We start from the raw sequence: 288,358 nt of genomic DNA, 5'->3' as shown, positions 1-288,358 counted from the left end.
CAATGATGTCAGGGGCTTGCCCAGAGATGGAGTTGCAGAGCAGCCTGTAGCGCTCTGCCTGGGACTCCTTCTCTCCCTCTGACATTACTGTCCATATATGGACAGTGATGTCAAGGGCTTCCCCAGAGACAGAGTCCCAGAGCAGAGCCCCTTGTAGTGCGCGGCCTGGGACTCCTTCTCTCCTCCCGACATCACTGTCCATATATGGACAGGGCTGCCGTGACGACGGAAGCGACAGCACCAAATGGCCGAGCTGGTCCCCCAAGGGTAGTGGCACTTGCCCGGGTTCGCCGGGTGCTGACGTCTACCCTGTCTGCAGCAACGTCTTCGAACGTCACTTAAAAGAGAATCCGGTGGATAGATCATCAGTTTGTCCGGTAGTGGACAATACCTTTAAACTTTATCTTGTGAGGCAGGGACACAGGAAGAAGCCCTTTTGATGTGGCTGGGGGGAGGGGGGGGTCTGTGGGCCCTCAAAGCTTTGGGCTCGGACGCAACTGCGACCCCTATAGCTAATTTACGGTGAATTCACTAAAACTGTTGATAAGGGGCTTTCTTGTGTGTTTACAAATATTACAGGTTATGGGTACTAGATTACAGAGGATGGGTTGTGATCCAGGGATTTATTCTGATTGCCATATTTAGAGTTGGGAAGGAAATTTTTCTAAGAACAGGAAAATTTTATTTTGCGTTCCTCTGAATTAACATTGCAGGATAATAGGCTGAACTTGATGGATTTATGTCTTTTTTTCAGCTTTACAAACTATGTTACTATCCCTTACTGTTCCTCTGAATTTTCTTTTTAATCAGGTTTTCTGTAACCCATTTCTATAGCACGAGAATAAATGATACTACTTAGGCTGGGTTCACACGACCACATTAACGTCCGTAATGGACGGATGTATTTCGGCCGGAAGTCCCGGACCGAACTCAGTGCAGGGAGCCAGGCTCCTAGCATCATAGTTATGTACGATGCTAGGAGTCCCTGCCTCTCTGCAGGACAACTGTCCCGTACTGTAATCATATTTTCAGTACGGGACAGTAGTTCCACGGAGAGGCAGGGACTCCTAGCATCGTACATAACTATGATGCTAGGAGCCCGGCTCCCTGCACTGAGTTCGGTCCGGGACTTCCGGCCGAAATACGTCCGTCCATTACGGACGTTAATGTGGTCGTGTGAACCCAGCCTTACGGTCAACGTTTTAGACTCTTTATTGAACCTTGAGATAATGGAATTATGGAATAGTGACTAGTTGTACTCTCTCAGCCATTTCATTGTTTTTCCTAAACTACAATACTGTAGCTATGTTTTTAATGTGCCAGTTTGTATTTCACACTTGTTCTGTAAAAGGGTACTCTGGTTTTGTTATGGGTGCACTATTGTTGTTTTTTGGGCACCCTGCCTGGTTCTGTGTATGGGGGTGCTGTGACTGTTATTATGTCAGCACTGTAGGTTGAAACACAGTATTCTCCAATGATATGGCCAGGAATTGTCAGGGTGTGATTTGAGAGTAGAGAGAAAAATTGTGCACCACATTAATCAGAAAAGCAAACAAGCTCCTTGGGCTCATGTGTCCGCTTCTCCCAGCTGTGTGGATTTACTTTCCAATGATCCTGATAAAAACAAGGGGACATATACAGAAACACCGAAAAAGGCCATACTTACAAATGGACACAGCCAGGTCAGAAATGCTGATGAAAGGGCGAGCAGGTGCTTTAAATAATAATAGCCACTCCCACTAGTCTTGAGGGGAGTGGTGTGTGTGGTGCATGGGATGTGTAGTAAGAAATAATAAATGGATAGTGTGTGTGCAAGTGTAATACTATAAGTGAAATATAGGGGGCAGTAATGAGTGAAGTGCCTCAATAGAAATAAATGGATAATGGGGTGCATGTGTCTGAAACATGGAGGGATAGTATTTACGTCATGAGGCACAACGTGTATAGCCAGGTAGAAGCCTATTTGTGACGCCTTTATAGTTCATAGAGCGGGCTACCCTGCTTGCTATGCCAAACAACAACACACCATGCTCTCCCAGCATCAAAGACCCGGCTGTGTCCAAGAGAAGCGAATATACGTAATAATGAAAAATACCTGGGGTATTAGTGATCATTTTGGCCAAAAGGACGCAAGCTCGCAATCCACGACAAGGATCCCCAGACTTGCGAGTCCCTAACTCAGGGGTGGGCAAACTTTTTGACTCGCGGGCCACAATGGGTTCTAAAATTTGACAGAGGGGCCGGGCCAGGAGCATTTGGAGGGAGTGTTTGGGCCGGATATACTAAAGCATTAAATGTAGTGATCGGACTTCAGTGAAGAAGTATTTTGTTGTCCACTCCTTATTAAACACTCGGCATTCGCTGTCCACTTTCCTTCTCTTTGGTCCGCTCATTTTCACAGAAGGGCTTAATGGTGACGTGAAACGAAGTGAAAATTAAAGTGAAATAAAGAGAAATACGCGCCACATTAACAACGGTCAATGTGTTTTGAGTGCGCCATCTATTGGGAAAACGTGGGCATTGCAGGGAAAGGGGAAAAAAAAGGAGGTTTTTACTATAATTTGGACAAGTTCGGCGGGCCGGATTAAAAAGCCTAACGGGCCGTATGTGGCCGTATAGTTTGCCCATGTCTGCCCTAACTCCTTAACTGGAACTGAATGTTCCTGATGCACAGACAAAACAGATAAAAACAAGGGGACATATACAGAAACACCGAAAAAGGCCATACTTACAAATGGACACAGCCAGGTCAGAAACGCTGATGAAGGAGAGTGAGCAGGTGCTTTAAATAATAATAGCCACTCCCACTAGTCTTGAGGGGAGTGGTGTGTGGTGCATGGGATGTGTAGTAAGAAATAATAACCTGCCACAAAAACTCACACGAACGTAAAAACGCCCGTAATCACGGGCTGTAATTATGGGCCCATAGACTTCTATTGGCCACGGGTACCTCCCCGTATGCTTACGGGAAGGTGCCCGGGCCTTTAAAAAATATAGAATATGTCCTATTTTAGGCCGTAATTACGGCACGGGCAGGCCCTTAGAAGTCTATGGTGCTCCCGTAATTACGGGTGACTACGTGTGTGCACCCTTAATTACGGGAGCGTTGCTAGGCGACGTCAGTGGATAGTCGCTGTCCAGGGTGCTGAAAGAGTTAACTGATCGGCTATAACTCTTTCAGCACCCTGGACAGTGACTTCCGATCACAGCCGTGTCATCCAGGGAGGTCGGGCTGGATGTCAAGAGAGGGACGCGTCACCAAGGCAACGGCCGGATATGTATGATTTTCTTTTACTTTTACCTCGGAAAGGGCTGCCCCTTCTCTCTATCCTGCACTGATAGAGAGAAGGGGCTGCCGATTTAGTGTAGTGCAATTTTGCAGCGAAAACGTGCCCGTAAATACGGGTGGAATACTGGTGACACCGGGCCCGTATTTATGGGCACGGGTCCGTAAATACAGGTGCAATACGGGTCAAATACGTGTGACCAAGGACCCGTATTTATGCCAGTATTTATGGGAGGGAAAAAATACGTTAGTCTGCATGAGGCTTTAGGCCAGGTTCCCACGTAACGTAAACGCTGCGGAATTTCCGCAATGGAATTCTATGTGGAAATTCCGCAGCATTTACGGTAGCAGCAAAGTAGATGAGATTTAGAAAATCTCATGCCCACATTGCGGAAAAAAACCTTTAATTTTCTGTTGCGGATTTTCCCCATTGAATTCAATGGGGAGTCGCAGCAAATCCGCCGCAAAAATCGCAACTCAGGAAAAAAAAATCAGACAGATGTCACTTCTTCTTCTTGTAGTCCCGTCTCCTGGGATGACTTTTCATCCCATGTGACCGCTGCAGCCAATTCCAGGCTGATTCGTCACATGGCCTGCAACGTAATTCCAGGAGGCCGGACTACACACAGAGAAGAGGGAGAGGGTAAGTATGATCGTTTTTTTCCTCCCCAGCGCTTTTTTCCCCTGCAGAAATGCCATTAGAAAAACCGCACTACAGTGCGGCGCGATTTTTTGGGGGAAAAATGTACAGCGGGTTACAGGTCAGGTAAGCTGTGTGATTTTTACGCAGCGTGTCTGACCCGTGGGAACCCGCTTTTATCCTGGCCTAAAAGAGCTATTATGTGAGCAGTTTTGCAATCATGCTTTTGATTGCGGGAGGTGCGCAGAGCAAAATCTTAATGTCATTTGTAAAATGTAACCCTAACATACTGTAGAGAAAATTAAAGTTTGATACTAAATAATTAATGAAGTCCAAAGACATATTAAAAGGATTTTTGGTGACAGATACTCTTTAGCCTGTTCCCGCAGTGTGCCGTACACGTAACCTCACTTGTAGGGTAGGGAACATTGAGGAAGAAACTCTTAACACAATATATACTATAGTTTTTTTTTTCTTTTCTTTTTCTTTAGACAAGTCAGTCAGAAAATGGGACAAATTTATAAAAGTGGTGCATTCTGTATGATAAATTTGGTGCATCCTGCTAGACTTTTTCTGTTCCTTATACCACCTATTAGTTAGCTTCGCCAATGCCAGTTTTTTGCGGCTAAATTTTGGTGCTCTGTTTTACATTTTAGGCCACACCCCATGATGCAAGACCAACCCCCTTTTCAATAAGCCATGCCCTTTGCCGAGCATGTTGGAAAAAGTGTGTAAAACAGGTAATAAATATGGCGCACAGCATATACACCAGAATTCTGGGTCAATTTGGTGAATTTTGAATAGTAAATCTGCCTCATTGTGTCACATATACTAAATATACTATATACTATATTGCTAACAAAAATGGCATTACGTGTCAAATAGAAATGGTTTGTACTTCAAAAAAGGGTGATGACATCCTATAACACATTTCTTATCTAAATGCAGTTTCCTATTTATTTCACTAGGAGGACACAAAGACCACAGATTACAAATGGTCATGGAATATTTGTAAGAGTAAAAAGTTTTTGAAATATTTCTGTAGTTTATTAAACCATAGCCTGGTAAACATTTTTACTTACATGTATTTGGGTAGTGTCTAAACTTCAAGCAGATCTTTTCTCAGACTACGCTGCCATATGTAAGGGCAGCATAGTGCGGGGAAAGGTCCACTCTCCTGTTAGCCCAAATGGCACCAAAATGTTTGTGCCCATTGGCTAATATGAGCTTTCAATGAATACAATGGACTCATGTTTTAATGTAAATACAAAGCAGCTGTATCTCAAAAGGTAAAAATCATTTTTAATAAAAAGTATTTTGAAAGTTCCACCAAACACACACTGATAGACATTTTTATTAAAACAAAAAACTATTTCAAAGGTGTACATAGCCTTTAGGCTCTGTTGTTGTATATATCTGTGTACCAAAAAAATTATACAGTAACATATTGATAGTCTTCTATTCTTCAAACGTAGCAAAGGAATGTTCTTTTGCACAGTATATGTTTAAACCCATATTAAAGAAAAAAACTTCAGATCCCCAAACTAAACAAAAAACATCTGTTAAACCAACTGTAAAATAGACAAATCATAAAAACTTGAAAAAGAGTATACAGTTCGTATGCAGTCACATCTCTTTGAAATGTATACATCTGATGTAAGGCACAAATTTGATGTAAACATTGCCTAACTAGCTACTTCTATATTTTTTGATCCTATCTGGTACACCCAAACACCTATTTAGAAACATATGAAGCTTTTTGGGGAAATTGAGACTTTTATTAATTGTTATGTGATACAGCTCATTTGCTTATAATTAGTAGTTCTAGAATATAGACCAAAATTATAGCATTAGTATGTGGAACCTTATGGGTACAGTGACACATGTAAAGTGTGCGAATCTCTCTTAAAGAGGCTCTGCCGCTAGTTCATCACTTCCCTATATCCTACCTAATCTATTAGGCTCTTTAACCCCTTCAAGACACAGCCTGTTTTGGCCTTCAGGACACAGCCAATTTTTTCAAATCGGACATGTTTCACTTTATGTGGTAATAACTTCGGAATGCTTTTACCTATTCAAGCCATTCTGAGATTGTTTTCTCGTGACACATTGGACTTTATGATACTGGCAAAATTTGCTCGATACATTAAGTATTTAATTGTGAAAAACACCAAAATTTAGCGAAAAATTGCAAAAATTAGCATTTTTCTAAATTTATATGTATCTGCTTGTAAGACAGGCAGTAATACCACACAAAATTGTTGCTAATTAACATCACCCATATGTCTACTTTAGATTGGCATTGTTTTTTGAACATCCTTTTATTTTTCTATGACATCACAAGGCTTAGAACTTTAGCAGCAATTTCTCACATTTTCAAGAAAATTTCAAAAGGCTATTTTTACAGGGGCCAGTTCAGTTGTGAAGTGGATTTTAGGGCCTTATATATTAGAAACCCTCGATAAGTCACCCCATTTTAAAAACTTCACCCCTCAAAGTATTCAAAACAGCATTTAGAAAGTTTCTTAACCCTTTAGATGTTTCACAGGAATTAAGGCAAAGTAGATGTGAAATGTTCAAATTTCTTTTTTTTTTGCAGAAATTCATTTTTCATCTATTTTTTTTTGTAACACAGAAAGTTTTACCAGAGAAACGCAACTCAATATCTATTGCCCAGATTCTGCAGTTTTTAAAAATACCCCACATGTGGCCCTAGTGCACTTATTGACTGAAGCACAGGCCTCAGAAGCAAAGGAACACCTAGAGGATTTTGGGGCCTCCTTTTTATTAAAATATATTATAGGCACCATGTCGGGTTTGAAAGGCTCTTGCGGCACCAAAACAGTGGAAATCCCCCAAAAGTGACCCCATTTTGGAAACTATACCCCTTGAGGAAATTATCTAGGGGTATAGTGAGCATTTTGACCCCGCAGTTTTTTTGCAGAAATTATTGGAAGTAGGCCGTGAAAATGAAAATCTAAATTCTTTCAAAGAAAATGTAGGTTTAGCTTATTTTTTCTAATTTCCACAAGGACTAAAAGGAGAAAATGCACCACCAGTTTTGTAAAGCAATTTCTCCCGAGTAAAACAGTACCCTGCATGTGGTCATAAACAGCTGTTAGGACACACGGCGGAGCTTAGAAGGGAAAGAGCGCCATTTGGCTTTTGGAGCTCAAATTTAGCAGGAATGGTTTGCGGAGACCACGTCGCATTTGCAAAGCCCCTAAGGGACCAAAACAGTGAAAACACCAAAAAAGTGACTCCATTTAGTAAACTACACCCCTTGAAGAATCCATCTAGGGGTGTAGTGAGCATTTTGAACCCACAGGGGCTTCATAGATTTTATTAGAATTGGGCAGTGAAGATAAAAAAAATCCTTTTTTTCCAATAAGACGTAGCTTTAGCTCAACATTTCTCATTTTCTCAACAAATAAAGGAATAAAAGAACCCCAACATTTGTAAAGCAACTTCTCTGGAGTACGGCAATACCCCATTTGTGGTCATAAACTGCTGTTTGGGCATACGGCAAGGATCAGAAGAGAAGGAGTGCCGTTTGGCTTTTGGAGCACAGATTTTGCTGGATTGATTTCTTGACACCATGTCACTTTTGCAAAGCTCCTAAGGTACCAGTACAGTGGAAACTCCCCAAAAGTCACTCGATTCACGAAACTACACCCCTTGAGGAATCCATCTAGGGGTGTAGTGAGCATTTTGACCCCACAGGTGTTTCATAGATTTTATTAGAATTGGGCAGTGAAAATAAAAAAAATCCTTTTTCTTCAATAAGACGTAGTTTTAGCTGAAAATGTTTCATATTCTCAACAAATAAATGAAAAAAAGCTCCCCAACACTTGTAAAGCAACTTCTCCTGTGTACGGCAATACCACATATGTGGTCAGAAACTGCTGTTTGGGCACAGAGTAGGGCTCAGAAGGGAAAGAGCGCCATTTGGCTTTTGGAGTACAGATTTTGCTGGATTGGTTTCTGGTCGCTATGTCGCATTTGCAAAGTCCCTGTGGGACTAAAACAGTGGATCCCCCCCAGAAGTGACCCCATTTTGGAAACTACACCCGTCAAAGTATTCACCTAGGGGTGTAGTGAGCATATTAACCCCACAGGTGATTGGCAGAAATTGGTGTGCACGCGATGTTGCAGAGTGAAAAGGGTTTTTCAATAGATATGCCAATATGTGGCGCCCAGCTTGTGCCACTGGAGACACACACCCCAAAAATTGTTAAAAGGGTTCTCCCGGGTATGGCGATGCCATATATGTGGAAGTAAACTGCTGTTTGGGCAAACTGTAGGGTTCAGAAGGGAGGTAGCGCCATTTGGCTTTTGGAGCGTGGATTTTGCTTGTAGTAGTTTTGTTTTGAGTCTTACTGGTGTTTCCGTTTATAATGTGGGGGTACATGTAAGACGGGCGGAGTATATAAGGGGCATAGTCAGGTGGTATAGTGGGGTAAAAAAAAAACAATAAAATAATCCATAGATGTGTGTTATGCTGTGACTTTCTGCACAGGCCGGTGTCGCACTAATAAATGGTCTTTACTTAGTCCCCTTTTGGACCACACTCTGGACCTTTGCAGTTTGGGGGATTTTGCAGGAAAGTGTTGTCCTGGTATAATACGGGCGCCCTCACTTCCAGCAGATATGTTTGGGCCCTCCCCTTCCTGGTTCCCTAATTTTAGGGGCCTTGATAATTCGCCACTTGAAACAGAAGAAACGTTCCCCTCGGGCCGGCACAACTGCATATTTTTATTTCCTGGCTTATTGGTGCCTTGACTAATTTTATTTTTTCATAGACGTAGTGGTATGAGGGCTGTTTTTTTTTGTGTGTGACGAGCTGTAGTTTTTATTTGTACTATTTTGGGGCACATGCGACTTTTTGATCACTTGTTATCCTTTTTTTTTGGGAGGCCAGGTAACCAAAAAAACTGCAATTCTGGCATATTTTTTTAGTTCTTTTTATACAGCGTTCACCACGCATTATAAATTACATGTTCACGTTATTCTGCGTGTCAGTCCGATTCTGGCGATACCAAATTTATAGCACTTTTTATGTTTTACAACTTTTTGCACAATACAATTACTTTTGTAAAGATAATGGATTTTTTCTGTCGCCAAGTTGTGAGAGCCAGAACGGTTTTACATTTTTCGTCGACGGAGCTGTATGAGGGCTTGTTTTTAGCGAGACGAGTTATAGTTTTTATAGGTACCATTTTTAGGTACATGTGACTTTTTGATCACTTTTTATTTCAATTTTTGGAAGACAAAGTGACCAAAAAATAGCAATTATGTCAGTATTTTTTAGTTTTTTTTTTACGGCGTTCACTGCGCTGGATAAATAACATAATATTTTATAGTTCAGGTCGTTACGGTCGCAGCGATACCAAACATGTATGGCTTTATTATTTTTTTCAATAATAAATGACTTGATAAGTGAAAAAGGGCGATTGTGTTTTGTGTTATTATTTAAAACTTTTATTGTATATTTTACAACTTTTATTTTTACATTTTTTACACTTTTTTTTACACTTTTCTTTAGTCCCACTAGGGGACTTGAAGGTCCAACTGTTTTATTGATGTTCTAATACATTGCACTACCTATGTAGTGCAATGTATTAGAACTGTCAGTTGTTCACTGACAGCAAGCCGATCAGGCTCCGCCTCCGGGCGGGGCCTAATCGGCTAACGTAATGGCAGATAGGAAGCCATTGTTAGGCATCCTGTTGCCATAGTAGCAGTCGCCAGCCTTGCCATCGCGTGGCAAGGCTGCCGATTGCATACAAACCACTTTGATGCAGCGATTGCATTGAATCGCTGCATTGAAGGGGTTAATGCCAGGAATCGGAGCTAGCTCCGGTTCCTGGCGATAGATCGGGGTGTCCGCTGTAACATACAGCGGACACCCACTGCTGATGACGCCGGCTCAGCTTCTGAACCGGAAGCTGAGCGGGCGCCATCTTGCCGATGGTACCGGAAGCCTCCTGGGCCCCGCCGACGACGGGGCATAGGAGGATTCCGTTACTGGCGGACCGGGAGGTAAGTATTACCCCTCCGATCGCATTTGCAGCCACCGGCAACCCAGCGATCACGTTGCTTTGTCGCCGGTGGCTATAAACTCCTCACATGCTGCGATCTCTATTGAACGCAGCATGTGAGGGGTTAATCGGTCGGATCGGAGGCTAGCTCCGGTCCTGGCCGATACCTCAGGGTGCCAGCTGTAACATACAGCTGTCACCCGGCGGTGATGTCGCTGGCTCAGCTCCTGAGCCAGCTTCATCTCCATCACGTACAGTTACGTGGAGATCAGGGGCGGACATACCGCATGTGCAGCCGGTGCAGCTGCACAAGGGCCCCGCGTGGGAAGGGGGCCCGTTCCTCTGCTGGCCGACTCAGTTCTCAGCTGCGCGATGCTGAGGACTGAGACAGAGGCCCGTGGACCACTGGCGTAGCTATAGGGGTCGCAGCGGTCGCAATTGCGACAGGGCCCCGAAGCCAGGGGGGCCCACGGCCCCCCGCACCACATCAATAAAAAGTTACTATAGTAACTCGGGCCGCGGGCCCCTGTTACTATAGTAACATACTTTACTTACCTTCCTGGTTCCGGATCGCAGCGGAGGTCCTGACGTCACAGCGCTATGCCGCCGCGCACAGCATCGAGACTACAGAACTCCCGCCGCGGCCGAAGAGGAAGGTAAGATAGCCCTGACTGGCGGGGTCCGACTCCTGGGACCCGCCAATCAGCTGTTTTGAAGGGGCCGCAGCACTCGTACGAGAGCTGCTCCCCTTCATTCCTGTCACTTCATTCCGGTCACACTGTGAATCGGTTTCGGCGATTCACAGTGTGGGCGAGTAGTGAAATGAAGGGGAAGCAGCTCTCGTACGAGTGCTGCGGCCCCTTCAAAACAGCTGATTTGCGGGTCCCGGGCGACACATCAGCTATTGATGGCCTATCCTGAGGATAGGCCATCAATGTTTAGGGACTGCACAACCCCTAAGCCTACGATGTAGCAGGCTTAGGGGGCCCATGAGACAGGATCACAGATTGTGTGATGCTGTCTGCTGGGCCCTGTATCTAAGCCAATCACATGGTAGGCTTAGATACATGGCCCATGCGTGATCCTGTCTGCTGGGCCCTGTATCTAAGCCTACCACACTGTAGGTTTAGATACAGGGCCCCAGCACACAGTAATCTTATACTGTATAAGATTACTGTCTGCTGGACCCTGTATCTAAGCCTACCTTGTGGTAGGCTTAGATACAGGGTCCCACAGACAGTATCACACATGGGCCCTGTATCTAAGCCTTAGGGTATGTGCACAGACACTAATTACGTCCGTAAGTGACGGATGTATTTCGGCCGCAAGTACCGGACCGAACACACTGCAGGGAGCCGGGCTCCTAGCGTCGTACTTATGTACGACGCTAGGAGTCCCTGCCTCGCTGTGGGACAACTGTCCTGTACTGTAATCATGTTTTCAGTACCGGACAGTTGTCCGGCAGCGAGGCAGGGACTCCTAGCGTCGTACATAACTATGATGCTAGGAGCCCGGCTCCCTGCAGTGTGTTCGGTCCGGTACTTGCGGCCGAAATACGTCCGTCAATTCCGGACGTAATTAGTGTGTGTGCACATACCCTAACACATGTGTTACTAATCATTTTTTGTGTGTTTTCTTACAGGTTCGGTCGTTGGACTACGGCGGATTCCAGGACTACTTCGATGACAGCTTTTTTTTTTATTAATAAAATGGTTAATGAGGGTTGTGTTTTTTTTTTTTATTTCAATAAAATATTTTTTCTATGTCTTTGTGGTTTTTTTTAAACTATATTACTACCGCCTTAGTAATGGCCGCCGGCTGATTGACAGCATCCATTGCTAAGGCAGGGCTTAGTGTTAGCCGGTGCAGAGGCTAACACTAACCCCCTTTATTACCCCGGTACCCACCGCCACCAGGGGTGCTGGGAAGAGCCGGGTACGATCCAGTACCTGACCATCTGTAGTGATGGTCGGCCACTGGGGTGGCCGCAGGCTGGTATTATCAGGAGGGGAAAGGCCAGATACAGTGGCCCTTCCTACCCTGGTGATGCTAGGCTGCTGCTGCTGCTTTATTGTATCTGGCTGGTTATGAAAATGGGGGGGACGCCACGTCATTTAAAAAATAATTGGAAAGAACGATGTCGGGTCCCCCCCAATTTTCATAACCAGCCAGATACAACACAGCAGCAGCAGGCAGCATTACAAGGGTGGGAAGGGCCACTGTTTTTGGCCTTCCCCAGCCTAATACTACCAGCCTGCGGCCACCCCGGTGCCTGCCCGTCACTACAGCTGGTCGGGTACTGGTTTGTACCCGGCTCTTCCCAGTACCCCTGGTGGCGGTGGGTACCGGGGTAATAATGGGGGTTAGTGTAGACTCTGCACCGGCTAACATTAAGCCTCGCCTTAGTAATGGAGGTTGTCAATCAGCCAGCGGCCATTACTAAGGCGGTGATAATAAAGTTTAAAAAGATACAAGCACATAGAAATTTTTTTTATTGAAATAAAAACACAACCCTCATTAACCATTTTATTGAGAATAAAAAAAACGCCGTCATTGAAGTCCTCGTATCCGAAGTCCAACAACCGAACCTGTAAAAAAAACACAAACACACAAAAATAATCAGTAACACATAAAGAAGCAAAATTATTATTCTTACCTTTCCTGGGTCCAGCGCTGGAGCCGCAATGTCAGCGAGCTGGGCCCTGTATCTAATCCTATCATGTGTGATACAGTCTGCTGAGCTGTGTATCTAATCCAATCATGTATGATACTGTGCTGGGCCCTATATCTAATCCGATCATGTGTGATACTGTCTGCTGAGCCACTGTATCTAATCCTATCATGTGTGATACTGTCTGCTGAGCCACTGTATCTAATCCTATAATGTGTGGTACTGTCTGCTGAGCCACTGTATCTAATCCTATCATGTGTGATACTGTCTGCTGAGCCACTGTATCTAATCCTATCATGTGTGGTACTGTCTGCTGAGCCACTGTATCTAATCCTATCATGTGTGGTACTGTCTGCTGAGCCACTGTATCTAATCCTATCATGTGTGATACTGTCTGCTGGGCCACTGTATCTAATCCTATCATGTGTGATACTGTCTGCTGAGCTGTGTATCTAATCCTATCATGTGTGATACTGCCTTCTGAGCCACTGTATCTAATCCTATCATGTGTGATACTGTCTGCTCAGCCACTGTATCTAATCCTATCCATAGTTTATAGGGTCGTAGTGCTATAGATATGCTATGCTGTCTCCTATACACACACTTTTTTTTGGGGCGGACACATATGTATTGGGGCTATTTCCCGGACATTTTAAGCCCTGAGGGTATGTTCACACGGCAGCGTCTGTTACGGCTGAAATTACTGTGCTGTTTTCAGGAGAAAACAGCACCGTAATTTCAGCCGTAATGGCATGTGCAGGCGTCTTTTGCTGCGTCCACTACGGAAGTAATTGAAGCTGGTTTTCCATGGAGTCCATGGAAAACGGCTCCATTTACATCTGAAGAAGTGACAGGCAGTTTTTTACGCGCCGCCTTTCGACAGCGGCGCGTAAAAAAAAATGACCATCGGCACAGAACATCGTAAGACCCATTCAAATGAATGGGCAGATGTTTTCCGACGCTTTTGAGCCGCATTTTCGGATGTAATTCAATGCTAAAACGCCCAAATTACGTCCGTAAATAGTGTGTGTGTGAACCCAGCCTTAGTGACGCCCCGGCTGCTAGTGCTGCATTGTTGGGTCACTTAGGAGACCCAGCGATGCAGCTGAAAGCGGACCGTCGGCCATGAGAAGTTTGCGGGGTGGGGGGGGGGGGGCCCTGGCACATTATCTGCACAGGGGCCTTTTGCAGTCTGTGTCCGCCACTGGTGGAGATGCGGGAAAAGGCCATCTCCCATCACGTAACTGTACGTGAAAATGCGGGAAGGGGTTAATGCTGATAACTACAGTGTTTTTTGTTTAAAAAAATATTTATTATTTCCGAAGTTATGTTCTTTTTTATAGTTATGCTAATTTTCTCTTAATGGCCAACTGAGTGTTTTTTTTCTTTTCACCATGTGGGCGTTGTATAGAAAACTGTATAATGCTGACCAATCAGCGTCATGCACTTCTCTTCAGTCCAGCCCAGCGTGATTCACAGCCCAGCGTGATCTCCGCTAGAATCTCGAGATCACACTGTGACGTCACTTACTCCTGCAGGTCCTTCACCGGAGCGACGGAAGACGGACCAGACATCGTCTCCAGCCGTGCCAGGACGATTATCCTCCTCAGCAGCAGCACTGAGGAGGATAATAGAGAAGTGTATGACGCTGGTTGGTCAGCGTCATACAGTTTTCTATACAACGCCCACATGGTGAAAAGAAAAAAAAATGCCCTGTTTACCATTAAGAGAAAATTAGCATAACTATATAAAAAGAACATAACGTCGGAAATAATAAACGTTTTTTAACCCCTTGGAGACACGGCCAATTTCAGTTTTTTCATTTTTGTTTTTTTCCACCCCACATTACAAAAGCCATAACTTCTTTGTTTGTTTGTCGACATAGCCGTATGAGGGCTTGTTTTTTGTGGGATAAGTAGTAGTTTTTCATGGCACCATTTATTGTACCGCATAATGTACTGGAAAGCTGAAAATAAATTATTTGTGGGGTGAAAAGGGAAAAAAACAGCGATTACTCCATATTTTGGGGGGGGTTTTGGTTTTACGGCGTCTATCAGGCGGTAAAAACTACATGTGCACCTTATTCTACAGGTTGATACAATTACGGCGATACCAAATTTATTTATGTTTTTGTTTTATGTTTTACCACTTTTAAAAAAAACAACTATTTGCAAAAAGAAAATAAAAATGTTTTGTGTCGCCATAACTTTTTTATTTTTCCGTCAATTTAGCCATGCGCGTGCTTAGTTTTTGCGAGCCGAGCTGTAGTTTTCACCAATATCATTTTGGGGTATATGCGACTTTTTGATCACTTTTTATTTCATTATTTTGGAGAGCTAAGGTGACCAAAAAAACTTCAATTTACGTACTTTATAAAAAAAAAAATACAGCGTTCAACGAGCGGGTTAAACAAAGCTATATTGTTATAGTCCAGACTTTTACGGACGCGGCGATACATTAACTTTTAAAAAAATGTTACCATGCTTTAGGGGAATAATAGGAAAAGTTTTTTTTTTTTTAAACTTTTTATACTTTTTATCTAACAGGTTTTTACTTTTTTTTATTAGTCTATACTAATGTATTGCAGTATATCGTGATATGGACAGTCTCCTTTTAATCCCTGCCTCAGGCAGAGCTTCAAAGGAGTACAAATATGGCAGACCTGGGAGCCTTTATTAGGCCCCCAGGCTGCCATAACAACCATTGTAAACGGCCGATCGCGCCACAAAGAGGGGCACGATGGTGTGTTTGAGGGGGCGCCCCCCTTATTCTAACAATTTAGATGTCACGGTTGACTGCAGCATTTAAGGTGTTAAACGCAGGAATCAAAGTGAACTTTTATTCCGCCCGCTGGAGTGAGATATAAGCTGTCTAACACAGCTTTCACCCGCCGAGTATGGAGCGCGCTCCATACTTCCCTTTGGCGAAATTTCAGTACTAGTACGTCGTATGTCGCCAAGGGGTTAAACGAAAAACTCTGTAGTTATCAGTTATCAGCATTAAAGCGCATATTAGATTAGGTAGGAGATTGGGAAGTGATGAACTGGTGACAGAGCCTCTTTGACCCACACCAGTGCAAACGTTAAAGCAGCGCAAACCAATGGTTGGTTTTAGAGCTTATGTTTTTGTGTTAATAAATTGGGACAGCCCCTATACCTAACATCTGTATAAACCTGGTGTTTTTTCAGTAGGGGATTTCTATAAAGCCATTTTGAGAGTGAAACTTTTTTTGTCTTAGTTTTATTCTTAATGATACTTTGATATTTTTAATGACACTATAGTTCACAAGTATGTCTACATTTAAGTAAGCCTACAAAATAGTTTGGAATGATAGCACCTACAGTATTTGTTGTTCCTCCATTTCCAGGCAATGTTATATTAGTGGTGTGTAAACAAATATTACTATAAAAAGGTTTATTTACTGCATCCAATGAGTTAAGAACCTTAGTTTATTACCAGTGCTGCGGTTCAGAGGTATGGCTTTGGTCTTAAGTTTCTTTTTATTACAAATACGCCAAGTTAACATGTAGCCTACAGTGCCTTGCGAAAGTATTCCCCTTTAGTGTTTTTCTTGTTTTTTTTTGCACTACAGCCTGGAATTAAAATGTACTTAAAAAATTGAAAAGTTATGAGTGCATATATATTCACCCTTTTTGCTATAAAATCCCTTGAAAAGGTCTAGTCAAACCAAATAACTTAAGAAGTCACATTAGTAGGCTTTCTGCACACGGCCATATCTGTCTGCCGTGGAGTGTCATCTGCGGGCCGTCCGCAATCATGGACCCTACACACACAAGATGTGCATTCATTTCAATGAGCTCGGGCAATGCACGTCTGCAACACTACTAAGCAACAACATGAAGACCAAGGAGCTCTCCAAACAGGCCAGAGACAAAGTTGTGAGGAAGTATAGATCAGGGTTGGGTTATAGAAAAAAACAACTTTGAATATTCCACAGGGCACCATTAAATCCATTATAACAAAATGGATCAAATATGGCATAACCACAAACCTGACAAGGGAAAGCTGCCCACCAAAACTCACAGACCGGGCAAGGTGGGCATTAATGAGAGATTCAACAAATACACCCATAACGCTGAAGTATCTCCAAAGATCCACAGCAGAGATGGAAGTATCTGTCCATAGGACCACTGTGGTAAAACTAGTCTTAGTGGGATGTAATATTTTTATTTGTGAAATCTTTCAATAACCCTAAGCTGGAGAAAATGTGATAAAAAGGTTATCTTATTTACAGTAATACAATTAACTTCCATTAGCTACAGTAATTATATATATAATTGTATATATGTAAGTCTAGTCGAGGCAAATATGGTTTATGATAAAATATATTTTGAAAGGTCCTCCTTATCTGTGTATCGTCATCATAAGGGCTTGTCCACACATAACGGAATTGCTGCAGAAAATTTCTGCAGCAATTCCGTTGAAAGTCAAAGGCTTTCCACCGCGGCAAAAACGCACCATTTTCTGCGGTTTTTAAGGCAGAAAATGGTGCGGAAATTGCGGCGTTTTTTCCCCAATATTAGGAGATGGAGTCATCTCCTCTGAAAAACACAGCAATTCTGCACACTTTCCGTAGCAGGAATTGACATGCTGCGGTCCGAAAAACACACACCGTAGATCAACTTAGGCTCGGAAATCTAACGCAGCGTGTGAATGAGATTTGTTAAATCTCATCCACTATGCTGCTACTGTATTCTGCGTTTTTTCCGTCCGGAAATAACGCGGCAATTCTGTTACGTATGGACGAGCCCTAACATTGCTATGTTCATTTCAAGCTTTCAGTCAAGTGTAAACACCTAAGGCTGGGTTCACACGACCTATTTTCAGACGTAAACGAGGCGTATTATGCCTCGTTTTACGTCTGAAAATAGGGCTACAATACGTCGGCAAACATCTGCCCATTTATTTGAATGGGTTTGCCGACGTACTGTGCCGACGACCTATAATTTACGCGTCGTCGTTTGACAGGTGTCAAAAGATGACGCGTAAAATTACAGCCTCGTCAAAAGAAGTGCAGGACACTTCTTGGGACGTTTTTGGAGCCGTTTTCTCATAGACTCTATTGAAAACAGCTCCAAAAACGGCCGAAAAAACGGCGCGAAAACAGCGCGAAAAACGTGAGTTGCTCAAAAAACGTCTGAAAATCAGGTGCTGTTTTCCCTTGAAAACAGCTCCGTATTTTCAGTCGTTTTTGGCTCAGCGTGTGAACATACCCTAACCGTTATTCTTATACTTTTTTATATATTAATATTGATGTGTCCTTAATGATTGCATAGGTCCTGTTAGTACCTATCTGATCATCAGCATGAAATATAATTTATGAAAGGATACTTGCCAGTAGGGCTGGGCGATTTTGCAAAAAAATAAAATCTAGATTTTTTTAACAGTAATACCAAGAGATAATTTAATACATTTTCTTTATATAAATAACTTTTTAACATATATTGCTAGAATAATTGTACGTAATTTCACAACTTTTAACCACTGCAAATACTTTTTTATCAGACATACAATTGGAGAAATGTATATCTAATTGATTATAACTTCTGTGCTCCCCGGAAGGGAACAGGTTAACAGAATCTATAATCAATTATGCACTGCGTGCACTAACATCCCTCTCTGCCATTCATCACCTCCGAAGGTCTCCGACATTGCAGGTGAGAGCAGAGTAAATTGCAGCAGGGCCAGGCAGATAGCGCCCAGCGGGTACTTTGAGGAGAGATTACATCATAGTGTGTCTGAAGTCGGAACAGGACCCTGTGCACTACCGGCCCCATGAGGTGGTTTTAAATAAATGACATTAAAGAGGCTCTGTCACCACATTATAAGTGGCCTATATTGTACATGATGTGATCGGTGCTGTAATGTAGATTACAGCAGTGTTTTTATTTCGAAAAACAATCATTTTTGACGGAGTTATGACCTATATTAGCTTTATGCTGATGAGTTTCTCAATGGACAACTGGGCGTGTTTTACTATATGACCAACTGGGCGTTGTACAGAGAAGTGTATGACGCTGACCAATCAGTGACCAATCAGTGTCATACACTTCTCCCCATTTACACTGCAAATAGCGATATAGCTATATAGTTATGTGCAGTCACATAAACACACTATAACGTTACTGCAGTGTCCTGACAATTGATTTTATTACTTTAAAAAAACAAAACCTTTTTGTTAAAAAAAAATTGTTTTGTTTCATCACATTCTGAGAGCCATAACTTTTTTATTTTTTTGTTAATTGAACGGTGTGAGGGCTTATTTTTTGTGGGACAAGCTGTAGTTTTTATTGGTACCAATTTTTGGTACGTACAAATTTTTGATCACTTTTTATTAAAAAAGGTTTGCGAGCTAAGGTGACCAAAAAACAGCAATTTTGGCGTTTTACATTTTTGTTTTTACTGTGTTCACCATGCGAGTTAAATAATGGTATATTGTAAGGGTATGTTCACACGGCCAAATTACGGACGTAATTCGGGTGTTTTACGCCTGGAATTACGTCCGAAATTACGGCTTGAATGCGTTGACAAACATCTGCCCATTGAAAGCAATGGTCTGACGTTTGTCTGTTCACACGAGGCGTATATTTACGCATCGCTGTCAAAAGACGGCGTGTAAATAGACGCCCGCGACGAAAGAAGGGTCCTGTAACTTCTTGGGACGTAATTGGAGCCGTTATTCATTGACTCCAATGAAAAGCAGCGCCAATTACGTCCGTAATGGACGCGGCGTTCAAGCGCCTGCACATGCCGTTACGGCTGAAATGACGGGGCTGTTTTCTCCTGAAAACAGCCCCGTAATTTCGGCCGTAACGGACGTGCACGTGTGAACATACCCTAATAGTTCAGACTTTTACGGACGCAGAGATACCAATTTTATTTTTTTGTATATTACTTTAGAGGAAACATGAGTAAAGTTTTTTTTTTAAACTTTTAATAGTGTTTCACTACTAATAACTTAATTAAATGTTTTTGTTTTTTTTTACACCATTTATTAGTGACTTAAACCGTCATGCAGTATATCGTGGTCGACTGCGCTATTGATTCCGTCGAAAAAAACGGAAACCTGCCGGAATGGTGACAAACGGAAACCATTAGCAATGTTTCCATCACCATTGATATCAATGGTGATGCAAACGGAAGCTAAGGTTTCCATTTGACTTTCCGTTGAGGGGTTCACCTGACGGAAACCTCAGACGGTACCCCTCAACGGAAAGCCAACGCTGATGTGAACAGGCCCTACGGCCTATGAAGAATAAAGTTAGCACACAGTGTCCATCACTGTAATATATTTTCTGTGGTAATTGCAGTAATACCTCATCCTGGATGTGTTTTATGGGTAAATAAACATATCTGATTCTGTAGCTGCAGTCCCAGAATGCTGAAGATGTATTACATATTTTAGCATAGCATGTGCTCACTTCAAAATATTTATTTATACAAAATTGGAGAGCCCCTTTAATAAGTTTAATGTACTTTCCTGCACATATTACAATGTAAAATACATACTATGCAAAAAATAAGTTTCCTTCTAATACTATTATTTTGACAGTATTTCTGTGATATACAGTGGTGGAGCTGTTTTGCTCTTTGGGGAACAATGAACATGTTTTTTGTCTTGTATTAAAAAAATAATTCTTCTTTAGCAAATGAAAAGTTAATACTTCTTTATCTGTATTCCTATACAAAGTTTATATCTGTATTATGTAGATAAACATAAACACTTCACCAAATAGGGATTAAGGAAATATGAATTGTCTGAATGATTGCCTAGGCTACCACAATAACATGAAAGAAGTGTGTCAGTAGCTGATGTACAGTTTATTACAAACATGGCAACTGCTAAACAAAACAAGAGATGCATAAGGACTATAACTAAAGGCATGCGGCATCTTGAAATCAAAATAATAGGATATATTTTTAAAGTTTATTTACACGAAGGGCCTGTTTAACCCCTTTAGGACACAGCCTGTTTTGGCCTTGTGGACACAGCCTATTTTTTCAAATCTGACATGTGTCACTTTATGTGGTAATAACTCCGGAATGCTTTTACCTATCCAAGCGATTCTGAGATTGTTTTCTCGTGACATATTGTACTTTATGTTAGTGAAAAAATTTGGTCGATAAATTCAATATTTATTTGTGAAAAACTTCAAATTTTAGCAAAAATTTGCAAAAATTTGCATTTTTCTAAATTTAAATGTATTTGCTTGTGAAACAGATAGTAATACCACACAAAATAGTTACTAGTTAACATCCCCTATATGTCTACTTTATGTTTGCATCATTTTTTTTCACGTACTTTTATTTTTCTAGGACTTTACGAGGCTTAGAACTTTAGCAGCAATTTCTCATATTTTCAATAAAATTTCAAAAGGCTATTTTTTCAGGGACCAGTTCAGTTCTGAAGTGGCTTTGAGGGCCTTATATATTAGAAAGTCCCCATAAATCACCCCATTTTGAAAACTGCACCCCTCAAGGTATTAAAAACCACATTCAGAAAATATTTTAACCCTTTAGGCGTTTCACAGGAATTAAGGCAAAGTAGAGGTGAAATTTACAAATTTCATTTTTTTTGCCGAAATTCATTTGTAATAAAAAAAAATCTGTAACACAGAAGGTTTTACCAGGGAAACGCAACTCAATATTTATTGCCCAGATTCTGCAGATTTTAGAAATATCCAACATGTGGCCCTAGTGTCCTAATGGACTGAAACACAGGCCTCAGAAGCAAAGGAGCAGCTAGTGGATTTCGGGGCCTCCTTTTTTTAGGAATATATTTTAGGCACCATGTCAGGTTTGACTCGGTCTTGTGGTACCTAAACAGCCGAAACCCCTCCAAAGTGACCCCATTTTGGAAACTACACCCCTCAAGGCATTTTTCTAGAGGTATAGATAGCATATTGACACCACAGTTTTTTTGCAGAATTTAGTGGAATTAGTCTGTGAAGATGAAAATCACCTATTTTTCTGTGGAAACATAGAATTTTTTCATTTTTACAAGGAATAAAGGAGAAAAAGCACCCCAAAATTTGTAAAGCAATTTCTCCCGATTACGGCAATACCCCATATGTGGTCGTAAACTGATGTTTGGACCCACAGCAGGGCTCAGAAGGGAGGGAGCGCCTTTCGGATTTTGGAGTGCAGATTTTGCTGGATTGGTTTTCAGTGCCATGTCGGGTTTGCAACGCCCCGGAGGGACCAAAACAGTGGAAACCCGCCAAAAGTGACCCCATTTTGGAATCTACACCCCTCAAGGAATTTTTCTAGTGGTATAGTGAGCATTTTGGCCCCTCAGGATCTTTTTTAGAGCTAGGGTGACCAAAAAACAGCGATTTTGGCGCTTTAAATTCTTTATTTATTACAGCGTTCACCGTGCGCAATAAATTACGTTTTAATTTATTCTGCCGGTCGGTACGATTACGCCGATACCATATGTGTATAGTTTTTTTTAAGTTTTGCAGCGTTTGCACAATAAAATTAAGTTTCTATAAAATAATTTATTTTCTGGGACACGCTATTCTGAGCCGTAACTTTTTTATTTTTTTGTCAAAAAAGCTGTGGGAGGTCTTGTTTTTTGCGGGACGGGTTGTAGTTTTTATTGGTACCATTTTGGGGTAAATGCGACTTTTTGATCACTTTTTATTCTATATCTTGGGAGGGGTGGTGACCAAAAAATAGCGATGCTGACAGTTTTCCGTTTATTTTGTTTGCGGCGTTCACCGTGCGGAAAAATTAACATTATAGTTTCATAGATTGGGTCGTTACGAACGCGGCGATACCAAATATGTGTACTTTTTTTTTAACGTTTTCATCTTTTCCCTATAATAAATGACTTATTATAGGAAAACAAAACCTTTTATTTTTACACTTTTATAAAACATTTTTATTAACTTTTTTTTACTTTTTACACTTTATATTTTTGTTTATTAACTTTTCTTTTACTTTTTACACTTTCTTTTTTTGACCTGCAGCTCTGATCGCTGCTAGAATACATTACACTACCTAGGTAGTGTAACGTATTCCAACTGTCAGTGTGACGTCACAGTCACTCTGACAGTTGGTCTACGAGGATCAGCAGAGGCTGATCCTCATAGGCTGACATACATGGCAGACCTGGGGGCCGTTGTCTGGCCCCCAGGTGCCATCACAAGCATCAGAAGCCCCCACGATTGCATGGGGGCTGCTGATGCGCTACAAACCCGCTACATGCGGAGATCGCAATCGAGCCCCGCATGTAACGGGTTAATTGCCGAAATCAGCGGCGATGAGCCGCTGATCGGCAACACTGGAGAGTGTCAGCTGTCGGGGACAGCTGATCTCCAAGTTCCCGACGCACACTGTCGCCGACAGTGTGCATCGGGAACGGCACAGTGACTTTCTGTCACTCTGACAGGAAGCCTATCAGGACCAGCCGAAGGTTGGTCCTGATGGGCTTCTGTCCATGGCAGACCCGGAAGCCATTGTTTGGCTTCCGTTTGCCATACTAACTATCGGCAGACCCCGCGATTTCGGACGGGGGTCTGCCGATATGTTAGAAACCCCTAAAATTCGGCGATTGCACCCGATCGCCGAATTTAAGGGGTTAATGCGCCGAAATCAGCGGCAAAGGACCGCTGGCCGGCAAGAGGGGAGTGTCAGCTGTCGGCGACAGCTGACCTCCTGGTTCCCGGTGCACACTGTCGCCGACAGTGTGCACCGGGATTAACTCAGTAACTGTACGTCCTCGTGCGGGAAGTAACTTCCCGCAACGACGTACAGTTACGTCCTGGTGCGGGTAGGGGTTAAAGAGAACCTTTCACCTGCCCCAGCATGTAATGGGCAGGGCTGCACAAACACTGGGGCACTTAACATTTTTTTGTCTACCCTCCTCCATTATTTAGATATTGGTGCCATTATATTTGGCGCCCGATATTTTAATTACCCCTGAACTGTCAATGGGGCATGTAATGGCAAGGGGGCGTGTAACATGGCTGTGAAACTGTCCAATCCGCTACAGACAGCATCACAGCAAGAGCTGGAGAGAGGAGAGCGCGCGCACGCTCTCTTCAGCTCTTGGCAGACAAGGACAAGACTGTGATCTCTTGGGATAATTGGCAAGGTGGCGTGTCACTGCTACGGACAGTGTAAGAGCTGGAGAGAGGAGATCATGTATGTGCGCGCACGCTCTCTTCAGCTTTCGGCAGATAAGGACAAGTCTGTGATCCCTTGCGAGAGATCACACAGTCTTGTCCTTGTCTGCCGAGAGCTGAAGAGAGCGTGCGCGCGCACATGCTCTCCTCTCTTCAGCTCTTGCTGTGATACTGTCCGTAGCTGATTGGACAATGTCACAGACATGTTACACGCCCCTTTGCCATTACACACCCCATTGACAGTTCAGGGGGTTATTTAAATATCGGGTGCCAAATATAACGGCATCGATATCTAACTAACGGTGGAGGATAGAAAAAAAGTGTAAATTTCCCCGGAGTTTGTGCATCCCTGCCCATTACATGCTGCACTCAGCTGCACATGTATGGGCAGGTGAAAGGTTCTCTTTAAAACCAAAACTCTCAGAAAAAGGGAGCATACAATGCATTTGTAAAGTCTTCACTCACTTTCAAATTTTTCACATTTTGTTATGTTGTGGCCTTGTGCTAAAATAAAAAAAAAATCTGTTTTTTCCCCATCACTCTGCACTCAATACCCCATAATGACAAAGTAAAAACTGAATTTTAGAAATTTTTGCAAATTTATTAAAAATGGAAAAGACCCTGTGCTATATGACATGTGAAATTTAGCTCTGGGGTCCTACCATTTCGCCAGATGATCTTTGAAATGTTTCTACTCCTTGTGGCTGAGTTCCTCAACACTTCCACTTTACAATAATACCGATCATGGAATATCTAGGAGGGAAGAATTTTCACCAACTGACTTGCGGCAACAGTGGCATCGCATTACAGTAATACGCTGGTTTCCAATGAGCTCTTTAGAACGACCTATTTCACAGATGTTTGTAAAGGCAGACTGCATGGCTAGGTGCTTCATTTTATACACCTATGGAGATGAGACTAAATGAAGCACCTGAATTCAATGATTAACAGTTGCTTTTCAGTCCATACAGTGTAGTCGTTTTTTTCAGTTTTTCTTTGTGTTCTTTTGTTTAAGCTATTAATATTTTTCATATTTTGTAGGCATCAGGTTTTCATCTTTAATGACTCCGTGTTACTACAAATAAATCACCTGGAGGACTACAACTAAAATTAAAAACTTGAGCAGCTTACATGCATCATTCACAGGATACCACATACTGGTTTGAGAATATTGACTGTAGGAAATGAAATACATTCTGTTGGAAACCACCTCATAAGAATTCCCAGAACAATTATATGATGACACTTGAAGTCTGAATTCAATGGATCACTACAAAGAGATTGACTTTAACATACAAAATGGCAAAACACAAGTCATAAGTAGCCGGCAAGCAACTTTTCCAGGTATGGTTAAATTTTTATTTTTACTGTTCTTGAAGGGTGACATATGTTGTACAATGTAACACAGATTAAATGTACACTAACTTTTCAAACAACTTATGGTAATATAATAGTAAACCTGATATATATAAACTTTGTCATTTATTTACTGTTAACGTGTAGTTGTTTTATCCATGCAAATTATGTGTGATGTTACTTGGTATCTCCCTTCCTGTAATCTGCTGTCCACCCCCTGTTGTCAAGCAAAGTCAGTTTCTGAAGACAGTGTAGAATTGACGGACTGCAGTAGGTGGAGGTGTGTCTCTTCACTGCCTGCCTATACAAGTCTATGGAAAAGGGAGGATGGAGCAGGAGGAGGCAGCAGAGAGAGAGTATGCTCATATGACAAGTCGCCTGAAAAGTTAGGTACACTTTAAGCATCAAATATACCATTATTATTTTGCATTCATCTTGAGCAATTTTAGTTTTTGGGTTTCTGCAGTTTGACGCTCAGATGTCTTCAGATTCTCACTTTTCCAACATTTCTACACCTATAAATAAAGATAAAGTTCTCATTATACCACACGCTACGCCCCTAAATATAATAGCGCCATACACTGCACCTCTAATTATAATAGCACCATACACCGTGTGCCACACACACCATGCCCCCTGTAGATATTGCCCCCATATAGCCCACCCCTGTATATAGTGTCCCACAAATAGCTCCCCCTATAGTGCTCCACAGATAGCCCACCCCTGTAGATATAGCCCACCCCTGTAGATATAGCCCACCCTGTAGATATAGTCCACCACTGTATATAGTGCTCCACATATAGTCCACCCCTGTATATAGTGCTCCACATATAGTCCACCCCTGTATATAGTGCTCCACATATAGTCCACCCCTGTATATAGTGCTCCACATAGTCCACCCCTGTATATAGTGCTCCACAGATAGCCCACCCCTGTATATAGTGCTCCACAGATAGCCCACCACTGTATATAGCCCCTCTGTAGATATAGCCCACCCCTGTATATAGTGCTCCATAGATAGCCCACCCCTGTATATAGCCCCCCCTGTAGATATAGCCCCCTGTAGATATAGCCCACCCCTGTATATAGTGCTCCATAGATAGCCTACCCCTGTATATAGCCCCCTGTAGATAAAGCCCACCCCTGTATATAGTGCTCCATAGATAGCCCATTCCTGTATATAGCCCCCCTGTAGATATAGCCCACCCCTGTATATAGTGCTCCATAGATAGCCCACCCCTGTATATAGCCCCCCAGTAGATATAGCCCACCCCTGTATATAGTGCTCCATAAATAGCCCACCCCTGTATATAGCCTCCCAGTAGATATAGCCCACCCCTGTATATAGCTCCCCTGTAGATATAGTCCACCCCTGTATATGGTGCTCCATAGATAGCCCACCCCAGTATATAACTCCAATTGTAGATAAAGCCCTCGTAGATAAAGTGCCCGTAGATAAACCCCCCTGTAGATAAAGCCCCCTGTAGATAAAGCCCCCCGTAGATAAAGACCCCTGTAGATAAAGCACCCCCGTAGATAAAGCCCCCCGTAGATAAAGCCCCCCTGTAGATAAAGCACCCCCCTGTAGATAAAGCCCCCGGTAGATAAAGCCCCCCTGTAGATAAAGCCCCCCCTTGTAGCGAAAGCCCCCTGTAGATAAAGACCTCCTTGTAGATAAAGCCCATCCCCGTAGATAAAGCCCCCCCCCCCCCCCCGTAGATACTGCCACACACTTTTTATTACAATAAGATAAACTATTTAAACTCACCTTAATCCCGCTCCCACGCCGTCCAGCAGCCATGGAGACCTGCTCTCTTCTACGCAGGTCTCCTGGGGGTTGAATGAAGCGTCTATGAAAGGCGCTGATTGGCTGGGCAGGATGACTTTCCCTGTCACTCAGCGCCTTTCATCGACGGAAGCGCGATACCGCTTCTCTGGTACAAAAGAGCTGAATAGCCGGGAACGTCCTATATACACAGGTACGATTATAGGGCAGGAGGGGGTGGCGCTGGAGTCACCTCTAAGTTGCGCCCGGGGCACATGCCCCGCCTGCCCCCCCTAGCTACGCCCCTGGTATGGGTAGTACAGGTAGAGAGCAGTACAGTACATGCAGTAAAGATAGAGAGCTGTACAGTACATATAGTACAGGTATATGGCAGTACAGTACATGCAGTACAGGTAGATAGCAGTATAGTACATGTATGGACCAGTTTAGTGCATTTAGTAGTGGTAGAAAGCTGTACAGTACATGTAGTACAGGTAGAGAGCACTATAGTACATGTAGTACATGTAATACAGGTAGAGTACAGTACATGCACAGGTATAGAGCGGTTTAGTGCATGTAGTACAGGTATATAGCAGTACAGTACATGCAGTACAGGTATATAGCAGTATAGTACATGTATGGACCAGTATAGTGCATTTAGTAGAGGTAGAAAACTGTACAGTACATGTAGTACAGCTAGAGAGCACTATAGTACATGGAGAACATGTAGAGAGCAGTATAGTACATGTAATACAGGTAGAGTACAGTACATGCACAGGTATAGAGCAGTACAGTACATGTAGTACCAGTAGAGTGCAGTATAGTATGTGTAGCACAGGTAGAGAGCAGTACAGTACATGTAGTACAGGTATGGAGCAGTATAGTGCATTTAGTACAGGTAGAAAGCTGTACAATACATGTAGTGCAGATAGATAGCAGTATACTTTGTGTAGTGCAGGTAGGGAGCAGTACAGTACAGGTAGGGAGCAGTACAGTACATGTACTTTAGATAGAGAGCAGTACAGTACAGGCAGAGAGCAGCAGTACATGTAGTGCAGATAGATAGCAGTATACTATATGTAGTGCAGGTAGGGAGCAGTACAGTACATGTAGTACAGGTAGAAAGCAGTACAGGCAGAGAGCAGTACAGTACATGTAGTGCAGATAGATTACAGTATACTATGTGTAGTGCAGGTAGAGAGCAGTACAGTACATGTAGTACAGGTAGAGAGCAGTACAGTACAAGCAGTACAGGCAGAGAGCAGTACAGTACAGGCAGAGAGCAGTACAGTACAAGCAGTACAGGCAGAGAGCAGTACAGTACAAGCAGTACAGGCAGAGAGCAGTACAGTACATGTAGTGCAGATAATTACAGTATACTATGTGTAGTGCAGGTAGAGAGCAGTACAGTACATGTAGTACAGGTAGAGAGCAGTAAAGTACAAGCAGTACAGGCAGAGAGCAGTACAGTACAAGCAGTACAGGCAGAGAGCAGTACAGTACATGTAGTGCAGATAGATTACAGTATACTATGTGTAGTGCAGGTAGAGAGCAGTACAGTACAAGCAGTACAGGCAGAGAGCAGTACAGGCAGAGAGCAGTACAGTACAAGCAGTACAGGCAGAGAGTAGTACAGTACATGTAGTACAGGTAGAGAGCAGTAAAGTACAAGCAGTACAGGCAGAGCGCAGTACAGTACAAGCAGTACAGGCAGAGAGCAGTACAGTACAAGCAGTACAGGCAGAGAGCAGTACAGTACAAGCAGTACAAGCAGTACAGGCAGAGAGCAGTACAGTACATGTAGTGAAGATAGATTACAGTATACTATGTGTAGTGCAGGTAGAGAGCAGTACAGTACAAGCAGTACAGGCAGAGAGCAGTACAGTACAAGCAGTACAGGCAGAGAGCAGTACAGTACAAGCAGTACAGGCAGAGAGCAGTACAGTACAAGCAGTACAGGCAGAGAGCAGTACAGTACATGTAGTGCAGATAGATTACAGTATACTATGTGTAGTGCAGGTAGAGAGCAGTACAGTACAAGCAGTACAGGCAGAGAGCAGTACAGTACAAGCAGTACAGGCAGAGAGCAGTACAGTACAAGCCGTACAGGCAGAGAGCAGTACAGTACATGTAGTGCAGATAGATTACAGTATACTATGTGTAGTGCAGGTAGAGAGCAGTACAGTACAAGCAGTACAGGCAGAGAGCAGTACAGTACAAGCAGTACAGGCAGAGAGCAGTACAGTACAAGCAGTACAGGCAGAGAGCAGTACAGTACAAGCAGTACAGGCAGAGAGCAGTACAGTACATGTAGTGCAGATAGATTACAGTATACTATGTGTAGTGCTGAGAGGCGATACTCAAAAACGATTACACGTGCAGTATAATTGTACCCGCTGATTATTCGCACTCTACCCTCCCTCATTGTAAGTCACTTATTGGCTTTCCATTGTTGCCAATCACAAGTGTATTATGAGTAAAATGTGTACATTGGTGGCATGCTGGCACTCTATAATGATATTTGCAGTTAGATTGTGTGTTTGTGATTTGGATAGACTGGACTTTATTGTCTCTCTTAAGCTGGCTACATACATTCAATAGCTGTCTTTTGAATGCTCGTTCGGCCAACCGCCTTTCTTCCTGTCCTCCCCATACACATGCACACTTGATTAGACTGAGCATGCATGCGTTCTCAATGGGGAGAGGGGAATAATCAACAGCCAGACACCTCTGGCGGCGGCTTATCCCTCATGCCCCATTCTCTTTTTTTCCCACGATATCTCCCGGGTAAACGTATGATGGTCAGACATCTTATATATTAGCTAATCGGCTAGTTCCACCGGAATTGTCAGGTTTGCCCGACGTTAGTTGTGTATGCCCACCTTTACCCTGCATAGATATGCACTATCTGCAATAAATCTATATCTGTATGTACATTTCTTATTTATTTAGATTTCATGTCTGGTAACCTTTGGGACATCATTGATTGAATCTATTCTAAGACATTATTTTACAATTAGTATCAGAAATATAGAGATATTACTATGGTACAAAGAGCAAAGACAAAACCTAATTCCCACACCTCTGTTTCATTTTGCTATTTGTTCCATGCCTTCAAATGGCAGGTGGGTGAATGATGTTGGGTATTGTTCTGTATTTCTACGGACGATGGAAAATCTCAATAGAACTGAGTTCTGTTTTATAACATGTAATGAACACTATTGAAGTATTTTTGTTCAGTGTTTAGCAGTGGGAGTTTTAGGTTGAACCAGTTTTATCGTCTCCTCATCAAAGCAACGGCTTTGTAGCGATTTTCTAACAATCACCTGAATGTGCCAACATTTCCCATAACCTAGAACGCTAAAAGAATTGCTATCTGTGGCACAAATAACAGGTAGTTTCACATTCAGCTCACTCTTTATATCTAAAATAATGATTTTTTTAAAATTAATTATTATTGTTATTATTCTTAATAATGGGGGGGGGGGGGTTATTGTAGTTTATAGATTTATTTTGCCTACATTTAATGTATGTTTTGTTTATTTAAAGAGGCTCTGTCACCAGATTCTCGAATCCCTATCTCATATTGCATGTGATCGGCGCTGCAATGTAGATAACAGTAACGTTTTTGTTTTTATGAAAAACGTTAATTTTTGGCCAAGTTATGAGCTATTTTATATTTATGCAAATGACCTTTGAAATGGACAACTGGGCGTGTTTTTTTTCGTATGTCCAACTGGGCGTGTTTTTATTCGTATGTCCAACTGGGTGTGTATTGTGTTTTTAACTGGGCGTGTTTACTTGTTTTACTAACTGGGCGTTGTGAATAGAAGTGTATGATGCTGACGAATCAGTGACCAATCAGCATCATGCACTCCTCTCCATTCATTTACACAGCACATAGTGTTCTTACTAGAACGATGTGCAGCCACTTACACAAGTGTCCTGATAATGAATACACATGAGCTCCAGCCTGGACGTCATGTGTATTCAGAATCCTGACACTTCTGAATCTTTTCTGTGAGATTCCAGCAAGCCACGCGTAATCTCGCGAGATTACGAGGTAAACGAGATTTTGTTTCCCTTGCTGGAAATCTCACAGAAAAGATTCAGAAGTGTCAGGATTCTGAATACACATGACGTCCAGGCTGGAGCTCATGTGTATTCATTATCAGGACACTTGTGTATGTGGCTGCACATCGTTCTAGTAAGAACACTATGTGCTGTGTAAATGAATGCTGTCACCCTGGCCCACCCTGAATGCTGTCAATCAAAAGTAAGCTATCACTCAAAAGTAAGGAGGTGTGGTTAACTCGGAAAGGCTTGAGGAATGAAGATATGACTCTTTTCAAACGAAGATATGACTTTTATGTTCATTAGCATACAGCGCAGGAACACTAAAAACGGAATACTAAAGGTACAGAGCCGACTTAGAAGATAATTATAGGTTACAAAAAAATTATTTTTCACCCACTTCCACCAGGTATTGCTGGTCTAATAGGTGAAATGCTGGTGACAGGTTCCCTTTAAGATACAGAGCATTGCAGCCTAATTAAATGTAAACACAAAATGCCAAGAATCCTTCTGTCTCCTTATATCTTTAACATCTCAAATAATGTTCAATATAATTTATGTGTTTAAAGAGGCTCTGTCACCACATTATAAGTGGCCTATATTGTACATGGTATGATCGGCGCTGTAATGTAGATTACAGCAGTGTTTTTTATTTAGAAAAACGATCATTTTTGACGGAGTTATGACCTATTTTAGCTTTATGCTAATGAGTTTCTCAATGGACAATTGGTCGTGTTTTACTTTCTGACCAAGTGGGAGTTGTGGAGAGAAGTGTATGACGCTGACCAATCAGTGACCAATCAGCGTCATACACTTCTCCCCATTCATTTACAAAGCACATAGCGATATAGCTATATCGCTATGTGCAGCCACATAAACACACTATAACTTTACTGCAGTGTCCTGATAATGAATATACATTACCTCCAGACAGGACGTGATGTGTATTCAGAATCCTGAAACTTTGCTAATACAATCCCGACACTACACCACAGGAAGCGTAATCTCGTTTGAAATGACAGTTTACAGCGTAATCTCGCGAGATTACGCTTGCTGTGCTGTAGTGTCGGGATTGTGTTAGTGAAGTGTCAGGATTGTGAATAGACATCACGTCCTGGCTGGAGGTAATGTATATTCATAGTCAGGATACTTGAGTAATGTTATAGTGTGTTTATGTGGCTGCACATAGTGATATAGCTATATCGCTATGTGCTGTGTAAATGAATGGGGAGAAGTGTATGACGCTGATTGGTCACTGATTGGTCAGCGTCATACACTCCTCTGTACAACGCCCACTTGGTCAGAAAGTAAAACACGCCGAGTTGTCCATTGAGAAACTCATTAGCATAAAGCTAAAATCGCTCATAACTCCGTAAAAAATGATTGTTTTTCTAAATGAAAAACACTGCTGTAATCTACATTACAGCACCGATCACATCATGTAGAAGATAGGGCACTTATAATCTGGTGACAGAGCCTCTTTAAAGAGGCTCTGTCACCAGATTTTGCAACCCCTATCTGCTATTGCAGCAGATAGGCGCTGCAATGTAGATTACAGTAACGTTTTTATTTTTAAAAAACGAGCATTTTTGGCCAAGTTATGACCATTTTCGTATTTATGCAAATGAGGCTTGCAAAAGTACAACTGGGCGTGTTGAAAAGTAAAAGTACAACTGGGCGTGTATTATGTGCGTACATCGGGGCGTGTTTACTACTTTTACTAGCTGGGCGTTGTGTATAGAAGTATCATCCACTTCTCTTCACAACGCCCAGCTTCTGGCAGTGCAGACACAGCGTGTTCTCGAGAGATCACGCTGTGACGTCACTCACAGGTCCTGCATCGTGTCAGACGAGCGAGGACACCGGCACCAGAGGCTACAGATGATTCTGCAGCAGCATCAGCGTTTGCAGGTAAATCGATGTAGCTACTTACCTGCAAATGCTGATGCTGCTGCAGAATCAACTGTAGCCTCTGGTGCCGACACGATGCAGGACCTGTGAGTGACGTCACAGATCTGCACTGCCAGAAGCTGGGCGTTCTGAAGAGAAGTGGATGATACATCTATACACAACGCCCAGCTAGTAATAGTAGTAAACACGCCCCGATGTACGCACATAATACACGCCCAGTTGTACTTTTACTTTTCAACACGCCCAGTTGTACTTTTGCAAGCCTCATTTGCATAAATACGAAAATAGCCATAACTTGGCCAAAAATGCTCGTTTTTTAAAAATAAAAACGTTACTGTAATCTACATTGCAGCGCCTATCTGCTGCAATAGCAGATAGGGGCTGCAAAATCTGGTGACAGAGCCTCTTTAACTAAATGTTGAAAAGAAAATGGTAAAATGTAATATAAAACAACTGACATCAATGGTATAGCCTGTGCCGCAATCAGACATATGTATAATAAAACAGAGCTGCTGTCCACAGCAACCAGAACACAAGCGTATATTGGGAGTTAATGAAAGTAAAAGCATGCTTATGTTTCCTCTACTGTTTATACCACGGTAAAAATGTACCAGAGTTATCAAATGACATGATCTACCTTCATCTGAAATGGCTCCCCTTTATTTTCCTGTACATTATCCTTTCATGGTCCTATGAAAAATGTTACAACAATGACTGTTATCACACTATAGTTTGGGCCCAAAGAAAGAGTCCAAAACATAGTTAATGTTTAATTCTATGGAGATGTTAAACATATTTATGCAATACACACATTCATTTATTGTACATTACATCTAGAAAACTCGTTTACATGTATGCATATCTCAGGCTATGTTCACATGCCGCAAAGGAACTGCAGATTAGTTGTGGATTTCCAGTGCAAAATCTGCACTGAAAATCCACAATGGGTTTTATTTTTTACAAAACTCTATACACATGCTGCGGAAATGTTGCAGCCTTCCCTATCTGACGCAGATTGTTCTCCAGACTTACCATGGCCAAGTCCACATGTAACACACAAACAGCTCATGCACACAGCCGTATTAGGTCTCCGTGTCCTACAAAGCCATAAGATGGAAGTCAATTGTCCCTCTACGTCATCTCTTCATACAAAAAGTCTCTTCCAACAGAAAAAAAGTTGTGACATGCCCCATTAGATGTCGTATGTACAATAGAAATGGTATAGAAAACCAAAATATTAAGCAAGCTGTTCTAACACGTGGAAAATCACTTTCGCAATGCTGGTTGTAAACACCTTAGGACTGTCCTTTGGGAACTTCTGCTTACTTGTGGAAAGTACATTGGTTATGTTCCAGCAAAGTGTTTTATAATTGTTATGTAACAAATGTAATGATAAGGAATGTTACTGGAGGACAATTCAACACTGAGGATCAGACCATGGATTTGTAAAATTGTGTGAATATATCTAAACATGTGTAGTGCGTGCATATGTGTATGTATATATATATATATATATATATATATATATATATATAATGTGTGTGTGTTGTGTGGCTTAATACGAGATTAAAAAGTGAAAGTAAATTATTGAAGTCGGTTTGTTACTTTGTGTTCGCTAAAAACAATATAATACGGTAGTTGTTTTAATGTGGTCGTATTTTAGTATTATTGTTATTTAGTATAACACGTTCTGCCTATTTCAGCTTGATGAAATGGCCTTTTTATGTAATTGCACACATATTCCCCATGTATTTTTACCTGACTAGTTCAGCTACAAATATCTTTGCATATTAAACATAGCTGCAAAAAGCCTTTCATTTTGTTTGCATTATAACGACTATTACTACTGAAAACACCTCTACAATCCTGATATGTTCAAAACAATCTTACGATACCTTACACATGTCCAATTTTATAGAGATATGTAAAATGTCTCAGGATGCCGCAGCCTGGACCTTAGAAAGTAGAGTAGCGGCAGTACAGTGTTTGGCCAGCGTGTGGCATGAGTCTTCCTGTTATTCTGCTTAGTTTACGTGATTGTTATTATATATGTTGATGCATTTCTGGTTTTATTAACACGTCTTCTTATTTTTCTTTCTTAACAAATGTACATTCAGAAAGCTGCAGTGATTTGGTAGTTTAGAAGTTTCTTCAATATTTTTTTAATTAGGAATTATTTTTGTACTGTATTTATGGTATGATTTAAAAGACTGAAGTCAGGTTTTTTTAAGTCCTATTCAGAACAGACATGGCTTGCCATTTCATCTCTTTATTTTAATATTAATATATTCTTAATATATCTCCTATCATAATTGTTAAGCCAACATCTTTTACATTTTCCCAAAAGATTTCTCCATTTTCTTTCAAGAAAAGTTAACTTGGTTTATTTTCTTGTATTTATTTATATTCACCATTTAAGTTAAGATTATCTGATATAAATCATCCTAATGATGAAACGCTACTATCACCTGACTAACTTTCTCTTCCACTAAAAAAAGTCCAGCTCAGCAGATACAATTTTATATATATATATTATTTTTTTATGGCTTTTTTTTTTTTTTGACACCCGGATCTTTGCCCTAAAAAAAATTATTTTGCCCCTCGACAGTTGAGCATTTCTAAATCAAAGTTTTGGGGAGTTTTCCAAAAGTCATAATTTGGAGTGTTGGGTATCGAGCTAAAGTAATGATTTTGTAACGTGAAGCACTTATGACCATCCAAGTCCCAGATCTTGAAAAGGATCAAAGTACAACATACTGCTGTTTTTCTGTGTATTAGAACGATTTATAATCCACCGGTGTTATTGTGACCTCAAGAAACAAAGTTATTGAAGAAGAGTATATTTGGGAAAAAAAGATTATTTCATTCACTAAACACTGCATTGTACTAGTGGCAAGCTGGAGAGAGTAAAATAACATCAAATAATAAACAGCACTGAGTAGTAATGTAAAAATGCAATAAACCAAATAATAATAAGTATACACTATACTTTTTTTGTTCTGGAAATCCATGTAGCATTGAATACACCAGCAATTACAGCACCCACTGGTTTTTATTGATAATCTGGAATTTTGCAAGCCTATTTTAAGGATTATCTTTTGCTCTCTATAAAATATTAGGGATTTGCGCCAGCAAATTCAAGCTATATTGCTCATTGTAGAAAGTGATATGAAAGTAGAGCAGGGCAGTGGGCAATGTTAGATTCCTATTGGTGACCATGAAACCTCAACAGCACATTATATCCTGTGGTTAGTGAATGAGACACAGACTATAGACTATGCCAAACAACCTGTAGACTGGGGTTTGCACAGATACAGCGGCGATTTGACATTGCTCTCTGCTCTGCTCTACTTTCCATCTAAAAAGATTGCATTTATGAGAATACAGAAGGCAATTGCTGGTGATGGAATTCCAAAACTGCAGAGATCCGGAGCTGTCACCCGTGTGCTACGACCTTTTTTTGTGGGAATTGCAATGTTTTTGTTTTCCTTTAATATTTTGGCATCAGTTCTTTGCATTATATAGTGCTGCAAATGAAAGAGGAGCTGTAATATTCTGACATGTCTGTTTTAGTAAATACTTGCATTCCCCCATAATATAACAATTTAACCCCTTTAGGACGCAGCCTGTTTTGGCCTTCAGGACACAGCCGATTTTTTTCAAATCTGACATGTGTCACTTTATGTGGTAATAACTCCGGAATGCTTTTACCTATCCAAGCGATTCTGTTTTCTCGTGACATATTGTACTTTATGATAGTGGAAAAATTTGGTCGATAAATTCAATATTTATTCGTGAAAAACACCAAAATTTAGAAAAAATTTGCAAAAATGTGCATTTTTCTAAATGTAAATGTATCTGCTTGTAAAACAGATAGTAATACCACACAAAATAGTCACTAGTTACCATTTCCCATATGTCTACTTTATGTTGGCATCGTTTTTTGAACATCCTTTTATTTTTCTAGGACGTTACAAGGCTTAGAACTGTATCAGCAATTTCTCACATTTTCAAGAAAATTTCAAAAGGCGATTTTTACAGGGACCAGTTCAGTTCTGAAGTGGTTTTAAGGGCCTTATATATTAGAATCCCCCAATAAATCACCCCATTTTAAAAACTGCAATCCTCAAAGTATTCAAAACAGCATTCAGAAAGTTTCTTAACCCTTTAGGCGTTTCACAGGAAATAAAGCAAAGTAGAGGGGAAATTTACAAATTTCTCTTTTTTTTTTTTGCCGAAATTCATTTGTAATAAAAAAAATTCTGTAACACAGAAGGTTTTACCAGAGAAATACAACTCAATATTTATTGCCCACGTCCTGCAGTTTTTAGGAATATCCCACATGTGGCCCTAGTGCCATAATGGACCGAAACACTGGCCTCAGAAGCAAAGGAGCACCTACAGGATTTTGGGGCCTGCTGATTTTTAGATGTTGTTTTAGGCACCATGTAGGTTTTGAAGATGTCTTGTGGTGCCAAAACAGTGGAAACTCCCCAAAAGTGACCCCATTTTGGAAACTAGACCCGTCAAGGAATTTATCTAGGGGTATAGTTAGCACTTTGACCCCACAGGTATTTTGCTATATTTATTGGAGTTAGTTTGTGAAAATGAAAATCTACTTTTTTTAATGAAAAAACATAGACATTTTTAATATTTACAAGGAATAAAGAAGAAAATGCACCCCAACATTTGTAAAGCTACTTCTCCCGATTACGGAAATACCCCATATGTGGTAATAAACTGCTGTTTGGACCCACGGCAGCGCTCAGAAGGGAGGGAGCGCCATTTGGATTTTGGAGCGCAGATTTAGCTGGATTGGTTTTTAGTGCCATGTCACGATTGCAACGCCCTGGAGGGAACAAAACAGTGGAAACACCCCAAAAGTGACCCCATTTGGGAACTACACCCCTCAAGGAATTTTTCTAGGGGTATAGCTAAGCATTTATACCACACAGGTTATATGCAGAATTTAGTAGAATTAGGCCGTGAAAATTAATATAAACATTTTTATCCACTAAAATGTTGAATTTTTTCATTTTCCCAAGGGATAAAGGAGGAAAAAGTCACCCTAAATTTGTAACGCAATCTCTCCCGAGTACGACAATACCCCATATGTGGTAATAATTAATTTCTTTAATAGAAATTAATTAACCTTTGCAGGACTGATCCTTTTTTGCTTTTCCATTTTAGTTTTTCACTCCCCGCCTTCCAAACGCCATAACTTTTTTATTTTTCCATGAATTGAAAGGTGTGAGGGCTTATTTTTGGCAGGACAAACTTTCATTGGTACCATTTTTTGGTACATGCAACTTTTTGATCACTTTTTATGACATTTTATTTAGAGCTTTGGTGATTTTGGCGGTTTAAATTCTTTATTTCTTACAGCGTTCATAATGCGCTATAAATGACAATTTTACTTTATTCTGCGGGTCGGTACGATTATGGCGATACCATATGTATATAGGTTTCTTTATGTTTTGCAGCGTTTGCGCAATAAAATCACTTTATAAAATAAATTATTTTTTGTGTCACCATATTCTGAGAGCCATAACTTATTTATTTTTCAGTCAAAAAAGCGGTGTAAGGGCTTGTTTTTTGCGGGACGGGTTGTAGTTTTTATTGGTACTATTTTCGGGTACATGCGACTTTATGATCACTTTTTATTCTATATTTTGGGAGGGTGGTGACCAAAAATAGTGATTCTGGCATTGTTTTTAGTTGGTTTTTTTTGCGGCGTTCACCGTGCGGTAAAAATAACATTATAGTTTTATAGATTGGGTCGTTACGAACGCGGTGATACCAAATATGTGTACTGTTTTTAACGGTTTCGTTTTTTCCCTATAATAAGAGACTTATTATAGGGGAAAAAAATATTTTATTTTTACACTTTTGTAAAACATTTTTATTAACGTTTTTCTTTACTTTTTACACTTTCTTTTTTTTACCTGCAGCTCTGATCGCTGCTAGAATACATTACACTACCTAGGTAGTGTAATGTATTCCAACTGTCAGTGTGACGTCACAGTCACTCTGACAGTAAGGCTGGGTTCACACAACCTATTTTCAGGCGTAAACGAGGCGTATTATGCCTCGATTTACGCCTGAAAATACGGCTCCAATACGTCGGCAAACATCTGCCCATTCATTTGAATGGGTTTGCCGACGTACTGTGCCGACGACCTGTAATTTACGCGTCGTCGTTTGGCAGCTGTCAAACGACGACGCGTAAAATGACTGCCTCGTCAAAGAAGTGCAGGACACTTCTTTGGAAGTTTTTGGAGCCGTTTTCTCATAGATCCTCATAGGCTTCCATACATGGCATGTCTCCAGGGTGCCATCACAGGCATCAGGAGCCCCCACAATTGCATGGGGGCTGCTGATGTGCTACAAACCCCCTACATGCGGAGATTGCAATCGAGCCCCACATGTAACGGGTTAATTGCCAAAATCAGTGGCAATGAGCCGCTGATCGGCAACAGTGGAGTGTCAGCTTTCAGGGACAGCTGTCCTCCTGGTTCCCGATGCACACTGTCGCCGACACTGTCATCGACAGTGTGCATCGCGAACGGCAGTGACGTCCTGTCATTCTGACATGAAGTCTATCAAGAGGCTGGTCCTGACAGGCTTCCGTACATGGCAGACACGGAAGCCATTACTTTGCCTCCGATCGCCATGCTAGCTATCTGCAAACCTCACGATTTCATTGTGAGGTCTGCCGATGTGCTAGAAATGCAGTGATTGCAATCGATCACCGCAATTAAGGGGTTAATTGCCGAAATCAGCGGAAATAAGCCGCTGATTGGCATACAGGGGAGTGTCAGCTGTCAGGGACAGCTGGCTTCCCGGAGCACACTGTTGCCGACTGTGCACCAGGAACTACCAGTAACTGAACGTTCCTGTGCGCTAAGACACTGGCCACATGGGCGTACAGTTGCGTCGTGGTGCGCCTAGGGGTTAAGCATCTTTTTTTAGAACTTTGCTGTAAAGGATTTGCCAGACACAGGTTCTGTGTCGACGCCCGTGGGCAATCAGTCTGCACCTGCTCCTATGTCTGTGAGACTGACTCCATCTTCCACCACTCAGGATGGCAGGCTTAGGAGTGGGAGAGCCTATCACAGCCTGGCCAGAAGGAGCTAGCTCCCGCCCTCTGTCTATTTATACCTGCCTTTCCTGTTCCTCCTTTGCCTGTGTTTCTTCTATGCTTGTTTCCTGGCTTGCTGCTGCTACTTGTACTACGGATCCTCTGCTTGTTATTGACCTTGGATTTCTGACCACTCTACTGCTGAGCGTTTTATCGTAAAACACAACAGTGTTTTGGATTGTGGTGTTTTTTAGGCAATTTTGTGGTCAGTGTCGATTTTTTTTCAAAAGTAACATGCTCTGGTTATGGTGTTTTTTCAGGCATTTTTCCCACAGGCTTCTCTATAGGACTTCAAAAAACTTCTCGCCTCCTAGGATGACGCTGCAGCCCTTGTGGCTGCTGCATACAGCCTGTGTCACATGGGAAGAAATGTCATTCCAGGAGGCCGCCCTGGACAGAGAACAGCGGAATGCGTCTCTATGACAGCACCCAGGGGGTAAACATTATCTTTTTATAAATTTTAAACAAAAAAGTATTGGGTTTTTTTTCTGATTTTGCGATCTTTGCAGCCGAATTGCAAAGTTTCTTCTGCAAAAGTCACTACATTTGCTATTTTTTTGCGGCTTTTACCTCTCCATTGAATTCAATGGGGAAAACCCGCAACGAATCTGTATTATAAATTGACATGTTGCGGATTAAAAATCTGCACGCAGGTCAATTTATAAAAAATTTCGATGCTTGTTTTTTCTGCAGCATGTGCATGGGATTTGTTCAAATTTTATCCACTTTGCTGCAGAATTTCCGCACATAATTCCGATGCGGAAATTCCGCAGCATTTATGCTACGTGGGAACACCCCGCCTTATATTTAAACATATTATATTTATATTATTTTTTTCTATCATGTCATCTGGAGAGCAACCACCAGATAATAGTTTTTGTGTCCCTACCATGTTTGGCAAGGTTTTAACTTTTTAGTTATGATGGACTTTAAGAAGTATTTTTCCCTTATGTGTAACCTCACAGGCAGTTATATTAATACCAAACCTTTATTTGAGTCACTTCACATCGACAATCTCCAGCATAGGCTCATTTCTATAATTCACTTGATGGCCTCAGTTTCAGTTCCCAGCAATCGAGTTGATATAAGCGTTACATTCCGTATTCAGAAGCTGACCACACCGTCTCCATTATTAGCTGTTGTTAGATACCAACATTGATCAGTACTGGGGCTGTGTGTTGAGTCATGCAGACGTGTGAAATGTTTGGATCCATTTATCAAGTGTCATACTCAAAGATAGGCCTTAGTAAGGAATGTTCTAGGGTGTATGTCATGCTGGTATCATACCACTGGAATTGACGTATTCCAGGTGTCATTTAGCCGAGGCCCATAGAAATGTGCTGCTCTCTGCTAACTTTTTTGGGTGGTTTTCTGTTGATTTCTAAAGATTTCTTCATGACCAAAAAAGATTTGTCTAACTCCTAATGTCTGGTCCACGATTGTTAGTGTCCTAAATTATGCTAGTACCTAAATCTGGCCATACACATTGAATATATGTCACTGTCTGGCCTTACGTATGTAGCCTTAAGGGGGTTTGACACTGGGTCATTATCGGGCAGACAAGCGTTCATAGGACGCTCGTTGCCGATAATTGCCCTGTGTAAACAGGGCAGAGATCAGCAGATGAACGAAACGCTCGATCATCTGCTGGTCGTATCGTTTTCAAAAAGTTAATTATTATCATTGTCGGCAGCACATCTCCTTGTGTAAACAGGTAGACGGGCTGCCGACATGATAATAATGTATGGGGATGAGCGATCGGAGTAACGACCGCTCGTCCCCATCCATAGCTCCGTGTGACAGGAGCAAACAAGCCGATCAACCATGTCTCGTTGATCGGCGTTCACTGCATCGGACGATTATCGGCCAGTGTAAAAGGGGCTTTACTCTTATGTATATGATAAGCTTAAAGTGAAGTTTAAAATTCTATACTGATTAATTTAGTAAAAGAAACTTTACAGGGTTCAGAGTTCGGATACTAATGCCTTTTATTTTGATATCTGAAAATCACAGATAACTGCCATTACAACATCCAGGGCGACATACAAAGCTACCTAACTACTGTATTCAGTTTTGTCACTTCCACTCTCCTCTTCTGCACCGCTGTCAGATGTCCTATCAGGTAGAAATCCTCATAGAAAGTAAAAATTATACAATATACAATACTGCATTTGTATGGGTCTCCTGGTGTATTTCTTTCGGTTTTTTGTCAAAATTATTCTACGGATCAGGGGCTCGGTTAAGGAAGTGGCGACTATCTCTAATATTGCTTTTTCAGTTGCAATAATATTTTGATGTATGTTTCCAATTAGGCTCATACATGCAGGTTTTTTTGCTTACTATAAGGTCCTGTTCACCCTTCAGAATTTTTGCGGCAGCACCCGCCTTGTATTCCGCTGCAAAATTCTGACTCCCATTAATTTCTATGGGAGTAGGATGCTTCTTTTTCCCGCTAGCTGATTTTTTCAGCTAGTTTGAAAAAGATGAGTCCTGCTCGATCTACAGCGGAATCCGCCCAAACCTCCCATTGAAGTCAATGGGAGGAGAAAGCTTCCTGCCAACGGCAGGAATAATTCCAAGGCGGATTTTGCGGCAGGACCCACCCATGCAAAATCTGCCATGTGGACTGACCCTTAGGGTATGTTCACACGTGCTATTTTCAGCTGTATTTTGTTAACCGTGTGAACATACCCTAAGAGTGCAGTCACACGTGGCAGATTTTGTTGCAGTAATTTCTGGGACTGAAAATCAGTTACATCCATCTGACTTGCTGAAATCCATGTACCGTGGACCCATTTAGTCCCTTATTACCTTCTTCGATAATGGTAACTGTCATTTGGAAAAACTTCTGACATACCAGTATGACATGTCGGAAGTTTTTTCACATAACAGTCACCCTGTAATGTACAATTCCGTAGTCAGTGCTATAAAATAACTAAGTGTCCGAGGTCCTTTGTTAAGATAGACTGTCATGTACCCTAGTTTTCCTTGCAGTTTCATGACTTTCTTACCATGTCGTTTTTTTAATTACTATTATTATTATTATTTTGATAGCATGGGAACATTTACATGAACAGGATTATCCCTGTGGTTAGTGGAATAGGAAGTGGTTTTCATGGACCAAGTAAAGATCACAGGGGTGTATCAGATTGAGAGATATGGGAACAAAAAACAAAGTGTATCCAAATATGGGGCTTTCCTACTGTGTTATGAGGTTCCTGACAATAGTGTGCTGTTAGTTAGACATAGCTGTAATACTGAATTTTTCAACAAGAGTGACCGGACTGAATTTTTGACAACATTTCATCTTCTGATTCTTAAAAAGGAATAGAATGTTTCAGGAATACCGGTAAAGACCAGTATTACACATAGTTCTCTTTATTCCAAACATACTCATTTCTCTCCTACTCTTTTCTGTTTTCTGCTCAGATCTCATTGGTTTGCTATGATAGTACCCAACAATACTTAAATGAAACTTTTTTTTTTTTTACCGAAGTCGAGTGGTGAGAGAAACTTGCAGCCCACTTTCCTGCCTCATATTTAAGTAACAGTCCACCGACACTCACAGATTTACTGGTAAGAGTAACAAATTTTCTTTGAAATTGTAACACCAGAGAGAAGTGACTTTCATTATCTTGTTTAGATTTCTTTTACAATATTAGAGTATGAGTCTTTGGTAAATGATATAAGTTTCCAATAAAACATGACCTTTATAACTATATGTATAGTGTGCAGAATACGTGAAATGAAATCTAGAAAGTTGGCAAATATTCTGATGATGATTACCCTGGTAATCCCCAAGTGTTATAGGGAACGACATATGAAGTAATTTCCTAATATACTTTTATTGTCAGAATCACTTCCTTTACTAGCAGAGCGCAGGAATGCATGACGCTTAAATTCTAACCTATTGGACTACAAATCTCTCCGCAAAATATAAACTCTTCTTTTTCAACCGTCGGTATTCTACCTAAGGATTAGACGGCACAGACTTTTGTAAAACAACACCTGCTTATGGGCTGAGGTAGGACGCCTCTACTTGTGGAGCTTTGCTCTTCTACATATGTTTACAAAATGCTGTTTAAATAGTTGATATAGTCTTCTTATATTTACAAATTGCTTTTTATGTGTCTAGTAGGTTTAAAACCTTTACATAAAAAGGATAAATAATTAAAACTGAGACAAAATATATTGTATACATAAAAATAAGTGCTTATCCTAATGTGTGTGTGTGTGTGTGTGTGTGTGTGTGTGCGCGCGCGCGCTACCAGCAAAGAACATGTATGCCTAACAGATTTAATATTATTGTTTTAATAAACTATTAATGAAATACATAGTGATTTATTTATTTATTTTTTACGTTTAATTCACCTGTTTTGGGAAAGGCTTCCAGGGAAAATGATGCATCATTCGGGCATGTTGAAAACATTGTGAATTTTAGGGGGTGGATTTTTACTACTGTTCCACTTCAATGAGGGAAATTCTTTGGTTGATGATTAATCCCATGAACATGCGTTTTAATAATGTAAGTAAGTAAGTAAATGCTATCTTGTTATATCATGTTTCTAATCTTCCTAAGACGTAAGAATGGAATGAAGGCTTGAAAGTCCTATTTAACATCACAGTACTGTTTAGTGGAGTTTGCTCCACAGAGGTGTTGAGCTTCTTTTCTTCTTTTTATTACATAGAAATAATCTTGGGAAACAACACTTGTTTTGCATTTGATAGACGATGTGCAACGGTCCATAGCGTGCAATGTAAAACTATTCCACATATTTATGTTTGGCACATAGCCAGTTTTACACAAGTCTTTAGAGAGCAAAAGAAAATGATATAAGTGAAACCCTTGAGATGAGAACTCAAAATTGCATTAAATAGCGGTCTTCTAGGGGGTGGTCTTCTCGAAGAAGATGGTCAGAATGCATCATTTATGGTGGAACGGAAAATCTGGCCTGAATAAGGGGGTAGTCTTCTCAAAGAGGAGGTTTCGCTGTATTTCGAATAAATAAGGCCATCTGTCATGTTAAACAGTGGTGTCATAATACAATATCACTGAGTAGAGATGTGTGCTGTGTGTACTGTAGTTTATAGTAATACCGTTTTATTTGTAATAACAGATTATTTTTCGGGGAGAGTTTATGACAGATTCCGCTCTTCCTCACTTCTCGAAGCTGAATATTACTACTTAGACCTGAGGAAAAAAACAAAAAAAAGTCAAGTTTACTTGATGAATAATCTATTAGGCTGGGTTCACACAACCTATTTTCAGGCGTAAACGAGGCGTTTTATGCCTCGTTTTACGTCTGAAAATAGGGCTACAATACGTCGGCAAACATCTGCCCATTCATTTGAATGGGTTTGCCGACGTACTGTGCAGACAACCTGTCATTTACGCGTCGTCGTTTGACAGCTGTCAAACGACGACGCGTAAAAATACAGCCTTGTCAAAAGAAGTGCAGGACACTTCTTTCAGACGTAATTTGAGCCGTTCTTCATTGAACTCTGAAGCACAGCTCAAAATTTACGGCTGTCAGAGAAGCCTCGCAAAATGCGAGGAGGAGCATTTACGACTGAAACGAGGCAGCTGTTTTCTTCTGAAAACAGTCTGTCTTTTCAGACGTAAAAGCCTGCTACTGTGTGCACATACCCTTAGTCCAAATGCTGTACATATTTTTATGCCATATCTAATTTAGTCGAGTGATGAAATGTGTCCAGTTTAAAGGTATTGTCTAGTGTAGAATACACCTTCATATTAATGTCATATCACACGTGGAAAAGTCTGCTATTTATTGTGGATGTTGCTGCTTCCATGAAGTTTCAATAAAGTTTATATTTTATACTTTCCCTAGTGTTTAAGGAGGACTTTGTCAGTGTGTCTCATTTGTGACAGAGATGAGACGTCTGTTAATACCGTACAAGTATTTTGCTTAAATGCCATATTTTGTTGATTGTTTCTTTTCATTTCAAAGCAGCGGTGGCAGATGTGCATCAACGTGTCAGCCACAGACATTATTTTGTGGCTATATATTGCTTTCATAAACCTACTGAGATTCTTCAGTGCCATCCATCTGGCTTGAATGGGTATTAGGGCCTGTCCACATCAGCGTTGCCATTCCATTGAGGGGTTCCGTTGGAGGTTTCTGTTGGGTTAACCCCTCAACGGAAAGGCAAATGGAAGCCTTAGTTTCCGTTTCCCTCACCATTGATCTCAATGGTGACGGAAACGTTAATGGTTTCCATTGGTCACCGTTGTAACAGGGTTCCGTTTTGACTGAATCAATACCGTAGTCGACTGCACTATTGTTTCCGTCAAAACAACGGAACCCTGTCACAACGGTGACCAACAGAAACCATTAACAACGTTTCCATCACCATTGAGATCAATGGTGAGGAAAACGGAAGCTAAGGTTTCCGTTTGCCTTTCCGTTGAGCGGTTAACCTGACCGAAACCTCCGATGGAACCCCCTCAACGGAAGGGCAATGCTGATGTGAACAGGCCCTTATGGATGAAGATACAATGATTCCATTATTAAGTGGTTAACAAGACTTTTATTTCTGGGATTAAATTTATCCACTAGAGGATTGATATTTTGGTATTACTTTAGCAGTTAGGACCATATTAAGGTGGAAGTGCAGCACACAAGGTCCTGAGGCTGAGCGGCATCAAGACTTAGTGCGGTGGTGCCCGGAGGTGGAAGCATTAATTGTGGGGTCTGGGGTTTTGGGGACTGAATTTATTTTGGGGTCTAGATTTATTTAGGGGCCCTAATTAGTTTTTGGGTCTGTTCCGGGGTCTAATAAATTTGGGGGTTTAATATGGGGTCTGAATTAACTGTGGGGTTTGATTATTTTAGGGTTTTGTCTTGGGTATGAATTAATTTTAGGGTCTGGTCTGGGGTCTAGATTAATTTTAGGGTCTTGTCTGGGTTGTGAATTTATTCAGAGGTTTGGGGTCTGGTGTGAGGTTTTAATTTATTCTGGGGTCTGGTCTGAGGTCTGAATTTATTTAGGAGTCTGAATACATTTTGGGGTCTGCATTCATTTTGTGGTCTAATTAAAGGGGCTGAATTCATTATGGGGTTCTGATAGCGAAACGCCCAGACAATAATTACCTGTTTCTGCGCTGCTGTAGCCTGGTCATATACATTAGATTCCAGTCGGTCAAAATAATCTATTTCAATTTATAATTTTTTTAAAAAAACTTCAACGATGGACAACGACTGACCGATGTCTGCCAAATTTTTTTTACTTATCATGTTGTATTTGTGGCCGATCCTAATGTTAAGTCTATGAGGGATCTGTAAAAATGGGTCCCGTATAAGTTCGACCCGGACGTGAAAACCTGACGTTTTTTTATGTAGAGTTTCTACTAATTTGTCTGAGTAAGCCCTAAGGCATCAAAGTATTTTTGTCCTCCTGTAAATACTGGCGTAAATACGGGTCCTTGGTCACACGTATTCAACCCGTATTGCACCAGTATTTACGGACCCGTGCCCGTAAATACGGGTCCGGTGTCACCCGTATTCCACCCGTATTTACGGGCACGTTTTCGCTGCAAAATTACACTGCAGTAATCGGCAGCCCTTCTCTCTATCAGTGCAGGATAGAGAGAAGGGACAGCCCTTTCCGCAGAAAAAGTAAAAGTAATTCATACTTACCCGGCCGTTGTCTTGGTGACGCGTCCCTCTCTTGACATCCAGTCCGACCTCCCTGGATGACACTGCAGTCCATGAGACCGCCGCAGCCTGTGATTGGCTGCAGCGGTCACATGGGCTGAAACGTCATCCCAGGAGGCCGGACTGGAGGAAGAAGCAGGGAGTTCTGGGTAAGTATGAACTTTTATTTTTTTTACACGTTGATCTATATTGTGATCGTTAGTCATTGTCCAGGATGCTGAAACAGTTACTGACAATCGTTTAACTCTTTCAGCACCCTGGACAGTGACTATTTACTGACGTCTCATAGCAACGCTCCCGTAATTACGGGTGCACACACGTAGTCACCCGTAATTACGGGAGCCCCATAGACTTCTATGGGCCTGCCCGTGCCGTAATTACGGCCTGAAATAGGACATGTTCTATATTTTTCAACGGCACGGGCACCTTCCCGTAAGCATACGGGGAGGTACCCGTGGCCAATAGAAGTCCATGGGCCCGTAAAAACGTGCCGTAATTACGGGCGTTTTTACGTTCGTGTGCATGGGGCCTAAGGCTGTGTATGCATCTCCCCTGTCACTCCCTGGTGTCTCGAGGAGGAGCTGTACTCTATCACTTCCTTGAGACTGTAATTATCTATTACGTTTCTCTGTCTATTTACTCTCATTCATTGCAGCTGCAATAAAGCGCACGTATACAGAAGTGATTTGAACACTTCCATATGGTGTCTTTTATCGGACTGGGATGAAATAAAGTTTACACTATTTTTTTGATACATAGTGGGCCAAACTAATTATTTGTGGACTTACATAAAGCACACACCCCCTGCTTTTCTGTGTATACAGACAGTACAGTAAGGAAATTTGTGTCTCCAATATGGCCATCCCCAGGAAGTTATTTAAACATATCTGCAACACTTGAAAAAAGAACAAATACATTACCTTTAAATGGTCTTTAACTTTTTAACAAACTTTGCATTAATCAATAGTACAAGAGAATCTAATCAACTTTGTAATATATGTTTTTAAACAAAAATGCGTCTTTCTCAACTTATCAGACCCCCCCCCCCTCCTAACTTTTCACTCACTCTGAACTTACTGCTGAATCTGTTTCCCCAAGATGAGATGGACTATCAACTCACTGAAGGATCAGGTTACAACTGCCCATAGAAGTCTATGGAGAGGGCAAGGGGAGGAGGCAGGAGCAGAGTAAGAGAGAGACACAGACACACACTTCAGCTTTTATCTAGTGTTATATCTCACCCCAGTGCTGGATTCACAACTACACTTCTCATTACTGCTGTATAATTTTCTCCATGTTACTTCTGTTTCTGATGGTGTGCTACAGAGAGATAGGAGAGCAGAATTTTATCTTCCCTATGTATGCATTGAGAGGGAGGATCTGCAGCTGCAATTATGGTATTATTGTTTTGTTTTTTCTTTGCCCACTGATACCACTAAGGCCTCGTGCACACGACCGTAAAAAAAACTCCATAATTGTGGACAGCAATACGGTCCGCAATTATGGACCTGCCCGGTTCTAACCCTGTCCCAATCTACACAGCAAAGCTGACATTTGTTGTGTGTTCTCTATGTGTGGGGCAGTTTAAAAAAAAAAAATTTTTTAGGATTTTATTTGGATAGTCAACAGCAGAAATTGTTAATAGGTAATTTTCTAATAATACATTCCATTAAACTTGAATTCAGTCATGACAGTACAGCACAGCACACTCGTTTTTGAATTAATATGTCTAATTGATGGTGCCTACCTTCAAATTTTTTAAAATGTCAAAAGAAGTTCACTCTGCAGTGTGCCTGTCGCACTTAAGAGAATAACTCTGGACAATTCCCATGGTGGCCTCTCTCTTCCTCTGTCATTTCTCCAGGCCAATGAGTTGAATGATATTCCTTACTCATTCTAGTAAACGTTAGAATGCCCTTCACTCACCACATTGTCATGTACGGTGTATATATGTTAATTACTAGTTAAGATGTGCTTGTGTGTCAACTAAGTATTGAGTAAGTATGGAAAATGTGTCATAACGCTTCAGATTATTATTGAAACCTGGAGTGAGACTGGCATCGTGTAATTTATAACTAATTTCCACAATAGGGATTATTCATTATTCTAATGTAATGGTCGCATGCGCAGTACAGTCAATTAGACAGGTAAAACGTCAAGGATGAGCCGCGCGCGTTCAGGAGACTACAGGGACAGGTGTGAACTCGGCTATTACACTGCCTGGCCCCTGTCAATCAATGAAAGAAAAGAGGGATGGACTGGGGAAAGAAGACAGCATTTTGGAGCAACTGTGACGCCCTTGTTTCTCCAAAATGCTCATTTGCACATATTGAATAAAGTGATTTTTTTCTGCAAAGGAGGCACTCATGTGAATAAGGTAATAAATGTTAGATTCAGGTGGGCCTACACTATATTACTCTGTTGCTAGTTTGATAGGTACATTTCTGGTGACAGACTCACTTTAAGCCCTTTTTTAAGTGTTTGTATGTATTAACATAGGCTGCTAGTCTCTTGTACATCACTTCTGGTACTTCTCACACTTTATAATATACTTGCTGTAATAATGTTACCTATCACAGCAGCACTCAGAGACTGAGGAGGCATTGACTCTGTATGTAGAAAATGAATGCTAGACAGGATTTGTCCAGAACCCCTTTAAAGAGGCTCTGTCACCAGATTATAAGTGCCCTATCTCCTACATAATCTGATCGGCGCTGTAATGTAGATTACAGCAGTGGTTTCTATTTTGAAAAACGATCATTCTTGAGCAAGTTATGAGCTAGTTTAGATTTATGCTAATGAGTTTCTCAATGGACAACTGGGCGTGTTTTTACTTTTTACCAACTGAGCGTTGTACAGAGGAGTGTATGAGGCTGACCAATCAGTGATCAATCAGTGTCCTACACTTCACATTGTTCCAGCCCAGCATGATCCACAGCACAGTGCGATTGTGCAGTGAAAGAAGCTGGGCTGGAACAATGAGAAGTGCAGGACACTGATTAGTCACTGATTGGTCAGCGTCATACACGCCTCTGTACAACGCCCAGTTGGTAAAAAGTAAAAAAACGCCCAGTTGTCCATTGAGAAACTCATTAGCATAAATCTAAACTAGCTCATAACAGGTTCACCGTTTTTTATTTGTGGTGTATATACTGTATTGTTATAGAATTACTCCATTCCCACATGATGTTGCCATTTGAAAGGACCAGTCTGGAAAGTGAGTTACATAGTTGTTGTGTTGAAAAAAGTCATAGGTCCATTTAGTTTAATTTGTGTGAACTTTGGTTGCCACATAAGAAGAATGAAAACATTCTTCTGATGGCAAGGTTGTCATTTTTAAGAACACCAGTAACCCTTTATATTCTTTTTCTGAAGATAAATGGACAAACTAGCTTTTGTATCACTATTTTCCACCATTAACTATTCCCGATAGAATATGTTCTGTAGCTTCACAGTTGTGTTAGTAAAGAAGGATTGCAGTTCTACAGGATTAAACCTCTTTTCCTTTAGCTGCAAAGGTTAACTACGAGGCCCTTGTGGGGGATCCTAAATAGAATAAGTTACCACAGATGTTTTGGTTGTCATCACTAATATGATTCTCAAGTAACCTTTCATTTATTAATTTACTTGCTCGCCTAAGCCTTACCGGAAGTGTCCATTCACATAGTTTGTGAGGAATGATTGTTTGCTTGGGAGGGGTGCGTCTGTCGGCTCCGATACAAGTCTCCAGATTGTGTTTGAACTTTGCTTTTGCTGAGGAAAGTTTTTGTAAAAATAAAACAAGTGGGAGAATGAGGAACAGTGATCTCAAGCATAAAGGAGGAACATTTTCTTATCAGCTATAAAGTTACTGATTGATTCTTCAAATGCAAGTGCATGCCATCAAGAAGCATAGAAATCGAAGATACACGTTAGAATAACCTTTGCTTATATCGTGGTAGTCCCAATCTTCCTCTCCGACTCCAATAAGATTAGAGTCTGAACAGAGCTGGACAAATCCCAGGAGCCAAGTGGCTACAAATTTGCTGACGTTCCCACGTTTTTGGACTGATTTCTATGGTCTATGAAAGTATTTATTGATGGGCCACTAAAATGTCAACTTGTCTCCTAACTGATCCTATAGTCTACCGTCTGTTGCCTTTTACTGGGTCTTGGAAACCAAAAAATATAGATTGATATTCAACAGGGTTCCCACTTTAGAGATCTGCTGTAGATCTTCTGGTCCATCCAGAACTGGCCTGCTGTAGACAAGGGTTGCTTCAGATTAAAAGGCCATTTACACGAGCAGATGACCGGTCAGATTCAAACGCTAATGAGTGAGTGCATACGATAATCGAATAAAGGGGGTTTCCAGTCCCTAAAAATTGATGGCCTATCCTCAGAATAGGCAATGAATAGCTGATGGGTCGGGGTCCGACTCCCGGGACCAGCACCTTATGATGGCCTATCCTCAATTTTTAGGGACTGGAAAACCCCTTTAATGTAAATAGGTGTAGTGACTGAACAACTAGCAATAAAACACTCGTTGGTCGTTTTGATATTGTGATATGTAAACATGAATCGTTTGTTTGATAGCAGATATGTAACTTTATTATAATAGGAGACCAAATTCTAAATTTAGAATGATCATTCAGTGATTGTATCTGCGATCGCTAATGCAATTATCTTCTCGTGTAAATGGGCCTTAGGCTTAGTTTACGTGTAGCGTTTAAAATGCGTGTAAAAAGGATTAAACAAAAATCGTGCCAAAATGTTGCGGTTTCTGCCACGGTTGGCGATAAAAAATTTATTTTGACCGCGGTGTGTAAACCCAGCCTTAAACCAGTTTTCCAAATAATACGACACTGACTCAGCAGGGTCAAGGAATCAAATATGATCCCTGCAGAGAAGCTCTTTTGTTAATCAGTCAGTAACCTCCTTGTTCTCTCTATTTTAGTTGTGCTGGCACATGTCCATCTAAGGCCAGGTTCACGTATTTGTTGCAGAATTTCAGTTATGGAATATGTATTGAACGTCCGCAACAAAGTAAAGTACTAGGTAAGTGAATTAGGTTTTAACAAACCCCATTCACTTACCGTATAAAAAATCTACAGCAGATTCTAGAGATGTTGTGGGTTTTTAAATCCAAGGCATGCCCTATCTGTAGAGGAAATGCAGCAAATTTCATTCATTGCAATGAGATAGGGGAAATCCATGGCTGTAGCCGCACCAAAATCCACCAAAAATCTGCATGAAACACATGCAGATTTTGTTGCAGATTTGTAGACCGGTTCATCAGCTTGACATTTTCACAATGTGTGAACCCTACCTTAAAGACTGTCTACACCTTTAAATATATATTTTTTTAAATTAAACCAATGTGTTTTTAAGCACTTTTCTAATTGATTTTGAATAAAAAAAAAAATTTTCTTACTTTCTACGATGCAGCTCCTATGTATCCTGTATACATAGAAGCTGTATCGTTCTCTCTCAGCCAATACCGTCAGTTCAGCTGAACAGACGGCTAGACTGAGAGGATCCACCTTTTATCGCTTCTATGTATTCTATGTATCTATGTAAGGTTAAATTGAAATTTTACAACAGGGACTTATTAAATAAATATCTATAATGTGTTTTTTCTTTATTGATTTAGAAGTACAATAGAAGTCTAACTGATTGTTATCACCATGTAGGCAATTTTGTTGTACTCACAGTAGGCAACTCAGAATACATTTTGCGTGTAATATCAGTATTTTGTTGCCATACTGCTACCGAGTGGCTCAACCTGGAACTGCATCAAACCTCCTTCCCCCATGAAACCCACCTGTTGTAACTGATGAAAGATGAGTTTGTTCAGTGGAATTGGTAAATAAATTCCAGAAATTATTAAAACATTCATCATTTATCCAACTGATCTGAGTCATAAATCCATTTTCCACTCTTCTCTTCTTATGCACAGGGATCACATGATGATGGCTTGAGTCATTTGGCATGTGGTTTTGAAAGAAACCTCATATTCCACTCATTTTCTCTCCCTAATTCATCAGTATATAGAAATATACAGTATGGTGCTCTGAAGTCCTTTAACCCCTTAATGACCAGCCTATTTTGCAGCTGAGAGCAGGGAGATTTGACGCTCCCTGCTCTGTTTACTTTATCCTGATGCAGTGCCGTAAAAAGGCATATGCATCAGAATAAAGCCCATTAGTGGCCGCCGTTAAAAGGCGTATTGGCGGTCACTAACGGGTTAATCTGTATAAATGTGAATCTCAGGACCATATCTACTTTAAAGGGGTTATCTGGGATTTTTATTTTAGGACAGGCCATCAATATTAGATCGGTGGGGGTCCAACTCTCGGCACCCCCGCCAATCAGCTTCTTGATGGAGCCGCTTAGCTAGTAGGTGAAGCTGCATCCACTAAAGAATCCCCTGAAGTGCTGGTTTGGGAGGACCAGGGAAATAAAGCTAGAAAAGAAACATAAGGCTCTGTTCACATAACCGTCTGTGTTCTGTTGAGGGGTTTCCGATGGAAGTCTCAGTCGACTGTGCTATTGATTCCGTCGGAAGAACGGAAACCTGCCGGAACGGTGACAAACGGAAACCATTAGCAATGTTTCCGTCACCATTGATATCAATGGTGATGCAAACGGAAGCTGTGGTTTCCGTTTGACTCTCCGTTGCGGGGTTCCACGACGGAATCCTCTGACGGAACCCCGCAACGGAAAGCCAACGCTGATGTGAACCGGCCCTTAATGACACAGCGTTTTTTTTCCTGAGGTTTTTTTTTTATCTTATTCCGAAAGCCATAACTTTTTTTCGGGGCTAGCTTTTTGCAGAATGATTTGTATTTTTTAGTGGCACCATTTTGAGGTACATGCAATGTATACGTTTCCTTAATTTTTTTTTTTGGGGAGCAACAATTCCACAAATGTCTTTGGGTTTTTTTTTTACGGTGTTCACTGTGCATTATAAACAACATGATAATTTTATTCTGTGAATCGTTTTGTGCTTTTCTACTTTTGCACAATAAAAACAAAATATGGCGTAATACTAATTATGTGTCTTTTTTAAGCAAAGGACGTTATAAAGGAAAAACTTTTTTGTTGTTTTTTTTAATTAGAATTTTTTTATAACAACTTTTGTCGTTTGCCCTACTACAGGAATTGAAAATGTAATGCCCCGATTGCTTCTATAATACATTGCAATGTATTAGGCTTGTCAATGTTATAGGCAGGCAGCCTAGTAGGTTGTGTCTTTGGCAGGGTTTAATACATGGCAGACCTGGGGATCATTGTTAGGCCCCGGCTGCCATGACAACCCGTTTCTTAGACAGCCATCTTGCCAATGGGGTGACAGTAAATGAGACAGTGGTGCAATACCTTGCGCAGCCGCTACAAATGTAACGTTGCGTGCAAGTACGAATGAGAAGGAGAACCATTTAAACAATAAAGAGGCTGTGGCGCCCGTACGAGCGCCGCAGCCACTTCAAACAGCTGAACGGTGGGGTACTGAGAATCGGATCCCCTCGATCTAATATTGATAACCTATCCTAAGGATAGGCCATTAATTTAAAAAATCTAGACAACCCCTTTAAATATCAAAATCTCCAAGTAGTTGTAAGTGAGTACAGCTCTCCCTGACCGCTTGCTGAACAAATGTAGACAGATACTCGTTGTTGATGTTTTGCTGTAACAACAGCAAAACATTGAGAAAGCTTCCTATAATGATATAAATAATGGTGCCACAGTGCTAGTATTAATAAATACATATATTCTGTACGTCAGATTGCTGTTTGCACTGAACATACCCTTATGGTAGGAACACACAGGACAGATACGTTGCGTAAAATTACACAGCGTACCTGTCCTGGAAGCAGCAGGGAATTCCGCCCTAGAAACCGCACCAAATTGTTTTTTTTGGGCGACATATATACGCTGCGGAAATCCTGCAGGAATAAAAAAAAAATTATACTTACCCCAGCCGTAGTCATGGCGACGCATCCATCCCTTCTGAGCATAGCCCGGCCTCCTGGGATGACACTGTTGTCCAATGTGACCACTGCAGCCTTTGATTGGCTGCAGCAGTCACTTGGGATGAAACTTCATCCCAGGAGGCCGGGATGCGCTCAGAAGAGGAGATTGCGTCGCTAGGACTAATTTTACAAAAAAAATAAGTGGTTTTTTTTATCACTTGCCAATTTATGAACGGTTTCTTGGCAGGTTTTTTCACTGTGTGTAGATGAGATTTTTTCAAATCTCACCCACACTGCTGCTACTGTACTACGCTGCGGAGTTTCTTAGGAAAATCTGTTGTGTTTACGCCTAGTGTTCCTACCCTTCGGCTTCATGCACACGTTGCAAATTTTTGCTGTGGAAAATATGCAGGAAACCGCAAGAAATTCACAGCAAAAAACGATGCGTTTTTCAGTGCGGTTTTTACTTTTTGCTGCATAAATTGCTACGTAAATCTGCACGTAATACGCATCACATGCATTGACGTTAGGGTTTTAAAAAAAAAAATAGATTTCTCCTGCACAAGTTTTCACAGTGTGGACAAGGTGTGGGAATGATGCTGGCGGAAGAAGCACAAAACAGGCAATGTGGTTTCTGTACTGATTTAATGGGTGGAAAATGTTTTAATCTGTAAAACCCCTTTAATGTTTCTATGGTTATTATTGTATTGGTGTGAATGGTGTTGTAGGAAGTGAATCCAAAAGCAGAGTTCACCTCTGAGTACTAGTGATACATATCAAAGGCATTGCTCTAGTTGCTGTGGCATGCATGTCACGTCACAAGAATACATGGAATGTAACGCTTCCTCCAAATACTCCCCCACACATACAAACTGAAATGTCTTTTAAAACCTGTGAAACAAACAAACATTTTGAAACATATTATAATATACATGTAATGGATTGTCTTATATGGCAACAGAGCCACTGCTTCCTTTTCACCCCTTATAGCTACGCCCCTGCCGAGAGTACCTGTCATATACTGGTAGATATAAACCCTATGGACTATGCCTACAGCTCGGACTGCTTATAATGAACCCACAAACTGGTTCCAGATCATTCATATACAGGTTTTGCTTTTGTGCAATTCTTTAATTCCGCCAAAGTCGAATTCTTCTCCAGCACTAGGAATTTTTATTAATGTTACATAACTTCATATGTTCAGAAATGGTCTCTATAGGGAATATTTTGCATCTGATCATTTCGATTCACTTGACGTTTTAGCATAATTACTCGAGGATGTATCGGATGTGACACTGTCAACTATTACTTTGCAAAAATGGATGTGCTTTTTTTCTTATTTATTCCCACTCTGTTGGTTGAAACATAATTACTCTAGAAAGTCAAGTGTAAAGTCACTTTTACATGAGTAGAGCGAGGAAATATAAAGCGGACTGATCCTACGTAATAAAAGGTTCTGTCCATATCTAAGGGCCTTACTCATTCCAGTAATTGACATAGATGAAAGGATCTTCCTCAGATTAGAATAGCATGCCATTTGATTCCAAATATGACTAATATCCTCCTTATAAAGCTTTGCAGGTGAATGGGCATAGAACTTACATAGAAGGACAATTACAGAGCAGTCCGAGAGACAGTGAAGCTGAAGATAAATACATTGAACGGAGACAGGAGGAAGTGTCTCAGGGCGAATCATCTAATGAAATGGGTGACTCAGACACCATTTGTTGGTGGTCACAAAGACACGTGCCCCCAACATAAACCAGATCCCTACTCATAATGAATTGTGTTTTTTTATATTCCAGCAGGGACATTGCGATTCTTAGCACATGAATCACTTCCAGTCAGGAATAGCTGCACTAAATGGAATGACGGTTGTGTAATCACTGTTTACTTCAGGCTCCTCAGATGGGTGACTAACAGACCAGCATCCAAGTTAATCTCTGAATGAAAATTTGGCTGTCAAGAATAGTAATCACATGGAGCAATATCACGCTCACTGAAAGCCAGAGAGGGACGCTGGGGGTCATGTCTTAAAGTAAACCAACAGTGGTCATCCTCGAGACATAGTCACTTAAAGAGGTTGTATGAGATTAGAATATAGGGTCTGCTTTTTTCTCCAGAAACAGCGCCACTCTTGTTCACGGGTTGTGCCTGGTGTTGCAGTTTAGACTCATTCAAGTGGATAAGTCTAAGATGCCATACCATACACATGACAGACTTTTATAGGGAAGACTTTTTTTCTTATCTTGGACAACCTCTTCACCAGCACTTTTGAAATATCATTATACTTTTTTAAAATTTTTTATGAGTTACGGTTGACATTCCGTCAAACAGAAACAGAACCCATTCATTTAAAATAAGGTAAAGCTTACCTATGTAGATGAGTATTCTTCAACGTGCTTGCACTTCTCTTTATACAATAGTTATAGAAAGAGAGACAAGGGCACATTATAGTATCCTGCCTCGTAAAGCAATCTCATCATAAGGCTTTATTCAGACGAACGGGAAAAACGTCCGTGCAACGTGCGTGATTTGTGTCTATGGGGCCGTGCTGACATGTCTGTGATTTTTACTCAGCGTGAGTCCGCTGAAAAAAAGTCACGACAGGTCCGTTCTTTCGGCGTTTTGCGCGCATCGCGCACCCATTGAAGTCAATGGGTGCGTGAAAACCACGCATGCCACACGGAAGCACTTCCGTGCGAACTGCGTGATTCGCGCAAGAGCTGTCAAAAGGATGAATGTAAACAGAAAAGCACCACGTGCTTTTCTGTTTACAAACATCCAAACGGAGTGTCTTTGAGATGAGCGAACCCGGACAACCGAACCGAACTTCACCGGGTTCGGCCGAACTCGTTTTGACCGAACCTGGCGAAAAAATTTCCGCTACGCGACGTCAGGAGATAGTCACTGTCCAGGGTGCTGAAAGAGTTAAACTGTTTCAGCACCCTGGACAGTGACTTCCGCACTATACATGAACGTGTAAAAAAAAAAGAAGTTCTGACTTACGGATAACTCCCGGCTTCTTCCTCCAGTCTGACCTCCCGGGATGACAATTCAGTCCAAGTGACAGCTCCAGCCAATCACAGGCCAAGCACAGGCTGCAGCGGTCACATGGACTGCCGCGTCATCCAGGGAGGTGGGGCCGGATGTCAAGAGAGGGACGCGTCACCAAGACAACGGCCGGGAGGGAAGTTCTCGGTAAGTACGAACGTTTTTGTTTTTTTTAACAGGTTGCTCGATATTGTGATAGGAATTCACTGTCGAGGGTGCTGAAAGAGTTAACTGCCGATCAGTTAACTCTTTCAGCACCCTGGACAGTGACTATTTACTGACGTCGACTAGCCTCATCTCTATGATGGCAGCTGCGCGAAAATCACGCAGCCGCACATCATACACGGATGACACACGGAGCTGTCAAGTGGTTTTTGCGCGCGCAAAACGCCGCATTTTTGCGTCCGCAAAAACGCCACGCTCGTGTGAATCCAGCCTAACAGTGGCAGTGTGCCCTCAACTCTCATCCTATAATAGGAAGGCAGGGGTGTACATGCAATAGCATGCTGGTCACATGATAATGTCGTTTTATGCCGCAACATACTATACGCACTATGACATACTTGTTCTCTTTTCCTGGCACTTGTCCATGACACACCTATTCTTTATGCTTGTCAAGTGATAAGGTAGTTGTATTATGCAACAGATGAACGCAGACAGAGGAGCAAGCAAGTCATGGTGACATGATGATATGGGGACATACTATAACTTGTCCTCCTGTACTATTATTACTGGTACCATTATATCATTATTGGGTAAGGAAGCACGGCAATCCGTTAAAATGGAAATGTTAACTTTTATTATTTAAACTAAAGTTTCATTATGGTCCATCAAAGCAACTACCATTAAATGATCCATCCTTTGCTCCTGAGCCATGTGTGGGACATCATTAGCCACTAGCAATAACAGCTGATCGTTGGCTTTCATTTAGATATTTGTATTTACAATTTCTATAAATATATACTGTATAATTCATAATTATTTCTTGTGGCCTCATATGCAGCTATAATGGCCTATTTGCCCAATACCATAGCAAATGTTGCAACAGAACGTTTACTTATAATATACATCATACTGTCCTATTCCCTGTTCTCAGAGCTGGTCTGAAAGGTAGGCAAGGGTTAAAATCTTGACTGGTTTGCTTGTTGTCACTCGCAATCATCCAATTTAGCCTCATATATAACACCCCTGGTGTTAGACCTCTTTGCCAGAGATTAACTTTCTGTGGCTCATTTGGGCTTTGGCTGCTGTGAGATCTATTTGTTGTTTCCTTGTTTGACCCCGGCTCACCTGACCTTTCTCTTGTATTCTGATTTTGTACCTTATTTGATTTATTGTGTTTACTACCTCGGCCTGCCTGACTTATCTTGTGTTTCACTGCATTGTACTACGTTACCTCCCTGTTATTTCCTCTGCTTGTCTGACTACTCTAGCTGTCCGCTTCACCTACCAGGCGAAAGCAAGTTTCCCTTTCAACTGCAGGAGCACTCCGGGTCTGTTAGCAGATTCCAGATAGTGGGTTCTATCTACTTCAGGCAGGGCCCCAGTTCATCGATTTTGCAGGGTGGGTTTGCCACCACTTGCCTAGTCTGACATCTTGCGCCAAGTCTTGTTATGCATGCGCTTTTTGCTGGACTGGTATTCTATCGGTATCGTTACATATACACCCTGAGGAAAGCATTATTTTCATATCTTGTACCGTGCTTGTCTGCTCAATAAATCTCTGCTTCTTTTCACAGGAAAGGTAGAAATGTAAATTCGACACCACTGGTGACCAACGGAACCCGTTGTCTTTAATGGGTTCCGTCGGGGTGTCTGGTTTTACTGGAAACAATAGAGCAGCATGCATCGCTGTTGTTTTCCATAATCCTGGCCAGGTCTGCAACGGAGGCCCCTAAGAAAGCCTCCAACATTAATGTGAACAGGGCCTTAGCTATTTTCAGCGTTTTTCCTACATTTTATGTCAGTGTGCTTTGCGTGTATCATGTGTTTGTTTTTTTTTACATTTATTTATCTGATTTTCTATGTAACTGATGCATGAATCACAGACCGCACACGGATGTCATCCGTGTGCTGTCCATGGTTTTCACACACCCATAGACATTAATGGGCGACTAGGTGCGCAAAAACGCACCTATATAGGACATGCAATGAGTTTCACGCAACGGACACTCGCTGCGTGAATAGCCCCATGAGAAATGAATGGGTCCGTGTGCTGCGAGTTATTTTAACTCACAGCACATGGACGAGTATTACGTTCGTCTGAATTAGCCCTTAGCATGAGGCTACATAAATCTTGTGCTGCATAGTGTCTGACTAAACTTTAGCTTCATGCAGTTTACATATACAGACAGTGACGTAACTATCACGGTAGCAGCCGTAGCGGCTACTGGGCCCTCGGCTTGAGGGGGCCCTTGCCGGCAGCCGACACGCCCCCCCCCCCCATATGTCAGGTGGTGCCGCTAGCAGCCATTATGGCTGCTACAGCGGTAGCGTCGCTACTACGGGGCCCGCGCAGCCGAGCCTCCAAGTATGGGCCAGGTGACACAGGCCCTCTCATGCCCGTAGGCGTCGCTAGTACTGGAGGGGGCCCCGGTGCTAGCGACAGCCAAATACATGCATTAGCGCTGAATGGCCGGGCATGTTCTGTCCCCGACTATTCAGCACCTTGCAATGACTCTGATTGGCGGGGAAAAATGACTTGCCCCACCAATCCGCACCTTTCAATGACGCAAGCGGCGCGATGACGTCATCGCGCCGCTTCCGTGTTTGAAAGGTGCTGATTGACGGGGCAAGCCATTCTGCCCCGCCAATCAGCGTCATTGAACGACGCGTCGTTCAGCTCCAGCAGACCTGCTCAGAAGAGAGCAGGTCTGCATTGCCATCGGACTGCGCGGGAACAGGATTAAAGTATGTAAAGTTTTTGTTTTTTTCTCATAAAACCGTAAGTGGCATTATCTATAGTGGGGGCACAATCTACAGGGGTGGTCTATGTGGGGCACAATCTACAGGGGGGGGACTATGTGGGCCACTATATACAGGGGGTCTATATGTGGGCCACTATCTACAGGGGGGTCTATATGTGGGAATGTGGGCCACTATCTACAGGGGGGTCTATATGTGGGGCACTATATACAGAGTTGGGTTACCTGTGGGGCACTAACTACAGGGTGGCTATATGTAGAGCACTGTCTACAGGGGTGGGCTATATGTGGGACACTCTATACAGGGGGAGCTATATGTGAGACTATCTACACAGTTGGGCTATACGTGGAGCACTGTCTATAGGGGAAGCTATATGTAGGGCAGCACGGTGGCTCAGTGGTTAGCACTATTGCCTTGCAGCTCTGGAGTCCATATGTGGGCACTATCTACAGAGGGCTGTATGTGATACACCATTTACTCTATCTATAGAGGCTCTATTGGGGTCACTATCTACAGGGGGCTATGGGGGAACTATCTACAGGGGGCACGGTGTGTGTGTGTGTGTGTGACAGTGTATGGTACTATTATAATCATGGACACAGTGTATGGCGCTATTATAGTTAGAGGTGCAGTGTATGGCACTTTATTATATTTAGAGGTGTTGAAAATTTTAACTTCGTTTATAAGTGCAGAAATGTTTTGGTGCTGTATATATGTAATGAGCTTGGTTCTGGGGATGTCTTTATTTACTGATGTTGGTTCTGGTATTGTACATATGTACTGAGGTTTGTTCTAGTGCTGTATTTATGTACTGAGTTTGGTTCTGGGGATGTATATATGTAAGGAGCTTGGTTCTAGTGCTGTATTTATGTACTGAGCTTGGTTCTGGTGCTGTATATATGTCAGAGCTTGCTTCTGGAGCTGTAATTATATAGGATATATTTATAATCACAAAATTGCAGGGCAGATGGAATTGTTCTCAATTCATTGTATATTTAATGGGAATCTGTCAGGTAGTTTTAACCCCTTGAACCGCCACCATACGGTAATACATGACCTGACAATATTTCCAAACATTCTCTTGTATGTTTTTTTCAGATGCAGCAAAATCTTTAAAATCTACTTTTAAAACGGCGCACACTATATGCTAATTACACATTAAATGGGGCGGTGCTGCTAGCCTGAAGAGTCACATAGTCCTGCCTCCAAACCCACCTTTCCATGTTTGAGTGACATCTCCCTGGCTGATACAACTTTCTCGTATGCGCCATTGCCTTGAGGCACTATACACAAGGGGGGGCTGTGTGGCACTATACACAAGGGGGGGGCTGTGTGGCACTATACACAAGGGGGGGGCTGTGTGGCACTATACACAAGGGGGAGCTGTGTGGCACTATACACAAGAGGGTGCTGTGTGGCACTATACACAAGGGGGAGCTGTGTGGCACTATTTACAAGGGGAGGGCTGTTGCTCTATCTACAGGGGGCTGACTGGCGCAATCTATAGGGGTCTGTGTACTGCACTATCTACTAAGGGGCGGGCTGTGTGGCACTATATACAAGGGTGGGGCTGTGTGGCACTATATACAGTGGGAGCTATATAGCACTGTCTACAGGGGGGCTGTATGGCACATTCTACAGGGGGCACTATTTATAAGGGGGGCTGCTTATGGCACCCGGGGGATCCCCGTTCAAGAGTTTGCTATGGGGCCCAGTCTTTCCTAGTTACTCCCCTGTATACGGACCAGTATTACGTTCATCTGAATGAGCCTTTAGCACGAGGCTACATAAATCTCGTGCTGCATAGTGTCTGACTAAACTTTAGCTTCATTCAGTTTACATATAATTTGAGTCACCGACTGTATTTCGCTCAATATTTTCATTATGATTTACAGTGAACCACTGTTGCTTAGACAACTTGGAGCTTCTCATAATTGTTGTGGTTGCATAGAATTGCACTTTTAGTGGATCTTGTATCTTCACACGTGTTACATGTGTTTTAGTGTCATGGATTTAAAAGCAGATTTTGAAGCGGATTTCACCTTTTGCATAGCGATGTGTGAATTTTGCGAGAAATCTGGAAAAAAATATCTGTCACAGATAACGCATGATGCAGATTTGAAAATCCCCAGCATGCACTCGAATCCGCTCACATAAAGCATTGTACTGTACTTTCGTCGTGGATTTTTCTTGTAGATTCGGCATGAAAAGTTCACAATTGATCCAGAGCTGGGTAGGCACATATACTTATACATACTTAGAATAATATAGAAATAAACTGCAGAAGTTGCCATGGGACATACGTTTGTTTTATTGCTTGTTGTGGAGCTGCACAGGCTCTTATAGCGGAAAATCATTCTTCTAGGATCCATATGTTACTAGTGTGTATGGGTTTGTATTCTTTTAGCAGGTTATTGGATTATGTGCACCTCAGGCAAAGAAACAAACATGTTTTCTGATTGTCTATAGTGCTGTTCTTTATAAAGAAAAAGAAACAAAAACTAACAACCATTCAGACATTCGTTTTTATTCTCTCAGCCGTATGCCATTGCATGTACTTGACATCATTTCAGTGAACTTTTAAATGAATTCATGGGAAAGTACCAAGAATGTGATGTACAAATGTATTTTGTAAGTGGCTTTGCTGCTGGATATTCCAGCCGAGGTCCTGAAACCTTTATTTTTTTGGAAGGGACCGCACTGGCAGTTGTGCTTCAGCTTCCTGTGCTGCCTTTCTATTGCTTAGTGCAAATGTGAGTAGGTGGAACAGCCTGGTTAAGTAAGAGGCTGTTGCGAAATCTTTAGCTGTTTGTTATACTTAGCAGCACTGGAGAGCAGAGCTTATAAACTGAAGGCAGAGGTCTGACAGTCCTCGTTTGGTAAAACTGGAAGGTAAAGCTGACAGAAAAAAACCATAACAGGACTTCATATGCAAGAAGAAAATCAAAAGATTTGTGTTTTCCTCGTTTCATCTAATCTTTGATCATCCGTCAACTTTTCCTGGATCTATAAACACTGGCTATTTGATAAGGGCGGCATTTGATTAATCTTGTGACTGTTACAGTGTGAAGCATGGCATGTACTGTGCCCTCACAGCCAGCAGGATGGAGATGGCATTCTGCATTGTGATGGATGTCTGTGGCACAGGAGGGAACACTTTTATCCAACCGGCCTTTTGGATTTAGCCCTGGGTTATGCACACATTGAGTAGGCTGCTGATGACAGACTGACTCCGTTTCGAGGAATTAGAAAAACAACTCATTGTGGTTTTTCTTGTTGACTTTTTTTTTCCAAAGGATTTGGAGGACGACCAGGCAGTATAGGAGAAGACGACTCTTCAGGGGAAGCACTTGTTTCACAAGTTGTGGAGAGCAGCATTTCCACCTTTTATCAGAGCACGTGAGATATCCCAGCAATGAAGGAAAGAAAAAGTAAGTTCACATCTTGAAGATTGTTCACCCAATAGCGAATTTCCTGGCTCAGTCTTATAGGTATGGAGGGCACTTGTTATTACCAAGTGGGTGGTATTACCAAGCAAGTGCATGTCAAGTACTGAAGTCCCTTCCCTTCACTCATTGGGGAGGCATTGCTCCTGGAGACAGTGACCGGTAAGCAGTGTTCATTATTTCTTATCATATACTATGTACATTGTAATTACAGTTACATTGTATATTTTTGTAACTGTGGACAGTGATTGAAGTGGTATTTATGTTGGTATAGTGGTATAGTAATATGTCAGAATTTGACATCAATATATTTGTAATATGGATAATATAATAAATATTATGTATAATAAAATGTTCTATATTAAACATTTATGAAAATCACATTTCTATAAGTATGTTTTTAGAAAACCATATATATTTACATATGTATAGAATGTTTATATATATATATATATAATGAATAGATCAGAGTGACATTTTTTACTAGTTTGGCAATATATGTTTATATTTCCATTAATTACTAATATTCAATATGGCAATATTATTTCATAAGGTTTTTTTTTGTCCTAAATTAACTTTTTTGTGTCAGAGGTTTGAGGGACATTTTGGCTCTACACTGCATTCATTAAACCTCTATAGGTGATCTGAAATATTTGCCGGGAAACAGTATGATTCAGTTCCTATAGTATTTTGCAATTTCCTTCAAGTGGCATCTCTCCCATGAGTCACCCTTTATGAGTCGACCTCCTCTCCATTACTGGAGATTGCAATATTGTTTCTCACATTTCCAGAGAACTTACAGACCTCATCCTTTTTGTTTCCGTTTTCATTCTGAGAAATGCAGTTTGCTGTCTGTCTGTATTTTTGCCAAAACTTACAAAACATAATCATTTAACATGTTCCATTAGTTACTCATTGTGGCTGTGATCTAGAGTATCAGTGGCTCATACTAATACTGTTACTTGGATGCGTATGAAACTCTCATTGTAGTTGGTGGTCCATGTGGTTTGCTCTGCAAACTGTCACCCAACACAAAATTCAGCACACGCTATGAAGAAAGCCCTTTGCATTCTGAAGACTATCAGAAGTTATCCATTTTTATCGCATAACCTTGCCTTTTATTGCATAATCTTGCCTTTTTCTGACAGAAAACATTAAAAAAATGTTACCTGTTGGTAGCTTGATGGAAAATGGCATAATTTATTAATATGGTTAACATTATGACGAGATGTAGACTGAAGACGCTAAATCAAGTTCGGAAATTCATATCAAAGTATGTGTTTATGTGTGTTTGTAAATATGTGAAATCACAGAAAAGGGTCATACTTTTGACCACCAGGCCAGACTGCATCCTGCAAAAATTATAGACATTAGGTATTAGTTAATAATTTGGCCAAAATACGCAAGCTTGCAGCCCGTCTTTGTGATGTTGGGGGAGAATGGGGTGCCTGCACTTTGTGCGGTACACTTCGAAGGCGCTGGACAGTTGGCCTGGTCTAATAGTATTGGCGTAACTAATAGTCTGCTAGCCAGCATGGTGCTCTACACATAACCGTGCAATTGGCACCTTATAGAAGCTTCATTTGTGTGTAATAATAATAAATAGCAGCCACCCCCTTCGTGGATGATAGGTGTGAGAGTGGCTGTTTATCAGTAGTTTCCAGCTGTGTGACCTCCCTCTATGTAGCATTGTGGCTTGTCTGCATCCTGCTGGGAACTGGTGTTTTAACCTGCCCTTGTATAAGTTTTCTGTGATTTTGAATAAATTCGATCCCATTTTCTGTGATTTAAAAAAATAAATAAAAATAAAATGTAGTATCAGATATTCTGGATTATTGGACAGTCATTGTAAAGTATATAAAACGCACTCATAAGGGGTAGACAGTCTTCAGTAAGTTAGCCCAAAAATAAAAAGTTAGCTTAAAATATTCCACTCTAACTTTGTTTTTTAATTACAGGAATTTCCTTATTTGTTATTCTTGGTCATAGTGTTGTGTCTGTTCTTGATAAACTCCATTAGTTATGTACTGGTAACAATTGCTGTTTTATCAGAACTTCTGGATTACAAGATGCTGGAATTTAAAGTATATAGATTGAGCCTCTTAGGCTGGGTTCACACTGAGTTTTTTTTACGAGTTTTTTTGGCGCGGAAACCGCTCCGCAAAACTCACCAAAAAACGGCCGAAAATGCCTCATATTGATTTCAATGGGAGGCGGGGCGGTTTTCTCCCGCGAGCAGTACAACCGGCTCGCGAGAGAAAGAAGGGACATGCCCTATCTTTGCGCGATTACACCTCTGACCTCCCATTGATATCAATGGGAGGCAGAGAAAGCGTATTTCGCGGCGTTTTATGCATGCAGTGCTCAATGGCCGCGAGCGAAAAACGCTGCGAAAATCGGCGTGCAGGCAGAGGAAAATCTGCCTCAAACTTCCAAACGGAATTTTGAGGCAGATTTTCCGCCTGCAAAAAACTCAGTGTGAACCCAGCTTTAAACAGGACATCGTTTAGTTCATAAGGTGTTTGCTATATATATACTCTATTGCAGTTCTTGACTATTATGTGATGTGCTTTGTCACTTGATTGGATTTCTGTATTTCCTTGTGTTAATTTGGGTAATGTTACCTACATAATGAAATACTTATCTTCTGCAGATCGCACAGTCATTTACTGGCCTCTTACTATAAGGCTACATTCACACGATCGTGATTTATGTGCATAAAAAAACCTGCATAAATCTGTCCATATGTTGCGTTGTTGCCTCAGTTTGCTTTGCGAGTGGCATGTGTTTTTCGCGCACTTTGCTTTTTTTCAATGGAATTGATGCGCAAATCACACACAGCACACGGATGTGCATCTGTGTGCTGTGCATGGTTTTCACGCACCCATTGACTACAATGGGTGCGTAGGTGTGTGAAAACGCACCAATATAGGACCTGCAGTGAGTTTTGCGCAACGGACTCTCACTGCATGAAAACTCACGCATGTGTGGACAGGCCCCATTGAAATCAATGGGTCCGTGTTCTATGAGTGATTTCAATGGTGACGGATCCTGTGCCAATGGCTTCAGTTTGTCTTCGTTGTGCAAGTGTTCCGTCGTTTTGACGGCATGAATAGCATAGTCGACCACAGTATTCATCCTGTCAAAGCAACAGGAACCCTTGCACAACGGAGACAAACTGAAGCCATTGGCACCGGATTCGTCACCATTGAAATCAATGGTGATGGAAACGTAAATCTATGGTTTCAGTTTTTGTCAGTCAGGGCTCCGTTCCGATGGAAAGCTCCGACAGAACGTTGGAACGGAGCCCTGACGCAGATGTCAACGAACCCTAAGCTGTTAGTGGCAACAATGGCTGCAAGAGAACGTAAACACTTATTAGCGCTATGCGTACATGAACAATTTGTTAATGAATCAGATCCATCTTCAGTTTTCTCAGAACTTTATTGGATGATAAATATAGCTGTTATCCCTCTGATAATATTGGACATAATTGTCATATGTAATGATATGGACTTGTTCCTAATGGGCAAATAATACTATACTTTACCCAGAAGTGTAGTGTGGTATACTTCATGTTTTTATGCATGGGGATGTGTAATATACAATGTCCCGGTTTTCAAGTAGCCAGAAATCAGAAAATGGCTTATGTGTTACATGTTTAAACACACCTATAAATCTTCAAGTAACTTTCTCCAAGTGCCAGGCGTGGGCGGCAAGGTCAGAGGCAACTTGCTTACTGTAGTTGCTATGTGGGTGTAATAAACTAAAGAAAAGGAAAGGGTGTGGAGATGCAAAAAAGAATGGAGATTATTTGTTCTTTATGCTTAACCCTTTGTTCCAGGTTGTGGCATATGATCTCTTGCTTAATGAATCCTGGATTTAGCATGATGAACCATAGTATTATGTACAGCAAAAGAAAACATAAAGGTATTCCAATATAAACATTAGAAATGTATTCTTTGGACGTAGTGGTATGAACCCAGCCTAAAACCGGAGCATAAAATGGGGAATGGCAACGATTGACTGTTGCCAAGGATGTTACCCTTACTTTCTCCAGTTGTGTCTGATCTTCTTGTTGACAGTGGTGCATTATCTAATAACCCCATTGGAGAGATTGGGGTCATCAGGCATCTTCAACTGAAGTCACTGAACAAGTGTCAGATAGGGTAAGAAGGCTCGACAGGACTTCCACTCTTGCTTCCATATTAGCAACATTTTTTCTAACAATACATTTGGCTGCATGTATCTAAGGCTGGATTCACACGAGCACATTACGTCCGTAATGGATGGAACGTATTTCGGCCCCAAGTCCCGGACCGAACACACGGCAGGGAGCCGGGCTCCTAGCATCATAGTTATGTACGATGCTAGGAGTCCCTGCCTCTCCATGGAACTACTGTCCCGTACTGAAAACACGATTACAGTACGAGACAGTGTCCTGCAGAGAGGCAGGGACTCCTAGCATCGTACATAACTATGATGCTAGGAGCCCGGCTCCCTGCCGTGTGTTCGGTACGGGACTTGCGGCCGAAATACGTTCTGTCCATTACGGACGTAATATGCTTGTGTGAATCCAGCCTAAGGGTATGTGCACACACACTAATTAGGTCCGTAATTGACGGACGTATTTCGGCCGCAAGTCCCGGACCAAACACAGTGCAAGGAGCCGGGCTCCTAGCATCATACTTATGTACGATGCTAGGAGTCCCTGCCTTGCTGCAGGACAACTGTCCCGTAGTATAATCATGTTTACAGTACGGGACAGTTGTCCTGCAGCGAGGCAGGGACTTCTAGCATCGTACATAAGTATGATGCTAGGAGCCCGGCTCCTTGCACTGTGTTCGGTCCGGGACTTGCGGCCGAAATACGTCCGTCAATTACGGACGTAATTAGTGTGTGTGCACATACCCTAAGGGTACGACATTATTTAATGTTTTTTCTGAAGGGGGAATGAAATGCAATTTATAGTACTATACAATTCTTGTTAATAAGATTAATATAATACTATGAGTTCTATATTATTGTAATTGTTTCGCTCTGTGTCTCTGACATGTTTGGAATGTAATAGCAAGGTTAATATTTACATCTGCTGCAGAGGAAACATGGTTTCCTATAGGAAAGGGAAGTTGCTGTTACCCTGTCAACTGGGTGTTTAGCAAAAGATCACACAAGTGTAGCTGTAATATTGCATTGCCATGATTATTATTTCTCAATGAGAGCAAAGACATTGATAATGAAGAACTTTGACTTCTTAACCAAACTGAAATGTAAATGAATCATTTTTAATGCTGTGTTAAACAAGACGAAACAGAACGCCTAAATATAATTACACATAACGTTTCACATTTGTACAGAACGCCAGGTTTGTATGATTCCAGCCAATGGCTTCCATAAATCCTGATTGTCGGATATCACTTCCTGGAGACTCAGAAAAAACTGTTAAGATGTTCATTATTTGTTTACTAAAGCTATAAATGTATGGCCAACTACTGAAACCCCCATTTATCATTCGGTCAAAGTAGTGAGGTGTATTGGCTTACTGGGAGCTTTGCTATACTGTTAGCCGCTCCCTTCTGGTGGCCATTGGCGTACGTGACTTCCACTCTGACCAATTAAATCCTATATATACATATATATAGAAGCTGCAGCAGCATGGAGGAGTTTACACCTCAGTCTAGCTGAGAATTCAGCACTCAGGTGAGACAGTAATACTTACCAGAAGCTGCAACACATCTGTATATATCTTTCCCACTCTGCTCCTGTTCACCCTCGCCTCTCCATGCGTATCGTATCTGTGTCTTTCTCTTCTCCTGCTTGCTCCTCCTGCTCCCCTCTCCATAGACTTTTATGGGCAGCGTGTCTGCCTTTTTCTTCTCCTGCTCCCCCTCTCCTTATCGATAGGCATCTATGAGCAGTGTCTCACTCTGCTCCCTCCTTTCCTCTTTATATAGACTTTTATTGGCAGGCAGTGAAGAGACTCCCCCACATCCTGCAGTCCGTCTCCTTTGCTCTGTAACTAGAGACTGATTTTGCTTGGGAACAGGGGGTGGATAGCGGATTACAGGAAGGGAGCAACTAGTGGCAGTAACGTCACACAGAATTTGCATGTTTAAAACAACAAAATTTTAACAGCAAGGCATATTGGTTTTGCGGTCTGCAAAACCACAGGTCTGTTGTGGTTCGTCCAATCGCAAAAAAACACTGTCTTCTGGACTCAGGGATCCACGACAGACTCCACATCCAGACCGTAAAATGACTTGTCCTGAGTTTTTGAGGTCTGGATTTTCAGCCCCTGCACCGATCTGTGTAAATCACGGTCATGTGCGTGGTGCCATAGAAAATAATGGGTGCACAATTTTTTCTCAAAAAATACCGTCGTGTGCATGAGGCCTAAGTAAATTACAAAGTTGACATATCAGATATACTACCGTATTAGATTAGCATAAGTTGTTTGAAAAGTTAGTGTGCATTTAAAGGCTTCTAATCCCTATGGGAAACCATAAAATAAACTATAATTAATGTGACGTTATGCAGTTCTGACACTAGGACATTGTTAATTGATCTCAGAGCATGTGTTGTGGGTGAGATGAGTAAACACTCCATTCGATGATGATAATTGTGTTTAATAAGACCCTGCATACATACAAAGATGTTCACTAACACCCCTTATTATTTTGTTATATGCTTGGTATACAAGCAAGGGCACTTGTACCGACTGTGACAATAGTGATCAGTGGGTAAGTAATTGGCTCAGTGATAGAAAATAGAGGGGGTCATTAACGCTACATACTCATATTGCATCACCATTACTAGTGAGGTGCCACAGGGGTCAGTATTGGGCCCTATACTGTTTTATATATTAATGACCTGTTAGCGGAGTTTGTAGAGTAACATTCAAATTTTCCTCCAAACATAATGATGGCCATTACGGCCAAACAGTTCCACTTTTGTTTCATCAGACCATTTCTAAAAGTTCCAAAAGCAAGATCTTTGTCCCCATGTGTACTGTAGTTGCAAATTGTAACCTGGATTTTTTTTATGTCTGTTTTGGAGCTGTGGCCTTTCAGGTCATGTAGACATAGGACTAGGGTTGAACGATGCATCGAAACTTCGATACTGTTTCGATGCCGTGCACCCTCAAACAGTTCAATACTGTTATTTCATGTATTTCGATACTAAGCTGTGCGGGCGCACAGCTCGGTATTGTAATACATGAATGTAGTTAGAAGCGGGGCAATAGCTGAATCACACAGCCGCAGCCCCACTCTGAGTCCTGAAAAGTGTGCGTGTGCGGTCAACATGATGTGCTGACCAGCGCTGCAAAACGAGCGCTGGCACTGAAGACCGAACATGGCGGGCACACTACCGCTGCTCATTAGTGCAGCGCCGGCCGCATCACCTTATGCTGACCGCGCACATACACTTATTGTTAGGAGCGGGGCAATGGCTGTATTACACAGCCGCAGCCCCACTCTAACGGCGGAGATAAGAGAAATCTCTCATCTCCGCCGCTTTTCCCTTGAATGCTGCGATCAAAGCTGACTGCAGCATTCAAGGGGTAAATGAGAAGGGGGATGCCCTTTGGATCACGTCACATGGAATCCCTGTGACACGATCAAAGGACGTAGCATATATGGGCAGACAGCCCAGGGTCCATTGAAGGACCCCAGGGCTGTCTGACCATATTTCCTGTTTGGGCATACTTAGGTATGTCCTAACAACTACATGTGTACTATCAGTACACAGGCCAATGTATTGGCATATAAATAAAAAAGTAAAAAATTATATAATGTTCAATTTAAAAATACACACATTTTTTACAATAAACATTAAAATAAGTCTCAATACATAAACTATACACATTCGGTAATAACAAAAATAAATAGCGTCATTTATGATGTTTACGCAGTTATAAAATAAAAACTGCTTTCTTTCACTTATTAATGTGAGGCACGAGGTATTATGAATTATGAACCTCCATGTGCCTCACGTTAATATGAATTAACCCAATCATGTACCTCAAACATTAACCCAATGTTGTCCATTATGACTGTGGTACATGATGGGATTAATTACTATTAATGTGAGGCACATGGAGGTTCATAATTCATCACCCCACCCGCCTCACATCAGAAAATGGAAGAACTTTTTTTTAAATTATTATTATTGTTGGCAAAGTATCGTTTTGGAATCGAGTATCGCAATACTACGCGAAGTATCAGTATCAAAGTCCAAATTTTGGTATCGTGACAACCCTACCTAGGACATGTGAAGATGCTGGAGGAAACAGGTACAAAAGTATCTATATCAACAGTTTTTACAAGGTTGTTTTCTGTTCTTGGATTGATTTGTATTTTTCATACCAAAGTGCATACATCTCCAGGAGACAGAACACCTCTTTCCTGAATAGTATGATGGCTGCGTGGTCCCATGGTGTTTAAATATGCATATTATCATTTGAACAGATGAACGATGAGGAGAGAGAAGTGGATAGAACCTGTGACCAGTTTAGGTGGTGTACGGGACAAGGGCAATGGTTATGTGACACAGGCTTTCTTGAAGACATTTTTAAGACATGCTTAAAACTGGGAATATTAGGAGCAAAACTAGTGGTCCCGGGATGTGAGTTTTAGAAAATGACAGCATCACGGGAGAAGTCCTACAAATGGGATTGATAGGATTTAGTAAGAGAGGATGAGAGTTTTTGGTCATTGGTTTAGAGTGGAGATCTTTCAGACTAGTAGAGAGCAGAGGTGTTATTATAACTGCTAGAAAGAAAGAGCATCCCGGCTTCTGCGTTCAGGATGGATTGAAAAGGAGCCAGTTTGTGTAGTGGAATGGAAATGAATAGGTGAGAAATTATCAGGGCCTGGATTAATGTTTTTGCAGTGTCAGTGGTGAGGAGGGATACTAGAGATTTTTTTGCACAGGTGCGCTGGTTCCTCTAGAATGGGCGTTCCGAGCAGTGGACGCCCTGCTATTACATATACTCTTATTAAGGAAGAACTGCATATCTATTTATATAAAGGGACAGGGTTTTGCAATGAAATGACAGATTTATCACTGACTTATGTACTTTATATTTATATTTTTAAATTGTAAATTTTATTTTAGTAATTCTGCGGAAAAATAATTCAAAACTGTGGGAAATTAATCCAGAGGTTAAAAGCAATTGAATATATACATCTAAAAAGTCATCAGTGACTATTACACAATGTCCTGTCCGTATGTGAACAAAACTTTGCTGAATGCACTAAAATGGGTTACTTGTAATACAAATCTTTCTTTCACCCCAACAGTTCTTCTTGGGTGCATTTTACTGCAGACAGGACAGTCCGCCTACGTCAGTGAATTTAGATGTGGAAGAGGATTATCGCTGATCGCAATATGAATGATTTAGTAAGTAAGTTTAACAGATACATTATATGTTTAAAGTAAAACTATCTATTACCACATACTACAGGACAGAATTCTGAGTAACATCAAAGTCTTACGTCTCTGAAGATAAGTTGCAAATTACATTTTTGGTGCTTTTAGTACTTTGTAAAATGTACAGGGACATAACTAGAATTTATAAGGTTAAGGAGCAAAGCCAGAAATGGCCTCCACCTTTTTGGCAGTAAATTGAGCTGCAGTAATGCAAAAAGCAGCATAGCTACTTTTACTTGATCAGCAATCAAGGGATGGATAATAGTGTTGCACATCACAAACAGAAACCAACATAGTGGAGCTAGACAGTGGAAAGCCTCACCATGATGTTCCCCCACGGGCATAATAGGCTGCTTGTCCGTTTTAAAGCAGTATTGCAATGGTAAGGCCATAATCACACACACTGTTTTGATGCAGTTTTTGGCTGAGTTTTTTTTTTTTAGCCAAAGACAGAAATAGATCCAAAAAGAACGAACGGACTAAAGAAAAAACTGATGCAAAAAAAAACAGCCAAAAACTGTGTGTGATCCTGGCCTAAATGGCAAGTATGTCAGGTCCCGCACTGGGACTAAAAAAGTTTAAAAAAAAAATGTTTAAGAGCGCGTTTTGTAAAATAAATTTAATTGAAAAAAATTATATAAATTTATATATGAATTTATTTTTCACTTACAAAGACTTTTTGAAAAAAATGTAAAAGAAAACAACACATAATTGGTAATGATAATGGCGCATCCATAACGATCCACTCTATAAAATGATGACATTAATTATGGATATATAAATAAATAAAAAAACTTAAAAAACCACGGCAGAGTTGCTTTTCTTAGTTCATCCACCTCCCAAAAAAAACTGAATAAAAAGCAATCAAAAACTGTCAATGGAAAAATAAAAATGTTATGTAAACGAATAATGTTGTTTTTTTTAAAAAAAATGTGTTTTTATTGTGCAAAAGTAGTAAAACAAACAAAAAACGATCTAAATTTGGGAAACCTTTTAAAACCTAAAAAAACAAGGAAATTGCCATCTCCCTCAAATAAAAATGAATAAAAGTTATACAATAAATTATATGTACCCAGAAATTTAGCTCGTCCTGCAAAAAACAAGGCCACATACGGCTATGTTGACTGAAAAATAAAAAAGTTACGGCTCTTGGAATGCGACGATGATAAAAATTGCTTGGTTCTTAAGTCACAAATAGACTGGTCACGAATAGTGACGTGGTTTTGCTGATTAAACTGCAGTACCACCTGCAAAATTGTGCAGTCATTAACTAAGAATTTCTTGAAGTGTTCTTCCTATTGTTCGTCTCTTCTATTCAGCAAAACAAATATTAAGAAAAATCTCTTTCTGCACCTCAGAATCAGGGCTTTATGCGTGAAGTAGAACACCTTGACCACTGGTGATAGTAGTCATACTTCTCATAAATCAAGTCTTTTCCTGTCAATCAGATCTCCTGCCTCCATATAGACATCATTTTGTGGCTTGTGTGGTATAAATTTGGTATCTATTGACTGACAGAAATGTACAAAATCTTACACACAGCCAGAAATGTCACCCCATAGTGAGCGGTTACAGCAGGTATGTTGTGGGCCTTGAATATGAACTAGTCCTTCACTGGAGGAAACCACACCACAGTGTCATAGGGCATTGAAGGGACTGCAGATTTTGGATTCTGGTCCCTTGCCATTTTTCCTCTTAGGTGTGTGCTATAATCTTGCCACTCCCAAAATACTTTCTCTTTTAGTGAGTCTTGTGATGCAAGCAGCATCTTTGTTTCCACCCGTTCCCCTCCAGCCTGTCCAGGCAGGCGATGACAGGATGCCAACTGTCAACACTGAGGTATTTGGTGCTTTCATTAACTGCAGGAACCCATTGGTGGTAAGATGTTGTGGGTCATATTCTGAGGTGTGTCAGTAAGAGGACAATTACATCTATGTATATTTTTTGGAATTTATTTAAAATTCCAAACATAGGGATCTGATTTTCTATACTCTTTCACAACAACGTACGTTACTTCCATGGAAGTGAAGCAACACATGGAGTAAACAAAGTGTAAGAAAAATGTTTAAAACCACAGATATGCTCACAGGCGTGTGATTATATGTTTTTAGGTTCAACTCCATGAAAGCCTAGTCTTTTCTCTTATGGAAATGGAAAGGATGATGTTCAGTGCTCGAGTCACCAGTGCAATCTATTGGATCTTACAGGTAGCACATACTAGGGACATACCTTGGCAATGCCCACTACAGGCTAGCCTTCCTCCTGGCTACATAGCACTAGTAGATCTTTTGCAGAAGGCTCAGTCATTGCTGGGAGGCAGCTCTGTTGATCCAGCTCCAAAAACGTCTTGATACAAGAGGGCTATTAAAGTTACCATGTCGTGGTCCCTATGACACATATTCTCATTTACTTGAAACTTAGATTTCACCATCACCTACTTATTCTATATTTAGAGGTCATGACCAGAGACTGAGGCATACACCACTCACCCATTACACATTCCTTTTGATGTAACTAATTTATTCTTTACTCAGGCTGGGTTCACATTTAGCATTTTTTTTTCTGCGTTTTTAGCTTGAAACAATGTTTATTCAGGTTTTGCTATTTTTTACGCATACAAACAAGAATTGAAGGGGTCATCATAAAACATCACAATAAAGCATCTAATGAAATCAGGTCCCCAAAGTACATGACAACTCTAAATAGGCAAATATTAGGCCAGAAGGCCTAATAAAGGAGTATCCCAACAAATAGGTGACCCTTATAAATGAAAAGAAGAGATGACAGGAAACTGAGTGGACAGGAAAAGAGGAGACTAAAAAAAGGGTGAGTGTGGGGATAAGGGAGAGCAAGTCCCAGGAAGTTATGTTTTCGCGTTTTTGTTGCATCTTGTGAAACACCTTGAAATGCATGCATTTTTAGATTGTGGTAATTACCCGTAAATTTTTACAAAGCATTTCAGTTGTAAGCCTGTGACCTTTAAATTGGAAACCAGATTTCAGCTGGAACACTTGTAAAAATGCATCCGTGGGCTAATAGAATGGGACTAAACATGGTGTCAGTCATGTGACCCTCCCTCAACATAAATGTCATGTGACCCCTAGCATTCAGTCAGCAGCAGAACTACATGACATACATATGTTGGGTCAACACACCAAACACATCCTTGGGCAAACTAAATAGGACTTATATAAATATTATTATTTCACAATATTATTATTATGGTTTTTACAACAACTATCAGTGTATGAATTTAGGCCTCGTTCACATCTGCGTTGGAGGCTCCGTTAGGGGCCTCCATCGCAGATCTGGACGAGATTACCGGAGATGGTCTCCGGTAAAATCACGGTCACACCAACGGAACCTATTAAAGTCAACGGCTTCCGCCGGCGGTGTGCGTTGTGCAACGGAACCGATGCTTCCGTTATACCCCTGTTCTGCTCCTCTGATGGAGTAGAACAACAAAACACACCGACGCAGGTGTGAACTTAGCCTAACTTGTATAACATAGCTGCCTGTCTCTAGGTGCTGTGTAGAGACAGGCAGTCCTGTTATACAGCACACACACACACACGCGCACGACATGATGAGATTTTGCTATAGGTAGAAATACAGTACTTCATAAGTTCGGCATCTGAATAAACTTCTATTCACTTATTTTATACATTGACAGACAAGCTACATGTGAGCAGCCAACAAAGGGGGAGGGGGGAGCAGAGTTGCCATCAAATGATTTTTGACAGCCATGTCTTTCTGTACTATCAGGGCTTAGACAAACATGTCTGTATACCAATGGGGTCTGGCCGCACAGAACAACGGGCCATGGACTGTGCACCCCTGCTGTAGAACAACACTGACTGGCTCGTATACTCACATCTGCAACCAGTTAGATAAAGAGAGGGCTTCCCTTCTTGCCAATGAGCACTTTCGTCCTCAGAACAGATGGAAGCGATCATTGATCAGTACTGTGAATACCAATGAGCGCTTTCACCATCTGAAGGGGAGAGAGCTCGTTGGCCAATTGTCAGTGGCACTAACTGACTCAACTCTTCTGCTCCCCAGCCCGGATCCCGGTCTCCTTCTTCTGTGATAAAGTGCCGCGGGCCAGGTGCAGACAGTGGGAGAGTGGATGTGAGAACACTGATGTCTCGGTGAGTACCGCGGCAACAATCAGCCGTGGCGGTACAGTACTGGGAAGTTCAGCTGCTTCTTTCTTTGTCAGCACAACGCTCCTGGTGTGACATGAATGAAGCAAGCAGCAATCATCAGTAGATTAAGAAAAAAAAAAAAATTTTTAACAAATAGTTTTTTCTTTGTAGAAGTAGTACATCATACAACTGTATGGCAAACTATAAAATCTTATTGACCCGCGGAATAAGGTTAACATATAGTTTTACTGCACCGTAAAAACTAAACCCAAAAAACAATTGAGGAATCAGTTGGTTTTTTTCCCCCATTCCACCCCACAAGTAATTTTTTTGCAGTACATTATATGGTCCATGAAATGGTGCCATTAAAAACTACAACTCATCTCGCAAAAAGCAAGCCCTCATACGGCGATGTCGAAAGAAAAATAAAAAGTTTATGGCTTTTGGAAGGCTGGGAGGAAAAAACAAAAATGAAAAATGGCTGCGGCGCCATGGGGTTAATGATTTGCTGCCTGTGGTAAGTAATCGCTACATCAAAGACTCACATCTGTCATGGGAACAAGTTATGTCATTACCTCAATTCCCATTCCATCACAGCATTGACAAAACCATTGACACCGAGATCTGTTCCTACTGACCTGCTTCCAGGCAATAATGGCGGGATTGTTTCTACTTGGTTTTATGAGTTTCCGAGAAATAAACACCCATGTGTGTAGGGAACACACAAGTACAAGCAACCAGATGGCAACAGAAATCTCACAGCCTCAGTCATTTGTAGACATTTCCCAAACATATATTTCTGCATTGTTTCTCTTAGGGTATGTTCACACGGCCTATTTTCGGCCGTTTTTCGGGGCCGTAAACACCCGAACAACGACCAAAAAAATCGGAAGCAGAACGCCTCCAAACATCTGCCCATTGATTTAAATGGGAAAAACGGCGTTCTGTTCTGATGGGCCGTTTTGAAAAAGAAGTGCAGGACACTTCTTGGGACGTTTTTGGAAAACCGCTCCAAACAACACAGCGAAAATCGCGAATGGCATAAAAAAAGTATGAAAATCAGGAGCTGTTTTCCCTTGTTTTTGACAGTGTGTGAAAATACCCTTATAGGTGCAAAGCTCGAGGTCTCCATACCTCGACATCAAGGAGGAAAACACAGGGCAAGAAAAGCAAAATCAAAATTGTTACAATAGGAATCAGTATGGTGCTCTACCAAAACGAATAAAACGGAGCCACCATTTACAGCAAAACAGGCAAAATCTGGACATATTAACATGCATATTATGTGGTGTGGCTTTTTTGCTGCACCTTTAGCTTCAAGTGTGGACATTGCCTAAGTAATAACTAAAAACTGTCTCTATATTTATAATATATGGAGATACTTCTAAAAAAAAAAAGGGGGGTTGCAAGGGTATTGAGTTTTGGTTGGTTAGTCTCAGCTGTACAACATATTTCTTGTATTTATAGGGCATATTTATATTAATGTTTAAAATAGAACTTATTATGCTCCGTTCACACTTTGCTTCAAAATCTCTGTTTTGTTATTTAGTAGAAACATGTATTGTTTACTTCCAGTGGATAAACGCCATATGATGGACACACAGGTGCTGTGATCGCTACAGTTTTACGCCTCAAATTACGCCTGAAAAGACGGCTCCAATACGTCTGCAAACATCTGCCCATTGATGTTCTGTTCAGACGAGGTGTAATTTTACGCGTCGCTGCCAAAAGACGGCGCGTAAAATTACTACCGCGTCAAAGAAGTGCAGGACACTTCTTGGGACGTTTTTGGAGCCGTTTTCATTGACTCCAATGAAGAACAGCTCCAATTACGTCCGTAAAAGACGCCGCAAAAAACGCGAGTACATGCAAAAACGTCTGAAATTCAGGAGCAGTTTTCACCTGAAAATAGCTCCGTAATTTCAGACGTATTTTGCGTTTGCGTGTGAACATACCCTTACAATATGTGTATCAGAGCTGTGTCTTCTAATGATCCCAGCACCTGTGTCCATCACATGACCATGGACAGAATTGTATCCACTGGAAGTAAATAATAAATGTTCCTACTGACTGAGGCCCCATGCACACGAACGTAAAAACGGCCGTAATTATGGGCCGTAATTACGGCACGTTTTTACGGGCCCATGGACTTCTATTGGCCACGGGTACCTCCCCGTATGCTTACGGGAAGGTGCCCGGGCCGTTGAAAAATATAGAACATGTCCTATTTCAGGCCGTAATTACGACACAGGCAGGCCCATAGAAGTCTATGGGGCAACCGTAATTATGGGTGACTACATGTGTGCACCCGTAATTCTGGGAGCGTTGCTAGGCGACGTCAGTGAATAGTCACTGTCCAGGGTGCTGAAAGAGTTAATGATCGGCAGTAACTCTTTCAGCACCCTGGACAGAAACTACCGATCACAATATAGGTCAACCTGTAAAAAAAAAAACGTTAATACTTACCCAGAACTCCCTTCTTCTTCTTCCAGTCCGGCCTCCTGGGATGACGTTTCAGCCCATGTGACCGCTGCAGCCAATCACAGGCCTCATGGACTGCCGCATCATCCAGGGAGGTTGGGCTGGATGTCGAAAGAGGGACGTGTCACCAAGACAACAGCCGGGTAAGTATGAATTTCTTTTACTGCGGAAAGGGCTGCCCCTTGTCTGTATCCTGCACTGATAGAGAGAAGAGGCTGCCGCTCACTGCAGTGCAATTTTGCAGCGAAAACGTGCCCGTAAATACGGGTGGAATACTGGTGACACCGGACCCGTATTTACGGGCACGGGTCCGTAAATACTGGTGCAATATGGGTCGAATACGTGGGACCAAGGACCCGTATTTACGGGAGGAAAAAAATATGTTTGTGTGCATGAGGCCTAACCGGCAGAGATCTTGCAAACCATGTGGATTTAATACAGAACGTATATTGGTAAATTGTATCACTTTTAATGACACAAAAAACTCAATTAATTGGCTTAACCCATTAGTGACCACAAATATCCTTTTTCATGGTGGCCACTAACGGACTTTATTCTGATGCATACGCCGTTTCACAGCGCTGCATCAGAATACAACAGCGCCACCGGGAGCAGTCAAATATCCTTGCTCTCAGTTACCAAATGTAGCTGAGGGCTTGGAGAGCGAGCGCCGCATCTGAGGGGATGTTCACACGACTTATTTTTAGCCATTTTTCGGGCCGTAAACACCCCGAAAAATGTGGGGCTGAACACCTCCAAACATCTACCCATTGATTTCAATGGGAAAAACAGCGTTGCGTTCCCACGGGGCGTTTTTTACGCAGCTGTTTTTAAAAACAGCCATGTAAAAAAAAATGCCTCGTAAAAAGAAGTGCATGTCACTTCTTGAGCCGTTTTTGGAGCCATTTTTCATTGACTCAATAGAAGAACAGCTCTAAAAATGGCCCATAGAAAACGCTGCTTAAAAAACGGCTGAAAATCAGAGGTTGTTTTCCCTTGAAAACAGCCCCGTATTTACAGCCGTTTTTTTGTTAAGCGCGTGAACATACTCTGAGTGGTTTTGGCGGGAGGGGGCTCCCTCTCTCACCCCACCGGCACCCCGCGATGTGATGCTATGGCAGCCTGAGGCCTAACAAAGGCCCCCAGGTCTGCCTCTAGTAAATGCTTGTTAGGCCATGCTAGAGGCATGGCCTAACAGATGCCTGTCAGTTTTACACGGACAGGCAATAATACACTGCAATAAAGAAGTATTGCAGTGTATTATAAAAGCGATCAAACGATCGCACAGTGAAGTCCCCCAGTGGGATGTAAAAAAAAGTTTAATAAAAAAAAAAAAAAATCACAAGTAAAAAAAATTAAACCCAGTCTTTTTCCCCTTACAAAATGGTTTATTAAAATAAAAAATAAAAAAGTTACACATATTTGGTATCGCCACATCCGTAACGAACCCAACTATAAAGCTATTACGTTATTTAACCCTCACGGCGATCGCCGTAAAAAATGAAAAACAATGCCAGAATTTCATCGGCGAAGAAATAAAAAAGTTACGGCTCTTCAAATATGGAGACACAAAAACAAATAATTTTGAAAAATAAGTGTTTTTACTGTGTAAAAGTAGTAAAACATACAAAAACTATACAAATTTGGTATCGTCACAATCACAACGACCCATTGAATAAAGTTATTGTGTTATTTATACCACATAGTAAACGGCGTGAATTTAAGACGCAAAAAAGTGGCAAAATTGCTGGGGGGTTTTCTGTCACCCCCCCCCCCAAAAAAAAAAAAGTTAACAAAAGTTAATCAATAAATTATATGTACCCCAAAACGGTGCTATGCAAAAATCCAACTTGTCTCACAAAAAGCAAGACCTTATACAGCTATGTCGACGGAAAAATTAAAAAGTTATACCTCTTTGAATGCGACAATGGAAATACATAAAAAATAGCTTGGTCATTGAGGCCTAAAATAGGCTGGTCACTAAGGGGTTAAATATGCCTCAGACATCACTCAGATCAATAATGATTTGTTTTTTATATAGCGCAGATCTTGCCCTGCAACAAAATTTAAAAAATCTGTCTCTAAACATTATGAGGTCTAGAAAGGATAGTGACTTCCCAGAGATTCTCAGCAGTCGTACAGCACCCTCCAGTGGTGGTTGAACATATTAGCATGTTGTGCTTGAATTCACAAGGGTACTGGTATTACACAGTAAAATCTGTATCTCCTTCCCATTTTATTTATTTATTGTTGGTCTTTTTTGTTTGTTTTTTACATTCCCTTACAGCTATTTAATAAGTCAACTATTCTCTTCATGCCTAAGGACAAAAGTCAAGAAGGAATATTATCACTGTTTGCTAATATTTCAATCGCATTTCCGCCAAAGTTATGATAATACTAAAGAAAAAACAAATTCACTATGTTGTCTTTTTGTGTGGCACATGTTTATTCAGCTATTCCTTAATTAGCTTGGTAAATCAAATGCTGAATGGTTGGCAATACTCATAAGGCTTGCCCTTGCCACCAAACTTTCCCCAAACCCTGAATGATGCATAAATCTACATTGTTATGCGGGGGCACACCTATTAGTCGCTATTGACCGTGGCATCTAAGTGGTTAGACGGCCGTGATCGGAGTTATCAGCAAGTTAGAGCAAGGTGTCGACTGTAATATACAGCTGGCACCCACGACGTATGGAGCAGGATCATCCCATGAGCCCGCTCCATACTCGTCCCCCGCTCATATTTACATCCCTTTGCAGCCAGGGGTTAATCTGTCATTTAAAAAAAAAATGCATCAAAAATAGCCACAACAAACTCACCCTTTCAATAGTACTGACATTCAATTACGGAGTCAGAAAGCTCACAACTTACAGACCTATAGGTTCCTCCCAGAAATGTGTAGAATATGTGCATGCTTAAATATATACAAAAGTAAAATTTTGACTTAACCCCTTAATGACCGGGCCATTTTGCACGTTAATGACCAAGGATTATTTCTTGTTTTGTCACGGTCGCATTCCAAGAGTCGTAACTTTTTTTTTATTCCGTCTATATAGCCGTATAAGGGCTTGTTTTTTGCGGGACGAGTTGTATTTTGTATTTGCACCATTTTTAGATGCTTTATAATATATTGATTAACTTTTATTAACTTTATTTTAGGAGAGAATTGAAAATAAGCAGCTATTCCAGCATTGATTTTCACGTTATAAATTTTACGCCGTTTACTATGCAGCGTAAATAACATGTTCACTTTATTCTATGGGTCGGCACGATTACGGGGATACCAAATATGTAAAGGTTTCTTATGTTTTTCTACGTTTGCACAATAAAAAGCCTTTTAGAAAAAAATTACTTGTTTTTGCATCGCCGCATTCCAAGAGCCGTAACGTTTTTATTTTTCCGTCGATGTGGCCGTACGTGAGCTTGATTTTTGCGGGCCAATGTGTAGTTTTCGTTAGTACTATTTTGGGGTACATAGGACTTATAGATTAACTTTTATTTTATTTTTTATGGGGGGAATGGGAGAAAAGAGAGAATTTTGCCGTTGTTTTTTGCGTTTTCTTTGGACGCCGTTCATCCGGCGGTTTAATTAATGCGTTCATTTTATTGGTCAAGTTGTTACGATCGCTGGGATACCATATATGTGTATGTGTGATTTGTTTTGACAGTTTTACTAAATAAAACCACTTTTTGGGCCAAAAAAGTAGTTTTATTTGACTTTGACTGTAATTTTATTTTTTTTTTTCTTCACAAACTTTATTTAACTGATTGTCATTTTTTTTTTAAGTCCCATCAGGACACTTCACCATGCGATCTCCTGATCGCATATATAATGCTTTGGTATACTTAGTATACCGAAGCATTATTGCCTGTCAGTGTAAAACTGACAGGCAACCTATTAGGTCATGCCTCTGGCATCGCCTAACAGGCAGATGCTGAAGGCAGACCTGGAGGTCTTTGTTAGACCCCCGGCTGTCATGGAAACCCGACGGCGACCCGCGATTTGTTTGCGGGGGCGCCGATCGGGTGACAGAGGGAGCTCCCTCCCTCTGTCAAACACATTAAATGCCACTGTCACTATTGACAGCGGCATTTAATGGGTTAAACTGCCGGAATCGGAGCGCGCTTCGATTCCGGCAGTTGCAGCAGGAGCCAGGCTGTGTATAACAGCCGTGCTCCTGCCGCTGATCGCTTGGGTACAGTCTCAGTACCCGCGCCATCACAGGACAGATATATCCGTCCTCCTGCGCGAACTAGCAGCTGCTAAGGACGGATATATCCGTCCTTCTGCGTTAAGGAGGAGCTGTCACCCCTCCTGACATATCTGTTTTAGTAAATACTTGTACTCCTCATGAATTAAAAATATTGGAGCATATTTTCTTAAAAGTCTGTGTGCTGTTCCTCTATTATTACTCATGGAAAATTATGAATAAATTGACAACTGCAGATGATTTGCACCTAAATGGAAGGGGGTCCGCTGTGCTGGGGGAGAGAATTCTAGCTGGGGTGGCGGAGTATTTAAACTAGGGCTGAGGAGGGAGGTCAATGTAGAAAAAAAAGGGGTAGCCAGGTTAGAGAGGGGTCAGACTATATTGGTGGGGGGAGAAACAGAATGTGGGGAGAGGACTAGACAACAAGATAAGGAGATCCTTTCGTTACAAAACATCAGTGTAAATAAAAAGGCCCGATTAATGTCAAATCACATTTCTGATAATAAAAGTGAAAAACTGACAGGCAAGTTAAAGTGTATGTTCACAAATGCCAGAAGTCTAGCAAGCAAAATGGGGGAGCTGGAGGCCTTGATACTGGAAGAAAATATAGATATAGTTGGTGTTGCTGAAACATGGCTGGACTCTTCACATGACTGGGCTGTAAATCTACAGGGTTTTACACTTTTTCGGAAAGACAGGACAAATAGGAAAGGTGGTGGTGTATGTCTGTATGTGAGAAGTGATATGAAGGCGAGTGTGAAGGAGACAATAGTGGGTGAATACTGTGAGGAGGTTGAAACCTTGTGGGTGGAACTAGAAAGGGAGGTAAACACTGAAAAAATTACTTTTGGTGTAATCTATAGACCCCCCAATATAACTGAGGAGATGGAAGGTCAGATATATAAACAGATGGAGCGGGCTGCACAGGCGGGTACTGTAGTGATAATGGGAGATTTTAATTTCCGGGATATTAATTGGTGTCATGGTTCAGCTTCAACTGCAAAGGGGAGACATTTCCTCAACCTGTTGCAGGAAAATTTTATGGGCCAGTTTGTGGAAGACCCGACTAGAGGTGAAGCTCTGTTGGATCTGGTCATTTCTAATAATGCAGATCTTGTTGGGAATGTCAATGTTCGTGAAAACCTCGGTAACAGTGATCATAATATAGTTACATGTTACCTATACTGTAAAAAACAAACGCAGGCTGGGAGGGCAAAAACATTTAATTTTAAGAAAGCCAATTTCCCCAGGATGAGGGCGGCAATTCAGGATATGGACTGGGAAGAACTAATGTCAAATAATGGGACAAATGATAAATGGGAGATTTTCAAATCTACTTTGAGTTATTATAGTGCAAAATTTATTCCTATAGGTAACAAGTATAAACGACTCAAATTAAACCCCACATGGCTTACACCTTCTGTGAAAGGGGCAATACACGACAAAAAAAGGGCATTTAAAAAATACAAATCTGAGGGTACAGCTGCAGCATTTGTAAAATATAAAGAGCTTAATAAAATCTGTAAAAATGTAATAAAATTAGCAAAAATACAAAATGAAAGGCAGGTGGCCAAGGATAGTAAAACAAATCCTAAAAAATTCTTCAAGCATATAAATGCAAAAAAGCCCAGGTCTGAACATGTAGGACCCCTAGATAGTGGTAATGGGGAGTTGATCACAGGGGATCAAGAGAAGGCAGAGTTACTAAATGGGTTCTTTAGCTCTGTATATACAACTGAAGAAGGAGCAGCTGATGTAGCCGGTGCCAGTGCTGTTAATATATCAGTTGATATACTGAATTGGATGAATGTAGAGATGGTCCAAGCTAAATTAAATAAAATAAATGTGCACAAGGCCCCAGGACCAGATGGGTTACACCCTAGAATTCTTAAAGAGCTTAGTTCAGTTATTTCTGTCCCCCTTTTCATAATATTCAGAGAATCTCTAGTGACTGGTATAGTGCCAAGGGACTGGCGCAGGGCAAATGTGGTGCCTATTTTCAAAAAGGGCTCTAGGTCTTCCCCAGGTAATTATAGACCAGTAAGCTTAACATCCATCGTGGGGAAAATGTTTGAGGGGCTATTGAGGGACTATATACAGGATTATGTGACAATAAATAGCATTATAAGTGACAGCCAGCATGGTTTTACTAAGGACAGAAGTTGTCAAACTAACCTAATCTGTTTTTATGAAGAGGTGAGCAGAAGTCTAGACAGAGGGGCCGCTGTGGATTTAGTGTTTTTGGACTTTGCAAAGGCATTTGACACTGTCCCCCATAGACGCCTAATGGGTAAATTAAGGACTATAGGTTTAGAAAATATAGTTTGTAATTGGATTGAGAATTGGCTCAAGGACCTTATCCAGAGAGTTGTGGTCAATGATTCCTACTCTGAATGGTCCCCGGTAATAAGTGGTGTACCCCAGGGTTCAGTGCTGGGACCACTATTATTCAACTTATTTATTAATGATATAGAGGAAGGGATTAATAGCACTATTTCTATTTTTGCAGATGACACCAAGCTATGTAATATAGTTCAGACTATGGAAGATGTTCATGAATTACAGGCCGATTTAAACAAACTAAGTGTTTGGGCGTCCACTTGGCAGATGAAGTTTAATGTAGATAAATGTAAAGTTATGCATCTGGGTACCAACAACCTGCATGCATCATATGTCCTAGGGGGAGCTACACTGGCGGATTCACTTGTTGAGAAGGATCTGGGTGTACTTGTAAATCATAAACTCAATAACAGCATGCAGTGTCAATCAGCTGCTTCAAAGGCCAGCAGGATATTGTGGTGTATTAAAAGAGGCATGGACTCGCGGGACAGGGATGTAATATTACCACTTTACAAAGCATTAGTGAGGCCTCATCTAGAATATGCAGTCCAGTTCTGGGCTCCAGTTCATAGAAAGGATGCCCTGGAGTTGGAAAAAATACAAAGAAGAGCAACGAAGCTAATAAGGGGCATGGAGAATTTAAGTTATGAGGAAAGATTGAAAGAATTAAACCTATTTAGCCTTGAAAAAAGACGACTAAGGGGGGACATGATTAACTTATATAAATATATTAATGGCACATACAAAAAATATGGTGAAATCCTGTTCCTTGTAAAACCCCCTCAAAAAACAAGGGGGCACTCCCTCCGTCTGGAGAAAAAAAGGTTCAAGCTGCAGAGGCGACAAGGCTTCTTTACAGTGAGAACTGTGAATCTATGGAATAGTCTACCGCAGGAGCTGGTCACAGCAGGGACAGTAGATGGCTTTAAAAAACGGTTAGATAATTTCCTAGAACAAAAAAATATTAGCTCCTATGTGTAGAAATTTTTCCTTCCCTTTTCCCTTCCCTTGGTTGAACTTGATGGTCATGTGTCTTTTTTCAGCCGTACTAACTATGTAACTATGTAACTATGTGTGTTACCATTCCACTTCTCAAAGAAGCGAGTCCTTATAGTCTGCCACTGATTGGACAATGTCAGAATGCAAAGGGCCACGCCACTAACTGGTAACATCCAGTTGTCAATTTATTAATAAATTTCCAGTAGGAACTACAGAGAAACGTTACAATGCAGAGTTTTAAAAAAGATGCTCCAGAATTTTATATTATGGGAAATACAAGTATTTACTCGACACACCCCATTAATTATGCAGAGCAAAACAAATATGACATATAGGATGTATTGCAATCAGGAGTAATAGTAAAACCACTGTCCGGAAAAATGAGCAAGTGTAAGGTTCTGAACGACTATGACATGCACCAAATAGTGATGGCTAGACAACTGGGTCAGAGCAGCTCCAAAATGTCAGGTCTTGTGGGTTGTTCCTGGTATGCAGTGGTTACTACCTATCAACAGTGGTTTAAGGAAGGATAACCGGTGATAGGGTCATGGGCACCCAAGGCTCATTCATACTTGTGGATAGCAAAGGCTAGCCCATCAGGTCTGATCCTACGGAAGAGCTACTGAAGAGGGTGGCCTGGTCTGATGAATTACGTTTTCTTTTACATCACGTGGACAGCCGGGTCCGTGTGCGTTGCCTACCTGGGGAAGAGATACTACCAGGATGCACAATGGGACAAAAGCAAGCAGGCAGAAGCAGTGTGATGCTCTGGGCAATGTTCTTCTGGGAAACCTTGGGTCCTGGCATTCATGGTATTTGACACGTACCACCTATCGAAACATTGTTGCAGACCAAGTACACCCCTTCATGCAATGGTATTCCCTAATCATGGCAGTGCCCTCTTTCAGAAGGATAATGCACCCTGCCACACTGCAAAAATTGTTCAGGAAAGGTTTAAGGAACAAGACAAAGAGTTCAAGGTGTTGACTTGGCCTCCAAAGTCCCCAGATCTCAATCTGTGTAAGCATCTGTGGGATGTGCCCAAAAAAATAAAAGTCCAATTCATGAAGGCCCTACCTCACAACTTAAAGGACTAATAGGATCTGCTGCTAACATCATTGTTCCAGATAACACAGGACACCTTAAGGTTTTGTGGAGAACATGCCTTGATGGGTCAAAGTTGTTTTGCCGGCATGAGTGGAACCTACACAATATTAGGCAGGTAGTTTTAATGTTATGGCTGATCGTGTATATATGTCCCTTTAAGAGGAAGACAGCCCCTTTTCATATTAAAGGGGTTTTCCCATATTGAATATTTATGGCATACCCCCCACTTGGACCCGCACCTGTCTCTGAAACGGGGGCTCTGTCCCATCCTACCGTCTGTTATTTTGCTGCTCTCAGGCCACTGACTGACGAGGTTGTGGAAAGGTGGACAAAATTATAGAAACCGCCAAGATCGCTGAGCTATGCTGTTTTACAGGAATTCCAGAAAGAAGGTGGGACAGGGGCCCCCATTCTAGAGGTAGAGATAGGACCCGCATCTATTGGACATTTATGGCATATTCTGTGTACCTAAAAAAAACTAAAATGCATGGTGGTGTTTTTAATCCTTAATGACCGCCTACAGTCTTTTGACGGCAGGCGGTGCAGGTCGCCAGCCTACAATTACGTCTTTTGGCGTCGCTGTAGGTTAGGCTGATGAGCGCTCGTGTGAGAGCTGGTCCTCTAAGCAGGAGCTGTAACTAACAGCTCCTGATCCTAGAGAAACCTCCTGAACTCAGCTGGGGTCGGAAAACATTCGGACCCCAGCTGTTTAACCCTTTGATTGCTGCGGTCCGTGACCGCGGCATGATCAAAGGGAATTCCCCTCTTTGATCGCATCACCGGCATTCCGGTGATGCGATCAAACATCGGGGAATCCCTCTGCAGTCAGCCCTGGGGACCTAGAAAGGACCCCAGGGCTGTCTGTTCCGTTTGCCTGCTGTTCGGGCACACTATGTGCTGCCCAATCAGCAGCCTGTGTCCTAGTGACACAGTGTAATGTATTAGCATACAGAAGTATGCTAATACATTACAAGTAAAAAATAAAGTTATCCCTTAAAGGGAACCTGTTAAAGGCATTTCACCTATTGAACTTTTCATAGCAGCAGCCAGTGAGGAATAAGTAAAGTTCATTGCCTTTATCCCCTCTCCTAAACTCCTCCTCCGACTATAAATAACGGTCTGAAAATTTTTCGTGACTTTTATCGTAATAATCCGGTGTCACTTTGTACGCACACACCAGAAGAGGACATCAATGCACAAGCGCGGGATTTTGTGTGCTGGGGGAAGGCGTGGAGCTGTCAATCAAAAGTAAGGAGGCGGGGTAAACTCGGAGACTTGAGGAATGATGATATGACGCTTTTTCAAATGAAGATATGGCTCTCTTATGCTCATTAGCATACAGCGCGGGAACACTAAACTGAATACTAAAGCTACAGGGCCGACTAAGAAGACAATTACAGGTTATATAGAAATTATTTTTCACCCACTACCACCAGGTATTGCAGGTTTAATAGGTGAAATGCTGGAGACAGGTTCCCCTTAATGGGATTAAAAAAAAAAAAGGAACAAAATAAATAAATTAAAAGTCCCCCAAAAAAGTCATTATTTTGCATAAAATGCATTTTATTGCCCCTACACTAAATAAAAACAAAAAGCCTACACATATTAGGTATCTATACAACCGTAATAACCTGAAGAATTAATCTAGTGGGTTATTTAGCGTGAAACGTGAACGGGATAAAAAAATAAACCAGAAAAACAATGCTGAGAATCCCTTTTTCCTATATTCACGCCGTAAAAAAAAAATTTTTTTAGCCCCAAACTGTGGTGGGAAAAAATACTATTTCTCTGGCATAAAACAAGGCCTCATACAGCCACGTCAATGAAACAATAAAAGAGTTATGGCTGCTGAAAGGCAGAGAGGCAAAAACAGAAAAATTTAGCTTGTCATTAAGGTCTTTTGAGGCCTGGTCATTACGGGGTTAAATGGCGTTTTTCACAATCTTTTTTGGTGGTGTTTTTATTTTGTATATGCAGGTTTGCTGTTGTTTTTAAACTCCTATAGAGGAGCCTATGGAAAGAAATACACCTTTGACGATAAAAATGCTACAAAAATGGCAAAAAACAAACCGCTGTGTATGTAGACTTTCACATATTTGACTATAGACTTTAAATTAACATTAGCCTTTTTGGGCAGAAAAACACACGACTGTAAATGCTGAGCGGGAATCCAGCCTAAAGGCAGCTTCTCTTACCCATGGAAAACTCTTGATTGCGTAGGTAGAAGATGTAGAGTAGTGGAAACACACACACACACATACACACACACACACACACACACACACACACGTTCTGTTTTTTTTACATAATCTTCCTAAAAACAGGCCGTCCCCGAATGTTGAAAATAATTACCTGGTCACCTTTATTTTTTCATTCCACTTCCAAAGAAATGGTGAAAGATTAAGATGAAGTCGAGTTTGGTGCAGTAAATATGTTGATCTATCTGGTAATGGAAATCATAATCCGCTTTATTGTGACAGATCCTTAAATAGCTTAGCTTTAAATAGTATGGGATCTTTGCGTAATTGGAATAAAAAAAAATAAAAAAGCAAAAAATACATCTATGGCACTCCATTCACTGTCATAAGCTTTGCTTCATCTGTATATTGTTATGTTTAGACTATATAAACAATAAGTGAATGGAACAAATAAGTGAATGGAACAAGCCGCTCCTCTGGGCTCTGAGTATCTCTGATCTCATCGGGAGGGGCCGTCTGACCAAATGGTTGCAAAACAAATCAGAAAGGACAAAATCAAAACATTTTGTGAAATTTGTATCACCATAGAAGCATTCATGTGTAAATGAAAGACATAAAATAAATGATATTTACACAACTCCACAACAAGCTCTAACAACAAGTATATCTGACTTGCAGCATTATATTCTTATCTTTGGTATATAGAATGAGTCTAAGGGCAAAGCCACACGTGGCGGAATTGCTCTTGAATTCCGCTGCGGACACTCCGCAGCGTTAATCCGCAGCAGAGCTGTTTCTCCATTGACTTCCACTTCTATTTAGTAGGGTTCGTTTAGACGATGCGGAAAATTCCGCTGGGGAGCATAGGCTGCGGTGCGGAATTTGGTGTCCGCAGCATGCAATGGATGTTGCGGAGTTGTGGCGGACTGGTTGCGGACTCATGGCGGAATTTCTCCATTGACTTCAATGGAGATTCTAATTTCCGCAATGAAGTCCGCAGCTGTCATGCACATGTTATGTGTGCTGCGGATGCGTCTTGCTTTTTTGACATGACATTTCTTCATTCTGGCTGGACCTATGTATTTCTAGGTCTACAGCCAGACTCAGGAAGTCAATGGGGCTCCCGTAATTACGGGAGCGTTGCTAGGCGACGTCAGTAAATAGTCACTGTCCAGGGTGCTGACAGAGTTAAGCGATCGGCAGTAACTGTTTCTGCACCCTGGACAGTGACTACCGATCCCAATATACAGCAACCTGTAAAAAAAATAGAAGTTCATACTTACCGAGAACTCCCTGCTTCTGTCTCCAGTCTGGCTTCCCAGGATGACGTTTCAGTCTAAGTGACGGCTGCAGCCAATCACAGGCTGCAGCGGTCACATGGACTGCCGCGTCATCCAGGGAGGTCGGGCTGGATGCCGAAAGAGGGACGCGTCACCAAGACAACGACCGGTAAGTATGAAATTTGTTTACTTTCACTAGGGAAAGTGCTGTCCCTTCTCTCTATCCTGCACTGATAGAGAGAAGGGAAGCACTTTTCCTGCAGTCCGCAGCAGCTAGTCCGCATCAATTTACTGCACATTTTGGGCAGATCCGCCGCAGAATCTGCAACGCAGATTCTGTGCGGCATTGATGCGGACAGTTGCGGAGGAAATCCGCCACGTGTGGGCATGCCCTAACATTGTAACCAATATCATGACGGCATGGGTGTCGTTTCTCCAACAAAGGCCACATAAAGCAGTTGCTAAATTATTGCTGATATTTGATGGTTTATAAACCTTTTAGCAAATAAAGTTTATCTTTTATGTAAAGAAGTTAAACAAATTTGCAATATACTTTCTGTACTAATTCCAGTTCTCAAGATCTCTGTTTGCTGTCATGCAATAGGCACCTTCACTGTTTATTGCTAGTAGATAAAAATCGTCCCTGGTCATGTGATAATCGCACGAGTATTTGTTCATGACAAGACAAAGCTGTAATAACTGTACTGTGACCATCACATGACCAGGACACATATTTATCCACAGGAAGTAAACCGTGACGGTTCCTGTTGCATGACTGCAAGCAGAGTTGTTGAGAACTGGGTGGAAAAGATACACAAAGTATAGTAAAACAATTGTGTATAACTTTTCATTACACAATGAAGAAGCTTTATTTTCTGAAACTGTAATACCCCTATAATAAAATTGTATTACTGTTTTGTGTACCTTCTATGGTTATTTGGTATGTAAGCCAATGGGAAAACATTTCCACAATGCAAGAACTATAGAAATCTGTCTGAGTTGCGGAATATTTTTGACATAGTCATACATTGTAGTCTTCCGCAACATATTTTTACGTTGCGGAAATATGGGACACATACACCATACACTAAGTTGTTGATCTGCCTCCCTACTATTATATATTCTTCAGCAGCAGTGGTATATACCGTAGCACCGTTTTATAATAACCGTTTATTAACACCGCATATTCCAGGACTGTGAACAAATATGAATTTAGGACTAGGTACAGGCCATTTCCTAGGTGGACATGGTGTTTTCCTGCTGCTATTATTTTCTTTATAGTAGACTGACATTTGTTCATGTTTTTTACCTCCTATGTTGTCACCCCGACAATCAGTGAGGTTATTTACTTGATGCAGTCTTCTGACTGGCACAGGTAGGCATATATATCACTGCCAGGCTCTTTTACAGCATTAACTATTGCATTGCCGGGATCACACCGAGCTGAGCATTTTCTGATACTCTGTTTGTATGTGAATAATTGCTTGTCCTACTTAACCCCTTCCCGACATTTGACGTACATGTACGTCATGGAAAGTACTGACTTCCCGCATCTTGCCGTACATGTACGTCAAACGTTTGGCACCGGCTCAGAAGCTGAGCCGGTCCCATCATCACCGGATCTCAGCTGTATCTTACAGCTGACATCCGACTGTAACGGCGGGGACCGAAATTAGCTTCGATCCCCGCCATTAACCCCTTAAGTGCAGCGCTCAAACGCGATCGCTGCACTTAAGGTGTTTGCAGCTCATCGGAACCCCAGTAATGAAATTGCCGGGGTTCCGGTGGCTGCAATGGCAACCGGAGGCCTAATACTGGCCTCCCGGTCTGCCTAGCACCGAAGCCGGTCAAGATCCGCCCGGCGGCGGAGCCTGATCGGCTTCCGTAGCTGCCGGCAAGATGGCGCCGGGTCAGGAGCTGATCCGGCGTCATCAGCGGTGGAAGTCAGCTGTACTGTACAGCTGACATCCACCTGTAACGGCAGGAACCGGAGCTAGCTCCGATCCCTGCCATTAACCCCTTCGATGCAGCAATCGAAAGCGATTGCTGCATCGTAGCGGTTACAAGCAGATCGCCAGCCCTGACAGGCAATCGGGACTGGCGACTGCTGTTATGGCAACAGGAGACACAATGGTCTCCTGCTCTGCCATTACGGAAGCCGAATTAGGCCCCGCCGGGAGGCGAAGCCTAAACGGCTTGCTGTCAGTGAATGACTGACAGATCTAATACATTGCACTACATAGGTAGTGCAATGTATTAGAAAAAAAAAAATCTGACCGTTGGACCTTCAAGTCCCCTAGTGGGACTTGAGAAAAAGTGTAAAAAAAGTATAAAAAAGTGTAAAAAAAAGTGCAAAAAATAAAAGTTTGAAAACAATAAAAGTTTCAAGTAATCAAATAACACACAATCCCCCTTTTACTCTTATCAAGTCCTTTATTATTGAAAAATAATAATAAACCATATGTATTTGGTATCGCCACGACCGTAACGACCGGAGGTATCAAAATATTATATTATTTATTGCACGCGGTGAACAGCGTAAAAAAAACCCGTAAAAAACGTTAGCAGAGTTTCTGTTTTTTAGTCACTTTGCCCTACAAATATTACAATAAAAAGTGATCAAAAAGTCGCACGTATCCAAAAATGGTACCTATAAAAACTATAGCTCGTCCCGCAAAAAACAAGCCCTCATACAACTCCGTCGACAAAAAAATTAAAACGTTATGGTTCTCACAACTTGGCGACAGAAAAAATACATTCTTTTTACAAAAGTAATTTTATTGTGCAAAAAGTTGTAAAACATAAAAAAGTTCTATAAATGAGGTATCGCCGGAATCGTACTGACCCGCAGAATAAAGGTAACATGTAGTTTATAATGCGTGGTGAACTCTGTATAAAAAAAAAACCAAAAAAAGCTGTGCCAGAATTGCGTTTTTTGGTTTACCTGGCATCCCAAAAAATAGGATAAAAGGTGATCAAAAAGTCACATGTACCCCAAAATGGTACCAATAATAACTACAGCTCGTCCCGCAACAAACCAGCCCTCATACCGCTACGTCTATGAAAAATAAAATTAGTTATGGCTCCAATAAGTCAGGAAATAAAAAAATATGCAGTTGTGCCCGAGGAGAACATTTCTTCTGTTTCAAGAGGCGATTTATCAAGGACCTAAAATTAGGGAACCAGGAAGGGAGGGCCCAATCATATCCGATGGAAGCGACGGTGCCCGTATTATACCAGGATAATACTTTCCCAGCAAAATTCCCCAAACTACAAAGGCGCGGAGTGTGGACCAAAAGGGGGATAAGAAATGACACCATTTATCAGTGCGACACCGGCCTGTGCAGAAAGGATTGCTTCACAGCGTAACACACATCTATGGATTATTTTTATTTTTTTATACCACCTGACTATGCCCCTTATATACTCCGCCCCGCTTACATGTACCCCCACATTATAAAACACCAGCAATACTCAAACAAATATAGTACCAAGCAAAATCCGCTCTCCAAAAGCCAAATGGTGCTCCCTCGGCCCTGAACCCTACAGCGTGCCCAAACAGCAGTTTCCTTCAACATATATGGCACCGTCATACCCGTGAGAACCCTTTTAACAATTTTTGTGGTGTGTGTCTCCAGCGTCATAAGCTGGGCATGACATATTTGCCACTGAATGGCATATCTAGGGAAAAATATAAATTTTTAATTTGCACCATCCGCAGCGTATTCATTTATGGAAAAGACCTGTGGGGTGAAAATGCTCACTACACCCCTTAATAAATGCCTTGAGGGGTGCAGTTCCATAATGGGGTCACTTATCAGGGGTTTCTTTTTATTATTTCACATCTGAGCCTCTGCAGTTGTGAACCAATACTTTGTAAATCGCCAAATTAGGCCTCCACTCCGCATGGTACTCTTCACTTCTGAGCCCTGTCATATGTCCAGACAAAAGATTAGGGCCACATGTAGGGTGTTTCTAAAACCGGGAAACACCGCATAATAATTAGAGAGCTGTCTTGTTATGGTGGCACAAGCCGGGCACCACATATTGGCATATCTATGGAAAAAAATCCCATTTTCACTCTGCAACATTGAGCGCACACTAATTTCTACAAAACACCTGCAGGGTTAAAATGCTTACTACACCCCTTGGTAAATGCATTGAGGGGTGTAGTTTACAAAATGGGGTCACTTCTGGGGGGTTTCCACTGTTTTGGGCCCACAGGTGCCCAGAAACCAATCCAGCAACATCTGCACTCCAAATGGCGGTCCTTCCCTTCTGAGCCCTGCCGTTTGCCCAAACAGCAGTTTATGACCACATATGGGGTATTGCCGTACTCGGGAGAAATAGCTTTACAAATGTTGGGTTCTTTTTTTCCTTTATTTGTTGAGAAAATGAAAAAATTTGCGCTAAAGCTACGTCTTATTGAAGAAAAAGGACTGTTTTTATTTTCACTGCCTAATTCTAATAAATTCTATGAAACATCTGTGGGGTCAAAATGCTCACTACACCCCTAGATGCATTCTTCAAGAGGTGTAGTTTCCTAAATGGAGTCCCTTTTTGGGCGTTTTCATTGTTTTGTCCCCTCAGGGGCTTTGCAAATGTGACCTGGCCTCCGCAAATCATTCCTGCTAAATGTGATCTCAAAAAGTCAAATAGTGCTCTTTCCCTTCTAAGCCCTGCCGTGTGTCCAAACAGCCGTTTATTACCACATGTGGGGTATTGTTTTACTCGGGAGAAATTGCTTTACAAATTTTGTGGTGCTTTTTCTCCTTTAGTCCTTCTGGAAATGAGAAAAAATTAGCTAAACCTACATTTTCTTTGAAAAAATGTAGATTATTATTTTCAGGGCCTACTTCCAATAATTTCTGCAAAAAAACTGTGGTGTCAAATCGCTCACTATACCCCTAGATAATTTCCTCAATGGGTGTTGTTTCCAAAATGGGGTCACTTGTGGGGGGTTTCCACTGTTTTGTCCCCTCAGGGGCTTTGTAAATGTAACATGGCCTCCGCAAACCATTCCTGCTAAATTTGAGTTCCAAAAGCCAAATGGCGCTCTTTCCCTTCTCAGCCTCGCCGTGTGTCCAAACAGCCGTTTATTACCACATGTGGGGTACTGTTTTACTCGGGAGAAATTTCTTTACAAATTTTATGGTGATTTTTCTCCTTTAGTCCTTGTGGAAATGAAAAAAAATTAGCTAAACCTACATTTTATTTGAAAAAATGTAGATTTTCATTTTCACAGCCTACTTGCAAAAATTTCTGCAAAAAACCTGTGGGGTCAAAATGCTCACTATACCCCTAGATAATTTCCTCAAGGGGTATAGTTTCCAAAATGGGGTCACTTGTTTGGGGTTTTCACTGTTTTGTCCCCTCAGGGGCTTTGTAAATGTGACATGGCCTCCGCAAACCATTCCTGCTAAATGTGAACTCCAAAAGCCAAATGGCGCTCTTTCCCTTCTCAGCCACGCCGTGTCTCCAAACAACCGTTTATTACCACATGTGAGGTATTGTTTTACTCGGGAGAAATTGCTTTACAAATTTTGCGGTGCTTTTTCTCCTTTAGTCCTTGTGGAAATGAGAAAAAAAATCGCTAAACCTACATTTTCTTTGAAGAAATGTTGATTTTAATTTTCACGGCCTACTTCCAATAATTTCTGTAAAAAACCTGTGCGGTGAAAATGCTCACTACACCCCTAGATAATTTCCTTGAGGTGTCTAGTTTCCCAGATGGGGTCACTTTTGGGGGATTTTGACTGTTTTGGCACCGCAAGAGCCCTTCAAACCTGACATGGTGCCTAAAATATATTCTAACAAAAATAAGGCCCCAAAATCCACTAGGTGCTCCTTTGCTTCTGAGGCCGGTGTTTCAGTCCAGTAGCACGCTACGGCCACATGTGGGATATTTCCTAAAACTGCAAAAACTGGGCAACAAATATTGAGTTGCATTTCTCTGGTAAAACCTTCTGTGTTATAAAAAAAATTGTATTAAAAATGTATTTCTGCAGAAAAATATGAAATTTGTAAATTTCACCTCTACTTTGCTTTAATTCCTGTGAAATGTTTAAAGGGTTAAGACATTTTCTAAATGCTGTTTTGAATACTTTGAGGGGTGAAGTTTTTAAAATGGGGTGACTTTTTTGGGGTTTCTAATATATAAGGCCCTCAAAACCACTTCACAACTGAACTGGCCCCTGTAAAAATAGCCTTTTGAAATTTTCTTGAAAATGTGAGAAATTGCTGCTAAAGTTCTAAGCCTTGTGAGGTCATAGAAAAATAAAAGGATGTTCAAAAAACGATGCCAATCTAAAGTAGACATATGGGGGATGTTAATTAGCAACAATTTTGTGTATTATAACTGCCTGTCTTACAAGCAGATACATTTAAATTGAGAAAAATGCTAATTTTTGCAATTTTTCGCTAAATTTTGGTGTTTTTCACAATTAAATACTGAACATATCGAGCAAATTTTGCCAGTAACATAAAGTCCAATGTGTCACGAGAAAACAATCTCAGAATCGCTTGGATAGGTGAAAGCATTCCGGAGTTATTACCACATAAAGTGACACATGTCAGATTTGAAAAATGAGGCTCTGTCAGGAAGGTCAAAAGTGGCTAAAGAGGGAAGGGGTTAAATATCTGCTTTTATTTTGCTTGTAGGATTGCTTCAGTCTCCTGGAAATGATAGTGTTCATAGACGTCAATGACACAGCAAATTATGCGGCCGCTGTAATTGATAGAAATTGTTGGCTACAACACACTTTTGTATTACTGTGTACATAGTAAACAAGAGTCCAAAAATTGTGAAATAGTGTGTGTATGCCTGATGTTCATATAAAAAGTTTTCTTTCTTTTTTAAATAGGTCAATCCCTTGTGTGCATCTGGCAGTGGATGAGTAGTGGCCGATATGAAGAATATCAGAACGTTCTATAGAGGTTTGTAATCTTTGCTGTGATCTGGTCCAGTGAGCAGTATGAGATGGCAGTCTGTGGCCAAGCAACTGATGATGGAACAAAAACAAGCCAAGCACCCTTACCTTCTCAGGAGGCTGGTTTCACGTGGTGATTAGAGTTAACATGCAATGTCTAGCACCATATGAAATCAGTGTCCTTGGAAGGAGTCATTCTGCGCCAAGAATCAATGGGAACACTGGTTATGTCTCTACAGCTGAACTGGTTACAAAAATGTTTGCGTGTCTAAATAGAATACATATGACAATTTCTAATGTATGGATTTAGCTGAGAAATGTGTTCCAATGTCATTTGTATGTTTCCCTGCTCTAAATGGTCTTGCTGCTAATGCAAATTTATACATTATTAAACGGGTATTCCCATTACAGACATTTATGGCATATCCACAGGATATGTCATAAATGACCTATAGATGCAGGTCCCACCTCTGGGACTCGCACCTATCCCTGGAAAGGGGCCACCTGACCCCCATCCTACCTTCTGGCATTGGGCTCCGGCCACTGAGTTAGGAGGTGGCTCGGTTTTCTTGGAAACAGCTTTCACCTGTTTTCCGAAAAACCTCTCTGCTTCCTAACTCAATGGCCAGATCACAGCGGCAGCTGGTATGAGCGGGTCAGGGGGCCTCGTTCTACAAATAGTTGCGGGTCCCAGAGCTGAATACGGTCTTGTTGAGTTGAATATATAACAGTGTGCACTAAGCTCTATCTAGTAGCGGCTACAGGTAATCAGAACATTGTTTTAATTCTATGGGGCAAATTTATCCACCTTTCTGCTCCAGTTTTCTGGCGTAGTGAAGACGCAAAAAGGCGCAAAAGGAGATGGGGACATTGCGGACTAACAATTTTCTTATAACTTATGCCAGAAAACTGACATAAATTGTAGCGGAAATCTACACCAGATTCTAGCTTTCACTAGCTCCTAGATGTCGCTCTGTGGGGCATAGCAAGGTAGATCAGACTACCCCCTGACCATCAAACTTCCCCCTTATTGGACAATGAATAAATATATATATAATGTATACTCACGGCTACTTTTTGCTTCTCTCCTCCCCTCAGCTTGCCACGGCTCATATTATGCACTGACGCCGGGCAGCGTCGGGACGTAGTATGTAATACAGCACTCGTTGAGTGCTGTGTTGCATATAAGGCCCTGATGCTACTCGGTGTCAGGACCTTGTGTAGCCATGGCCAGTAGTGGAAGCCTGAGGGGACCTGGAGAAGAGGAGAGTAGTGGTGAGGTGAGCATCTATTTTTTTTATTTTATGTTCAATGGAAAGTAAATGGATGCAGCACGGCCACAGTCATACGCATCTTAATAAATCTATAATTATAGATTATATATTCCGAGTACCTGAATGACTTCCTTATGAAACAGGAGAAATAAGGTAATAGGAAAAAGCAGGTACAGGCCTGCGTTTGGCTCGATCCAGAGTTCACATGTGTTTTATTCCCATCTCTTGGCTATGAATCGGTTAACTGTTAGGGTAGTATTCAAAAAACTTGCCTTATTTTTAACAAATTCAATCTTATTTTATCTTGGAAAATGATCTGGAAGAATATCCACACAGGCAGTAATGTAGACGGGTTTGACATCAGAAAGGAAATAATTGACCACTTAGTCTGAACATTTTCCTATTTGTGCGTCTGATCATCCAGAACGTCTGGCATTAGAGCTTCTTGTACGCTTTGTAAAATATGTCAGTAGGTTGCAATACTGAAATGTGCGTCCTGAATCAACCTTGTCTCACCGTTGTATTGCTCTACCGTGTTATAACCTGTTGCGTTGAAGTGTTTCATTGATTCCCTCTGTAACGATCCAGATTGCAAAATGAACGCCACCTCCTGAGCATCAATAATATGAACCCCTTATAAAGGATGACCGATTTCTTTTGGTGTTCAGAGTCTTCTGTTTTTCTAGCACCATTTGAAATCGGTTATAATGATTGGGGAAAGCTCTGCTATAATAAATCAAGGATTCATCAGCATAGAAGCCCTGCATCTGCACTCCTGTTTCTGCTGGCTTTTCATATGATTTGTATTTATCAATGGTTGAATAAAGAAATATCATAAAAAGAAATGATGTCATTGTGAACATAAACTTGGTGGCATTAAAGATGGACAAAAATATTCTCTGTGTATTCATTTTGAATAATAACTAAGTCTAAACTTTATTCCTATTATATACAAAAAAAAGTCCTCTTTATGTGAAAAATATCCTAATATTTCAAACATTTTTATAAACTCCTTCATATATCACAGCGCATATATATGTGGAGTCACAGCTGCATTTCAACATTTTATTTTTGTTGCACAAGTAGCATCCTAATGAAATCACAACTGCACTTCCACGCTGATGGCGTAAAGCGTTGTGTTCACATCTCCGCTAGTTTTTCCATAACTCTATTCCCATGACAGATCAGAATAACGAAAGTGCCGGATCCGTCAAATGACGGGCACCGATGGAATCCATTAACTTTGATGGTTTCCTTTGGGTTTCCGTCATGGTTTCCATAATTTTGCTGGACAATATAGTGCTGCATTCTGCACTATGTATCGCAAATATGACAGAATCTGCGATGGAAGCTCCTAGATGAGTCTCTGACGCAGATTTGCAGAGCCTAATCTATAATCTCTCCCTTTTAATCCATTTGCTGCTGCAACAATTGTCTAGCTTTTGTAGACTTTGGCTGTACAGCACCCCACAACAAGAAAAAAGTTGAATGACTCAGAAAAATGTCACTGCTAATAAGCATTGAACTTCTTTGAGTGACTAAACTTATTTCTTGTTGTGGGGTCTTGTACAGCCAAAGTCTACACGTATTATTGAGGTCGCACAGCGGAGACCTTACTGTGTTACGCGCACCCATATAGGGTTTGTGCAGTGGGTTCCTTATTTTTTGTATACCTTTTTATAAACTTTTCACATACACAAAGAACCTGAATTCTAAAAACAAACAAAAAAATCATATATACCCCCCCATACCCAAATATTTTACAAAAGTAGACTGATTGCACGTTGTAAAAGTGCCACCCACCAATTTACACTGAGCCCCTTCGTGCAATTTTTCATCAAAGCATAATGTTGTGTAAAAATGCATATAAAGTCATGTTTGTAGCTATAAGTCTACCCCAAGCAGAGCCTGAGATGCACAACACCTATAAAAGTACAAGATGTGCAGAGCACATACATTCCGCTTACACGCACCTATGTCTACATGCACGAATCTTCACATAATCACCAGAACTGAAGAGACCAAAATCTCTGCGATCCAGATACCGGTAAACATCTGTGTCACAGAGATGGGAATACCTCTAAAAGGTGACGTGTCTGACAGTGGAATCAAGCGAAACTACTGTCTGGTCGAAAGGTAACCATGAAGACATTTTGAAAGCAGCTATGGATATGAATAAAGAACACAGCATGACAACTGAAAATTAGTACAAAAACAGTAAAGCAAAACCTTTACAAATTTACTCGTATCTAGATTTAAAATTCAATATTTTTTAAAATTAGATTTATGCTTTAAAAGCACCCATTTTTATTGCTAATATGCAGCTAAAAAGAAAAAAAAATTAGGCAACTTTACATATAATCTTGATGTAAACATATCTACCTATTTGTGCCTTAAAAAATTTGTTCTTTCATGTATCGGAAAGATATTTCGGCAGATTAAGTGTTAACTTAAATACATTGAAATATAAGGAATTTGACCCATATTTATGATCCCCTGTGCCACTGTTTCCAACACATACACATGTTCTGTAAATAGTGGGCAGAGCAAATACGGTATGCCACAAGTGCATATACCCTTACTCTTCTTATTTTTATCTCGAAAATGTTTTTTCCCTACAACATATTTATCAACAGGGTGTTTGCCCGGTCAATGAATCTGTAACACACTGGACTGGGGGAGAGACTTGCGCACCATTTATTTGGTACGCTGGTATTGTCAAATCTTCCCACATATATGAAGTAAAGGAAAAGTTGTCCTCTTGTTTATATATACGATTTTTTGGAGTTTTCTATTCCTTCTACTATTGTCTAATTTGGAGGTGTAGTGCAGAATTTTGGAAACACTGAACCGATACGCTATTCATCCTGTGAGACATATGTTTATAATAAAGGAAAAGTATTCATGTAGAGAGGGGAAGTTGTCTAACAGATTGTAACTGTCCAGGAAATACAGAAAAATTTCAACCTATGTAATGTTAACATAGTAAAAAAAAAAATAGATGTCACACTACTTGTCAAAGATACTTGCAGTCCTCTCCGCAGAAGAGAAAGGTGTAAGTATATGGAAGGTGAATTAAGGTACTAACTAGCCGAACAAGTCTGAGCAACCAAAACGTAATAACCAGTGTAATAAACAATAAAAGAAAATGGAAAAAAAAATACTTCAAATGTTTTTAATTCTCTTCAGACTGCAATAAACATGAAGGAACTATTCAGAAATCAAGGAATCGAGACACACAGTGGAACAAATTATCAAAAAGATCATATTGCTTTATTATATTAGCAGTAGGACCTAAGTGAGAACGGCTATTTAACAGTTGCTGCGTTTGCAAAAAAAACTAAAAATTGTCTCAAAGAAATTGTCTCACGTTATTTCAACTGTCACACTGCACGGTCAATGGGGCTTTCCAGTCCCATGAAAACAATTTAAAGAAACCGAAAACGAGTTAAAATATTATGTATTTACTTTTGAAATCTCTCACTGCTGCTGCTTCGACTGTTCCCTGGTCCCCTGACAGTCTTTATTTACCCTACTGCATTGATTATGTGTCATATTGATGACGGCAGCCAATGAGATCCCTGTTGCTGCCAGTGATTGGCTGCCAAGTACACATGTCGGGATGGCATATAATTACTGCACCAATTATATGCAGGGTGAACAAAGACTGACTGGGAAACTCCTAAAAAAGAAAAATTATAACATAACTTAAACGCTGGGGAATGGTGGCCATCTTCTCCAGCAAGGTGCAGCAGGGAAAGGGATAGTGGCACTTAAAGGGTTATTCCCATCACAGAAAGTGAGGGCATTGCCGTTACTTTCTGACCGGTAAGGTATGACCTCTGGAATTTCCACCGATCTTGGGAAAGAAGGTGCCACGGCGTTAATTTAGCGGAGTGCTGAATCTATCTGAGGATGAAGTTGGGACAAATGCTCACAGATTGTGGTTCCTTGGGTACAGGAAATAGAGTTGCAAAACTCTCTGTATTGAAAATAGTAAATTGCCGTTTTTAGTCGCAGACTACCAAAGTGGTGTACTTATTAGTTACAGAAAGAATATTGGAGCATCTTGTTTTCATGTCACATTTTGTGAAATGCAACACTGTTCATTCTAATGTTGAAGTAAACAAATAATGTGTAAAGGTTGGGTCTAGAAAATGACAACTTCAGTTTTACTTAATTTTTCAAGATTATTAGCAGTACCGGTGTGTCAGAAAATGGCATAGTTCATGCCCAAGTGAATTGCCATTTAGGTCTATTGTAAGGTCTGGAGCAGAAAATTACTATACAGCTCAGAAAATGTAAAAAATAAATTAAAAAAAGTACCAAAAAAAGGAAGTAAGATGGTTCAACAGATTCCAAGACACAGGGCCCCAATAAGTTGACTTGGACATGGCTCGAAGTATTCTACAAAAATCAATAAACTCTAGGAGGAATCATGAATATGCAACCAACTAAGTCTAACTGGGTGTGTGAGTCAAAACGTGGCCAGTACCACAATTCCAACACATATAATCCTGCAAGTCAGGATAAAACATTACATTTAGTTTATGGTTCAAATAATTTTTATTAATTTTGACCTAACAAAGTCACACATAGTGTAAGTGTCAAGTAAAATAATGTGTCCTGCAACAATGCACAATAACAGTGGGTGCCTGAAGGTCAATACAGACTGTGTATTCAATAGGTGTGCTGGAGGCCAAGAGGTTGCCTGTCCTGAAATATCAATGAATTAAGTTGACAGATGACACCAAATAATTGAATCTAGGGTGAAAAGTAATAGTAGCTCAGTGAGCTAAGAAAAGAACAAACAAGAGCAATATAAACATAGAGACAAAGACAAAAGGGCAGGGGAAGAACTAAGAGACAGAAGGGAGGAGGTGAGGTGGGGTATATGTGTTTGCGCGAGGGTAACACTTTTAGGCTGGGTTCACATACCATGGTCAAAAGACTTTCAGTTTTTCCATGACTCCTGAACCTTAGGGAATATTTAATTGATCAAATAGGGTCTGGGACGGTCTCATCATTGGCCCACTGGGCAATATAAAGGTGGTCCAGCGGAGCCAGAATTGATAGGAATTAGTTTGGTCGGAAGCCATCAAGTCCTCCATACAGATAATGTGGTTAAGCACGTCCATCCACATTGCACGGGAGGGCTTGATTGGATACCTCCAAAATCTCTGAATAACCAGCCGCATTGCCGTGATAAAATGTCAGACCCTTGCTGGTCAAGGACATGGGAACAGGAACTAACAACACGAGATCTATTTGTGTGGAGTTATGGATCGATCTCGGCCAGAACATGTAAAATAATCTAAATACATTATTACAAGGCGGGGAAATGCCTGGGCATTCCCACCAGATATGGGTCATAGTGCCGCCAGCAGAGTCACATCACCAGCATGTGGAGCGTTCCATAGGGTACCATTAAAATAATTTGAAACCTAAAGTGACTGGAAAGTCGTTCTGGGGCCCCTATACCATAAAAAACATGGGTGGGTGTGTTAAAACAAAAAAATTTAAAACTCAACTAGCCTCTGTACCCCACAGTTCCTTTTCTGGCTTGGGAGTGACGTTAAACTACAGCTTCCATTATCTTACCACTGAGGAAAAGAGTCGTGACTACAACCGGGATCAGTCTTAGCTCCTGACACATTGTCACTTTAGGTTACGTTTTTATGTTGGGCACAGACGGATATATATGGGTTGGTACTGCGCACTTGTCATTATGGTTCAGCCTGTTCACTTCAGATCATGCTTACGTTTTATGGATCTGACCCCACTTTGTGTAAATAATTGATCGGCTTGAAGTCCAGCTTCTAGAGGAAACATCAACAACAAGAACACGGAAAATGAACTATAGTAAAAGGCTCTCTGGCAGCGATAATGGAATCTTGTTTTAGACTTGTCTATTCCTTGTGTTTGCCAACTGAAAAGCCTCATGAGGATTACAAAGAAAATACTGAGAAATCGAGTCCAAAGGAAAACAAGCAGAGTGTTTGTACATTTTCTTCAAGAAATCCAACGTAATGCAAAAATGTTTACTGTCTGGAGACTCACGCTGTGGCCCGAACATTGCATAATGGTGTTATCAAATGTTGCACAATTATTCTCAGGTTACAGCAGATTTTATTTCATGGCAGGACATTAATCCATCATCAGTAAGACGTCGGTTGGAAACACAGCAGCAAGCACAAGATGGCTCTCTGAACTTCATAAAGTAATACACATGGCACCACGACCTTTGTATGGGTTTCATAGAATCGTCAGGTTTTGCTCTTCTTGCTATCTCCTGTATGTATGAAGCCTGCCACTTGCCTCCTGCTACACTCAGCTTCTGCTATTGGTAACATTCCATCAATCTGATTGGCTGTTCTACCGTCTTCACCCACCTCACAGGGACAAACATGCTCAAGGTCAACTCAAAGGTCAACTGTCACCAGGCCACTTCGTATTTTGCATCTGTATTTGGAAGCCAAAATCAGAGTGGGTCCATAATACGGAAGATTTGCAAATCTTTCCATTATACAATATATTTTTTCTCTGCTTATTTTCCACTCCTGGTTTTGGCTTTACAAATACTAATGCAAAATACTGCCGTGTGAAAGTAGCCCTAGGCTCTGTTCACATTTGCGTTTTATGCATTCTGTTATGTGTTTCACTAATTTTGACAATGCAGTCTTCAGTGTTATCACTAATGTTGATGGCAAAAAATACCAGTACCATGAAGGAAACCTGATGGATGCCATTATCACTATACGTAAATAGGATCCATTCTGAAACACATCTTAGCTGCTCTCTGCTTATGACACTAATGTGAACAGAGCCTTAGAACATGGCATCCACATTATATCCTATTAGAGATACAGTAGAGCAGTCTCTCAACCCCAGTGCTCAAGTTCCCCCAACAGGTCATGATTTAAGGATATCCCATGGAGAGAACACGTGTAGCAATTCCTGATGCACTGACAATAGTGATGTTACCTGTGCAATACTAAGGAAATACGGAGAACATGACATGTTAGACTAAGGCTGGATTCAAACGAGCACATTACGTCCGTAATGGACGGAACGTATTTCGGTCGCAAGTCCCGGACCGAACACCGTGCAGGGAGCCGGGCTCCTAGAATCATAGTTATGTACGATGCTAGGAGTCCCTGCCTCTCCGTGGAACTACTGTCCAGTACTGAAAACATGATTACAGTACGGGACAGTTGTCCTGCAGAGAGGCAGGGACTCCTAGCATCGTACATAACTATGATGCTAGGAGCCCGGCTCCCTGCAGTGTGTTCGGTCTGGGACTTGCGGCTGAAATACGTTCCGTCCATTACGAACATAATGTGCTCGTGTGAATCCAGCCTAAGGGTGCTCGTACGCGTTGTGGCTACATCTTAAAACTGCGTTAATTTGCTGAAGATGTGTGGTTTTGTAGCGTGGTTCTCAGCCGTGCGGCTCAATACTGCCATGCAGCCCCATGTGTATGGGCACCCTAAGGCTATGTCCACACAGAGTTTTTTGACCATTTTTTTTACGTGGAAACCGCGCTGCAAAACTCGTCAAAAACGGCCCGAAAATGCCTCCCATTGATTTCAATGGGAGGTGGAGGCGTCTTTTTCCCGCGAGCGGTAAAACCGCCTCACGGGAGAAAGAAGGGACATGCCCTATCTTCGGGTGTTTACGCCTCTGACCTCCCATTGACTTCAATGGGAGGCAGAGAAAGCGTATTTCGTGGCCTTTTATGCCCGCGGTGTTCAATGACTGCAGGCGAAAAACGCCGCGAAAATCGGCGTGCAGGCAGAGGAAAATCTGCCTCAAACTTCCGAACAGAATTTTGAGGCAGAAATTCCGCCTGCAAAAAACTCTGTGTGAACATAGCCTAAGGCCCTATTCATACTTTGCGTATTTTGGCGCATTTTATGCACCGAAATACACGTTAAAAAACTATTGCTTAAGCACATACAATGGTTTTTTACTCAAGCTTATTTAAATTACGCGTCACGTAAAAAAAAAGCGTCATGTAAATTTTTGGCATGTAAAGCAGCTCATGACCATGCCTGACTCCTTCCAGCTCTCACGTTCCGCTGCAACATTCAAATTGTAAGTTATCTTAAATCACTAAACTATCAGACAGCACTACTTTATGCCGCCAATAGAGATAACCCCTGAAAAACAGCCGCAGACTAATTTCCCTCCTCCACAAAATGTAACAGTGGGCGCTATGCATTCCAGTAGGAAGCGTTCTCCTAGTTTCTGCCAAATCCAGATCACCGCTCTAGGTTATACCTGGCATAGCACATGATGATCTTAAGCTTGTGTGCAGCTGCTAGATGGGGGAAACTCATTTCATGATGCTCGTAACGCACAATTCTGGAGCTTTAGTAAGTGAAGCAACAAGTGGAAGACAAGTGAATTTTGCGGCCCTGCTCTGTGAGTTTGCATGATCTACTGTTTCCTGGCAGAAGTGTTATCACTCCTAGACGCTTCCACTTCACAATAGTAGCACTTACAGTAGACCAGAGCTGATATAGCAGATCAGACATTTCACAAACTGATTTATGGCAAAGGTGGCATCTTGTGATAGTGCCACATTTAAAGTAACTGATGTCTTCAGTACGACCCATACTTCTGCCAATGTTTATCTATGGAGATTGCATGGCTGCTTGCTTGGTTTTATGCACCTGTTTGCAATAGGTCTGGCTGAAATACTTGAACTCAATAATAAGGAGAGGTGTCCACATACTTTTGTCCATATAGTGTATGTCTATAATGCAAAATACATTAGCAGGGACATTAACCCCTTCCCGCACCTGGACGTAACTGTACGTCCAGATAAGCAGTAACTTCGCGCACCTGGGCGTACAGTTACGTCCGCGCTTTAAAAGTTAACCGCCGCGCGGCGCTACACCGCAGCGGCGGTTAACTGTGCAGGGTGTCAGCCCTGCTCTCCCCGTTGCCGATCAGCGGCCTGTCGCCGCTGAAATCGGCAATTAACCCCTTCGATGCGGTGGTCAATTGCGATCACCACATCGAAGAGGTTTACAGCGGATCGGCAGCCCCCCACATGTATTTGCGGGGGCTGGCGATCCTTATCATGGCAACCAGAGGCAAGACAATGACCTCCGGGTTGCCATGTACGGAAGCCTCGGAGGATCAGCCTCCGGCCGTTCCTCCTCTGCTTCCTGTCAGTGTGACAGTTACGTCACAATGACAGTTAGAACACATTACACTACGTGTGTAGTGTAATGTGTTCCAGCAGCGATCAGAGCTGCCAGTCTAAGTGTCCCCTAGTGGGACAAGTAAAAAAAGTAAAAAAAAGATAATAAAAATGTTTTGAAAAAGTGTAAAAATCAAAGTTAGAAGTGACATAAACAAAGAATGCTCTTTTTCCTATAATAAGACTTTTATTATAGGAAAAAAATTAACACGTTAAAAAAAGTACACATATTTGGTATCGCCGCGTTCGTAACGACCCCAACTATAGAACTGTAATATTATTTTTCCCGCACGGTGAACACCGCGAAAAAAATAAACGAAAAACAGTGCCCGAATCACAATTTTTTGGTTACCAACCCTCCCAAAATATACAATAAAAAGTGATCAAAAAGTCGCATGTACGCCAAAATGGTACCAATACAAACTACATCCCGTCCCGCAAAAAACAAGCCCTTACAGCGCTTTTTTGACTGAAAAATAAAAACGTTATGGCTCTAAGAATATGGTGACACAAAAATTAATTTATTTTATAAATAAGTGATTTTATTGCACAAACGCTGCAAAACATAAAAAAATTATATACATCTGGTATCGCCGTAATCGTATCGACCCGCAGAATAAAGTATAATGGTCATTTATAGCCCAGGGTGAAGGCCATAAAAAAAACAAATAAAAAACATTGTCAGAATTGATGGTTTTTGGTCACCTTGCTTGCCAAAAAATGGAATAAAACGTGATCAAAAAAATTTCTGGTACCCCAAAATGGTACCAATGAAAACTACAGATTGTCCCGCAAAGAATAAACCCTCACACGGGTCCGGTGGAGAAAAAATAAAAGAGTTCTGGCCCTCAGAATATGGCGATGCAAAATGTGCAGAGTGTTCCAAAAGCAGATAAGATCGGGCACCATTTATAAGTGCGACACCGGCCACATATCTGCGGATTATTATTTATTTACTGCATTATTATACCCTCTTATTATACCCTGATGTACCCCGCACAGATAACATGTACCCTGATGTACTCCGCACAGATAACATGTACCCTGATGTACCCCGCACAGATTACATATGCCCCCACATTATAAACTGAAACACCAGTAAAACACCCAAACAGAACAACTACCAAGCAAACTCTGTGCCCCAAAAGCCAAATGGCGTCCCTCCCTTCTGAGCCCTGCAGCGTGCCTAAACACCAATTTACGTCCACAGATATGGCATCGCCATACCCGGGAGAACCCGGTTAATATTTTGAGTTATTTGTCTTCAGTGGCACAAACTGGGCATAACATATAGTGCACTAAAATGGCATATGAGTGGAAAATTGTAATTTTCACTCTGCACCATGCGCTGCGCATTAACCTCTGCGCGCACCATGACATAGCATGTCGTAGTGTGGGGGGTGATGTATGGAGCGTCTCACGTAAAAAATAAAGAATTTAGAACGGCAAAATCGCTGTTTTTTCGGTCACCTTGGCTCTACCTAAAAATGTAATAAAAAGTGCTCAAAAAGTTGTATGTACCAAAAAGTTGCACCAATAAAAACGACCGCTCGTCCCTCAATAAATAAGCCCTCATACCGCTCTATTGACTGAAAAATAAAAAAGTTGTGGCTCTTGGAACGCGGGGAGGAAAAAACTAAGAAGGAAAAGAAAAAAATGGATCACTCCAGAAAGGGTTAATTACTTTCTAATGAAAAACCATTTATGACCACACGTGGGGTATTGCCGTACTCGGGAGAAATTGCTTTACAAATGTTGGGGTGCTTTTACCCCCTTTATCCTTTGTGAAATTGAAAAAAATGCAACATTTTAGTGGAAGAAATGTTGATATTCATTTTCATGGCCTAATTCTAATAAATCCTGCAATAGACTTGTGGGGTCTAAATGCCCACTATATCCCTAGATAGATTCTTTAAGTGGTGTAATTTCCACTTTTGGGGGGTTTCCCCTGTTTTGGCCTCTCAGGGGCTTTGCAAATGCGACATGGCACCCAAAAACCATTTCAGCTAAATTTGAGCTCCAAAAGCCAAATAACGCTCCTTCCCTTCTAAGCCTTGCTGTGGGTCCAAACAGCAGTTTATTACTACATATGGCATATTTCCGGAATCGGGAGAAATTGTTTTACAAATGTTGGGGTGCTTTTTCTCCTTTATTCCTTGTAAAAATTAAAAATGGCTACCTTTTTTCAGAAAAAAAGTCGATTTTTACCTTTACAGAATAATTCCAATGAATTCAGCAAAACAACCGTGGGGTCAAAATGCTAACTTTACCCCTAGAAAAATTCCTTGAGGGGTGTAGTTTCCAAAATGGGGTCACTTTCCGGCGGTTTCCACTATTTTGTTCCCTCCAGTGCATTTCAAACGCGACATGGCACTGAAAACCATTCCAGCAAAATGAGAATTTCAAAATCCAAATGGTGCTCCTTTCCTTCTGAGTCCTGCTGTGGGTCCAAACAGCAGTTTATTACCACATATGGGGTATTGCTATAATCAGGAGAAATTGCTTTACATATGTTGGGGTGTTTTTTCTCTTTTATACCTTGAAAAAATTAAAAATTTCTACGTTTTTTCAGAAAAAAGTAGATTTTCATCTTCACAAAAAACTGTGGGTTCAAAATGCTAACTATACCCCTAGATAAATTCCCTGAGGGGTGTAGTTTCCAAAATGAGGTCACTTTTGGGGGTCTTTATTGTTTTGGCCCCACAAGACCTCTTCAAACCTGACATGGTACCTAAAATATATGCTAAAAAAAGAAGGCCCCAAAATCCACTAGGTGCTCCTTTTCTTCTGAGGCCTGTGTTTCAGTCCATGACCGAACTAGGGCCACATGTGGGGTATTTCTAAAAACTGCAGAATCTGGGCAATAAATAATAAGTTACATTTTTTGGGAAAAACCTTCTGTGGTATAGAAAAAAATGTATTACAAATGAATTTTGTATAAAAAAAATGAAATTTGTAACTTTCACCTCTACTTTGCTTTAATTCCTGTGAAACGCCTAAAGGGTTAATACACTTTCTGAATGCTGTTTTGAATACTTTGAGGGGTGCAGTTTTCAAAATGGGGTGATTTATGGGGACTTTCTAATATATAAGACTCTCAAAGCCACTTCAGAACTGAACTTGTCCTTGTAAAAATCGCCTTTTGAAATTTTCTTGAAAATATGAGAAATTGCTGCTAAAGTTCTAAGCCTTGTAACGTCCTAGAAAAATAAAATAATGTTCAAAAAACGATGCCAAACTAAAGTAGACATGTGGGGGATGGTAACTAGTAACTATTTTGTGTGGTATTACTATCGGTTTTACAAGCAGATACATTTAAATTTAGAAAAATGCTAATTTTTGCAATTTTTCGCTAAATTTTTGTGTTTTTCACAATTAAATACTGAATCTATCGGGCAAATTTTGCCAGTAACATAAAGTCCAATGTGTCACGAGAAAACAGTCTCAGAATCGCTTGGATAGGTAAAAGCATTCCGGAGTTATTACCACATAAAGTGACACATGTCAGATTTTAAAAATCGGCTTCGTCCTGAAGGCCAAAACAGGCTCAGTCCTGAAGGGGTTAAGGTTCACTGACCCCCGTTTACCAATTCTCCATATAACTAACTCGTAATAGAGATTCACACCTATCAGGCATTTATGGCATATCCTATGGATTTGCTATAATTTTTAAGATGATAATATATCCATTTAATGGCAGCATATTGTGTGTCCAGGTCCATAGAGTTATTATGACAAATGGCGCAAAAAAAAATTGAATATAGAATATAGAATATAGAGCAGTCTTGAGCACATACAAAAAGAGCAATCTCCCAGCTTCAGTCCGCCTTCCTTACTGTTGAATGACAGCACTGTTAGAAGCATTTTCCCCCGCAACTACCGTTACTGTTTTACGACGTCCATTACGCAGGTAGGGCTTAGTGTTAGCCAGTAAGTAGGCTAGCACTAACCCCCCATTATTACCCCGGTATCCCCCACCACCAGGGGTATCAGGAAGAGCCGGGTACGATCCAGTACCTGACCATCTGTAGTGATGGCCGGGCACTGGGGCGGCCGCAGGCTGGTATCATTAGGCTGGGAAGGGACAAAAACTGGCCCTTCCCTCCCTGGTAATGCTAGGCTGCTGCTGTTTTATTCTATCTGGCTGATTATAAAAATATAAAAATAATTTATTAATTTAAAAAAACCAATGTGGGGTCCCCCCATTTTCATAACTAGCCAAATACAACAAAACAGCCACAGCCTAGCATTACCAGGGTGGGAAGGTCCACTGTTTTTGGCCCTTCCCAGCGTAGTATTACCAGCCTGTGGTCGCCCCGGTGCTCGACCATCACTACAGATGGTCGGGTACTGGATCGTACCCGGCTCTTCCCGATACCCCTGGTGGCGGTGGGTACCTGGGTAATAATGGGGGGTTAGTGCTAGCCTTTATACTGGCTGATACTAAGCCTCGCTTTAGTAATGGACGCTGTTAAAGTATTAAAAAACAGTTTTTCATTCCTTGCTCCTACTGTGAACCGCCATGCAGTTACATGGCGGTTCACAGTAGGAGCAAAGAAAGATTAGCAGCTATGAAAGATCAGCGGCTCTCATGTGCCGCTGATCCTTAATAGCCACTTATCTGCTGTTTTGAAGGCACCGCTGCTCCATTGTTCCTTGCTCCTATGAATGCCTCTCCTATTCAAGGGAATAAGAGAAGGCTGTAATACTGTGAACCACCGCTAGAGGGCAATTCACAGTAGGACCAAGAAACAGCTGATAAGCGGCTATGAAGGATCAGCGGCGATCGTGAGCCGCTGATCCTTTATAGCCGCCAATCAGCTGTTTTGAAGGAACAGCGACGAGCGCCGCTGCTCCATTGAGTGCCCGCCCCCACACACACACACAAACCCCCTTAAACATGCAACCGCAGCGCACACAGACCCCTCACACACACACACAAACCCCCCCACACACAAACCCCCACCCCACACACACAAACCCCACATGCACGCACACACACCTTAGCTTACCTGCAGTGCGGCCACTCTTCACCAGAATGGCGCCGGCTTTCCCCCTACAAACCAGCTTCTATGCTGGGTTGCTCTGAACTGCGCATGCGCAGTACAGAGTTAGACGGCACAAGCACAGGATATAATGAACGGCTCCCGTTCATTGTGTCCTATGCACTGTGCTGCCATATTTCATCTGTGTATGTGTCGTGAAGAGACACATACACAGATGAAATAAAACATGGCAGCCCCCAGTACACTAAAAAAGTGTTAATTAAAAAAAAAACATTTTATGTGAAAAAAGTAAACGTAAATATAATATTTAATTAAATAAAAACACAAATTAATAAAAAAAAAATATTCATCACATCTTTCAGAGTTAGGAAGGCGGGGGAGCGCGCTCCTCGTGAATACTCTAGTCCAGTGTATTCCTTGTAAGAGGTTATTAGCCAAACGAGTGCAATATTCTTTCTTGTGCTGCTTATCTTAGAAACCCTTCGGACCTGGATATAACTAGGACTGCATGTTATGCTAACAGCTTTAGTAGGGGAGATTTAGATTGTTTACATTTTTTTCCGATAAAGAAATAGTTTTCTATTTATATATCTGTGTGCCCACGTGCTTACTATTAAATTTCCTGGCAGGGTACAGGCTCTGCGTTTCTGAGCTGTCTCTGGGGACATTTCATGGTAATAGCAATATAACACACAACTGCCATGAAACGGAACAACAACAGATGTACTATTGCAAAAGATTTATTTTCATCGGGACTTTAAATATAACAGATATGAAGAAATTGAGTTTAGAAAAGTCCCCATTCTGGCTCTCAATACAATTATGAACTGCCCAGTCATTCCAAAGTCTATGCAGGCAGGGTCCTAAATAAGATAATGGAATTATATGGGGTCATTGAGAAAGCGGTGCAGGTGATTTATGGGTTTATATAAATAAACAATGGAGCAGTAGCAGTAAAATATATTGAATTAAAATGATGCATCCTCAAAGTTGAAAGAAGGCTACGATAATGGATGGGTGTTCCACTTTTAGCTAATTAATGTTATTTTTTGTAAAAAAAAAAAAAAAAAAGCTATGCAATTTTCTAATATACGTTCTGTATTAATTCTTCATGGCTTTCGAGATCTCTGCTTGTTGTTGCTCAGTAGGAACATTAATTGTTTACTTCTAGTGGATAAAATTCTGTCCATGGTCATGTGATGGACACACAGGTGCATGGCTCGTTACAGTTACTGTATGTGTATCGGAGTTGTGTCTTCTAATAATCCGTGCACCTGTGTGTCCATCACATGACCATGGACAGAATCGTATCCACTGGAAGTAAATAATAAATGTTCCTACCGAATAACAACAAGCAGATATCTTGTAAACAGTGAAAAATTAATACAGAAATTTTACTGGAAAATGGAATAACTTTTTTTATACACAAAGTAACATTAATTTGCTGAAACCAGACAATCCCTTTAAGGCTTTGGCCTCAATATTCACATTGCATATATTGGAACTAGATACCTAGTTGTGACTTGTCATCTCTGCAGTGTTGGTGGCCTGACATCAAAGATTTTCCTTGTTATGGGCAGCCAACATTGTTATATCCTATGTCCATTTATAGATTTACTGAATGTTTTTAAACTGTGAGTTCTTGGGACTGTATCATATAACCCTTACATTGTGGTAGCAATTGGCTGGCTCCTTGCCCATGAGGGTCTAATTATCTCTTGTCATGGGTAGCAAACTTCTTCTGTTATCGCCATTCCTATGGGGAGATATAAAACTGTTTTAGACTATTTAAACTAGAACGTGTAGGGACTATGTCACATAGTTCCTGCAAATCACAATGACCTACTTTTAAGAATCATCGTCAGTAGGTATTTTTTTCACACCCTATAAAAACAGCTTTTCTTTTATAGCGAAAAATGATTAACAAAGAGTAAAATGTGCCATTTAACCCAATCCACGTCAACCACCTCCTCTGAATTGGACATTGAAAAAAAAATTAATTAATAAACAATTTTTTAAGCTCCTTTTTATTTTCTCTTATCCATATATTAATTGGCAATTATGGACATTACTCAAGCCAATATTTCCTTGTCATTAAGAACTTATCGCTTTGATTATTATAAAGAAAAAAATGTATATTGAATGTATTTTTTTCATGAAACCCAGACAATATTCCAGCACAGGGATGGAATCTAACATCCAAATCATAATAATAACCAGGCGTGCAAGAAATAAAGATTTAAAGCGATTATCCCGGTTGTTAAAATTGATGGCCTATCCTCAGGATATCCATTAGATCATGGGGGTCCGACTCTCGGCACTCCACCGATCAGCTGTTTGAAGGGGCCGCGGTACTCGTACAAGCTTCAGCCTCTTCATTGTTTACATGGTTCTTCTTTTTGTTTGTTCTTGCACACGCTTTTACATTTTGTAGCGGCCGTGCAAGGTATTGCACCATTGACCCATTCAAGTGAAGGCCATCAAATATTAAGCCATCAATTTGGGGGTGCCGATGGTTGTCATGACATCCGGAGGCCGGGCTGTTCCACAAACTTGGGCCCCCTTCCCCACCGGCGCTCCGCCGTGTCTATAGTGAACACCACCTTTTTGTGAGAGCATTGACAAATTGTTGTTACAATTCCCCTTGTCAAAGGGCTGTGTCCCTGCATACTGACAGTCTCCAACCATCGCTGAAAGTATTACACTGTGTAGGAACACATCCTCCTGACAATGGGTATAGTAACATGCATTTGTATTTTAGTCCTGGGTACAGAAAGACTTTATGTGGAATACAAGGATTTCCTACAACAGACATGTCAGGAGAGGGGACAGCTTTTTTTTATAGATCCAGTGACTCACAAATGACGTCTTCTCTGAGGGGAGTCGTTCTCTTTTCTTCTACATCTGACACAGACAGTTGTGGCGACTTCTCCTGATGAGACATCCTTGCTCCTCACTTCTGCAGCCAGTTCCAGCCTCCATAGAAACACACAAATTTAGACACCAAGGCCCAGAACCATACATTAAAGGGGTTGTCCGGGCCGGACCGGTTTTTATACTGATGACCTATTGATGTGCCCGGACAACCCCTTTTACTCAGACTAATAAATTCGGATCCCAGGCTAGATTATAGAATACATATAGACCCCAGACCAGACCACCCTAAACAAATACAGACCCTAAATAAATACAGACCTCAGACCAGACCACTAAATACAGACCCCAGACACGACCCTCTACACTAATAATGACCCCAGACCTGACTCCCTTAATTAATACAGATCCTAGACCAGGTCCCCTAAATACAGACCCCATAAACTAATACAGACCCCAGACCAGACCCCCTAAATACAGACCCCAGACCTCAAACTAATACAGACCCCCTAACTTCAGACCCTAAACCTGACACCCTACACCAATAATGACCCCAGACCTGACTCCCTTAAGTAATACAGACCCCAGGGCTGTCTTACCATATTTACCTATTGTTAGGGCATACTTAGGTATGTCCTAACAATTGCCTGTGTACTATCCATACACAGGCTAACGTACTGGCATATACATTAAAGTGTAAAAATAAAGTAAAAACATAAAGTAATATTAAATTTAAAAAAATCCACATACACCTTTTTTTACAATAAACATTAAAATAAGTCTCAATACATAAAATATACACATATTCGTTATTGGCGCGGCCGTAATAACCTGCACAACAATTTTTTCACATCTCGCGCCTCACATCAGAAAATGGAAGAACTTTTTTTTTAAATTACTGTTGGCAAAGTATCGTTTTGGTATCGAAATCACAATACTAAACAAAGTATCGGTATCGAAGTCCAAATTCTGGTATCGTGACATCCCTAGTCATATCTCATCTGGACATTGGTTTGAGGATGGTCCAGATGATGTTCCTCTTCCCTTTGATGTTCAAGATTATATCATGGAAGAGGAAATGCTGGCAGATTTTATTTCTTCTTCCTGCCTGAAATTGAATTATTTTCATTGCCATGCTGACTTCTTCCTTGGTTTCTTCTTCCTTTATTAGTTTTCTTTTCAGCCTCCGCTTTGTCTTCATCCACACTCTCTTCTTCATCCTCGTCTGCTTTCTCATCACTAGTCTCCATGTCTTCCTCCTTATTATATTCTTGCAGTTTTTCTCCTCGTTCTCTTCTTGCTCCTTCGTGAACTCCTCTTCAGCTCTTCACACAGCTGGCTTACCATCGTTGATGTAGGTTTGCTGTCGTCTTCATACCATGGCCACGGTAGATACTTCCTCTGAGCATCGCGGTTTGTTGGCATGAGGCACTAAGAAAATGAAAGATTTAGTCAATTGTATATTGAGACGGTCTTATAAAACCTTTACATCTATAGATAGAACATGGATAAATCTTTTAAAAAGGCAACATAATAACCAGTATGATCACTAAGCTCCATCTTGAAGATTGGTGATGGGATGAATTTCATGCAGTAAATCAGCCGCTGTAGATCTCTCTTCTCTGTTGTGTTGGGATAAGATGAAGAGAGAACACAACCAGATAATAGGATCAATCATAGGCATCCAGAAACTGTCACGTATGTAGTATTACAGTAACACATTCCTTTAATGTGCCATTAATGGGACCCGAGAGGTGCTGAATTCTCATATATTCTAGATTATTTAACTGGTATAGAAAAAGTATAAATTTCCCTTTCAACCTTAAATTTCTTAATCTGCTCAATCTGTCACATTATTTTGCAGTTCTGTGCTAGATTACTACATTTTCGGGATTATCAGACAGATCAAAGTAATTTTACTGTAGTTTTGGATTAACTATCAATTACTTTTTTTTGTGGTAAAGCCTTATTATCAAAAAAATTCACTTGAGAAGTCCAAAAACGCCTTCTTGCTGACGATACTTGTCCTAAAGAGAACAGAATATAGTGAGAGTCCACTTATCACTAATCAGGAATGGACAATAGGACAATTTTACAAATGAGCAGCCAGTGATTTGTATACTTGTTACTTTTGAGTGCTATTACTCAATAAGTCGCTACTTGTCTGAGTGAACAGCTGGACCTCTTCTGCTGCATCGAAATCTGTGGGTACATGTCCATCACATGGGTAGGAGAAAACAAGATAATCAAGCCGTAGACCAGAGTTTCCCAACCTTTTCAGGCTCGAGGCACCCCAGGAAAAAATACAAATTCTCAGGGCACCCCTACCAAAAATTGTTTACAAAACGACAAAGAATGGCTAAAAACAAGCACTACACTCTTAGGCCTCATTTACACGAGCGTGTGTGTTTTGCGCACGCAAAAAAAACGCAGCATTTTGCGTGCGCAAAAGGCACTTGACAGCTCCGTGTGCCATGATAGAGATGAGGCTAGTCGACGTCAGTCACTGTCCAGGGTGCTGAAAGAGTTAACTGATCGGCAGTAACTCTTTCAGCACCCTCGACAGTGAATTCCGATCACAATATACAGCAACATGTGAATAAAAAAAAACGTTCATACTTACCAAGAACTTCCTGCTTCCTCCAGTCCGGTCTCCCGGCCGTTGCCTTGGTGACGCGTCCCTCTCTTGACATCCGGCCCCACCTCCCTGGATGACCCGGCAGTCCATGTGACCGCTGCAGCCTGTGCTTGGCCTGTGATTGGCTGCAGCTGTCACTTGGACTGAATTGTCATCCCGGGAGGTCAGACTGGAGGAAGAAGCCGGGAGTTATCGGTAAGTAAGAACTTCTTTTTTTTTTTACACGTTCATGTATATTGTGTTCGGAAGTCACTGTCCAGGGTGCTGAACCAGTTTAACTCTTTCAGCACACTGGACAGTGACTGTCTCCTGACGTCGCGTACCGCAAAAATTTTTGCCGGGTTCGGTCAAAACGAGTTCGGCCGAACCCGGTGAAGTTCGGTTCGCTCATCTCTAAGACATTCCGTTTGGATGTTTGTAAACAGAAAAGCACGTGGTGCTTTTCTGTTTACGTTCATTGTTTGACAGCTCTTGCGCGAATCACGCAGTTCGCACGGAAGTGCTTCCGTGCGACCTTCGTGGTTTTCATGCACCCATTGACTTCAATGGGTGCGTGATGCGCGAAAAACGCAGAAATTTAGAACATGTCGTAAGTTTTTTTCAGCACACTCACGCTGAGCAAAACTCACGGACTGTCTGCATGCCCCCATAGACTTGTATAGGTCCGTGCAACCCACGTGAAAAGCACGCAAGTCGCACGGACGTATATCACGTTCGTGTAAATGAGGCCTTAGGGTATGTTCACACAACGTTTTTTTGTAAGGCAGAAACTAAAAATCTGCCTCCAAATTCATTTAGGAATTTTGAGGCAGATTTTGAATTGACAGCGTTGTTCGACTTTTTTTTTTTGCTGTATTTTTTGCCCACATTTCTTTTAAGCCGTTGAAGCAAATGCAAAAACCGCAGACAAAAAAGCACCAAACGAGCGCCGCAGGTTTTTTCTGCCTCCTTTTATTTCAACTCACAGTAAAATGACCATCAGCCGCCCACTCACAGTAATGACCATCAGCCCCCCACTCACAGTAATGACCATCAGCCCCCCACTCACAGTAATGACCATCAGCCCCCCACTCACAGTATAATGACCCCTCAGTAAAGAGACCATAAGCCCCCCCAAGTAAAATGACCATCAGCCCCTCCAGTAAAGCCACCATCAGCCTCAGTTGGGATAAAATGACCATCTGCCCCTCTGGTAAAGTGACCATCACAGAGAGAAAGTGTGCTTACCCCTGGGGAAGGAATAAATAAGGAGGTATAAGAACAACAACTCCCAGCATGTCCAGGCTATTATTATGGGATATCAATGGACATTACAGGGAGGAGATATAAGAGGAGAGAACTAACACTCCCAGCATGTCCAGGATGTTATGTGATATCAGAGAAAGTTTACAGGAGGAGGGGGTAGAAGAGGAGAGGACTACAACTACCAGCATGTCCAGGCTGTTATGAGTTATCAGAGGACATTACAGGGATGAGGTATAAGAGGAGAGGACTACAACTACCAGCATGTCCAGGACGTTATTATGGGATATCAGAGGACATTACAGAGAGGAGGTATAAGAGGAGAGAATTACAACTACCAGCATGTCCAGGATGTTATTATGGGATATCAGAGGACATTACAGGGAGGAGATATAAGAGGAGAGTACTACAACTAGCAGCATATCCAGGATGTTATTATGGAATATCAGAGGACATTACAGGGAGCAGGTATAAGAGGAGAGAACTACAACTCCCAGCATGTCCAGACTGTTATTATAGGATATCAGAGGACGTTACAGGGAGGAGGTATAAGAGGAGAGAACTATAACTTCCTGCATGTCCAGGCTGTTATGAGATATCAGAGGACATTACAGAGAGGAGGTATAAGAGGAGATAACTACAACTACCAGCATGTCCAGACTTATGTGATATCAGAGGACATTACAGGAGGAGGTATAAGAGGAGAGAACTACAACTACCGCATGTCCAGGACGTTATTATGGGATGTCAGAGGACATTACAGAGAGGAGGTATAAGAGGAGAGAACTATAACTTCCTGCATGTCCAGGCTGTTATGAGATATCAGAGGACATTACAGAGAGGAGGTATAAGAGGAGATAACTACAACTACCAGCATGTCCAGACTTATGTGATATCAGAGGACATTACAGGAGGAGGTATAAGAGGAGAGAACTACAACTACCGCATGTCCAGGACGTTATTATGGGATGTCAGAGGACATTACAGAGAGGAGGTATAAGAGGAGAGAACTACAACTCCCAGCATGTTCAGGGCGTTATTATGGTATATCAGAGGACATTACAGAGAGGAGGTATGAGGAGAGAACTACAACTCCCAGCATGTCCAGACTTATTATGTGATATCAGAGGACATTACAGGAGAAGATATAAGATGAGATGACTACAACTCCCAGCATGTCCAGACTGTTATTATGGGATATCAGAGGACATTACAGGAGGAGGTATGAGAGGAGAGGACTACAACTCCCAGCATGTCCAGACTGTTATTATGTGATATCAGAGGACATTACAGGGAGGAGGTATAAGAGGAGAGGACTACAACTACCAGCATGGCCAGGCTGTTATTATAGGATATCAGAGGACATTACAGGAGGAGGTATAAGAGGAGAGGACTACAACTACCAGCATGTCCAGACTATTATTATGGGATATCAGAGGACATTACAGGAGGAGGTATAAGAGGAGAGGACTACAACTACCAGCATGTCCAGACTGTTATTATGGGATATCAGAGGACATTACAGGGAGGAGGTATAAGAGGAGAGAACTACAACTACCAGCATGTCCAGGACGTTATTATGGGATATCAGAGGACATTACAGAGAGGGGGTATAAGAGGAGAGGACTACAACTACCAGCATGTCCAGGTTATTATGGGATATCAGAGGACATTACAGGAGGAGGTATAAGAGGAGAGGACTACAACTCCCAGCATGTCCAGACTGATATTATGGGATATCAGAGGACATTACAGGGAGGGGGTATAAGAGGAGAGGACTACAACTACCAGCATGTCCAGACTGTTATTATGGGATATCAGAGGACATTACAGGGAGGGGGTATAAGAGGAGAGAACTACAAATACCAGCATGTCCAGGACGTTATTATGGGATATCAGAGGACATTACAGGGAGGAGGTATAAGAGGAGAGAACTACAACTTCCAGCATGTCCAGGCTGTTATGAGATATCAGAGGACATTCCAGAGAGGAGGTATAAGAGGAGAGAACTACAACGACCAGCATGTCCAGACTTATGTGATATCAGAGGACATTACAGGAGGAGGTTTAAGAGGAGAGAACTACAACTACCAGCATGTTCAGGACGTTATTATGGGATATCAGAGGACATTACAGAGAGGAAGTATAAGAGGAGAGGACTACAACTACCAGCATGTCCAGGCTGTTATTATGGGATTTTAGAGGACATTACAGGAGGAGGTATAAAAGAAGAGAACTACAACTACCAGCATGTCCAGGACGTTATTATGGGATATCAGAGGACATTACAGAGAGGAGGTATAAGAGGAGAGGACTACAACTACCAGCATGTCCAGGCTGTTATTATGGTATTTTAGAGGACATTACAGGAGGAGGTATAAGAGGAGAGGACTACAACTACCAGCATGTCCAGGCTGTTATTATGGGATATCAGAGGACATTACAGGAGGAGGTATGAGGAGAGAACTACAACTACCAGCATGTTCAGGACGTTATTATGGGATATCAGAGGACATTACAGAGAGGAAGTATAAGAGGAGAGGACTACAACTTCCAGCATGTCCAGGCTGTTATTATGGGATATCAGAGGACATTACAGGGAGGAGGTATAAGAGGAGAGACCTACAACTCCCAGCATGTCCAGACTGTTATTATGGGATATCAGAGGACATTACAGGGAGGAGGTATAAGAGGAGAGACCTACAACTCCCAGTATGTCCAGACTATTATTATGGGATATCAGAGGACATTACAGGGAGGAGGTATAAGAGGAGAGAACTACAACTACCAGCATATCCAGGATGTTATTATGGGATATCAGAGGACATTACAGGAGGAGGTATAAGAGGAGAGAACTACAACTACCAGCATGTTCAGGACGTTATTATGGGATATCAGAGGACATTACAGGAGGAGGTATAAGAGGAGAGAACTACAACTACCAGCATGTTCAGGACGTTATTATGGGATATCAGAGGACATTACAGAGAGGAAGTATAAGAGGAGAGGACTACAACTTCCAGCATGTCCAGGCTGTTATTATGGGATATCAGAGGACATTACAGGGAGGAGGTATAAGAGGAGAGACCTACAACTCCCAGCATGTCCAGACTGTTATTATGGGATATCAGAGGACATTACAGGGAGGAGGTATAAGAGGAGAGACCTACAACTCCCAGCATGTCCAGGCTGTTATTATGGGATATCAGAGGACATTACAGGGAGGAGGTATAAGAGGAGAGACCGACAACTCCCAGCATGTCCAGGCTGTTATTATGGGATATCAGAGGACATTACAGGGAGGAGGTATAAGAGGAGAGAACTACAACTCCCAGCATGTCCAGACTATTATTATGGGATATCAGAGGACATTACAGGGAGGGGGTATAAGAGGAGAGAACTACAACTACCAGCATATCCAGGATGTTATTATGGGATATCAGAGGACATTACAGGGAGGAGGTATAAGAGGAGAGAACTACAACTTCCAGCATGTCCAGACTGTTATTATGGGATATCAGAGGACATTACAAGAGGAGGTATAAGAGGAGAGAACTACAACTCCCAGCATGTCCAGACTGTTATTATGGGATATCAGAGGACATTACAGGGAGGAGGTATAAGAGGAGAGACCTACAACTCCCAGCATGTCCAGACTGTTATTATGGGATATCAGAGGACATTACAAGAGGAGGTATAAGAGGAGAGAACTACAACTCCCAGCATGTCCAGACTGTTATTATGGGATATCAGAGGACATTACAGGGAGGAGGTATAAGAGGAGAGACCTACAACTCCCAGCATGTCCAGACTGTTATTATGGGATATCAGAGGACATTACAAGAGGAGGTATAAGAGGAGAGAACTACAACTACCAGCATGTCCAGAACGTTATTATGTGATATCAGAGGACATTACAGAGAGGAGGTATAAGAGGAGAGAACTACAACTACCAGCATGTTCAGACTGTTATTATAGGATATCAGAGGACATTACAGAGAGGAGGTATAAGAGGAGAGGACTACAACTACCAGCATGTCCAGACTGTTATTATGGGATATCAGAGGACATTACAGGAGGAGGTATAAGAGGAGAGAACTACAACTACCAGCATGTTCAGGACGTTATTATGGGATATCAGAGGACATTACAGAGAGGAAGTATAAGAGGAGAGGACTACAACTTCCAGCATGTCCAGGCTGTTATTATGGGATATCAGAGGACATTACAGGGAGGAGGTATAAGAGGAGAGACCTACAACTCCCAGCATGTCCAGACTGTTATTATGGGATATCAGAGGACATTACAGGGAGGAGGTATAAGAGGAGAGACCTACAACTCCCAGCATGTCCAGGCTGTTATTATGGGATATCAGAGGACATTACAGGGAGGAGGTATAAGAGGAGAGACCGACAACTCCCAGCATGTCCAGGCTGTTATTATGGGATATCAGAGGACATTACAGGGAGGAGGTATAAGAGGAGAGAACTACAACTCCCAGCATGTCCAGACTATTATTATGGGATATCAGAGGACATTACAGGGAGGGGGTATAAGAGGAGAGAACTACAACTACCAGCATATCCAGGATGTTATTATGGGATATCAGAGGACATTACAGGGAGGAGGTATAAGAGGAGAGGACTACAACTACCAGCATGTTCAGGACGTTATTATGGGATGTCAGAGGACATTACAGAGATGAGGTATAAGAGGAGAGGACTACAACTACCAGCATGTCCAGGACGTTATTATGGGATATCAGAGGACATTACAGAGAGGAGGTATAAGAGGAGAGAACTACAACTCCCAGCATGTCCATACTGTTATTATGGGATATCAGAGGACATTACAGGGAGGAGGTATAAGAGGAGAGGACTACAACTACCAGCATGTCCAGGCTGTTATTATGGGATTTTAGAGGACATTACAGGAGGAGGTATAAAAGAAGAGAACTACAACTACCAGCATGTCCAGGACGTTATTATGGGATATCAGAGGACATTACAGAGAGGAGGTATAAGAGGAGAGGACTACAACTACCAGCATGTCCAGGCTGTTATTATGGTATTTTAGAGGACATTACAGGAGGAGGTATAAGAGGAGAGGACTACAACTACCAGCATGTCCAGGCTGTTATTATGGGATATCAGAGGACATTACAGGGAGGAGGTATAAGAGGAGAGACCTACAACTCCCAGCATGTCCAGACTGTTATTATGGGATATCAGAGGACATTACAGGGAGGAGGTATAAGAGGAGAGACCTACAACTCCCAGTATGTCCAGACTATTATTATGGGATATCAGAGGACATTACAGGGAGGAGGTATAAGAGGAGAGAACTACAACTACCAGCATATCCAGGATGTTATTATGGGATATCAGAGGACATTACAGGAGGAGGTATAAGAGGAGAGAACTACAACTACCAGCATGTTCAGGACGTTATTATGGGATATCAGAGGACATTACAGGAGGAGGTATAAGAGGAGAGAACTACAACTACCAGCATGTTCAGGACGTTATTATGGGATATCAGAGGACATTACAGAGAGGAAGTATAAGAGGAGAGGACTACAACTTCCAGCATGTCCAGGCTGTTATTATGGGATATCAGAGGACATTACAGGGAGGAGGTATAAGAGGAGAGACCTACAACTCCCAGCATGTCCAGACTGTTATTATGGGATATCAGAGGACATTACAGGGAGGAGGTATAAGAGGAGAGACCTACAACTCCCAGCATGTCCAGGCTGTTATTATAGGATATCAGAGGACATTACAGGGAGGAGGTATAAGAGGAGAGACCGACAACTCCCAGCATGTCCAGGCTGTTATTATGGGATATCAGAGGACATTACAGGGAGGAGGTATAAGAGGAGAGAACTACAACTACCAGCATGTCCAGGCTGTTATTATGGGATTTTAGAGGACATTACAGGAGGAGGTATAAAAGAAGAGAACTACAACTACCAGCATGTCCAGGACGTTATTATGGGATATCAGAGGACATTACAGAGAGGAGGTATAAGAGGAGAGGACTACAACTACCAGCATGTCCAGGCTGTTATTATGGTATTTTAGAGGACATTACAGGAGGAGGTATAAGAGGAGAGGACTACAACTACCAGCATGTCCAGGCTGTTATTATGGGATATCAGAGGACATTACAGGAGGAGGTATGAGGAGAGAACTACAACTACCAGCATGTTCAGGACGTTATTATGGGATATCAGAGGACATTACAGAGAGGAAGTATAAGAGGAGAGGACTACAACTTCCAGCATGTCCAGGCTGTTATTATGGGATATCAGAGGACATTACAGGGAGGAGGTATAAGAGGAGAGACCTACAACTCCCAGCATGTCCAGACTGTTATTATGGGATATCAGAGGACATTACAGGGAGGAGGTATAAGAGGAGAGACCTACAACTCCCAGTATGTCCAGACTATTATTATGGGATATCAGAGGACATTACAGGGAGGAGGTATAAGAGGAGAGAACTACAACTACCAGCATATCCAGGATGTTATTATGGGATATCAGAGGACATTACAGGAGGAGGTATAAGAGGAGAGAACTACAACTACCAGCATGTTCAGGACGTTATTATGGGATATCAGAGGACATTACAGGAGGAGGTATAAGAGGAGAGAACTACAACTACCAGCATGTTCAGGACGTTATTATGGGATATCAGAGGACATTACAGAGAGGAAGTATAAGAGGAGAGGACTACAACTTCCAGCATGTCCAGGCTGTTATTATGGGATATCAGAGGACATTACAGGGAGGAGGTATAAGAGGAGAGACCTACAACTCCCAGCATGTCCAGACTGTTATTATGGGATATCAGAGGACATTACAGGGAGGAGGTATAAGAGGAGAGACCTACAACTCCCAGCATGTCCAGGCTGTTATTATGGGATATCAGAGGACATTACAGGGAGGAGGTATAAGAGGAGAGACCGACAACTCCCAGCATGTCCAGGCTGTTATTATGGGATATCAGAGGACATTACAGGGAGGAGGTATAAGAGGAGAGAACTACAACTCCCAGCATGTCCAGACTATTATTATGGGATATCAGAGGACATTACAGGGAGGGGGTATAAGAGGAGAGAACTACAACTACCAGCATATCCAGGATGTTATTATGGGATATCAGAGGACATTACAGGGAGGAGGTATAAGAGGAGAGAACTACAACTTCCAGCATGTCCAGACTGTTATTATGGGATATCAGAGGACATTACAAGAGGAGGTATAAGAGGAGAGAACTACAACTCCCAGCATGTCCAGACTGTTATTATGGGATATCAGAGGACATTACAGGGAGGAGGTATAAGAGGAGAGACCTACAACTCCCAGCATGTCCAGACTGTTATTATGGGATATCAGAGGACATTACAAGAGGAGGTATAAGAGGAGAGAACTACAACTCCCAGCATGTCCAGACTGTTATTATGGGATATCAGAGGACATTACAGGGAGGAGGTATAAGAGGAGAGACCTACAACTCCCAGCATGTCCAGACTGTTATTATGGGATATCAGAGGACATTACAAGAGGAGGTATAAGAGGAGAGAACTACAACTACCAGCATGTCCAGAACGTTATTATGTGATATCAGAGGACATTACAGAGAGGAGGTATAAGAGGAGAGAACTACAACTACCAGCATGTTCAGACTGTTATTATAGGATATCAGAGGACATTACAGAGAGGAGGTATAAGAGGAGAGGACTACAACTACCAGCATGTCCAGACTGTTATTATGGGATATCAGAGGACATTACAGAGAGGAGGTATAAGAGGAGAGGACTACAACTACCAGCATGTTCAGACTGTTATTATGGGATATCAGAGGACATTACAGAGAGGAGGTATAAGAGGAGAGGACTACAACTACCAGCATGTCCAGACTGTTATTATGGGATATCAGAGGACATTACAGAGAGGAGGTATAAGAGGAGAGGACTACAACTACCAGCATGTCCAGACTGTTATTATGGGATATCAGAGGACATTACAGAGAGGAGGTAAAAGAGGAGAGGACTACAACTACCAGCATGTCCAGACTGTTATTATGGGATATCAGAGGACATTACAGAGAGGAGGTATAAGAGGAGAGGACTACAACTACCAGCATGTCCAGACTGTTATTATGGGATATCAGAGGACATTACAGAGAGGAGGTATGAGAGGAGAGGACTACAACTACCAGCATGTTCAGACTGTTATTATGGGATATCAGAGGACATTACAGAGAGGAGGTATAAGAGGAGAGGACTACAACTACCAGCATGTCCAGACTGTTATTATGGGATATCAGAGGACATTACAGAGAGGAGATATAAGAGGAGAGGACTACAACTACCAGCATGTCCAGACTGTTATTATGGGATATCAGAGGACATTACAGAGAGGAGGTATGAGAGGAGAGGACTACAACTCCCAGCATGTCCAGACTGTTATTATGGGATATCAGAGGACATTACAGAGAGGAGGTATAAGAGGAGAGGACTACAACTACCAGCATGTCCAGACTGTTATTATGGGATATCAGAGGACATTACAGAGAGGAGGTATAAGAGGAGAGGACTACAACTACCAGCATGTCCAGACTGTTATTATGGGATATCAGAGGACATTACAGAGAGGAGGTATAAGAGGAGAGGACTACAACTACCAGCATGTCCAGACTGTTATTATGGGATATCAGAGGACATTACAGAGAGGAGGTATAAGAGGAGAGGACTACAACTACCAGCATGTCCAGACTGTTATTATGGGATATCAGAGGACATTACAGAGAGGAGGTATGAGAGGAGAGGACTACAACTACCAGCATGTTCAGACTGTTATTATGGGATATCAGAGGACATTACAGAGAGGAGGTATAAGAGGAGAGGACTACAACTACCAGCATGTCCAGACTGTTATTATGGGATATCAGAGGACATTACAGAGAGGAGGTATAAGAGGAGAGGACTACAACTACTAGCATGTCCAGACTGTTATTATGGGATATCAGAGGACATTACAGAGAGGAGGTATGAGAGGAGAGGACTACAACTCCCAGCATGTCCAGACTGTTATTATGGGATATCAGAGGACATTACAGAGAGGAGGTATAAGAGGAGAGGACTACAACTACCAGCATGTCCAGACTGTTATTATGGGATATCAGAGGACATTACAGAGAGGAGGTATAAGAGGAGAGGACTACAACTACCAGCATGTCCAGACTGTTATTATGGGATATCAGAGGACATTACAGAGAGGAGGTATAAGAGGAGAGGACTACAACTACCAGCATGTCCAGACTGTTATTATGGGATATCAGAGGACATTACAGAGAGGAGGTATGAGAGGAGAGGACTACAACTACCAGCATGTTCAGACTGTTATTATGGGATATCAGAGGACATTACAGAGAGGAGGTATAAGAGGAGAGGACTACAACTACCAGCATGTCCAGACTGTTATTATGGGATATCAGAGGACATTACAGAGAGGAGGTATAAGAGGAGAGGACTACAACTACTAGCATGTCCAGACTGTTATTATGGGATATCAGAGGACATTACAGAGAGGAGGTATGAGAGGAGAGGACTACAACTCCCAGCATGTCCAGACTGTTATTATGGGATATCAGAGGACATTACAGAGAGGAGGTATAAGAGGAGAGGACTACAACTACCAGCATGTCCAGACTGTTATTATGGGATATCAGAGGACATTACAGAGAGGAGGTATAAGAGGAGAGGACTACAACTACCAGCATGTCCAGACTGTTATTATGGGATATCAGAGGACATTACAGAGAGGAGGTATAAGAGGAGAGGACTACAACTACCAGCATGTCCAGACTGTTATTATGGGATATCAGAGGACATTACAGAGAGGAGGTATAAGAGGAGAGGACTACAACTACCAGCATGTCCAGACTGTTATTATGGGATATCAGAGGACATTACAGAGAGGAGGTATGAGAGGAGAGGACTACAACTTCCGGCATTCTGGCTCCATTTCTCACACAACTGCTAACAAAGTAAATAAAAAAAACACTTACCCTGCCCAGCGTTAATGGCTCCTCTCCCTCCGTCAGGCTTCTAGTGGGAAGCGGTGGACGGTACTCGTAACAGACGTCCGCGCGTCATGTCTGCTACGGGGGCGGAGCTTGTAGTAAAATAAATAAATTGTCATTTGGATGAGCGGAGTGCCGCGGCACCCCTGGACAGCACCCCGGTTGGGAACCACTGCCGTAGACCTACATAAAATTGCTGGTTGCTGCGATTCTGTAACCATACTGAATTTTCGAATCCAAATCACAAGCTGCTAACCCAAAAATGAGATTTAATCACAGATCTGATAAATACCCAAATTACTGCAAATTTTCACACATATTAATGGTGAATGTCCGCTTTTATCCTTATGAACACTCATTTCCGATCATTGCCCTGTGTAATAAGGGCAATGATCAGCCGATGAACGAGCAAATGCTTGTTCATCAGCTGATCTGCTCGTTGATGCAGAATTAAAAATCATCATTGTCAGCAGCACATCTCCCGATGCAATGAGGAAGATGCGCTGCCGATATGATGAAAATGTATGAGGACGAGAGATCGTCCCTATACGTAAGCAATCATTGCTCTGTGTGATCGGAGCTGTGTCGTTGACCGGCGCTTGTTTACACAGCCCATTAGAGAGCATTGATTGAATTGTATGTAACATATCTGGCAACATACAAATTGAATAGTAAATATATTTATCTTTGGCTTTAAACAAAGTGGCATTCACACATGGTTATATAAAATGGAAATCTGATTTTTGGAAGCCTATTCTCCGAAGTTGCTATGTCGATGCATTTGTTTCACAGACACTGCAGTTCAATAAACCACAACCTGGGCAAACACACAAATGTCTTTGTATGTGTGGCACTTTATGAGCAAACATTGGCAAGACGCTGACATCCATCCATCAATGACATATCATTTAAAGACTGCACTTTTTATATTTCAGCCAGGCAGAACCCCGTGAAGTATTTTACCTGATGTGTTACCATAAGACAGCTATCGAGTTTTCAGCGGGACCTGACAGTAAGTGCAGTTGAATTTCTCAATTATTACTAATACGAGTATAAATAATAGTAGGACATATTAGAATTTGGATGCAGGATCTGATTCCCCCCACCCCAACATCCTACCTGCAGCATTACAAACCTCTGTGTCGAGTTGAGAGATTGTTGAACCTTGTAATAGGTTGAAAAGAGAAATAAATTTATAAATGTAATATATATATATATATATATATAAATTTGAATTTATTTATGTAGATATAAATGATATAGATTACAAAAGCTTCCAGTATAGACAGTTCCACCTATCTACGATATCTACAAAAATGTGTTTATACTTTTTGAATTTCATATAAATGTTTATATAAATAAAGCTCATATAATCGGACACGTAGTCTTTATAATATACTTTGTATTTCAATCCCTGATATTGAGGACCCTGGCTGAGGACTAAGGATTATCCACTTCATCTCCATATATGATTGTGCATAGATAACGATAAACGTACATACGTACGTACGTACGTACGTACGTACGTACGTACGTACGTACGTGGTTAAGGGGACTTTAGAAAGTAGAATTCCCAACTTTTCAGGGACTGAATTGGTATAAAAACTATATTAACCCCTTAGTGACCAGCCCATTTTAGGCCCTAATAACCAAGCTATTTTATTCGTTTTTCTATAGTCGCATTCAAAGAGCTATAACTTTTTTATTTTTTCGTCTACATAGCTGTATGAGGACTTGTTTTTTGCAGGATTAGTTGTGCTTTTTAATGGCACCATTTTTGGGTACATATAATTTTTATATTAACTTTTATTAACCTTTTTGGGGGGGATTATAAAAAAAAACTGAAATTCCGCCATTGTTCTATGCGTTTTTTAAATTGACGCCGTTCACTATGCGGGGTAAATAACATGTTACCTTTATTCTATGGGTCGGTACGATTACGGCGATACCACATATGTAGAGGTTTTTTTATGTTTTACGACTTTTGCACAATAAAAACACTTTTGAACTAAAATTATTTGCTTTTGCATCGTCGCTTTCCAAGAGCCGTAATTTTTTTATTTTTCCATCAATGTAGTGATTTTTTGGGCTTGTTTTCTGTGGGACAAGACTTAGTTTTGAATGGTACTGTTTTGGGGTACATGGGACTTATTGATTCATTTTTATTATGACTTTTTTGGGGGGCAATGGAAAAAAATTGCAATTTCGCCATGGTTTTTTGCGTTTTTTTTTACGGTGTTCACTTTGCGGTTTAAATTACCTATTAACTTTATTAATGGAGTCATTACGGTCGCGGCGATACCACATATGTGCACTTTTTTTTTTTTTTTACACTTTTACTGAATAAAACCACTTTTTATGGAAAAAAATGGTTTTATTTATTTTTTTACTGTACTTTTTATTAATAATCTTTATTTCACTTTGATGACTGATTTCACTAGTCCCACTAGGGGACTTTACTGTGCGATATTCCAATCGCTGCTATAATGCTCTGGTATACTTCGTATACCAGAGCATTATTGCCTGTCAGTGTAAATCTGACAGGCAATCTGTTAGGACGTGCCTCCGGCGCGTCCTAACAGGAATATGTCCAGGGCAGACCTGGGGGCTTTTATCAAGCCCCCGGCTGCCATGACACCCCATCGGAGACCCGCGATTTCATTCGCGGGCCGCCGATGGGTGACAGAGGGAGCGCACTCCCTCTGTAAACAAAGTTAAATGCCGCGGTCGCTATTGACGGCGGCATTTAACGGGTTAAACGGCCGCGATCGAAGTAAACTTCGATCGCGGGCGTTGGAGCAGGAGCTCAGCTGTCATCAGACAGCAGAGCCCCGGCTCCTGCCTGCACGGGAGACCCGTGCAGGACTTAGACTAGGCTGACGTGAAAAGGCGTCAGCCTAGCCAAAAGCCCATTAGTGACTCACGTGAAAAGGCGTATTGGTGGTCACTAAGGGGTTAAAGAGTTGCAATATTATGTCTGTTCAAATTATAATAGCAGAATGTATAGAATGTTTTGAACCCCTTTAAAGGGATTATTCATATGCCATAGATGGGGGTCCACCTGCAAGGAACACCTCTCTAAACAGAAAGTTGCTAGGAGTGTCACCTGCACTGGTGGACTCAGTCTGGCTATGTATCACATGGTGGCTTCAGGGGAAATGGGGGGTCGGACGAAACTTCCCTGGGCGATGAGAGCTGATACCAGGGGATTCCAGTAGAGTCATTCTGATAGCGAACAGATGATAGCTGGGGCAACTCTTCATAAACTGTCAGACACAATGTGCGGCATATTTGACACATGCTTTCAGTGTATTTATTTGCAGCTAATGCATTTCAATGTTTAGGTGCCCATTCTGGCCTGGGCCATTTTTCCTTATTGACATTGGCAAAGATGGATTTGTCATACAGTTTTAATAGCAATGTAGAAAAAGAACAGGAAACACTCTACCCACCTACCGAAGACGCAGAAGGAACAGTTCAAGATAGAAGAGGTGAAGTAGTGGAAGAGGAGGCTGATTTGGAACCCCATGTTTTACAACTACAAAAGTAAGAAAAAGTTGTACAACTCACTCATTGTTCATCTTAAAATGTACACTACCAATGTATACAGAAAAACATAATTCATATTTAACACAATACTATTATTACCCATACTGGAAAGCTGTTTTTAATGAAAACTATTTATTAAGATATTAACTTTATACATGTTTACTTGTCTTATATTAGGCCTTGTTCACATATATCCACCTGTGAAACAGTCTGCCTGGATGGGTGTAAAGGATCTACTGTATATTTGGTATCCATCCTTCCCATCTGTCAAGACATTGACGCAATGGTCCCACCTAGCGGAATTTGAGGACTGACACTTTTTATAGACGTCCGGCGTCAATGCTTAGGGCATGGCCAATCCAGTAGAAAAAATTTTAGATCTGTTGTGCCGTCAGTTTTCCTGCAACGTTCCTATAAAAAGCTGAAGGGAACTGATGCTGACCTCCAGACATATCTGAACGAGCCATTAACCTTTTATGGCTGATTAGCTTTGAATAGAAAATCAGACTACCCCATTCTGATTTCCTTGCCATTAACCCTTTAATGACCGGCCTATTTTGGCCCTTAATGTCCAAGCAATAATTGTTTTTTTTATCGTCACATTTAAAGAGCCATACCTTTTTTCTTTTTCCATCTACATAGCTGTGTGAGGAATTGTTTTTTTGCGGGATGAATTGTGTTTTTCAATGGCACAAATTTGAGGTACATGTAGTTTATTGATTAACTATTATTACAATTTTTGGTAGCGGAATGGGGAAAAAAACAATTCCACTATTATTTTTTTGAGTTTTAAATTTATACCATTCCTTGTGCAGCGTAAATAACATGTTACCTTCATTCTATGGGTAGATTTGATTATGGCGATACCAAATATGTATAGGTATTTTATGTTTCACTACTTTTGCATAATAAAAAATCAGTTTAAAAGAAAATAATTTGTTTTTGCATTGCTGCAGTCCAAGAGCCTTAATTTTTTTATTTTTCTGTTTTTTGCGGGACGAGATGCCGTTTTAATTGGTACCATTTTGGGGTACATGGGACTTATTGATTAACTTTAATTCCATTTTTTGGGGAAGGGGGATGAAAAAAAACAATTTAGTTGTTTACTTCTTTTTCTCATGCCATTCACCATGTGGTTCAAATAATGTGTTAACTTTATTGGATACTGTATGGAGGTATAATTTAGGAATGTATAGGGATATTGTTTGGGCGCTGACTGACAGTATTCTGTGGGCACAGTATGAAAGTATTATTTAGCATTGTATGATGGTACTCTTGTATAAATATTCTGGTAGCTCATGCATACATATGTATTTATATAAGCAGACAAAATTTATTTATTTATTTCTGTTACTTATACAGCGCCAACATATTCCGCAACGCTGTACAGAGTTCCTTACTTACTGTCCCAATTGGGGCTCACGATCTAAATTCCCTATTGGTATAATTCGCTATTGGTATAAAAATGGTGGTTAAAGACCAGGGGCGTAACTAGGAAAGACTGGGCCCCATAGCAAACTTTTGACTGGGGCCCCCCCTCCCCTGGGTGTCACACAGCCCCCCCCCCTTGTAGATAGTGCCTTTTTTTACAGTCCCCCCTGTAGATAACGCCATACAGCCCCCTCTGTAGAGAACGCCATGCAGAGTCCCCCCCTGTAGGTAACGCCATGCAGAGTCCCCCCCTGTAGGTAACGCCATGCAGAGTCGCCCCCTGTCGGTAACGCCATGCAGAGTCCCCCCCTGTAGGTAACGCTATGCAGAGTCCCCCCTGTAGGTAACGCCATGCAGAGTCCCCCCCTGTAGGTAACGCCATGCAGAGTCCCCCCCTGTAGGTAACGCCATGCAGAGTCCCCACCTTTAGGTAACGCCATACAGAGTCCCCCCCCTGTAGGTAACGCCATACAGAGTGTCCCCCCCTGTAGGTAATGCCATACAGAGTCCCCCCCCCTGTAGGTAATGCCATACAGAGTCCCCCCCTGTAGGTAACGCCATACAGAGTCCCCCCCCTGTAGGTAACGCCATACAGAGTCCCCCCCTGTAGGTAACGCCATGCAGAGTCCGTCCCCCTGTAGGTAACGCCATGCAGATTCCCCCCCTTTAGGTAACGCCATACAGAGTCCCCCCCCCTGTAGAGAACGCCATACAGAGTCCCCCCCTGTAGGTAACGCCATGCAGATTACCCCCCCTGTAGGTAACGCCATACAGAGTCCCCCCCTGTAGGTAACGCCATGCAGAGTCCCCCCCCCTGTAGGTAACGCCATGCAGAGTCCCCCAAGTAGGTAACGCCATGCAGAGTCCCCCCCTTGTAGGTAACGCCATGCAGAATCTCCCCCCCTGTAGGTAACGCCATGCAGAGTCCCCCCCTGTAGGTGACGCCATGCAGAGTCCCCCCCCTGTAGGTAACGCCATGCAGAGTCCTCCCCCCTGTAGGTAACGCCATGCAGAGTCCCCCCCCTTGAGGGTAACGCCATGCAGAGTCCCCCCCTGTAGGTAACGCCATGCATCCCCTATCCACAGGATAGGGGATACATGTGTGATCGCTGGCAGCGATAGGGAGAACGGGGGACCGAAAGTCCCCTGAAGTTCTCCATGACTAACCTCTGACTTCCGGCATCTGCGCAGCTCAATAAAAATGAAAGGAGCGCTGGTCACGTATGCGCACAAGCGCGACCGGCGCTCCATTCATTTCTACGGAGCTGCCGACACAGACCCCGAAAGTCCGAGGTTTGTGATGGAGAACATTGGGGGACTTTCAGTCCCCCGTTCTCCCTATCAATGCCAGCGATCACACATGTATCCCCTATCCTGTGGATAGGGGATACATGTCTTTAGTTTAATGGCAGAGCGGGGAGATACCTCCGTGCTCTGCCGTAGTGTTCAGTGGCGTCGCGCTGTAGCAGCCATAGCAGCTGCTAGTGGAGCCGCCGGCCATGGTGGGGGCCCCGTAGCAGCCGCTACGGCTGCTACGGCGGTAGTTACGCCACTGTTAAAGACCCTACTTTGCCTCTAACCCAGGGTCTTATTTTCTATAAAACCAGTCCTGACAGTACAGTCAGACCTCTACTAATATGTTTTACTATGTACCTATTTATCTATAGGATAAATAATAATTATAAAACTTGTAGATATGGAAGATGTAATGACAGCTAACATTAGTTACTAAAGTTTACTTAGGTTTAAACTAATTTTAAACTTTCTTAGGTAATACACATAGGTGAGCTATTCACACACGTGGTGCACAGTATTGAAGAGGTTCATAGGTCCAAATTGCAATGTAGTGGCTTACGGATGTTTTGCGCCCCACAGGACTCTTATTCAAGGCTTAAAGGGAATGTATCATCAATAATGGGTGTTTTTTTTAGTGACAATCTACATAAAAAATATCTTGAAATACTACATTTGAAAATATATGCATATCAGCACCTAAAAATTAAAGGTCAATCTCTTTACTCTAAAACCTGGGGTCTACTGATTCCCGCTCCTGTCTCAGTATGGGAGAGAGATTGGCCCTAGTCCTGGTTATTTTATTTGGCAGCAGATGTGGAAGAATATACAGTGCCTTGTGAAAGGATTCACCCTGTTTTTCTCCCCTGTTTTGTTGCGTTACAACCTTGAATTAAAATAGGTATTTGGGGGTTAGTACCATTCGATTTACACAACATGCCTAACACTGTGAAGGTGCAAAGCATTTTTTTACTGTAACACAGACAATAATTAAGAGAAAAAAAACAGAGAACTTTTATGTGTATAAGAATTCACCCCTGAAAGTCATTACTTGGAGCCACCTTCTGCTGCTATTACAGATGTAGTGTAAGTCTCTTGGGGAATGTCTCTATTAGTTTAGCACATCTAGACACTGGGCAATTTGCTTGTTCTTTCAGGCAAAACTGATCCTACGCCTTCACGTTAGATGGGTTGCATTGGTGTCCAGCAGTCTTCAAGTCTAGCCACAGATTGTAAATTGGATTGAGTTCTGGGCTTTGACTAGGTCATTCCAACACATTTAAATGTTTCTCCTTAAACCACTCCAGTGTCACTTTACCAGTATGTTTAGAGTCATTGTCCTGCTGGAAGGTAAACCTCTGTCCCAATATCAAATCTCTGGCAGACCAAAACCGTTTTTCCTCAATAATTACCCTGTATTTAGTGCCATCCATCTTTCCTTCAATCCTGACTAGTTTTCCAGTCTCTGCCGAAGAAAAGCATCCCTACAGCATGATCCTGCCACCACCATGCTTCACTGTGGGAATGGTGTTCTTGGGGTGATGGGAAGTGTTGGGTTTGTGCCACACACAGACTTTCCTATGATGGATAAAAAGTTACATTTTAGTCTCATCTGACCAGAGAACCTCCTTCCATGTGTTTGGGTAGTCTGCAACATGCTGTTTAGCAAACTCACAATGTGATTTCTTATATTTTTCTTTAAGTAATGGCTTTTTTCCTGGCCACTCTTCCGTAAAGCCTCTCTCTGTGGAGTGTACGGCTTATAGTGTTCCTACGGACAGATATTTCCATCTCCGCTGTGGATCTTTGGAGCACCTTCGTGTTATCGTTGGTGAATTTGTTGCAGCTATGAATAATTCCCTTCTTGCCCAGTTTGTGAGTTTTAGTGGATGACCCTTTCTTGTCAGGTTTGTAGTTCTGCCATATTTTTCCATTTAGTTATTATGGATTTAATTGTTTGGGATATATGTTTAAGACCCAACCCTGATCTATACTTCTTCACAACTTTGTCTTTGACCTGTTTGTAGAGCTCCGTGGTCTTCATGTTGTTGCTTAATGATGTTAGGTTTTGACACTTTGAACACAGGGGACCCTATTTAACTAATTATTGACCAGACATTTTTTAGGGGTTTTATAGCAAAGGGGTGAATACAATGTTACAGCTTTTTTTAAATTTTGTTAAAGGCATTGTTTTTTTCATTTCACAGTAACAATTTGGACTTGTTTGTCAGGTCCACTACATAAAATCATATTTAAAATCCATATTAAATTCTAGTTTGTAATGCAACAAAACAGAAAAAAACACTAAGAGGTGTGAATACTTTTGCACTGATCCGGGCGAATATGAACCTTCATGTCTGCTTTTTCCCGCTTGGCAGCGCTACATTATACTCTGATGCCAAATGTCTCTAAAATTAACCCCTTGGAGACGCAGCCATTTCTTTTATTTTCATTTTCGTTTTTCCTCCCCGCATTCCAAAAGCCATATTTTTTTTTTTTTTCCCGTTGACTGTATGAGGGCTTGTTTTTTGCTGGATGAGTTGTCGTTTTTCACGACATTATTTAATGTGCCATATAGTGTACTCGGAAACATAAAAAAAATATTTATGGGGTCGGGGGTCCGATGGCACATCAGAGGGGGCCACCCCCCCCTAGGTTAACGGCTTAAATGCTGTGGTCGCTATTTATCGTGGCATTTATATTATTAAACAGGCGGAATCAAAGTGATCTTCGATTCCGCCCGTTGCACTGGGGTGTCAGCTGTAACATACAGCTGACACCCGCTCGGTATGGAGCACGCGCAACTCGTCAGCGCGTTCCATACTTCCCCTTGGCGACCGTCACGTATGTGACATGTCGCCTAGGGGTTAAAAAATAGCACAAACTATTGACACATTTCCTTTCCACCACAAGGTGGACTATTGCTAAAAATTGTAAGTCTCTTTCTATTACTTTTCAGAGAACTAATTTGAAGCTTAATGTTATTCAGATCTTTGAACATGTTATGGCAATTCTAGAAGACAAGGTTCCATGATATAAGGATTTATGGTTTCAATGGCAAGGCTCTTTTTCTTAACCTAATATCTCTTCCGTTAACGTTGGGGTTCATTGGTAAACGTTAATTTCTCTTTTAAAACGCACCCATGACCTATTTTTATTTTTTTTCAAAAACACTCAGGCACTTTCAGATTTTTTTCTGATTGTTGGAATTGTTTTATATGCATGTTCAGCCAAATAAAATATGTAAGTTGTTGGTTATCCCCCTCCCTCATTTCCCCCCTTTTTATTTTCTGTCTTCCCTGTGTCATTTCCTAAACCCAGCCTAAAGGCCCTTTCACACGGGCCAATAATTGGGTAAACGAGCGTTCATATGCATACTCGTTCCCGATCATTGCCCTGTGTAAATGTCAACGATCAGCCAATGAACGAGCACACACTCTTCATCGGCCGATTTGCTAGTTTATGTAGCATTAATATTATTGTTGTCGGCAGCACATTTCCTTGTGTAAACAGGGAGACATGATGCCGACATCATGGAAATGTATGGAGACGAACGATTGTAGTAACAAACACTCTTCCCCATACATCACCAATCATTGCTCCTTGTGAAAGGAGCAAATGAGCACCAGATCAACGAGCTGCCTCTTTGATCGGCACTCGTTTTCACGGCCTATATAGGACCGTGTAATACGACATTAACGCTGTGTGCATCTCCGCTGTCACTCCCTGGTCCCTTGGGAGGGTGCTGTACTCCATCACTTACCTGACATTTATCATCTATAAACCCTATTCATTTAAATTGCTATAAAGCGTAATCACCCTGCTGTACTGTATGTACATATAAAATGGGAAGGAAGTGTGTGCATTCGATATGGATGCTCCCAAAGAAGTTTAAAAAAAAAAAATAGATAGATACATTTAAAAAAATAAAGAACAAACACATTATTATTATTTTTTTTCATACTTACATCTAATTAATTAAACTCAAATTAAATACACGAGAAATTCTCTTTAGGGACATGTTTCCTCAACACTAAACTAATACTTTCCAGGTTTCTCGGTCAACAATTGGCTCTACAATTCCTTGATCCTTCCTATGAAGTTCCAGTAAATCCTGTACACCCTTTGCTTCTTGAGTTTACAGGTAAGAAGTAACTTTTGTGTTCTTAACTTTAGAAACATAGTGGAGAACCCCAGGAGACTTGAAAAGTGAAATATTTAAATTGTACTTTACCTATTATTTTGTTCTAGAATATACCAATAATGTGTGATTGGTCTGAGTCCGATCACTGTGAACCCTCACTGAAACTAAATTAAAGTAACGGTGCCTCGCGAAAAATACAGTGCCACTCTGCCTCCTGCCAGCTCTAATTTAGTCTATGACTGACCATCCAGGCTTTGGAGCCTTCCTAGTGTCGCTGTCAATTCATTCTACTGATTTATGTGGGTCGTATCGGATCAGAATATTTTGTTTTACAAAAAACAAGAACTGTTTCTAGAAAAAAAGAACAAGGGAAACAATCTAAGGCTATGTTCACACAGCGGATTTTGCTTTGCAGGTCCCACTACAAAATCTGCTGCAGAATTAGGGTATGTTCACACGTGCTATTTTAAGCCTTTTTTCGGTCCGTAAACGCCCTGAAAAACGGCTGAAAATGTGGGGGCTGAACGCCTCCAAACATCTGCCCATCGGTTTCAATGGGAAAACCGGCGTTCCATTGCCACGGGGCGTTTTTTATCCACGCAAAAAAAAAAAAGCCTTGTAAAAAGAAGTGCATGTCACTTCTTGAGCCGTTTTTCATTGACTCAATAGAAAAACAGCTCCAAAAACAGCCGTAAAAAACGCAGCGAAAAACGCTACTTTCATTAAAAGACGGCTGAAAATCAGGAGCTTTTTTTCCCTTGAAAACAGCGCCGTATTTTCAGACGTATTTTGCTAAGCGTGTGAACATAGCCTCATTCCTGCCGTCAGCAGGTAGATTCCTACTCCCATTCATTTCAATGGGAGGTTTGGGCGTAATCCGCCTGAAGATCGGGCAGGACGCTTCTTCTGTCCACTAGCTGAAAAAAATCAGCAAGCGGGAAAAAGAAGTATACGGCTCCAATTGAAATGAATGGGAGGTGGACCTTTTGCAGCAGAATCCGCATAGGATTCCGCCACAAAAATTCCTCTGTGTGAACATAGCCTATAAGGGAAGGTTTGGCAAGGATTTCTATTGATTGGATCAGTTCCTGTTTTCGGTTTAAAAAAATATATATAACGGAAAATGGCCCAATATTTTTGTGTAAATGTGACCTTTTAACTTTTGCTCAGCAGTTTGGTGCAGTTCCTAGGTTATAACATCAACTCATGACAGGAAAATGTTAATTTGTTTGAACACAGAATTTGTAAAATAATATCACACATTGGATGGGTCAGGAAAGTCTTTTGTCATACTTTCAAGGTCAAAGTGCAAAAGATTACTGGAGACTTCTTCGAGAAAACTCTGAAGCACAACTGCAAGAAATTACCACTGCACAAGGGACACTAAAGGTGATTATTCGATTGTGGCAGATCAATGCTTTATTGGGGGGGGGGGGGGGGGTTGGTCATATTATTCGATGGTTAATACCGTACATATATACTGCATTATTCGGCATCCATTTTAGGCTTGATTTATACTAATTCTGTTCAGATGTATATTTTTGAAGGCAGAAAGTATTATACTTTACTGTAAGTGAACTGAAAATATAATTAATGACTGTAGTATCCGTCTATTTGGCGAATGCATTAATCTGCCTAGGACAAACAAAAAAATATCATTAAAATGTGTGGGCTACTAGTCAATTTGGACTTTTTCAGGCTCTTGACAAGACTACTCGTTGCAGGTGAAGCAGTTACTCAGGGTTACTGTTCCGTTCCTATTCACATTCCACCTCCTAATTTTTCCTTATACCATATATAACTTGTCAACAAGTATGTTTGAACCCTACGCGTTTCAATAGCAGTATTATAAAGATATCTCCTCAGGGGTATCATTAAAACTGCCTGGGCTGTATTTCGACCCATTTTAGTTTTGTTTAGCAGAGTGACGGTGTGGTGGCAAAACAGCCATGGCGTAGGGTTCAAACATACTAGTACATGGTATTAGGAAAAATTAGGAGATGGAATGTGAATAGGGACAGAACAGTAACCACTTCACCTGCACCGAGTACTCTTGTCAAGAGCCTGAAAAAGTCCAAATGGGCTATTAGCCCACACATTTTAATGATAAGAGTCAATAAAATCGTCTGAAGGTACTTTTACACGGCCACATGCCCATAATGCTCAGAAGGAGCTAGTATGGGGACGAGCACTCGTTTCTCCGAGCGCTCGTCCCCATACATTATCATGTCGGCAGTGCGTCTCCCAGGGAGATGTGCTGCCGACAATGATAATATTTTCAATATTTAAAACTATACGAGCGTTTGCTCGTTGATCGGCTGATGGTTTCCCTGTTTATACAGGGCAATTATCAGGAATGAGCCTTCTGTGAACGCTCGTTTGCCCAATAATTGGCAGCCAGATTTTAATGTAAGTGGAAGTGACTTATTTGCCATTTTTTTCTCTCCAAATAAATCCAACATATACTTTGCAAACGTATGAAAACATGTACCCATAAGTTTGGATAGGTCTGACATTTTAATGTCTGTGCCTTGACATTTATATAGGTTTTATTGTGGTTCTGGAAAGTAAAACAGCCTGCGTTTTTTAGTACACTTAAAAAGAAAACCAAAAGGTAAATAGACGTAAGACAGTTGAGTAGAGTAATTGCATTTATATTTGTACTTTGTGTGTCAGTTTGCTAGAAAATGTACCAGAATATACAACAAATTATATTTCTTGCTGTTCGAGTGAGTTGTTTGACAGATTGATGCTCACATTGAATGCTTTTAGTAAATTTTATGTGTAAAGAGCCGAACATTGGTTAAATTGTTTAAGCTGCTAGAAGCGGATATTTATCAAACAAAAGGTTGTTTCTAGTCTGGGGAATTGGTAAAGGCAGCCAGCTATAGAGTACCAGGGCAAATGCTGAGGGCAGCCAGACTATAGGTTGGTATCCTGTTTCCTATTGTATGTGTCTTATATTTTCCTTTCACTCCTTAAAGAATTTTATTTCCCATAGAACTCATTGTTTACCAAGATGCCATCTTCAAAATGTGTGGATCAGATTCGAGATTTCAAAAGAACACTGAGGAAAATGTACAGAGCGTCTAAAATAAATCAGGACAAAGCTGTACTTATCATGGCCAACAACACTCTGCTTGACCTCAATGAATGGCGAAAGAACGAGTCACCTATGCAGTTCCTGTGCAAAGAAGTCATCCCCACCAAAGTATATATTGGCTCTAAAATCAATATTATTTGTATCGGACTATTTAATTGCTTTATAGAGATTATGCTGGAAATAGTTTGCGGAGCAGGATTTACATTCCACAGCAAGCTCATTCTGTTGTGGAGAAGCAGCGGGTTTGCACTGCAGATTTCATCCTTTGCAATGCACAGGCTGAAGTCTACAACATATCTGCCGCTAAATCCATTTTGGATTTGCAGCAAAATCCGCAGCGAAAATCGTCCGCCACGTCTGAATGTACCCTAACTGCCTCTCAGAGGGTACAAATTCTCCTTGCACAGATCCAGCTGGTAGGGAGTTTTTAGGGGTTAGTGTTACAGGGCAGCCAACTATAGGGGGCACGTAAGAGAATATTTTATTCCTTTTTTGTCCTTTATTGGACATGGACACTCAGTAGGGATCGTGCATGCAAAACTATCTAACGGTGGTGGTGGGGTGTTTTAAGTAATTTGTAATGTCTACATGGTTGAGTTTTCTACTGCAACTCAGAGACATATGTAACAAGCAATTTAGTTAATGGTTTTAGGTCCCACGACTGTTGCATAGTCCGCAACTATCCCTAAAGAGCTACACCCTGTACTGGAACAACTCACTAAAGCACTAAGTCCAACAATACACTAAATCAGTGTTCACATATTATAAATGTATACATCTTCTTAGCTGTGAGGCAATCTATCAATGTGCGTGTGATTTCACTGATAAGCTATTTTTACCGTCATTTATTTTTATTGAAGTTTTTCAAAACTAGCCCGTAAAAACATAATGTAAATGGACAAAGCTGTATGATACTGGGTACATTAAAAAGGTTGGAGTAAGAGGACGCATTTGTTCATTAGTAAGAGCTAACACATCAGATCATTGTTGCAGAGAGAGTCCACCTAGAAAACAGTTAATCTCTGCTGTAAATCGTAGAACTAGTGTGAGGAAGCAAAAGCGAAAAAGAGAAAGCAGAACGAAAAAGTAGCAAAAAAGGGGGGGGGGAATTGCTGGAACAAATGGTATGAGGGAAGAGTTAAAAGACACCAAAGCAAATGCAGAGCGTAGCCATTCTATGGAAGAGGGGGGTTTGCTTCTAAAATATTGCTGTTCAACCTACCGAGTTGGGAAAAGAGAGTTAATACTTTACTCAAATACAAATTATTGTAGAAACGAGTTCATCGAGTATTTTCAGTGGTAATTACATTTTATTTTTAGTTTTTTTGTCTACAGAAACATTTTCTTGTACCTTCTGTGAAGTGCACAGGTAGCGGGGAAGATGGTGTACTCAATGAGCAAGGACCAGAAGCTGAGAAGAAGAGCTACAGGTCGGAATATGTACTAAGTCTTTAGCCAATATAACGTTTTTACTGGTCATCCATTGATAAGAATCAAACGCATGGCAAAAATCTCGCGGCAGGGTGCGAAGTGCTTATTTACAAATCATGTATTGATATTGGCAGCTCCATGTATATGAGAAATGTACATAAAAAATGTGGCACATGGAAATGAAACAATTCTCCACTGAATCAGTGGTGGCCAAGATGAGCACACAGGGGCCAACTATGTATATATGTATTGTGAAATGTGAAATGTATGCAAAATACATGTTAAAATACAGTAAATGGATTTACCTATAGACTTTCCAGAATTACACAGCTTAAAAAATAAATTAAAAAAAATTACCATACCCTTTTTTTCAGTTTTCTAAAACACTGTGTGGGTAAGTTCCCAAATATTGTAAATACTGCACATTTTCTGCATCGGATTTCGTTAAGAAAAATCCACAGCATAATACAGTAGCAGCAGAGTTGATGAGATTTGAACAAATCTTATCAACACGCTGCGTAAATGCGGAGCAGAAAAAACACTGAGAAAAACTCAGAAAAAAAATAATCTTATACTTACCCAGAATTCTGTGTTTCTTCATCCAGGCCTGCCTCCTGAGATGAGGTTTTATCCTATGTGACTGCTGCAGCCTGTGATTGGCCACATGGGATGAAACATCATCTCAGGGCTGCAGAACGTCAGAGAGACGCTTTGCCATGGTAAGTATCCATAAAAAAATTTTCAGTGCAGGATTTCCACAGCGGATATTCCGGCCAAAAAAGTGCACCACAATTTGGTGCAGTTTTTTGAACGGGATTCCCTGTGGCGCCGAGGACGGATACGCTGTGTGCTTTTACGCAGCGTATCTGCCCTGTGTCGATATAGCCTGTATGTAGACTCATATTTTATATATAGACTTTAAAGTAACATGTGTCCATGCTACAGATTTATTGAGGATCTGCACCAAAAATCTGCAAGTATAATACAATAGGGGAAGATTACTAAGCAAAAAGCACTAGAATTCCAGCTCAAATTGCGCAAAAAATGGGGCGTACATGCCATGCACCATTTTTTTTTTTTGTATTTTAGAAACCTTTTGCACATTCCTCGACAGTTTGGAAAAGTGTATAAATAGTTTTGTTTTTTTTTTAAAAAAAGGCATGACTAAGAGAAGTCGTAAAATGCACCAGATTTATTAACGACGTGTGCCATTTTTTGGCTCCAAATATTGATGTTGAGTAAATCAGTCAAGATGACATAAGGAGGAGAAAAAGTACCTAACACATCTAGCAACATGCACCAAATTTATCATACTGTCATTATATGTCGAAACCGTAGTCACTCTGTGTGCCATCATATGGTGCCTCCATGAGGCTTTGTCTTCTTCCCTAGAAGCAATTCGGGGGGGGGGGGGGGGGGGCGTATCTGCATAATACTGCATCAGATGCTGCGTGCCGCAATTTCCTTTACATATGAATCTGTGAATAAAATATAAAATCTGTGCAAAGTCGGGGGCACTTTCACACGGCAGTATTTTGGTCAATATTTTGCATCTGTATTTGGAAGCCAAAACCAGAAGTGAAAACTCCACAAAGAAAAGGTATAATGAAAAGATTTGCACCTCTTCTATGTTTGGGTCCGCTCCTAGTTTTGGCTTCCAAATACTAACGCAAAAAACTGACCTAAAATCCTGGCATTGAGAGTGGCCCATAGCACGCTATAGACATTGGCTTACCAATGCATACAACACAGATCTGTAATAAGGCCACATGCACGAGGTCTAAGGAGTGAAGTATGAAATAGACGTGGGCAGAAGTCTAATTCCTAATTAGTCATTACCTAAGTTTCTACAGAAAATATTCCTTGCTGTTTTTCCCCTATGCATGTTTCGTGAGAATTGTAAACATGCATAAGATATTATTTATTGCTTTCTTTTTTATATATAGGTGGGTGTATTTAACTGCACATTAGACAACTGACCTTTATTAAAAAAATAATTTAATGAAAGGAAAAAAAAAATCGACAATTTTAATTGTCTGTTTTCCTAGATTTGTTACTGAAGATACATACAAGAAATTAAAAGGGGAATTTTCTAAACGCTTCAGGGAAAGAGAATGTCAAGTCTTGAAAGGCACCTACAATTCAAGTGGAAGTATCCAAGTGCACTGTATAAATGCTAATGAACACAGTAAGTAAAAAATCTGTTAGGGGGGATTCACACGAGCGTGTATTGGGTCCGTGCGGGCCGCGTGGTTTTCACGCGCCACGCACAGACCAATACAAGTCTATGGGGCAGTACAGACAGTCCGTGCTTTTTGCGCAGCGTTTGTCAGCTGCGCAAAAAGCGCGACATGCTCAATATCTCCGCGTATTTCGCGCATCACGCACCCATTGAAGTCAATGGGTGCGTGAAAGCCACGCAGGTCGCACGGAAGCACTTCCGTGCGAACCGACTGAAACAGCGCACCAGCTGTCATAAGGATGAATGTAAACAGAAAAGCACCACGTGCTTTTCTGTTTCCAAACATCCAAGCGGAGTGTCTTTGAGATGAGCGAACCCGGACAACCGAACCGAACTTCACCGGGTTCGGCCGAACTCGTTTTGGCCGAACCCGGCAAAAAAATTTCCGGTACGTGATGTCAAGAGATAGTCACTGTCCGGGGTGCTGAAAGAGTTAAACTGTTTCAGCACCATGGACAGTGACTTCCGATCCAAATATACATGAACCTGTAAAAAAAAAAAGAAGTTCTGACTTACCGATAACTCCCGGCTTTTTCCTCCAGTCTGACCTCCCGGGATGACAATTCAGTCCAAGTGACAGCTCCAGCCAATCACAGGCCAAGCACAGGCTGCAGTGGTCATATGGACTGCCGCGTCATCCAGGGAGGTGGGGCCCGATGTCAAGAGAGGCGCGTCACCAAGGACGCGTCACCAAGGCAACGGTCGGGAGGGAAGTTCTCGGTAAGTTTTCTTTTTTTTTAACAGGTTTCTCGCTATTGTGTTCGGCATTCACTGTCGAGGGTGCTGAAAGAGTTACTGCCGATCAGTTAGCTCTTTCAGCACCTTGGACAGTGACGGGCGTCGACTAGCCTCATCTCTATGATGGCGGCTGCGCGAAAATCACGCAGCCGCGCATCATACACGGATGACACACGCAGCTGTCAAGTGGTTTTTGCGCGCGCAAAACGCCGTGTTTTTTGCGCGCACAAAAACGCAATGTTCGTCTGAATCTGCCCTAAAAGCAATATCAATTTAGTTAAAGTGAACCTGCCCCAAACAGATCAAAGATAATCATTTTAACCCCTCCTCGCCGCAGAAATTTTTCAGATTTACACTTTCGTTTTTTCTTCCTCACATTCCAAAAGCCACAACTTTTTAATTTTTCCATCGATATAGCTGTTTGTTTTTTGCGGGACAAGTTGTAGATTTTCACTGCACCATTTATTGTACCATATAATGTAGTGAGAAACTGGGAAAAAAATATTTTTGTGGGATGGAATAGGAAAAAAAAAACCAGTGTTTCGGGGGGTGTTTCATTTTTAAAGCGTTCACCGTGAGGTAAAAACGGCATGTTAACGTTATACTGTGGGTCAATACGATTACAGCGATACCAAATTTATATCGTTTTTTTGATGTGTTACTACTTTTATAAGAAAAAAAAAAACTAATTGTTACAAATAAAATGGAGTTTTGTCACCATATTCTGAGGGTCATAATTTATTTTTTTTCGTCGATTGAGCAGTATGAGGGCTTTGTTTTTGCAGAGCGAGCTGTCGTTTCTATTGGTAACATTTTGGAGTACATGAGACTTTTTGATCTCTTTTTTTAAAAAATTTTCTTGTAGACGTAGTGAGCAAAGAACAGCGATTCTGGTGTTTTCATTTAATTTTTTTTTTATGGCGTTCATCGTGCAGGCTAAATAATGATAAATTGTAATAGTTCGGATATGTTAATTTTTTTTTTACATTGTGCCTGGGGGAAAATGGAAAAGGGGGGGTTTGAACTGTTCAAAGTTTTATATATAAAATTTTTTTTATTTTACTGTATTTAACTTTTTTTACTAGTCCTCCTATTCTTGGATAGCGTGCATGATATACTCAAATCCTAATGTATTGCAGTATATCATTATACTGACAGTCTACTATGAAGCCCTGCCGGAAGCAGGGCTTTGGAGGAGTACAAAGATAGCAGAATGCGTAGCGGGGGGGGGGGGGGCCTTTGCAATGTTACCGGGGACCCCCCCGTTTCTAAACACTTAGGTGCCGCTTGCTCATTATTAACCGCGGCATCTAAGGGGTTAAATGAGTGGGAGAGCACTTGAGCGTGATCCCACTCGTTACACTGAAGTGTCGGCTGTAAGATTTAGCCGACACGCTTGATCTATGGTGCAGGCTTAGCCCATGAGCCTGCTCCATACTCCCCCACCCGACGTGTGCCGTATATATACAGCGGCCAGAAGATGTAAGTCCCCAAGCCCCCAACTCTTTGTGCCCAGGTTTAAAGAGGCTCTGTCACCACATAAGTGGCCTATATTGTACATGATGTGATCGGCGCTGTAATGTAGGTGACAGCAGTGTTTTTTATTTAGTAAATTATCATTTTTGATGGAGTTATGACCTATATTAGATTTATGCTAATGAGTTTCTCAATGAACAACTGGGCGTGTTTTACTATATGACCAAGTGGGCGTTGTACAGAGGAGTGTATGACGCTGACCAATCAGCGTCATACACTTCCCCCCATTCATTTACACAGCAGATAGTGTTCTTACTAGTGTGCAGTCACATACACACACACACTAAAGTTACTGAAGAGTCTTGAGAGTTAATAGACATCACGTCCAACCAGGACAGGATGTCTATTCATCACTGCCGACACTTCTCTAACGTTTAGGGCTTATTCAGAAGAACGTGATATACGTCCGTGCAACGCGTGTGATTTTCACGTGCGTCGCACGGACCTATATTAGTCTATGGGGCCGTGCAGACAGTTTCGTGATTTTTACGCAGCGTGAGTCCGCTGCGTAAAACTCACGACATGTCCGTTCTTTGTGCGTATTTCGCGCATCACGCACCCATTGAAGTCAATGGGTGCGTGAAAATCATGCGCACCACATGGAAGCACTTCCGTGGGATGCGCGTAATTCGCGCAACAGCAGTAAAACTATGAATGTAAACAGAAAAGCACCACGCGCTTTTCTGTTTACAAACATCCAAACGGAGTGTCATAATGATGGCGGTTGCACGAAAATCACGCAGCCGCGCATCATACAGGGCTGACACACGGAGCTGTTAAGTGCCTTTTGCACACGCAAAACGCCGTGTTTTTTGCGTGCGCAATACGCACACGCTCGTGTGAATCCGGCCTAAGTGTGGGAGTTAATGACAGCAAGCGTAATCTCGCGAGATCACGCTGTAAATCATGCTTGCTGTCATTAACTCCCACACTAAACGTTAGAGAAGTGTCGGCAGTGATTTATAGACATCCCGTCCTGGTTGGACGTGATGTCTATTAACTTTCAAGACTCTTCAGTAACGTTAGTGTGCGAGTATGTGACTGCAAACTAGTAAGAACACTATCTGCTGTGTAAATGAATGGGGAGAAGTGTATGACGCTGATTGGTCAGTGATTGGTCAGCGTCATACACTTCTCTCCACAACGCCCACTTGGTCATATAGTAAAACATGCCCAGTTGTCCATTGAGAAACTCATTCGCATAAAGCTAATATAGGTTATAACTCCGTCAAAAATTATAGTTTTTCTAAATAAAAAAAAACACTGCTGTAATCTACATTACAGCACCGATCACATTATGTAGAAGATAGGCCACTTATAATGTGGTGACAGAGCCTCTTTAAGACTCCAGCTGCAACAAAGTCAGCAGAGCCTAGGTGAGGCACACTACAGAGACAGCTAATAGAGGGCATAAGCGGCAAAAATCACATACAAATTCTAAACAGGCTGCTCAACATATCTATAATTTTAACCTTTGACATGCAAAGCTCTTCCTACTTATTAACAAAATTTCTAGTACTGAAGATAAAAGAGCAAAGCTTGGTTTCCAGTACTAAATTTAAAAATACTCGGGCAAATTTACTAATGCTGTTTAAGATTTTGACTGGGTAAACTTAGACCAGGCAGTCAATGTGACTAATATATTACAGCAGCGCACGATGTATGATAAAGTTGGTGCATCTTGCTAGATATGTTAGAAAACTTTTCTGTTCCTTATACCACCTCTTGGTAGGCTTTGTTTTCGGCAGATCTTTGTGCCAAAATTTTGGTGCAAGTTGATGTTCTATTTCTAGACGCTTTGAAAGTGTCTCTAGTGAGGTACAAACATCTGTTCTTTTTGGCACAAATCAATAATAAATCTGCCCTATTTTGTTTAAAATAGTCTTCACATCTATTATAGGTCAGAAGGATATGTTTGATTAGCAAAAATAAAACTATACAAATACAGTACTTTGCAAAAGTATTCATATCCCCCTTAATGTTTTTCTGGTTTTGTTGCATTACAACCTTAAATAAATAGGAAACCCCTCAAAATAAAATTTGAGGGGTTTATACCATTTGATTTACAGAACATGCCAAACACTCAGAAGGTACAAAAAACAGAGAACTTTAAGAGCTAGCTCACACAGAGTATTTTGGCGCTGTTTTTAACTCAAAAGCTGCATCGGAAAGTGTGCCAAAAAACACATGAAATCGCCTCACATTGATTTCAATGGGAGGCAGAGGCGGTTTTTTTCCCCCGCGAGCAGTCAAAGACACTCGTGGAAAAAAGAAGCGACATGACCATTCTTCAGTCTTCCCGTCTCAGACCTCCCATTGACATCAATGGGAGGTGAAGATCGCGTTTTTCACAGCGGTTTTTGCCCGCAGCACTCAATGGCCGCAGGCAAAAAACGCTTTGAATGTTCTGCAGGAAGGTCAAAATCTGCCTCAAAATTCCTGAAGGAATTTTGACGCAGATTTTTCCGCCTGCAAAAAACTCAGTGTAAACAGGATCTTAGTATTCCCCCCAGAAAGTCAATACTTTGTGGAACCGCCTTTTGCGGCAATTACAGATACAGGTTTCTTGGGGTATGTCTATTAGCTTAGCACATCTAGACATTCCAGGCAAAACTGCTCTAATTCCTTAAGGGGATTATCCGGGGACCAAAAAAGTTTAAAAATTGCTTTGCATTCATATTTTTATGTAAAAATAAGTCACTTACTAATGTACTTTAATTTAAAATTCGGTACTAAATAGTGCCGTTCAAACCCGGTGAATTGTTCCCGGAAGTCCCGTAACTTTTTTAATATTGATGACGCGACGGCACGGCCCCACGTGACTGAGAGCTTGCGTCCTGTGCTGTTTGTGTCGGCATATTATCAATGGCATGACGGCAAGGGACTGACACATTGCCTATTTCTGGAGTCCCCCAGCAGCGCATCAGCTAGCGCTTTGCTCGAGACTCCAGTACTGCTCTCGATATTTGGTCAGTGACTTCAGGGGTTTCCTATAGCTGGAGTTCCCAAGCAGAGCATCAGCTGATGCTCTGCTCGGGGACTCCACTACTGCTGCCGACGTCACTGTCCATATATGGACAGTGACATCAGGGGTTTCCTATCGCTGGAGTCCCCGAGCAGAGCATAAGCTGATGCTCTGCTCGGGGACTCCACTACTGCTACCGAATATGAACAGTGACTTCAGGGGTTTCCTATAGCAGGAGTCCCCGAACAGAGCATCAGCTGATGCTCTGCCTGGGGACTTCCGTACTGCTGCCGACGTCACTGTCCATATATGGACAGTGACGTCGGCAGCAGTACGGGAGTCCCCAGGCAGAGCATCAGGTGATGCTCTGCTCGGGGACTCCACTGCTGCTGCCGACGTCACTGTCCATATATGGACAGTGACTTTAGGGGTTTCCTATAGCTGGAGTTCCCGAGCAGAGCATCAACTGATACTCTGCTCGGGAACTCCAGCTATAGGAAACCCCTGAAGTCACCGACCAAATGTCGGGAGCAGTGCTGGAGTCCCAAACAAACCGCTAGCTGATGCTCTGCTCGGGGACTCCAGCAATAGGCAATGTGACAGCCCCTTGCGGTCATGCCACTAATAACACGCCGACACGAAAAGCACAGGAAGCAAGCCCTTAGTCACGTGGGGCCGTGTCATCAATATTAGAAAAGCTACAGGTCTTCCAGGAACAATTCACGAGGTTTGAACTGCACCATTTAGTACAGAATTTTTCATTAAAGTACATTAGTAAGTGACTTCTTTTTACATAAAACCATGAATGCAAATCAATTTTTAGTCCCCGGATAACCCCTTTAAAGTTAGATGTGTTGTGATGGTGTACAGAAATCTTCAAGTCATGCCACAGATTCTCACTTGGATTGAGGTCTGGGCTTTGACTAGGTCATTCCAACACATTTAAAGGGTTCCTCTTAAACCGCTCTTGTGTAGCTTTACCAGTATGTTTAGGGTCATTGTACTGCTGGAAGGTAAACCTCTGTCCCAATATCAAATCTCTGGCAGACTAAAACAGGTTTTTCTCAAGAATTTCCCTGTATTTACTGCCATCCATCTTTCCTTCAATCCTGACCAGTTTTCCAGTCCCTGCTGATGAAAAGCATCCCCACAGCACGGTACTGCTACCACATGCTTCACTGTGAGAACAGCGTCTTTGGGGTGATAAAAAGTGTTGCGGTTGCGCCCTACAAACACGTTCCTATAATGTCCAAAAAGTAACATTTTAGTCTTATCTGACCAGAGAACCTTTTTCCATGTGTTTGGGGAGTCTGGCACATGCTGTTTGGCGAACTCAAAACGTGTTTTCTTATGCTTTTCTTCAAGCAATGGCTTTTTTTCCTGCCCATTTTTCCATAAAGCCCTAGTCTATGGAGTCTATAGCTTATAGATGTCCTATGGACGGATACTGCCATCTCCATTGTGGATCTTTGGAACTCCTTCAGTGTTATCGTTAGCGTCTTTGTCGATTCTCTGATTAATGCCCTCCCCGGTCTGTATGTGGGCAGCCCTCTCTTTTCAGTTGTTTTTTTTTTTTTTTTTTTTATAACAACCCATCCTTGATCTATACTTTTCCACAACTTTGGCTCCGACCTGATGAAGAGCTCATTATTTAGGGGTGTCATAGCAATCGAGGTGAATACATATGAACAAACAACTACAGTGTTTTTTTAAAGGTATTTTTACATTTTTTTTCACTGTAAGGCCTCCCACTCATGCGCGTTTGATCCGTGATATATGGTCCGTGATATATGGTCCGTATGTTGGCCGCATTTCCCGGACCGAACACACTGCAGGGAGCCGGGCTCCTAGCATCATAGTTATGTACGATGCTAGGTGTCACTGCCTCGCTGCAGGACAACTGTCCCGTACTGTAATCATGTTTTCATTACGGGACAGTAGTTCCGCGGAGAGACAGGGACACCTAGCGTCATAGATAACTATGATGCTAGGAGCCTGGCTCCCGGCAGTGTATTTGGTCCAGGAAATGCGGCTGGCGTATATCATGGACCGAACACGCTCGTGTGTGAGGCTCCTAACAGTTTGGACTATTTTGTCAGATCCTTTACATAAAATTAAAAATTCATATTAATTCCAGGTTGTAATGCAACAAAACATGTAAAACACCAAGGGGGTGAATACTTTCGCAAGGCAATGTATATCTTATGACGTTCCTATAGAATTCTACGAGACAAGTAACAAAAGTGTGCATGACAATAAGAATGAATGGCAGATATATGCCATAAAGTTAATTAGAATTTTCTCTTAAAAAAAAACTAAACCATATGCTTAAAGGGAACCTGTCAGCAGTTTTCAGGTCTCAAAACGGCAGACAGGGAGGTATAGGGTAGGGGAGAGAGCATTTTAAATGTACCTTTTTTCTCAGTCATGCAAGTTGCATGACCAAGAAAATTATGTTTAATTCCCCCAGCGTGACAATCGCAAGTGTCACTAAGTCGGAACTTGATATGCACTGCTTGCTGCAAGCCCCGCCCTCTGCTCTAAGTGACGTCTCCAGCAGTCTCCTGATTGCCTGCTCGACCCATCACTCAGAGCAGAGAGTGGCACTTGCGACCGCTACGCTGTTAATAATAATCTTTATTTATATAGCACCACCATATTATGCAGCACTTTACAATTTAGAGGGGGCATAAACAAACAATATCAGACATTACATAGTGACAAAGTTAATTTACAATTCAAACCAGAGGAGTGAGGACCCTGCTCGCAAGAGCTTACAATCTATGAGGAAATAAGGGAGACACAAAGTGTAACAGTCTTTGTTCAGTACAATGGTCCAGCCATCTTTTATACACATGGGGTTGTAATATAAAGCTGCATGAGCCGGTCACCAGCCAGTATCCGTGTATGACGGACATGAAGAGAAGGAGTGTGAGGGAATCTTATTCGGATAACTAATGGGGCAAAGGAAAGGAGTGGGATTTTGGAATGTTATAGGCCAGTTTAAAAAGATGTGTTTTCAGTGCACGTTTAAAACTGTAGATATTGGGAATTAATCCGATTTTCCATGGTAGCGCATTCCAGAGGACGGGTGCAGCACAAGAAAAATCTTGGAGACGGGAGGGGGAGGTTCGGATTATGGAGGATTTTAATCTAAGGTCGTTAGCAGAACGTAGAGCCCGAGTAGGGTGGTAGACAGAGATGAGGGAGGAGATGTAAGGAGGTGCAGCACTGTGGAGAGCTTTGTGGGCGAGAGTAATAAGTTTGAATTGAATGCTGAAGTAGAGGCGTTGGTGTAGCGGTTGGTCATAAATATGAGCCTGGCTGCTGCCTGGAGGATAGATTGGAGAGGTGAGAGTTTAGTGAGCTGAAGACCGACTAGTAATCAGTTAGGCTGGGTTCACACGACCTATTTTCAGACGTAAACGAGGCGTTTTATGCCTCGTTTTACGTCTGAAAATAGGGCTACAATACGTCGGCAAACATCTGCCCATTCATTTGAATGGGTTTGCCGAAGTACTGTGCAGACGACCTGTCATTTACGCGTCGTCGTTTGACAGCTGTCAAACGACGACGTGTAAAAATACAGCCTCGTCAAAAGAAGTGCAGGACACTTCTTTCAGACGTAATTTGAGCCGTTCTTCATTGAACTCAATGACGAGCAGCTCAAAATTTACGGCTGTCAGAGAAGCCTCGCAAAATGCGAGGAGGAGCATTTACGTCTGAAACGAGGCAGCTGTTTTCTCCTGAAAACAGTCTGTCTTTTCAGACCTAAAAGCCTGCTACTGTGTGCACATACCCTTACAGTAGTCAAGACGAGTTTTGGCTGTTTCCACAGTAAGAAAACGGCGGATTCTAGAGATGTTTTTGAGGTGAAAGTGAGAGGAGCGTGAAAGTGATTGAATGTGAGAAGTAAAGGAAAGATCGGAGTCAAAACTAACCCCGAGACAGCAGGCGCGCTGCCTAGGAGTTATGGTAGAGCCACACACTGAGATGGAGACAGGTTTAGGGAGGTTAGAAGATGGTGGGAACACAAGGAGCTCAGTTTTAGAAGGATTCAATTTCAGATAGAGAGAGGACATGATGTTAGAGACTGCGGACAAACAATCTCTGGTGTTTTGTATTAGAGCAGGGGTGTTGTCATGGTTGTTGGAATCAAACGTCTGTTTCTCAGTCATGCAACTTGCATGACCTAGAAAAAAAAACCGAAAAGTTTCAAATGCCCTCTCCTATATCACTCGGTCAGCAGTTTTGGGGCCTTAAAACTATTGACTGGAACGGGGCCTTACATTGAACGGAATGATACAGTTGAACTAGAGGGAAAGAGTGCATGCCAAAAAAGACCACTAGGTGGTGCCATAATTTCATTATTTTAGACTCCACACAATTTGATTTTGTTTGTCTCTCTTTGCCTCTTTTGTCATCATTCCAGGTTTCATATACTTTTACTTGCCCAGTTTAATTTAAACATTTTGCCAGTCTAGCGAGAACAATTCAGAAGTCTAGTCCAGACGTCTATTTTGTGGAATCGAATTAATTTAGAGCTCTCCTAATTTGATCAGGGCTGGCCTAACATTGGGTGGTGCCCTATGCAGTACCTTCTGTAGGCAACCACCATGTGGTGTACGGTCATACTATGTACAAATAATCATACCGTACAGTATGTGCATAAGTAGTAGTGCCACACAATGTAGATTCCACCGTACATCACTCAAATAATACTGACATGCCTACAGTACATTAAGTAAACTAAGTGCTATACAATGGCTAAATAATTCTGCTATACGATTAATATTAAGATTTGTAGTAGTCACAAGGCTTGGGTGCCAGGCCACCAGTGGTACCCCTCTTCAGCAGGGTTGAGTTGCACACCCCTAATGCTAGCCCTGCATTTCAAACATTGGATTGTATGCATCTTTAACATAAAAACAAGCAAACTCCAAAATTCGTGGTGAGCAAATCAATTCACCTATTGCGCCATTTTGACATTTTTCTGGTTCATTGAATGGGAGAATTGATTCACCTTTTTTTCTTGAAAACTCCAAAAGCAAATCTCAATCCTGATGTGTTGAGACACCAGTGCGTCCTACTTGGATGCAAGATGTTAAAAATCGACAGAAAAATTAGCTCACCTCCAGCCAGGAGCCTGGACTTGACTTCATACAGAATATAGTTATTTTACAAGCTATGTAATAAGATTTTCCTGTGTATTATACAGCCCAGTTAGAGGAGGTGGTAAAAGCACAAAATAACCCTGAGTGACACAATTTACCTTCTTTCTAGAAGCAGATACAAAGAGGCTCCTGTGCATCAAACGAACACTTGGGGTGGGTTCACACGTCGTGGTCATAATGTGTTTGCGGCATTTTGCCAAGGTTTTTGCAAAAATTAAGGAAGAGGTCTGCGTCAAAAATAAATGCTTTTTGACCGCGACATGCGAACCCAGCCTTGGAAATGAAGGAGCCAGTCCTGTGGGCCCCAAGGCAAATTTTGCACCTGTGTCCCACCGCCTCATCAACCAGCTTGATTCTCAAAAAGCGCAGGCCCAAGTGACGTTGCTAGTCTCAAAGACAACATAGCTAGAATACAATTTTTTATATAATATACCTCTAAACTATAATCATAAAGTTACCAAATAATAACAAAAAATACACTATACAAGGCACAAATATCACCTGTTACTAAACAAAACCAAGTATACCAAGTCGAATATTCGCAATGATACCACTATACAATAGACAAATAATACCACCACACCATGACCACATAGTGACTGGATATTACCACTACATAGTGAAGGATTACCACCATATGGTTACTGAATAATACCTCCACACCATGATCACAGATTGCCACTACATAGTGACTAAATAATACCGCCACACAATGACTACATATTACCACCACAGTTACTAAGAACACCATACGGTCACTGAATAATACCTCCACAACATGACCACGTATTATCACTGCATAGTGACTGAATACCACAATACGGTTACTGAATAATTCTGCAACACCATGACCACATAGGAACTGAAAAATGCCACCATGTTAGTGAATAAAAACCTCTATACAGACTATTATTACCAGCATATAGTGGTAGATACAAGTTCTACACAGGCGCTTTCCAGACCATATAAGTGAATACAGTACAGTTAAATCCAGTGACTCACAGGCGATGCCTTCTCAGATTGGATTAGTTCACTTTTCTTTGTTTTCTTCATTTGACTGACTACTTCTCCCGACTAGGGCTAGTCTCTGTAGAAATTTAAATACAGACCGCTGTGGTTGCTCGATTTTCCAGCACATTTCTCACCTATTCCCAATCCTCTACACCCTATCCATAGACGGTAATACTACCCATCTCAGTACCCCACGCAGTATTAATTCCACCACAGTAGTAATGCCCCTCCTTGTGCGCCTACACAGTAGAAGTACTCTAGTGTCCCCAGATATTTAGGGACCCTTCATTAGTGCTCCATTTAGTAGTTAGCCCTCCATTAATCATGCCCCACATAGTAATTAGGCCCCCTCCATTAATAGCACTCCCATATAGTAGCTAGAGCCCATCCACTTAGTGCTCCCATATAATAAAGCTCCTTCCATTTATAGTGCCCCCCATATTATAGGTAGGCCTCCATTTACAGTGCCCCCATATAGCAGTCAGCCTCCCTCCATTTATAGTGCCCCATATAGTAATTAGACTCCTTCATTACTAGCATCACCATATATTAGTTAGCCCCCCCCCCCCCCCATAAAAAGGGCCCTCTTAATGCCAATAAAAAAAATCCCTGACTTAACTCCGTTCCCATGACGAGCGGATGCCTTTTCTGCTTGCTGGCCGGCGCATTGCCGTAACATCCTCCAGACGTCGAGTAGGCCATGGGCCTAAAACAGCTTTTAGCTTACCAGAGTTAGTGGCAGGCCAGGGAGCCAATAGCTCTCTGCTCTGCCATAGGAAGCGGAGCTGGCAGGCCTCCTACACCTTTCAGGCCTGGCTGCACCTCCTACGATGGCTACACCCCCGTAAGGCGTCCATATATTGTTCTTGAGGACTTCTGTTGGTGTTTGCCTCTGAGCAGACTCCCGAATACACAGAATCATCTTCTGCTGCTGCTAAAATAACAACCAGTCTGCAGTAAGATTTCTCTGTACCCATACTACACATTAATAATACCCCACCCTCCCATTGGGCTCCCTCAGCTCAAAAGCAGAAAGCCGCACAGAACAGTCAAAACCTGGTAAAACTCAGACTGCCCCCTGAGGAGAGAAGCCCCAGCTGAAGTTGTATGCTCTCCTAAAAGGGACAAAGCTTTTACGACTAAATGAGGACTTTTTTTTTGTATTATATATTTGATAGGATTTATATTTTGGTCTATTACTTCCGTATAGGCTGTAATAGGGCACACACGTGCATGGGGCCTTACTGTACATAGATATGTACCGACAGAAATTGGGTACAGTAGTGCAATACATACGGCACCCAACAGAGCATGGTTCAGAACCACATGCTGGTGTACAGCCTTCCACACACTGCTCCAGATGGCCAAAACATCCAAACCTGATTCAGCTGAATTAAACCAGTGAGCTCAGTATGGGCGCTGTATTTTAGATTCATATAAACACACAGCCCTAGTACAGCTGTATATACACGAGGCTTATGCTTTGTGCAACTTCCATTATTTCCATTGGAAAGTACCAGCCAAATAGGTAGCAGCTTTACCTTTTGAAATAATGGAAGTTGCAAGTAGAAAATGTTCAGGTATTTTAACCACATTCTACCTCCCACCCCCAGTAAAAGCAACAGGAGGAGAAAAGTATCCAGAAAGGGGAAATAAAATCACATGTGAACAAACCCTTATTTCTGTGGAGGGAACTATATTTCCATGTAAAACCATTTTACGTCTTCTGAATTACAACTGTTTCCACCCTTTAACAACCTATGTACACCCTCCAAGTTCTTCCTTACACAATGGATGCTTTGTAAGAGTGTACACTCCGATAGAAGGGGATTGTACAGAGAGGAGGCAATACTTGGTACCCCCATTATTGGTCTTCCAAAATCCTTTTACAACATACATAATCTCTGAATAAGATGTTGCAATTATAATGTCGAGCCAATATGGATACAGTTACCATACAGTAGCTACAATTACTTTGCATTTGATGGGACCACAAAATTTCAGTTGCTCAGTTTAATAGATAAAGACAATGTACTTTTTTGGTTTTACAGGATCAGATTGTAGCAGCATTACAGACCCTGCAGTTACAGATCACACTTGGGAGTCCCTGACTTACACAGCATTGATTGATTCCAGGCCTTCCATAACAGTGCAAGGAAAAGGAGATTTTAGGCATGGACAACCAACAAAATGGATTGTTAAGAGTGCTACCATTATTGATCATTTCAACATGGATTAATATTTCAAACGAGGCAGGAACCATGAAGCAATGTGTAAAAAGGTTTTTTTCTTTTATCAACCTCAATGTAAATTAGCCTACATGTATATTCCTTCTATGCCATGCAACCCATTTCAAATTGGTAAAGCAAAGATCTGGATAAGGAAAAAAAATAAAATTGTAAATCTTACACCACCTGTTGTGAGTTTTCAATGTTTTAGGCCTCATGCCCACTTCAGTTTTTTTTCTTCAGGGTGCTATCCATTTCAATGGGGCCATGCAACCACGTGGCAGTTTGTCAAAAATAGGACAGGTCCTACTCCTGTCCGCATTTGACAGAACAATCTTGGTCTTTTCATTGATTTGGTCCGTGAAACAACGGTCTGCACGCGGTAAGCCATCAGTGTTTCACGGATCCGTCATTAACAACCGTGCGACTGCCAACGGAAGTGTGCATGAGGCCATAGGCTAAGCTGAGCAGGAGTAAAACCTAATGACACTATGTATTTCATACACCACATTAGGTTTCTCTGAATGTCCTCGATAATATTCACAAAACAGGACATCAATATGATATTTTTTATTAGCAACATCTTTAAACATTACATACAGAACAGACATAGGCAAACTGGTTCACAATCTTCAAATGCTACTCTTCAGACTTTGTAACTAAATCAATGGCATTCCCAGGTTTAAATTACCTTGCCTGTTTAATGTAAGCTTTTAGAGCATATTCATTTTCAATACTCATCATCCTCTTCATCAGCAGCATCTCTAGAGTCTCTCCCCACCTCTTCATAATCCTTTTCCAGAGCGGCCATATCCTCTCTGGCTTCAGAGAACTCTCCTTCCTCCATCCCCTCTCCCACATACCAGTGTACAAAAGCCCTCTTAGCATACATTAGGTCAAATTTATGGTCCAGCCTAGCCCAGGCCTCTGCAATTGCAGTAGTATTACTCAGCATACAGACAGCACGTTGAACTTTGGCCAAGTCCCCTCCTGGGACTGCCGTGGGAGGTTGATAGTTAATTCCCACCTTAAACCCAGTAGGACACCAGTCAACAAACTGGATTGACCTCCGGGTTTTAATAGCAGCTATTGCGGCATTTACATCTTTGGGCTGCACATCACCCCTGTATAATAGGCAGCAAGCCATGTATTTACCACGTCTGGGGTCACATTTAACCATCTGATTTGAAAATTCAAAGCAAGCATTAGTAATCTCGGGCACCGATAGTTGTTCGTGGTAAGCCTTCTCTGCCGATATTATGGGGGAATAAGTTACTAGGGGGAAATGTATTCTAGGATAGGGCACCAAATTAGTCTGGAACTCTGTCAAGTCAACATTCAAGGCGCCATCAAACCTCAAAGAGGCTGTAATAGAGGAAACTATTTGGGCAATTAATCTATTAAGATTGGTATAAGAAGGGCGCTCAATGTCCAGGTTACGGTTACAAATATCATAAATTGCTTCATTGTCTACCATGAAGGAACAGTCTGAGTGCTCCAGAGTTGTGTGGGTTGTCAGGATAGAATTGTAAGGTTCCACCACTGCATTGGAAATTTGCGGCGCAGGATAAACCGAAAACTCAAGCTTGGACTTCTTTCCATAGTCAACAGATAGACGTTCCATCATCAGGGAAGTGAAGCCAGACCCTGTACCTCCACCAAAACTGTGAAAGATTAGAAACCCTTGAAGGCCAGAGCACTGGTCAGACTGCAGAAAAAAAAAACAAAAAAGAAAAAAGGAAAAAAAAAAACACTGGTTTAGTTTAAAGGGATGAAAGATATCTGCTCAGTAGATTTATAGTTTAATTGGTTTATAGAGGTTGTCTGCTGTGTGGCATTCTACATATGTTCTGTATTAAAGGGAAGCCTCTAACATTTCTGCAATTCCCCAACTTTTTATGAAAAGTCTGATGCAACTCTTCAATACAGAAAACTTATCTTCCAATTACAGGGGTATTTCTACCATAGGAAGTGATTATATATCACTAGGGTCAATGGAGATCTGATCTCTTGCCTCAAGTGAATGAGGCTATGGTACCACAGCTGTGCAGGAAAGAATCCATGGAGAGGCCACAGTACTTGATTAGCAGAATGGCTCCTTTCCGGAGATTGGGGGGGGGGGGGGGACCCCGCAGTCCTGTTCTAATATATTGCTGCAATGCTAGGCACAGTCTAAGGGCCTGTGCACATCACCATTCGGGTTCTGTTCAACCTGTCAGGAACAGATGAATGGAAAGCCGAACGGAAACTATAGCTTTCGTTTCAGTTTGTCTCCGTTACATAAACTTTCAATTTTTTCCCCATTGAAACAGCGTAGTAGACTATGCTATGGTCTGAAAAAATAAATAAAGATGGAAGCTGTATGGAATGGAGACAAACTGAAACATTACCATTGAAATTATGGTAATGCAAAACAGAAGCTATAGTTTCCATTCATCTATTCCTCACACGCAGTATTTTCAGACGTAATTCAGGCGTTTTACGCCTCGAATTACGCCTGAAAAAACAGCTCCATTACGCCTACAAACATCTGCGCATTGCTTGCAATGGGTTTTACGGTGTTCTGTTCCCACGAGGTGTAATTTTACGTGTCGCTGTCAAAATACAGCGCGTAAAAAGACGCCCACTTCTTGGTATGTTTTTTGGAGCAGTTTTTTCATTGACTCCATTGAAAAACAGCTCCAGTAACGTCCGTAAGATACGCCGCAAAACACGCGAGCTGCTAAAAAAAAAAAAAAAAAAAAAAAAAAAAAGTGAAAAATCAGGAGCTGTTTTCGCCTGAAAACCGCTCCGTATTTTTCTAAGCCGTGTGAACATACCCTAACGGAGAGGTTGAACGGAACCCGAATGGTGACGTGAATAGGCCAAGGTTGAGTTCAGTTTGTTTGTTTTTTTTTTACACGTTTGACGCGGAAACCGCGTCAAAAGATGGCCGAAACTGCCTCCCATTGATTTCACTGCCCTCTCTTCGGACGTTTAGGTCTGACCTCCCATTGACATCAATGGGAGGCAGAAAAGGCGTAATTCACTGCGTTTTTTGCCCACAGCACTCAATGGCCGTGGGTGAAAAACGCAGCAAACAGCGTGCAGGCAGATCAAAATCTGCCTCGAAAGTCGCAGAATTTTCTGCCTGCAAAAAAAACAAAAACCTGTATGAACAGTGCCTAAGAGTGGTGTTTCCAGAAATAAAAACAATAATTTTCAAACCTCAAACAATCCTTGTAAAAACGGATGTCAGGTTTTGATATAAATAACTTACCATTTTACGTAATCTGTCCATAACGCCATCAATAACTTCCTTTCCAACAGTATAGTGACCTCTGGCGTAATTATTTGCGGCATCTTCCTTTCCAGAAATGAGCTGCTCTGGGTGGAACAGTGTGCGGTAGGTTCCCGTTCTGATCTCACCTAAAAAGGGAGAATAAAGATTGAGGGGAAAGTCAGTTTTATTATACATTTCCTTATATCAGACCTGACTCAAACATATAAAGTGGTTAGTGTTTAACACACTGAATTATTGGAAAATACGTCCAAACACACGTCAGCCATTTAACATTTATTTAGTTGGAGACTCTTCTTTACGCTACCCGCTTCTGAAAGTGTATGTAATCAGACAATGGCAAATCTACACAAAAACAACAGTGTTGGTCCTCACATTACATTGTGATTAACAAAACACAATTCCAGTGTATATGGGACATATTTAGGCAGAGGTTCAAATAAAAAAGAAATTCCAAGGCTAAATTAAAGACCAAATTGTGTTCAGATGGAGTGCACTCATTGAAATGACCTGTTCACTTTCCCTCAGGTAAGTATGATCGTGTGTGTAAGGCCCCATGCACACGGCCGTGCCCATAATCACAGCCCACGATTGCTGGCAAGGCCAGCCGCCCGCTGTTTCGGGCCGTGCTCCCATACAAAGTATAGAAGCACGGTCCGTAAAACGTATACTCCCCCTACAATTCCCGGCACGGACACCCATCCGTAGCGCTACGGACAGGTGTCCGCAACCAATAGAACCGAATGTGTCCGTAAAACCGCGGTACGGTCAGCAGTTTTACGGTTGTGTGCATGGGGCCTAACCGCTTTCTTTCGGTCCTTTACCCTTTTAGGCCCCCTGCACACAGCTGTAGCCATAATCCCAGTCCGTGATTATGATTATAGCCGGCGACAGTCATCTGCATTTTGCAGGCGGTGCTCCCATTATAAAATAGGAGGGTATGTTCACACCGCTTATATTCGGCCGATTTTCGGGCCGTAAAATCGGAAGCAGAACACCTCCAAACATCTGCCCATTGATTTCAATGGGAAAAACTGCATTCTGTTCTGACGGGGAGTTTTTCTTTTACGAAGCAGTGTTGAAAAACGGCTGCGTAAAAACCCCCCACGAAAAAGCATGTCACTCCTTGGAGCAGTTTTTCATTGACGCCATAGAAAAACCGCTCCAAAAACGGTGATAAAAAAAAAACGCAGCGAAAAACGCTAGTTTGCTTTAAAAACGGCTGAAAATCAGGAGCCGTTTTCCCTTGAAAACCGCTCTGTATTTTCAGACTTTTTTATTAAGCGTGTGAACATACCCTAAGACATGTCCTATTTTTTTTTTTTTGCGGAGCCTTTCTATGGCCCGGTCACCTTCCTATAGATACATGGGAAGGTGTCCGTGGACAGTAGAAATGAGTGGGTCCGTACTTTGATCTGCAATTACGGTCTGTAATCGCAGATCAAAATTATGGCTGAGTGTATGGGGCCTTAGGCTGTACTCACAAAACGTTTGCGCACATTTTTTTTTATGGTGACATTCAGACGAACGTGTATAAAGCCTGTGTGCTGTGCATGGAAATCACGTGCAGCACCCGAACCCATTGATTTCAATAGGGCAGTTCACACATGCAGGGGTTTTCACGCAGCGAGAGTCTGTTGCGTGAAACTCACTGCAGGTCCTATATTGGTGCGTTTTCACGCACCTATGCTCCCATTGAAGTCAATGGGTGTGTGAAAACCACGCACCACGCACCGCACACGGATGCACATCAACATGCGGTGCGTGATTTGTGCATCAATTCCATTAAACTTTTTTTTTTTTAATTACATGCTTTGCGAGTGCTTGAATAACTCATGCCACTCGCAAAGCACGTGAACTTGATATGCTCGTGTGAATGCAGCCTTACTTGTCCAAACATGCCGTGGCCAGATGTTCATAAAATATGAAAAAGCTTACATACATAGGGGCAGGTTTACTATTCAAAAGGCGCCAGAATTCTGGCTCAAATTGAAGTCTAAAGATGTGCTAAAATGATCATACAGCATGAAGCACTGAGAAATTTGCCACATTTAGTGGCGCAGTTTTCATAATGTGACGTTCTATAGAGAAACGCCTGTACAAAATGACTAAATAAAAGAGCCTCGAAAGCATGTTTTTTTTTTTGTTTTTACAGGAGTTTTAAAGCGACACTTTTTTTAATGCAGAAAGCTGTCAATTTTTTAAGAAAATTATCTTCTCTACTGCAATTTTCCTTCATTGGCACATTACAATTATAATAGTAAATATTGCAATGTGTGAAGTGTAACATGTAAACTCCTTCATGAAATGCATCTTACCAATAACAGTTGGTTCCAAGTCAACAAAAACTGCTCGCGGCACATGTTTTCCTGCTCCAGTTTCAGAGAAGAAAGTCCCAAAAGATGAATCTGCGATGTCCTTGTCCTTAGGAAAAGTCCCATCTGGCTGGATTCCATGCTCTAGACAGTAAAGCTCCCAGCAGGCATTGCCCATCTGCACTCCTGCTTGGCCAATATGTATAGAGATGCATTCCCTCTATGATACAAAAACACCTATTAAAACAACTGCAATATCAAGCTGGTCAAAAAGGCGTTGTCCAAGGTTACAAAAACATGGCTGCTTTCTTCCAAAAAACAGTGCCAAACCTGTCCACAGGTTGTTTATAGTATTGCAGCTCAGGCCCATTGACTAATTAATGCAGCTCGGCTGCCATACCAGACACCGATTGAAGGGCATGGCACCGTTTCTTCTAATCCTATACAAACCCTTTAAGATGAACGATTCCTAGGCTCCATTCACATCACTTTTGGCTAAGAGGTTATACAGATACATAAAGAAATCCTCCCCTCACCTAAAACTAGAAATGTAAATTAATGAAAGCGTCTCAAAAGGGACACTCACGAAGAATACATTGGACATGTGGCCAAGCGAACCTGCCAGGTGATTTCTGCTCCCATATCTAAAGTTAGCATATAATAAGGGGTTAGATACCAAGCTTCATGATGTATAGGTTTATAAGATTTGAAATATTTCAGTGTTTTATTCAGAAATCCCTTTAACTGGTGCAAAGAAAAAGTGGTTCCCATAAGCCACTACTCTAATCCGGTTGCTGCTTTTATTTTTGAAAAGGCCGTTGGAAAATAGATTAAATCCGATTGGTTGCAATGGCAACTACTACACTTTCTTTGCATGAATTTTGACATTTCTTCCACGGATACAGAAAAGGCTGTCAATCAGCCTGTGTGGGTGGGGTAAGCAGGACTGTCTCTTCTAGGAGTCCCATCAGGTTTTTCTCTGCTTTTTATTCAGAAATCCTGCCTAAATCATATATACCCATATATCATGGAGCTCAGCATCTACTCCTCTATCCTATGCTGCCTTCGGGTAGGGCACAAAAAAAAACAAAAAAAAAAAATAATAAATATCCCCACACACTGGAATGGTTTAGTTAACTTACCTGTTGCCCCGCTCCTGAATGACCAGCCCTCGTTCCGGTCCCCCATTTTCCGCTCCAGATAGATGAACACTGATGACGTCAGCTCTGTGTCTTACAGCACAGACGCCATCACCCGCCCATCTAAGAGCAGAGGGTGTAGGGGCATGTCTCAGACTTCCAAAGAAGCTCTCCATAGCAAAGTCTGAGACTGCAGTGGCCATACTGGAGAGCGTAAAACAGGGGAACCAAGTCACAGGAATGGATAATTTAGTAGCAGGGAAGTGAACGATACATTTCCATGTATTTTTTTTTCTTCTTGACAATAAAACCTAAGCAGTTCAAGATAAAAAGTGTCTGGCCTCCAATGACAAAGAGATCCATACCAGAAACAATACATAAACGCCAGGATATACACTGAATTGCCACTTTGAGAGACACCTACCCTTTCACGGTTAGAGAATTAAACACATGATCCCAGAGTGCAGCATAAAAATCAAATTTTTCCTATGCAGGGACCATGCTTATTGGAAGATCAGAATTTGGCGCAAGCAGCATGAATTCCTGAACCATTCCTGTGAGATGTCAACAATTCAGACCAGTAGAGAAGGGGTGTATTCACACGATGCGGTTTTGCCGTGCAGCCGAAAACCGCACGGACAAAGTGCATGCGTTTTTGGAAATCACAGGAAAAAACGCATGCATATTTTTTTGTGTGTGGATTTTGGCCACGCAACAAAACCGCACCATGTGAATACACCCTAATGGTAGAGGGAATGTTTTCTTGGCACAACCTGGGTCCTCAGATACCTGTAGATGGAAATTTGAACAGAAGGGCTTATCCAAGCACTGTGGCACCCAAGTTAAATCAGCTCATGGCAGAAGGACGTTTTAGCGGTAACTGCAAGAAGCGGTTCTGTCCGCATGGGCCAATATTCCTACAGAAAAGTGTCAAAGCCCTGTTCAATCTATGTCACAATGAATTGCGGTGGTTCTGAATGCCAAAAAAAAAAAAGGACCAACACTACTAGATGTGCGTCCCTAATAAGGTCGCCATTCAGCGTATAACAGACAACATATACTTGAATCCTTAAGTCTAATTCAGACAGTTGTAATCTAAACCACTGGTCTTAGCCCAACCACTAGCATTAGACCAGCAATCAGGCCGGGACTCGGGGCCGTAATACGGATGATAAAATTTAGCAGCATCATGGCCATGTGAATGAGCAGAACCCATGAACTACTGAACTTCAAATCACCAGGGAATCCATTGAGTCAGTAGAACCTAAGGCAGCCTGCAAGTGTAATACAGACCCTAAACTTCAGCCGTAGGCTACATTCACATGATGCAGTTAAATTGTAGTTTATTAAAGGGAGATTGCTACAAAACACTGCAGTTCTATAAAAAAAAAAAAAAAAAAACACAAGACAATAAAATGCATTGTTTTGCCCTAATTAAGCACAATGTGGCCATACCATCTGAATATACCTATAGGTTGGGTTTACACGGTGTGCTTTAAGCATGCGGTTTTTGGCAGACGAACTGAGAGAAAACGGCAGTTAATCTCCCAGAACCCAAGACAAAAAACACATGAAGTGAACCCAGCCTTAGGGCATGCACTGTAAGCACCGGATATACTACTACTACTAATGAATTAAGGGGTGACTAATCTTTTTTAAAAAAAAACAACAACTTTGGCACATCACAAGTTTTGTTCAGTGCGGGACCGAGCACTAAACACCCCCCCCCCTCCCCCCACCGATCGCAAAAAGAAAGCTGCATAAGCGCTTGGGTAAATTCAAGTAGTGTCTGTCCTTTAAACGTTTCATCCCTTTATGATCCAAAACACTACTGAACGTGTACTAGCCCCCCGTCAGAGGGAAACAAAGACCTATATATAAAACTAAGATTTATATGCACACCAACATAAAGCCATGTAATAAATCACCAAACGTAAAAATAAATAAACGTAAAGCAACGCAGCCATTCTCAACTCACCATGTTTTAAAGCTGTACTAAAGCAACACGCAGACAATGAACGAGGAGACCACTGACTGACTGCTCCAAACTAAAACTATCTGCACTTCGCCCAAATTAAACTATCCCAGGCGTGGCAAGTGGGAGGGCTAAGGTTCTTAACCCTTTCAAGACCGAGCTCATTTTGGCCTTCAGGACCAGCCCCATTTTTTCAAATCTGACATGTGTCAATTTATGTGGTAATAACTCTGGAATGCTTTTACCTATCCAAGCGATTCTGAGATTGTTTTCTCGTGACATATTGTACTTTATGTTAGTGGAAAAATGTGGTCAATAAATTCATTGCTTATTTGTGAAAAACACCAAAATTTAGAGAAAATGTGCAAAAATTATGATTTTTCTAATTTTAAATGTATCTGCTTGTAAAACAGATAGTAATACCACACAAAAGAGTTACTATTTCACATATTCCATATGTCTACTTTATATTTGCATAGTTTTTTGAACATTATTTTATTTTTCTAGGACGTTACAAGGCTTAGTACTTTAGCAGCAATTTCTCACATTTTCAAGAAAATTTCAAAAGGCGATTTTTACAGGGACCAGTTCAGTTCTAAAGCGGCTTTGAGGGCCTTATGTACTAGATAGACCCCATAAATCACCCTATATTAAAAACTGCACCCCTCAAAGTATTCAAAACAGCATTCAGAAAGTTTCTTAACCCATTAGGCGCTTCACAGGAATTAAAGCAAAGTAGAGGTGAAATTTACACATTTTATTTTTTTGCTGCAATTCATTTGTAATAAAATGTTTTCTGTTACACAGAAGGTTTTACCAGAGAAACGCAACACAATATTTATTGCCCAGATTCTTCAGTTTTTAGAAATATCCCACATGTGGCCCTAGTGTGATAATGGACTGAAATACCTGCCTAAGGGTATGTTCACACGCACTAATTACGGATGTAATTCGGGCGTTTTTGCCCCGAATTACGTCCAAAAATAGCGCCTCGATAGCGTTGACAAACATCTGCCCATTGAAAGCAATGGGCAGACATTTGTCTGTTCACACGAGGCGTAATTTTTTTTAAAAAATATCCTTTTTATTGTCAATTTTCACATTTTCTTACAAACATTTCACGTAAAAGTTACATCATGAGTGCGCAGCACTCAACTGTCATTGAATTAACTTTGAATTAAATTCAACATAACATAACATATAAACATGGCATAAGTGTCGATCTTCATATGGACTGAAAACATGACTTCCCCCAACCCCGACACGACCTAAGTCATCAATGAGTATCTACTTATCATTTATCCCCCAACTAGTTCAAAGTTGCAACCCCCCTAAAGTGCCTGCCAAGAACTGTGTGCAGTACCACTTTGTGTGCTGGAAAGGCTTAACAATTTCCGCTATTTCGGCTGCTGTACATTGCGATTCTATGAATATTTGCCACTTAGTTCCCGTTTCCTTCCGCCTTTCCACCTCCACCCTCTCAAGAACTAATAACTGTTTCAGCCGTGACACAATCAGTTCTAACCCCGGCGTGTCTGCCTCCAACCATTTACTCAGCAGGCATCTCAAGGCTACCAGTAAAATCGTGTGCACCAGCGCTGGAGGTGATCTCACTCCTCGAGCACCCTCTTCCTCTGGCGGCCTCGCCTGATGGAATAGTAGCGCTTGAGGCGTCAGTGGGAGGTTCGCTTTCCAATGATCCTCAATATATTTTTGTACCATCCCCCAAAATCGTTTCGTATGTACGCACCCCCACACTCCATGCCATAAATTCGTCAGAGGTGTATTGCATTTGGGGCAACACGTAATGCGGTCAGGGAAGGATTGTGAAGGCAGAATATTAAAGCCATATATAGGTGAATGCATCAACTTAAAATAGGTTTCCCTCCAGCTCTCATTTATAACACTCTTCCGTACCATCTCCCAACCCCCCAGTATGATCTCTCCTATACCTGGATCTTGGGTCCACCGTTCCCAGATTTTGAAACTAACCCTTGATTGCGGACGAACAAAACCATCTCTCAGTGCTCTATACAACCCTGAAATGGTCTCCCGCCCAGTTGTTGGACCTTTGACCTCATCCAGAGTGTGCGAGGTAGCTTCCTTACTCAAATCCCTGAGCCTGGAGGTGCAAAATGCTCGTACCTGAAGTATTTGTAAAAAATTGACCCTACCTTCTATGGGTCTGAGTTTAGTGGTAATTTCCTCCCCAGTTAACCACCTCCTTTCCTCTATGTGCATAAGATCCCCTGCGTTGTCAATGCCTACCATCCCCCATGAGGCAAATCCGTCCCCCTTGCCTACTCCCGGTAAAAATTCCGGGTGTCCGCTCAACGGCATATATTTCGATACCAGGTGAGGTAACCCAAACTGCTTACGTACCACTTTCCAAGCTAGGACTGTATCTCTCAATACAATGGAGGTTTTGAGACGGCACGGAAGAGAAGCTACTCTACAATGTAACAAAGCTTTCAGGTTCCAGGGTGAGGCATACACCCCCTCCAGATCTAAGTTGGAATAATTGCTCGTTTCGTGAAGCCAATCTACTACATGACGAAAAAGACAGGCCACGTTATAACCCCTGACATTCGGAAAGTTCACACACCCTTCTTGTTTGCCCATCATGAGCTTGGTAAGTGCGATGCGAGGCCTTTTTCCTGCCCATATAAATTTAGTGAATGAGGCCGTCAGTTTAGAGACATCCACATGCTTCAATAAGAGAGGGATTGTTTGAAAGGGGTATAGCAATCTGGGGAAGCTAACCATCTTAATTAGGTGGCACCTTCCCAGGAGGGACAACGGCAATTGGCCCCATCTAGTGAGTTCCGCTTGTATTTTTTTAATTAACGGGAGATAATTTAGGCCATACAGGGTGTCCGGTATCCTTCCTATTCTGATACCCAGATAAGTAATGCAATGTTCAACTGAGGATATCCCACACCCCAAGGATTGCCAAAAGGTCTTAGGCAATGGCCTGCCCAACTCCAGCAGTTCGCTTTTACCTAGGTTGACTTTATATCCCGAGCATTGCCCAAATTCCTGCAAAAATTGAAAAACCGTCCTTAAATGTTCTTGAGGATTTGACATAAAAAGTATAACGTCATCAGCAAACAGGGCTAACTTCACTGCCTGAGACCCTACTTGAATGCCTCTGAACATATCCGATTCCTCCAGAAATCTAGCCATAGGTTCCAATGCGAGATTGAATAACAGGGGCGACAGGGGACAACCCTGTCGTGTTCCTTTATGTAATTGGAAGGGATCCGACAGGAACCCTGAGGAGTGAACACGTGCCTGCGGGTTATTGTAGACACCCTTCAGGAAGACCCGGAAGTCTCCCTGAACGTTCATTTTGTTCAGCACCATCCCCAGCCATTCCCATTGTATGTTATCAAAGGCTTTCTCTGCGTCTAACGCTAATAGTGCCAGTTTGGTACCTGGCTGGGGATCGTGCCTGACTGTTTCTAGCACCGTCAACACTTTGCGTAGATTCGTCACTGCTGCCCTGCCCTTTACAAATCCTACTTGGGATTTTCCCACCAGTGTGGGTAGATACATAGCCAGCCGATTGGCCAAAATTTTTGTGAGCAATTTCTGATCTTGGTCTATTAGTGAAATGGGACGGTACGACCCCGGGTCAAGAGGATTCTTCCCCTTCTTGGGTAACACCTTTATATGCGCTACTTTGGCCTCTGCTGGTAAAGCACCCGTCCTTAGTAAAATATTATGGTATGCCACCAAGGTAGGGCTGATTTATTCTCTCAGAGATTTAAAAAACTCTCCTGTGAATCCATCTGGACCCGGGGCCTTTCCGTTAGATAAGGTCTTAATGGCGCTCCGAACTTCCTCTAATGTAATCTCTGCGCTCAAGTGACCGTTCTGCTCCTGAGTGAGCCCTGGCAGCTTCACCTTCTCCAAAAATTCCCTCCCTTTTTGGAGATCTATGGGTGTCTCTGAGTAAAGGGCTTGGTAGTATTTACTTAATATGGTGTTGATTTTTTTGGGTCTGAGGTAGAAGTTCCATTAGATTCGTTAAGTGTTGAAATGTGTGACGGTGCATACCACCCCTTCGCTAATCGCGCTAATAATTTGCCCGCTTTATTGCCGAAACGCATCAAATTGGGACCGGTAAATACTCTCTCTTTTGTCTAACCACTGATCAAACTGTCGCTTGGCTTCCCTCCATTTCTCCCCCAATGGCGGTGATGGAGAATGTAGAAATGCTGTGTATGCACACCGTAATCTGTCGCTCGCTGCCTCGTATCCTTCGGTCGTTTCGCGTTTAAGATTAGACATAAATTGCATAACTTTCCCCCTTATTACCACTTTGGCTGTACGCCAATACAATGACGGTTCCGAGCGATGCGATACATTATCCCCATCAAATTCCATCCACCACCCCTTAAGCTTCTGTATAAAGCCCTCATCCTTTGCCAGAAAGGCGGGAAACCTCCAGATAAAATCTGTTCCTCTAGCTACTGTGTCGGCCAAGGTAATGGTAACCGGGGCATGGTCCGAAATAACTAGATCTTCAATCGCCGCTTCACGTAATCGTCGCGATAATGCGTCATTAACTAGCAAGTAATCAATACGCGACCATGACTGATGAACATGGGAGAAATGTGTATATTCCCGCGCATCTGGGTGTAGACTCCTCCACGCATCTATTAGGGCCGTGTGTCTTAAAAATTCGGGCAAGATCCTATCTCTATTTCTCTGCGAACTAGTCCCTGCGCTCCTATCTTCCCTTGAAGACCTCACAGTGTTAAGGTCTCCCCCCAGAATCAAAAACCTAGTGCGATCCTGCTGGAGTTGGGTTTCCAAATGACCAAAAAACCCTGTGTTAATCGTATTTGGGCCATACACATTATGAATACTGATAGTTTCCCCTGCATGCTCAATCACTAGATGGATCCAACGGCCCTCGTCATCCCGTTCCTGGGACACCAGCGTAAACGCAAAATTTTTATGTATCAAAATTATAACTCCCGCCTTACCCTCCATTGCCGACGAGCCAAAAACCTGACCCACCCAGAATTTTTGCAAATACTTAAACTCTGGCTCGGTAAGGTGAGTTTCCTGTAATAGGGCCACATCTGGGTGCAATCGTTTCATTTGTCGCAAAAGTTTGGTCCGTTTCTGTGGGGATCTCAGCCCTTTAACGTTCCAAGAGGCTATTTTCATGTTATTGGGCCGTGCATAAGATGAGCTAAAATGCCTAAAAGTCGTGATAGGTTCGGGGAGTCAGATCCGCCTTTTTCCAAGAGCCATGTATAAACATTAATAACATAACCAAAACCCGGCTTATAAACCAGAACCAAACTCCATGTCAAGGCAATCCAGCCCTTATCTAACAAAACCATAAAATCACCTACGGCAAGGGTTATCAGCCCCTTAATACCCACTGGTGTAAGTGACTTCACTTTTTTCTGTTGTGTCAAAACACGCCCCTCCCTCCCTCTCCCCCCCAGACCTGCATATATGTCTCCTTCAATGAGGAAGCAGCACCTGCCCTTACCACCTCATTACCCCTTTGTCGCCTGTGCACACATTTATACATTCTCATACCGTCGGTTTAACAACCTAGAGTCTGTTTGGATTATATCCTCACATAACCACATAAATCTTGTTTCGCCTCTAGGTTTCCCTGCCTCCTTTTCCCAGATCTCCTACCGCAACTTCCCCCAGTATGCCATCTGTGGCAGATATAACTAATCCCTTGCGTAGGGGAGGCATTGTATCATTCCCGGTCGATCCCGCCCACAAGGAAAAATCTCAGAACCTGATCTAACTCCCTCACTAATCTCCTGTAGCGAGAATGCAGGGAAATATCAAAAATGCATACATTTCAACATTGTAACATTATAACATTAGGTCAGCTGTTGACCGGTACAGAGTGCCGTATAAGACCGCCAAATATCGCCCTCAAAACTTTCAAATTATCTGCAAACTTATCTGTAGCCGGTCGGAATCTGCAATTGGTCTAGAGCGTCCACAGAATCATCATCACATCAGCTTAAATAAAATGGTGCTGAAAAGAACTTCGTCCGTCAATCAGGAGACGTAGATCGGGTGCGGTCCCGCGTTCGCCTCTGCGCCTTCGGAGAGTCCCCTCCATTTCCGGCTCGACCCCCCCGGGATCTTCCTGGTGTGGGCATTAAAGCTTCTGCCCAGGTTCGCTCCATATTTTGTCGGTTCCGTTTGGCTTCTCTTGACTTGCGATTTGGACTGTATGCTGGACTGTGACGCTCCTCTTCTTGCTGGGGTCTGTGCCTGCAAAGCTCTGTAAGTGCGTCCTCCGCTTCCTGTGGCGTGGTGAAAACCTTGTTCCGTCCGTTCTCTTGAAACACCCGTAAAATGGCTGGGTACTGCAGATTAAAGCGTATTTTTGCTTGGAACAGCGTGGTGCAGATCTTGCTGAAGGCCCGCCTTCGTTTTGCAACCTCCGCAGAGAAATCCTCAAAAAGTAGCACTTTCATGCCCATTATTTCCAAAGGACGCGATCTGCTGCGGAAAGCTTTCATGAGTGCCACCTTGTCATTGTAATCCAACAGCTTAAAGATTACTTCAGAACCAGGGAAGTTGGAACCAGCGCTGGGAGTGAAGTTTTTAGTAAAACGGAAAACTAGTTTCCAAGTTTAATTAGTCTCGGTTAAAATCGAAGCACAGGGGCTACGAGAAAATAAAGTGACAGGTAGGTCAATCCAGAGTACAGAGAGAAGGAGTGAAAAGGCGGTAGCCTACGCGTTTCAGACCTTCGCTAGGTCCTTAGTCATGGCTTATGATATCCTATATCCTTTCCGTGACAAGGTGAGCTGGAGGAGTTCCTTCATATTTTTTCTTAAAGATTACTTGTCTGGGACGAAGCGAACTGTGGTCATCTGTTGCTGGGAGGTTTCTGGGGTCCGGCCCCACTCTGTGCGCCCTCTCCAACCGGCAGGGACGGGGAAGACCTAAAGCTGCTGGCAATGTCCTCTCACATAGTCGCTGTAAATCAGAAGATATCACCGCTTCCTTCAGCCCCACCAGTCGCAGGTTGCTCCTCCTGGAGCGGTTCTCCAGATCCTCCACCTTGTCCCCCAACTGCGTAGTAACAGACAGCACCCCTTTCAGTTTGGATTGCAGACGCTCATTTTCATCCTCCAGCAGCGTCATACGCTGTTTTAGCTCATCAGCTCTGGTAGTGACTTGTGCCAGCTCCGCCTGCACGCGGTTTAGGGAATCTTGCACCGTTTTTTCCAGCGCCTTTTGCAGTTCTGGCGCTATCTGTTTGGCTACTTCACGGGCTAGGGCTACATAATCAATGGCTGCAGGGTGAGAGGACATTATGTGTTCTGCCGGGCTTGAAAGCTGGGACTGATGGTGTTGCAGCTCATCTTCCTGTGTGTATAGCAGGGTCGCAGTGGCGGGAAGCGCCGCCATCTTACCTCCCTTTACCACGGCCGCGGCTGAATCTTCCATGGCTGGCTTCTGCGCGCTTCTGAGGAGGTACCTGTCCATACAGGCACCACCGGGTATGTTTCCGTGTGTAGGGCTGGTGGCTTCACCGCTGATTGTCGTCGCCGAAGCGACTATTGCGATCAAACAGGCTGGACGGGAGCGGGAGCTCAGTCACTCGCGTCCTGCATCGCCAGCGCCGGAACCGGAAGTCCACGAGGCGTAATTTACGCGCCACAGTCAAATGACGGCGCGTAAATAGACGCCCGCGTCAAAGAAGTGACCTGTCACTTCTTTGGCCGTAATTGGAGCCGTTATTCATTGACTCCAATGAATAGCAGCGCCAATTACGTCCGTAATGGACGCGGCGTTCAAGCGCCTGCACATGCCGTTACGGCTGAAATTACGGGAATGTTTTCAGGCGGAAACATCACCGTAATTTCAGCCGTTACGGACGCCCTCGTGTGAACATACCCTCAGAAGCAAAGGAGCACCTAGTGGATTTTGTGGCTTCCTTTTTTAGAATATATTTTAGGCACCATGTCGGGTTTGAAGAGGTCTTGTAGTGCAAAAACAGTGAAAATCTCCCAAAAGTGACACGGTTTTGGAAACTGCACACCTCAAGGAATTTATCTAAGGGTATGTGCACACGAGGGAATTACGTCCGTAATTGATGGACGTATTTCTGCCGCAAGTACCGGACCGAACACAGTGCAGGGAGCCGGGCTCCTAGCATCATAGTTATGTACGACGCTAAGAGTCCCTGCTCGCTGCAGGACACCTGTCCCGTACTGAAAACATGTTTTCAGTACGGGACAGTTGTCCTGCAGCGAGGCAGGGGACTCCTAGAGTCGTACATAAGTATGATGCTAGGAGCCCGGCTCCCTGCACTGTGTTCGGTCCGGTACTTGCGGCCGAAATACGTCCGTCAATTACGGACGTAATTAGTGTGTGTGCACATACCCTAAGGGTATAGTTAGCATCTTGACCCCACAGGTCTTCTGCTATATTTATTGGAGTTTGCCTGTGAAAGTGAAAATCTACTTTTTTTCTGAAAAAATATTAAAAAAAATAATATTTGCAAGGAATAAAGAATAAAAAGCACCCCAAAACTTGTAAATCTGCTTCTCCCGATTACAGCAATACCACATATGTGGTACTAAACTGCTGTTTGGACCCACGGCAGAGCTCAGAAGGGAAGGAGCGCCATTTGGATTTTGAAGCGCAGATTTTGCTGGATTGGTTTTCAGTGCCATGTCGCGTTTGCAACGCCCTGGAGGGTCCCTGGAGTGACCCCATTTTGTAGACTACACCCCTCAAGGAATTTTTCTAGGTGTATACTTAGCATTTTGACCCCACAGTTTTTTTGCTGAATTTAGTGGAATTAGGCCGTGAAAATGAAAATCTACTTTTTTCTGAAAAAACATAGAGATGTTTAATTTTTACAATGAATAAAGGAGAAAAATTACCCCAAAATTTGTAAAGCAATTTGTCCTGATTACAGCAATACGCCATATGTGGTAATAAATTGCTGTTTGGACCCACGGCAGGACTCAGAATTGAAGGAACAATATTAGGCTTTTGGAGCTCAAATTTAGCTGTAATGGTTTTCGGGTGTCATGTCGCATTTGCAAAGCCCCTGAGGTACCAAAACAGTGAAAACCTTCCAAAAGTCCCTTTAGGGGACTGGAACGAGCGATCATTAGGTCGCTGGTACAATACACTGCAGTACTAATGTATTGCAGTATAATATCATTTTTACAGACTCCTGTAACAGCGCGATCGCTGTTCCTGTCCATTAGTCCCGGGTGTCAGCTGTAATACACAGCGGACACCTGCAAAATATGGAGCGAGCGCAGTGCTTGAGCCCGCTCCATATATAACCCCCCGCACCAAGGCGTTAATACACAGCGGATGGTGCAAAGTGAAAATTCCAATTTTCCACTGATATGCCATTTTAATGCACAATATGTTGTGCCCAGTTTGTGCCACTGAAGACAAATACCACATACAATGTTGAGCGGGTTCTCCCGGATATAAAATATAATATATGTGGACGTAAACTGGTGTTTGGGCACGCTGTGGGGCTCAGAAGGGAGGGAGCGCCATTTGGCTTTTGGAGCGCAGATTTTGCTTGGTAACTGTTCTGTTTGGGGTTTTGCTGGTATTTCAGGTTATGATGTGGGGGTATGTGTAAATTGGGCAGAGTACATCACGACATAATAAGAGGGTATAATAATTAGGTAAATAAATAATAATCCGCAGATATGTGGCCGATGTCGCACTGATAAATGGCGCCTGATCTTATCCGCTTTTGGACACTGCACAATTTCTGTCGCTATATTCTGAGAGCCAGAATTTTTTTTATTTTTTCTTCACTGGAGCCGTGCGAGGGCTTATTTGTTGCGGGACAATCTGTAGTTTTCATTGGTACCATTTTAGGGTACATGTGAATGTTTTATCACTTTTTATTAGATTTTTTTTGGCAAGCAAAGTGACAAAAAAACTAATTCTGACAAAGTTTTTTGTCTTTTTTTTTTTACGCTTTTCACCGTGCTCTATAAATGATATTTTACTTTATTCTGCGGGTCGATACGATTACGGCGATACCAGATGTATATAGTTTTTTTATGTTTTGTGGCGTTTGAGCAATAAAATCACTTTTCGATAAAATTATTTATTTATTGTGTCACCATATTATGAGAGCCATAATTTTTTTATTTTCAGTCAAAAAAGCTGTGTAAGGGCTTGTTTTTTGCAGGACGGGTTGTAGTTTTTATTGGTACTATTTTAGGGTACATGCGACTTTTTGATCACTTTTTATTCTATATTTTTGGAGGGTTGATGACCAAAAAAATAGTGATTCTGACATTGTTTTTTTAGTTATTTTTTTTGTGCTGTTCACCGTGCGGGAAAAATAATATTATAGTTTTATAGTTTGGGTCGTTGTGAACGCGGTCATACCAAATATGTGTACTTTTTTTTAACATTTTCATTTTTTTCCTATAATAAAAGACTTATTATAGGGAAAAAAAGCATTTTTTGTTTTTGTAACTTATAACTTATTTTTACACTTTTCTAAAACATTTTTATTACTTTTTTTTTTACTTTTTACTTGAAGACCTGCAGCACTGATCGCTGCTATAATACATTACACTACCTAGGTAGTGTAACGTATTATAAACTGTCAGTCTGACGCTGAGAGTCACACTGACAGGAAGCTTATGAGGACCGGCCTTCGGCTGGTTCTCATAGGCTGCTTTGCATGGCAGACACGGGGGCTGTTGTATGGCCTCCGGTCTTGCCTTATAACCGATTGCAGCACCTGCAATCGGTCCCCGGGAAAGTTTGTTGTAGCAATAAACTTTCCAGTTTGTTGTAGTAACAAACTTTCCAGTTCGTTACTACAACGAACTTTCCCTGCGATCACATGACCGGGACCTGAACCAATTAGGTCCCGGTCATGTCTCCGGGACTAGAGGCAGGGGATAACAGCGCGATCCGGGTGACAGCGCTACTCTGAGACACTGGGATCGCGCTTTTAAAACCCACCGTTAAATTAACGTCGGCGCTGCACAGAGCCCAGCAAGCACTGACGTGAATTTACAGTGGGCGGTCGGGAAGCGGTTAAAGTGGCCTGGGCTCTAAAAATGAAACTGAGGCTATATTCTCACGAGCGTATCAGATTCACATGGGTAAATCTGGTCCGTGTGCGTTGCGTTATTGCATCTGTGCTTTGCGAGTGGCATGTGTTTTTCACGCACTCACAAAGCATCTTTTTTTATTTTTCAATGGAATTGATGCACAAATCACGCACAGCACACGGATGTGCGTCCATGTGCTGTGTGTGATTTCCATTGATTTGTGAGTTTCACACAACGGACACAACCTACGTGAAAACTCCTGCATGTGTGAATAGCCCCATTGATATCAATCAGTGTGCTGTGCGTGATTTTCAAGCACAGCACAAGGACGAGTTTTACGTTCGTCTGAATGAGCCCTTTTGGTATGTTAAAAAAACGGCTGTAAAATACGGAGCTGTTTTCAAGGGCAAACAGCCTCTGATTTTCAACCGTTTTTTAAGCATCGAGCGTTTTTTGATGCATTTTTTATGCCCGTTTTTGGAACTGTTTTTCTATTGACCCAATGAAAAATGGCTCCAAAAACGGCTCAAGAATTGACATGCGCTTCTTTTTACAGGGCGTTTTTTACGCAACGTTTTTTCAAATGGCCGCGTAAAAAAACGCTCCATTTAAAAGTTTTTCCCATTGAAATCAATGGGAAGATGTTTGGAAGCGTTCAGCTTCCATTTTTTCAGCCGTTTTTTGGGGCGTTTCTGTCAAGGCGCGGCTAAAACAATATTCTTGGTAAGAACACAGGGCGGATACGCTGCGTAAAAGTACACAGCATATTCGTCCGGCAAACCGCAGGGAATTCTGCCCGAAAAACCACACTGAATTGTGGTATTAATTTTACATTACATTACATTGCTTTTTTTTCTCATTTGCGATTTTTGCAGTGCAATTGCAGTGTTTCCGCCGCAAAAGTCTCAGCACATGGCTATTTGTTGCAGATTTTAGCTCCCCGTTGAATTTATTGGGTCAAACCCGCAACAGACATGCTGTGGATTAAATGAAACACACCGCTAAGGATTTTCCGCAATTAAATCTGTTGCGAAAAATCCAGTGTATATCCTGTGTGTGTTCCTACCCTCTAAAACGCATCCGAAACTGCATGCCTTTTTATCGCAATTTGGTGAGTTTCACTGTAAAAAACGCAACCGCATCCAAAAACATACCAAATAGTGGTAAAAACGCCTGCAGTTTTCCAATGCGGTTTTGACCGCACCTCAGTCACAAAGTCTGAATGGACCCTTAGGCCATATTCACATGAACGTGTTATACGTCAAACGACAGCTGTCAAACGACAACGCGTAAATTACAGGTCGTCGGCACAGTAAGTCGGCAAACCCATTCAAATGAATGGGCAGATGTTTGCCGACGTATTGGAGCCGTATTTTCAGGCGTAAATCGAGGCATAATACGCCTCGCTTACGCCTGAAAGTAGGTCGTGTGAACCCGGCCTAAGTCTATGTAGTTTTGTAAGGGTCCATTCAGAAGTTGCGGTTACGGTGCGGTTAGAACCGCATTAAAAAACTGGATGCATTTTTACCTCGATTTGATGCGTTTTTCGCTGCGGTTGTGGTAAAAAACACAAACTGCTAATCAACCGCATGAAAGGACTTTTAGGCCCAATTTGGACGACCGTAGTATTAGTCCGTGTAACGGCTGTTAAAACAACGGCTATCACACGGACACATGTATTTCAATGGGGCCGTTCACACAGTCGTTGTTTCAACAGACCGTGTGAAGTGTCCGTTGAAAAATAGAACATGTCCCATTTTCTTCCGTCTTCACGGATCCCTCGATAGACTTAAGTCTATGAGGGATCCCTGAGAACAGTTCCCGCATGGGTGCAACTCAGACGTGAAAAACTGCAGTTTCTCACGTCCAAGTTTGCACTCGTAAAAGTACACAGCGTGTCTCTCCTGTTACCTGCAGAGAATTCCAGCCGAAAAATCCACACTAAATTGTGGTGCAGTTTGTCAGGTGGAATTTCCGCTGCGGAAAGCAGTGGTAAAAAAACCAAAACCTAATACTTACCCCTGGCTGTTGTCATAGCGATGCATTCCCCTGTGCTCCATACAGCCCGGCCTCCTGGGATGACGCTGCAGCCCATGCGACCACTGCAGCCTGTTAGGCCTCATGCACATGGCCGTGCCGCTGGCAGTCGCGGACAGCCACCCACATTTTCGGCCCTTGCCCTGAATTTAAAAGTATCTGCTTGTAAGACAGAGTAATACCACACAAAATAGTGACTAGTTCACATTTCCCATATGTTTATTATATGTTGGCATAATTTATTTAACATTCTTTTATTTATCTAGGACATTACAATGCTTAGGGTATGTTCACACGGCTTATTTTCAGCCTCTTTTCGAGCCGTAAACATCTGCCCATTGATTTCAATGGGAAAAACGGCATTCTGTTCCGATGGGGCATTTTTTTATGCAGCCGTTTTGAAAAACGGCCCCGTAAGAAACCACACGTGAAACAGAAGTGCATGTCGCTTCTTGAGCCATTTTTAGAGCCGTTTTTCATAAAAAACGGCCGTAAATAACACAGTGGAAAACGCGAGTTTGCTTAAAGAACGGCTGAAAATCAGGAGCTGTTTTTCCTTGAAAACAGCTCTGTATTTTCAGACGTTTTCGATTTTGTGTGTGCACATACCCTAAGGCCTCATTCACATGACAGGGTCCGAGCGTCGGCCGGGAAAATAGGCCGTTTTTGGCCGATTTTCCCGGCCGGTTTGCATCCGATTCCGTTCCGGGCCGAGTTGCCGTTTTTACTGGCCGATTTGGACCCGATTTGCATCCGTTTTTTTCCCTGTCCATCTTAAAATCGGATGAATTTCATTTAAATTTGTTGTCACACACAGCCCTTTGTAGATAATGCCACAGCCCCCCTGGTAGGTAATGCCACCCAGCCCCCCTGGTAGGTAATGCCATCCAGCCCCCTGTAGGTAATGCCACACAGCCCCCTGTAGGTGATGCCACATAGCCCCCTGTAGGTGAAGCCACACAGCCCCCTGTAGGTGATGCCACACAGCCCCCTGTAGGTGATGCCACACAGCCCCCTGTAGATGATGCCACACAGCCCCCAGTAGGTGATGCCACACAGCCCCCTGCAGGCGATGCCACCCTGCCCCCTGTAGGCGATGCCACCCTGCCACCTGTAGGTGATGCCACCCTGCCCCCTGTAGGCAATGCCATCCTCCTCCTGCAGGCGATGCCACCCTGCCCCCGGTAGGTGATGCCACACAGCCCCCTGTAGGTGATGCCACACAGCCCCCTGTAGGAATACCACCCTGTCCCCTGTAGGTAATGCCACCCAGCTCCCTGTAGGTAATGGCACCCAGCCCCCTGTAGGTGATGCCACCCAGCCCCCTGTAGGTGATGCCACCCAGCCCCCTGTAGGTGATGCCACCAAGCCCCCTGTAGGTGATGCCACCAAGCCCCCTGTAGGTGATGCCACACAGCCACCTGTAGGTGATGCCACCCTGCCCCCTGTAGGCGATGCCACCCTGCCCCCTGTAGGCGATGCCACACAGCCCCCTGCAGACGATGCCACACAGCCTCCTGCAGGCGATGCCACACAGCCCCCTGTAGGTGATGCCACCAAGTCCCCTGTAGGTGATGCCACCAAGCCCCCTGTAGGTGATGCCACCAAGCCACCTGTAGGTGATGCCACCCTGCCCCCTGTAGGCGATGCCACCCTGCCCCCTGCAGGCGATGCCACCCTGCCCCCTGTAGGTGATGCCACCAAGCCCCCTGGAGGTGATGCCACACAGCCCCCTGTAGGTTGCACCCATCCCCCCCCCCCTTCCAGGAGAAGTCACTGACTTCAATGTCCATATATGGACAGTGTAGTCACTGACTACTCCTGAAGAGGAATTCCCTGCCACAGGTCGGGAATTCCGCTTCAGAAGTGAGTGACGTCACTGTGTCTATATATGGACAGTGTAGTCACTCACTTCTCCTGTAGCGGAATCCCCGGCCATAGAGTCGGGGATTTCGCTGCAGAAGTGAGTCACTTCGCTGTGTCCATATATGGACAGTGTAGTCACTCTCTTCTCCTGTAGCGGAATCCCCGGCCATAGAGTCGGGGATTCCGCTGCAGAAGTGCGTGACTTCGCTGTGTCCATATATGGACAGTGTAGTCACTCACTTCTCCTGTAGCAGCATCCCCGGCCATAGAGTCGGGGATTCCGCTGCAGAAGTGCGTGACTTCGCTGTGTCTATATATGGACAGTGTAGTCACTCAGTTCTCCTGTAGCGGAATCCCCGGCCATAGAGTCGGGGATTCCGCTGCAGAAGTGAGTGACTTCACTGTGTTCATATATGGACAGTGTAGTCACGCACTTCTCTTGTAGCGGAATCCCCAATCCCCGGCCGGGGATTGGGAATTCCTACTCCTACAGCGAGCAATAAAAGACCCTCCTCCTCCTCACATGCACTGTGAGGAGGAGGAGAGAGAGTGCCCGAGCGACGGTAGACCCGGCCATCACTCGGGACACATTCCGGTGATGGCCATGTATTACCCGGCCCCATAGACTTCTATGGGAGTCAGGCGGCCGGGCACCCGGCCGAAAATAGAGCATGTCCTATTTTTTGACGGCCTGTTTTCCCGGCCGTCAAAAAATCAGTCGTGTGAATAGCCCCATTAGGGGTCTATTATTCCTAATGCAGCCGGGTGCCGGCCGATTTATGACCTGCCGGCACCCGGCCGGGAAACCCTGTTGCTAAACCCTGTTGCTAAGAAGCAATTTCTCATATTTTGAAGAAAATTTCAAAAGCCTTTTTTTTAGGTACCCGTTCAGTTCTGAAGTGGCTTTGAGGGGCCTATATATTAGAAACCCCCCATAAATCACCCCATTTGAAAAACTAGACCCTCAAAGTATTCAAAACAGCATTTATTAAGTTTCTTAACCATTTAGGCATTTCACAGAAATTTAAAGCAAAGTGGAGGTGAAATTTACAAATTAAATTTTTTATGCAGAAAATCCTTTTTATTCTATTTATTTCTGTAAAACAGAAGGTTTTACCAGAGAAACGCAGCTCAATATTTATTTCCCAGATTCTGAAGTTTTAAGGGTATGTTCACACGCAAATACAAAACCGTCTGAAAATACGGAGCTGTTTTCAAGGGAAAACAGCTCCTGATTTTCAGACGTTTTTTAAGCCACTCGCGATTTTCGCTGCGTGTTTTACGGACGTTTTTGGAGCTCTTTTCAATAGTCAATGAAAAACGGCTCCAAAAACGTCCAAAGAAGTGACTTGCACTTCTTTTTTGCGGCCGTTTTCTTACGCGGCCGCGTGAAAAAACAGCCTATCGGAGCTTCCAATTTTTTGGCCGAAAACAGCACGTGTGAACATACCCTAAGAAATATCCCACATGTGGCCCTAGTGTGGTAAAGGACTGAAGCACCGGCCTCAGAAGCAAAGGAGCACCTAAGTGGATTTTGGAGCCTCCTTTTTATTAGAATATATTTTAGGCAACATGTCAGATTTGAAGAGGTCTTGTGGTGCCAAAACAGCGGAAACCCCCCAAAAGTGACCCCATTTGGCAAACTACACCCCTCAAGGAATTTATCGAGGGGTATAGTGAGCATTTAGACCACACAGGTTTTTTGCTGCATTTCGTGGAATTAGGCTGTGAAATTGAATATCACGTATTTTTCTGATAACACGTGTAAATTTGTAATTTTTACAAGGAATAAAGGAGAAAAAGCACCCCAACATTTGAAAATCTATTTCTCCCGATTAAGGCCACACGGTGCGTCGTTGACGCAGTTTTGATGCGTTTGAAAGCCACACGCGGTCAACTGCATGCGTTTTTTGCTGCAGTTCTGTTGCGGTTTTTTTACGCACATTGTTATGGACATAGTATTCACCCGTGTTGAAGTTTGTTAGGTGCTTCCTGTATATAGTTCATTACAATGCATTGCAGAACAGTTAGCAAAAACGCAGGCAGTTCAGCAACAACTTTGGCGCACAGTCATTAACTGCATGCGGTCGGACATTATGAAGATGCAGTTAACTGCACAAAGAACACATTGTAACATAATAGCAGCAGTCTGTCCATAACAAACATTTCACCGTTGACTTCTATTGAAAAATGACTTGCTGCGGTTTAAAAACGCAACATAAACGCAACATAAACGCACCGTGACTGCACCGTGTGGCCTTACCTCATATGTGGTCATAGACTGCTGGTTGGAAAAACGACAGGGCTCAGAAAGGAAAGAGTTCTATTTGGCATGTAAATATTGCTGGATTTGTTTCTGGGCACCATGTCGCATATGCAGAGCTTCTGAGGTACCAGTACAGGGGAAACCCCTTAAAAGTGACCCCATTTTGGAAATTAGACCCTTTGAGGAATTCATTGTAGTTTTCATGGGGTGCATGTGACTTTTTGATCAGTTTTTATTCTATTTTTAAGAGGCGTGGTGACTAAAAAAACAACAATTCTACTATTGTCTTTTATTTTAAAAAAAATTTACAACGTTCACCGTGCGCTTTAAATGACATATTCACTTTATTCTGCGGGGCAATACGATTACGGCGATATTATATTTTTATAGGTTTTTTTTATGTCTTATGGCGTTTGCACAATAAAATACTTTTTAGAAAAAATCATTAACTTTTTGTGTTGCCTTATTCTAAGAGCCAGAACTCTTTATTTTTCCATCAGACGACTTGTTTTTTGCGTAACAAACTGTAGTTTCGATCAGCACCATTTTTAGGTACATGCGTCTTTTTGATCTCTTTTTATTCCATTTTTTGGGAGGTGAAGTGACCAAAAAATTGTGATTCTGGTATGGTTTATTATTTTCTTTCTTGAAGGCAGGAGGCCCTGATTGCAATTCTAATACACTGCACTACATGCGTACAGCTACTCACTGACAGCAAGCATAGTTGGTCCTGACTATGTCAGGATCCACTAGGCTTCTGTAGATGGCATTGCTGGAGGCCATTGTTAGGCCTCTGGTTGCCATAGCAACCACCGTCACCGAGATCATGTTACTGGGCGTTGATGGTGTTTTAACCCCTAAGAATCCGCGATAGTTTTTCGTAGCACCATGTATTGTGCCATATAATGTACTAGGAAAAATTATTTGTGGGGTAGACAATGAAATAAACAGCGATTCCTCCATGGTTTTTTGCGCGCCATTTTTATGGAATTCACTGTGCAATTAAAACAACATGTTAACTTTATTCTGTGGGTCAATATGATTACGGCGATACCAAATATATATCGTTTTTTTTCGATATTTTACTACTTTTACAAGTAAAAACCTAAGTGTAAAAAATAAAATTTATTTTGTGTCGCCAAATTCTGAGGGCCATAACTTAATCCGTTGATTAAGTGGTTTGAGGCCTTATTGTTTGTGGGATAAGCTGTCGTTTTTAATGATACCATTTTGGGGTACATGCAACGTATTGATCACGTTTTATTTCATTTTTTGTGGGAGATGAGGTGACCAAAAAATAGCGATTCAGTCGTTTAAATTAATTTTTTTATGGTGTACACCGTGCGGGTTAAATAATGATATATTGTAATAGTTCAGACTTTTACGGATGCGGCGATACCAATTATGTTTATTTATTTATTTTTTTACTATCCCGCTCGTTACTCTGAACTGTCGGCCGTGAGCCTGTTCCACACTTCCCCTACCCGACTATGACGTATGGATATGTCAAATGTCGGGAAGGAGTTAAAGTACCATATAATGTACTCAAAGCTGAAAAAAAATTATTTGCGGGCTGAAATTGGAAAAAACTGCGATTCCTCCATTGTTTTTTGGGTTCCGTTTTTACGTCTTTCACCGTGTGGTAAAAACAACAACTTAACTTTTTTCTGTGGCTCAGTACGATTACGGTGATATCAAATCTATATAGATTTTTTTATATTTTACTACTTTAAATAAACAAAAAACTTTTTGTTAAAAAAAATAATTGTTTTATTTCACCACATTCTGAGAGCCATAACTTTTTTATTTTTCCATGCATTGACTGGTGTGAGGGCTTATTTTTTGCGGGACGAGCTGTAGATTTTATTGCCATTTTTTGGGGAGCTAAGGTGACCAAAAAACTGCGATTTTGCCGGTTTAAAATTTACATTTTTTACGGCCTTCACCATTGCGCGTTAAATATCGCTATATTGTAATAGTTCAGACTTTTATGCAGCAATACCAATTTTGTTTACTTTTTTATTTTTTACATTACTTTAGAGGAAAAATGGGAAAAGGGGTTTTTTTTTGAACATTTTACTAAAAACTTTATATCACTTCTTTTTACACATTTTATTAGCCCCCTAGGGGACTTGAACCACCGATCGTTAATGTATTGCAGTATATCGTAATTTTTACAGGCATCTGTTAAGCCCTGCCACAGGCAGAGTGAAGGCAGCCCTGGGGGCCTTCATTAGGCCCCTGGGCTGCCATAACAACCATTTTCACCCCCGATCTCGTTGCGGGCGGGGTGATGAGCTGTCGGAGGGGGCCCGCACCCTCTTTTCAACGCCTCAGATGCTGTGGTCGCGATTGACTACAGCATTTGAGGCTGTTAATCCCGGGTGTCGGCTGTAAAACACATTGCAATGCATTGCAGTATATCGTGATTCTGACAGAGGCAGGGCTTAATAGGAGCACAAAGATTCATTAGGCCCTCAGGTAGCCATAGCAACCTTCGCCACCCCGCAATTGCATTGAGCCGACTACCGCAGCATATGGAGCGCACTCCAAACATCACCCCCCCCCGAACCATGACGTACCGGTGCGTCATGGTCAGTCTGTTTTATTTGTTTGTCCTGTTTATTTGTATGGCTACATGTTGTCTCTTGAAATTGCATCCTAGAATAATTTTTATGAAATGTTGGAGCTTTACCGCCCTTTCTGCTTGTAATGCTATCGTGTTAGTCCCGGCCCATCGCTGTCCACAGCTATTTGCCTATGGTATTTAAAATTGTCTCTCTCAATGTAAAGGGGCTTAATTCTCCTTATAAAACGCTCTATGTTATGGAAGGAAGCTGCCCAATTGAAAGCAGATATTTTTTGTATGCAAGAAACACATCCTCAATCTTTAACACAAACGATACTCCCATATTTTCTCAGCCCCAGCTCCAGGAAAGACAGGGGGAGTTTCTATTGCCATTGGGAATACGGTAGCATTTACTTTAAATAAGCAAATTGTGGACAGTGGGGGCCGATATATGATCCTCGTATGTCAAATTGATGATGATGATGATGCTTCATACACTATTGTTTCACTGTACGCCCCTAATTCTGGCCAACTGCTCTTCCAATCACTTCTTTTCTCGCAGCTACAGAAAGAAAAACATGAGTTCAATGGCGGTCTGTAGATTCCACATCTGCTGTAACACACTCTGAACCAACCCCTTAATGTCACTTGGTTAATAAGAATGAACTTTTTGATATATGGCGTATCCAACACCCTACAGAAAGTGACTTCACGTTCTATTCTCACCCACATCGTATCTACAAAAGAGTAGACTATTTTCTGGTTGACAAGGCACTGATTTTGAGAGCAGACAGTTCCACAATCCATATCATAAACCCATAAACTGGTCGGACAATGCTCCTATCTTCCTAGCAGTGACTGAGAGATTTAATAATTTCCCTAATTCTGTGTGGAGACTAAATAATTACATTTTATCCTACCCAGATTACACCCCTAAAACCATGAGCTATTTAGAGGACTACTTTGAATTTACTGACAATGGTGAGGAGTCTGATGATACGTTATGGTGTGCCCTTAAAGAAACAGTGTCACCACAAAAAAAAATTTCATGTCAGTTTAATGTTAGTGTTTTATTAAAAACGTTTTTATTTATTTGTGTGTTACTTTTTTCTATTTTTTCACTTTTTCTTCCCTATGGGGGCTGCCATTTTTTTTTCCATTTCTGTATGTGTCGATTAACGACACATACAGACATGGAATACGGCAGCCACAGTCCCATAGGGACTGCGAACGGGTCCCGTCCCATCCACTTCTGTGTACGCCGTCTGTGTGGGAACTGCGCATGTGCCTCTCCCACACAGTCCAATTTGAAATGCGCGCCGTCCGGCGCCATTTTCCTGTGGACCGGAAGTCGCGGCCGGACAGTAAGATTACTACTTCCGGTCGCGGCTTCCGGACTTGTGCACTTGGACCAGCGGCAGCAGACGGAGCGGACGGGCCGGAGGGAGCCGCGGCGGCAGGAGCAGGTAAGAGATTTCTATGTATGTTCGTGTTTGTGTGTGTTTACTACTGTATGTAAACCTACTACACTGTGTGTTAGCTCAAAAAATGGCGACACACAGTGTAGGAGGTTAGACCGTTCAATCCCCTCGTTTATCCCGGCACTAGCCAGGATAAAAGAGGGGGGGATTCTCAGAGCTCACTAGAGCGAGTGCTTTTTTCCCAATTTTGCAGCAAAAAGCAATGTGGTTGCTTTACCACATGCAATGCTGCAATTTTGGGAATAGCTCCATCTAGTGACCAGCAATGGGAAATATTATAAATTAAAATCTAATTTATAATATTTCCTGACTCGTGAAAAAAATAAAAAAACTTTGAACAATGTTTAATCACCTACACACTAAATGTTTAATTAAAAAAAAAAAAACATGTTTTGCTGGCAACACATTCCCTTTAAGGCCATTATGAGAGGGCATTTTATCCAACAAGCTTAATTTGCTAAGAGGCAAAGTACTGCTGAATTGCTCCAACTTCAACTCCAGCTGGCCTGTTAACACACATTAAACAAAGCCCCCTACTCTGTTTCTAGGGCTAAGGACATATTATTGGTACAATCTCATATTCATGATATTAATACCTACAAGTATGATCTGACTCTACAATGCCTCAAGGTCACTCATTATTGGCAGGGTAATAGGCCAGGTTCTTTGCTTGCACGCCAACTTAAGTCACATATGGCTAAAACTAGAATTCCTTACATATCCAGGCCTGATAGGTCGAAAATTGTGGACCCAAGGGCATAGTAGATTGCTATGCGTTGTATTATAATCTTTTGTATAATTTGAAAAATGACCTTTCGACTCACTCCTCAACCCTACATACCGATATTTGCTCATACCTTTCTGGTCTGAAATTACATAAGGTATCGCAGGACCACTTAGTGCGGTTGAGACGTGAGTTTACAATACAAGAGGTTGACACAGCTATTAAATCATTGAAAGCTAACAAATTGCCTGGCCCGGATGGGCTTACTAATGAGTTTTATAAAATCTACAGATCGAAATTGTCACCTTATTTAGCTTGTGTCTTTAATACCATTTCTATTAATGGGATCTTCCCGGCTGAAATGCTAAGAGCTCTAGTAGTTACGCTCCCTAAACCGTGCAAAACACTGGATAAACCAGACAGTTTTAAATATGGATCTCAAGGTATATTCTAAAATATTGGCTATGCACCTGTCTGATATTTTGCCCACACTCATTAATAATGACCAGGTAGGATTTGTCAAGGGTTGTCAGACTGTTGATGTAACTCGGCGCTTTTTGAATATTTTATCCACAGTCAGGTCTCGTCGGATGCCTTCTCTGCTTTTTTCACTGGATGCGGAGAAGGCAATCGATAGGGTTCATAGGGGGTATCTTAGGGAGGTGCTTTGGATCTTTGGTTTGCCTGATAGCTTAATTACTACGGTTATGGCATTATATACCCCTCCTTCTGCTAGGGTCTTGACTTCTGGTTCCATGTCTAAAGCCTTTCAGATCACCAACGGCACGCCCCAAGGGTACCCACTATCCCCCATAATATTTGCATTGGTCATGGAACCCTTTGCTCATAGTATCCGTAATTGCCCTAATAGTACAGGAGTCCAGATAAGGGACACTGATCACTGCATCGGCCTGTTTGCCGATGATGTGATCACTTGCTTATCATCTCCAGAGTGCTCTCTTGCTAAAGTTGTGGTCCTTATAGCAGCTTTCAGTGCGGTTTAGTTATTACAAAATCAACTCTACCAAGTGCCATATTTTAGACTTAGGGGTCTCGAAGGCAGTTAAGACGCTTCTCCAAACCGAATTCCCTTTTAAATGGGCGGAAGGGGGCATCCCATACCTGGGTATACATCTTACTTACCTACCCAATCGTTTAATTTCCTCCAACCACATTGTACTGTTGTCACATATTCAGAAATACATACATTTATACTCCAAATTCCTGGTTTCATGGATTCTTAGGATTTCTACTGTTAAGATGCTACTCTTGCCCAAAATTCCGTATTATTTTCACAACCTCCCTATCCCGGTTCCACTTTCTTATGTTAACCATCTTCAAAGCTTACTTATGTCCTTTATTTGGAATTACCAGAGGGCTAGGATAGCAGCGAACATTTAGTATCTACCTCCTCATCTTGGGGGTTTGAGTTGCCCTTGCCTTCTTACCTATTATAGAGCTGCTCTTTTAGATCAACTGAAGAGTTGGTGGGTGCATGACGCCTCCAAACAATGGGTAGGTCTAGAGGCATCTATGCTGTCACAGCCATATCTGTGTTACTTTTTATGGTACCAAGCTCTATCAACAAGGAAGCCTACTGCCATTAGTGGTGTAATCTCTTCCATTGCTGCCCTATGGAGAAGAAGAACTCCTACTCGTCAGTTGCTCCCCTTGAGATTTTCTAGGATCCCCATTTTGGCCTTGCAACTAATGATCCCGAACGTTGACTTTAAACCCTGGGTGTCATTGGGGATATACACTTTGGGAAATATAAGTTGTGGGACTGTTTTGTTTTCCTTCGAAATCCACAACTTATTTAAGGTACCGAACACTGACTTTTATAAATACCTTCAATTGCGTCATCTAGTGAAATCCCTGAGTCACCCGATACCCCTTATGAGAAGTTTTTCTCAGACTTAAAGAATTTAAGGTATTTAAGGTATTTCTAGGGCATACCAAGCTCTTATTGCCCTCCGATCAGATGACCCTTTACCCTTAATTCTTAAATGGTAGACTGATCTTAAATGCACATATGTAATGGCTGCCGCGGCGTTCCCTGCTGCTTCCACAGCCTCTGCTCCAGTTCCCTCATGCTCGTCCCGAGCTCCACTCCCCCGATCCGGACACTCTGCAGGCTCTGGGCGTTGTCAGGTAACTGCATCTCTCACCTCCCTCCACGGCCGTCATCCACGATGTGCGGCTGCAGCCACTAGAGGGCGCACGCGCTGACTCTTCCCTTCTTAAAAGGCCAGCACGTGCCAAAATCCTAAGACTTCCTATTTAAGGAAACCTCCTCCCCAGATCCTTTCTTGTTCAATCAAGTTATTCCAGTGAGTTTCCCTGTACCCAGTTTCCCTGTTACCTTGCCTTCTACCTTTTTCTGGATTTCCCGTTGTGACCTCTGCCTTAACTTGTACTATCCTTGCCTGCCGCCTGCCTTGACCTATTGCTATCCATACCCGTAACGACGTCTGCTGCCTGTCCTGACTTCTGGCCTATTCATCTGACTGACTCTAAACCTGCTATGCCAAGCGTTACCCTGGGTTACAAGCACCATCTCCCAGACGACACAGAGGATCCACAAACAAACAGGTGAGAACTGTTATAGTTTGAACAAGCCATGGATCCCCTTGACACAGCCCTGCCTGACGCGGCTGATATGGCTCAGGAACTTTCAAGACAACGAGTCTGCCAAGACCAGCTTTTCCAGCTTCTGCAAAATGTGTCCACTCGTTTGAACGAACTAGTGCCTCCGATACAGACACCACCGCCGCAAGCTCCTGTCTACAGTCCAGGACTACATTTACCTACGCCTGCCCGCTATGAGGGTAACCCCAAAACCTGCAGGGGATTTGTTAATCAATGCACCATCCATTTTGAGGTCATGGCACATCATTTTTCCTCAGACAGGGCTAAGGTGGCCTACATCCTGTCCCTGCTTTCTGGTGAAGCGCAGGCTTGGGCATCGCACTTGTGGGAGAGAAACGACCCCATAATGTAGGATATTCAGAACTTTCTCTCCACATTTTAAAAAGGTGTTTGAAGAACCGGGTCAAGCGTCTTCAGCAGCATCCTCTCTTCTTAAGCTCCGGCAAGGAACCTCCACTGTAGGCCAATACACCATTCAATTTCGCACCCTGGCTACAGAACTCCAGTGGAATAACGCGGCTTTGGTTTCTACCTTCAGGGAGGGTCTGGCGGGCCAAATCAAGGATGAACTTGCTGGCGAGACCTTCCACCATCCTTTGATGACTTGATCACTCTTGCCAATCGGATTAATATACGTTTCCGCGAGAGACAACAAGAATCTGCTCGGGGTAATCAGACATCACGGTTGGCACCAACCTTCCAAAGGCCTCTTCTTGCCTCATCTTCCTCTCGGTCGGATGAACCCATGCAGGTGGAGAGAGCAAGACTCATGCCTGAGGAGCGCCAGAATAGACGCAAGTTGAATTTATGTTTATATTGTGGTGGAAAAACACACTTCCTCAAGGACTGTCCAGTGAAGCTGGAAAACTCCAACGCCTATGGCAAGTAGGAGAGGCCACCCTTGGTGGAGTACCACCCTCTCAAAAGATGACCATACCGGAAAAACTGTCCATTGCAGGAACCACTTTCTGCGTTCAAGCCTTTCTAGACTTCGGATCCGCTGGGAATTTCCTGTGCCAGTCCCAGGTAAATCGCTACCAAATCCCAGTTCAAAAACTAACCAAACCTTTGTCCATTGCTTCTGTGGATGGGACGCTTCTACAGGAGACTATCTATCTTGTCACCGAGCCCGTTTTCATGTTAACAGGGGCGCTGCACCAGGAACGTATTTCCTTCTACGTTTTAAAGAACTCTCTGAACCCTTTGTTACTGGGTCTACCGTGGTTGCAGAAGCACTCTCCTGTTATTGACTGGACTGGAGGTCAAATTACCTGCTGGAGTGACTTCTGTCACCAACATTGTCTACAACATATTCGCCCATCCATGCCTCAGCCTACAGAACCTAACTCAGCAGGACTTCCTACTCCATATAAAAGCTTCTCTGATGTTTTCTATAAACAACAAGCTGAATCGCTGCCACCTCACAGGCCCTACGACTGTGCCATAGACCTGGTCCCCAACACCACGTCTCCCAGACGGAGGCCATGTCTCGGTATATCCAAGAGAATCTGGAGAGAGGATCTATTCGTAAGTCAAAAGGAAAAAACAAGTACCCGTTACCGTTGATCTCTGAACTCTTTGACCGCTTACAGGGGGTGAGAATTTTCACCAAACTAGACCTTCGTGGAACTTATAACCTGATTCGTATCCGTGAAAGAAACGAATGGAAAACCGCGTTCAACACTCGTGATGGACATTTTGAATACCTCATCATGCCCTTTGGACTCTGTAATGCTCCTGCAGTTTATCAGGCCTTTGTTAATTACATTTTTCGAGATCTATTGTACAGCTGTGTGGTGGTATACCTAGATGACATTTTAATCTTTTCTCCCAATATTCAGACTCATCGTGTGCATGTGCGCCAAGTGTTACAGCGTCTGCAAGAGAACTCTGTTTGCTAAACTGGAGAAATGCCTCTTCGAGAAAACCAGCCTGCCTTTCCTGGGGTATGTCATTTCCGACCAGGGGCTTCAAAAGGATCCAGCCAAGCTGTCCTCAATTCTCAACTGGCCTCGTCCGCAAGGACTCAAAGCTGTCCAATGCCTGCTGGGATTCGCAAATTATTACCGCCAGTTTATTCCTCACTTCTCCTCTATGACAGCTCCTATTTCTGCACTGACCAAAAAGGGGGTTAATGCCAAAGACTGGACCACGGAGGCCGAAGCTGCATTCCAAGCTCATAAAATTGCCTTCTCTTCTGCTTCAGTCCTACATAGACCGGATTCCACCAAACCCTTCGTTCTGGAGGTCGATGCTTCATCTGTGGGAGTCGGAGCTATTCTTTCACAAAAGAGTTGCAGAGCGAAACATGTGGCCTGTGGCTTTTTCTCCAAATCATTTACACCCGCAGAGAAAAATTACGGTATTGGAGATAAAGAACTTTTCGCTATTAAATTGGCTCTGGAGGAGTAGTGACATTTGCTAGAGGGTGCACAGCATCCTATCATCATCTACACAGATCATAAAAACCTCCTTTACCTGCAATCTGCTCAACGCCTGAATCCTCGCCAAGCACGGTGGGCATTATTCTTCTCCAGATTTGATTTCCATCTTCACTACAGACCCGCTGGAAAGAATACCAAGGCTGACGCCTTATCTCGCTCTTTTGACCCCACAGATCAAGAGACCAGTTCCCAGTTCATTATAGATCCAGAACGCATTATTATCGCTGCCCCAGCTGAAGTGGTACACATTCCCCGAGGGAAGACCTACGTACCCCCTAAACAAAGGGATTGTGTTCTTCGCTGGGGTCATGCTTCCAGGGTTTCTGGGCACCCTGGCATCAAAAAGACTCTCAATTTGATTAGCCCTCAGTACTGGTGGCCTTCTATGTTCCAAGATACTAAAGACTTTGTTTCAGCCTGCTCCACCTACTCTCAGAATAAAGTCTCCCATTTATGACCTGCCAGCCTTTTGCATCCTCTACCAGTGCCTGACTCTCCCTGGTCACACATTGCCATGGACTTCATTACTGATCTGCCAAGTTCTGCTGGGTGTACCGTGATCTGGGTAGTCATGGATCACTTTTCCAAAATGGCGCATTTTGTACCCCTTTCAGGCCTTCCGTCATATCCCCTTCTGGCTACGCTGTTTATCAAGCACATATTTCTCCTTCATGGTCTTCCTAAACATATTGTTTCTGACAGAGGAGTACAGTTCACATCCAAGTTCTGGAGAGCCTTGTGCAAAGTGCTGGAGGTCAAACTTGACTTCTCTTCCGCTTACTATCCTCAATCCAATGGTCAAGTAGAGCGGATTAATCAAATACTTGAAAGCACCCAGAAATTCCACTACCAGTTTCTGTACCTTCTGAGGTTCCAGATGCTAACATGGTCCACCGTGACTTTGTACTTATGTGGCAGGAGGTCAAGGACTCCATCCACAAAGCCGTAGGCAGGTTCAAGAGAAACGCGGATAAAAAAACGCAGGATACCGCCGCAGCTCTTTCCTGGGGATAAAGTCTGGCTGTCCACCCGGTACATACCACTGAAGACCCCTTGTTACAAACTGGCTCCTCATTTTCTGGGTCCTTATGAGATAACAGAACAGTAACTTTCAGACTTCACCTTCCTCAGTCTCTGAAAATCTCAAATTCTTTCCACATTTCTCTGCTGAAACCTACAATATTCAACCGATTTTCCAAAAAAGTTCCTGTCCATTCTGCTCCTGATGCCGAGTTTGAGATTAAAGAGTTCCTTGATGTAAAAAGAACACGGGGGAAATTGTGGTACCTGGTGGACTGGAAGGACTATGGTCCTGTGGAGAGATCAAGGGAGCCCGTTGAAAATGCCAATGCCCCAGCTCTCATCAAGGACTTTGAACGGAGGTTCCCAAGCAAGCCAAAAATTAGGGGGCGTAAAGGGGGGGTACTGTAACGGCTGCTGCGCCATTCCCCGCTGCTTCCACAGCCTCTGCTCCAGTTACCGTACCCTCCATTCCCTCATGCTCGTCCCGAGCTTCACTCACCCGATCCGGATGCTCTGCAGGCTCTGGGCGTCGTCAGGTAACTGCATCTCTCACCTCCCGCCACTAGAGGGCGCACAGACTGACTCTTTACTTCTTAAAGGGCCAGTGTGTGCCAAAATCCTAAGACTTCCTATATAAGGATCCTCCTTCCTCAGATCCTTGCTTGTTCAACCAAGTTATCCCTTTGAGCTTCCCTGTACCCAGTTTCAAAGTTACCTTGCCTCCTACCTTTGTCTGGATTTCCCGTTGTGACCTCTGCCTTAACTTGTACTATCCTTGCCTGCCGCCTGTCTTGACCTATTGCTATCCATGCCCGTAACAACGTCTGCTGCCTGTCCTGACTTCTGGCCTATTCATCTGACTGCCTCTAAATCTGCTGTGCCAAGCGTTGCCCTGGGTTACAAGCCCCATCTCCCAGACGACACAGAGGATCCACAAACAAACCGGTGAGAACCATTATAACATATTCCCCTGAACAGTGGAAGTTCGTCTTCTCCATCGCTAAAAAACATTCCAGGTGTGTCAATCATTTAGAGGTTGCTAGAAAACGAATATATCGTTGGTATTATACGCTGTACAGATTATCCAGGATCTACCCAGGAGCTTCCAATGTGTGCTGGAGATGCCAGGCAGCAATAGGCTCCCTACAGGGGCGTATCTAAAGGCTCATGTTCCCCGATGCAAAGGTTCTTCCTGGGCCCCCCCAAACTTCTCATGGCCGACGGCCCGCAGCTTTCAGCTGCATCGCTGGGTCTCCCCATATTCCCCCCCAAAAGAATGTGCGTGTCTGTAGGAGACAGCATATCTATAGCACTATGACCCTATAGCTATGGATAGGATTAGATATATTGGCTCAGCAGACAGTATCACACATGATAGGATTAGATGCAGTGGCTCAGCAGACAGTATCACACATGATAGGATTAGATATAGGGCCCAGCTCGCTGACATTGCGGCTCCAGCACTGGACCCAGGAGAGGTAAGTATAAGAATTGTTTTGCTTTTTCATGAGTAACTAATTATTTTTGTGTGTTTGTGTTTTTTTACAAGTTCGTTTGGACTACTTCTGATTCGAGTACTACTTCGACAACGGCGTTTTTTTATCCTCAATAAAATGGATAACGAGGGTTGTCTGTGGTATGTTTATTTCAATAAAATATTTTTTCTATGTCTTTCTATTTTTTTAAACTTTATTGCTACCATCTTAGTTCGAATGGCAGCGGTGATGTGAACAGGCCCTTACTAATGTTTCTTTTTTTGTGTTTGTGTTTTTTAACAGGTTCGGTTGTTGGACTACGTTGGATTCGAGGACTACTTCGATGACGGCTTTTTTATTATCAATAAAATGGTCAACGAGGGTTGTGTAGTTTTTTTTTAATTTCAATAAGGCATAATTTACACTAGCGTAATATACGCGCGTGCTTTTCACGCGTGTCGTATGCACCTATATTAGTCTATGGGGGCATGCAGACAGTCTGTGAGTTTTGCGCAGCGTGAGTCCGCTGCGTAAAACTCACGACATGTTCTATATTTCGCCGTTTTTCACGCATCACGCACCCATTGAAGTCAATGGGTGCGTGAAAACCACGCAGGTCGCACGGAAGCACTTCCGTGCGAACTGCATGATTCGTGAAACAGCTGTCAATCTCTGAATGTAAACAGAAAAGCACCACGTGCTTTTCTGTTTACAAACATCCAAACGGAGTGTCATAATGATGGCAGCTGCGCGAAAATCACGCAGCCGCGCATCATACACTGATGACACACGCAGCTGTTAAGTGCGTTTTGCGCACACAAAACGCCACGTTTTTTGCGTGCGCAAAACGCACACGCTCGTGTAAATCAGGCCTAAACCAATTTTTTTTTTAAACTTTATTACTACCACCTTAGTACTGGCCGCTGGCTGATTGACAACGTCCATTACTAAGGTGGGGCTTAGCTGCTATTGAGGTGTGGTTAGAACAGCATAAAAAAAATGCAACAGAAAATTGCATGGGTTTTGAAAGTCTATGGGGATTTCGAGTCTATGGGGATCCGTGAAAACGGGATATGCACGGGGGCAACTCGGTGGTGAAAAACAACTCGGCCGTTTTTCACATCTGAGTTTCTCCATGTTCATGTGAATAAGCACTTAGGCTGGGTTCCCACGGGACGGATACGCTGCTTAAAAATAACGCAGAGTGTCCGACCTGGAACCCGCAGGACATTCCCGTTCGAAAAATCACACTACATTGTGCCGTTCATACTTACTCCCTCCCTCTGACGTCCGCTCCAGCCACTCTGGATGACGTTTCAGGCCACGTGACGCCGGACTGCATGAAGAAGGAGGGCGTTCTGAGTAAGTATGTTATTTTTTTTCTTCCTGCGTTGCGATTTTTGCAGCGTAAAAGCTGTGATAATGCTGCAAAAGCCGCAACACTTGGCTTTCTGTTGCGGGTTTTGTATCCCCATTAGATTCAATGGGGAAAACCCGCAACGGAAAATGAACAAAAACGCTGCATAAATTAACATGCTTTGGAATTAAATTCCGTACTGCAGGTCAAGTTATTAACGTTTACGCTGCGTTTTTTCTAAATCTCATCCACTTTGCTGCTACTGTAAACACTGCAGAATTTCCGCACAGAATTCCGTTGCGGGAATTCCACAGTGTTTACGCTACATGGGAACCCGGTTTTAGGGTATGTTTCCACACACAGGATACGCAGCAGATTTTCTGCAACAGAAAATCTGCAGCAGAATCTCTAGAAAACGTACACATATACTTTGCTATAACCAATGTTTAACACTAAATCCGCAGGTAAAACCGCTGCGGAAAAATGCAGCGTTTCCGCAGAAATGTGAGCAGGAAAAACTCACTATTTGGTGCGGATTTCTGTGACAGATTTACCAGCGTTTTTCTAGAGATTCTGTTGCAGATTTTCTATTGCAGAAAATCTGCAGCGTATCCTGCGTGTGGAAACATACCATAAGGGTATGTTAGGGTAGATCCACAGAAATCCGCATTAAATAGTGCGTCTTTGCTGATCATATTGCTGCGTAAATGCTGCATTTTTCTGCAGCGTTTTTAGTGTTAAACATTAGTTATAGCATAGTATATGTGCACCTGCAGATTTCCAGTGTTTTTTACGTTGTTTCCGCTACGTAAACGCTGTAAAAACCACAACAAATTAAATCTGTTGCAGAATTTCTGCTGCCCATTGAAGCCTATGGACCAAACACGCAGCATCTCTGCACAGAACACGTAGCATAAATGGACATGCTGTGGAATTGAAAAACGCACCGCAGAACATTTTCCGCAAGACTTTTGTGCAATTTTTTTCCGCATCGTGGGCATGAGATTTTCTAAATCCCATTCACTTTGCTTCTACTGTAAATGTTGCGGAATTTCCACACAGAATTCTGTTGTAGAAATTACGCAGCGTTTACGCTACGTGGGAACCCGGCTAAAGGTTTATTCACAAGAACGTTGAATATGGCCGTGTGATGGCGGTCAAGACAATGGCCATCACACGGACGCATGTATTTTAATTGTGCTGTTCACACAGCCATTGTTTCAACGGATCATGTGAAGGGTCCGTTGAAGGATAGAACATGTCCTATTTTCCTCCGTTTTCACGGATACCTCCATAGACTCAAGTTTATGGGGATCCGTGAAAACGGGACCTGCACGGGGGCAACGTTTGAATTTTCCCACGTTTGTGTGAATAAGTCCTTAGGGTATGTTTCTCACACACAGAATACGCTGCAGATTTTCTGTTGCAGAAAATCTGCAGCATAATCTCTAGAAAATCGCTGGTAAATCTGTCACAGAAAGCGGCACCAAATGTCGTGTTTTTCCTGCTCATAATGCGTAAACGCTGCATTTTTTCCACAGCAGTTTTACCTGCAGATTTAGTGTTAAGAGCCAGTTCACACGTTGCGTAAATCCTGCGGATTTTCCGAAACTGAATTTGTTGGCTTACACCTTCTGTAAAAAGGGCAATACGTGACAAAAAAAGGGCATTTAAAAAATACAAATCTGAGGGTACAGCTGTAGCCTTTGTAAAATATAAAGAGCTTAATAAAATCTGTAAAAAGATAATAAAATCAGCAAAAATACAAAATGAAAGGCAGGTGGCCAAGGATAGTAAAACAAATCCTAAAAAATTCTTCAAGCATATAAATGCAAAAAAGCCAAGGTCTGAACATGTAGGACCCTTAGATAGTGGTAATGGGGAGTTGGTCACAGGGGATGAAGAGAAGGCAGAGTTACTAAATGGGTTCTTCCGCTCTGTATATACAACAGAAGAAGGAGCAGCTGATGTAGCCGCTGCCAGTGCTGTTAATAGATCAGTTGATATACTGAATTGGATGAATGTAGATATGGTGCAAGCTAAATTAAATAAAATAAATGTACACAAGGGACCAGATGGGTTACACCCTAGAGTTCTTAAGGAGCTTAGTTCAGTTATTTCTGTCCCCCACTTCATAATATTTAGAGAGTCTCTCATGACTGGTATAGTGCCAAGGGACTGGCGCAGGGCAAATGTGGTGCCTATTTTCAAAAAGGGCTCTAGGTCTTCGCCGGGTAATTATAGACCAGTAAGCTTAACATCAATTGTGGGGAAAATGTTTGAGGGGCTATTGAGGGACTATATACAGAATTATGTGACAATAAATAATATTATAAGTGACAGCCAGCACAGTTTTACAAAGGACAGAAGCTGTCAAACCAACCTGATTTGTTTTTATGAAGAGGTAAGCAGAAGCCTAGACAGAGGGGCCGCTGTGGATATAGTGTTTTTGGACTTTGCAAAGGCATTTGACACTGTCCCCCATAGACGTCTAATGAGTAAATTAAGGACTATAGGTTTAGAAAGTATAGTTTGTAATTGGATTGAGAATTGGCTCAAGAACCGTATCCAGACAGTTGTGGTCAATGATTCCTACTCTGAATGGTCCCCAGTTATAAGTGGTGTACCCCACGGTTCAGTGCTGGGACCACTATTATTCAACTTATTTATTAATGATATAGAGGATGGGATTAATAGCACTATTTCTATTTTTGCAGATGACACCAAGCTATGCAATATAGTTCAGACTATGGAAGATGTTTGTGAATTGCAGGCAGATTTAAACAAACTAAGTGTTTGGGCGTCCACTTGGCAAATGAAGTTTAATGTAGATAAATGTAAAGTTATGCACCTGGGTACGAACAACCTGCATGCATCATATGTCCTAGGGGGAGCTACACTGGGGGAGTCACTTGATGAGAAGGATCTGGGTGTAATTGTAAATCATAAACTAAATAACAGCATGCAGTGTCAATCAGCTGCTTCAAAGGCCAGCAAAATATTGTCGTGTATCAAAAGAGGCATGGACTCGCGGGACAGGGATGTAATATTACCACTTTACAAAGCATTAGTGAGGCCTCATCTAGAATATGCAGTCCAGTTCTGGGCTCCAGTTCATAGAAAGGATGCCCTGGAGTTGGAAAAAATACAAAGAAGAGCAACGAAGCTAATAAGGGGCATGGAGAATCAAATTTATGAGGAAAGATTAAAAGAACTAAACCTATTTAGCCTTGAGAAAAGACGACTAAGGGGGGACATGATTAACTTATATAAATATATGAATGGCACATACAAAAAATATGGTGAAATCCTGTTCCATGTAAAACCCCCTCGAAAAACAAGGGGGCACTCCCTCCGTCTGGAAAAAGAAAGCTTCAACCTGCAGAGGCGACAAGCCTTCTTTACTGTAAGATCTGTGAATCTATGGAATAGCCTACCGCAGGAGCTCGTCGCAGCAGGGACAGTAGATGGCTTTAAAAAAGGGTTAGATAATTTCCTAGAACAAAAATATATTAGCTCCTATGTGTAGAAATTTTTAACTTCCCCTTTCCCATCCCACTTCCCCTTTCCCATCCCTTGGTTGAACTTGATGGACATGTGTCTTTTTTCAACCGTACAAACTACGGTATGTAACTATGTAAATGAAGCAAAGTGGGAACCCGGCTAAAGGTTTATTCACAAGAACGTTGAATATGGCCGTGTGATGGCGGTCAAGACAATGGCCGTTACACGGACGCATGTATTTCAATTGTGCTGTTCACACGGCCATTGTTTCAACGGATCGTGTGAAGGGTCCGTTGAAGGATAGAACATGTCCTATTTTCCTCCGTTTTCACGGATACCTCCATAGACTCAAGTTTATGGGGATCCGTGAAAACGGGACCTGCACGGGGGCAACGTTTGAATTTTCCCACGTTTGTGTGAATAAGTCCTTAGGGTATGTTCCCACACACAGAATACGCTGCAGATTTTCTGTTGCAGAAAATCTGCAGCATAATCTCTAGAAAATCGCTGGTAAATCTGTCACAGAAAGCGGCACCAAATGTTGTGTTTTACCTGCTCATAATGCGTAAACGCTGAATTTTTTCCGCAGCAGTTTTACCTGCATATTTAGTGTTAAGAGCCAGTTCACAAGTTGCGTAAATGCTGCGGATTTTCCGAAACTGAATTTGTTGCGGAAAGTCCACAACTAATACAGTCGAAGCAAAGTGGATGAGATTGAACCAATCTCATCCACACGCTGCGTCAGAGGCGTAGCTAGGTTCTCCTGCACCCGGGGCAAAGATTCAGATTGGCGCCCCCCCAACTTATTTCCCGACATCTCCTTCCCCCTCACCATGTTTGCTTTCTCTACCATCAATGAGGTGTAATTTTTTTTCACAATTTTTTTAATGTAACTCGAGCATAAAAGCATTACTACATTTTACAAGCGATATAGTTATATAATGTAGTTAACATAAAAATAAATTAAAAGAAAATTAATTAAAGAGGCCACACACAGCCCCCTGTAAATAGCGCCACACACAGCCCCCCTTGTAGTTAGCGCCACACAGCCCCCCTGTTATAGATAGCGCCACACAGCCACCCTTGTATAGCGCCACAAAGCCCCCCTTGTAGATAGCGCCACACACAGCCCCCCTGTAGACAGTGCCACACATCCGCCTTGTAAATAGCGCCACACCCCCCTCCTTGTAGATAGTGCCACACACAGCCCCTCTCTTGTAGATAGTGCCACACACAGCCCCCCCTTGTAGATAGTGCCACACACAGCCCCCCCTTGTAAATAGCGCCACACAGCCCCCCTTGTAGATAGTGCCACACATAGCCCGCTTCCCCCCTTGTAGATATCAGCACACTCCACCCCTTGTAAATAGCAGCACACTCCACCCCTTGTAAATAGCGCCACACTTCCTCCTTGTACTTAGCACCACACTGTAAACAGAGTGGCGAGCGGTAGCCTACCGCTACCATTCTCCGCTCTGCCTGACGTGACTTACCGGAGGAGCCGAGAAGGTCATGCGGGGCAGGCAGCGGCGGAGTTCCTTCTGACAAGGGTCGGTGACAGCCAGGGCTGGCCTTAGGTTGGATGGCGCCCTGTGTGGGACTCTCTATTGCTGCCCCCTACACAAACCAAAAATTAACCACATATAGACACGCACATACTGGAACATATATACTGTACATACATAAAGACAGATATTTAGACATACAGGCAAATATACATACACACATTCTGGAATATATACATACAGGTAAATAGACACATATACACATATACAGATATATAGACGTACAGACACATATACACACCGGCAGATAAATACACAGACAGGAACATATACAAATACATAAAAGGCACACATATACAAGCAAAAAGACACATTCACATACAGACCCATATATACCCAGTACAGATAATGTAGTAGATGTTACCTGCAGTCCTATGTAACACCACAGATAACACAGTGATAACTCTCTGAGTTAGATAATGTCATAGATCCTAACTATACCCACAGACACATATAAATACCCACACAGAGGCATATATAAAAGGGCAGCAGAGTATATATGGGGCAGCAGGGTATATGGGGTCAGCAGGGTATATAGGGGTCAGCAGGGTATATAAGGGGCAGCAGGGTATATAGGGGCAGGAAAGTATATAAGGGGCAGCAGGGTATATAAGGGGCAGCAGGGTATATAAAGGCAGCAGGTTATATAAGGGGCAGCAGCGTATATAGGGGCAGCAGGGTATATAGGGGAAGCAGGGTATATAGGGGCAGCAGGCAATATAAGGGGCAGCAGCGTATATAAGGGGCAGCAGGGTGCATAAAGGGCAGCAGGGTATATAGGAGGAAGCAGGGTATATAGGAGGCAGCACACATATCTTCATTTAATCTGTTCTACTTTAATAATGAAACACTTTTACAAAGAGACATAAACACATGCAGATACATACACACACACACACACACACACACACACACACACACACACACACACACAGTAATATATACACATACAAACACAGAGACACATACTGTATACCCACTACACACACATATACACACAGATACATAGATACTCACCATGTCTCCTTGATGACAGGATCACAGGTTTCTTGCAAGACAGGCTGTGGGCGGAGCTTCCTCCTCTGCTCCTCGGCTGTTATTTACCCCGTGTGTGTGTGTGTAACAGCAGAGCACAGAGTAGAGGCAGAGCCCAGTGGCGCCCCATACATGCTGGGAGGGTGCAGCGCCCTGTGCGCTCGCACACCCCTAAGGCCGGTCCTGGTGACAGCCTGGGAGTGGACCAGTCCAGTCACCTGACCTGAGGCATCTGACCAGCAGGTCAATTATCTTTACATAAACACTGCTTATATATTGCGGGATTTACCCAATTCAACGGGGATGTAAATCCTGCATAAAATATCAGTTGTTCCGTGTTTTGCGGCAGATTCGCAGTGATCCCGCCGCAAAAAAGGAACTCAGAATTATTTTTTTTAACTTACTTAGGAATCTGTGTTTCATCCTCCTGGGATAATGCTTCATCTCATGTGACCACCTCTGCAGCCAATCACGAGATGTAGCGGTGGTCACATGGATGAAACGTCATCCCAGCAGGTCGGCCTGGATGACATCAGAGGGCAGGCCTCCTGGGATGATGCTTCATCCATTGTGACCGCCGCTGCAGCCAATCACAGGCTGTAGCGGTCTTCTGGGATGAGACATCATCCCAGGAGGCCAGGCTGCTAGCAGGACGGCTAAGTGCTGCAGTTTTACGCAGTGGACATTGCGGGCGAAAAACTGCACCACAGTTTGGTGCACTTTTTTGCCCGGAATTCCCTGCAACGCACAGGACGGATGCGCTGCGTGCTATTACGCAGTGTATCCGCCCCATGTGAACTCAGCCTAAACATTGGTTATGGCAAAGTATTTCCAGCATTTTTTACTGCGTTTCTGCTGCGTTTCCTCTATAAAAACCACTGAAGCCTATGGGCCAAACACGCAGCATCTCCGTACAGAACACGCAGCATAAATTGACTTGTTGCCGAATTTAAAAACGCACCGCAGAACACTTTCCACACGACTTCTCACCCACACTGCTGCTACTGTAATACGCTGCGGATTTTCCAAAATGAATCCGTTGCGCAAAATCCGCAGTGTTTCCATTGTGTGTGTTCCTACCCTTAAAGAGGTTTTTCTATGAGAGACATTTATGAGGTATCCACAAGATACCTCATAAATGTCAGATAGATGCGGGTCTCACCGCTGGGACCCGCAGCTATCTCCAGAACAGGGACCCCTAAACTCTGTTCAGCCGCTCTGTGTTGCGGCTCAACCAGGTGAATTCCGACCATAAATTTTTTTATATGGTCGTGAGTTGAGCTACGTTGTTTCCGTAACTCCCATAGAACTGAATGGTAGTTATGGAAACGGCGTAGCTCGCATGCTATACTGCTTCCGTAACTGCCATTCACTACTATGGGAGTTACGGAAACAGCGTAGCTCAGCGGGCTACGCTCTTTTCGTAATTCATGACAATATAACCAGGAAGTGGCCGAGAGGCTGCAAGAGCACAGAGCGGCAGAACGGGGTTTAGGGGACCCCCGTTCTGGATATAGGTGCGGGTCCCAGAGATGGGATACGCATCTATCTGACATTTATGGATATCTCATAAATGTCCTTCACATGCTGCAGAAAAAAACCAGCAGAAAAGTCGTGCGGAATGTGTAAAGTAAACTTCACACTAAAATACGGAAGTTCAATTTTGTTGCGGTTTGTACAGTAATTAGGCAGCAGAAACACTGTAAAACCTGATGGAAATCTGCAGGTGCACATAAAGCTAGCTACAATCAACGCTTCACACTAAGGGCTCATTTACACGAGCGTGTGCGTTTTGTGCACGCAAAAAACGCTGCGTTTTGCGTGCGCAAAAGGCACTTAACAGCTCCGTGTGTCAGCCCGGTATGATGCACGGCTGCGTGATTTTCGCGTAGCCGCCATCATTATGACACTCCGTTTGGATGTTTGTAAACAGAAAAGCACGTGGTGCTTTTCTGTTTACATTCATAGTTTGACAGCTGTTGCGCGAATCATGCTCGTCCCACGGAAGTGGTTCCGTGTGGTGCGCGTGATTTTCACGCACCCATTGACTTCAATGGGTGCGTGATGCGTGAACAACGCACAAATATAGGACATGTCGTGAGTTTTTCGCAGCGGACTCACGCTGTGTAAAAATCACGCAACTATCTGCACGGCCCCATAGACTAATATAGATCCGTGCGACGCGCGTGAAAATCACGCGCGTTGCACGGACGTATATCACGTTCTTGTAAACGAGCCCTAAGGCTATGTTCACACTGAGTTTTTTGCAGGCGGAATTTCTGCCTCAAAATTCCGTTTGGAAGTTTGAGGCAGATTTTCCTCTCCCTTCACGTTGATTTTCGCGGCGTTTTTCGCCCGCGGCCTTTGAGCGCCGCGGGCATAAAACGCCACGCTTTCTCTGCCTCCTATTGTCAATGGGAGGTCAGAGGCGTAAACGGCCGAAGATAGGGCATATCGCTTCTTTTTCCTGCAAGGCGGTTTTACCGCTCGCGGGAAAAAGACGCCTCCGCCTCCCATTGAAATCAATGGGAGGCATTTTCGGCCCGTTTTTGACGAGTTTTTTGGCGCGGTTTCCGCCTAAGGCTACATGCACACACTGCGTATTTTGCTACAGAAAATATGCCGCAAAATAGTAGGAAATTCGCATGAAAAACTCACCTGATTTACGTGCGGGAAAATACCGCAGCATGGACTTGAGATTCACTGGAATAACATTGACTATGTTGGTACTCTTTGAGGGTATGTTCACACGGCAGCGTCCGTAACGGCTGAAATTTCAGGAGAAAACAACACCGTAATTTCAGCCGTAATGGCATGTTGAGGCGCTTTTTACTGCGTCCATTACGGACGTTAAATGGAGCTGTTTTTCCATGGAGTCCATGGAAAACGGCTCCATTTACGTCTGAAGAAGTGATAGGCACTTCTTTGACGCGGGCGTCTTTTTTACGCCCCGACTTTTGACAGCAGGGCGTAAAAAAAATGACCGTCTGCACAGAACATCATAAGACCCATTCTAATGAATGGGCAGATGTTTGCCGACGCTATTTCGGACGTAATTCGGGGCAAAAACGCTCGAATTACGTCCATAAATAGTGTGTGTGAACATACCCTTACACTGCGGTTTTGCCGCATGCAAAAAAGCGCCGCAAAACCACCCATAATACGCATCGTGTGCATTGACCCTAAGGCCTTATTCACATGGCCGTGTTCGGTCCGTGATATACGGTCCGCATGTCGGCCTCATTTCCCGGACCGGACACAGTGCAGGGAAATTTCCAGTTCAGCATCATAGTTATGTATGAAACTAGGTCACACTGACTGTATTCTCACAGGGAGACAGGGACACCTAGCGTCATACATAACTATTATGCTAAGAGCCCGGCTCCCTGAACTGTGTTCGGTTCGGGAAATGCGGCCAACATACAGTTCTTATATCACGGACAGAACACGGCCATGTGAATAAGGCCTAAATCCGCAGGTGAAACCGCTGCAGAAAACCTGCAATGATTTCTGCAGCTACATTGCATTTCCACAGCAATAAGCAAAAGTGCACCATTTGCTGTGGATTTCTGTGACTGACGGTTTTTACGTCTCCGCTGCAGATTTTTTGTTGCAGAAAATCTGCAGCATATCCTGACGTTGGTTACATGCCCTTAGGCCTTTCTTTATATATTTCTTCTGTTTAGGTTTATCTGCACTGTGGGAACCCAACCATAGGCTACATTCACACGAGCGTGTCCGATTTGCGTGCGCAAAAACCGTACCATATTTCCAGCATTTCATGTCCGTGTGCCATCAGTGTGCATTGCATATGGCATCAGTGTGCCTTTCGTGTGGCATCTGTTTTTTACGTCCGTGGTTACCCTCTGCAAGCATTTCCTTTTTTCTTTTTTTTTTTTTTAATTATTTGCATTTCTTTACCAACGGATACGTGAAACATGGACAGCACACAGATGTCGTCCGTGTGCTGTCCGTGGCTTTCACGCACCCATAGCATTCAATGAGCAACAACGTGAGCAAAAGCGCACCAATATAGGACATGCAGTGTGTTTCACACAACGGACACAAGCTGTGTGAAAACTCACGCATGTCTGAATAGCCCCATTGAAATGCATGGGTCCAGTTATGTCAACGGACAGCACACGCTCGTCTGAATGAGCCTAAGGCCCCATGCACACGGCGGTCTGTAATTACGGGCTCATTAATTTCTATGGCTGACGGACACCTTCCCATATGTCTACAGGAGGGTGTCCGTGCCGTAGAAACCTGCTGAAAAAAATAGGTCAAGTCCTATTTTTTTATTTTACGGACCGTGCTCCTATACTTAATATAATGGGAGCACGGCTCGTAAAAACGACCGGCTGTCCGTGCCCGTAATTACAGGTCGTAATTACGGGCACGGTGGTGCGCATGAGGCCTAAGGGTATGTGCACACGCTTACTAAAGGGAAAACAGCTCCTGATTTTCAGACGTTTTTCGCTGCGTTTATTACGGCCGTTTATGGAGCTTATATAGAGTTAATGTAAAACGGTTCCAAAAACAACTCAAGGAGTGACATGCACTTATTTTTTTGCGGGCGCTTTTTTTACGTGGCCGTTTTTCAAAACGGCCACATTAAAAAAACGGCCCGTCGGAACAGGGCTTATTCAGACGAACGTGATATACGTCCGTGCAACGCGCGTGATTTTCATGCGCGTCGCACGGACCTATATTAGTCTATGGGGCCGTGCAGACATGTGCGTGATTTTTACTCAGCTTGAGTCCGCTGAAAAAAAGTCACGACATGTCCGTTCTTTGGGCGTTTTTCGCGCATCACGCACCCATTGAAGTCAATGGGTGCGTGAAAACCACGCATGCCGCACGGAAGCACTTCCGTGGGACGAGCATGATTCGCGCAACAGCTGTCAAACTATGAATGTAAACAGAAAAGCACCACGTGCTTTTCTGTTTACAAACATCCAAACGGAGTGTCATAATGATAGCGGCTGCGCGAAAAGCACGCAGCCGCGCATCATATGCTGAGGTCACACGGAGCTGTCAAGTGCCTTTTGCGCAGGCAAAACGCCACGATTTTTGCGTGCGCAAAAAGCACACGCTCGTGTGAACCCAGCCTCAGGGTGCTGTTCCCATCTCCTGATGATATATCAATATAGGTGTCGCACTGTTTCTTTAAACTTGCAGCTTTTCCCATCAGGTGACCTTATTAGGCTGCACTATAAATCATGGGGTATAGCAGGCACCTGAATACACATCTATCACACTGAGAGTTTCTTTAGTTTGGAAGGCTGCTGACTAGAGAGCTGGGCAATCATGGTATGTGAAGTTTGTTTTTTAAGCTTTGGTATAGGGGGTTATTACGTTTGATGCTGTTTACAATATTTAGTAATTGGGTCTATAAGTATCTGATCATATGTTTCTGTTACTTGTGTCCAAGAATTGTAGTTTCTTGGGATGTAAAAAATGTGCATTCCAAAGACCTGGCAGAATCTGCATACTGTATTATCAGGGCTTAAAGGCTATATACACCTTTTTTGTAGTGTGTGTGTCACAACTTCTCTGTATCCTGTAAACTGTAATAATCCCTCTCAGATGAACTGATGGCGTGGTCCTATGTGTATTACACACAGGGTCCAGCTAATCGCATCGGACCTTGACTCCTTAGGGTATGTGCACACGATGGCAGGCATTTACGTGTGAAAAGACAGACTGTTTTCAATGGAACAGCTGCCTCGTTTCACACGTAAATGCTCCTCCTCGTATTATGCAAGGCGTCTGTGACGCTCGTAAATCTTGAGCTGCTCTTCATTGAGTTCAATGAAGAACGGCTCAAATTACGTTGCAAAGAAGTGTCCTGCACTTTGCCGAGGCAGTCAATTTACGCGTTGTCGTTTGACAGCTGTCAAACGACGACGCGTAAATTACAGGTCGTCTGCACAATACGTCGGCAAACCCATTCAAATGAATGGGCAGATGTTTGCCGACGTATTGTAGCCCTATTTTCAGGCGTAAATTGAGGCATAATACGCCTCGTTTACGCCTGAAAATAGGTTGTGTGAACCCAGCCTTAAAATTGAAAGGGTGCAGACACAACAAATTTATAATATAGTAATGCCAGGAAATTGGTGTAAATTATAGTGGACACCTACACCAGTTTCTAGATGGTGTAGCTTTCACTCTGTGGGGCAAAGTAGTGGCCTGTAACCTTGCCCCCCCCCCCCCCAAACAGATATTAGGAAAGGAAAAAATAAGTGAATGTTTACCCCCCCCCCCCCACCCCACCGTTCCTCTGCTTCCCCCCCCCCCTCAGACTTGCAGTAGGCCTTGGCTCGTATAATGGGGAAAGTGGAGGTGATGTGGAGGGTGATTTGAAAATCCTAGTATGGCAATAATAATGCTAAACTGAAATCCAAATGGGTAGTGTTGACCAGAGTGCGAAACTGCAGGGTTTGGGCCTGTAAACTTAAATACTGTTTCCACACAGATTAGACACTGGCATTTCCCCAATCGGATTTTGTGTGGAGTTTTGGGAGCATTTACAGTAAAGCAGCAAAGTGGTTGTGTCCTCAAATGTTAGCCACGTGCTGTGGAGATGTAGAAAGTGTTCTCGGGTGACGCTGTCAACCTCTGTAGAAAATCTGCAGCAAAAATGCACTGTCTACTGTGTTTCTGACTGATTCACCTATTTTTATTTGGGTTTTTTTTTTCCTCCACTGGTGTGTGTGTGTGTGTGTGTGTGTGTGTGTGTGTATATATATATATATACACACTAAATGTTCTCCTACACTTATAGTAGGTATTTTAAAACCAGCGGTTCAAGATTCTTCTGTCCTACATAGAGTATTTCTATTTATTTTGCAGAGGGAATGCATATCTGTCCATATAGGCCAGGCAGGTGTTCAAATGGGAAATTCCTGCTGGGAACTGTATTGCTTAGAACATGGAATCCAACCAGATGGTGTTATAACAAGTGAGAAGACAGCGAACATGGTGGACTCTTCATTTGGCACCTTCTTCAGTGAGACTGGGTCGGGGAAGCATGTACCAAGAGCTGTGTTTGTTGACTTGGAAGAAACGGTCATAGGTACAGTATGCCTTCCACTTCTGTATTAGCTATTAAGTATAGAAGGCTGTTAGTGAATGTTTAATAGGGCAAAAATGTAAAGCTATGGGGGTGTGTGCCTAAATTCCTTAATTTGTGCCAAGAAACTGACATACATTTTTGTGCCAGACTTATTGTGTGGTTTGGATAGTTTTTGTTCCCCAACGGCCAGTTTTGAGAAGGGGCACGGCTTGGTGAAAGGAGGAAGTGGCTTTTTTCCAAGAACTTGGTGTGGCTTTTCAGCCAGAATTCCCTGCGATCGCCAGGGCAGATGCGCGGTGTACCTTTATGCAAGTTATCTTCCCTATGTGAACTTACCCTAATGCTTATATTCAAGGATCTTGTCAACAATTTTGTCCAACTTCCTGTAAAGGTAGCGACTTGCCGACGTCTTTCCCATGCAGTGATATATGACCATTCGTTTGTTGGTGTATAAAAATGATAGAAATATAGGTCTTTTTAAAGGTGGTGTGGTTGACCTCTGGGGACCTCAACTCATGACAAAAGTGTGCAATTTAATTATATCAGAATGTTTCGGATTTCAGGCAGTTTATAAATGTCCTGGAAAAAAGGATAAAGGTTGTATCCTCAAATAATATGAAATTGCCAATGCAACGGATACCTTCAGCATGCTACCCCCCCAAAAGACCCTTAATAAATGGGTTGCCAAACCATGGAGCTGCTAAGGGATTAGATGGAAAGCTGTGTTTGAAACGGCCCTATAGGGATAGAATGGGCAATATGTTTGTACCTTTCATACCATCAAGGGCAACCTTATCTACTTCTCTGAATGTATATAACCTCTTCAGTGGCATAGCAATAGGGGTTGTGACCTGCCCAGGGGGTGCCACAGGCCCCCCGCCTTTACCACAGGTGGCAGGGCTACAAGTTGAGGAGGGTAAACATCATTACTTTACTGCTGTGCTTCCTGACAGTGTCGTTAGGCAGCCTGACTCCTGCTCTGAGGTGCAGGAGACAGGGGTGAAGGAGTAGGTCTAGCCACACTGCCGCACCACCAGAAGCAGAGCAGTGAAGTATCGCCTTTAACTGGAGCAGTCAATGAATAGCACTACTGGACACCTTTTAATTAAGGGCAGGTGGAGGCTGCAGACCCCAGTCTGTCTGCAGAATGCAGAGGGTGTTATTACTTTGGGGACACAAAGGAGGCACTATTACTTCATGGGGGCATAAAGGGGATTATTACTGTGGGATATAGAGGGCACTTATATTGTGGTGGGCAACAATGGGGCAATTGGTTTGTAAAGCACTAGTACAGTGTTGAGGGCATTGGGGTATTAGCAGGATGAGGAGCTATGGCTGAAATAACTTTTAACGGAAGTCTGGACTTAGATGAAGAGGTAAATTGGACATCTCCTGTAACTGGATTTAACTGCACTCTATTCACTTTTTGTCTTACAGATATGCTGTCTTCAATATATTCTAGATATGTCTGATCTATTTTATGGGACGCAAAACCTATTTCTAGGGATTGCCTGTGATCTTTGACGACCCTAGCAACACCCCTGGCTGCTAGTCATGCATCGATGGGCCACTTAAAGGGGTTGTCCACTACCAGACAACTGATGACCTATTCACTGGATAGGTCATCTGCATATGATCTGACACCCAGACCACGCACCGTTTAGGTGCCTCCGGACATCCATGCCGGAAGCAGATAGCTCAGTTCACGGAATAGCAGCTGTACTGCAGCTCTGCTCCTATTCAATTTAATAGGAGCAGAGCTACAGCACTTCCACTATGCAATGTAGGAAGCCAACTGCATTAACGTCTGGTGCCTGCAGGCAGCCAGAACAGCTTATCAGTGCGGGCTCTCGATGTCAGACACCCATAGATGATATACTGATTGCCTAACCGGGGGATAGGTCATCAGTTGTCCGGTAGTGGACAACTCCTTCAAGAGACCTAGCAATATGGCTGTTAAGAGATGTGTGGGGGCACCAAGCTGAACTCTGCACCAGGGCCCATGAGTCTTTAGCTATGCCCCTGATAGTCTTGTAGCTTGACAGTACATCTATAACCATGTATGCAACTCAACACCTATTGGGGGAACTTGACAAAAGTAGCACAAAGGAATAGGGAAGTTGAGAATCAGGATGCTATGGGCAACTACAACACTTTCTGTGCACTCCATTAGATAATGCTCTTCTGTTTACTATAAGTCAATGATTGCATTTTTTTATTTTATTTTTTTTAGATGAGACCAGGACTGGGCTCTATAGAGCCTTGTTCCATCCAGAGCAGCTTATTACAGGAAAAGAAGATGCTGCTAATAACTATGCTCGTGGACACTATACAATTGGCAAGGAGTTAATAGATTGTGTGCTGGACAAAGTGCGAAAGCTGGTAAGTACATTCAAGTTGTCCAATTTGGCTACTGAAATGGGAAAAGTGAATTAGTTGCACATGGCAACCAATCAGTTTAAGGCTTTTTGGTTTTTTTTAGGCCCTTTTTAAAAATGAAGAAGCAATCTGGCTGTTATGAGCAACCCCCCCCCCCCCCCAAGGTTTTTTGAAGTATTGCGATTTCTCATGTGATCATGCACTGCATTCCTTTTTAAAGGGGGGGGGGGTGTACATGATTCGGAAAGCATGGTTGCGTTCTTCCAGAAACCTCACCACACGTCAATGGGTTGTCTGGTATTACAGCTCCACTCCATTAAAAAGAGAGCCACATCTTGAATATAGGATTCAGTTCTGGGCTCCACATTGTAAAAAGGAGAGCTGGAGAAGGTTCAAAGGCTGGTGACTGTTATTAAAAGGGATGGGATGTCTTACAATGACAGGCAGAGACTGTGGGGGGGCATGATAGAGGTGATCTTAAAGGGAACCTGTCACCAGCATTTCACCTATTAAACCAGCAAAACCAGGTGGTAGTGGGTGAGAAATCATTTCTATATAACCTATAATTGTCGTAGTCAGTTCTGTACCTTTTTTAGTATTTTTTTTTTTTTATTCTATTTTTTTTTTTTTGTTCCCACACCGTATGCTAATGAGCAAAAGTCATATCTTCATTCCTTGTCTTTCCGAGTTTACCCCGCCTCCTTACTTTTGACAGCTCCTCGCCTTCCCCCAGCACACATAATCCCGTGCTTGTGCATTAATGTCCTCTTCTGGTGTGTGCGGACAATGGAATATTACGATAAAAGGCGCCTAATGCTCGCCTAATGGCACTGGGGTTTATAACTCCTCTAGCAATAAAATATTAAGAGGTTGAACTTTATAGGGATTATCATTTATCCCTATAAACTTCTGAAGTATGGCTAGAAGCCAAGATGACTACCAAATTCGCATAGTCTAACTTCTTAGACACTAGCTCTATAGAAAACCGTTTAGTTATAGCAAAATGGCTCTACTCTATAAAGTAAATATGTTCTAAGCAGAATTTTTATAATACTGTTGGGCTGCATGCACACATTGCGTATTTTGCAGTTGAAAATACTTACCAAAACTGCTGGAAATTCGCAGGTAAAAACTGCACTGAATCATGTGTCTGATGCGTTTTCATGCTGCAGGTCTTGGTGCCCCCATCCCTCTCCACAGCACTAGGCCAACACAATTCGCAAGCGGAAACGCAAGATAAATTGACGTCCTGCGGATTCTAAACTCACTGCAGGTCCATTTCTGTCCCAAAAAATACTGCAGTGTACATGAGGCTTCCAGGAATCTTTGATTTTGCTAGTACTGTATTACGCTGCAGATTTGCATGCATAACACGTAATACGCATGGTGTTCATTGAGCCACAGTACTTGACTGACAAACTTTCCGTTTGTAAAGCCAATACAACACCATTATTATCAGTGAAGCATAACTCGTGACTCTTCTCTTGCAGGCTGACCAGTGCAGTGGTCTTCAAGGATTTTTGGTATTTCACAGTTTTGGTGGAGGTACAGGCTCTGGTTTTACTTCGCTATTAATGGAGCGTTTTTCCGTTGACTATGGGAAAAAGTCCAAGCTTGAGTTCTCAGTGTATCCTGCCCCCAGGATCTCTACAGCAGTGGTGGAACCTTACAATTCTATCCTGACAACCCACACAACTCTGGAGCACTCCGACTGTGCCTTCATGGTAGACAATGAAGCCATTTATGATATTTGTAACCGTAACCTGGACATTGAGCGCCCTTCTTATACCAATCTTAATAGATTAATTGCCCAAATAGTTTCCTCTATTACAGCCTCTTTGAGGTTTGATGGCGCCTTGAATGTTGACTTGACAGAGTTCCAGACTAATTTGGTGCCCTATCCTAGAATACATTTCCCCCTAGTAACTTATTCCCCCATAATATCGGCAGAGAAGGCTTACCACGAACAACTATCGGTGCCCGAGATTACTAATGCTTGCTTTGAATTTTCAAATCAGATGGTTAAATGTGACCCCAGACGTGGTAAATACATGGCTTGCTGCCTGTTATACAGGGGTGATGTGCAGCCCAAAGATGTAAATGCCGCAATAGCTGCTATTAAAACCCGGAGGTCAATCCAGTTTGTTGACTGGTGTCCTACTGGGTTTAAGGTGGGAATTAACTATCAACCTCCCACGGCAGTCCCAGGAGGGGACTTGGCCAAAGTTCAACGTGCTGTCTGTATGCTGAGTAATACTACTGCAATTGCAGAGGCCTGGGCTAGGCTGGACCATAAATTTGACCTAATGTATTCTAAGAGGGCTTTTGTACACTGGTATGTGGGAGAGGGGATGGAGGAAGGAGAGTTCTCTGAAGCAAGAGAGGATATGGCCGCTCTGGAAAAGGATTATGAAGAGGTGGGGACGGAATCCGCAAATGGTGCTGATGACGAGGAGGATGAATACTAAGCAGCTTCAGCTTGCCTATTGGCCACATGGTGCAGTCTAAATGTTAAATATTTAAGATACAACTACTGTACAACAGTGATCTGAATTCTAAGTGCTCTATTGTCTTGTCAATGTTTTAACAATTGGTGTTTCAGATATGTGGAGGGCCTTGCATGGCAATGTATTGATGGCTGAAAGGTCATTTCTGCTGTTTTGTATCAATAAAAAAGTGGTATATCATTCTATTTGGAATTCTTTAATCCTGGGCCCCTCTTTTATATAAATACGCTTTGATATCTGGAGATGGTGACTGTAAGGGTATGTTCACACGGCAACGTCAATTACGTCTGAAATTACAGAGCTGCTTTCAGGCGAAGTGCACGCGTTTTACGGCGCCTTTTACGAACTTAATTGGAGCTGGTTCTTTGGAGTCAATGAGAAACTGCTCCAATTACGTCCCAAGAAGTGACATGCACTTTGAGGCGGGTGTCTCTTTACGCACCGTCTTTTGACAGCAGCGCGTAAAAAAAAACCCAAAAAAAAGTCTGCACAGAACATCGTAAGACCCAGTTAATTCAATGGGCAGATGTTTGGAGCCGTTTTTCGGTCATAATTCCAGGCGTAAAACTCCTGAATTACGTCCGTAAATGGGGCGTGTGAACATGCCCTTTAGGTCTTTATTTATTTTTTTTAAACGGTCCTAATAGTTGAAACTTTTAGTGAAGAAATACCCTTTAAATGTTAACTAAAGTTTCAGATTACTTCTGACAACTTTTGATCAGTGTGAGCACTGAAACCCTCACTGATCATTTAAACTAAGCAGCAGAAGCGCTTGGGTAAGCGCTGAGCCGCTTGGTTTCTTTTCTGTGAAAGCCGAGCAGCTGGTGTACAGACTAATAGTCTGAAACTGTACACAAACTGCGCAGTTTTCTAAAACCAACCAGAATGCTTTTATTTTAGTAAAAATGTTTACTTTGAGGTACAGCTGTGTATACAGAGCAGCTGTACCGTGCGCTAAGACCTGAATCGGACAGCAAAACGGCTCCAATTACATCTGTAATTGCCGCCTCGAAAAACACGAGTACATGCAATTGCGTCTGAAATTCAGGAGCTGTTTTCTCCTGAAAACAGCTCTGTAATTTCAGCCGTAACGGAGGCTGCCGTGTGAACATACCCTTACCGATCACAGCTAACATGGATCCTGCTTGTCAGACATGCAGGACCGGCTGACACTAAGGCTGGGTTCACACTACCTGTTTTCAGATGTAATGGAGGTGTTTTACACCTTGAATTAGTCTGAAAAAAACGGCTCGAATACATCGGCAAACATCTGTCCATTACTTTCAATGGGCTTTACAATGTACTGTGCCGATGACCTGTCATTTTACGCGTCGCAGTCAAAAGACGGCGCGTAAAATTACAGCCTCGCCAAAAGTGCAGGACACTTCTTGGGACGTAATTGGAGCTGTTTTTCATTGACTCCAATGAACGGCTCCAAATTCCGTCTGTAAAAGACGCCCCGCAAAACGCGAGTACATGCAATTACGTCTGAAATTATGGAGCGGTTTTTAGGAGCAAACAGCTCCGTAATTTCAGATGTATTTGCAATTATCGTCTGCACATACCCTTAACCAGTCAGTGCTGCTGACATGACTGATTCAGGTCTTAGCACATGATACCGCCGCACTGTAAACAAGATATAAAGGTGCACCTCCAAAGTAAAAAAAACATTATTTTAATAAAGTATTTTGAAAGCTGCACAAAACACTGATTTCAAAGGTGTACATAGCCTTTAAAGAGGCTGTCACCAGATTATAAATGGTCTATCTCCTACATAATCTAATCGGTGCTGTAATGTAGAGAACAGTGGTTATTTTGAAAAATAATTTTCGATTTATGCTAATTGCTTTCTTAAAGAGGCTCTGTCACCAGATTTTGCAACCCCTATCTGCTATTGCAGCAGATAGGCGCTGCAATGTAGATTACAGTAACGTTTTTATTTTTAAAAAATGAGCATTTTTGGCCAAGTTATGACCATTTTCGTATTTATGCAAATGAGGCTTGCAAAAGTACAACTGGGCGTGTTGAAAAGTAAAAGTACAACTGGGCGTGTATTAGGTGCGTACATCGGGGCGTGTTTACTACGTTTACTAGCTGGGCGTTGTGTATAGAAGTATCATCCACTTCTCTTCACAACGCCCAGCTTCTGGCAGTGCAGATCTGTGACGTCACTCACAGGTCCTGCATCGTGTCGGCCACATCGGCACCAGAGGCTACAGTTGATTCTGCAGCAGCATCAGCGTTTGCAGGTAAGTCGATGTAGCTACTTACCTGCAAACGCTGATGCTGCTGCAGAATCATCTGTAGCCTCTGGTGCCGATGTGGCCGACACGATGCAGGACCTGTGAGTGACGTCACAGATCTGCACTGCCAGAAGCTGGGCGTTCTGAAGAGAAGTGGATGATACTTCTCATCAGAGCGCCCAGCTAGTAAAAGTATTAAACACGCCCCGATGTACGCACATAATACACGCCCACTTGGACTTTTACTTTTCAACACGCCCACTTGGACTTTTGCAAGCCTCATTTGCATAAATACGAAAATGGTCATAACTTGGCCAAAAATGCTCGTTTTTAAAAATAAACACGTTACTGTAATCTACATTGCAGCGCCTATCTGCTGCAATAGCAGATCGGGGTTGCATAATCTGGTGACAGAGCCTCTTTAATGACCAACTGGGCATAAATCTAAAATTGCTCAAATAATTTTTCAAAACAAAAACCACTTACTGTGTGTAATTCTAGCATGAACTTGACTGCACATATATGGTCTTGATCCAATAATGACATTTTAAATGCTCAGATTGCAGTGTTTAAAGGGTAAAGAGGTCTAACTCATACACCAGGTGGCATGACGGTTAATTGGGCAGTACCAGCTAATTACTATAGAGGTCTGACCAGTACTACAGCTTTGAGAGGTCTAACATCTTTTGCCAGCACTGCTTTACTCATTTTGTACTGCAATGCAAAATGTTAGTGTCTTCTTTTGTATGGACAGAAGTCAGGGGCTCCTCCTGGAACGGTTCCCTACAGTGGTGCAATTTATGGGAGAGGGGCAGTGTGGCACAGAAAGTTTACAAATGAAATCCATTCATCTTTAAAGCTGACAGGGAAAAAAACTTGATGCAAAACAGGTCAAAATCAGCCATTGGAAAAAACAAACCCAGAAAAGATGCAAAACGGACGTTTTTATCGGCCGACACTCGGATCCTGTCCTGTGGATAGAGCCTTAAAGGCATGGTGTTGACCGAAAAACATGTTTTTTTTTTTTTAATTAAACATTTAGTGTGTGGGTGATTAAACATTGTTCAAATTTTTTTTATTTTTTTCACGAGTCAGGAAATAGTCAGGAAATATTATAAATTAATTCTAATTTATAATACTACCCATTTTTGGTCACTAGATGGAGCTATTTCCCAAAATTGCAACATTGGGTTAAAAGCTCTCGCTCTAGTGAGCTCTCAGCATCCCCCCTCCTTTATCCTGGCTAGTGCCGGGATAAACGAGGGGTTTGAACGGTGTAACCTCCTACACTGTGTGTCGCCATTTTTTGAGCTAACACACAGCATAGTAGGTTTACATACAGTAGTAAACACGAACATACATTGAAATCTCTTACCTGCTCCTGCCGCCGCGGCTCCCTCCGGCCCGTCCGCTCCGTTTGCTGCCGCTGTTCCATGTGCACAAGTCCGGAAGCCGCGACCGGAAGTAGTAATATTACTGTCCGGCCGCGACTTCCGGTCCACAGGAAAATGGCGCCAATTTCGAATAGGACTGTGTGGGAGCGGCGCATGCGCAGTTCCCACACAGACGCCGTACACGGCAGTCAATGGGACGGGAGCCGTTCGCAGTCCCTATGGGACTGTGGCTGCCGTATTCCATGTCTGTGTGTGTCGTTAATCGACACACAGTAATGGAAACAAAAATGGCAGCCCCCATAGAGAAGTAAATCAATTAAAAACGTAAAAAGTACAACACAGCAACATACATTAATAAAATTTATTGATCTATCACACTAAAACACATAACATATTAAAAAAAAAGTTGGTCGTGACACTGTTCCTTTAAACTCTTTCCAGCTGCCATTCTGGAGAGCTGTGGGGAACTACTATAGGTTGGAAAACCCCTTTAAATAGCTCTAACTCGTATGCATTGAGCTCCCTCTAGTGGCAGCTGCAGGCAGAGAAGTTCATAATCTGTCACCACATTACAAGTGCCCTATCTTCTACATAATGTAGATTACAGCAGTGTTTTTGTTATTTAGAAATATCGATTTTGGCAGTTATGACCTATTTTAGATTTATGCTAATGAATTTCTTAATGCTAAAAACTGTTCGTGGTTTTACTTTTTGACCAAGTGGGCATTGTGGAGAGGAGTGTATGACGCTGACCAATCAGCGGCATACACTTCTCCCCATTCATTTACACAGCACATAGTGATTTTGTTACATCACTATGTGCAGCCACATAAACACACTATAACGTTACTCAAGTGTCCTGACCGTGAATATACATTCCCTCCAGCCAGGACGGGATGTTTATTCCAATCCTGATGCTTTGGTAATGTTTGTGTGGGACTTACAGCACAGCAAGCGTGATCTTTGGTCAGCATCATACACTACTCTCCAACGCCCACTTGGTCAAAAAGTAAAAACATGCCCAATTGGGCGTTAATCTCATTAGCATAAATCTAAAATAGGTCATAACTCCGTCAATTAGTTTTTCTAAATAAAAAAACACTGCTGTAATCTACATTACAGCGCCGATCACATTCTGTAGTAAGGCCACTTATAATGTGGTGACAGAGCCTCTTTAAACTTCATGGCTGTGTGATGAAGCCTGGATTTTGAGTACTGTATCAGTAAAATAGGGTTCCTGCCAGGCAGGGGAATTTTTACCTTCTGTTGCAGCCCCCAACGTACTTGGTAACCCCGGTTTTAGAAAAATAAATTTAAAAAAAAAGTACTACTTGCCCCTGGAGGGGTTGGGGTGTAAGGCTGCTCTCATGGCCATAATATGGGTGCGTTTTATCTGTAAAAGAGGTGCTATTAAGATCCAAGTTCAGTTGAACTACGTAAGGTCCGTGTGTTGCTGCTGTAATACAGATGTTAGTGGTCTTTTACAACCTTTCAATCTTCTGGCCATAACAGATTATCGACAGGCCAAATTCTATTTTAAAAGAACTTGTTTTTAAAAAAATAAAATAAAATTAAGATAACCCCTCTAATCCTACAACGACAATGCAACGCAATCAAATGTTGCCACTTTCCCCCAGATTGGATAATCTGAAGTGATATAGCAACTGATTGAAGGTTGCCATGTAGCCCTAGCCCACAAAATGTGCAGCCATGTACAGCTGTCCCCTTCCTCCAGGTTATTTTAACCCAATAAGGACCATAGAATAATTTTGGGCTAGAGTCCAATTGTTTTCATCCCTCCACACTTGGGTATGTTCACAAGTAACAGATACACTGCAAGGTTTTTCATCTGGATATGCGTGGAAAATTCGCTGCATAATCTCAACCACATTCTACAGAATTAGGCCTCCTGCACACAAACGTAAAAACGCCCATAATTACGGGCCCATAGACTTCTATTGGCCACGGGTACCGCCCCGTACGCTTACGGGAAGGTGCCCGTGCCGTTGAAAAATATAGAACATGTCCTATTTCAGCCCATAATAATGGCACGGGCAGGCCCATAGAAGTCTATGGGGCTCCTGTAATTACGGGTGGCTACGTGTGTGTACCCGTAATTACGGGAGCGTTGCTAGGCGACGTTAGGGGATAGTCACTGTCCAGGGTGCTGAAAGAGTTAACTGATCGGCAGTAACGCTTTCAGCATCCGGGACAGTGACTACCGCTGGAGTTAATAGTATTAAAAGTTAACTTACCCAGAACGCTTCTTTTTCTTCTTCTTCTCCTCCAGTCTGGCCTCCTGGGATGATGTTTCATCTCATGTGACCGCTGCAGCGGTCACATGGACTGCCGCGTCATCCAGGGAGGTCGGACTGGATGTCAGAAGAGGGATGGGTCACCAAGACAACGGCCGGGGTACGTATGAACTTTTTTTTTTTTTACTTTCAAACGCTGCGGAAACTCTGCCCGAAAGGGCTGCCCCTTCTCTCTATCCTGATAGAGAGAAGGGGCTACCAACTAGTGCAGAGATAACGGGTCCGTAAATACGGGTGGAATACGTGTGACCAAGGACTTGTATTTACGGACAGGAAAAAATATGTTCGTGTGCATGGGGCCTTTCCACATAGAAATTCACCTGTGGTGTGTATTTTTACATTTGCAGCGTGTCAACTTATGCTGTGTATTTTCACAGCGGATTTCACGTGTTTTAATGAGGGGTAACATTTGCAGTGATGACCACAGCAGAATATGTCCAACATGCAAATTTTTCTTTGGAAATGCTCCAGATTCACAGAGAAATCCGCAGGCAGAGTTTTCCATCCAGTGTAAACGTAACCTTTATTTTTCTATCTACAGAGCCGGGTGCCAGTTTGCGGTACATTTGCATAGTATTTATATCTTGGTGAAAATGAGACATTTGTGGGGAAAAAAAAATGCACTTGTCAATTATTTTTATACTCTTCAAAAAAACTTAGTGTAACTAAAATGCTGACAAACTTCTGACGTGTCACTATGACCTGTCAGAAGTTTTGATTGGTGGGGGTCCGAGCACAGAGATTCCCACCAATTGCTAAAACGAAGCAGCAGACGTGTGAGCGCTCAGCTACTTAATTTCTGTTCGGCCTTTTCCAGAAATCAATGTATCGGAGTACGGGCTCAATAGAAAGTCTATGAGCTTGTACTCTGATAGATCGGCTTGACTTCAACGGGTGCACGATGCGCTAAAAGCGCACAAGAATAGGGCATGCAGTGAGTTTCACGCAACGGAAACACCCTGCGTGAAGAACACTACATGTGTGAATGGCCCTATTGAATTGCATGGGTCTGTGTGGCGGCCGTTGTTTTAATGGCCGTCACACGCATGTATTACACGTTCGTGTGAATAAGGTCTTAGAGCCAAAATGATTGGTCACTAAAAGGTTAAATGATTTTTCCCATTGGTGGATTGCAATATGCACTGCGTGGTGCATGTAAACAGTAGCGGTGCCTGTAAGAGACGATGCCCACGTGACTGCTGTGTCCATATCGTCTCCTGCTTCTGTTTGCACAGTTGGACACGCTGGAATACTTCGGTGCTCTATGGTCTTATCCCTGGGATCCATAGCATTGGGCTATCCAGGAAGCGTGGCACATTTTGAACTGTTAAAGAGGCTCTGTCACTAGTTTAGTAATGCCCAGTCTCCTAGTCAATCTAATAGGCGCTGTCATACTGATAATGATAGTGAAAATTGTGTCCAAAAAACATTTATTATTTTAAAAGTTATGAGATTTTTTTCCTAAATATGTAAATGAGGCTATACGTGACAAGTGGGTGTTAACAGCGATTATTCGGAGGTGGAGCTGCCTCAGCCTCTGATGCTGTCCTATCAGCATGAAGCTGCTTCACACAGTGTGAGAGACTGAGGCTGGAGGGAAGGGGGATCACTTAAAATAGCCATATCTCGGGCTGTGGACCACCTAGAGCAGTGGTTCTGGTGTCATATGAAAGATGAAATTCCAGCTGTGAACAGCCAGAGATATCACCAGTTGAAAACGGTCACAAATGGAAGCTGTATACTATATGATAAGGCTGTGTTGCTGGGCAGAGAAGGGGGAAAAGCTGTATGCTGATTGGACAGCGTCATACAGAAACATTGCACCGCCCAGAGTGAAAAGAGTTGCCTCCTATTTGGCTATTAGAGCCACATTAGCATATTTAGAAAAATGCTCATAACTTTTAAAATAACAAGTTTTTTTTAAAAACAAATCACACTCGTTATCAGCATTCATAGCTCCTATTAGATTAGTTAGGAGATATGGAATTAATAAACTGGTGACAGAGCCTCTTTAAAGACACTTTGTGGCTTGCCAGGACCGCCTGGTTATGAGCTGGGAGAGGATGTCTGTCCAGGACTGCCGCGATCTGCTCAGGGACTATTCTATCACAGACAGTCTGGATGTCGATGAAGAGGATTAATACCCCTCACCCCCTTGGTGTGTCTGTCTCTTAATAAAGCTTTGGGCCTGCGATTCCCCTCCCCCATTGCCTGTTGATTGTTATGTAATGCTTTATATGAATGTTGATGTAATGTATAGTGTAGGATTTGGGGACATACTAAAAAGAATGAACATTATTACTAATGGGAAGAAAATATAAAAAAGGGCATAATGAATTTATGTTTGGTAGACATGGCATGAACAGATTTTCTCTGTAGTCAATGAGGAAATAAAAACAAATTCCATATAAACAGACGCCTTAGGAAATTCCTGTGCTTTATAGACCTGGAATGAACAGGATCTATGTGTAGTTTATAGTGGAATGAACACATATGCCATAGAAACAGATGTGTAAGTATTTTCCTGTGCTTGATAAACCTATAGCTTCTATATGTCTGCGTGCTGGCTTGGGTACACAATGGTCACGTGGCAGCACGAACGTCTACATGTGCACTGCAGGTTACAATTTGCTAGAGGAAATTAGAATTTAATTGGACATATCGTTGATAAATGAGGCCTCATCCCATAAGTATTGCACAAAGCTCTCTCTGTGCTTTACCTCAAGCCCCAGTCCCTGCTTCTAGGCATCAGTGGGTTACCGATGGTATAGCGCTCTATATGAGATCACTGACACTGATGCACAGGTTCTGTTACGAAATAGCACGGTTTTGTGGCAACCATGGCCTCTTTACCAACCAGCCGGTCCCTCATGCCCATCTCCAAAAGCTCTGCTCGTTTTCCGTTCCCTTCATGTTTTAGAAAGTAAAACAGATGCCTCACTCATTGTGATATGGAATTAACCCTTCTAAAATTAATGGTTTTAATTAACATGAAGAAGTAACAGAAAAGCAGAGCAGAAAACGAGTTAGGGTATGTTCACACGACCTATTTACGGACGTAAATCGGGCGTTTTTGCCCCGAATTACGCCCGAAAATAGCGCCTCAATAGCGCTGACAAACATCTGCCCATTGAAAGCAATGGGCAGACGTTTGTCTGTTCACACGAGGCGTATATTTACGCGCCGCTGTCAAAAGACGGCGCGTAAATAGACGCCCGCGTCAAAGAAGTGACCTGTCACTTCTTTGGCCGTAATTAGAGCCGTTATTCATTGACTCCAATGAATAGCAGCGCTAATTACGGCCGTAATTGACGCGGCGTTCAAGCGCCTGCACATGCCGGTACGGCTGAAATTACGGGGATGTTTTCAGGCTGAAACATCCCCGTAATTTCAGCCGTAACGGACGCCCTCGTGTGAACATACCCTAAGGGTATGTGCACACACACTATTTACGTCCGTAATTGACGGACGTATTTCGGCCGCAAGTCCCGGACCGAACACAGTGCAGGGAGCCGGGCTCCTAGCATCATACTTATGTACGATGCTAGGAGTCCCTGCCTCTCCGTGGAACTACTGTCCCGTACTGAAAACATGATTACAGTACGGGACAGTTGTCCTGCAGAGAGGCAGGGACTTCTAGCATCGTACATAACTATGATGCTAGGAGCCCGGCTCCCTGCACTGTGTTCGGTCCGGTACTTGTGGCCGAAATACGTCCGTCAATTACGGACGTAATTAGTGTGTGTGCACATACCCTAATTGTAAATCTATGAGCCCCAAATCCAGATCTGTGCAGAACGCTGTTTCCCTGATCTAAAATGGCGGCAACGAGCACAAGAGCTGGGAGTTCTGTTCCGCTAGCCTTCCCCTCACCCGTCTCTTAGCAACCACGTTCTCGCTATCCTATTGGCTACTGACCGACTTCCGCTCATTTCAAACTAGCGGCGCGGCGGTTGAGTGAGTGAGTGACAAGCGGTCTTGTGTCCGCCGTTTGATAACTGAGCCCACCATGGAGGGGGAGGAGGTAATGGCGCCTCCGGCGGGCGCTTCTCCACCAACCGAGGATTTGAAGCCCAAAAAAAGAAATGGACCTAAACGGAAGTCTTCTGTCACTAGCCTGCTTGGTCAATGCACTCCAGAGAAGGGCAGCTCGAGGAGGTAGGAGAATGTAAAGTCTTTCCCTGGTGAGGGGGGCATGTCTCCCCGTGTGTGCTGGTAACCGTGCTATAACTGGTAATGTGTAGCTGTGACCTAGGTCTGTGCGGCCTGTCATGGGAGCGTCATATAGGGAGCAGCAGACCAGTTCTAACGCAGCAGCTTGTCTGCATAAACCAGTGCTCTGTGGCCCCTTCAGTAGTTAAACTACAACTCCCAGCATGCCATGTGTGAGCATGAAAATGTCAATTGAACGTTCTGTACCTTTTTAATAGGGCTGAACTAAAAGAACAGTATAGTATGTATTCTCTAATCTGTGGGTGGCAGACTGGCCTTCCAGCTTTTCTAATACTACAACTCCCAGTATACACTGCAGTCTAGTTTCTCACTGAAAGACCCCATGAATAGCCAATCTCCCCATTGGATGTGTGTATGTAAACAAAAGCTGCAGCCACAGCCCCCTCAGGTTATCGGTTTGGCACTGAAATGTAACATTGGGTGGCATTCTCCGTTTTATAAGGGTGTTTTCTGCAGAGTGTGGATGAGTTTTGTTCAAATCTCATCCACTTTGCTGCAACTGTATTAGGCCTCATGCACACGGCTGTGCCCATAATCACGGCCCGCGACTGCCGCAATCCCACATTTTTCGGACCGCTCTCCCATACAAAGTATGGGAGCATGGACCGTATAACGCAAAAGATAGGACATGTTCTATTGCGGTACAGTTCTATCGGACGATACGGAAAGGCGTCTGCGGCCAATAGAACTGAATGGATCCGTAATTGCGGATACATTTTACAGTGGTGTGCATGGGCCCTTATGCTGTGGGAATTCTGGACAGTTTACGCTGTGTGTGGATGTACCCTTGTGGTGATGGTCTCGAAATATAATCAGAGTGGAAGTTGTTTTGATCTTGCATTAAAAGATGAATCTGTGCAGACCCCTATAGTTTATGTAAAAGCTGTGACTACCAGCCCTGGTGTTACGGAAATGAATGAGGCTGTCACATGTCTGTCACTAACGTATATGAATAACAATGAGCGCATTATATAAACCGCTCAACAAGAAGCGCTGCAGACTCTGTGATATAATCTATTGAAATGGAAAAATGTTTACATAATTGTTATTCTTGGGAATAGAATAGTTTAGTTACACTTTAAATATGAAAAATCTAAAAAATCTGATCTATTGAGAAGTGTAAACATTTTTGGGATATGTGAATAGAGATTGATGTATATAACCGGTCCATATACACGAGATACAGAGGATATAAAAAGTCTACACACCCCTGTAAAAATGCCAGGTTTTTGACATGTCAAAAAAATCAGTCCAAGATGAATCTTTTCAGAACTTTTTCCACCTTGAGGGCGGATTCACCCGAACGCGATATACGTCCATGCCACCCGCGTGTTTTTCACGCGCGTCGCACGGACCTATGCTAGTCTATGGGGCAGTGCAGACTCAGTGATTTTTGCGCAGCGTCAGTCCGCTGCGTAAAACTCACGACAGGTCCTATATTTCTGCGTTTTTCACGCATCACGCACCCATTGAAGTCAATGGGTCCATGAAAATTACGGATGCCACACGGAAGCACTTCCGTGGGACGAGCGTTATTGGCGCAACAGCAGTCAAAAGTATGTTTGCAAACTGAAAAGCACCACGTGCTTTTCTGTTTACAAACATCCAAACGGAGTGTCATAATGATGGCAGCCGCGCATCATATGTGATAACACACAGAGCTGTTAAGTGCCTCTTTCGCGCGCAAAATGCACACGCTCATGTAAATCTGCCCTAAGGCTATGTTCACACAGAGTATTTTGGGGGAGGAATATCTGCCTCAAAATTCTGTTTGGAACTTTGAGGCAGATTTTCCTCTCCCTGCACGCCGATTTTCGCGGTGATTTTCGCGCCGTTTTTCGCCCGTGGCCATTGAGCGCCGCGGGCATTAAACAGCGCGAAATACGCTTTCTCTACCTCCCATTGAAGTCAATGGGAGGTCAGAGGCGGAAGCGCCCGAAGATAGGGCATGTCGCTTCTTTTTCCCGCGAGGCAGTTTTACTGCTCGCGGGAAAAAGACGCCGACGCCTCCCATTGAAATCAATGGGAGGCGTTCTCGGGCCGTTTTTGCCGAGTTTTGCGACGCGGTTTCCGCGTCAAAAAACTCGGCAAAATACCCCGTGTGAACATAGCCTTAGGCTGGGTTCACACTTGAAATCAATGGGAGGCATTTTTGGAAGTTTTTTGGTGCTTTTTCCGACACTGTTTCCGCGTCCATAAACGTGTCAAAAACTCAGTGTGAACTGGCCCTTAGGCCCTGTTCACATGGAGTTTTTTGACGCACAAAAAGGGCTGAAAATGCCTCCTATTGATTTCAATGGGAGGCAGAGGCATTTTTTTTCCCGCAAGTGGAAAAACAGTATCGCGGGTAAAAGAAGCAACATGCCCTTCGGGCGTTTACGTCTCTGACCTCCCTCGCAGATAAAGCGTATTTTGCGTTTTTTTTATCACTTTTTATTTCATTCTTTTTAGCGCTATGTTGACCAAAAAGTGAACAATTCTGGGGTTTTAACTTTTTTTTTTTATGCCGTTCACTGTGTCAAAATGCTATATTGTAGTAGTTTCAGACTTTTACGGACCCAGCGATACCAATTATTTTATTTTTTTACATTGTCCTTGGGGAAAAATGGGAAAAGGGTTTTTGTTTAACTTTTAAAAAAATGTTACACTCCTGAAAATGTTTCTTTTTTTTTTGCATACACATTTTTATTAGTTGACCGCGGCATTTAACTAGTTAAACGGCCAGGAACCGTGCGATCGCTGTTCCCGGCCTTTGGAGCAGCGTGTCAAAAGCTGACACCTGACGTGTATGGAGCGGGCTCAGCGCGCTCCAAACATCATTCTCCCTGCTCCATGATGTGCCGGCACATCATGGGTTGGGAAGGGGTTAAGTAAGGAGCGGTCAGGGGGCCTGGCGCTGCCGACTATAAGACACAGGGACTTTTTAGCAAGATTTAAAAACAGCGTCTTATAGTCCAAAAAATATGAGGTTATATATATATATATATATATATATCTATCCGTTCAAAAGTTCAAAACTTATATTTATCAAATGAGTTGCAAAATGACTAGAAAATATAGTCAAGACATTGACAAGAATAGAAATAATGATTTTTATTTGAAATAATAATTTTCTCCTTCAAACTTTGCTTTCGTCAAAGAATGCTCCATTTGCAGCAATTACAGCATTGCAGACCTTTGGCATTCTAGCTGTTAATTTGCTGAGGTAATCGGGAGAAATTTCACCCCATGCTTCCAGAAGGCCCTCCCACAAGTTGGATTGGCTTGATGGGCACTTCTTGCGTACCATACGGTCAAGCTGCTCCCACAACAGCTCTATGGGGTTGAGATCTGGTGACTGCGCTGGCCACTCCATTACAGATAGAATACCAGCTGCCTGCTTCTTCCCTAAATAGTTCTTGCATAATTTGGAGGTGTGCTTTGGGTCATTGTCCTGTTGTAGGATGAAATTGGCTCCAATCAAGCGCTGTCCACAGGGTATGGCATGGCGTTGCAAAATGGAGTGATAGCCTTCCTTATTCAAAATCCCTTTTACCTTGTACAAATCTCCCACTTTACCAGCACCAAAGCAACCCCAGACCATTACATTACCTCCACCATGCTTGACAGATGGCATCAGGCACTCTTCCAGCATCTTTTCAGCTGTTCTGCGTCTCACAAATGTTCTTCTGTGTGATCCAAACACCTCAAACTTCGATTCATCTGTCCATAACACTTTTTTCCAATCTTCCTCTGTCTAATGTCCGTGTGCTTTTGCCCATATTAATCTTTTCCTTTTATTAGCCAGTCTCAGATATGGCTTTTTCTTTGCCACTCTGCCCTGAAGGCCAGCATCCTGGAGTCGCCTCTTCACTGTAGACGTTGACACTGGCGTTTTGCGGGTACTATTTAATGAAGCTGCCAGTTGAGGACCTGTGAGGCGTCTACTTCTCAAACTAGAGACTCTAATGTACTTGTCTTGTTGCTCAGTTGTGCAGCGGGGCCTCCCACATCTCTTTCTACTCTGGTTAGAGCCTGTTTGTGCTGTCCTCTGAAGGAAGTAGTACACACCGTTGTAGGAAATCTTCAGTTTCTTGGCAATTTCTCGCATGGAATAGCCTTCATTTCTAAGAACAAGAATAGACTGTCGAGTTTCACATGAAAGCTATCTTTTTCTAGCCATTTTGAGAGTTTAATCGAACCCACAAATGTAATGCTCCAGATTCTCAACTAGCTCAAAGGAAGGTCAGTTTTATAGCTCCTCTAAACAGCAAAACTGTTTACAGCGGTGCTAACATAATTGCACAAGGGTTTTCAAGTGTTTTCTAATCATCCATTAGCCTTCTAACACAGTTAGCAAACACAATGTACCATTAGAACACTGGAGTGATGGTTGCTGGAAATGGGCCTCTATACACCTATGTAGATATTGCATTAAAAACCAGACGTTTGCAGCTAGAATAGTCATTTAGCACATTAACAATGTATAGAGTGTATTTCTGATTAATTTAATGTTGTCTTCATTGAAAAAAACTGCTTTTCTTGCAAAAATGAGGAAATTTCTAAGTGACCCTAAACTTTTGAACGGTAGTGTGTGTGTGTGTGTGTGTATATATATATATAGGACTTTTGCGGCGACAACAGTTGTTAACTTTTTAAATAGCTTTTTTTTTTTACCATAAAAACCCCACTTCTATTTAAGTATTTTTTTTTTTTAACTTAGCGCCCTCCCCCCAGGTGACTTGAACCAGTGATCGTTGGATGGCTTGCATGATATACTGCAACACTAATGTATTCCAGTATATTGTGATACTGACTGTCTCCGTTGAAGCACTATGGGGGGAGGGATGCAATGGCGTGTTTCAGGGGGCGCCTCCCCCCCAATTCTAACCACTTAAATGCTGCGGTCGCGATTGACCGTGGCCTTTAAGGTGTTAAACGAGCGGAATCGGTGATCTTTGATTCCGCTGTTGGAGTGCGGTGTCGGCTGTATAACACAGCCGTCACCTGCCCAGTATGGAGCATGCTCGGCCCATGAGCGCGCTCCATACATCCCCATAGTACGTCGGATATTGCCAAGGGGTTAAAAAATTAAATAACGATATACAGGGGGCATTAAAAAAATTAATTGGGAAGCGTTGCAGTGATTTAAAAAAAATATATATGTATTTTAAAACCCCTTTATCTCGCAAGGATCTATCTTATAAGTACGATGGTGCTTTTACACGAGCCGTTTTTATACAGTGACATGACACTATGACATGTCAGAAGTTTGTCGAACGTTTAGCTACACTTTAAGGGCGGATTTACACGAACGTGTAATACGTCCGTGCAACGGACCTATATTAGCATATGGGGCAGTGCAGACAGTCTGTGATTTTCATGCAGCGTGTGTCCGCTGCATGAAGCGCACGACATGTCCGATATTTGTGCGCTGTTCGCGCATCCATTGAAGTCAATGGTGCGTGAAAATCACGCGCACCACCCGGAAGCACTTCAGTGTGACGCGCGTGATTCGCGCAACAGCAGTAAGAAGTATGATTGAAAACAGAAAAGCACCACATGCTGTTCTTTTTACAAACATCCAAACAGTGTCATAATGATGGCGGCTGCGCGAAAATCACGCAACCGCGCATCATACGCTACTGCCACACGCAGCTGTTAAGTGCCTCTTGCGCGCGCAAAACGCACACACTCGTGTAAATCCACCCTAAAGCTGAAACACTTGTAAAAACTAGGGTTGCACGATGCATCGAAATATCGATGCTATTTCAATGCCGTGCACCCTCAAACGTTTCAATACCGTTAATTCATCTATTTTGATACTAAGCTGTGCGTCCGCACAGCTTAGTATTGTAACACATGCATTTAGTTAGAGCGGGAGATTTGCAGCAAGGGAAACGAAATCTCGTTTACCTCCGTAATCTCGCGAGATTTCGTTTCCCTTGCTAGAAATCTCACAGAAAAGATTCAGAAGTGTCAGGATTCTGAGTACACATGACGTCCAGGCTGGATTTCATGTGTATTCATTATCAGGACATTTTATTAACGTTAATCTCTGTTTATGTAGCTGCACATCGCTGCTGTGTAAATAAATGTAGAGGCGTGTATGATACTGACTGGTCACTGATTGGTCAGCATCATACGCGTAAACACGCCCAGTTAAAAACACAATACACGCCCAGTTGGACATAACGAAAAAAAGACGCCCAGTTGTCCATTTCAAACCTCATTTGCATATATATAAAAAATAGCTCATAACTTGGCCAAAAATGAACGTTTAAAAAAAAACGTTACTGTTCTCTACATTGCAGCGCCGATCACATGCAATAGGAGATAGGGATTTGAGAATCTGGTGACAGAGCCTCTTTAAAGTAGCATATCTAAAAACGTATGCATTTTTTAAATACCCATTGTTTTTTTGTAAGTGTTTCAGCTGTAAGCCTATGACCATCATATTCAAAACATTTAAAAAACACATGAGTTTTTCTGATGTGTTTCTCTAGGCAGCTTTTGAATACACAACAAAAATGCACAATATATCTAAAAGGTGAAGTGAATAACATGACATAGTTACACAGTTGATAAGGTTGGAAAAAAAAAGACTCAAGTCTGACCTATAATCCTTCCGTGTTGATCCAGAGGAAGGCAAAAAAAATCCCATGAGGTAAATTCCAATTGCCTCATTAGGGAAAAATTCCTCCCCGACTCCAAATATGACAATCAGAATAAATCCCTGGCTCAACGTCCCATCTCCAGAATCTAGTACTTATAATCTGTAATATGTTTTTCAAGAAAGGCATCAAGGCCCTTCCTGAACTTGTTCAAAGAATCAGCCGTCACGACATCCTGTGGCAGAGAGTTCCACAGTCTCACTGCTCTCACCGTAAAGAATCCTCGTCTGTGATGATGGTGAAACCTTTTTTCCTTTAGACATAGAGGATGCCCCCTTGTGTTTGTTACAGGCCTAGGTGTAAAAAGATCATTAGAAAGATCTCTGTACTGTCCATTCATGTATTTGTACAATGTAATTAGGAAAGACAGATTAGGTTCTAATTTATAACCTTTCCATGTGCTGGTCACTAGAGGGAGCAATTCCTAAAATTGCAGCATTTCAATGTGGTAAAGCAACCTCATTGCTTTATGCTGCAAATTTGGTGTAGAGACACACGCTCTAGTGTGCTCGCACAATGCCCCCTCCTTTATCCTAGCTAGTGCCAGGAGAAAGGAGGGGGTTGAATGTTCAAACCTCCTACACTGTGTGCCGCTATTTTTTGAGCGAATGCACGATACAGTGTAATCACACAGTATAACACGCACAAACATAACTTACCTGCTCCTGCCGCCTCCGCTCCTAGTCCTTGCTTCTGAACATATGGATGGAAGCCGCGACCGTAAGTAGTCCTCTTACTGTCCGGCCGCGGCTTCCGGTTCACATGAAAATGGCGCCGGATGTCGCTCGGCCGAAGACCTTGCTTTTGTACTGTGTGGGAGCGGAGTAATGCGCCATTCCCACGCAGACGGCGTACGCCAAAGTGAATGGAACGGCTCCCGTTCGCATTCACTATGGGGATGTATGTGCCGTATTCCATGTCTGTATGTGTCATTAATCGACACATACAGAGATGAAAAAAAAAATGGCAGCCCCCATAGAGCAGTAAAAGTTAGAAGAAAAAAAAAGTAAAACACAAATAAAATGTATTTTATTAACATACTAAAAGCAAAAACATATCTAAAAAAAAAATTCTGCGACGCCTCTCCTTTAATTACATCGGTCGCTCTCCTTTGTACCCGTTCTAGTTCAGCGATATCCTTCTTATACACAGGTGCCTCACATTGTTCCATGTGTGGTCTGACTAGTGATTTGTATAGAGGCAAAACTATGTTCTTGTTGCGAGCATCTATGCATCCCATGATTGTATTTGCCTTGGCATCCGCTGCCTGGTACTGGTTGCTAAATGTAAATGTACTATCCACCAATATCCCCATTCTTTTTCAGTAGCAGTTTTACCCAGTGTTTTACAATTGAATGCATAGTTGTAAAATCTGTTTCCTCAGCCCCAGTGCATAGCCTTACATTTATCCACGTTAAACTTCATTTGCCATTTCTCTGCCCAAACCTCCAGCCTCACCAAATCCCTCTGTAGTATGAGGGTATGTGCACACGATAGCAGGCATTTACGTCTGAAAAGATAGACTGTGTTCAGGAGAAAACTGCTGCCTCGTTTCAGTCGTAAATGCTCCTCGCATTTTGCGAGGCTTCTCTGACAGCCGTAAATTTTGAGCTGCTCGTCATTGAGTTCAATGAAGAACGGCTCAAATTACGTCTGAAAGAAGTGTCCTGCACTTCTTTTGACGAGGCTGTATTTTTACGTGTCGTCGTTTGACTGCTGTCAAACGACGACGCGTAAATGACAGGTTGTCTGCACAGTACGTCAGCAAACCCATTCAGATGAATGGGCAGATGTTTGCCGACTTATTGTAGCCCAATTTTCAGATGTAAAACGAGGCATAATACGCCTCGTTTACGTCTGAAAATAGGTCGTGTGAACCCAGCCTTACATTCTCCCCCTCTGTGGAGTTGCGCTCTCCCCCCCTCTGTGGAGTTGCGCTCTCCCCCCCCCTCTGTGGAGTTGCGCTCTCCCCCCCCTCTGTGGAGTTGCGCTCTCCCCCCCCCTCTGTGGAGTTGCGCTCTCCCCCCCTCTGTGGAGTTGCGCTCTCCCCCCTTCTGTGGAGTTGCGCTCTCCCCCCCTCTGTGGAGTTGCGCTCTCCCCCCCTCTGTGGAGTTGCGCTCTCCCCCCCTCTGTGGAGTTGCGCTCTCCCCCCCTCTGTGGAGTTGCGCTCTCCCCCCCTCTGTGGAGTTGCGCTCTCCCCCCCTCTGTGGAGTTGCGCTCTCCCCCCCTCTGTGGAGTTGCGCTCTCCCCCCCTCTGTGGAGTTGCGCTCTCCCCCCCTCTGTGGAGTTGCGCTCTCCCCCCCTCTGTGGAGTTGCGCTCTCCCCCCCTCTGTGGAGTTGCGCTCTCCCCCCCTCTGTGGAGTTGCGCTCTCCCCCCCTCTGTGGAGTTGCGCTCTCCCCCCCTCTGTGGAGTTGCGCTCTCCCCCCCTCTGTGGAGTTGCGCTCTCCCCCCCTCTGTGGAGTTGCGCTCTCCCCCCCTCTGTGGAGTTGCGCTCTCCCCCCCCTCTGTGGAGTTGCGCTCTCCCCCCCTCTGTGGAGTTGCGCTCTCCCCCCCTCTGTGGAGTTGCGCTCTCCCCCCCTCTGTGGAGTTGCGCTCTCCCCCCCTCTGTGGAGTTGCGCTCTCCCCCCCTCTGTGGAGTTGCGCTCTCCCCCCCTCTGTGGAGTTGCGCTCTCCCCCCCTCTGTGGAGTTGCGCTCTCCCCCCCTCTGTGGAGTTGCGCTCTCCCCCCCTCTGTGGAGTTGCGCTCTCCCCCCCTCTGTGGAGTTGCGCTCTCCCCCCCTCTGTGGAGTTGCGCTCTCCCCCCCTCTGTGGAGTTGCGCTCTCCCCCCCTCTGTGGAGTTGCGCTCTCCCCCCCTCTGTGGAGTTGCGCTCTCCCCCCCTCTGTGGAGTTGCGCTCTCCCCCCCCTCTGTGGAGTTGCGCTCTCCCCCCCCTCTGTGGAGTTGCGCTCTCCCCCCCCTCTGTGGAGTTGCGCTCTCCCCCCCTCTGTGGAGTTGCGCTCTCCCCCCCTCTGTGGAGTTGCGCTCTCCCCCCCTCTGTGGAGTTGCGCTCTCCCCCCCTCTGTGGAGTTGCGCTCTCCCCCCCTCTGTGGAGTTGCGCTCTCCCCCCCTCTGTGGAGTTGCGCTCTCCCCCCCTCTGTGGAGTTGCGCTCTCCCCCCCTCTGTGGAGTTGCGCTCTCCCCCCCTCTGTGGAGTTGCGCTCTCCCCCCCTCTGTGGAGTTGCGCTCTCCCCCCCTCTGTGGAGTTGCGCTCTCCCCCCCTCTGTGGAGTTGCGCTCTCCCCCCCTCTGTGGAGTTGCGCTCTCCCCCCCTCTGTGGAGTTGCGCTCTCCCCCCCTCTGTGGAGTTGCGCTCTCCCCCCCTCTGTGGAGTTGCGCTCTCCCCCCCTCTGTGGAGTTGCGCTCTCCCCCCCTCTGTGGAGTTGCGCTCTCCCCCCCTCTGTGGAGTTGCGCTCTCCCCCCCTCTGTGGAGTTGCGCTCTCCCCCCCTCTGTGGAGTTGCGCTCTCCCCCCCTCTGTGGAGTTGCGCTCTCCCCCCCTCTGTGGAGTTGCGCTCTCCCCCCCTCTGTGGAGTTGCGCTCTCCCCCCCTCTGTGGAGTTGCGCTCTCCCCCCCTCTGTGGAGTTGCGCTCTCCCCCCCTCTGTGGAGTTGCGCTCTCCCCCCCTCTGTGGAGTTGCGCTCTCCCCCCCTCTGTGGAGTTGCGCTCTCCCCCCCTCTGTGGAGTTGCGCTCTCCCCCCCTCTGTGGAGTTGCGCTCTCCCCCCCTCTGTGGAGTTGCGCTCTCCCCCCCTCTGTGGAGTTGCGCTCTCCCCCCCTCTGTGGAGTTGCGCTCTCCCCCCCTCTGTGGAGTTGCGCTCTCCCCCCCTCTGTGGAGTTGCGCTCTCCCCCCCTCTGTGGAGTTGCGCTCTCCCCCCCTCTGTGGAGTTGCGCTCTCCCCCCCTCTGTGGAGTTGCGCTCTCCCCCCCTCTGTGGAGTTGCGCTCTCCCCCCCTCTGTGGAGTTGCGCTCTCCCCCCCTCTGTGGAGTTGCGCTCTCCCCCCCTCTGTGGAGTTGCGCTCTCCCCCCCTCTGTGGAGTTGCGCTCTCCCCCCCTCTGTGGAGTTGCGCTCTCCCCCCCTCTGTGGAGTTGCGCTCTCCCCCCCTCTGTGGAGTTGCGCTCTCCCCCCCTCTGTGGAGTTGCGCTCTCCCCCCCTCTGTGGAGTTGCGCTCTCCCCCCCTCTGTGGAGTTGCGCTCTCCCCCCCTCTGTGGAGTTGCGCTCTCCCCCCCTCTGTGGAGTTGCGCTCTCCCCCCCTCTGTGGAGTTGCGCTCTCCCCCCCTCTGTGGAGTTGCGCTCTCCCCCCCTCTGTGGAGTTGCGCTCTCCCCCCCTCTGTGGAGTTGCGCTCTCCCCCCCTCTGTGGAGTTGCGCTCTCCCCCCCTCTGTGGAGTTGCGCTCTCCCCCCCTCTGTGGAGTTGCGCTCTCCCCCCCTCTGTGGAGTTGCGCTCTCCCCCCCTCTGTGGAGTTGCGCTCTCCCCCCCTCTGTGGAGTTGCGCTCTCCCCCCCTCTGTGGAGTTGCGCTCTCCCCCCCTCTGTGGAGTTGCGCTCTCCCCCCCTCTGTGGAGTTGCGCTCTCCCCCCCTCTGTGGAGTTGCGCTCTCCCCCCCTCTGTGGAGTTGCGCTCTTCCCCCCCCCCTCTGTGGAGTTGCGCTCTTCCCCCCCCCCTCTGTGGAGTTGCGCTCTTCCCCCCCCCCTCTCTGTGGAGTTGCGCTCTTCCCCCCCCCCCCCCTCTCTGTGGAGTTGCGCTCTTCCCCCCCCCCCCCTCTCTGTGGAGTTGCGCTCTTCCCCCCCCCCCCTCTCTGTGGAGTTGCGCTCTTCCCCCCCCCCCCTCTCTGTGGAGTTGCGCTCTTCCCCCCCCCCCCTCTCTGTGGAGTTGCGCTCTTCCCCCCCCCCCCTCTCTGTGGAGTTGCGCTCTTCCCCCCCCCCCCTCTCTGTGGAGTTGCGCTCTTCCCCCCCCCCCCTCTCTGTGGAGTTGCGCTCTTCCCCCCCCCCCCTCTCTGTGGAGTTGCGCTCTTCCCCCCCCCCCTCTCTGTGGAGTTGCGCTCTTCCCCCCCCCCCTCTCTGTGGAGTTGCGCTCTTCCCCCCCCCCCTCTGTGGAGTTGCGCTCTTCCCCCCCCCCCCTCTGTGGAGTTGCGCTCTTCCCCCCCCCCCCCCTCTGTGGAGTTGCGCTCTCCCCCCCCCCCCCCCTCTGTGGAGTTGCGCTCTTCCCCCCCCCCCCCTCTGTGGAGTTGCGCTCTTCCCCCCCCCCCCCTCTGTGGAGTTGCGCTCTTCCCCCCCCCCCTCTGTGGAGTTGCGCTCTCCCCCCCCCCCTCTGTGGAGTTGCGCTCTTCCCCCCCCCTCTGTGGAGTTGCGCTCTCCCCCCCTCTGTGTTGATTACTTTACAGAGCTTAGTATCATCTGCAAATACTGAAATTATATTCTGTAAACCCTCTACAAGGTCAATAGTAAACATATTAAAAAGAGGGCCCAATACTGACCCCTGTGGAACCCCACTGGTAACTGTAACCCACTCTGAGGTTGTACCGTTAATAACCACCCTCTGTTTTCTATCACGGAGGCAGTTTCTATATACCAACCTTTTATGCGTCACAGTATCAAACCCCTTTGAAAAGTCTAGATACACCACATCCACACCTTACCCAGGTCCAGTCTAGAACTTGCCTCTTCATAGAAGCGGATCAGATTAGTATGACAGGACCAATCCCTCATAAACCCATGCTCATGCTGTGTTAACCAGTTCAGGACCGGGCTATTTTGCGCCTTCAGGACCAGAGACCGTTTAGCCCTTTTTAGCACGCGTTAGTTAAATGGCTATAACTTTTTTATTTGTTGGGCTAACGACGTGATTTTTGCGACGTTTTTTCCGTAGAAAATGCAGGTTTCATTTTTTATACACACCTTTTTTGCTATTTTAGAATTTTTATTCATAAAGTTTGAAAATAATAGTAAAAAAAATATGCTTTTTTTACGTTTCAGCTATTTTTTTTTGGTAATAACATAGTTTTACCCTAAAATAGGCCTTTTATTTGTGATCGCCATTGTCTACCGTAAATTTTAATATATTACATGTCTATATTAGGGTAATTGGGTCAGCGCTAGCGTTACAAAAATGATTGGCGGGGGGAATGTTTTTTTTGGGGGGGGGGTATTTTATGTGTATTTATTATTTTTTTATTACTATGGTCTGTCCCTCAAAGGTCAAAAAAGACCTTTGGGGAACTTTATATATTTTTTTTTTTCTTTCTTTTACACCATCTTTTACCCTGTAACTGGAGCTGCACAGCAGCCCCAGTTACAGGGGAAATCAGCCCTCTCATAGTGACGATTGTCACTAATAGGGCTGTGCTGGGTCTTGTTAGACCCACCATCAGTCTGTAAGTAACGGCACCCGGCGATCATGTGACCAGTCACATGATCACCGGGAGGAATAGAGACAGCGGAGCTGCTGCTGTCTCTATTCCTATACACCGCGTTCATTGAGCGCTGTGTAAAAAGACATCGGAGAAGACAGAAGCAGCGAAAGCTGCTTCTATCCTCTCCTCAGGGTCCCCGGCAGTCACTGACAGCCGGAGACCCGACATTTAGCTGCCCGATTGCGCGGGCAGCAAGTTAAAACCCGAGCCGAAAAAAGTCTATGGCTCGGGTTTTAAGGACCCTGACCGCAGGCCGTAAAAACACAGCCAGCGGTCGGGAACCAGTTAAAGAGGCTCTGTCACCACATTATAAGTGGCCTATATTGTACATGTGATCGGCGCTGTAATATAGGTGACAGCAGTGTTTTTTATTTAGAAAAACGATCTATTTTGACCACGTTAGGAGCGATTTTAGCTTTATGCTAATCAGTTTCTTAATGCCCAAGTGGGCGTGGTTTTACTTCAGACCAAGTGGGCGTTGTACAGAGTGTATGACGTTGACCAATCGGCGTCATACACTTCTCTCCATTCATTAAGTCAGCGCATAGTGACACTGGGTTGTTCACGATGTGCTGTCTTATACTGACATATTAACGTTACTGAAGTGTTTAGACAGTGAATAGACATTCCTTCCAGCCAGGGCGGGATGTCTATTCACAATCCATGCACTTCGTTAACGTTTGTTTGGTACTTACAGCAGAGCAAAGCGTAATCTCGCTGTAACCTGTCATTTACAGCGAGCTTACGCTTTCTCTGCTGTAAGTACCAAACAAACACGCCCACTTGTACATTAAGAAACTAATTAGCATAAAGCTAAAATCGCTTCTAACGTGGTGAAAATAGATAGTTTTTCTAAATAAAAAAAACACTGCTGTCACCTACATTACAGCGCCCATCTCCTTATATAGGAGATAGGACACTTATAATGTGGTGACAGAGCCTCTTTAACTGTTTATTTCTATTCAGATACTCGAATAGCATCTCCTAGAAAACCCTCAAATATTTTACCCACAATGGAGGTGTGTTACATTTTCCCTGTAGATACGGCTTCCCCTGGCAAAGAAAAACCCTGATCACCAGGAATTAGAGAAACCAGGCCTATGGAAAAAGTTTTTAATGTGGCACAATTGAGGATCTGCGATAAATGAGCATTTTATCATCTTGTTCATACAGACTAGCCAATCATTGTTATGATCGCTCGGAAACTAGTGATTCCTAACGATAATTGGCTAGTGTTAAACGGTACAATATTTAATGTTTGTATCCAGTTTTATAGGCAAACCGTATATTTGTTTTTGTGGGAGACGTAGTTTCTATATATCCCTGTTTGAAATCTTTTCGTGTAACCACTAGGTGGCAGTGTTTCACTGGAATTTGTATTTGTCGGGGTCAAAACACAGTCTTTGTAGTGTAAAAGCTTCTGTTGTAGTCCACAGGGCTGAGATTTTCTGCGACTGTTGTGTGACTAATGTCAATAAGGTTTCCTCTGATTTTAATGAAAAATAGTGCTGTCAAAACGCTGGAACCCCTGACCGACCCCATTGTAAGTCTATAGTGTTTGTTGGACTCCGGTGGTGTCCATCGTATGATCGATCCAGCAGAGCATTGTGGCTTCCAATATGAATGACAGCCACAATGCAAGTGTGAACAGAACCTTAGAAAGGGGCTAAAAGTTATGTTCAAGTCGCTTGCAATTCAGGCAGAAGAAGCAATTATGTGGGAACAATCTGTCATTTTGGAGAACTTAGTTTAAACGTTGCGTCACGCTGTGAGGAGGGAGTCCGGCATACTCTTGAGTTTCCGCTCACCTTGGCCCCCCAGCCAATTGACAGCTTTTTTCTTATTACTGTGCAGAGATGGAGGATGAAGTTGCTGACAGATTTGCTTAAATGTAAATCATGCTCAGTCGTTGTCTGGTTTCAGCAAATGTAATTTTTTTTTATGTATTAAAAGTAATCCAATTTTCCACTATACCGGGTTTTAAAGGGTTTTTTCTTTAACTGTACTTTTCCTGAGTAATATTAAGACAATGGGGTATAGGTGCCAGCCACAGAGCTTCAATGTATTGGCAGCTATAATGCTTTTACCCTCCCCTGAACTCACCAGACATCAGAGATTTGACGAGGCAGGGGTTAATGGTGTTAAATTTGCTCTTGCTGCTAGGAGGGGGCGTGGCTAGAAGGTCCTTGCAGATCACTACCTGCCCAGATTTACTGTGCTGTGTACAAATATTTGTGTTCACTGAACAGTCAGATTTGATAGAATTCTGTGTGTGAGATGTGACTGTTCAGTAAGCAGATAACAGAGCTTTTTTTTACACACCGCACAAGACAATCTGCTGCCCTAACAGTGCACTGCAAGGACCTTTGAATCACAGAGCTCAAACTCCTGCTCCTTCATACACTGGAAACTGCCTGCATTCAGACTATTAGGCTAAGTTCACACAGAGTTTTTTTGACGTGGAAACCGCGCCAAAAAACTCGTCAAAAACGGCCCGAAAATGCCTCCCATTGATTTCAATGGGAGGTGGAGGTCACCTCGTGGGAAAAAGAAGCGACATGCCCTATCTTCGGGCGTTTACGCCTCTGACCTCCCATTGACTTCAATGGGAGGCAGAGAAGGCGTATTTCACTGCGTTTTATGCCCGCGGCGCTCAATGGCCGCGGACGAAAAACACAGCGACTATCTGCGTGCAAGGAGAGGAAGATCTGCCTCAAACTTTCAAACAGAATTTTGAGGCAGACATTCCGCCTGCAAAAAACTCAGTGTGAACATCGCCTTAGACAAGATTACATCATAGTTTGTAGGACAAAAAGCGTGTCTAATAGTCCAAAAAATATGGTACTTTCTGTCTTCATTTCTCATGATTTTTAAGATCTCTGCTTGTTGTCATTCAGTAGGAACATTTATGGTTTACTTCCATATATAAAATGTTGATGTGATAGACACATCGGCGCTGGGATAATTAGAAGACAGCCATGCACCTGTGTGCTCTTCATATGGCCACTTCTCTCCTTGTCTATCCACACGTTGCGGTTGATCTGCAGTTCGTTCCGCATCTAAAAAGCGCATCCAAAAACTGCATTCTTTCTTACAGTGTTTTTCGATGCGGTTGCATGTTTTTTCTCTGCGGTTCTAACCGCAGCTCAGCTACATGTCATTGGACCCTTAAGATGAGTTTCCAGAGGACGTTTTTACTGCAGTTTTGTAGCAATTTTTCATGTGCTTCGCTGCGGTATTTGGCCGTGTGGCTATAACAGGTGAAGCACATTGAAACCATTTGCTTCACCTGTAATAACCGCACAGCCGAACACCGCTGTGATTCATGGTAAAACGCATGCAGGTTTTTATTATGTGTTTTTTTTACACCAATTAAGAAGCACATGAGTGGCTACAAAACTGCAGCAAAAATGTCCTGTGGAATCTCAGCCTGAGGGTAAGGCCACGCAGAGCAACACTGACCCATCCGCGATGCGACCAACAACCACTCCGGCACCATGTTCGACACGGCTGTCAAATAGCATGTTAATGAGCCCGCATAGTTGTGGGCAAAACGGCCCTTTACCTGCAAAATCGTGCAACCATTAAAGAGGCTCTGTCACCGCATTATAAGTGCCGTATCTCCTGCATAAGGAGAGCGGTGCTGTAATGTAGGTGACAGAAGTGCTTTTTGTTTAATAAAACTATCTGTTTTCACCACTTTATTAGCAATTTTAGATTTATGCTAATGAGTTTCTCAATGGACAACTGGGCCTGTTTTACTTTAGACTAAGGGGGCGTTGTACAGAGGAGTGTATGACGCTGACCAATCGGTGACCAATCAGCGTCATACACTTCTCCCCATTCATTTAGTCAGCGCATAGGGATCCTGTTAGATCCATATGTGCGGTCTTATACTAACACATTAACAATACTGAAGTGTTTAGACAGTAAATAGACATTCCACGAGATGTCTATTCACAATCCCGGCACTTCGTTACTTTTTCTGTGTGTCACAGATTGTCCAGCAACAAATAAGCCCTCACACAGCTCCAGTGGAGAAAAAAAGAATGTTCCGGCTTTCAGAATATGGTGATGCAAAATGTGCAGTGTTCCAAAAGTGGATAAGATTGGGCACCATTTGTCATTATTTATTTATTGCGTTATTATGCCCATGCCCTGACGTACTCCGCACAGCTTACATATACCCCCACATTATAAACTGAAATACCAGCAAAACCCCAAACAGAACTGCCAAGCAAAATCTGCGCTCCGAAAGCAAAATGGCTCTCCCTCCCTTCTGAGCCCTACAACGTGCCCGAAGACCAGTTTACGACCACATATATGGCATCGCCATACCCGGGAGAACCCACTTAACATCATATGAGGTATTTGTCTTTGGCACAAACTGGGCACAACATATTGTGCACTAAAATAGCATATCAGTGGAAAATTGCAATATTCACTTTGCACTATCCGCTGCGCATTAATTTCTAATGAAAAAACACGGGGGTGTCAAAATGCTCACTACACCCTTTAAAATGCCTTGAGGGGTGTAGTTTCCAAAATAGGGGTCACTACTTTGGGGTTTGTTTTACTATTTTACCTCGGGGACCTGCAATTGTGGGTCAATGCTGTGAATACCACCAAAATAGACCTCAAATGCGCATGGTGCTCTTAACTTCTGAGCACGGTCTTATGTCCAGGCAAATGATAAATGCTTTGAGGGGTATAGTTTCTAAAATGGGGTCACTTCTTGGGGGCTTCCACTGTACTCTGGTACCTCAGGGTTTTGCAAATGCAACTTGGCACCCAAAAACCAAGCCAGCAAAATCTGCATGACAAATAGTGCTCCTGCCTTTCTGACCCCTGTCATGTGTCCAAACAGCAGTTTACGGCCACATATGATGTATTCCTGTGGCCGGGAGAACTTGCCTTTCAAACGTTGAGGTGCTTTTTCTCCTTTATTCAAATTTTTATTTTAATTTCACATTATAATTCCACTAAATTCAGCAGAAAGCCTGTGGGGTCAAAATGCTCATTATACCCCTTGATGATTTCCTTGAGGGGTGTAGTTTCCCTGGGGATCACTTTTGAGGAGTTTCCACTGATTTGTTCTGGCAGGGGTTTTGCAAATGTGACATGGTACCCAAGAAGCATTCCAGCAAAATCTGCATGCCAAGTAGCGCTCCTGCCTTTGAGTCCTGCCGTGTATCCAAACAGCAGTTTATGACCACATACGGGACGTTGCCGTACTCGGAAGAGATTGGTCTACAAATGTCTGGGTTCTTTATCTTCTTTTTAACCCTTGTAGAAATAAAAAATATTAACACTTTAGTGGATAAAATGTTGCTGTTCATTTTCATGGCCTAATTCCACTAAATTCTACAAAAAAACTTGTGGTGGTCTAAATGCTCATTATACCTCTCGATAAATTCCTTCAGGGGTGTAGTTTCCCAAATGGGTCACTTTTGGCTGGTGTCCACTGATTTGGTCCTGCAGGGGTATTGCAAATGGTACATGAGACTCAAAAACCATTCCAGCAAAACTTGAGCTCCTAAAGCCAAATGGTGCTTCTTCCCTTCTGAGCCCTGCCGTGTCCAAACAGCAGTTTATTACCGCATATTGCTGTAATTGGGACAAATTTGGTTTTTAAAGAGGCTCTGTCACCAGATTTTGCAACCCCTATCTGCTATTGCAGCAGATAGGCGCTGCAATGTAGTTTACAGTAACGTTTTTATTTTTAAAAAACGTGCAATTTTGGCTAAGTTATGACCATTTTTGTATTTATGCAAATGAGGCTTGCAAAAGTACAACTGGGCGTGTTGAAAAGTAAAAGTACAACTGGGCGTGTATTATGTGCGTACATCGGGGCGTGTTTACTACTTTTACTAGCTGGGCTTTCTGACGAGAAGTATCATCCACTTCTCTTCAGAACGCCCAGCTTCTGGCAGTGCAGACACAGCCGTGTTCTCCAGAGATCACGCTGTGTCGTCACTCACAGGTCCTGCATCGTGTCAGACGAGCGAGGACACATCGACACCAGAGGCTACAGATGATTCTGCAGCAGCATCAGCGTTTGCAGGTAAATCTATGTAGCTACTTACCTGCAAACGCTGATGCTGCTGCAGAATCAACTGTAGCCTCTGGTGCCGGCACGATGCAGGACCTGTGAGTGACGTCACAGATCTGCACTGCCAGAAGCTGGGCGTTCTGAAGAGAAGTGGATGATACTTCTCATCAGAACGCCCAGCTAGTAAAAGTAGTAAACACGCCCCGATGTACGCACATAATACACGCCCACTTGGACTTTTACTTTTCAACACGCCCAGTTGTACTTTTGCAAGCCTCATTTGCATAAATAAAAAAATGGTCATAACTTGGCCAAAAATGCTCGTTTTTTAAAAATAAAAACGTTACTGTAATCTACATTGCAGCGCCGATCTGCTGCAATAGCAGATAGGGGTTGCAAAATCTGGTGACAGAGCCTCTTTAAATGTTGGGGTGGTTTTTCGCCTTTTATATCTTATAAATATTGAAGATTTCTACATTTTATAGGGAAAAATTTTAGATTTTTATTTTTACATACGAATTCCACTATATTTGGCAAAAAAAACATGTGGGGTTAAAATGCTCATTATACCCCTTGATAAATTCCTTGAGGGTGTAGTTTGCCAAACTGTGACTTTTGGGGGTGTTTCCAGTGTTTTGACACCACAAAATCGCTTCAAACATGACTTGGTGCCTAAAATATATTCTAATAAAATGGTAGCCCCAAAATCCTCTAGGTGCTCCTTTTTTGCTTCTGAGGCCTGTGTTTCAGTCCATCACCACACTAGGGCCACTTGTGGAATATTTCTAAAAACCGCAGAATCTGCATTAAATATTGAGTTGCGTTGTTAAGGTAAAATCTTCTGTATTAGTGAACTACACTACTGTAAGCTTCTCTCTCTACCGTCAGAGGAAGAGCGGATAGAAATATTAAACGGAAAGCAACAGTTCCGTTAGAATTACCATTGATTTCAATGGTAATTCTTTTGATTCGGTTGCTTTTCGTTTGTCTCCCCTTGCTAGGTTTCAGTTCTTTGTTTTTTTTTGAACGGAAACAAAAGTGCAGTCTGCAGAACTTTTTTTGTTTCTGTTATAAAAACAAAAAACGGAAACCTAGCGAACGGAGACAAACGGAAAGCAACTGATATAAAAGAATTACCATAGAAATCTATGATTCTAGCGGAACCGTTGCTTTCCGTTTAATCTTTCGATCCCCTCTTCCTCTGAGGGAAGCTAGGTAAACGTATACTTACTGTAGTGTAAAAGAAGCCTTACATATAAAAAAATGAAAACCGTTTTTCTGCAAAAGCAAATTTGTAAATTTCACCTCCCACTTTGCTTTAATGAAACACCAAAAGGGTTAAGAAACGTTCTAAATGCTGTTCCAAATACATTAAGGGGTTATGTTTTTAAAATGGGGTGTTTTTTATAGGGGGTTTCTAGTTTATAAGGCCCTCAAAGCCGCTTCAGAACTGAACTGGTCCCTGAAAAAACTAAATGTGAGAAATTGCTGCTACAGTTCTAAGCCTTGTAACGTCCTGGAAAAATATAAGAAGTTTCAAAAAACTATGCAAACATAAAGGTAGACATATGGGATATGTGAAATAGTATCTATTTTGTGTGGTATTACCATCTGTTTTACAAGTAGATAGATTTAAATTTAGAAAAATTCTAATTTTGGGGTTTTTCACTAATAAATAAATTTATAGACCAAATTTTTCCACTATCATAAAGTACAATATGTCACGAGAAAACAGTCGCGGAATTTCTTGGATACATAAAAGCATTCCCAAGTTATTACCACATAAAGTGACACGTGTCAGATTTGAAAAAAACCGGCTGTGCCACAAGGCCAAAACAGGCTGCGTCCTAAAGGGGTTAAATTGTTGCAATGTTCAAAACATAATAAATTTGGCACACACCATATACTCCGTTTGGGAGGGGTGGATTGAGCAGATAGATTTAAATTTAGAAAAATTAAATTTTTGTTGTTTTTCCACAAACACTGAATGTATCGAACAATTTTACCACTAACTTAAAGTACAATGTGTCACGAGAAAACAATCTCAGAATTGCTTGAAAAGATAAAAGCATTCCACAGTTATTACAACATAAAGTCACAAATGTCAGATTTGAAAAAAATGGCCTGGTCCATTAGGCGAAAACAGTCTGTGTCCTTAAAGGGAACCTGCAACCAGCGTTTCACCTATTGAACTTTACTTATCCCTCACTGGCCTCGTCTATCAAAAGTTCATTGCCGTTATCCCCTCTCCTAAACGCCTCCGACTGTAAATAACAGTCTGCAAACATTTTGCGCCATTTATCGTAATAATCCGGTAAGTAAGGAGGCGGGGTAAACTCAGACTTGAGGAATGAAGATCTGACTCTTTTCAAGCAAAGAAATTACTCTTAGGCCTGATTAACACGAGCGTGTGCGTTCTGCGCACGCAAAAAACGCTGCGTTTTGCGCGCGCAAAAGGCACTTGACAGCTCCGTGTGTCATCCGTGTATGATGCGCGGCTGCGTGATTTTCGCGCAGCCGCCATCATAGAGATGAGGCTAGTCGACGCCCGTCACTGTCCAAGGTGCTGAAAGTGCTAACTGATCGGCAGTAACTCTTTCAGCACCCTCGACAGTGAATGCCGATCACAATATACACCAACCTGTGAATAAAAAAAGACGTTCAAACTTACCATGAACTTCCTGCTTCCTCCAGTCCGGTCTCCCGGCCGTTGCCTTGGTGACGCGTCCCTCTCGTCATCCGGCCCCACCTCCCAGGATGACGCGGCAGTCCATGAGACCGCTGCAGCCTGTGATTGGCTGCAGCCTGTGCTTGGCTGCAGCCTGTGCTTGGCCTGTGATTGGCTGCAGCTGTCACTTGGACTGAAATGTCATCCCGGGAGGTCGGACTGGAGGAAGGAGCCGGGACTTATCGGTAAGTCCGAACTTCTGTTTTTTTTTACACGTATATGTATATTGTGATCGAAAGTCACTGTCCATGGTGCTGAAACAGTTTAAGTCTTTCAGCACCGTGGGCAGTGACAGTAACATTTTTTGCCGGGTTCGGTCAAAACGAGTTTGGCCGAACCCGGTGAAGTTCGGTGCGCTCATCTCTAATTTGACACTCCGTTTGGATGTTTGTAAACAGAAAAGCACGTGGTGCTTTTCTGTTTACATTCATCCTTTTGACAGCTCTTGCGCGAATCACGCAGTTCGCACGGAAGTGCTTCCGTGCGGCATGCGTGGTTTTCACGCACCCATTGACTTCAATGGGTGCGTGGATGCGCGAAAAACGCACGATTATAGAACATGTCGTGAGTTTTACGCAACGTACTCACGCTGCGCAAAATTCACGCATCGTCTAAACTGCCCCATAGAGTAACATAGGTGCGTACGACACGCGTGAAAAGCACGCGCGTATATTACGCTCGTGTAAATGAGGCCTTATGCTCATTCACATACGGTGCGGGAACACTAAAAAGCTGAATACTAAAGCTACGGAGCCGACTAAGACAATTTTATAGTGTGTCTAGGTTCAGACAGCACCAGATACGTGGAAGGGTGAGGTTTTGCACGAATAGGGGCCCAACCCAAACATAAATATAGAGTATCCGGCACACCAATTTTGAAACAAAGGTATTTTTTGTTTTTGTTTTTAATGCCAGTGGCAGAGAGCGACGTTTCGGTCTAAGTGACCTTCATCAGGCACTGAGCCGTGCTGGGAAACTGAATAGACGAGCGCTAGTGGTGCTGATAGCGGTCAATTATAGGTTATATAGAAATAATTTTTCACCCTCTACCACCAGGTATTGCTGGTTTAATAGGTGAAATGCTGGTGACAGGTTCCCTATAAGGTTGAGTCGTGCTTTGAGTTAAAAAGGAAGCAGTATTCCCACTTTTATTGGGGTATTGAGATTAAAATCGAAGGGAGACGCAGTCCCAAGACATGTGTTAGTTAGTAGTAAGCGGTTTGCTCTCCCCTACGCGTTTCAAGCACGTACTGTGCTCTTAATCATGGCAAAGAAATGACATCACATTTTTTTGCCATGATTAAGAGCACAGTACGTGCTTGAAACGCGTAGGGGAGGGCAAACCGCCTACTACTAACTAACACATGTCTTGGGACTGCGTCTCCCTTCGATTTTAATCTCAATACCCCAATAAAAGTGGGAATACTGCTTCCTTTTTAACTCAAAGCACGACTCAGCGCTGGATCATTTCTCCTGTTTTTTCTATTGTGTACTGCCAGCCGTAGCGGGGATCCGAGCGGAGAGTCCGGAGACGCATCAAACTGGTGAGCTGGAGGTTTCCTCCCTTTTCTTACAGTTCCCTATAAGGTGTTAAGGTACCAGTTCTGTTCTGGAGTGGTTTTGAGGGGTTTATATATTTGAAACACCCATAAATCCATCTTATTTTGAAAACTGCTATTGGTATTCATGCTAGCTCCGATCCCGGTGGTTACAGCAGACTGGCAGCTGTAATATAGAGCTGACCGCCGCTGGTGATTGCGCAGGCTCATGTTCTGAACGGCGATTTGCGGGAATCCTTTGCCGACACCCCTGTAATACTTGGTAGCTCTTTGGAAGGGGTTTATTACTGTATAATATAAAACAATATTTATTTACAGTGTTGTGGGATAAATTTGTAGTCTGTAACCATGGTTCAGACTGCACTAAATGTATCAAAATGGCATGTATCACCAATAATTTGCAACTCCTGCACGCCTCTTAGCCGCGACCCCTCTCTACACACTTAACCCCTACGCGCACCACGATGCAACTGTACGTCTGGGTGGCCAGTGTCTTAGCGCACGAGGACGTACAGTTACTGCGCGGATCCCGGTGCACACTGTCGACAACAGTGTGCATCGGGAACCGGGAGGCCAGCTGTCCCCGACAGCTGACACTCCACTGTTGCCGATCAGCGGCTCATTTTCGCTGATTTCGGCAATTAACCCCTTAAATGCGGCGATCGATTGCAATCGCCGCATTTTAGGGGTTTCTAGCACATCGGCAGACCTCACAATGAAATCGTGAGGTTTGCAGATGGCTAGCATGGCGACCGGAGGCCAAGTAATGGCCTCCGTGTCTGCCATGTACGGAAGCCCATCAGGACCAGGAAGTCACTGTGTCGTTCCCGATGCACACTGTCGGTGACCGTGTCAATGACAGTGTGCATCGGGAACTGGGAGGTCCGCTGTCCCAGACAGCTGACACTCCACTGTTGCCGATCAGCGGCTCATCGCCGTTAAATGTGGCGCTGGATTTCGATCGCCGCATTTAGGGGGTTTGTAGCACTTCAGCAGCCTCCATGCAATCGTGGGGGCTGCTGATGCTTGTGATGGTATCCGTAGGCCAGACAACGGCCTCCGGGTCTGCCATGCATGGAAGCCTATGAGGATCAGCCTCTGGCGTCACACTGACAGTTGGAATACGTTACACTACCTAGGTAGTGTAATGTATTCTAGCAGCGATCAGAGCTGCAGGTAAAAAAAGAAAGTGAAAAAAGTTGTTAATGTTTTACAAAAGTGTAAAAATGAAACGTTAAATAACAGTACACATATTTGGTATCACCGTGTTCGTAACGACCCAATCTATAAAACGATGTTATTTTTCCCACATGGCGAACGCCGCAAAAAAATAAAAACAATGCCAGAACCACTATTTTTTTTTTGGTCACCCCCCCCCCCCCAAATATAGAATAAAAAGTGATTGTCGCATGTACCCCAAAATGGTACCAATAAAAACTATAGCCCATCCCGCAAAAAACAAGCCCTTACACAGCTTTTTCGACTGAAAAATAAAAAAAGTTATGGCTCTCAGAATATGGTGACCCAGAAAATAAATTATTTTATAAACAAGTGATTTTATTGTGCAAACGCTGCAAAACATAAAAAAAACTATATACATATGGTATCGCCGTAATCGTACCGACCTGCAGAATAAAGTAAAACTAATTTTTATCGCATAATCAACGCCATAAGAAATAAAGACTTTAAACCGCCAAAATCACAGTTTTTTTGGTCACCAAAGCTCTAAATAAAATGTAATAAAAAGTGATCAAACCGTTGTATGTACCAAAAAATGGTACCAATAAAAACTACAGCTCGTCCTGCCAAAAATAAGCCCTCACACCGCTCAATCAACAAAAAAATAAAGTTATGGCTCTCAGAATGTGATACAAAACAATTTTTATTTTTTTTAACAAATAGTTTTTTTCCTTGTAGAAGTAGTAAAATATATATATATTTGGTATCACCGTAATCGTATTGACCTGCAGAATAAAGTTAAGTTGTCGTTTTTACCGCACGGTGAAAGCGGTAAAAAGGAATCCCAAAAAGCAATGGAGGAATCGCAGTTTTTTTCCAATTTCACCCCACAAAGAATTTTATTTTCGGGTTCCTAGTACATTATATGGTACTTTTAAATGGTGTCAATAAAAACTACAACTCCTCCCGCAAAAAGTAAGCCCTCACACCGCTCTATTGATGGAAAAATAAAAAACTTATCGCATTTGGAAGGCGGGGAGTGAAAAACTAAAATGGAAAAGCAAAAAAGGATATGTCCTGCAAAGGTTAATTAATTTCTATTTTTTTTAAAAAATAAATTCTTACCACATGTGGGGTATTGTCGTACTCGGGAGAGATTGCGTTACAAATTTAGGGCAACTTTTTCTCCTTTATCCCTTGTGAAAATGAAAAAATTCAACATTTTAGTGTACAAAAAATGTTTATATTCGTTTTCATGGCCTAATTCTACTAAATTCTGCAAAAAAAAGACCCTTGTAGTCTAAATGCTCACTATACCCCTAGAAAAATTCCTTGAGGTGTAGTTTCCCAAATGCGGTCACTTTTGGGGGGGTTTCCACTGTTTTGGTCCCTCCAGGGCGTTTCAAACCCGACATGGCACTGAAAACCAATCCAGCAAAATCTGCGCTCCAAAATCCAAATGGCGCTCCTTCTCTTCTGAGGCCTGCTGTGGGTCCAAACAGCAGTTTATTACCACATATGGGGTATTTCTGTAATCGGGAGAAGATGCTTTACAAATGTTGGGGTGCATTTTCTTGTTTTTTCCATGTCAATATTACAAATTTCTATGTTTATTTTCCGATTTTCATTTTCACAGACTAACTCCAATAAATATAGCAAAATACCTGTGTGGTCAAAATGTTCACTATACCCCCTCGATAAATTCCTTGATGTGTGTAGTTTCGAAAATGGGGTCACTTTTTGGGGATTTTCCACAGTTTTGGCACCACAAGACCTCTTCAAACCTGACATGGTGCCTAAAATATAATCTAAATAAAAGCGGACCCCAAAATCCACTAGGTGCTCCTTTTGCTTCGGAGGCCGGGGCTTCAGTCCATTACCACACGAGGGCCACATGTGGGATATTTCTAAAAACAGCAGAATCTGGCAATAAATATTGAGTTGCGTTTCTCTGGTAAAACCTTCTGTGTTACAGTATTTTTTTATTATAAATATAAATGAATTTAGGCAAAAAAAAGATGAAATTTATGAACTTCCCCTCTACTTGGCTTTATTTCCTGTGAAACGCCTATGCAAGCCTTCTCTTTCTCTAGGTTTAGGGTGCATGTGTTTATCACTTGTTTAGTTTAACCCCTTGTCACATCTTTACGTACATGTACGTGATTGTCCGCTCACAGGCATAAAAGCTGTGCCATGTTCCCAACTCTTCCAGCTGGGTATAATGAAAAAAAAAAACATGCGTGTACTCTTTTTATATGCAGTTTTCTATAGAAAGGGAATTGTTTCTGGTAGGCATAATTGCAACATGAACCATGCGGCAGATACTTTTACCATTAACATTATAAAACCTAATACATGGACAGACTTTGTCCTTTTTCTGAACATCTTCCACTTGAATATAGTGGCCAAGTAATATACAGAGTGATGGTATATTACAATAAAGTGCTTTTCCACCTAGCACAACTGTTTATTTGCCTGAGGTCGGTCCCCTGGTGGTAAGCTGGTTGCTGAGTCCTGTGGCTGGTAGGCGACTTTACACTATGACGTTCATCTGCCGTAATGGCACAAATGTGAGTTGTCCTGAACTCGCATTTGCAAAATGTATGTTCTAGACAAACCCTCACTTTAACCCCTAAGGGTTCCATGAGGTTGAAAAGCAGTATCTACGTATGTGGCCAGAGCTGCAGTATTTTACTATGTCCCCCACTTGATCTCCGCTAGTTTAGGGCCTGTTCACATTAGCGTCACCCTTCCGTTGATTGGTTCCGCTAGACCTTTACGTCGGAGGTATCCATCAACGGAAAGGCAAATGAAAACCATAGCTTCCGTTTGCATTACCATTGATTTCAATGGTAATGCTTCCGTTGCAAATGGTTTCCGTTCTGTACGTTTTTTTTCCCCAGGTTTTTTTTTCCCAGGTTTTTTTTACGGAAACAATAGCATAGTCTACTATGCTGCAGTTTCCGTAAAAAAAAAATTCTTCAAAACCCTGAAAACTTACGGACTGGAAACAAACGAAAACCATTTGCAACAGAAGCATTACCGTTGAAATCAATTGTAGTGCAAACGGAAGCTATGGTTTCCAGCTATGGTTCCAACTTGCCTCTCCATGGATACCTCAGACGGAAAGGTCTAGTGGAACCCATTAATGGAAGAGTGATGCTGATGTGAACACACCCTTAAAGATCCAGTAAAGCTAAAGAGTCTGGAGCTAAACTGTCACCTTTGCTTGTTGTTTTTTTAACCCCTTCCCGCAAAATCACGTACAGTTACGTCATGGGAGATGGACTGTTCCCGCATCTTGACGTAACTGTACGTCATGGAGATGAAGCTGGCTCAGGAGCTGAGCCAGCGACATCACCGCCGGGTGACAGCTGTATGTTACAGCTGGCACCCTGAGGTATCGGCCAGGACCGGAGCTAGCCTCCGATCCGACCGATTAACCCCTCACATGCTGCGTTGAATAGCGATCGCAGCATGTGAGGAGTTTATAGCCAGCGGCGCCCCAGCAACATGATCGCTGGGTTGCCGGTGGCTGCAAAGGCGATCGGAGGGCTAATGCTTACCTCCCGGTCCGCCAGCAACGGAATCCTCCTATGCCCCGTCGTCGGCGGGGCCCAGGAGGCTTCCGGTACCATCGGCAAGATGGCGCCGGCTCAGCTTCCGGCTCAGAAGCTGAGCCGGCGTCATCAGCAGTGGGTGTCCGCTGTATGTTACAGCGGACACCCCGATCTATCGCCAGGAACCGGAGCTAGCTCCGATTCCTGGCATTAACCCCTTCGATGCAGCGATCCATTGTGATCGCTGCATCCTAGAGGTTTGTAGCAAATCGGCAGCCTTACCACGCGATGGCAAGGCTGGCGACTGCTACCATGGCAACAGGAGCCCTAACAATGGACTCCTATCTGCCATTACGTAAGCTGATTAGGCCCCGCCCAGAGGCGGAGCCTGATCGGCTTGCTGTCCGTGAACAACTGACAGTTCTAATACATTGCACTACATAGGTAGTGCAATGTATTAGAACATCAAACAAACTGTTGGACCTTCAAGTCCCCTAGTGGGACTAAAGAAAAGTGTCAAAAAAAGTGTCAAAAAAGTAAAAATAAAAGTTGTAAAAAATACAATAAAAGTTTCAAATAATAACACAAAACACAATCGCCCTTTTTCCCTTATCAAGTCATTTTTATTATTGAAAAAAATAATAAAGCCATACATATTTGGTATCGCTGTGACCGTAACGACCTGAACTATAAAAATATTATGTTATTTATTCCGCACAGTGAACGCCGTAAAAAAAATAACAAAAAAATACTGACATAATTGCTATTTTTTGGTCACTTTGTCTTCCAAAAATTGAAATAAAAAGTGATCAAAAAGTCGCATGTACCTAAAAATGGTACCGATAAAAACTATAACTCGTCTCGCTAAAAACAAGCCCTCATACAGCTCCGCCGACGAAAAATTTAAAACCGTTATGGCTCTCACAACTTGGCGACAGAAAAAATCCATTCTCTTTACAAAAGTTATTTTATTGTGCAAAAAGTTGGAAAACATAAAAAGTGCTATAAATTAGGTATCACCGGAATCGGACTGACCCGCAGAATAAAGGTAACATGTAATTTATAACACGTGGCGAACGCTGTATAAAAAGAACTAAAAAAATATGCCAGAATTGCTGTTTTTTGGTCACCTTGCCTCCCAAAAAAAAAAGGATAACAAGTGATCAAAAAGTCACGTGTACCCCAAAATGGTACCAATAAAAACTACAGCTCGTCCCGCAAAAAAAAACAGCCCTCATACCACTACGTCTATGAAAAAATAAAATTAGTCAAGGCACCAATAAGCCAGGAAATAAAAATATGCAGTTGTGCAGCCCGAGGGGAACATTTCTTCTGTTTCAAGTGGCGAATTATCAAGGCCCCTAAAATTAGGGATCCAGGAAGGGGAGGGCCCAAACATATCTGCTGGAAGTGAGGGCGCCCGTATTATACCAGGACAACACTTCCTAGCAAAATTCCCCAAACTTCAAAGGTGCCGAGTGCGGACCAAAAGGGGGATAAGTAAAGACCATTTATTAGTGCGACACCGGCCTGTGCAGAAAGGATTGTGTCACAGCATAACACACATCTATGGATTATTTTATTGTTTTTTTTTTACCCCACTATACCACCTGACTATGCCCCTTATATACTCCGCCCGCCTTACATGTACCCCCACATTATAAACGGAAACACCAGTAAGACTCAAAACAAAACTACTACAAGCAAAATCCACGCTCCAAAAGCCAAATGGCTCTACCTCCCTTCTGAACCCTACAGTGTGCCCAAACAGCAGTTTACTTCCACATATATGGCATCGCCATACCCGGGAGAACCCTTTTAATAATTTTTGGGGTGTGTGTCTCCAGTGGCACAAGCTGGATATTGGCATATCTATTGAAAAACCATTTTCACTCTGCAACATCACGTGCACACCAATTTCTGCCAATCACCTTTGGGGTTAATATGCTCACTACACCCCTAGGTGAATACCTTGAGGGGTGTAGTTTCCAAAATGGGGTCACTTCTGGGGGGGATCCACTGTTTTGGTCCCACAGGGACTTTGCAAATGCGACATAGCGCCCAGAAACCAATCCAGCAAAATCTGTACTCCAAAAGCCAAATGGCGCTCCTTCCCTTCTGTGCCCTACTCTGTGCCTAAACAGCAGTTTATGACCACATATGTGGTATTGTCATACACAGGAGAAGTTGCTTTACAAGTGTTGGGGTGCTCTTTTACATTTATTTGTTGAGAATATGAAACATTTTCAGCTAAAACTACGTCTTATTGAAAAAAAAGGATTTTTTTTATTTTCACTGCCCAATTCTAATAAAATATATGAAACACCTGTGGGGTCAAAATGCTCACTACACCCCTAGATGAATTCCTCAAAGGGTGTAGTTTTGTGAATGGAATCACTTTTGGGTAGTTTCCACTGTACTGACACCTTAGGAGCTTTGCAAAAGTGACATGGTGTCAAGAAACCAATCCAGCAAATTCTGTGCTCCAAAAGCCAAATGGCACTCCTTCTCTTCTGATCCTTGCCGTGTGCCCAAACAGCAGTTTATGACCACAAATGGGGGATTGCCGTACTCCAGAGAAGTTGCTTTACAAATGTTGGGGTTCTTTTATTCCTTTATTTGTTGAGAAAATGAAAAATGTTGAGCTAAAGCTACGTCTTATTGGAAAAAAAGGATTTTTTTTATCTTCACTGCCCAATTCTAATAAAATCTATGAAACCCCTGTGGGTTCAAAATGCTCACTACACCCCTAGATGAATTCTTCAAGGGGTGTAGTTTCCTAAATGGAGTCACTTTTTTGGTGTTTTCACTGTTTTGGTCCCTTAGGGGCTTTGCAAATGCGACGTGGTCTCCGCAAACCATTCCTGCTAAATTTGAGCTCCAAAAGCCAAATGGCGCTCTTTCCCTTCTAAGCTCCGCCGTGTGTCCAAAAAGCCGTTTATGACCACATGCGGGGTATTGTTTTACTCGGGAGAAATTGCTTTACAAAACTAGTGGTGCATTTTCTCCTTTTTAGTCCTTGTGGAAATTAGAAAAAATTAGCTAAACCTACATTTTCTTTGAAAGAATGTAGATTTTCATTTTCACGGCCTACTTCCAATAATTTCTGCAAAAAACCTGCGGGGTCAAAATGCTCACTATACCCCTAGATAATTTCCTCAAGGGGTATAGTTTCCAAAATGGTGTCACTTTTGGGGGATTTCCACTATTTTGGTGCCGCAAGAGCCTTTCAGATCCGACATGGAGCCTAAAATATTTTCTAATAAAAAGGAGGCCCCAAAATCCTCTAGGTGTTCCTTTGCTTCTGAGGCCGGTGCTTCAGTCCATTACCGCACTAGGGCCACATGTGGGGTATTTCTAAAAACTGCAGAATCTGGGCAATAGATATTGAGTTGCGTTTCTCTGGTAAAACTTTCTGTGTTACAAAAAAAATAGATGAAAAATGAATTTCTGCAAAAAAAAAAAGAAATTTGAACATTTCACATCTACTTTGCCTTAATTCCTGTGAAACATCTAAAGGGTTAAGAAACTTTCTAAATGCTGTTTTGAATACTTTGAGGGGTGAAGTTTTTAAAATGGGGTGACTTATCGAGGGTTTCTAATATATAAGGCCCTAAAATCCACTTCACATCTGAACTGGCCCCTGTAAAAATAGCCTTTTGAAATTTTCTTGAAAATGTGAGAAATTGCTGCTAAAGTTCTAAGCCTTGTAACGTCCTAGAAAAATAAAAGGATGTTCAAAAAACGATGCCAATCTAAAGTAGACATATGGGGGATGTTAACTAGCAACAATTTTGTGTGGTATTACCATCTGTCTTACAAGCTGATACATATAAATTTAGAAAAATGCAAATTTTTGCAATTTTTCGCTACATTTTGGTGTTTTTCACAATTAAATACTTAATGTAACGAGCAAATTTTGCCAGTAACATAAAGTCCAATGTGTCACGAGAAAACAATCTCAGAATCGCTTGGATAGGTAAAAGCATTCCGGAGTTATTACCACATAAAGTGAAACATGTCAGATTTGAAAAAATCGGCTGTGTCCTGAAGGCCAAAACAGGCTGTGTCCTTAAGGGGTTAATTAAAAAGGACATGTTCTAAAAATGTTATATTGGAAGGTTGACCTTCTCCGTTAATCGCAATTTATTTATTAAAAAAATATCCAGTGGATTTAGGGACTTCCATAAGGTAAACTGACAATTCTTGTGGACGTGGACTCCAGCACTGATGTCATAAGTTCCCCACACATGCCATTTTCTTTACGGACACTAGATACTGGATCACTCATGAGTAATACCTGTGCAGGAAGGTGGGGAATACATCAGCCACCCAGAAATTAACCTTCAAGTGGAAACTTGCTAGATCTTGTGTTATGATGATTACTTTATTTTTTTTGTCCGTATTACTAAATTTCTGGGGGTTTCTGTCTTTTTTTTTTTTTTTCCAGATATTCACTCAGAAGAGGGAGCTCTTTCACCTTTTTGACGCCTAGCACACCATGGGATTTTACATTGGTTCGTACCATCTGCCATATGTGTATACATTTCATAACATTTCTTAAGCCGGCCGTACACTAGAGATTTGGGACAGCTGATTTAGACCATTTTCTGCCAACGGTCAGAGCCTTTTCATTACATAAATTTGCGTGACAGACGCCAGTCGATCTGATCTGCCATGTTTTTTGATTCAGTAGTTATCGGAAAGGAAAGTCGTCCATGCCAAACTACAGACCTACACCCCATCAATAGAGGCCCAGTGCAGGCCAAATGTCAAGGCAGAGATCAGTGAGCAATTCGTTGTCCAAAATTACAACCTTCACAGACCAACCATGAAGGACCAGCAGAAAACGACCGTCTGAAATCACTAATGTATGGCCAGCTTTACCTTAACAACTTGTTAACTTCTGATATCCGTTTCAACTATGTTTGTGTGTGAAATCTTCTGTGCGTGTAAACAATATTGTAAACTGTCCTTTCTTTCATACAATGTAGTTTTAGATATTGCATAAGACGTGCATAGATTTCACGCCGTATATAATGTATGTATATGTGTATATATTCTGGTCTGAAGGATTTTCTTTCCGTGTGTATCCTAATGGGAAGCAGCTGTGCACCATTGCTGAAAGCCTTGTACTGGATAGCAGTCATCCCAAGTGATTCACTTTTAAATGTCCCAACCAACTCCAGATGTTGTCTAGCAGCGTTTTCTCCCTCATAACTGAATCTACATATGTGTTTATGTCTAGAACAGCAGTGCTGGTTTTTTTCTAATGTCTAGCTTGGCACCACTAGACCTTTCTCGTTCTTGAATGTCACAATTGGCTAGAATACATACAACCGCAATACAAATAGCCAACACGCACTCGTCCTCACTTATTTTCATCTTTTCCTCGTAAAACATTTTACTGCTGCTATCTTGGGGTATTGCATAAAATGGCCAATGCCTAGCATAATCTGTCTGATCTGTTCTCTTTGGGGGAATTCTTATAGTAATGTGTTATAAAAGTACTTTATATAATTCCCTAATATTAGTTTGTAAAGTCACTTCCAACCAGAGCAACAGTTGGTTTCGATCTGAATCGGTATTCCGGTGTAGCAGTTCCATAACCATTAAAGTGGTATTCCGAGACTCTGGGTCTCCCACAATTTACAGCGATCTCTAGGAGTCCCAGCAGCGAGACATTCTATGATCAGTTTACCCTTCTAACAAAGTCCTTGTCCACAGCAGATCCTTTCAGACTACATGTACAACGGATTTACGTGCGTTTTTATAAACTTATCAGATCCAATTGAGACTGAAACGCAAGCTAAATTGACATGCTGCAGATTTTAATATTGGCACTGCAGATCAACATGCGTACAGCAAAAAATCTGCAAAGTGTAGATGAGTATACTTGAAATCTCACTTTGCTGGTACTGTATTGCGCTGCGGATTTGCCACAGGAAAATCTGCGCGGCAAGTCCTCACGCAATATGCATTGTGTGCATGTGGCCTTAATGTTTGAAATGGTTCTCTAGAATTTAAAAACTGATGGCCTTTTCTTCGGATAAGCCATCGATGTTAATGTCCTAGAGAAGCACTTGAATTGTAAAGCTTGAGCATACCGCCTAAAGTTGACCATAGACCTTGCAGGATCTGCCAACCAATATCTATTTTTTATGAACACTTTATAATGACGTAATAGAAAAGTACAGATGAATATGTCTTTGGTATGCCTACCAATTGACTTTTTTGTATTCTCAGAAGAGGAAACGTAAAGAAAAGGATGATGACTCTTTCAGCCTTTGCAGCTTCGACCTAAAGGTAACCAGACGTAATTGCCAAATTTGCTAAATTTGTGAATTGCCTTAAATGACTATAACTTTGGAGTGCGACTAAGCTCTTTAAAGTTTTAGTGGTACGTTTGTCTGAGAAACATACAGTATGTTTTCATTTCTAATTCAGAGCAGGAAGACCTGGTTAACAGGATTGTTTTTTCTAGTTACTATGGCTACTGTGTTTTCTCCAACCCACCTTTAGACAATGTGGATTTGCTGCAGTCGCTGATAACTGTTGAAACTTAGAGGCTCTGTCACATTATAAGTGCCCTATCTTCTACATAATGTGATCGGCGCTGTAATATAGATTAGAGCAGTTTTTTTTATTTAGAAAAACCATCATTTTTGATAGTTAGGACCTATATTATCTTTATGCTAATGACTTTCTTAATGCCCAACTGGGCATGTTTTACTTTTTGACCAAGAGACGTGTATGGAGACCAATCAGCGTCATACACTTCTCCCCATTCATTTACACAGCACGTAGTAAGCTTACTAGATCAATATCTCCAGCCACATACACACACATTAACGTTACTCAAGTGTCCTGACCGTGAATAGAGATCACTACCAACCAGGACGTGATGTCTATTCAGAATCCTGACACTTCTGTAGCGTTTGTTTAAGATTTACAACAAGGCAAGTGTAGTCTCGCGAGATTACGCTGTAAACTCATTTAAAACGAGATTACGCTTTCCTTGCTGTAAATCTCACACAAACGTTACCGAAGTGTCAGGATTGTGAATAGACAGCACGTCCTGGCCGGAGGTAATGTATATTCACTGTCCGGACACTTGAGGTGTGCGTGTGTGTGTCGCAGCGATTTTCCTGTGGTGGAGCTACCTCACAGCCTCTGACGCTGTCCTATCGGCATGAAGCTGCTTCACACACTGAGAGACCGTCTAGAGGAAAGGGGGGGTCATTTCCATATCTCAAGCTGTGGACCACCTAGAACAGTGCTACTGGTGGCATATGGAAGACTAGATTCTAATCTTTCAAAAGACACCAGTTCTAGCTGTGAAACAACTGGAGATAACACCAGTTGAAAACAGGAATGGAAGCTGTATACTATATGATCAGGCTGTGTTGCTGGGCAGAGAAGGGGGAGAAGCTGTATGCTGATTGGACAGCGTCCTACAGAAACATTACTCCGCCCAGAGTGAACAGAAACAGTCCCCTCCTTTTTGTCTATTAAAGCCACATTAGCATATTTAGAAAAATGCACATAACTTTACAAATCTTTACAAATTTTTAAAATCACACTGTAGTTATCAGCATCATAGCACGTATTCAAATAGCTAGGAGATAGGGAATTAATAAACTAGTGACAGATCCTCTTTAACCCGTTAGTGACCGGCCCATCGTGTTTCTACGTCTGTCACTAACGGGCCTTATTCCGATGCCATAGACTATTTACGTTGTGGCATCGGAATAAGTAAACAGAGCAGGGAGCTGTCAAATCTCCCTGCTCTCAGCTGCCAGATGCAGCTGGGGGCGTCCCTGCTCTGCCGAGTGAGATGGATATCCGTATCGATCTCACCCGTTTAACCCCCTCAGATGCGGTGCTCAATAGCGAGCACCGCATCTGAGTGGTTTTGGAGAGAGGGAGGGAGCTCCCTCTCTCTCCCACCGACACCCGGCGATACGATCGCCGAGTGTCTGTGTCTCCCACGGCAGCCTTTATTAGGCCCCCAGGTCTGCCAGTAAAGAATGCCTGCTAGATCATGCCGTGGGCATGACCTAGCAGATGCCTGTCCGTTTTAAACGGACAGGCATAATACACTGCAATACAAAAGTATTGCAGTGTATTATAAATGCAATCGGACCATCGCATATTAAAGTCCCCTAGTGGGACTAGTAAAAAAGTGAAAAAAAAAGTTGAATACAGTTAAATAAAAAAAAACATGTGAAAAAAAAATGAAAAACCCACTTTTTCCCCTTACACAATGCTTTCCTATTAAAAAAACAAAATAAAGTTAAAAAGTTACGCATATTTGGTATCGCCGCGTTCGTAACGACCCCGACTACAAATCTATTACATTACTTAACCCGCACGGTGAACGTCGTAAAAAACGACGGAAAAATTGCTGTTTTCTGTGAATCCTGACTTTAAAAAAAATGTGATTAAAAAGTGATCAAAAAGTCGCATCTACTACAAAATGATACCAATAAAAACTACAAGTCTTCCCGCAAAAAAAAAGCCCTCATACAACTGCATCGGCGAAAAAATAAAAACGTTACGGCTCTTCAAATATGGAGACACAAAAACAAATAATTTTGAAAAAAAAGCGTTTTTACTGTGTAAAAGTAGTAAAACATACAAAAACGATACAAATTTGGTATCGTTGCAATCGTAACAACCCGCTGAATAAACTTATTGTGTTATTCATACTACACGGTAAACGGCGTAGATTTAGGACGCAAAAGAGTGGCGAAATTTCAGATTTTTTTTCTATTCCCCCCCCCCCCAAAAAAAAGTTAATAAAAGTTAATCAATAAATATGTACCTCAAAATGGTGCTATTAAAAAGTACAACTTGTCCCGCAAAAAACAAGACCTTATACAGCTATGTCGACGCAAAAATAAAAACGTTATAGCTCTTGGAATAGCTTGATCATTAAGGTCTAAAATAGGCTGGTCATTAAGGGGTTAAAGGGGTTGTCCAGGATTACAAAAAAAGATCTGCTTTTAATTGGGGCTGAATTGCAATATATAGAGATAATAGGACATCTTTTAACATTTATAATGTTTTACCAAAGTGCCATGGATTCTGCCATATCATTCCACTGTACTATTGGTATGCAGGGCACATTTCTAGTAGCACCTTAAATTATGAGGTGGGTGGGGGCACCTAGCAGGTATTTCCAAAAATTGAAATAGTCAGATATGTGTCCTAAAGACACAGAAGGACTAAAAGAATTCATGTAACAGGCTGCACTCAATCGTGACTCAGCCTGGTTACCTTATCAGGTACTACCCATGTTTTGTAGCAACCATAAACAATATACATTAGAGAGAACCTGATGGAAAATATATGGGATCTTCTAAAGGCCTAGGAAACCTTAAGCAGAACACTTGTTCATTTAAAAAAAAAAAAAAAATGTATAAGCTTCTAGAAAGATCTGCTAATATTATTCACGTGTATGGAATGTAAATTTACTTGCAGGTCTGTGTGATTAAGTAATACTGGGAAGCAGACCGTTATCGGTTTGTCAATCGTCCCATATATGTATTGGGACACCTACGCATTTCACCTACAGGAAGTATTCTCACATCCCATTCTAAATTTATAGGCATTAATACGGAGTTGTTCTCAGCCCCCCACCCCCCTCTTTGCAGATAAAACAGCTACCACTATTCTGGGAAGGTTTTCTACAAGATTTTGGAGGATTTTTGCCCATTCATCTAGAGGAGCATTTGTGAGGTCAGACAACGATGTTGGATGAGAGCCTGGCTTGCAATCTCTGTTCTAGTTCATCCCAAAGGTGTTCGATGTGGTTGAGCTCTGTGCGGACCAGTGAAGTTCTTCCACCCTAAACTCACTCAACCATGTCCTTATGGACCATACTTTGAGCACTGTCGTGCTGGTACAGAAAAGGGCTTTCTCAAATGTCCTCACAAAGTTGGAAGCATACAATTGTCCAAAATGTCTCGATGTGCTGAAGAGTTATGATTTCCCTTCACTGGATCGAAGGTGCCTAGGCCAACCGCTGAAAACAAACCCATAGCATGATCCCTCATCCACCAAACTTTACAGTTGGCACAAAGAAGTCAGGCAGTTTTTGTTCTGCTGGCATTCGCCAAACGCAGACTGTTCCATCACACTGCCAGATTGAGATTGGTGATTCATCGCTCCACAGAACAGTCCAGTGGCCGCGTGCTTTACACCACTCAGTTTGACGCTTGGCAATGTGCTTGGTGATGTAATACACTAGATTGCTTCTTTAAAGGGATATACCATATTTTATTAAGAGGTGGGGATTTGATTGTTGGGTCCCCTCTATTCTTTAACCCCTTAAGGACGCAGCCTAGTTTTGGCCTTAAGGCTCAGAGCCCATTTTTCAAATCTGACATATTTCACTTCGTGGTGATAACGTGAAAAAGCTTAAACCTACCCAAGCGATTCTGAGATTGTTTTCTCGTGACACATTGGGCTTCATGTTCAAGGTAAAATTTGGTCGATATATTCAGTGTTTATTGGTGAAAAATTGCAAAATTTAGAGAAAATTTTGAAAAAATTGCATTTTTCAGAATTTAAATGCATCTGCTTGTAAAACAGACGGTTATACCACCCACAATAGTCACTAGTTCACATTTCCCATATGTCTACTTTAGATTGGCATCGTTTTTTGAACATTCTTTTATTTTTCTTGGACGTTACAAGGCTTAGAACATAAACAGCAATTTCTCATATTTTTAAGAAAATGTCAAAAGCCTTTTTTTTAAGGTACCTGTTCAGTTCTGAAGTGGCTTTGAGGGGCCTATGTATTAGAAACCCTGATAAAACACCCCATTTTAAAAACTAGACCCCTCAAAGTATTCAAAACAGCATTTAGAAAGTTTTTTAACCCTTCAGGCATTTCACAGGAATTAAAGCAAAGTGGAGGTGAACTTTGCAAATTTCATTTTTCTTGCGGAATTTCAATTTTATTCATTTTTTTTTCTGTAACACAGAAGGTTTTACCAGAGAAACACTACTAAATATGTATTGTCCAGATTCTGAAGTTTTTAGAAATGTCCCACATGTGGCCCTACTGCGCTCGTGGACTAAAACACAAGCCCTAGAAGCAAAGAAGTACCTAGTGCATTTTGAGTCCTCTTTTTTATTAGAATATATTTTAGGCAGCATGCCAGGTTTGAAGAGGTGTTGAGGTGCCAAAACAGTAGGAATCCCCCAATAGTGACCCCATTTTGGAAACTACACCCCTCAAGGAATTCATTTATGGTTGTTGTTACCATTTTGACCGCACAGTTTTTTCACAGCACGTATTTGAATTGGGCTGTGAAATGAAAAAAATGTCATTTTTTCCAATAAAATGTAATTTGTGATCAAAATTTCTTATTTTCACAGGGAACAAAATACCCCATTTGGTTGCCCAATTTGTCCTTAGTGTGGCAATACCCCATTTGTGGTGATAAACTGCCGTTTGGGCCCATGGGAGGGCTCAGAAGGAAAGGAGCGCTATATGTTTGTTGGAGTCCAGATTTTGCTGGATTGGTTTTCGGGTGCCATGTCGCATTTGCAGAGCCTCAGGGGTATCAAAGCAATGGAAACCCACCAAAAGTGACCCCATTTTGGAAACTACACGCCTCAAGGAATTCATTTATGGTTGTTGTTAGCATTTTGAGCACACAGTTTTTTCACAGCACCTATTTCAATTGGGCTGTGACATTAAAAAAATGTCATTTTTTCCAATAAGATGTAATTTTTTATCAAAATTTCTTATTTTCACAGGGAACAAAATGCTCAATTTTGTTGCCCAATTTCTCCTGAGTGCAGCAATACCCCATTTGTGGCAATAAACTGCCATTTGGGCCCATGGGAGGCCTCAGAAGGGAAGGAGCGCTGTGTGTTCTTTGGAGTCCAGATTTTGCTGGATTGGTTTTCGGCTGCCATGTCGCATTTGCAGAGCCCCAGAGGTATCAAAGCAATGGAAACCCACCAGAAGTGACCCCATTTTGGAAACTACACCCCTCAAGGAATTCATTTATGGGTAATGTGACCATTTAGACCCCATAGTTTTTTCACAGAACTAATTTGAATTGGGCTGAGAATGAAAACAAAATTATTTTTTCCAAATAATATGTAGTTTTGGCTCAAAATTTCTTATTTTCACAAGAAACAAAATACCCCATTCTGTTGCGCAATTTGTTCTGAGGGCCGCAATACCCCATTTGTTGTGATAAACTGCCGTTTGGGCCCGTGGGAGGGCTCAGAAGGAAAGGACCACCATTTGGCCTACTGGGGATTTTCTAGTGCGAAGTCATGTATGCAGAAGCACCTGAGGTACCAGTACAGTTGAAACCCGCAAGAAGTGACCCAGTTTTAAAAACTACACCCTTAAGGCATTCATCTAGAGGTGTAGTGAGCATTTTGACCGGAGACCTACACCCCATAAACTGTAATGTGGGTTCTCCCGGGTATGGCAATACCCTACATGTGGCTGTTATCAGCTGCCTGGGCACACAGCAGGGCTCAGAGGGGAAAGACGAGGGGGGATAAGCTGTGCGGAGGGCATCAGGGTAAGTAAAATTGGGGTAAATTATAAACCAAGGGATGTATGATAAATTTTAAAACACTTTCATACAGAGCTCTGGTTATTCGGGACACGTGTCACATTGATATATTGTGTCATCCCTTATCGCCCTCTTATAGCAGACTTTGCACCTCTTTTGACTTTTTCCCTTCTTGCTAGTTTGGGGAACTTCCCCTGGAAAGTGTTGCCGCCCTGGTACGATGCGTGTGGCCCCGCTTCCAGAAGTACTGGGTGCCCCCCCTTCTTGGTCCCTAAAGATTAGGTTCTTGATAATCACCTCTTGAAATTCCAGGAAAGTTCCCGTCTGGCCTGCACATCGACGTAGCACGTACGCATTGTACAAAGCCATCTATATGATGTGCACGGCCAGCTTCTTATACCACACCGCATGGCGCTGTAGGGCTTGATCTTACAAGTCCACCCCTCCCATGTACCTATTGTAGTCCAGGATGCAGTCTGGTTTGGGGGTGGCCTTTCCTTCATATATCCTAAACCTGTAGGTATACCCTGATGCACTCTCGCAGCTTATACATCTTCACGCCATACCTTGCCCTCTTACCCGGCAGGTACTCGCGGAATTGAACCCTCCCTTTAAAATGTGCCAGGGACTCATCAATAGAAATACACTTCTCGGGGTGTATGCTGGGGAAAACCGGGCACTGGAACGGTCTAATAGGGGTCTCCGTTTATACAAACGGTCAAAACTGGGGTCATCTCGGGGTGGGCACGGCTCATTATCAGTATAATGTAAGAAGCGAAGTATTGCCTCATTTATTTTTTTAGGTTCCAGTTCAGTTCTGAAGTTGCTTTGAGGGGCCCATATATTAGAAACCCCTATGAAATACCCCATTTTAGAAACTAGACCCCTCAAAGTATTCACAACAGCATTTAGAAAGTTTATGAACCCTTTAGGTGTTTCACAGGAATTTAGAGCAAAGTAGAGGTGAAATTTACATTTATTTTTTTTTGTCAGAAAATCCTCTTTATACCATTTTTTTTTATAACACAAAAGGATTTATCAGAGAAACGCAACTTAATACGTATTGCCCAGATTCTGCCGTTTTTAGAAATATCCCCCATGTGGCCCTAGTGCGGTAATGGACTGAAGCATCGGCCTCCGAAGCAAAGGAGCACCTAGTGGATTTTGAGGCCTCTTTTTTATTAGGCACCATGTCCGGTTTGAAGAGGTCTTGTGGTGCCAAAACATTGGGAACCCCCCAAAAGTGACCCCAATTTGGAAACTAGACCCCTTGAGGAATCCATTGTAGTTTTCTTGGGGTGCATGCGGCTTTTTGATCAGTTTTTATTCTATTTTTAGGTGGCGTGGTGACTAAAAAACAGCAATTCTACTATTCTTTTTTTATTCTTTTTTTTTTTACGGCGGTCACCGTGCGCTATAAATGACATATTCACTTTATTCTGCGGGGCGATACGATTACGGCGATACCAGATGTTTATAGTTTTTTTTTATGTCTTATGGCGTTTGCACAATAAAATACGTTTTGTAAACAACCATTCACTTTTTGTGTTACCTTATTCTAAGAGCCAGAACTTTTTTATTTTTCAATCAATAAAGCCGTGCGAGGACTTATTTTTTGCGTAACGAACTGTAGTTTCGATCACTACCATTTTTAGGTACATGCGACTTTTTTATCTCTTTTTATTCCATTTTTTGGGAGGTGAAGTGACCAAACAATTGTTGTGGTACGGTTTATTATTATTTTATTTTACGGCCTTCACCGTGCGGGATAAATAATGAAATAATTTTGTAGTTCAGGCCGTTACGGACGCGGCGATACCAATTATGTATAGTTTATTTGTTTGTTTATATATTTTTATTAATAATAAAGGACTGATAAGGGAAAAAGGGGGATTTTTACTTTTATTACTTTTAAATCTTTTATTTTATTATTTTTACACATCTTTTTGTAACTTTTTTTTTACTTTATTACTTTGTCCCACTAGGGGACATGAGGGCAGGGGGCTCTGATCGCTATTCTAATACACTGCACTACATGCGTAGTGCAGTGTATTAGAACTGTCAGCTACTCACTGACAGCAAGCATAGTGGGTCCTGACGTTGTCAGGACCCACTAGGCTTCCGTCTATGGCATAGCCGGACGCCATTGTTTGGTGTCCGGTTGCCATAGTCACCATCGCCGGCCGCTATCGCGTAGCAGGCCGGCGATGGCAGCTTAACCCCTAAAAAGCCGCGATCTCTATAGAACGCGGCTTTTAAGGGGTTAATCAGCGGGGACACAGCGATTGGTCCCCGCTGTAGGAGCTGTGACAGCTGCTGAACAAGACAGCAGCGTCACAGCTCCTGTATGTGTCGGGAGGACGGCCGAAACGGCCGTTACTCCTGTGACGTACTATTACGTCATGGAGCGCGAACGATACAGCTGCCATGACGTAATAGTACGTCAAGGAGCGGGAAGGGGTTAAAACTATGTGAAGGGAACGAATATGGCAGAAGTACATTATATTGATGTCCTCCTACCAATATCAATTTGTGAGGTCAATTCACCACTTGAACACACACACATACAAACAGCCGCCAAAAAAAGATGAAACCGTGTGTGTGTGTGTGTGTGTGTGTGTGTGTGTGTGTGTGTGTGCGCCATTATCTACCCAAAAATACGGTGTGCGCCAATTCGCATTAATGTGGCCCAACGTGTTTGTGAAGGATTTAACATCGTCTACAGACCAACTGTGCTCATTTAAGGGGTTCTCCAGAAAACCCACAGCCTGGCTGAGGACCTGAAGTGTATATCTTTCTAACATCCTGTACGATTTAATGAAGCCATTGTAAAGTTTATTTTAGTGCTAGAAGTGATATCTACTTTTAGTTGATGGATATCTAGAAAAACCAGGGGGAGCCTGATAGCTCAACTTTATCTAGTTGGACAGATAGGATTTGCTTCTAAGCTCTTGTACAGTTTTATGTAAAAAAAAAATCCTAGGGTGCAGCCCAGGCCTGTCAGATAGTCACCCAGATCTGTTCTGCTACTACAGACTGTACCAGTGCTCAGTTTAAAGAGGCTCTGTCACCAGATTATAAGTTCCCTATCTCCTACATATTCTGATTGGCGCTGTAATGTAGGTGACAGCAGTGGTTTTTATTTTGAAAAACAATCATTTTTGACCAAGTTATTAACCATTTTAATTTATGCTAATTAGAGGAGTGTATGAGGCTGACCAATCAGTGACCAATCAGCATCATACACTTCTCATTGTTCCAGCCCAGCTTCTTTCACTACACAATCACACTGTAACAATCACACTGCAGTGGAAGAAGCTGGGCTGGAACAATGAGAAGTGTATGACGTGCATTGGTCAGCTCTCCATAGAATCAAGAGAAAGCGTGTCACCGAGCCTGATTCAAACACTTGCTTAGCAACCATCCCAGTCACACGATGAATACCATTATGGTTCATATGGGAAAGTTTAATTTTGGCTGGAGTGTCCCTTTAAGATAACCAAATAATGAAGCCAAGGCATGCCAGGAGATGGACAGTAGTACCCTTTTAGGCTTGGCCTCCCCTGCAATGCTTTTCTAACAGGCAGACAGTTGCAAAAATCTGAAAAAAATCCAACATGGTTATAAACATCCTTGGAAATGTATTTTAGCCCTAGGGAAACATTGAATTTGTGGTGATAGTATTTCATCACGATTTGCAGGCGATCAATTGATGCTGTGAAGCCCTAGCTTTTGTTTCTTTTTATTTAATCGGTATCCGTCTAGGCAATTGTCATGTGGTTTATTTTTTTATGTTGTGTGTCTGTTTTTTGGATTGTTTTGTGATAAATGTATCTATAATCACATGACCTTGGCTTGCGCTTTAAGCCAGCGTACTGGTACCGTGCAGATGCGATGTTTTAATGTTGTAGTTCATAAAGAAGTCTAACCATGGCTCCTGGACTATATGTAAACCATAATTGGCGCAAGCAGCACAAAATGTTGTACCTTTAGTCGCAACCATAAGGTGCCACTAAAATGTCACTTCCCGCCTTACAAATCCAACAGAAATTGGAGGACATGTTTTCCATTGATGGCCTACAACCAGGACTTGCCAATAATATCTGGTCTGTGTGGGTACGACTTGTGTGCGGTCGACTTTGCTGTGTCTTTTCTACGAAGACTGCGTGGTTGGCCATTGACTTTGCATGTGTGGGGGATTCCAACAGTTGTGACCCCTGTATATAGATCAACAATGTATTTTAGTTACATAATAACCCCTTTAATGGCACTTTACTCCGAGTGTAATTTCTATGGACAGCAATTTTGTAAGCCACAAAAAGGTTGACGACCTAAGAAGCCACAGAGCACTTTCATTTCTACAATTTTCTTTGTTATCTTTATTCTGCGGGTCAATATGAAGATACCAAATTTATATATATATTTTTCTTTATATTTTACTACTTTTACAAGGAAAAAACCAACTAAAAATAAATTTTTATTTTGTCGCCAAGTTCTGTGAGCCATAACTTTTTTTTTTTTTTCCCGTCGATTTAAACAGCATGATGGAATATTTTTTTCTGGGCTAAGGCCCCATTCACATAGCGTTTGTGCTATCTGCCAACCGTATATGTTTTTATAAAAATGTGGACCATTTAAAATGTATACAAACGTGTACCATCTTCTGTTTCCGGCTGTTTTTTTGTAGCGTGTACGTTTAGCGTATACTCATACGTTGGTAAGTATAGTAAGAAAACACTGATAGAAAAACATATAGCCTTACATTTGCAGACATCGTCCATTGAGATCGGTGATTAAAAAAAAAAAAACCCGCTACGTCTCATATACTTTTTTTTTTTGTATGTACAGAATAGCATAGCAGACTATGCTTTTCAGTACTTTCAAAAATCAGTAACCCATGACAAACCTAGTCCAAACGGATGCTATTTTGGTCTACGTTTGACCCATTATAGTCTATGTAAACGCCGAGCTATACTTTTCAATCCTTTTTGGTGTTTAAAAACTTACATGCTCGGCGGATAGCACAAATGTGATCTGAATGGGGCCTAAATTGTACTTAATAATGATATATTGTAATAATTCAAACTTTTACGGACGCAGCGATACCAACTATGTTTGTTTTTTTTACAGTGCTTTAGTGGGAAAATGTTTTTGTACATTAAAAAACTAAAAATAAACCTTTAACTGAATTTTTTACTATTTTTATTAGTCCCTCTAAAAGGGCTTCTAGTAATAGGAGCACAAAGATGGCGGACCTGGGGGCCTTCATTAGGCCCCCAGGCTGCAATAGCAACCATCCTGCGATCGCATCGCAGGAGGCCGATGAGCTGTTAGAGGGGGGTTGCCCCCTTTTTCTAACTATTTAAAAGCCGTGGTCACTTTAGACCGCAGCATTTAATGGGTTAAACCAGTGGAATTGCACTCGAGTGCGATCCCGCTCGTTACTTTGAAGTATCGGCTGTAACATATAGCTGACACCTGCATTGTATCGCGCAGGCTCAGCCCGTGAGCCCGCTCCATACTTCCCGTCAGGATCGGGTTAAATGGAGATTATCAGTATAGGCGATAACTGAGATAAACTAGTGAGCAGGCATTTTTCGGCCAGTGAGGCCACGTTCACACTGGTGTATTTTGCGTCCATAATTGTAAACAAAAATCAGACGTGGGTCCAAAACGGAGGCTGCACAAATCTTTCCATTCTACTTTTTCTCTGTGTAGGCTCTACTCCTGGTTTTGGTTTACAAATACTGACCAAAATACTGCTGTGAAAAAGTGCGATGAAATTAACGGTGATGGAAACCTCTGGCTTCCGTTCGTGTCCTTGTTTGTGTCTGTTCAGGGTTCCGTTCTGACGGAAACCTCCGACGGAACGTCAGAAAGAGACCCCAACACAGATGTGAACAGTCAACCATTCCCTGAAAGCAGCCATTGCAGACTGAGAAGAGGCAGACCGTAGTCTTCTTTATCAGGATTAGGCCACTTTTTTCACAGCAGTATTTTGGTCAGTATTTGTAAACCAAAACCAGGAGTGGAGCCTACACAGAGAAAAAGTATAATGGAAAGATTTGTGCAGCCTCGGTTTTGGACCCAGGTCTGATTTTTGTTTACAATTATGGACGCAAAATACACCAGTGTGAATGTGGCCTCACTGGCCGAAAAATGCCTGCTCACTAGTTTATCTCCGTTATCTCCTATACTGATAATCTCCATTCAACCCCTTCCCGATGGGAAGTATGGAGCAGGCTCACGGGCTGAGCCCGCGCGATACAATGCAGGTGTCAGCTATATGTTACAGCCGATACTTCAAAGTAACGAGCGAGATCCCACTAGTTTAACCATGGGCACTGGATCCGTCACCATTGAAATCAATGGCGACGGAAACCACTGGTTTCCGTTCGTGTCAGTTCGTGTCTGTTCAGGGTCCCGTTGATGGAAACCTCCGTCGGAATGGGACCCCAACGCAGATGTGAACGAAGCCTAAAGCCATCCTAAACCAGATATACAGTACTTTAGGATGAAAGATATACGAGTGTCATATCAACACCCACTTATATCTGGAAACTGGTGGCACCAGGACCAGAATGGATAATGGGGTTAAGAGGAGGGGCAATACTCTAGGTAAAAAATTTTTTTTTTTTTAAAAATGAGTAATTATTATTATTCTGTAACTAAGCGTTTGACGAACTTCTGATGTGTCATAGTGACGTGAAGTTTTGATTGGTGGGGGTCCGAGCACGGAGACCCCCCCCACCAATCGCTAAAATGAGGCGTCCGAATTGCTCGTGTGAGCGCTCAGCCACTTCGTTTTCTGTCCGGCTTTTTCCAGAAAGCCGATGTATCGGAGTACGGGCCCATAGACTTTCTGAGCGCTATGACATGTCAGGAGTTAATTGCAGACAAATGCTAGATACGTTTGGCAGGAAACCCTGCCCATGCAAGCTTACAAGCCATAATCTGCTACAGTTGTAGCTCTGTATGTATGTAGTGCTATATAGTTGTCTCCAGTTCTTTTGAAATGAGCTTTTCAATACAAATTCTGCTGTATAAAGAAGTCCCTACCCCTGTTACCGGAACATTTTAATAACCACTGCACAAGACGTCTGTATTTAAAGTTCCTAAGTACTACGGGTTGTTTCTAGCTGCCTTTCTGAGCGTACGCTGGCTCCTGCAATGCTATTTGTAACTTGATCTGTAGAATGTAGGTGTACCAGCTGTCAGACAAATGACATGGGATTCCATGGAAACCCGCCCAGAAGGCAGCTGTGGCAGCTCCTCCCACTTTTAAGTTTAGAACAGTTGCTGCACTTTGTTAAGCTCACACCATTGAAGCCAGGGAAGTATGCAGTATGGGAAGGAGCTGTGAGTGTTTCCTAGCACACAGGAGACTTGTCTATGAAAACGTAAAAGCCCCACAAGGACTTGGGCATCAAAAGTGGATTAGTAGCGACTCGTGTGAGGGACATATTATAAAGTATGGTGGCTCATGATGAAATCGGTGGTCTCTTGCCTATTAAAAGGACTATTCAGGTGATAACCGTTCAGAATCCGGCATCAAAGGAATTGGAGGTATGTACTGGTTAATAATGATTTCCTATGGAGCTGCAACCTTGTGTATATACCAGATTTACATGCTGTTGTAATGGGGCAACCAGAGCCCTCATGGTTATGTTGTACCAGTTCCTTTTTTCCCCCTCTTATCGTCTTATTAGTAACATGTATATCCCATCTATCTATGTTACTCATTTTGTGGGTTTTTTTTCACATTCCCGTCTTACAGCAGTGAACCCGTTTTGAGCTCCCTCGTGTTTCATGGAAATGACCCTCCTGTACGTATCTCGTACAGCATAATGGAGTTCTGTTTAGTCATGGTTTGCTCTTGGAGATTTTCATGAAGAGCTTGAAGCGGTGTGCCTCGGTTGTAATGAAATTGCTTGCCTTGCATGAGCAGGAATCAGTTTGGACAGTTGTTGTGAAGCAGTTCTTTGTACTTTTAACCACTCGTGAGCCTTATCTGGGGCTGCAGTTTGTTTTCCTGTCCGCTTCTTGTATACATAATCTTTTGAAGTGATTTTACTCAATGCATCCTTTCACGAGAGAACAAAGTGTGATATTGTGCTGCTCCCTCCGTGTGTAGGACTAATGTCTTTACCATATGATGAATAAATATCTATATGTGCAGATTTTAAATACATCTTATGGGATTTTGGCCTGGAACGTAGACCGCACAGTTTTTACGGTCAGCCTGCAGTGTGGTTGTCTCCGGTGTACAATAAAGTTGCCTACATCTATCAATTCCGTCAAAATAATTGGATTGCGGTTTTCTAGTCCACTACGGCAAGTATTCTCGGACTTGCTGCACACCGAGTTACTCTATTGCTGTTGCTCTTGATATGGTGACGTAGCTTTATAGTGGCTGTATTATTTTAGCAATGTATTGAGACGGCTGAGGACGCTCGACGTACGTGGACTTTCAGGCATAACCTGTTTTTTCAGTATTTTTCAACTGTCACGTTGAATACGCAGATTACATACTGGCGGTTGGGTTTGATCCATTAATATAAGGGGCCCCTTTGTCCCTTCTTCATGTTAAAATGTGGCTACAGATGAAGTCAGTGGCCCTGTAATATGAACCTAGGCAAGTGACATAATGGCTTTCACACCTGTGTTTTGGTGGACAGAGAAAACTATTGTCCTCTGTTTGACTTCTTATTAAGGACTTGGGTCACAGAGGGGAAGTTTTCTTTTACCTTTTGCTATGCATACAATGATTTGACCTATTTGTAGAAAATAAAATCTGAAGATAAGATTTGTTCTGCAGTGAGGGATCATTGATAGTGGGTTAAAGGAAGATTATTATGTTTCCTTTGCTTACACATGACTATTTCATTACAAGGCGGTAGAGGTTAACATTTGTATGTAGAACACACTATAATCTTATGAAATGGATGTTAAGCGCTCTGATATGAATGACTTCCTAAAGCTGTGTAGAGATGTAAAACGCGTTAGCAGATGCTCTTGTGTGCTTTAGTAAAATCTGTGTGACGTACTGTCTGGTGTTGTATTGTGAAGCAGTCAGGTAGATGTTGCCTGTTAGTCTTCCCCTCTTTTGCTGCAAACACTGGTCACCGTGTAAAGCCTACTATGTAATGTCCAGGTTTAAGCGGCAGTTATTTAGAATATACTATTTTAGAATTGCAAACACTAGCACATGAAGTAAGGTTTACCAACATAGTTTTTAGGAGATGGTGTGCAGGTTAATACCCAATCAACTTGATGTAAGACAGGTTTAGAGTCAGTTAACACAGTTTTTTGACGCGGGAACCGCGTCGGTAAACGCCCCAAAAAACGTCCGAAAATGCCTCCCATTGATTTCAACAGGAGGTAGAGGCGTTTTGTTTCCTGCGAGTGGAAAACGCGGATCGCGGGGAAAAATGGGACATGCCCTATCTTCGGCCGTTTACGTCTCTGACCTCACATTGACATCAATTTGAGGCAGAGAAAGCGTATTTCACGGCGGTTTTTGCCAGCGGCGCCAAATGGTCACGGGCGAAAACCGATGGGAAGTCAGAGACTTAAATGCTCCAAGATAGGGCATGTCGCTTTTTCCCGTGAGACGGTTTTTCCGCTCGCGGGGAAAAAAAACTCCTCCGCCTCCCATTGAAATCAATGGGAGCCATTTTTTGGCGCGTTTTCCGGCGTGTCCTCGTCAAAAAAATGTGTCAAAAAACTACATGTGAACTGACCCTTAAACCCTGTTCACGCTGAGTATTTTGACTAGTTTTTTGGCGCAGAAACCGCTCAGCAAAACGTCAAACTGGCCGAAAATGCCTCCCATTGATTTCAATGGAAGGCAGAGGCGGTTTTCTCCTGCGAGCGGTAAAACCGCCTTGTGGGAGAAAGAAGTGACATGCCCTATCTTCGTGCGGTTACGCCTCTGACCTCCCATTGACATTAATGGGAGGCAGAGAAAGCGTATTTCGCTGAGTTTTTTGCCCGTAGCACTCAATGGGCGCGAGCTAAAAACGCAGCGAAAATCGTGGCAAACAGCACACAGGAAGGTCAAAATCTGCCCCAAAATCCCAAACGGAATTTTGAGGCAGAATTTTCCTCCTGCAAAAAAAACTCTGTGTGAACACAGCCTTAGACTCCGCTTCATTATTTTTGGCACATATCCAAGTAAACAATTCCTCCTCGCAGCAAGCGTTGAAAAGTGTTTTGAGCTGGTAACTTTGTTACACTTCATCTGCCTTGCCCTTTTGCCATATTTAATGCTTATGTGTTTAGTTCTTGGTAAATATTCGTCTTCATTTTTCTAAGTATATTTCTATGCCAAGAGCTTGCCCCTTGAACATTTACTTAGATTACTTTTGTTTTCCTGCTCTATGCAGCTTGCGTGCAGACAGGCCAACCTACGTAAGCCGCTATTGTGCGACTTCCATTACATGCCCGTTAGCGTTTCATATTTGCTTTGTGTTGAATGCCTGTGATTTGATAGCATTCATGTAGTAGCAAGGCTGTAAAAATGGAAGGCTTCAGGCTAACCTTAATGTGTGTGTTCTGCATTTTCAGGAGCCGAGCAACAAGAGAGTACGGCCTTTAGCGCGTGTAACATCACTTGCAAACTTGATATCTCCTGTGAGAAATGGCGCAGTCCGCCGCTTTGGCCAAACCATCCAGGTAAATGAATATTCTGAGATGCCTACTATGAAATCTCAATATGGAATGTTTTACAAGTAACCTTTGTAGTTATAAATCCTACTAGCGCATAGTACAGCGTTGTTGCTGCTCCTACATCTATTGCCCCATATTATATGGGTGCACCAGGTTTTTGTTTGTGTTGACATTGGTTAGATTTTCCTGAAATCATCCAATGTTGTATCTTCTAGTTTTTCCTATGTGCTTGTGACAAAGTATGTCTCGATGGGCATGACTTAACATTGGATCGTGAAAATAATTCTGCTAATACTAACTAGTTCCTATGTTTTCTTCCTAATAGTCATTCGCAATGCGAGCTGAAAACAAGTCCCCAGGCAGTACACACAAATCTTGTAGCAAACTGGCTGCTCCGACCCCTCCAAAACGAAGAAACAGTGTCCTATGGTCTGAAATGTTAGATGTCAATATGAAGGAATCGTTAAGCACCAAAGAAATTAAACGGCAAGAGGTACGCGTTGAAGTATACATACTACTAAAGACTGGGGAGCATTTTCATAGATTGGGCAGTAAATGGTATCATTTGATATACTGCAGGACTACTTTTGAGCATGAAATGTAAGATCTATGTGGTGTATACATATGTAAAGCAGCTTAGTAAATCTATGGTTTTGGGGATCCCTATGAATGTGTAGCTGGGCTTATGGGAATTGTAATCATAATGGGTTTACCATCTATTTACACAGTTTCTCTTCTATTTTATTTAAAGGCTATATTTGAAATGACAAGGGGAGAACAAGACCTTATTGAAGACCTCAAGTTGGCAAGAAAGGCCTACCATGACCCAATGCTTAAGCTATCCATTATGTCTGAGGAGGAGCTGGCACAAATATTTGGCGATTTGGATGCCTACATTCCCCTGCATGAAGGTACAGCTACGGTTATCTATAGTGTGACTTATTGTCCACCCCTTGGCCAAGTGTTTGTTTAGATTTATAATGTGTATATATATCTTTTTTTCTTTTAAGAACTTCTCACGAAACTTGGAGAAGCAACAAGACCAGATGGGACAGTTGGACAAGTTGGTCACATTCTTATCAACTGGGTAGGTTCTACTGAATTTTGATGGATTCTGTTTTTCAGACCATGTTATAGCTGAGAACAAAATCCCTGCCCAGGAGAAGTTTGTTTGTTTTTACTTTTATTCAGGGTTTTTTTTCCGGTTTACTAAGAAAATGTATTTATTTTTCTCCTTAGTTGCCACGACTCCATGCATATAAAGGTTATTGCAGTAACCAGTTAGCAGCAAAAGCTCTTCTGGATCAGAAGAAGTTGGATCGTAGGGTTCAGGATTTTCTACAGAGATGTCTTGAGTCCCCTTTCAGCCGCAAGCTGGACCTGTGGAGTTTCCTTGATATTCCAAGAAGCCGTCTAGTCAAGTATCCCCTGCTTCTCAAAGAAATTTTGCGACACACTCCTAAAGACCATCCAGACGTGAAGCGTTTGGAGGAAGCGGTAAGTGTAACACTATTATTTTTTATTTTTTTAAATGATACTACAATGATGAGAAGCTGTGTAACTATGTGACCTGAAGTCCCTGAAGGGTGTCCCTGGTCTGCATAACGACGGTCAGGTTAATTACGTGACCTCTAAGACCACATGTTCTGCATGAATTCACACAGTCTTCTGTGACAAAAATAGAACTGTCATCATACATGGTGGTGGACCTATTCGTCTAGCTGGACTTAAATATGGGAGGGAGAAATCCACTAAATCTCGCTTTATTTGGTTACGGAAGATCATGGTACCGAATAACTATTTTGTGACATGACCGGCTGGTAACGGTAGACTAAAACTGATCAGAGAATTGTAGGGCTTGGTATTACATATCTGATACGGCCCCAATATTCATATTAATGAAAAAACAATTATGGCGGATCCCTTTTAAAATTGTTTGCCTTGTGAAGGTAAAATAAATGTGTGTCGCGATTTTCAAAGTTTTGTTACTACATTTCATTTTTGTTTCCCTTTACAGCTTTGCTTAATCCAAGGTGTTCTTACAGACATCAACGTGAAAAAGGGCGAGTCTGAATGCCAGTATTACATCGATAAGTTAGAGTACCTCGACGACAAACAAAGAGACTTGCGGATAGAATCAAGCAAGTCCCTACTGTGTCATGGAGAGTTAAAGAATAAGAATGGCCATGTAAGTGTCCGTGTAATAAAACGAGACTTTGTGCTGCTCCTAGATACTACTAAAAATGATGCCATGTGGCCTGACTGCATTCTTCTGCTGTAAGGCTTCCAAAAGAATGAAAAGTAAACAATGAGATCACATTCAAATGGGTTTCACCAATGTAGACGCAGCACATTTCCTGCCGTGTTCCACATGCTGCGGTGACACCATGGCACGCTCATATATGCAGTTAGCATGGTCAGCAAATTATTACTTTGGGACAGGAAGTAGTTTGATTTTATGAAGCTACGTTACAGACTTATCATAACTTCCATGTTCTTGTGCTTTGTGAAGAACACTTCTATGCTGCAGTTACATGACCAAGTTGTAATAAAGTAGATCTCTCCATTTTAATGCTTTATAATCTAATTGCAATGTAGATTGATGTTCAGTGAATAGACCTGTGGTGACGCCAATGATTTGGAATAATCTAATCTGGCGTTTTTTTTTGTTTCTTCAGAAGCTGTACCTGTTCCTTTTTCAAGACGTTCTGGTTCTAACACGCCCGGTTACACGGAACGAGCGTCTCTCTTACCAGGTTTACCGGCAGCCAATCCCTGTCCAAGACTTGGTGTTGGAGGATCTTCAAGATGGCGATGTGAGAATGGGCGGCTCCTTCAGAGGGGCATTCAGCAATTCAGACAAAGGTATACTACCGTGCGTTCCAATGTAGGCTTTGTTACTCTGTATAATGTGTCATTTGAATGTTTTTGTAATGCGGAAGACTTATAATTATGAATTACAAAACTCAAAAAAATTAAATGTAGGTCTTTAAAGGATTCCTCCTCCCAAAATGATGTAAATGTTCCAGTTAGTGGTGGGAATGTTAAATATATTTGCTGCCGCCTTTCCCCATAGTACTTCATCAACCGTTGTTCAACTCCACTGTACTTATGGAGCGCTCAGTTTTTGATAATGGGGATCTCAATATGTAGCATTCATTTTATTAAGCTCTCGGCTATTTCTTTCAGTCTGCAGTCTCAACTTGTATTTTTTCCCCCCAAATATACCATGTTTATTTAAAGGACCCCTTTTATAGCTTTTCATTTCTTTTAACTTTTTAGCCAAAAACATCTTCAGAGTCCGGTTCCAAGAGGCCTGCCTTGGCCAGAGTCACACACTCCAAGCTAATGACATCTTTCACAAACAACAATGGCTAAACTGTATTAGGACAGCAATTGCGCCATACCAACACGCATCAACAACCGAATTAAAAGAGCTGCCGGACCTCAGTGAAGAATGTGAAGAAAATCACCCGCCAGCGGCAAACCCCAAACTACAGAGGCGATCGTCCACTATTTCTGCCGTTGTAGAAATGGACTTTAAAGCAAATGCTGACTGTTCTATTGCAGACTCCCCAGGGGAGCCTAAGGCTTGGAAAATTCAAAGAACACAGAGCGGCAGTCGTAAAACACGAGAGAAGACACAAGGCCTAAAGCGGAAAGAAACGTTGGTTTAAGTGGCAAAAGCGTTTCAGATTGCCTTTTTGCTGGACTTGTTTATAGACATGTACATTTTTATCTTTTAAATGTGAGTGTACTGGGATTATTTCCAGGATCCTACCGTATGTTACCCCATGTTCCCTTTCAGTGGCAGCTACCGGTATGCAGTTAACACTGTTAAAACTAGAGTCGTCTTCCCCCAATCTCCAGAAGCGGGGAATAATAAATGGGATGTGAACAATAAATTATTTTTCATCCCGACAATGACGGTTTTGAAATGATTCTTTATTTTAAGCGTAGGGCATTACAACGTCTACATGACAGTAAATCTATTGGATAATGCCTGTAACGTTGAGAGAATCCAAGTGTAAAGTTAGATCCAGTAACCGCAGCCATATTTGGTGTTTTGTTCACCTTGGACTTCTCCAGCAGGAAGGTTCTGGAAATACACTTAGACTGTAATCTGAGCCGGTCATTTTGTTCTTATTCAGAATGTCAGAAATACCCAAAGCTTTGTTATTTTTACATCTGAAACTTGTTTGAGCAAATCCTGAAGAGACTCTGTTTTAGCAGGTTTTCCATGTTACCTACTGGAATCTTTTTCCTTTTTGTTTTACTGTACATTCCTCCATTTATGTGTTTTTGTGATACGTATTTAATTTTTTTATGTAGTATAGAGGGTTTTTCCGAAGCCAATTTTATTGTATCTTTGAAGATTTTAAAGACCACCCATTGACTTCCCACAGATGCAGGTTTTTTTTTCTTTCCCTTCAAACATGGCAGTTGACTTTGAGAAATACTGTCAAAGTTTATTTATTTTTTTGTTTTTTTTAATCTTATTTTTTTTAAGGTTTTCGGAGGTAGAAAATTGTAAGAAAAGTAGAAACTAGTGAAGGATTTAGGAGATGTAGACTCTGCAGAGTAATGAATACTGTTTTGGCGGGAGGCTTTAGACTTGTTGGGCCATGCATATGGCAAGTGCGTGAGTTTAGGTGGGTTTTCTGTATGTCGTAGAAGGTCAGGAAGTATGTCGTGAAGAGAAGATATTGACTAATATAGTTGATTAGGAAATGGAATAGGTTTAACCGTAGGTGTTTTGGAAGGAACCAATTCAATATAATGTGAAATTGTGACAGTTACGATAAGTTATTTTCCATTTTGACTGCAGCTAGTCAATCAGCATTGTACAGAAATGCACTGCCATGTTATAAACTGTGCTGTAACCTTCATATACTGTATATACTTTTGTATCTTGGAAGACGGTGATGCATGGTTGGGTATTCAGTCACTGTACATAAATCAAATGCATGATTTTTTTTTGTACATTTTTTTTTTTCTGTACAGCAATGTCAAAGTACAATAAAATGAAATCCCTCATATCCTGTGTCATCTATGCACATTATAGGAAAATCAATCAATTATTATTGGTATAAAGATGGAGGAAATAAAACTATAATAAAAAAAAAAAACAGCAGCTCCAGCTATGTGTAAAGGGAACCCATCACCATGGCAGACCACTTTACATTAGGGCTTTCTAAAGTGCCCTCTTATAAACATGTCTTGGCAAAGATGTGAGGAAGCCCTGAAATTGCCTTCGATCCACCGTTTTGGTTCGCTAGAGGCCATATAATGGACCCGCTTTATCGATCCAGCTTTCATAGGGCATCACATGTGGCATTGTACTTATTCCCTTTATAAGCCTTTGACAAATAGAATTTAAAATAGAGTTTTACTGTACATAAAACTAGTCCACCCTTTTCAGTGTATATGTACAGTATATTTAATTGCACTACCAGGCAATATATTTTATTTTTTTAATCATTGGAACAGGACAAACATATTAATCTTGTCCTACTATTTTAAGAATGTTGAACACCGTTATACACTAAATTTTGTATTTGAAGTATGAATTTAATATAACCTGCAGTCAAACCTTACTTTCCATCTAATGACACT

General features: G+C 42.6%; 4 protein-coding genes and 1 long non-coding RNA gene across 9 annotated transcripts; 3 read left to right on the top strand and 2 right to left on the bottom strand.

Annotated features, from left to right (window-relative positions):
• Nucleotides 1–51,372: 51,372 nt before the first annotated feature.
• On the bottom strand, nucleotides 51,373–132,593 carry LOC142747982 (uncharacterized). The gene is made up of 4 exons (XR_012882111.1): nucleotides 132,549–132,593; nucleotides 119,931–120,017; nucleotides 117,381–117,468; nucleotides 51,373–51,467 (listed from the first exon to the last, which is right to left on the bottom strand). It is a non-coding gene; the product is annotated as an uncharacterized LOC142747982 (long non-coding RNA).
• A 443-nt stretch (nucleotides 132,594–133,036) lies between these two features.
• Nucleotides 133,037–163,524, top strand: TSGA13 (testis specific 13). 2 transcript variants are annotated; one of them, XM_075855094.1, is made up of 9 exons: nucleotides 133,037–133,113; nucleotides 133,499–133,575; nucleotides 135,908–136,109; nucleotides 142,889–142,980; nucleotides 144,281–144,369; nucleotides 145,982–146,191; nucleotides 147,419–147,513; nucleotides 149,563–149,702; nucleotides 163,232–163,524. In XM_075855094.1, the coding sequence occupies exons 1-9, from the start codon at nucleotides 133,088–133,090 to the stop codon at nucleotides 163,417–163,419; spliced, it is 1,119 nt and encodes a 372-aa protein (XP_075711209.1). In that variant the 5' UTR covers nucleotides 133,037–133,087; the 3' UTR covers nucleotides 163,420–163,524. The 2 variants fall into 2 exon arrangements, with proteins under 2 accessions (XP_075711209.1, XP_075711207.1); XM_075855092.1 differs by having other exon boundaries at nucleotides 147,404–147,513.
• A 439-nt stretch (nucleotides 163,525–163,963) lies between these two features.
• Nucleotides 163,964–172,226, bottom strand: LOC142747980 (tubulin alpha chain-like). The gene is made up of 4 exons (XM_075855091.1): nucleotides 172,121–172,226; nucleotides 169,007–169,223; nucleotides 166,668–166,816; nucleotides 163,964–165,116 (listed from the first exon to the last, which is right to left on the bottom strand). The coding sequence occupies exons 1-4, from the start codon at nucleotides 172,121–172,123 to the stop codon at nucleotides 164,139–164,141; spliced, it is 1,347 nt and encodes a 448-aa protein (XP_075711206.1). The 5' UTR covers nucleotides 172,124–172,226; the 3' UTR covers nucleotides 163,964–164,138.
• Nucleotides 172,227–216,062: 43,836 nt separating this feature from the next.
• Nucleotides 216,063–221,259, top strand: LOC142747979 (tubulin alpha chain-like). 2 transcript variants are annotated; one of them, XM_075855089.1, is made up of 3 exons: nucleotides 216,063–216,274; nucleotides 218,508–218,656; nucleotides 220,144–221,259. In XM_075855089.1, the coding sequence occupies exons 1-3, from the start codon at nucleotides 216,094–216,096 to the stop codon at nucleotides 221,119–221,121; spliced, it is 1,308 nt and encodes a 435-aa protein (XP_075711204.1). In that variant the 5' UTR covers nucleotides 216,063–216,093; the 3' UTR covers nucleotides 221,122–221,259. The 2 variants fall into 2 exon arrangements, with proteins under 2 accessions (XP_075711204.1, XP_075711205.1); XM_075855090.1 differs by having other exon boundaries at nucleotides 216,063–216,279; nucleotides 218,513–218,656.
• A 9,778-nt stretch (nucleotides 221,260–231,037) lies between these two features.
• Nucleotides 231,038–287,804, top strand: NET1 (neuroepithelial cell transforming 1). 3 transcript variants are annotated; one of them, XM_075857502.1, is made up of 11 exons: nucleotides 231,038–231,270; nucleotides 263,965–264,031; nucleotides 265,761–265,820; nucleotides 282,641–282,748; nucleotides 283,068–283,235; nucleotides 283,494–283,653; nucleotides 283,753–283,829; nucleotides 283,982–284,239; nucleotides 284,760–284,930; nucleotides 285,421–285,607; nucleotides 286,025–287,804. In XM_075857502.1, the coding sequence occupies exons 1-11, from the start codon at nucleotides 231,122–231,124 to the stop codon at nucleotides 286,417–286,419; spliced, it is 1,800 nt and encodes a 599-aa protein (XP_075713617.1). In that variant the 5' UTR covers nucleotides 231,038–231,121; the 3' UTR covers nucleotides 286,420–287,804. The 3 variants fall into 3 exon arrangements, with proteins under 3 accessions (XP_075713617.1, XP_075713619.1, XP_075713618.1); XM_075857504.1 differs by lacking the exon at nucleotides 263,965–264,031 and having other exon boundaries at nucleotides 231,155–231,270; XM_075857503.1 differs by lacking the exons at nucleotides 231,038–231,270; nucleotides 263,965–264,031; nucleotides 265,761–265,820 and adding an exon at nucleotides 279,372–279,637.
• Nucleotides 287,805–288,358: the final 554 nt, after the last annotated feature.

Source organism: Rhinoderma darwinii, chromosome 3, assembly GCF_050947455.1.
Source record: "Rhinoderma darwinii isolate aRhiDar2 chromosome 3, aRhiDar2.hap1, whole genome shotgun sequence".
Taxonomy (NCBI): Eukaryota; Metazoa; Chordata; class Amphibia; order Anura; family Rhinodermatidae; genus Rhinoderma; species Rhinoderma darwinii.
The sequence above is the reverse complement of the archived record's forward strand: the minus strand, read 5'-3'. Positions and strand labels throughout refer to the sequence as shown.

Bases quoted from the DNA above. Each gene is read 5' to 3' on its own strand.
- LOC142747980 (XM_075855091.1), bottom strand. The intron at 166,817-169,006 runs GTAAGATGCATT...CTCCCTTTTTAG, and splicing joins CTTGGAACCAACTGTTATTG to GTGAGATCAGAACGGGAACC. The intron at 165,117-166,667 runs GTAAGTTATTTA...TTTTTTCTGCAG, and splicing joins TGGACAGATTACGTAAAATG to TCTGACCAGTGCTCTGGCCT.
- NET1 (XM_075857502.1), top strand. From the start codon at position 231,122: ATGGAGGGGGAGGAGGTAATGGCGCCTCCGGCGGGCGCTTCTCCACCA. The intron at 231,271-263,964 runs GTAGGAGAATGT...TTTTTTTTCCAG, and splicing joins GAGAAGGGCAGCTCGAGGAG to ATATTCACTCAGAAGAGGGA. The intron at 285,608-286,024 runs GTATACTACCGT...TTAACTTTTTAG, and splicing joins ATTCAGCAATTCAGACAAAG to CCAAAAACATCTTCAGAGTC.
- TSGA13 (XM_075855092.1), top strand. From the start codon at position 133,088: ATGAGGACGAGAGATCGTCCCTATAC. The intron at 136,110-142,888 runs GTAAGAAAAAGT...AATACTTTCCAG, and splicing joins CATGTTTTACAACTACAAAA to GTTTCTCGGTCAACAATTGG. The intron at 142,981-144,280 runs GTAAGAAGTAAC...CATACTTTCAAG, and splicing joins TTTGCTTCTTGAGTTTACAG to GTCAAAGTGCAAAAGATTAC.
- LOC142747979 (XM_075855089.1), top strand. From the start codon at position 216,094: ATGGGAAATTCCTGCTGGGAACTGTATTGCTTAGAACATGGAATCCAA. The intron at 216,275-218,507 runs GTACAGTATGCC...TATTTTTTTTAG, and splicing joins CTTGGAAGAAACGGTCATAG to ATGAGACCAGGACTGGGCTC. The intron at 218,657-220,143 runs GTAAGTACATTC...CTTCTCTTGCAG, and splicing joins TGGACAAAGTGCGAAAGCTG to GCTGACCAGTGCAGTGGTCT.